Here is a 206,067-nt window from a genome sequence, read left to right on the forward strand (position 1 = left end):
TTTAACTATGCTTTGGATTTGACAGAAATTACATATACAACATTTATTTGTGTGTGTGTGTGTGTGTGTGTGCATTGCAGCTTAAAAGCAAGTTATCTGTAAACCCTAATAAATTTGAAATCCATGTTGCTTATTTCAGATCACACCATGAAACATATACCGTATGCTGTTTCCTTATCTACTCAATAGCATATTTATCCATCCGTTCCCGCACCCCCTGACATGTTTTTCCTGCTTGGCTGTTATCTTTTCAAGTTAACTTACTTCATTTTATAATTCCTTTGAATTTATCTTTCTACACTTCCTGTTCGTTGTTTTTAGTCTTCATCTACACTTCATCTTCTGCCTCTTAATTCCCTTGCCACTTAATCTCTCTCTATTGCCCCTTATAAACACAAGCCCATTTCCTCATACTTGCTTTGTGCCTTCTGGAAAAGCAAGATAACATCCTGAAAAACACATTTACAACAAGTGCAGCTCACAATGATTAAGTAGAGGATGTGGAGTACACTGTTCCTCTCCTCCTCCAAATACTAAGCAGATGGAGTGGAAAAATGCAGTTAAAGTTGTGCTCATCTTTCAGGCAGGCTGACCTCGCAGCATAAGAACAGCATTCCTTCTTCCAGGATTCAAACAACATGGATATTTCACTTGACTGTAGTTAACTTCCCTGTTGTCTTGGTGCACCACTTGTTTTAGAATTATAGAATTTCCTTCAAATGCCAGCAAAATAATTCAAATTCACAGCAGTAGGTATCTAACTACCTATCACCATTCCAAAAGAAAAAAGACGTTTATCTAAGTATTATTCTAAACGTTAGATGGCAAATAGTCTTTGTGTCATTGTACTTGATGTATGAATATAGCATTATCAGGATTTTGCTAGTCTAGAAGGACTGGTGGGAATAATTCTACCAAAGGAACCCACCAACCAAGAGATGTGGCATGGGATGGACTTCTCTGGATTGGGCCTTAAATTCTTTGGGCATATGTGCCCTTTCTACTTAGCCCATCAGCAAAACAGGTCACTCACCACTTCCTGAAAGCAGGAATAGATGACATCACCATCCTCCCACTCCCAGCCCATGTTTTCCAGCATCAGTTCAAAACTGCTTTTTTCCAACCTGAGCCAACTCAAGTCCCCCAAGCAGATGTTCTCCTGCACTTCATTCCGATTTAGATGCAGCCACATCTTTGATTGACTACAGTATCTGGCATATCCATTCCCCTTCATCCAGTTGTTGCCTTGGGCATACTGGGTTAGCGGGCAGTTATGTTTTTTGGGTTTTTATAATTCTGTGGTTCTCCTTGAATTATCCTCAACTTTAAATGCTCAAGCTCCATTCATCCCTTACATTTCCCAGGGAGCATCCTTTCCGTTTATGTCCAGGTTGGTTGAAGCAAGCTCCCTTTGTTTTCCCACCCATGCCATGGCCCTGCGAAACTACCCTTCCTTCCTCCTTACTATTTTAATCATCTTTAAATTGCAATGGGGGAACACACCACTAGCTATGCTTGTTTCTGAAGCTGAACTATTTTGCTACAAGTTTCTGGACATACAGAGGAATGTAGGCTCAAAAGAGCAACCTGTTCTATATTGCTTTGACTGTTGTAGAGTCAGAGCAACAATGATCCATAATGGGGGTTGGGGGGGGTCTCCTTTAGTGTCAAAGGGAAGGCTGGGAGCATGAGAGAGAATCGGCTTAGGCTGCAGTGTGAAATGGATAGATTGGGATAGTGCTGTTGGTACAATGATCTTCAAATACAGTTAATTTCCACCATTTTGTTTGTTTCCACAACAGATGTATCATCATTGTATGCCTCACCTAAACCATGTGATATAACATACTTTGACTGGACCATCTGTAGCATTTCTTAAGCAATTCTTTAATAAGTCAAACATTACTGGAGTGCTTTATTTTGGTCATTTCTTCATTAGTGCTTTATAGCATCTTCTAGTATCACCCAGACATCAATGAGGCCTGTTCTCATTTCTGCTACTCATTCTCATACAGATCACTAGTGAGGAAACACCCTTTGTTTGATCTGATTTTATATTCAGGTCAGCGACTGTAAGTGAGGGCAGGTTAATCTGATGTTTCATTAGATTAGCTGCCCAGACCTGCTGTTCTGCAGATGTGTTGGACTACAGCCCCCACAATTCCCAGTCAGTAGGGATGAGGATTTGAGGAGTTGTAACCCAGTACAACATTGAGGACATTGCAGTGGGGGAGGCTGATCAAGAATCCTGCATTAGGTCCACTAAACTGGGTTGTGAAACACCTTTCTCTTATTTTGTCTAAACTGAGAACTAGTTTGGGATGGTCACATGCTTTAACCCATTGTGCACAATAGGGGGAGCTGTTATCTTCGTGCTTGAGAAGATCTAGCAAGCAACAGCTGACTATTTTTCAAAGAACAAGAATTCTCTAATACCACCTTTTTCAACATATGCGTTTCTTCATTAATCACTGTTTTCTTAAGTTTAGTTTCAGATTAGAATCTCTTCCTAACTGCAGCATTTCTCTGTCCTAGTATATCCTCTACCTATCCTTAACCATTTACCTTCTTATTCTTCCTTATAGCAGGAGAAACTTAAAACATTAGGAATTGAGGCATTATTAGAATCAATCCCATTTCAGCCCAGGTAAAAACAGCTTCTGATCCTTCCTGGTGAAGTAAATTTCTTGGCAACAACCTGTCTTTCTCAGTTGCAATTTACCTTGTAATATTTGGCCCTAAGTATAACAGGAGGTGGAGAACCTTTGGTCTGCTGAGCCAATAGCAAAAGGAATGGCCAGAAAGCTTTTGCATATGTCTGGTAAGACAGCCTGCAACTGCAGTTGTCTTTTTCACTCTATCCCTTTCTTTTTATCCAAATAAGGCACCTTCCATCACATTTAGCCAACAAAAAGCTCAGTTCTGCAAAAGAAAGGCAATGCTTTTTCTTTCTCTCTGTGTCTCTCTCCCCTAAACCAGAATTCCTGTCGCTCTTATAGTTTCTTACCATGAAAGCAACCTCTTTCTTTATTCCCAATCAAGCTATGCCCTGCAACATGCTCAAAAGACCCCCCTCAGCGTGTGTTTATGTATGTGTGAATCTTACATCTTAAATCTTTAGCCTTCTTTGCCATAAGAAGCCTTAAACTTTTTCAACTTTACAGAGGTAGATTTAATGTTGCAGATTTTTTTGCTTTCCTAATCTATAAATGAACTCTGCATGTTCCCAATCTTTCTTTGAACTCAGTCTTTGTTCTTTCTCTCTCACTGAATTGACTATATTACATTTTTCATACTGTAGATCATTTACTGCTTCTTATTTGATTGCTTTTTACACTAGCCTTAAGTATTTGTTATGCTAAATTTCCCATAAATTGTCAATTGCTTATCTGATGGCCTTCTATATCATTAATCTCAAATATTATTTAATAAACTGTATTGATTGGTCATTAATTATAGTTTCATTTGGACTTCTGGAATACATAAACTTGCTTAATTACGTGATCTGAAATTGGGAGAGCTTTTGGTGTCCCCCTTATCATGGTCGGATCATGCCCTGATTACCTTGGGGTTCTCTAGTGCCACTATCCACTGCAGGGAGGCTGGACCCATTAGATTGGTCCACCCCCAATGAGTGATGGACCTAGATGGGTTTCAGAGGGAGCTGGGAGCTGTACCTACTGGTCTGCTGCATGGTCCATCTGAAGCCTCAGTCACCGCTTGAAGTAAGGGGGCGGCTGAGGCTTGGGGATCCCGTCACTCTCTGGGGCTTATGGAGGAGTTGAGGGACATGAAATGAGAGATGTCTAGAGCAGAGTTTCTCAACCAGGGTTCCATGTGCTGTGCTGGTTCCTGTCCTTTCTCCAGGGTAGATTCCAGTTGGTGGTGATTGGGGAGGAGAGATCCTGCCCTTGGCCCCTACTATGTGGGATGCCACAGGGTTCGGTGCTCCCTCCACTCTTATTTAATATCTACATGAGGCCTGTAGGTGATCTCCTCCATCGCCATGGGGTGAAGTATCATCAGTATGCTGATGATACCCAATTATATATCTCTGCCCTGGCAAATTAAGCGATGCCGTGGACATCTTATCCCAGTGCCTGGAGGCTGTGAGTGTCTGGATGGGGAACAACAGGCTTCAGCTGAACCCAGGCAAGACTGAGTGGCTTTGGGTTTTGGGGCCTTCTGGTTCTAGGACTATGCCATCTTTGGTGCTGGATGGAGTTGCACTGCCCCAGACAGACCCAGTGCACAATCGGGGGGTCCTCCTGCTCGAAGAGCAGGTGGCAGTCATTGCTAGGAGAGCCTTTGCACAGCTTCATGTTGTATGCCAGTTGCACCCATTCCTGGACCAGGAGGCCCTGCTCACTGTCACTCATGCCCTCATGCCCTCTTGTCTGGATTACTGCAATGCGCTGCCATTCATTAGGTTCAATTGGTGCAGAATGCAGTGGCACGGGCAGTTATGTGTGCTTCTAGAACAACACATGTTACACCTCTGCTCTGTGAGCTGTACTGGTTGCCAATTTGCTTCCAGGTCCAATTCAAGGTGCTGGTTGTAACCTTTAAAGCCCTTCATGGCATGCAACTAGGTTATCTGAGGGACCATCTCTCCCCGATTATATCTGCCCATCCCATTAGATCTGATGGAGAAGGTATGCTTCGGGTCCCATCTAACTTGCCAGGTCCCAGGAGGGCCTTCTCTGCTGTGGTGCCTGCGTTATTCTCCTCCCTCCCCCAAAGTAAGGTTGGCCCCATCCCTGTTAATGTTCCGGAAGTCCCTCAAGACCTGGCTATGTCATCAGGCCTGGGGGTCCCAGGGGACCAGTGAGGGGCCTCCATCATTGTGGTTAATATTAACTCTCTCCTGTGCCTGGTTGTTTTTTATATTTTAATAATGACTCGTTTTATATATTGATTGTTTTAATTAATTGTTTTATACTGCCCAGTAACTTTTTGTGAAATGGGCAGCCATATAAATTTGATAAATAAAAATATTTGTTGTTAGTGTTAAGGTGGCAATAGAATTAGTTAACTGGGAAGCCCCATTTTCTAATAAGACCATCTTTTATAATATGATTTCTTCCCTAATCAATAGTATAGGGGCTGATTATTACACAGCTAGTTCTACATTAAGTTTTAAATGGGGGGAAATTTTGTGACAATGGGTACCCCCTGCCAAATTCACATCTGTTGCATTCGTCCACATTTTATTAACTCCAGAGTATGCCTTCCTTCAGCAGCAAGTGGGAGAAGAAAACAAGACCCCACATGGGTAAGCAAATATATGTGGTAGCTATCAAAGAGACTTGGTTCTGAGAGTCTTTATTGGAACATAGAACTCAAAGAATATTACTTATTCAAAATAAGTAAACTCAACAAGAAGGATGGTGGAGTGGCTTTGCATGTTAAGTCCCCCCATGCCATTGAAGAAATTCATGTCCCTGAATATGGCAGTCATGTTGAAATCACCTGGGTATTAAAAGAAGTAAGAAAGAAAACAATGATACCCTTGTAGGATATAACTACAGGCCACTTTTCCAGGCAAAGGATGTGGATGATGCCTCTCTAAAGCAATTTAACAAGTTCTTGTACAAAGGTAATGGGAGACTTCAACAATCCTGCTATCTGCTGGAAAACTAATTCAGTTAAGAGTGGGAGGTCCTGCAAATTTCTGCCCTCTCATGCTGACAATTTCATTTTTCAGAATGTAGAAGAAGAAACAAGGGGCAATTTAACCTGGATTAATCTTGACCCTCTAAGAGGAACTGGAATAAGAGGGATAGAAGATGTCAGGCACCTTGAGAAAAATCAATCATGTCATGTTAGAATTCAAGATAACTAGAGGAGGAAAAACAGAGAGCAATTAGTTACGTACTTTGGACTTCAGGAAAGCAGGTTTTAATCAACTCAGTCAAGAGGCAAACAGCCTTGGTTTGAAATCCTAAAAAATAAACATGAGATGGGAGATTCTAGAAAATGAGATACAGAAACCAAAGACACAAACAATCCCCATAAGAAGAGAGAATGGGAAAAGCCTGTAGGAATTAGTAGCAACCTCACTGACAAGCTAAGAAGCAACAAAGAGTTATGGATGAAATAGAAATGGGCTGATGACTAAGGAGCTATATAAACTGATAGTTTGTGTGAGCAGAGATGGAGCCAGGAAACTTAAAGCTTGGAATAAGTTGAGTAATGAGAAATACAAAACATAGTAGGAGGGTATTGGGAGGTGTATATCAGTACAAGAAGAGTCAAGGAGGTTGTTGGTATGTTATACGGGAAAGGTGAGGAAGTAATAAGAGGGAAGAAGGAGGAGAAAGAACTGTTTTACACCTTCTTTGCTTTTGTCTTCTATCAGAAGAGGGAGAGAGCCATTCCTAACATGAATGAGAAGAAGGTGAGGAAAGCAACTCAGTTCTGATAAAGGGATGGTATGTTAACCCACCTTGCTATGTTAAATACATTCAAGGCAAATTACATCTCAAGAAGAGCTGGCAGAAGTGAGTTGATAACTGCTGACTAATTTTTGAAAACTCTTGGAAACTGGACAGGTGCCAGAAGACTGAGATATTTTGTCTAAGTATTCAAAAAGAATAAGACAGAAAACCCAGGAATCTACAGCCAAGTTAGTTTAATGTCCATACTGGGCAAGTATTAGAAGAGATTGTCAAGCCACACATGTCCGCAAGCACTTAGTAAAGAATGCTAGCCTTACGAGAAGCCAGCATCGATTTGTCAAGAACAAGAATGTCAGACTAACCTCCTCTCTTTTGATGACAGTTTGTTAGACCAAGGAAATGTGGGGAATGTAGTGTACCTTGATTACAGCAGAGAGTTAAATAGTTCTCTTGGGATATCCTTGTGGACAAGATGGATAAATGTAGGCCAGAGAATACTGCAGTCTGTGGATTTACAACTGGCTGAACAATTGTACTTAACAGGTGCTCATAAATTATTCTGTGTGGTCCTGGAAAGAAGAATCGAATGGGGCCTCCCAGGGCTCCATCCTCATCATTTATGAAGATATTGAATAGTCTCTCAGGATGGCTAAATGACACAAAGGATGGAATAGAAAGAATGCTTATTATATGCACAGATGATACCAAACTAGGGGGAGTGGCATCTTGCAGCTGGGTAGGAAAAGTGCATAAGTACAGTTCTGCAGAGTCCTGGTTTGGCTGCAGGATATGGCAGAAGGATCTAGGAGACCCAGTAGACCACCAGCTGAACTTGAGCTAGTAGTCTGATGAGCACCTTAAAAAGTTAGTGCACTCCTGGGCTTTATGAACAGAAGCATTTGACCCAAATCACATGAAGGCAATAACTCCATTCTGCACTGCACTGTTAGATTGTTTTTGGAATGCTACATCCAGTTGGAGCATTGTACTTTAAAAAGGACATGGAGAAGCTGGAGTAGGTTCAGAAGATAGCTACCAGGATGCTAAAGTTTCTGGAACTGGAAACCAAGCTCTATGAAGAGTAGTTAAAGGAATTGGCATGTTTAACTTGAAAAGTTGAAGATGAAGGGGAAACATGGTAAATGTTTACAATATCTTGAAGGCTGTGAAACTTGTAACAGGCAAGGACAAATGAATTAAAATTAAAGAAGATTCAGACAAGTATTAGGAGTGAAGTGGGCACTGGAAATGCCACTGAACTCTAAGATCAAACTGCTAGAAGCTGAAAGTTGGTTTCCCAATCAAACGTCCACTACAGTTATTTTTCTGACACATTTTAATTCAAGAATGGGCAACTCTAGGACTCCGTGCAACTCCAAGATCCATTTTAATGACCCTGTAGTGCAGTTACCAAAATCTGAGGGCACCGTTTCCCAGGTGGGGAAACACAAGAACACAGTAGTACAGTATAAATCTGAAAATAGGTTTACAGTAGTTAATAACCACCAAAATCCTGAAAAATCTCTGCTCTATCTGAGTGCCCTGTCAGGCTCCCTCCCTTAGCTGGCTTAAATTTGGCTTAAACTTGTCATAACTTGTGTGCTGCTAGAACCACTGGTAAGATTTGTTTGACTTAGTGACTGACTGGATTGAGTGAGTTGCACAAACAGGACCAGAAAGTAACAAGACCTGTACAATTTCTCAGAGGTTGACTGCCTTCCATTAATGGGCCTTGCAAATAACATGTGCTAAACCCACATCTTCTGCAGTCTGCATTTATTTGAAAGCATTCCAGTATGTTCAATTGGATCATAGTGTTGGATTAACCCACCAGTGTGTTTTTTCCTGGATTGCAAGGGATTTAGTGTTTGAGACATTTTTTTTCATATTCAATACATTTTATTTGCACAGCAGTCAAGCTAGCAGCTTGTTCTGGTCAAAAAATACAGGATGTTCTCCAAATTTAGTAAATGTTAAGGAGCTGAGAATGTCTGGAGATTGGTAGCCCACCCAAATGTTTGACTTGGCTTTTCAATAATAAGGAGGAAGGTCTGTGCTGGACGGATTCCATCTTATTACTTTAGTTGTCTATAAGTCTCTTAATTATTTTATGGCACATTAGAGGGGGAAACCAGTTTTAAAACTCCCAAAACCAATCTGCATCTCAATTTTTAAATAAAACATATTGGAGCATCATACTGTAAGAGAGACAAACACAGCAATTATAAATCATAGTGTTGACAGTAGAAGATAAGTAGAGGAATCAGTGAAAACATAGCTGGAAGCAAGACTCCATCTCTGAAATAAAAAGAACAACAGCAGTTCTGCTTTATATGAGTTGATTTTGAACATTTTCTTAGGTTCCCATTCAGCTGATATCTCTGAGCTTTTCTGTGACTTGTATATCCTTCGGTCTCTCAAGCAAGTGACGATGCCTGGAAGAAAGCTGCTGTTATGTCCATCTTCTTCACAATCCAGGAAACATCCCTGATAAAGTTGAACTGTGAGAGACTGATGGTCAAGCAGGGAACAAAATGCTGCATGTGAATATCTATCCAGTGCTTTCCTCTTCAGAGCAAAGCCAGCTGCTGTCCTGCTCTGAAGATTCCCCAGAGTAGAAGAGGGCAGGCAGTCACCCTGGAGGTGCTCACCAGTTCAGATTGTTTCCTGCACATGATTTAGCAGTAATAATGACACAATTATGGCATACACACAAGTGGGAATAAACCCAATAATCATGGATACCAAACCATAGCAGACTTAGATGCTAGGTTACAATGGCAATGTTGTTTAAAACCAGATGTTGAAAAAAAAAGAAGACAAGGACAACACATGCTATGTGGCCACTGAATGTTTGGTGAGGAACAGAAGGGGAGTCATCGATGGAATACTGAAACGGAGAATTCTACATTGCAAAGTTTAGTTGTAGGTCCCATTTTAATTTTCTGAAATCCACCGGTTTTTACATACATGTAAAAAGGTATACAGTTGTTCAGGTGCATTCCAAAATACGCATAATTAAACAAAATGTTTTTATTTAAAGCAGGAGAGGCAAAAAAACCCAGTAACCCATAATAAACAGAACCAGTCCAAGACGCATTGCTGCCTGAAGTAAAGGACAATATCCCACACTTATTCCATGTACAGAAGTGAATTGAGTGGATGTGGGTAGGGTTGCATAGGAACAATGTCTTCCTTTACCAAGATACCAAGCATAGAATAAATGGACCTATTCTAATTGGTCATTGTGTCAATGCTTAATGCAGGCCACATACTTCATCTGATCTTTTGTTTTGACCAAGGAAGAGTTTCTTGGATGAGGTCTCAGGTCTCCCCAGTTTCATGGGTAGAGTGCCATCTTGTTAAGCTGAATTAGTAATTACCTTTCACGTCTATAGGGAGAGGGGAGCTATCGGGATGGTCTACCTGAAAAAAACCAGTTGGTGCAGTTGGATGGAAAGAGATTGAAAGAGTTTGCGACTGACTCCGCCAATGATTCTGTTGATAACTTGATTGGTACCTGGAATAAGGGACTTGCTTGGATAGTCAACACAATTGCTCTTTAGTACCCTCTCTGGCCTGCTTCAAAGATGGCTGTGTGATTTAGGGATAAACTGGGGAGCTAAATCAGTATAGACAAACAGTCTATACTGTGGAGGAAGATTTGATTCAAATCTCATGAGGATACACATGCGTATATATCCATCACACTCTTCCCTTTCAGGGTAAACAATATTATGCAGAGCACAGAAAAGAAATAAGAAATAGTAAGCCAGAAATTATAGGTATGAGATAAGAAAAGCTATGTATCTATAGCTACTTTATTCCAACATTGTTCATTAACCCACTCCATATTTTTCAGTCCTGGCAAATTATTATTCCACCACATACACATAAGACTTCATGCATTGCCTTTTGTTCTTGAAGCATCTCATCTCTCGTTCTTTGAGGGTCTCATTAACTCTATCCAACCATGACATTCTCAATCTTCTCCTTTCTTTCAACTCATTAACTTCCTTCATGTATTTGTTCTGGGATTTGGTTCTCTTTATATGACCAAACCACTTCATCATATCCTACAGACCCCATCTGCAAGAGAACTCCATCTAGCGAGGTCCAGGAGGCAGGCCTTCTCTGCAACAGCTCCCGTCCTTTGGAATATCCTTCCCCTGGAAGTGAGGTTGGCCCCCTCCCTCCTGGACTTTAGAAAACAATTAAAGACCTGGTTTTGTCATTATGCTTGGCGCAGGAGGGAGAATAGTCACTTCTAGGGATAGCTAGTTCCTTAGAGTGGCCCTGTTGTGCTTGCGGGTCATAGAGAACTTTTAGCCATTGGTTCCCACCATATTTATATTTTATTATGTATTATATTTTATTCTATAGTTTTATATGTCTTTTACCTATGTTTTATTGTAAACCACCCAGAGTCCCTTTTCCGGGGAGATGGGCAGTTATAAATTTGATTAATAAATAAATAAATAAACAAACAAACTTGCACTCCTTTTTGTATTCAGTCCACATTCCTATTTTACCATAACACTGTTTAAATTCCCCATTTCCACTTAGTCAATTTACTTTTATTCTTCTCCTAACATACTCAGCTCTCACTTCCACATAAGAAAGTGAGCAGAAGTAGCCTCATACACAACCATGCTAGCTTGTTTTGACAAACATGCATTCTCCATCTATTTCTCCATCCATTTTCCTATCTTTAGGAAATATTCTACCAGTATACACAAGTTCATCTATCTGATCTATTATTTGCATATAATTTGCAATTGTTTACTCCAATTCTCCTGTTAAATACAACTTGATACTTGATACTTCATTTTCAGATCCATGCTCCTCATTACATCATACAATCTAACATCCATTGGAAATCATTAAGGTTCTAAGCCAACAACATGGAGTCATCTGCGTACAAAAATACATAATGCATTCACATTTCTAACCAGTACACCTCTAACATTACCACAAGCATTCCTTATACATGTAACCTTAAATTCATTAGATAATCAAGAGGACATTATACTACCTTGTCTCCCTTGCTTGGTGTTGAATCTTTCACTGTCAGGGTCAGTCTCGCTTCGCAATAAGACACAGACTCACTTAACGGGTATTAAGGATTTCTGGTTTATTGGAATGATGGCTGACAGAACGAAAAACGGGAACGGGGGTGGTGGTGTGGAGGTGCCCCTTTTATACCCTCTTGTAGTGCCCCGGGCTCCTCCACCCTGCATTGTCCCGATCCCTCTTGATGGGACCCTTGATGGCTGCCTGGGCGTTTTCCCGGTGTCTCCCTTTGTCCCCCGGATTCGGTTGTGTCCTCCAGGGCACCAGGTGCGGCTTATCTCCGTTCTTCCGACGTCTTTCTTTTCAGCTGTCTATGGGTCCATGGGTGTGGGTGCTTTTGGGTGCTTGTGTTAATCCCTGGTTTAATTATCTCCTTCCTCTATTTCTTAATGATCATGATCTACGTTGTGAGGCTCTTTGTGCCTTGCAACGAGGTCATGACATTCACTATGTATTCATTTACTCACACAGTCTTTACTTCCATCCATACTTATTACATTCAGCAACCAAAATTCACTTTTACACAAGTTATGCCTATTCACTTTAGCATACATTTTCTCTAAATCAACAAATGCACAATGAGCTTTTTTTTCTCACATCCATATATTTCTCAAGGACTTGATGAGGTACAAAAACCTGGTCTGCACACAGAAGTATCTGTAAGATCAAAGGCTTTCATCAAAATGATGAAAGTAGCATCATGTCATCATGGTGCAAATTCTGTCCCAGGGCATGACACTGCTGTCATAACGCTGATGAAAACATGGGATCCTGAGGCTATCTCTGGTCAGCTGTATCCCTTCCTGGAAGAAACTAACTTTAAAATTGATCCATAGTCTTGTAATCCCCAGGCATGACTACTCACATCTTCTATGTGGGGCTCTCTTTCTGCCTAGTCCATAAACTTCAGTAGATGCAGAACTCATCAGCAGGATTGGACTCTAGAAAAACTCTTGAGAGAGAACATTGCAGCTGTAAAACCATTGCATTAGCTGCCAGTGTGTTTCTTAATGAAAAATCAAGAGCTAACCCCTATTCACGTTCAATCCAGGCTCCTTAAGAGAATTGGCCTTTCTCTATGCCCAATGAAATCACCGCATATTTGCCTACAGTTTCTGTGAACTCAGCTCAGGGACCCTGAGGATCTAGTTGCAAGCCTTTCTATGGCTGTTTGAATTATTTGAAATGCAGGCCTGTTGAGGCAAAATGGCTTGGATACCTTTCCTTAAACTCCTTAAAATAGTCCTTTTAAAACAATTTTTAGTTGTTGATATTACTTGTTGATTTTAATTGTTCTTTATAGTTTTAAATTATATTCTATTTTAATTTTAATAATATGGTTTATTGTATACCATAATAGTCCCAATACTCTATGCTTAATAATCAAATCAGTAAGGAACCCAAACCTGAACAAATAAACCACTTAGGATGTTGACCATGGCTAGCTTTCCTATAATTTGTTGAACTCAATGAAATTCTAACTTAGTGTAGTATGTTCTGAGAACCCAGCCATTTATTTTGCCCAGCTGTGCAACAGGATAAACCTTTTTCATCTGCACCATTCCTTAAAACCTGCGGGTATGTCCTAGAATGACTTTAGGAAGCAATCTGGAACATTTCTCTTTTTTTTTTCCTAGAGGTGTTACAAGAAATATCCATCCAACAGCGAAGGGCACCATGTTTGTGTGTGGTATTTTGTGTGTTTGGGTCACATTTTCCAGTGTTGGTCTTTGGCAGGACACACAGATCTTTTTAGATTGAGGGAAGGAGGGTGTTATCTTTGGGGTCATCACTCGAAATGAATGTATCCAGAACATGCATTTTCTCATAACTGTTTCAACCTGTCCACACTAAATCCCACTTAGCAGAATACAAACCCATACAAGGAGAGAGAAGACTGCCAAGGATAGGAAGTAAGAGATAACAAGCAAGGGATCAGCTACATAGCTTATACTCAGGTACTCTCTGCAAGCAAGACACAAACCTAAGGCTGCAACCTGTCAAATCCTATGAAGCCACCCTCTGCAAATTTATGGCCTGACCTTTGTTTGTTTGTTTGCATGTTTTGCAAATTTGTAAGGCTGCCTATCTTAATTAAATAACCCTGGGCAGCTAGCAAAGCATAAGACACAAACGTATTTATACAAACAGTAAAAAAACAAAAATAAAAGATAGCTGGTAAAAGTAATCCTCAACAAAACTATCAGACCACACAGAACAAAATACTGGTTCCACTAACCTCCTGGCTCTAAAGCCTGAGGGAAAATATATGTTGGCCACAATAAATAGCAGGCATGTGGTTTATACTATAGTTCAGGAATTGGGTTTGGCAAGGTTGCTGCATAGGATCGAGTTCTTTCCTGCATTATAGGCACACGAAGGCCAGCTGTCAATGTTCCGAGAAATGAAATTTCCCACCTTAGGCACGAAAGCCGGCTGGGTGCCCTTCGGCCAGTCACTCTCTCTCAGCCCAACTCACCTCACAGGGTGGTTGTTGTGGGAAAATAGGAGGAAGGAGTATTAGGGATGTTCCCCGCCTTGAGTTATTTATAAAAATAATAAAGGTGGGATAAAAAAAATCTTTAAAAAATGATGTGCCAACAGAGCCTAATTTTTCACATTCTAATGCAACTTTTATGCTCATATATATGCCTCCCCCCAGATCTGGAGATGAGACTGGAATTTTCATATCATAAACCACAGGGCAAAGGATGCCTCCTACTGTGAATAGGTCTCTTTAGTGTATTATCGTCCTTTTATCCACAGATTTCTACAAATCATTTGTCTTCCTGCTGTTTCAAAACCTGCTGCTATGGTCATCAAAAGAAGAATTATCTGTAAGCAATTATCCATCAGAGCTGCTTTGATGTTTTGTTCATCTGCTCTCATTCTGCTGCACTGATTAGGCTTCAAAGTTCTGTACCAGTATTTATACTGGTTTGCATTTCACTTAGGACAGTGTTTTTCAAACCTGGCAACTTTAAGATGTATAGAGTTCAACTCCCAGAATTCCCCAGCCAGCATCTTCAAGTTGTCAAGTTTGAAAAACACTGATTTAGGAGATGACACTTGCCATTGATTGCTCCCTTTATATGACTTGTATGCCTACTGAATAAGCATAATCATTCTGTCCTCTGTTCAGATGGGCTTTCCCTGAAAGCTTACTCTTACCTTATAAGTTGCCTGTTTAAGGAAATGTGAAAACCTCACCTGTTACCATAAAGAGCCATAGCATACCATTCTCTAATCTCAGACCCATTTACCACATCAAGAAATGTGATTCCTTCTAGATTCAAAGAATTTGGGGTAAATTTGGTGGATAAATGACATGACTTTAAAGCAGTACTTCCCAAACCTTTTCCCTCATTACCCAAAACTGCTTATCAGAAAGTCGTTTTTACCCAATGTAGGTAAAAGGTAAAGGTAAAGGTTTCCCTTGACGTAAAGTCCAGTCGTGTCCGACTCTAGGGGGCGGTGCTCATCTCCGTTTCTAAGCCTTTAGAGCCGGCGTTGTCCATAGGACACTTCCGGGTCATGTGGCCAGCATGACTCACGGAACACCGTTACCTTCCCGCCGAAGTGGTACCTATTGATCTACTCACATTTGCATGTTTTCGAACTGCTAGGTGAGCAGGAGCTGGGACGAGCAACGGGAGCTCACTCCGCCACGCGGTTTCGAACCGCCGACCTTCCGATTGACAGCTCAGCGGTTTAACCCGCAGCGCCACCGCGTCCCTACCCAATGTAGGTAAAACACTTTAAATCAATTTAATGGGTTCATGTGTTGTTACCCAAAGAAAAACCACTTTTACCCAATTTCGGGTAATTTAGCCAGGTTTGGGAAGCACTGCTTTAAAGAATTTATGAAACCCAGTTTTTTGAGACTTCAAGATAGGGGTTCCGCTCTATGTGGGCACTGGGTAAAACTTCCCAGATTAAAAACTCAATCTGGGGTCAGTTTTTTGATTGGGAAAACATCTGGGCATAACCAACCAACCCCATGTGTTCCTTTCTGTAAAGGAATTTAAAGATGACATTGGAAAACAGATGAAAAAACTCTTAAGGGGTGAGTTGCAGAAAGACTGCAGAGTCCAGACATTGAAGCAAGTGTGAAAAAGAAACACAGAATAACCCTGCCTTGATTTGTTTAATATGAGACACAGAGAAATATAGCCAGGTTTTCAAGAGTCTATTATTATACCTTACACAATAAAGTAGCTTTCATGGAATCCCTGTGATGTCTGTGTCTTGACCTGGGCTATCTTGGAGGACTAACAACAATCAACAACATTGGGGGTGGGGAGGCGGGAAGGCAATAAATTATAGCATTCAATTTACATAAGAGGTCCCATCCCAAACAAATTCACAAGAGCATGCTCGCTGAGGAGAAAAGCATGTTGAGCAGTAAGGAGACCCAGTTGTATTCTAACAGTTCAGTAAGACAGAGGTTGGATAACTTGCACTGGTGTCTATTAAGAAAGAAAGATTCTGGTCAGGGTCAGACACACAGACAGAAGGGCCACAGTGGTCCACGGTAAGAAAAAAACACACTCTTCGCTAGTTGAATTAAGGACTGAGTGTCATGAGTAAGGATGGCGAGCAGGGGGCTCCCATCCAGACTGTTAAGCGCATGTGTAGCACTGAGGAATTGGTCAGCCATTCAAAGAGACACAGATCGGGACCGCCTTAACCTTTGGGGTTTATATGTCTGGGTTTTTCCCACGCTTCTTCAGTTTGTTAGGATTCCTGTTATGTACTAGCAATAAAGCATTAGAGACCAGTTCCTTGTCTCAGCGTGGTTCCTGGCTGTTAGGACACTGAGCATTCCTAATAAAAAAATTACAGGATTGTAATTTTCCACAAGTGGATTAGGCATCTTTTGGGAATGAGTGGGGTTTGAGAAGTTTCTGCTGATTACGAGTCCACATTTACAGTACAATAGGAGCATTTAAAATAGGGCACTTAAGTTGAGGGCAACTTGATTTTGAAGGTTCCTTCTTGTGAGAGTAAAAAAAAAAATCATTTGAAAAGTTAGGGGTGGTTGATGGTGTTGACTCTGCCCTCTCGAAAAGTTTTGGATTGCAGCTCTTGGCTCTGCAGAGCTAGTACGCAATTATAGTTGGCGTGAGTTTTTTGGTGACTGTTTCCTTCTCACTTTGCAGGTGCTCCCAGATTCACGTGCCGGCCACCACTAGGGCATCCAAGTCATGAGTTCTCCAATCTTAGATGGCATCCGTCAGATTAGTGTGGATGTCATGTAATAATGCATGGATGAAAGTGCCAAGCAGGGAACAGGTGGCAGTGGTGGCAGCATCACTTCCAGAATATCAGTGAAGGGCTGTGCAGTGGACTTTCTCTGAAAATGCAACAAAAATCCTCTTCTTCCCATATCTTACCTATAAACAAATCTTTAAAGCCTTGTCATTCAACCTCTCAGAGTCCCTTTTTGGGGGGAGATTTGAGAAATAAATAAATAAATAAATCCAGTCCTGGTCAAGAAAAACCCATTAAAAGCTACAAGAAAGAACATGATATATATTTTAACCTTTATATTCCTTCTTTTTACTTTTAAAAATCTTGATATTTATTCCCTTTAAATAGTGCCTCAAAAGCTGATTTATTTTCATTTTCTCATTGTCTTTTCTCAGGAACTCCTTCATAACACATCTCTTTTGTAAGTCAAAAGATAAGGAAGTTGTCCAAGTCACTCTTCTGATTTATTATTTGTATGTCGCTTTTGGTTATTAAGACATCAGCCGGTTTCATCGGTAAGTCCAGTGTAACGTTTTTTTCCATATCATTCTTGTAGCTTGTCATTTCTAAATCCAAATTCAAAACAGTCCGATTCTCAATTGTATCCTCTTCTATCTCCTCTTTTAAAAACATTTTTATTGTAACAGTCTTAAAAATTTTCTGAGCACATTGTTCTCAAATATCCTTGAATTCTTCCAACGTTAAAAGACTTTTCTCCATTCTGTATTATTTATTTATTTATTTATTTATACCTCAAATTTCATCACCGCCCATCTCACTCAAAGAGCAACTCTGGGTATTAGTGGGTTTCTTCTGCTTTAATTATAATCTTTAATTCTTTCTGGTTGCCTCCAGTGTCCAACCTTCAAAGTCTCCTCTTACCATATTTTTCTCTAATCCACAACACTTTCCCATGGGAAGATTTCTTACACTTAGTTTCAAAATCTTCATATATTTTTAATAAGATTTTAAGCAACCCACAGGAAGGATTCTTATAATTAATTTCAAAAACTTATTTCCAATCCATCTGGCCCCTTAGTCCATTTGTAACTTTCCAAAATCAATTCCTAATCCCCTTTTGTTGTTTATTTCAGAATTTTTTTTTAAAAAAAACTTTTTTTAATTCTTAAACTTACATCAAACTTCTTTCATTGACATTGAAGGAGAATCGTCCAATGTAATGCACCTTGTTGTTCTGAAGGTTTTTAATATCCAAAAAGCAATTAACAAGCCATTTCGAGAAGTGATTAAGAAAGGAAGCAGGTGAGCCCAGTGTCCATCTGAAGACGCCAAACTGCGGTTTGAACTTCCACCAGAGACCTCTGTTTTACAGGAAGCCTCTGTATGGAGTGCTTATGGGCGATCCCAGGTCCTCCCCTTTATCCAGAGGGATTTCCAGGTGCTGATCCATTTGCCAGTCCCTTGTACCACCCCTCATTCTGTTGCTGAAAGCAGAGCCAATTTCAGTCTGTCATTGCTTCCCCAGAAGTCAGAGTCCAGGGAAGTTCTGAGATAGTAGAGTGAATTGAGCCAAATTAAATCCAGATTGTAAGGTTTTCAGGTGCCTACAAATGATCCTGATGGGATAGTTATGTTTCATCACCTTCCAATTAATTTTTATCTCTACATGGAGAGGTTCTTCTTAATCTGAAATGGATAAAGGGTGAAGAATGGCCCTGGGGGACTGGCAGGAGGCTTAAGAAGGATGTGGGTTTAGAAGTCATTTCCAGGGCCATCTGCGTCAGGGCATTGGAGCACTTGCTAGCTTTGTGGGAGTTATCTCACTTTCCTGGTTTGGTGGTGTGCAAGGTAGGGCAACTTTTGCTGGGCTGCAGCCATTGGGGTGATGACCAGAGGTCTGGGCAAGAGTTGTTTAGGAACTTATTCATCTAAAATCGCATGAGATGAATTTGTAAATATTTTTAGTGTGCTGGCCAGTTGGGACACAAAAACTCTCACTAGAGCAGAAGCTACACTAACATAAGGAGATGGGGATGTTAGGTCAGGAGGAGCTTCAGCCATGCAATTGCAAATTGCCACTGCTTCTGCATCCTCTTCCCCTTCACCTCCCATAATTTCAAAGCTCTAAGTTGTTTCGGATGTGTGTCTAAACAAAACCACGGATATGGCAAAGCATCAAAAGTTCTGGCAAGCAGAAACTGGAGCTCCTTCTTAGGCTTGGTGTAGCCATGGCATTTATGCAGGTGTTGGCCCAAGAGCCATAAATACTTCACACCAATTCAGATTAAACTTTACTCTCCAATCCTACATCTTGCAAGTCTGATTGTGTTGTACCTCTTTCCCCTTCTTATACTCCAGTAAATTAGGCTCATCTGTCTGAACCACTTCTGAATGTTATCTGGACATTCTGGACTTAAAATATGTTTTACTCCTTCTTGTCTTTGCAACAGAGCTTGCATATCCGTTTACCCTCTATACATCTTTCAGGCTGATCCACACTCAAGGAGTCCATTTGTAACCCCGAAAAGACACAAATATATCCTGATGTACAGTACATTGAGGTGAGATTTCTCTACTTTCTTTCTCACTGATTTCCTGTGAACTGGTGAGGTACCAAGTCCTTTCACTGATAACAGAAAAGCTGGTTATTGGCTTTTTACATAATGGTTTCCTGAATCTTTATACATCTGCGAACTGACCATTACAGCAGTCCTCATATATTGTCATGTTCACTGTTCCAATGTGCACTGTACATCGTAACGTTTCACATGCCATGTTGCTGACCTTGTGCCAAGCTCTGTATCTATGTTCATGTTAATGGAATGTGTTTGGGTTATGTACTCGGCTCAAGGACTTTTCCACCACAACGTCAAGAACCGTTAGGAGCACCTGGGATTGTGAGCCTGGGAAGGATCTCGTTTGTACCGAAGGGTTTTTAGTTTGCATTTGGCGCGCTTTTCTCATTCTCAGCTTTTTTTGTACTTGCATACTATTCTTTAATAAACCAGATTTTATTCAGCTCTTGCTTGGAAGTCTGAGAGTATTTTAGGATAGGCAACCATTACATATATGTAGAGAGCACCAGCTTGTGGTAGCCTGCTTTAAAGGAATAATATTTTTCTTTTCGTACATTTGAAAATGTAACTATGCAGAACACAATTCTATTTACATTGATAATTGTAATTCCAGGTATTCTGCTTGAATTACTTTGGTAAGAAATTGAAGGAGTTAGTCATGTTACTCTGTTTTGCAAGCTAAAATGGATTGGAATTTGTGAAGACCTATAATTCTGTTAGTTTATAGCCCAAGTTTATTACAGTCATTGACCAGTCTTCTATAAAAATCTTTTTTTTTGTTTTAAACACACCTTATTAGTTTATAGGATGCTACAAGACTCTTATATTTTGGAGCTCATTTTAACAGGGAAAGAAAACTTGAGTTTTGGAAACATCACATCTTATACAGGTAGTCCTCATTTAGTGATTGCCTCGTTCAGCAACTGTTCACAGTTACAACAGTGATGAAAAAGTAACTTTACAACCAGTCTTCACAATCTGTAAAGCAAAGGAAAGCTGAAGTAAGATTGTAAGCACAGTTGCGGTTTCATTTAATGGCTGCTTCACTTAATGACCAAATTGCCAGTCCCAATTGTGGTCACTAAATGAGGACTTCCTGTACTTATGAATCAGATATTTGTTTATGAAACCAAAATGAAATACATCAGAATGTTTTAGCATTATACGGCTACCCAGTTACAGTTTCCAGCAAAAGTGACAAAAATCCATATAACAAAATTAAGCCATAATACTACAAAAATACTGTTAGCACCTGCTCATTCAAGCATTCAAACACACACAGTGTCAAGAAACTGGATTTCTTTGAACTGTTTTAATGAAGTGTAATGAACGGTACAGAAGGCAAGCTGCAAATAAAGAATTCCCGCCAAAACCTAATTTAAACTACATTCCCTTAGCTAGTCCCCTTTCCCACGAAGCATGTCACTCCCCCTCCCATCCAGATGGTATTCCTGCCGTGTCTCAACCTCGCATCCTTGATGTGCTCCATAGCCAAAACAACCCCTTTACACTCCAACTTCACACACCCCTCCCATCTGGCAACCTGAGAGAATGATATGATGGGAGATGCCCTGATAAGGGTTTCTGTGAAACCTTTGGTCGGGGGATCTGACATACTGCCCCCCCAAGACAGACTAAAAATAAGCAATTTTTAATTAAATGAAACAATAAGGCTAAGCAGGAGAGGGCTTAGAAGGATACTTAGCATGAAACTTTTTGGTTAACAGAGGAGCATTAACATGACATGCATTAACCCACTCAGGATCTGGAAAATGTTTCCATTGAATTAAGTACTGTAAAGTTTTGCGAAAGAAACGAGAGCCCAGAATGTCTTTAACTTCAAAATGTTGGTGGCCATCGATCATGATGGGTGGAGGGGTTACTGCAGGCTGGTGCCACTTAGAACATTCCAGTGCAGGTTTAAACAAGCTGCAATGAAAAACAGGGTGAAGTCTTTTTAGGGTGGGGGGTAATTGCAATTGAACAGTCACAGAGTTAATAATCTTAGTAATGGGAAATGGTCCAACAAACTTGAGAGCAAGCTTTTTCAAAGGTTGTTGGGAGCGCAAGAATTTGGTGGAGAGGTAAACGAGGTCTCCCAGTTTGAAATTCCACTCAGGGCATCTGTGGCGGTCAGAGAATCTTTTCTGAGTCTCATGAGTGTGATCCAGTGCCTGGTGGATGACAGGCCAGTTTAGTGGAGATTTGTGCAGCCCTGTCTGCCACAGAGGAGTCAGGCAAGGACTGCAGCTGGAGTTCAGGTATAGGAACAAAGTCCTGGCCATAAACAATGTGGAAAGGAGAAAACCCAGTGCTTTGGTGAACAGCATTATTGTAAGCAACCTCAGCAAAAGGGAGAAGGTCGACCCAGTCATCTTGTTGAAAACTAATGTAGCAGCGAAGGAATTGCTCTAGAGTAGATTGAGCCCATTCAGTGGCCCCGTCAGTGGCTAGATGGCTCAATGAGCTGCGAGACTGTTGACCCCAATTAATTTCAAAAATGCGCACCAAAATTTAGAAGTAAATTGGACGCCTCTATCAGAAATTACACACATGGGACACCCGTGAATTTTATAGATGTGCGTGAGAAAGTGTTTGGCCAATTGCTGAGCTGTTGGGATTTTAGTGCAGGGTATAAAATGAGCCTGTTTGGAAAACAAGACAATGACAGTCCAAATTACAGTTTTATTCTTACTCTCAGGTAAATTCACAATGAAATCCATGGCTATCTCCTTCCAGGGAGCCTTCAGGGAGGCTACCTTTTGGAGCAGTCCTTGCGGTTTCCCCCCCTTCCTCTTTGCCTGGGCACAGACATAGTATGATGTGATGTAGGATTGCACGTCAGCCCAAAGGGAGGGCCACCAAAATTGGCGTCTCACCAAGTGCAGAGTTTTAGTAAAGGCAAAATGACCGGCAGATTTACTATCATGGGAACGCTGCAAAATGGTTTTGCAAGGAGACTCAGGAATGTAGATTCTGCCATTAGAGTACCAGATGTTGTCAATTTCAGTCAATTGGGCTTTGTTACATTGTAGCCAGGGATCCTTAGGCAGTGCCTGAAGCAGTTCCTCTTTTAAGTCAGCCTGCACTTTCACTTTCCCAGCTACTGCTTGTTTGCACATTATGCACGCCATTCCAAGCTGCTTTTGTGAGAATACAGTGTCTACAATTTGTGTTTGTGCTGTGTGATATTGAGGAAGCCAAGAAAGTGCATCGGCCAAAAAGTTCCTTTTCCCCAGAAGGAAATTAAGGATAAAATTGAAATGGTTAAAAAATTGAGCCCAATGAATTTGTTTTCCATTCAAGTTTGCAAGGCTTGGAGGTTTTTATGATCAGTCCACACTTCAAAGGGACAAAGAGCACCTTCCAAGAGATGCCTCCAGTGTGTAAGAGCAGTTTTTACAGCAAAAGCCTCTTTTTCCCAAATTGGCCAGTTGCGCTCAGTGTCAGAAAACTTGCGTGATAGGTAATCACAAGGACGAGGAAAACCTGTGTCATCCTTTTGCACTAAAACTGCCCCAATAGCAGAGTCAGAAGCATCAGCTTGCACAATAAAAGGGCGAGTTGGGTCTGGGTGGGCGAGAATAGGTTCACGAGTGAAAAGCAATTTCGAATTGTCAAAAGCTGTTTGACATTCAGAAGTCCATGTAAGTTTGGCCCCAGGGGAGGTAACTTTGTGGATTTCTCCCCTCCCCCTGGTTTTTAATAAGTCAGAGGCAAAGCAATATGAGCAAATTGGGGGATAAAATTTCTATAATAATTGGCGAAACCAAGAAAACTTTGAAGTTGGTGGCGGGTGCGTGCGGGTTCCCACCCCATGATGTCTTGCACTTTGGCAGGATCCATTTCAACCCCTTTTGAGGAAATGCGGTAGCCCAAATAGTCCAGTTGTGATTTATGGAACTCACATTTAGAAAGTTTGGCATACAGTTCAGCATTTCTCAGCTTGGTCAAAACCTTTTTCACAAGTTTAATATGGTCCCTGAAATTGTCAGAATAAATTAAAATGTCATCTAGGTAAACCAGGACCCCCTTGTACAAATGCTTGTGAAGGACTTCATTGATATATTGCATAAAGACGCCAGGAGCTCCTGCCAACCCAAACGGGAGGACTTTGTACTGATAGGAACCAAGAGGGCAGTTAAACACCATTTTCCATTCATCCCCCTCCTGAATGCAAATTCAGAAATAGGCTTCTCTGAGGTCAAGTTTGGTAAACAATTTCCCTTTGGACAGGTGCGAAAGCATGGCCTTCATTAGGGGGAGAGGGTATTGATTGATAATTGAGATGGCATTTATTCCCCCGTAGTCCGTGCAAAGTCTTAAAGAACCATCTTTTTTCGCTCAAAAAAGCACAGGGGCAGCCAAAGGTGAATTGGCAGGCTCAATGAACCCCCGCGCTAAGTTTTTGTCAGTGAATTCCCTTAAGACGTTTTTTTCAGCCTCGGACATGACATACATTTGAGGCTTTGGTAGTTTAGCATTTGGGTCAATTTCAATGGCACAGTCAGTTTTTCTATGAGGAGGCACTCTTTCTCATTGAAGACATCAATAAAGTCTGCATAATCAGGTGGAATGCCAGATTGTGGCAAAACTTCAGGTGAGGGGGAATGGTTAAGAAGGGTTCCAGCCACCTCCCCCCCCCCCTTGTTGGAGAACCGAAAAAAGGTTGCCAACTTCTTTGTTAAAGAGTAAAGCACCCGATTCCCAATCAATCTGTGGCTTTCTGCTTTTCAGCCACGGGAGTCCCAGTATGATAGAGTAGTTGGCAATAGGGGCTACAATGAACTGCAAGGTTTCCTTATGCCCCCCCCCCAGCTGCATGGCTAAAGTCTCTGTCCTGAATTCCATGGGACCCCCCTGGGTAACTGAGCCATCCATCTGCTTGAAAATAATAGAATTTTTAAGTCTCTTGGTTTTTAGGCTCAGAGTGTCAAGAAGGGCAGGGTGTATTAAACATTTGGTGCACCCAGAGTCTAACACTGCCATCAAAATGGCTTTGTGCTGGGTTCTTAAGTTTTTTATTTCTACTTTCACCAATTAGGTGGGACAATCATCACTCACCAAAGGGTCTTCTTTGTCATTAATGTCAGAAGTAGGTGCATTGCGCCCTGGAGTTGCCACCTGCTCGCAGGCGCGATTTAGAACAGGTGAAACTCGTTTCCCGCCGGCTCCAGGACTTCTTGGTCGGAGTCTTCTCCGGAGTCCAGCTGCGCTTCCATTTCGGGTTCTTTTTGAGCCAGCACACTGGCAGCTGCTGCCTTGCGTTGGGCGGTTGGGTTTTAGTTGGTTTAGTTGCTCCTTTTGTGGCTTCTGGGCATTCGGCTGCTCTGTGTCTGTCCTTCCCACACTTGAAACAGGTGCTTTTCTTTTCGGTTCTATCTTTCCAATCATCTCTCTCACAGAAAGGTCTTTGCTGGGCAAAAGGAAATTGACTTGGTGCCACTATATTTTTTCCTATTGCTTGAGCTCGAAGCTGCCTGCGGAATTGGTACTGGGTATTCTCTACTTCACCTGCAAGACAGATCCAATCTTTCAGAGTGGGGGGGTCTCCTCGGCAGAATGCCCACCTTAGAATTTCTGGCTGTAATCCCCCCTTAAAGTAGTCAATCTTAGTGGTTTCAGACCAGTCCATAACTTTTCCAGCAAGGGCTTTGAACTCCATGGCATACTCCGCCACAGTTCGCCCCCCTTGCCTAAGTTGTTGGATGCCGGTTTTTGCTCTCATCTTATCCAGTGGGTCCTCGAAGTGGTCTCTCAGGGCTTTCATGAACTCCCGCAGGCTACCCAGTTCTGGGGCATTAGCGTCGTGCAGCTGCACAAACCACTCAGCAGCTGGCCCTCTGAGCCTGGCACCCACTTGGCTGACTTTCTTGTACTCCGTGGGGAAACAGGAACCATACTCCCTTATGTATATGGAAACTGTGGTCAGGAAAAACGCCAACTGTCATGGGTTGCCATCAAACTTGACCTGTATATCCTTTGGGGCTGCGCCCTGGGTTGCCCCGCTGGCTAGCACTTTCCCCCCATCTCCTTGGCTTTCTGGGTAGCCTCCATTCTGCCTGCGTCTCACTGGAGATTCGAAATCCCGTGTTGGGGTTAGGGTACGCCGTCTCCCTAGCCTGATTGGCGACTCTGCTCTTGACAGCTGAGTCGAGATTTCTGCCAAAGGGTATGCCATGGTCTCCAGAGTTCTCGATACCTGCTGCAAGACCACTTCCATGGCAGACATCCTAGCTTCCAGATTGTGGATGTCTTGGGGAGTTCCAGTAGGATCTGGAATGGTTCCATGCAACCCCGGGCTTCGCACTATTATTTGCGTGTCCACCGGTAGAGGAGGTCTTCCCTCTTCTTCCCTGGCACTGACCTGGGAAGGTGCCGCCTGTGGTTCTTCAATAATAACACTTGGCATCTGGGGTTCTGTCACAAAATTTAGGGAGTGGAGGGCACTTTCCAACTCCAACTGGTTGAGCCAGGTTTCCACCTCACACTCACTGTCTCCACTCCCCGAACTCTCCTCTGTCTCAATTCTTTCTTCTGCCACTTTGGCATACAGCACGGTTCTCTCCGATGACGGCAGAGGCGATGGCTGCTTAGCCTGGGACTTTCCGTGTTTAGGCATGGTTCGTTAACTCTCAGCTGATTGCTTTTTCAGGAAGAGTTTTCGAATTATGGATTCGCAGCTTAATGTCAGCACCTGCTCATTCGAGCATTCACACACACACAGTGTCAAGAAACTGGATTTCTTTGAACTGTTTTAATGAAGCGTAATGAATGGTACAGAAGGCAAGCTGCGAATAAAGAATTCCCGCCAAAACCTAATTTAAACTACATTCCCTTAGCTAGTCCCCTTTCCCACGAAGCATGTCACTCCCCCTCCCATCCAGATGGTATTCCTGCTGTGTCTCAACCTCACATCCTTGATGTGCTCCATAGCCAAAACAACCCCTTTACACTCCAACTTCATACACCCCTCCCATCCGGTAACCTGAGAGAATGATATGATGGGGTTTCTGTGAAAACTGATCGGAGGATCTGACAAATACAGTTAGCTGATAAAAAAAAAAAAGGAGAACAGAAAGCAATTAGGCAGTATCCAAGTGTTATCTCTCTGCTGAGTCTGAATTTGCTGCATTAAGTTTTCCATTGTTAAATATCAATTCCTGATTATCAATAAAATGGAATGTATTCAGAGACATCAAAATAGAAAATGTGCAGGGCATTTAAAAGGAAAACAAATGCAACCCTCCACTTGCAAATACCTATAACTATAGCTATGAAAAAAAATGCAGGCATCTTTAAGCAAAAATGCCTTGTGAATGACAGTATTTTGCCTGGGCAGAGTCCCAGGGATTTACATGGCACCCAACAAACCTGTTGTTCAGACAGTTTCAAAATGGAAGACACATGCTGTTCTCCACACAAAAAAACAGGAAGTGCATCCCATGGTTAATGGGAAGGGATAAAAGACAGAACAGAACAGCTCCTTTATTAATAAAACTGCCAACAAACAGTGGGATATATTAAGAGGCACTTGAGAATTATATTTTACAACTGAAGTCCTTTCAATAATACACTTTTATTAACTCCTTCACATGCAGACCCAACTGGCTGCAAAACCAATTATATTGCTCCATCACATAGGAATAGATAAGAAACAGCAGTAAGCCACAAAGTTATCTCTTTCAAGTAATAAATTATATTCCAGAAAAAACAGTACTGTCTGACCACTTCCTAGCTATCTAAATTACCTTAATTCACCAGTTCTATTGAAATGTAGTACCATTTCAGGGTATTTTCTAGAATACCTTTTAAAGTGTGAGCTCCTTGGTGGTCTCTGAGCTTGGTTGTTTGCCTGCAGACATTTCATTACTCAACATCATCTGTGCAAGTAAGTGTGGGGTTTGTTTGTCCATTGTGTTGGAAGATGCTGTATAGGCAGTCTGTTTCCTTTTTCTGGTGTTCTGTGTTGCTACAGTGCATTTGTGCTTGTCTGAATAATGTTCTTACAGAGCTAATTTGTTTCCTCTGCTGATGAGGATATCCAGGAAGGGTAGTGTGTTGTTGTTTTCTTCTTCCCTTGTGAATTTTATTCCTCTGAAGATGTTGTTGATTGTTTCATGTGTCTTCTCCAGTTGTTCCTTCTTTATTATGACAAAAGTCTACATACTGAATCCGTACTTTTGGTTGTATGTGTGGGAATGCTATAGTTTCTAGGCACTGCATTATGGTCTCTGCTATGAGTCTTGACAGTGGTGATCCCATCTTCGAACAAAATGGCTACCCACACAACTTTATCAAGAAGTGCCTGACCACTGGAATAGAGAAATCCACACTCCCCCAAATGAGCAATGGAAGTCATGTAAAAACCCTGTTCATGGGGACATGACATAAAGTAGCTTATATATTTCTCTGCTCTGAGGCTTAACGGCCCTGAGAGCTTAATGGTACAGTTTGTTCTGATAGCCTCTATATACCCCTTCCTGCAAACTGCTGAGCACCAGGATCTGTATAGCTCCTAAAGCTAATGCACTGTATACAGTCATCCAAGAATGAAAGCCTATGAGTTCACTTCCTGGTAGAGGGTTGAACCCCACAGAATAACACCTGTCTATCCACATCTGATGATAAAAAGACGAAGCCAGTAATGAGGTGTCTCCTGATGGTCAATGTCACTGTAGTTACTGAGCAGAGATAATTTAAACATGAGAATACATTCATATTCTGTTTTGTAAAAAAGGCTGTGAAATCCAATTTCCAAGTGATCCAAACCGAAATCCATATCACACTAAGTTGTAAGCCATAAAACCTCCACATTAGAAACCACAGTAGCAAGAGATTGCATCAAGGCTGCAAATCAAGGATTAAGTCTATTTGTGCTAGGCCTGAGTTGGCTGTTATATTTTGGTATATAGGATATAATATATAGTATACAAAGTGTTCCCTAACAACCAGAATGGAGAGTTATTTAATATCTCTATATCAGAAGTCACATGCTTTACTTTTGTTCGTTCCTGAAAGTTTTTCTTGCTAGATGGCTGGTCTACACAGCTTCTTTATATGCCTTTCCTTTTACAAAACTAAGAGATTTTTGCCTAATTGAGCATCAGCCATTCAAACTTATTGTGTATTGTAAGTTGGTTCACTGCTGCTGTTCAAATTTCTATAAACACCATTAGGCTTGGTAAATGTGACTGCAGTTTATTTTTCCCCTGTAATTTCTAATAAGAACAATATGAATGGCCTTCTTATGTAAAATTAATATGGTGACATTAAAATTTTGGTTTCAGAACAAGGAAACATCCTGTTGCCGCCTCTACCCAAAATTTATTAGTGGCACAGACACATAAGGTACGCATTACCGAAATACTCAGTCCCGTTAGTACTAACCTTTTCCTTATAGAATAAATTACAAAATGTCACAGCTTGAAGAAGCAAAAAAATGCAGAGTATGAGTTCCTCCTCTTTTTCTATGTTTAATACAAGTAAGTCTGCTGAATTATATATGGAAACAAAAAGCTTGTAACTCACAGTTTAATACAGATGAAGTAGCTTTATAGGATCCATGTATCATGACCAAAACAGTGGAATTGAGGGGTAGGTTTAAGAAGATAGTATGATTAGACTCAGAACTTGGCATCTTAGTCCAACCAAACAGGCAACTAGATGCTTCTGAATACCTACTCCACCAAACTGCCACAAAGGCTGTTCACCCACTCAGAAGGAGATCACCAAATACCATACAGTATATGTGACCTAAGAACAAAAGAGGTATTTTATGGCAGTTATTCATACCTTCATTAAGGTGGTGTTGGAGGAAAATTCTGAGAGTGCCTTGGACTGCAAGAAGATCAAACCAGTCCATCCTCCAGGAAATAAAGCCAGACTGCTCACTTGAGGGAATGATATTAAAGGCAAAACTGAAATACTTTGGCCACATAATGAGAAGACAGGACACCCTGGAGATGATGATGATGCTAGGGAGAGTGGAAGACAAAAGGAAGAGGGGCCGACCAAGGGTAAGGTGGATGGATGCTATTCTAGAGGTGACGGACTCGTCCCTGGGGGAGCTGGGGGTGTTGACAACCGACAGGAAGCTCTGGTGTGGGCTGGTCCATGAAGTCACAAAGAGTTGGAAGCGACTAAATGAATAAACAACAAATTCATACCTTGGGTGGAGAGGGCAAGGCTAGATTTTTGTGGTCTGTACACTTGAGCTTAAATGAACCTTGATCATCATTAAACCAAATTGTTGATTACCTCCCTATAACGTATGATTCCATATGACTGGATCCATTTCTTCATCATGATTCATGTTCCTTTGTCTATGTGTGAGAATAGAATAAAACTGTGCTGGATAATGCTAAACTAGGGTGAAGTGATCACCTCTGTCTACAACATTGTAAGGAATGCCTAAGACCAAATAAAAGACTCAGACTCTAAATCAAGTTTAAGCTCTGGCTTTTATTTAGAATAGAATGCACACCAGTAAAAAGCTGAGAGTGAGGGAAGCGCGCCAAAAGTTGAATTAAATAGTCTCGCGCTAAACAGCGCTCCACCCCCACACTCCCCGGGTGTGCCCCACGAGTTCCACGGAGTGACAGGCCATCAAGACTTGATAGGTGAGAGCTCGTCCAGCGCCATTCGCCTCGGGCATCGCCCTGTTTATCTTCCTGCGAGGTAATGGTCCATTACAGGGCGATTAGACCTCGATATTCCTCGAAAGCCCGGACGCGCCTTTCCGAACCTCGCCCTGATCCTTTATCAGGGGCATCAATGGCTGATTACCGGGCGATGGGACCTTGTTTGTTCAGTAGATCTCCCAACCCCATTACTTTCTTTTGTCCGGTTTATCGCCCACACCTCTCCAGCCATTGACACGCATCCGCGCTTTGTCATGCGAGCCATTATGATGTCGCAAACATCGCAACGGCGATCATGACAAACATGTTCTCAAATATTTATTCTATTCACTACTATTTCTTAGCATTTGATCTACATAAGCAAGTTAGATCTAATCAAATTATATTTTCATGTTAATAAGAATCTTTTTTTTATTTAACACAGTCTAAGCAAAAAGTATATAGGCAACAAAACTTTCTCACTGGAGCAATTTCCAGCAGCAAACCAGCACATAAAGAATATGCATGGTATCCTTATAGCTATAATCTTTGTTTTTGTGGTGGCTTTCTGGTTTGTTCTTAAGAAGATTGTTCTTGAGGACCCTGATAGAAAGGGAATGGAAGAAGAAAGGAGAGTGAAGGATAAAGAGAAACGAGAGAAACACTGAGAAAAACAGTATGAGAATTTGGAAAAAGTTGCTCGTATTATCTCTTAGCCCTGTCTTCCTTTAGGTTTGATTGACAGCTATTTTCTGACTTACATTTTATGTCTATAAGACTTTTGGGTATGTGGTCAAATGAAAAGGTATGAGAAACACATATGAAGTGCATGTTATCTTTCTTGGTTGTTGTAGTCAGATGTGGAGACAGAATTTTAACTAGGACCATGCAGTTTAATCTTTCTTGACTCACCACTATCCTGATGGAAGCTGTCCTCCAAAGCTGCTATTCTGGGTATGGTAGGAAAGTCCCAATAACGTCAGTGGCAGTTTCTCTCCCGGAATGAAGACAAAGACACATGATGGAAAGCAATCATATATTTCCCTTATTTACCACTTTCTTCAGAAATATAACCATTTTAGCTATTTCTGAGGCATGGTCCACATATGTAGCAGAGCAAGGTAGCAACAGGTGGCAGAATAAGATAATAAAATGGATTATGGGTTTTTCCCCACTACCAAAATAATATAATCCACCTCTCCTTAGGTCAGCAGAAAATTATACCAACATGAAATTGGCTATCCCCCTTGTTTATTCTTTCCTGCCTCTGTTGCTTCTCTTTTAAGTCACTGCAGTCATCTGCCTTCTCTTAGGGTTAAAAAAGCCTAACCCATTTAATTCACTGTATCTATACCTATGAAGATCAGAACAGTGCAAGTAATTGTTTTCCCTCTGACACTCCATGGAAGTGAAAGTTGATCTTTGAGGAAGCAGGATAGAAAGAGTATTGACACTTTTGAACTTCGGTGTTGGAGAAAATTTCTGAGAATACCATGGACAGCCAAAAAAAGAAATGGATCACTGAACACATCATTCCATTCTCACATGAGGCACAGATGACCAGGCTCAAATGATCTTACTTTGGACACATTATGCAAAGACCTAGCTCTCTGGAAAATGTTCTAATGCTGGGAAAGGTAGAAAGAAAGAGAAGAATAGGACAATTAGTGGCGAGGTGGATGGACTCAGTTACAGGTAGTCCTTGCTTAATGACAGTAATTAGGACTGGAATTTCCATCGCTAAGTGATGCAGTTGTGAAGCTGCAGTCCCCATTGCCATCGTTAAGTGAGAACCACAGGTCATTAAGCGAGCACCTCCTTGCAACTTCCTGCCGACTTCCAATAACCAAAGTCAGTGGGGAAGCCAGCAAGAAGTTGCAAGTCCCAGGCAGCTCACAAGCAGGCCAGCAGGCAGGTAAGTGACTGCTGCTGGGTGCAGGAACAGCATGCAGGAGGGATTTTGAGCCCAGGAGTGGCTGCTGATGGGTGTGGGAGACTAACCCGAGTGACTTGTGACCTTCCCTGCCGGCTTCCCCATTGACTTTGCTTGTGGGAGGCCGGTAGGGAAGACTACAAATGGTGATCACGTGACCATGGGTGCTGCAAATGTGTGAGCCAGGTGCCAAGCACCCCGATTGTGATCATGTGAGTGCAGGGTGCAACAGCTGGAATTTCAAGGACTGGTCATAAGTACCACTCGTTCAACACTTCGAATGGTCACTGAATGAGTGATCAGTAAGCGAGAACTACCTGCACAGTGACAATGCGTGCACTGTTGTAAAACATGAAGGACCAGGTTAGGGACAGCTTCTCATGGAGAAAATCTATCTATGTGGCCGCTAAGAGTCCACAGTGGCTTGATGACACACCTTAGGGCAGTCTTTTAATGGAGCAGAATAAAGGGAAAACTATTGCTTTAACACCAGTGCAGCTAAGGATGACTTAAGGCAGGTTACAGAATGACAACAAAAGTGCCATCAGGCCATGTTTGTAGCATGGATAGATGCAAACCTTAAACCACTTCAAACTATAGGGGGAAATTATACGTTCAAATTTATCCTTGCGTAATAATATTGTTCTTTCATTTCAAATCTGATTTGCCTAACACCCTGGGTGTGACATCCAAAATCAGACTTATGTTGTGATTAAAGCAGAGCAACTTAACTTAAAAGTTATCCGCCAATGTTATCTGTGTGCTACACAGTAACTTTTCCAGACTGCAGCCAAAAGTTGTTTACTCCTGTGTGTAAATGACTGAAAATGAAGCTGGCTAAAGACGTCTCTTTTTGAAACAGGACCCCTTTCTCTGCTTTAGCCATAGTGCTCGGCTGAGACAATACTGTCGAATTCCTCTGTTTCTTTACACCTCCTACCTGTGCTGGGAAAGCAAACACCAGTCGCTTTTCCTCTCATGTTTTTCTTTGTGGTTCCCACTAACAGAACTCTGTATGAGTCCCCCTTCTGCTGGCTTCTGGTCATACTTGACATTTTCCCTTCTAATTTGTCCACCTGTGGTATAGTTAGAAAGAAAAAAAGAAAGCCTTCCTTGTTCCACCCTCTTCTCAGTGAACTGTTTAAAAAGTCCACTGTTTCACAGTTCAGCAATCCAGGATGAAATTGCTGGAGCGCAGTGACCAGTGGCTGGAGGGAAGGGGGTGTTCCTGCCACAATGCCCAGTAATGAATTGGAGGGGGTTGCCTATAATGAAATTAAGCAGAAAACTCTGACCGGACAGGCACAAGTCGATAAACACGGCTTTGGAGTCCTCTCAGGAAAAGACTGGCAGAGGATGCCTTCTCAGTGGGCTGAGGATGGGGAAAGCATACTGCTCTGAATTCCTGTCCTTGAGGAACAGTTAGTGGCCAGAACTTGCGCTTCTGAACCTTAAACCTCAGGAATGCATCGAGTTCCTGGGCTACAATTAAGGTATATGTAATACTGACTCTATGTATGGTGACTCAAACTAATCTTCTGGTGGGCATTTTTCCAGGGGAGATAAAACAGAAAGATAAAACAAATGCCTGTACTACAAACCACCTAGCAGGATGTAAGCTTGAGTAGCGTGCATATACATGTCCCCGTTCAAGGATGACATCATCTTCTATCTTCTGTCTAGTAGTGGATAGTAGTAATAGTAGTAATCTACTACTTCCAGATTTGTCCATCTCATTAGCCCTCATCATCCTTCCAATCTATATTAGCCTTCCTCAAATTTGTGCCCTTCATACGGAGAGAGGGCTTGACTGAGAAATGCTGAGCTCCTGAATGAGCTCCAGCATGAATCAATATATAAATACAGGTATTGTCCCCAAGAAGTATACAGTCCTTTGTCACTGATTTCCCTCTGGTTCAATATTACTTTTCTGCAACTCAAAGGTCACTGTTTGTTTTAGTCACAAGAATTTAACTTCTTTTATATTGATGGCATTTCAATAAGCTTGACTGAAACACCAAAAAATTTCATTTCGTGAGCTGGCAGCATTAAAACTATGTTTTATGTGTGCCTGACCATAATTTTAACTGAGTGCTCATGAATGTATTAAATTTATGTAAAAAAAAACAGTGGAGAACTGGTTTCCATTCCTTAAGAAAGGACTGTTATTTTGACTTCTGATCCAAGTCTGGCTCACAACAAATGTTCATGCTCTGGAGGACCAGGTGGTACCTTTTTCCAAGAAGCAAAATGACCCCATCTAGATGTAGCTGAAAAACAAGTGTTCCAAAACACAAACTTATCCACATCTATGAAATCCAAAGCGAAATTTGTTTTAGTCAACTCTTCTAATTTCCAGATTCTAGAATTAGTTCCAGACTATCCATGGGAAAGAATGACAAATTATAGATATATGTTTTTGAATCAAAAGGGACAAAAACTTTCTCAGGAGACTTATTATTGTACGTATGTTTAATCAGCTTTCCTACAATAAACTCTTAATATTATTTGTTTCCTCTTATCTTAATCTTTTGTAACAAATACAGAAAAGAACCCTGTAACACCTTAATAAGTGCCACAAAATATTTTCTCACAATATGATCTGGTTATGCTCTTAGTTGTTCGTAGGTGCCATAACAGATATGAGAAGATATAGTCTGGGGAAAAAAATCAAGGCGTGGAGATTAAGATTACTGCAGCTTAAGAAGTAAAACTGGATCCATAAATTAAACCAGAACATATGTGACACTGAAGAAGAAAAAACCTTTGAAACCATCAAAAGGGGAAAAATAGAATTGTTTGTAATGAGTTATTTGTCGTATCTAGACATTTATTACCATCCAATCATTTTTCTATTTTCTAGCTTTTTCTAACCCATCTTGGGCACAGATTTGTCCTAGGAGCCTGTTAAAAAATAGAAGTTTAAAGAAATTTAGAGTTTAATCCTTTGAAATTTTATTAAAGAACTAGACTGCCAATATTATTTTTTCTCTGCCTTTAGGGCAACACAAAAGAGACTTTGGCAGCTTCAAGGAAGTACCTTCTTTTTTACACTCAAATATAAAAAGCAGTATTACCTGAAGAATTTTGCAGGCTACTTCATCCAAGGCTTTCAAAAAGGCCCTAAAGGTGCTTCCTGGAGCTACCAGAGTCTTTTTTGTGTTGCCCTAAAGGCAGAGTTGAGAAATGAGTATGGTATCTATCTAGGAGGAGGGAGTCACTAAGCCACAGTTCATGCCATTTGCATGATTACACGATGACACACATGACATCATCAGGCATGTATCCAATGCATAGGAAGATGGACAAACACAGTCTTCTCATATCATCCAGGCCCAAGAATTACAGCAAAGTTCAGAGGGCAGATTTTTGTGTTCAGATCTAAACAAAATAATGCCTTGAGGTGTACCTGCATATCTTCCTATTCCTTCTTCAAAATAGGGAGAAATAAATGAGCCTCTACACCAGTGTAATTCCTTACCAAATATAGAACTGTGGAGTCCTTGGTGCTCTCTGAGCTTGGTTGTGTGCTTGCAGACATTTCATTACCTGACTAGGTAACATCATCAGTGCGAGTGAGTTTGCTCCCTGTTTATATACAGTAGCTTGCCCTGCCAGTATTGGTGGGGGTATGGTTTCCTCCTTGGTAGTTCCTTGATTAGTATTATTTTCTCTTTTTTAAAATAAGAACTTAATTAAAGTTTCAAAGAAAAGTTAAAATACAAATTCAGAAAAGTTAGAATACAGAATTAAAGAAAAAAGACAAAGAAAACAGTGCAAGAATAGCAAGAAAATTACAAAGGTGACTTTTGACCTTCTCCAACACAGATACTGTATAAGTACTATTAAACTATCTTAATTATCTCTTAATTAAACCTTAATTAACATTATTTCTATAAAAACAACTTTTATAGAATTATTTCTATAAAAATTTATATAGAATTAATCATCAAAGCCCAAAATCAAAACTTCATTTTTTCCAGTTACAAGCAAATAGTCCAAAAGTAGTTTCCAAGTAGAAACAAATCCAGTCACAGTATGATCTCTTATAAGTGCTGTCATTTTGCCATCTGCACCAACTCCATTAATTTTACCAACCATTCTTCCAGTGTCCATCTTTCCATCTTTGTGCATACAAAAGTCTTGCTGCTGTTATCATATAGAAAAACAAAGTCCCCATATATTTTCTTTCAAGTTGTTGGTCCATCAAGTCCAAAAGGAACAGTTCTGGTTTCAACTGTATAACCACCTTAAGAATCTTTTGAATTATAATACATATTCACTCCCAAAATGCTTTTGCCTTCTCACAAGTCCACCAAAGATGGTAAAAAGTTCCTTCACCCTGGGAGCATTTCCAACACACATTTGATATCGCTTTAAACATTTTTGACAACCTATCAGGTGTTAAATACCAATGATACATCATTTGGTAAAAGTTCACTTTCAAATTGTAAAAGTTCACTTTCAGAAGAGAGATTAGGAAACTGAGCTGGCTGAGATATAAAGAGTTGGTGAATTTTGAGGAAGGTGAACCTGAACTTAAAACAAGGGAACAACAAAGATTCACTTTGAAATCTCAAACCTTTACTCCACATATTCTCCCACTGCTCATGCATGACGTTATATCCAAAGTTTTTAGTCCATTTCATCATACAACCTTTAACATATTCATCTTCTAAATTTATCTGCAATAGCATTTTATACATTTTAGTAATAACATGTTCATCATTAATACAGAGGTCCACTTCAAACTGAGTTCTTTCATTAACAAAACTATGTCTTTTTATCCAAATTGAATTGTTCTGACAATTGTGCAAATGTAAACCAATGACAAATACAAATTTCTAGTTGTTCCCTTGTTTTAAGTTCAGGTTCACCTTCCTCAAAATTCACCAACTCTTTATATCTCAGCCAGCTCGGTTTCCTAATCATCCCTCTTCTGAAAAAGGCTTCCTGAGGTGACAATCTTTATATTTATTCTAAATCTGCAATATGGTATGCCTAACAAAATGATTTTTTAAAATCCTTATTAACTTTAACTCTATCATACCACATGTAGGCGTGCCACCCAATCTCAAGTCATATCCTTCCAGCTCCAATAACTTCTTGTTCTTCGGAGTCACCCAGTCCTTCATACAGAGCAAGCAACAAGCATCAAAATACAATTTCAAATCAGGTAGGACTAAACCCACTCTTTCTTTGGCATCTTGCAACAATTTATACTTAATTCTTTGTTTTTTCCCTTACCAAATAAACTTAGAAATGTCCTTCGGCCATTTTTTAAATGGTACATCTGTTGTCAAAATCGGTAGAGTCTCTTAATTGTCTTTTGGGTAGGAACCCACATTGGCAGGGCTGCAACTAGGGGGGGGCAACTTTGGTGGGACACCAAAATGAGTACTGGGGGGGGCACCAAAATGAGTGCTGGGTGGACGCCAAAATGGGCGCGGAATCCATGTTTGCCCGGGGTGACACAGACCCTAGTTGCAGCCCTGCACATTGGTCATCATGTATAAATTCCTGAAGAACCTTCTTCAATCTATCAGCCAGTACTGAAGCAAATATCTTATTATTCAACAATGAAATCAGTCTGTAATTCTTAGTTAAAATAGGATCTTGACCCTCTTTTGGTAAAAGTGCAATATTGATCTCTTGCCAAGAACAGGCATTGCATAACTGTGCAAAATAGAATTCATCAGGTTTTGAAAAGGTTGGAGAAGTTGATCTTCAAAACATCTGTAATACAAAGTTGGCAGTCCATCTGGGCCTTGTGCTTTAGATTTAGATTTTTTTATAGCCTCCACTGTTTCCAAAGTGGCTATAGGCCTATTCATTAATAATTACTGTGACTGCGTGAGTTTTGGTAATTTTTGTTTTTCCAAATATTCATCCATCTTTTCCAAGGAAACTCTTGCCTTTTATACAAATTTGAGAAAAAAATATGAAATTACTTCTGAATTCTCTCATTGTCCAGTAACTCAATAACACCTTCCTGAACTTTAATATCATTTTATTTTCTCTCTCTTTTCTTAATTTATAGGCTAGCCACCTCCCTGGTTTGTTTGCAAATTCAAAGTGTCTTTGTTTAACGTAATTCAGTTTTGTCTCAATTTCTCTCACAGTCAGCATAGATATTTGTTGATACAGAAGTTTAAGCTGATATAAGACATTGGTATCCATTGGTTTTTTTCTGTAACTCATTCTCTTTTACTTTGATTTGATCCATTATAACTTGCATTTTTTGTTGAGATTTCTTTTTTAAGTCCCTGTTATGCTGAATGAAATGACCTCTCATAACAGCCTTACTTGTGTCCCAAACAGTGTTTAAGTCTACCTCTTTGTCCAAATTAAGATTTCAAAAACCATTTAATTTCTTCTTACAGTCCGACAACACATTTTCTTTTTGTAATACTACTTCCTTCAATCTCCATCCAAATGCAGCAGGGCTTTTTTTGATCATTAAACTAACTGGATTATGATCAGAAAAAGTCTTTGGTAAAATATCCACTTTATAAATCTTATTAGCCAAATTACTTGAAACCCATGTCATATCAATCTGTGAAAATTTATGTCTTTCAGAGTAAAAAATATACTCTCTCGCCAGTCCATTTTTATGTCTCCAAGAGTCCACCAAAGTCAAGTTATCCATCAACCCAAAAAATGACTTTGGTAATTTCCCTTGTTTAAGTTTGGTTTCTTTATCTGATGTCCTGTCAATTAATTACTCTATTCCAATCTTCCAATAAACACCAGCTTTGATATGAGAAAGATGACAGTTGATCCATAAGATGTTTAAAAAAATTACTTTTATCCTCATTTGGTACATACTGTATACTGCAACAATAATAGATTTAAGTCCTTGCAGTTTTACTTCAACTGCCACATATCGACCATGTTCATCAGAAAGTAAAAGACGTGGTTTCAGTTGTGGCTTAACATATAATACAAGTCCATTAATCTTCTTCAGACCTGCTGAAATAAATTCTTCTCCCAAAGTTTCATTAGTCAAATACTTAATGTCTTTTTTTCTTATATGAGTTTCTTGTAAACATATCACATCATAGTTTAATTTTCTCAGATAGTAAAAAACCTTTCTTTTCTGGGGAACATTAGCTCCATTTATATTCCAAGTAAGGTAACTAGAAGTCATTATCTAAGCAAATAAGCCATCAAAGTCCTTAGATGTAGTTCTCATCTCTACATCCTGTACAGTGAGCTCTAGCTTTTAACTTCAGGTGCAGCCCTTTCTTCTACATCCTGATCCAAATTAGATCAATGGCTAGCGAGAAAGTCCATGGCCTTGGGGATTGAAGTTATTATGAATCTTTGCTGCTGATAGGTAAAGCTCACACCTTCCAACTTTTCCTAGCAAAAGACAATCTTGTTCCTTTTTTCAGCCTCTGTCAAAAAAGCATATTCTTTTCTCTTTCTTAAAATCCTAACTGGGATTTCTTTTAGGACAATTCTATCCACTTTGTCAATATTTAATCTTGAATCAAAGTGACTTTGCATAACCTGGTCTCTTATTCTTTTTCTGGTGAAATGGACCAAAACATCTCTTGGTTTATTATTTACTGTTGCATATCTTGATATGAAAGACTTTGTCTAATTCCTCCTCCATTCTATCTTCTTCCCAGTCCAATAATTTTGCCAATGCTTGAGAAACTTTTTCTCTAATATTTTCATCTTTTACCTCTGAGATTCCCTTCAGTCTCAAACAGAATTCTATTTCTTGAAGCTCAAGTAGAGCAATTTTGTCAAGTTCCTTTTCCCTCTACAATTCACTATTATCTTAGTTTCTAGAACTTCAACTCAATCAACTACCTGTTTCTCCTCTCCAATAATCTTTTCTAGTTATTCATCAATTTTTTTCTCCAAATCTAAAATTTTAGTTTCCATCTTCTTTTCAAAAGACTCAAAAGACTATTTAAATGTGGCATAAAATTTTGCAAACAAATTTCTCATCATTTCAAGTTAATCAGACCCTCTTCTTTGGAGTCTCCTTGAAGCCATGGTCTTTAGCTCCCTGTAACAACTTAAAGTAACCAGTACAATCCAGGGAAAGTAAAACAGTGAAAATGGGGGAAAGAAAGGGCATTCAAAGGTCACATGAGAAAAACAAGTCTTTCCATTATCAATATTTAGAGGAAGTATCCAATCATCTCATTAAGAAGGAACATAAAGCACTTTCCCACAGTAGTCACAAAACAGAATTCCAGTTCGAGCAAAACAGATTCATTAAATCCCCCCCCCAAATAATAGAAAAATACCTGCAATTAAATCCTCAGAGAGAAAAATCTTTTGCTTCCTAAATGGTATATCTGCAGCCTCAGCTTTCAGTTTCTTTTGCCCAGATCAAAAATTATCCAATAAAAGTAAAATTTTCAATAAATTAAACCCAAAAATAATGAAGAAATCACCAAGAGAAATCACATCTCTGTGTTGAAGAAAGCCTTTCTTAAGTAGAAAATTGGCAAGCAAGGTAGTGATTTTAGAAACGGGGTGGTTGGTTTTACTGTCCGTAACTTCAGCTTCAGAGTGGCTTAGAAGAAATGACAGCCCTGCCTCCCAGCTGATCCACTCACTGTTTGATCATTTAACACAGTTTCCCAATCCCCTGGTGAGAAGCAGTTGTCTGAAGGACATGAAGGACAATTCATAGAGTTCTCCTTAATCTGGAGAACACTTCTGGGCTCAAAGACGACCTGTCTGAGCTGCAAAAAACACCATGCTGATGGATTGACCCACGGAGATTGTGAAAACCCAATTAAACCATAATTTTCCCCACCAGAATTCAACTCAATTAGGGTATTGTTTCTGCTTGCTTGATTGTTTGTCTGGTGTTAATCCCTGCTTATCTGGGTGTTGGCTGCTGGAGACGATGCATTCTGGTCTTTTCGTTTCCTTCTTAGCTTTTTTACTGTCTCTTTTGAATGATGTGTAAATGTGGTTTATTTCTATACTGATGGTTGATTTGTCTGAATGCTTCCCAAAATTCCCTAGTGTTTTTGGATTTAGCTGTGTCTAGGATGCTCATAGTTTCCCAGTTGAAACTGTGGCTAAGTCTGTCCAATGTGTTATGATATTAAGGATTTTTCATTGTGTCTTCTGACTTCTAGTTGGTGTATATAAACAGGGAGCAAACCCTACACTCACTAGCACTGATGATGTCACCTAGTCAGGTAATGAAATGTCTGTAAGCAAGCAACCAAGCTCAGAGAGCGCCAAGGACTCCACAGTTCAACCTTGAGCTACGTATATTCTCTTCTGTTGGATATATGGAACTGCCCAGATGCATAAGATTTCTTTATTTCATTTTTTTTAATATCAATTCATATGGCCACCCATCTCACCAATACAACTCTGGGTAGCAAATAGGATTTTTGTGTGTGTGTATATATACATTTATACATATACATTTATTTGCAACCATAGGTTTTAACAAAAATCATATAAAATTACAACAATCCATATCAGTTCAATATATCCCCTCTAATATTAACAGCACTATTTGTCAACATCTGTTTTTGTACCTTCCTTGCAGCCACTGCAAACAATGCAACTTGTTTAGTTACATGTTCATCAACACCAGTCAACAGAAAATAGATTTTTTCTTCTAAACTAGAATGATTCAGTTGGATTAACAAAGTCATGATGAATCTAGCTCTAGGTTCATGATATAATTTGCGAAATAGTGCTTTAAGGCTCAATGGCTCAAATTTTCCACCTGTTAGTTATTACAAATGCATAATTGGTGTGTAGTTGGTAATCCTTTATATCTTCCATCCAGATAAGCTGTTGGCATTGTTTGAAAACAAAGTTCTGTGAAAGCTTGTCTCAGGGAATGGGATGTAAGAGACTGTAAATAATATGACATTCCTTGTCCTTTGTATTAGCTTTCTTTCTTAGCTTAACATCTCCCTTGGGTGTTTTTGTTTTTTGTTTCCCAGTTGTTATTTCTAGCTCCTCTCCTTCAGGATTGGGAATATGGCCTACTGTAGCTAGTGGATATTCCACTGGGGTGTCTTCTGGTTTAAGTTCTTTTCCATTTATTATTTTAAGCATCAATTCCATCAATGTTTGCAGTAGATCTTTACACTCTGCTAAAAAGGATTTCATTGTGGAGATATCCTAAGCTCACGTGTAGGCTAGGCTATTTAGATTCTGTTATATTTGTTAAAAATATCTGTTAATGTTAGCAAACCTAATCTTAATGATTCATTAGAATTTCCAGTTGTTAAGCCTGGAGTTGGAGGGTCATTTATATCCTCAGTCTCCTCACCTCTCAACATGGTCCAGTTCCTCTCAATGGGGGTGTCATTCATTGTCAATACATAGGATTGTTGATCCATAAGGGCAAATTCTTTGGCAAGATTTATTCCAGTTTCAACCAGCTCTGTGGTAAACATACAGTGAGGCCCTAATGACCAGTCATGAGATGACATCACTATAGGGCCTTCATTTAGGGTAGTTGAGCCATTCTGTATAGAAAGGTTAGGTAAGGGTCTTGTTGGGAGGAAAAAGTCTGTGATCTTGGCTTGGCTTCCTCCCCCTTTTTAATCTTCTGCTACTCCAGTCTCTGGCTGTAATCCTAGTCGAAGATAGCCACCTCTTATGAGGACCATTTTAATTATTTAAATAATAATATCAGCCCTCCTTCTCATTATTTTCTTAATCAGTCTTCCATCCTCCTGCAGTAAGTACTCTCAGCCTTACTAGCTGATTGCCTAAGTTATGGCTGGGAGAGCTAAAACAAGTTTTGTGAGATAAGACATTTGGAGTTCCACCTTTAGCTTACATTCTTTGTTACCAGCATACCACATTTCTGCAATTACTTAGCTTACTGCAGTCAAACCACAGCTGATACTGATGCTGTGTACTTCAGTTAAAAACTCCTACCCAATGTTGATGGTATAAAATTTAAAATTATCGGATGGTACTCACATACGTGCAGCCTCCTGCATTGCCATCTCAGCAGAAGCCGAAGCATCAAGGTTGCCAAACTGGAATTAAAATACACTATAAATACAACGTATACTAAATAACATTTTTTAAAAAAATACTGTCTCCAACCAACACATAGTGGCTCCCCAAAACACTATATATACCAGTAGTGTGGGCTGTTCTGGCCCCCATGCTTGGGAAAACAGCTAGATCTTCAAAGCTTTCTGAAAGGTGAGCAGAGTTGGGACCAGCCTAACATTGGCCAGTCTGATGTTTCAGAGGGCAAGCACAGCTACAGAAAAGACACACTACCAGGGTCCTGCTAGATGACAATCCTAATAGATGGAACTGGAGCATGCCTTTCCTGTTTGACCTAATGCAACAGATAGAACAATGAGGTAAAGCAGTACCTCATATACCCTGGACCCATGCCATGTAGGGTTTTAAGGTAATAACCAGCAGCTTGAATTGCGCCGGGAAGCAAACTGAAATATAGTGCAGCTCACAGAGCAATGATGTAACATGGATATAGCAAGACAGACCCATAATTCCCTGAGGCACTACATTCTGCACCAACTGAACCTTCTGGGTGTTCTTCAATGGCAGCCCCTTATACAACATAGCGCAGTAATCCACTCGGGAATGACCAAAGCACAAGTGACTGAATGCAGTGCCTCCTAATTCAGAAAGGAGCACAAAGGGCCCCTGGCCATTGCTGCCACCTGCTCTTTGAACAGGAGCTATGAGTCCAGGAGCACTCCAAATCTGAGCACCAGTTCTGTCTGGGGTAGCGCAACCCCATCCAGAACTAAGGACGGGAAATCACTGGATTCAAGAGTGCGGAAGCGCAGGCTGCTAGAACAGCTGCAGGCACCTGTGCTGCCTCCCTCCCCTATTTGAAACCTTCTCTCCAGCAGCAGGACGGCAGAGTGGCTGATAAAAGCAGCAGCCTGGAAATGGGGGGGGGGGGAGGAGACTAGGTGAGACCCGTGCGTGGTTGGAAGCTGTGCAGCAGCAGCAGCAGCAGCAGCAGCAAAGAAAGCAGCCAAGGAAAAGAAGTTTTGTTTTCCTTGCAAAGACTTTGGAGTCCAGAGGAAAAAAGAGGAAGAGGCAAAGCCCAGAACAACGCTGAGAAGGGGCAAGTGCTGTACAAGCTGCCCAGTACTAAAGCTGTATACTAGCAATAGTAACAGTAGGCTAGTAACAGTAGTGGTAGAAAAACAATAGTTAGAATATATCTGTAATAGTATAGCATAGAAGTAATAGTATAGAGTATAGTGAAGTAATAATAGGATTACACAGTGTAGTAATAGAGATAAGAGTATAAGAAAGGATGTTAAGCTAATAGCTATAGAAAACACACAGATAATTATAAGTTTCACTTTTGTACTGTAGATATTTTTTCGTTTAAAATAAAACATCTCCCCAACCCTTATAGGGAGATATAAAAACTCCAACTCTTGTAGGGTCCAGCATTTGGGGGGGATCTTTTGAGCCTGAGACAAGAAAATTGGGTAAAGTTTTTTTTAAAAAAAACCATGACAAGGGGGCCCTAACACCCAAAGCCACTCCATAGGCTAAGGTTGAGCTGAAGCCTATTCGTCCCCATCCAGACCCCCACAGCTCCCAGGCACTGAGACCGAGCCTCGATAGCACCGCTTGGCTGGCCAGGGGCAGAGATAAACAGCTGAGTATTATCAAAATTTTGATAATGCTTCACCCTATCCCATCAAACAACTACATCCAGAGGCTTCATGTAGATGTTAAACATGAGTGGAGAGAGAATTGAGCCCTGAGGCACCCCACATAAGAGGGGCCATGGGACAGACCTCTCCCCCTCCATCAGCACCAACTAGAACTGACCCAAAGGAAGGAGGAGAACCAGCATAACTCTGTGCCCCCAACTCCAAATCCCTGGAGCTGGTCCAGAAGTTGATCATCGACCATGGTATCAAAGGCCACAGAGAAATCAAGGAGAGGGCAGATGGATGCACTTCCCCATCCTGCTCCCTCCAGAAGTCATTGACAAGTGCAACTAATGCTGTTTCAGTCCCACACCCTGGCCTGGACCCAATCAGAAGTGGTACAGATAATCTGCTTCATTTCTGGGCCCTTTGAAGCTGCAAGGCAATCACCTTCTCAATAGGAAGGTAGGTAGGATACAGGGTGAAATTTATCTAAAACAGCCAGATCTAGGGATGGTTTCTTGAGGGAAGGGCGCTTCTGCCTCCACAAAGAACAGCACAATCGTCCCCTGTCTCAAGGATGCATTTACCACCTCCCAGACCAAACTACATGTCATCTCCTGGGCAGCCTTGGCCAGCCAGGAGGGACATGGATCCAACACTGAGGTGGTGGAACTTACAACTCTGAGAATCCTGTCTACTTCCAGATGCATGGTGGACAGACTTTTTTTAAAAGGCCATTGCAAATACCATACTCCCAGTTGCTCCAATGGCAACACTCCTCTATCAATTCTCTGGTTTTCCATAATGCTTTTAATTTGCACATTGTTTTTCAGATGAACCTAGTTACAGATTCCTTTATGATAGCAGTATGGCCCTGATTTGTCAGAAAACCTTTTCATTGAATATAGATTCCTAGACAGCATTACCTCAGATCAGTGTTCAGGCCACATAATCTGGTTGATTGAAGGGGCCTCTTAAAGACATAAACTCATTCTACTGTTCCTTCCTTTGACCAATGGCCTCAGTGACTGGGTTCATACAGTACATTGCACAAAACTATAATTTACTTAATCATCTTTTATTGAATAACCACCATTGGCCTGGTTAGGTTCTGACAACATGCTAAACCTTAAAGCATGATTTACAAGCCACAATGACTGGGTTCATACAATCCACTAAACCAAAACCATTCTGGCTGAGCATGATGTTTGAATGAGGTCTCTATGGGCAAAAGCTAAATCACACTTTGCATGTTGAGCTCTCATATCTTGGGCAATAAAGAGGAAGCTGACAAAGTTATTATCTTTAGCAAGCTGGTCCATTTGTTCATAATCACATAGAAGTTTAGAAATGAATACTTGGAAATTATGATAGGAATGTGCATTGAAGCTTTTTACGGAAGAGCATACTACAACAGGCTAGGTGTCTGATAAACTTCAGCAAGTGTATTCCCACAACACTGGCCCATCCTTAGAGCTTGACTGAACTCACATTCTAATGGTGGAACGTCTGCAAGTAGAATTGTCTTTGTAAAATCTAGCCTTGGGTTACATTAATTCTTCCTATTCTGAAAATGATGACGTACGCTGTGTTTGTGCTAAGAAGAAACATGAGCCAGAGTGGATGGTGAGGTTATTCAGAGCAGAAGGGCAGATGATAAAATCTAGATGCCATGTGTACAGCTTGATATAAAAACTGGTCCTGCACTTGGAGAACGAGAAATGCCTGAACAAATAATTCAAAGTAAGTCTCCGAATGGCTCAGCTCTAACTATGAAATGCACTGAACTAATTGTGTATTTTCCCACAACAAAGAATAATGCAAGTCTGGGCAGCACAGACCTGTTTTAGGGTGATCATATGGTCTTGAAAAAATGTGAATAATCCAAGCCGTTTAGATGAGACACTAAGCAGCTTGTTCGTAACATCAGACACCTCATATTTCCCATGCGCCTCCCTTCACTTAAAGCAAACAGAGGACCAATCCAGAAGACTTCATATACTGCAAAACTGTGTCTCACTGAAAAGAGAACTTGGTGGAAGGTTTGCTTTCATTTAACATTGGAGGTCAGTGTGAAGTGTCAAGCAAGCAATTTATTTCTCAGGTAGGCATAGAAAGGGTAACATAATGAAGAATGAAATATTGTTATGCAATGGATTAAAAAGCCTCGTGTGGCGCAGAGTGGTAGGCAGCAGCATTGCAACCGAAACTCTCCCCACGACCCGAGTTCGATCCCAGCAGAAGCTGGATTCTCTCTTGGGTAGCCGGCTCAGGTCGACTCAGCCTTCCATCCTTCCGAGGTCGGTAAAATGAGTACCCAGCTTGCTGGGGAAGGTGGCGACTGGGCAAGGCAATGGCAAACCACCCCGCTCTATAGTCTGCCAAGAAAACGTCACAAAAGCGGCATCCCCCCAAAGGGTCAGATATAACTTGGTGCTTGCACAGGGGACCTTTCACCTTTCACATGCAATGGATTAGATTCTGAAGTCCACTGAAGGAAGTAGAGATGCTTTGCAATGGTAATGAGCTTGAAACTACCTCACATCTGGACAAGATGCCTGAATGATAGGAACTCTTCTTACAGAGAAGTTCCAAGAGAGACATTAGCCAAGACTGCTACTTGTACCACCATCTCTGTAATGGTTGCAGCTGAGCCTTCACCCATTTCATAATCAGTAATTGTCTGGGCCAATTGCCTCCTACCAGTTTTGCTGTTTGTCCATTTCTTAGCCCATAACCAATCACTTTCCCATATATATTTCTGTGCTCAGGCCAGATGGTTCATTCCCCAACTTCTTCCTCTCAGTCCAATAAGATTATTGTATTGAAGAAGCTACAGTTAGAATGTTGGCAGGCTGCATTAATATCCATGGTGTGCTGCACATAGATTTTTTTTACAGACATGCATGCTTATTACATTAAACTTAACACAGAAGTGGGAGTATCTACAGCTCTTGCAGACAGCTGTGTCAAAGCACCATCCAACAGTTTTTGAACCAGCTGAAAAACATGTTGACATAAAATGTACTGCCTCCATTGTTGGTCACTATTCTGTAACAGAAACTGAGAAACTGGACTGGTGCTGTTCTTACATACCTATTCTGGGCCAAGGTCAGGAAAAAGATTGGTGGATTCACCTTGCACTGTTTTCCCTTCCATCTGCTGGCAGGAAAAGCAGGGTTGGGCAAATGTTGGGCAAGTGTTGTAAACCACCCAGAGTCCCCCTTTGGGGGAGATGGGCGGTGACAGACATTTGAAATATAAATAAATAAATAAATAAATAAATAAAGTAAGTAAGTAAGTAAGTAAGTAAGTAAGTAAGTAAGTAAGTAAGTAAGTATAGGCCAGTGCTTAGAACAGTGGATATACATACCTGTTAAGCTGCAAGGTCTTTTTTTAATTTAACATATATGCTTTGATTTTAAATTGTTAACATTTACTGTTTTGAAATATTTAAGCAACAGTGAAGTATATGAGAGCCAGTCTGGTCTAGTGGTTAAGGTGTTGGGCCAGAAACAAGGAGTCTGTGAGTTTCAGTCCTGCCTCAGGCATGAAAGCCAGCTGGGTGACCTTGGGCCTGTCACTCTCTCTCAGACCAACTCAGTGTTTAGATAATATGCTATAGAAATCTATTCTGAATTATTTAGGTTCTCACACAATCAGGAAGAGTAAAGTGGGAGCAAATGGTATAGTACAATGGCTTGGTTAAAGTCTTGTTAGAGGAGAAACCTCAATCTTCAGGATTGCATGTGGCCCCAGAAGCCAGTCTATCTTACCAGGAGCTTTTCTCATCACAGTGATCAATGCTTTATTTATTTCAGTTCTCCATCATTTGGAGGCGGGCAACAGTCAAAAACGTTACAGTGAGTCCTATTGATCTATCGATTACTGATAGATCACATAGATCTGTCAATCTATCTTCTATCTATCTACACATACATACACATACAATCACAAATTTGCAATGGTAAGATTCTGAAATCTCATGAGATTTAAAACTTGTACAATTTGGGGGGATGCTTTGTGCAAGATCACGCAGAGGAGAAAAAAATCTAGACCCCTGCTGTCACTGTGACTAGTTTAGCCTTGAGTTAATATGTTGTGGGCCCTAGGATTTTGTAAAACATGGTTTATTGCACAGCATGTTGTGTGAACCTAGCCATTAGGTTTTTAACATAATAATAAATATATATATAAGACATTTATGTTTTCAAATATTTGAATGTTGCAGATACACAGCACAAGGGGGGTTATAGGATTTGCCATAATACATATAGTTAGGGTGATAAACTTGGTTTTTTAAAATTTTTATTTATTTATTTATCAAACTTTATCACTGCCCATTGCCCTCCCAAGGATAAATACTGTATTAATTGCATTTATTAATCAATAAACCATGGTTAAGCCAGCCAAGACTTAGCAGGTTATGCAAACATTGCTACAGTATACAAATACATATAAGAAACCTTGGTAGTTACTGTTCCTAGAAAAAAAAGTTGCTTTGAGAGGGGACATTTTTGAAAAGAGAAGCAAGGATGCTTTACCATTCTCACCCCACCCCACCCCACCCCACCCCACCCAACCCACTTCTGCAATCCCTTTGCCACAAATGGTTTGCAAGATTGGAAGCAACTGACTTCAGAAGAGAAACTTGAAGGCCGCCCTTTTCTTTATTAAATTGGGTTCAGAAGTGTGCCTGCCATATAACTGGCTCCTGTATGATGGTAGATGCTTTGCTGCTGTGAGTGCTGAAGGTCCATCTGCAAGTCTAGCTGACTTCTGTGTGCAAGAACCATCTTCATCATCAGCAAAAGGTCTCTGGGTCACCTGGGCTGGAGACTCACACCCAAGGAGACACAAAACTCAACTTTTAGGTCCCAGTATTCCTTTCAAAGATGCTGTCATATCTCCACATTTTATTATATGCTGGGAAAGGTGGAAGGAAAGAGAAGAAGAGGAAGATCAGCAGCAAGGTGCACAGCCTCAGTTAACAATGGCAATGAGTGCATGTCGGAAGAACAGGTTAGGGACAGACCCTCATGGAGAAAATCTAGGTATGTAGTCGCTAAGAGTCGCAAACACTTGATGGTACATAATCAATCAAAAGGAAAGACAAATATGAAAAGACCTGTTGTAAATTCCTAAGCTTGCCAAGATCAGTGGGCCTTAATTTGAAGGAATTCTCTCTATGTAAGATAAGGACAGACCAGAAAACACAACAGCAATGAGACTCAGGATGGCTTGCCTTTATTATTACAACTTTTACGTACCCAAAACTCAGAAAGCGTTCCCTTCTCTCAGCCTGTTCCGACCTGAAGACGACCACAGATGTACTGATTCAGTCGACACGCTGTGCGAGCGTGCTGACTCAGTCCCCTGGCGGACTGGGAAATCTGAAGTCGTTCAGTCTGAATCAGGAGGGCGCCACGTTGCTGGCGACCGGCAAAAGGGAGTAAGCGGATTACACATGAGGGGCGCGAAGTCCACCCGCTAACTTTGAACCTGAGCCTCTATAGCCAGAAACGGAGGGTGGCCTCGCTCCTGCACGCCTTCAACAGAGGCGAGATTTAAGTCGCGCGCCCCGGCGAGGAGAGGCGGGTTCCGACGACGTGGGGGTCAGGCAAGCCCCTCCTTTTCTTCTCACCTCGGCGTTCCGAGCCGACCAACCCTTCTTGGGGAGAGGAGGGGAGGGTGTTCTATTAATGGCGGGTTTCGCCTTGGCCCCTTCCATCGCCGCGGAGCGCCCCCTCGGCAGGACTCAGGAACATGCACTGCTTGCCGAGTCTGGTGATGGCCCTCAGCGCCCTGTTGGTGGCCTTGGGCGTGCTGCAGTTGTGGCTATTCTGTCACCAGCCCAGTTGCTACGGGAAGCACGAGTCCTGCCAGCCAAAGGAGGGGAAAAACCCCGCCGCGAGGGCGCCGCGCCGCGCCCACCTGCCGACCCGCTGCGCCTGGTTCCTGCAGGAGCTGCCCGCCTTCCTGGTGCCCGCGCTTCTGCTGGCGCGGCGCAACCCGCCACGCTTCGCGCCGCTCGGCTGCAGGCTGCTGGGCAGCATGTTCTGCGGCCACTATTTCTACAGGTAACCGCGAGCGAAGGAGCTCGGACTGGAAGAGGAGGGGAGAGCAGCGCTGTTCGCCGAAGCGCGGGCCTCCCCGCGCTGCTTTTCCAAGTAGATCCTCTAGATCTTCTGCTCGCTCTTCCAGCCTGTCGTTAACTCGCCTAGTTATGTACTGAGGCGCGGGGGGTGGCAGTAGGAATGTCGGGTCTGCAAGGCGCCTTCTACCCATCCCGATCCTCTACGTGCGACGGGTTTGGGTTCCGAGGTTAAACTGCACGTTGCGTTTACTACGGAGCGTGGAGCTAAGCCTCCTCTTCTTTTGTCCGAGAGTGGGTGATCCAAGTGGGACCGCCCCAAGCGATCTGGAAAGAATCAACCTTTTCAGTTTCTTTCGGACTGACTCCCCGCACGGATCCTTTTTTAAGGGAGAGGGATATTAATACGATGCAATTCCGCAAAAAGCACAGGGATTTGCGAGGGATTCTTAGGTAAGCAAGTGTACAGGATTGCAGCCTTAAACTCGGTGGGAATTAATGAGGCTGTTGTTGAGGAGTCGCTCTCCGCTATCCAGTCAGATCTTGAGCTCAACTGAGGCGTGTGCTACTCCGGACCCGCATATTGGGATTAAGGCCAAAGTAATCCCGTTGAATTCTCAGGAAAGTTTGTTTACAGGATAAGATCTTCCAGTCGAGCTGGACTCCTGGTGGCTTCCCTGTCAGGTTTCATGCATAGGATCTGCAGTTCCTGCAAATAGTATCCTTGACTAGCTGAAATACCCAGCCTTTGTGACCCTTAATTATTATGTGTTTTTTTTTAAGAGAGCAGTCTAAAAATATGCACACATGTAGAGATGTTATCTTGAGAAGCCTTGGTCTCCTCTCTCTGCTGCTATTTCTTGCAATAAATGTTTGGCTTTTTTAAAATGGTTTTCAGATGAGGAAGAAAGAAGATTAAAGCTATTGATGGAATAGCTTGATTTTCCTGGCATTCTAAAACCTGGTGCCATGTGAAACTGTTTTTGTAATTGTAACACTTTATTGAAAATTTTACACCATTCACCTTCTATGTCCATTATCCTTCCACAGTCTCATAGCTGCTGCCTTCCTAATCCTTTTCAACATTTTTTTTAAAAGATGGCACACTGAAAAGTATAAGAATAAACAGCTAAGTTTCTTGACTAAATTTCCCAATCAAGTTCCTGCGTAGGATAGCCACCCCCAACATGTCCTGCCAGATGTGGACTACAGTTCCCACAATCCTTATCCAGCAAGTGCTTCTAGGCATAGTGGGAGTTGAAGTCCAATACATTGGGATAGTGCTCAGTCTAAAATTTTTTGGGGGGCGGGACCAACTACCAAGATTTTTCTTAGCCCCATATGTGGGTTTAATCCATGTGTATTTGTATGCACAAAATCCTACTAAGTTCTGCTGCTGTTGTAGCAGTGGATTCCTGCACAGGCAGAAGGATGGACTAGATGATCTTGAAGGACTATTCCAGTCCTTACACTCTCTAATTCAGTGGCACTTGCTTCCAAAATACTGTCTATGTACAGCTTCAGTTTTAATAGCCTTGCACAAGAGTTATAAATCCAATTTTAAGGTTGCATTGTTACAATACTCCCTTGGATGTTGCCTCTCTTGAAAGACAATGATTGGATTGGTGTTATGTTTCTGATAGTTACTTTGAAAGGGCAAGTAAAAGTAAAACCTTTAATAAGTGTGTGCTAAAGGCACTGTGTAAATGTCATGTTACATAATTTCATTAAAAACAGGTTGAGGATGATTTAAGTCTTGTTATCAACACTTTACTCTTGATAAAAAATAAAATTTCTAATTACCCTTTAAAATTGGTTTTGGAAGATATAGTTTATAATATTCAACTATATAAAGATATGACATTTGTGCTGGCTTTCTAAGATTAAAATAAGAGTATGGCATTGACAGACACTTCCAGTAGGATTCAGATTCATAAAGTTGTAGAAAATATAGGTTTAATAAAAATGGCCTAGTGTGGGAAGGAATAAAATCAAAGAATGCTAAAATGTTAATTTGATAAGAATGACCCTCTACAATGCATGCTTATTCGTTGTTAGCCAGTTTAAGCCTTCCATTGGTTCTATCCCACCCAATCCTTAAGGAGTTGCTGCCCTGAAAGTGACTGAGAAAGGGGTAAGGTATCTTTAGAGCAGTGTTTCTCAACCTCAGCAACTTTAAGATGTGTGGACTTCAACTCCCAACTTTCAACCAAAAGGACAATGTATATATACTAGATCAGTGTTTCTCAACTTTGGCAACTTTAAGATGCATGGACTTCAACCCCCATGCTGGCTGGGGAATTCTGGGAGTTGAAGTCCATGCATCTAGTGGTTAAGGCTCCAGGCTAGAAACCAGGAAGATTGAGAATTCTAGTCCCGCTTTAGGCATGAAAGCCGGCTGGGTGACCTTGTGGGGAAAATAGGAGGAGGAAGGAGTATTTGGTATGTTCGCCACCTTGCGTTATTTGTAAAAATAATAAAGATGGGATGAAAAATAAAATAAAAAATAAAAAAAATCTTAAAGTTGCCAAGGTTGAAAAACACTGTACTAGATAAATAAAATAACACTATGGAGCAAAAGCTGTCTCAAAATCTTACCCTTAAGAAGTTTCCTATTGAGCAATATCTGGCTAACCCACACAGAAGTTCCAAAGCCTTGCCATAGAAAAAATGACTGGTACTAAGTAAGTCCATATTCCTCTCCACAAAAGAAATTCTGTTCAGGCAGAAATGGCACAACCCAAAGCACAATCCTGTTGGCAGATTGTTCCTGTGGATGGCGATGCGGTTTGGGATCACAGGGGAGAAATCCCCCATCTCACACTATTCAGTCTCATGGGGCTGAGCTGTATGGACAGTAGTCCAGTACAGCTTCATCCCAGATGTATGGTAAGCACACACTGGGAGGCAGCTGCTGTGCTGGCATGTTCTCCTCCCAGTTCTGGGGCAGAGGGAAGGAAGGATGTCACTGCTGCTCTGTGGATGAGCCCATAGAGAGTCTCTAAAGCAGTGTTTTTCAATCTATGAGTAAAATAACTTGCCCTTAACGAGTATGCTTTTAATATCTGCATGGGCTATAGAGTCCCCTATAGTACCAGGTTTAAAATATAATTGATGGTATATCAGATCTCTTTTACAGAGCACTAGTATCTGTTGGTGGTTTGGGTGCCTATATGAAATCTTCAGTGAGGACACGTTACATCAAACCTGTACACAGGTTGTCAGTAGGAGAAGCTAAGAATGCTAAAAACAGATAAGATCATAGGATCTGCATGACTCAATTTTTATTCCGTATCTCATAATAGTAGGATTTTAAAATCAAGAATCTTGTGCTCATATACCTTGATTTGTGTTTGCAGAAGAGATTTTCAAAATGTAAAATAATTGATGAATTAAATGAATTAAGGACCCAGAATGCAAAGATTTTGTTTCTTAAAAATAAAATTGGCCTTCAGTTCTACATTCTGTTTATTTGACCATTTAAAAACATTTTGACAAACCTAAATGTCCATAAATTACTTGTGGTCCTTCTTATGTATTCTACAGACATGTCACATAATTTAATTACAATTTTTGTTGCATGAGGGTTAAAACTCAACTAATATGTAGCCATGGCATTTATGTTCCATTTTAATAAGCAAAAGTCCTTTTTGTTCTCCTATAATTAAAACCACATAATAAATCTGAGAACTATCTGCACTATTCCAGGGACTAACTTTTTGAAGTGTCTAGACTGGTTAAGCCATTCTGGCACATCTTACATCCTTTGGACAGATTATAGCAACATTATCTGGCACATCTTACATCCTTTGGACACACATTATAGCAACAGGAACAAACTGATCTGACTTCATAAAATTTCATGTCTTTATTCTCTGGAAAAATAGCAAGGGATATTTTGTTGAAACACAAGAATGGCAATTTTGCATTTGCAAGGTTGTAAACTACTCTCTCTCTCAAACTAGCAGTTAAAAAAAACTAGTAGAATAAGTCTAACTGGGAAGTAAATGTGGAAGAACATTTTGGTAGAATTTTCCATGAACTTTCTCAGGCAGATGGTATAAACATGTAGCCCAACAGCACATGTTCATCACTTCTTCTATAGTTCTTAAAACAAGCCATGGCAGTAAAGTCTTAATTAAGTTTAAATTATAGAATTTTATAGAAATACAGCACCAATGAGGGCTTTTTCTCTTGTACATGATTTTAAAGCCTAATTTCTAGGTTCCCAGTTTAGCAGTCTAGGTGTCTGCATGCCTGTGTTGGCTAGGAACAATAATAATTATACTGTAGATTAAATTACTGGAGGGCAGCGGGTTGGGAAAGGCTGTCCTAAAACTGTTAAAAATAATTATCAAAGGAGATTTTTTTCACTAGTTGGTGAAAACAATCAGTTTACTGCTATCATCTCATAAAAATTCTGTGTCTGATTAGAGAACTGAATTGGCAATTACTGTCATGAGTGAGGATGGCGAGCAGCGGGCTCCCATCCAGGCTGTAAAGCGCATGCGTAGTACTGAGGAATTAGGTGGCCATTCAAAGAGACACAGATCGGGCCCGCCTTAGCCTTTGGGGTTTATATGTCTGAGTTTTCCCACGCTTCTTCAGTTTGTTAGGATTCTCTGTTATGTAGCAGTAAATAAACACTAGAGACCTATTCCTTGTCTCAGCGTGGTTCCTGGCTGTTAGGACAATTACATTTCAAACTATGCCTGAATGTGTTTTGATGGATATGTTGGCTGTTAACTTTAAATGCCTGAGGTGCTTTCCTTGCCCCTCAAAGGCCCTCGTAATTGCCTAAAATGGGGCTCTTTGTCCTGACTGATAAAACAATGTATTGTTGGTATTTAACCCCTGATAAGTTGTCAAAAATGTATAATGGTATAACGAATGTTTGCTGGAAATGTTTACAGAATGAAGAAACTTGTTATCATCTTTTGTGGACCTGGGAGAAGGCTAAAAAGTTTTGGGACAAAATATGTAATATTGTTCAAAAGATTCTCAAAGTGAACATTCAAAAAAACCCAGAAATGTTTCTCTTGGGTTTGATGGAGAAGGAGTTAGAGAAACAACATGAAAATCTACTTTTATATATAATTACAGCTGCAAGACTTTTATATGCACAACGATGGAAAGATCCACATATACCTACAGTGGAAGATTGGATTATCAAATTAATGGATCTTGCCCATATGGCGAAGTTAACAGCTTTAATAAGAGAATCCCATCTCTGGATTCATCTCTACTTGGCAACCACTTTTAGACTACTTGCTTGTGATGGAAAAAAATGAAGCTTTTATTTTGGGTTTTAGTGACTAAATGGCTTGGTTTGATAGAGATAATATGAATCTGGTTTAATTACTGGTAAGAGATTATATTTCAGAAACCATCGTTCATTTCTTCACCTTCATAGTTTTTCTTTAGCTCTATCTTCTTGCTTTCCTATACTTTCTATATTGTATTTTAACTATATATTCTGAAATTGAATAAAGTTCTTATATATAAAAAAAGAAAACAGCAAGTACTTGTTTAATTCACTGCTTAATATGCACAATAAGATACATTCTGCCTTTGCTGTATCTTTATTGGGTTAACTAATTAGCCTCCTTTAGAACAGGATGTTACAGTCTGTAGATAACTTTGAATGAGCCTGTAACTGAGCATGCATGGATCAATATAAATTTGGTCTGTTTTACTCTCCAATTCTGGTCCATCAAGTTCTTCTTCCCAATGTTTTAAATGAACTTAAAAAAAAGGATAAATCTTACCCTTATTCTCAGTTTTTTCTAAAATATAGAGCTTTTATACAAATCTTTCCATGTGCATATAGTTATTAACTTCAGCAAAGGATCGTTACCTTGTCGTGGTGCTGGAGCTTGAGCACCTCAATGATGCTATGAGCTAAACCGTGAAGGGCCACCCAAGACGGGAAGGTCATGACAGAGAGATCAGACTAAATGCGATCCCTGGGGAAGGTAATGGCAACCCACCCCAGTATTCTTGCCGTGAAAACTAAATGGATCAGCACAACCAGAGATATGTCGGTATACCATCGGAAGATGAGAGCCCCAGGTCGGAAGATGGTCAAAATGCTACTGGGGAGGAACAGAGGATAAGTTCAACTAGCCCCAGACATGGTGACGCAGCTAGCTCAAAGCTGAAAGAATGGCTAGCAGCCGACGGTGCTGGTGGTGAACGGCGAATCCAATGTTCTAAGGATCAACACACCATTGGAACCTGGAATGTAAGATCTATGAGCCAGGGCACATTGGATGTGGTTATTGGTGAGATCTCAAGATTAAAGATAGACATTTTGGGCATCAGTGAACTGAAATGGACTGGAATGGGCCACTTCACTTCAAATGACCACCAGATCTACTACTGTGGACAAGAGGACCACAGAAGAAATGGAGTAGCCTTCATAATTAATAGTAAAGTGGCTAAAGCAGTGCTTGGATACAATCCAAAAAACGATAGAATGATCTCAATTCGACTTCAGGGCAAGCCTTCTAACATCACAGTGATCCAAATATACGCCCCAACCACAGATGCTGAAGAAGCTGAAGTAGAGCAGTTCTATGAGGATCTGCAGCACCTACTGGACAACACGCCTAAAAGAGATGTTATTTTCATCACGGGAGACTGGAATGCTAAGGTGGGCAGTCAAATGACACCTGGAATTACAGGTAAGCATGGCCTGAGAGAACAAAATGAAGCAGGACATAGGCTGATGAATTTTGCCAAGACAACTCACTCTGCATAACAAACACTCTCTTCCAACAACCTAAGAGACGGCTTTATACATGGACTTCCCCAGATGGACAACACCGAAATCAGATTGACTACATCCTTTGCAGCCAAAGGAGGCGGACATCTATACAGTCGGTAAAAACAAGACCTGGAACTGACTGTAGTTCAGATCACGAACTTCTTCTTGCACAATTTAGGATCACACTAAAGAGATTAGGGAAGACGCACAGATCAGCTAGATATGAGCTCACTAATATTCCTAAGGAACATGCAGTGGAGGTGAAGAATCGATTTAAGGGACTGGACTTAGTAGATAGGGTCCCGGAAGAACTCTGGACAGAAGTTCGCAACATTGTTCAGGAGGCGGCAACAAAATACATCCCAAAGAAAGAGAAAACCAAGAAGGCAAAATGGCTGTCTGCTGAGACACTAGAAGTAGCCCAAGAAAGAAGGAAAGCAAAAGGCAACAGTGATAGGGGGAGATATGCCCAATTAAATGCAGAATTCCAGAGGTTAGCCAGAAGAGATAAGGAATTATTTTTAAACAAGCAATGCGTGGAAGTGGAAGAAGACAATAGAATAGGAAGGACAAGAGACCTCTTCCAGAAAATTAGAAACATTGGAGGTAAATTCCAGGCAAAAATGGGTATGATCCATAGCAAAGATGACAAGGACCTAACAGAAGAAGAAGAGATCAAGAAAAGGTGGCAAGAATATACAGAAGACCTGTATAGGAAGGATAACAATATCGGGGATAGCTTTGACGGTGTGGTCAGTGAGCTAGAGCCAGACATCCTGAAGAGTGAGGTTGAATGGGCCTTAAGAAGCATTGCTAATAACAAGGCAGCAGGAGACGACGGCATCCCAGCTGAACTGTTCAAAATCTTGCAAGATGATGCTGTCAAGGTAATGCATGCTATATGCCAGCAAATTTGGAAAACACAAGAATGGCCGTCAGACTGGAAAAAATCGACTTATATCCCCATACCAAAAAAGGGAAACACTAAAGAATGTTCAAACTTTCGAACAGTGGCACTCATTTCACATGCCAGTAAGGTAATGCTCAAGATCCTGCAAGGTAGACTTCAGCAATTCATGGAGCGAGAATTGCCAGGTGTACAAGCTGGGTTTAGAAAAGGCAGAGGAACTAGGGACCAAATTGCCAATATCCGCTGGATAATGGAAAAAGCCAGGGAGTTTCAGAAAAACATCTATTTCTGTTTTATTGACTATTCTAAAGCCTTTGACTGTGTGGACCATAACAAATTGTGGCAAGTTCTTAGTGGTATGGGGATACCAAGTCATCTTGTCTGCCTCCTGAAGAATCTGTATAATGACCAAGTAGCAACAGTAAGAACAGACCACGGAACAACGGACTGGTTTAAGATTGGGAAAGGAGTACGGCAGGGCTGTATACTCTCACCCTACCTATTCAACTTGTACACAGAACACATCATGCGACATGCTGGGCTTGAGGAATCCAAGGCTGGAGTTAAAATCTCTGGAAGAAACATTAACAATCTCAGATATGCAGATGATACCACTTTGATGGCTGAAAGCGAAGAGGAACTGAGGAGCCTTATGATGAAGGTGAAAGAAGAAAGTGCAAAAGCTGGCTTGCAGCTAAACCTCAAAAGAACCAAGATTATGGCAACCAGCTTGATTGATAACTGGCAAATAGAGGGAGAAAATGTAGAAGCAGTGAAAGACTTTGTATTTCTAGGTGCGAAGATTACTGCAGATGCTGACTGCAGTCAGGAAATCAGAAGACGCTTAATCCTTGGGAGAAGAGCAATGACAAATCTCGATAAAATAGTTAAGAGCAGGGACATCACACTGACAACAAAGGTCCACATAGCTAAAGCAATGGTGTTCCCCATAGTAACATATGGCTGCGAGAGCTGGACCATAAGGAAGGCTGAGAGAAGGAAGATCGATGCTTTTGAACTGTGGTGTTGGAGGAAAATTCTGAGAGTGCCTTGGACTGCAAGAAGATAAACCAGTCCATCCTCCAGGAAATAAAGCCAGACTGCTCACTTGAGGGAATGATATTAAAGGCAAAACTGAAATACTTTGGCCACATAATGAGAAGACAGGACACCCTGGAGAAGATGCTGATGCTAGGGAGAGTGGAGGGCAAAAGGAAGAGGGGCCGACCAAGGGCAAGATGGATGGATGATATTCTAGAGGTGACGGACTCATCCCTGGGGGAGCTGGGGGTGTTGACGACCGACAGGAAGCTCTGGCGTGGGCTGGTCCATGAAGTCACGAAGAGTCGGAAGCGACTAAACGAATAAACAACAATAGTTATTAAGGTAAATTCCTCAAAGATTCTTTTTAAGCACACATTTTCCATGTTGATTTTTCTAAATTCCCCCAGAAATATGTTTGATTTTGAAATTGGTGTTGTGCAACATTTTAACTGGACCATGATGGATGCTATCAGAATGCCATTCAATGCTCCCGTGCTACAACAGAATGCATTTTAACGAGTCTTCAGTATCTGCTTTCACAGAAACCTCTAGTGCAGTGTTTCTCAACTTTAGCAACTTTAAGAAGTGTGGACTTCAGCTCCCAGAAAGATTTTTGGGAGTTGAAGTCCACACTTCTTAATGTTGCCAAGGTTGAAAAACACTGCTCTAGTGGGTTTTTCTTTCACTTCTATTTGTCTACATCTAAACAATCACCTGAGTGCAGTCTGAGATAGACAAAATAATCTTAGTGTTTCTTGATGGCCTTGGGGTTCAGAATGTGACATCAACAAAAGCTAGTTTGTGAGAAGTAGAAAAACATAATTTAACTGTAGGTTGAATGAGGAGATCAGAAAACACAGAAAAGGTAGCCGCTTAAGGCAAAGCAATTAGGAATGAAGCACTATCTCTGGGAATCCCATCTCGGCTTGGTAAATCTTCTGGTTGCTCTAGGAGTATTTATTTGCATACACACACACACACACACACACACACAGACACAAACACACACACAGACACACACACTAAGAGAGTCACACCGGCTCGGACGTCACCCAGATTAACAAGGTCCACGTCAGATGTTGGGGAACCAGGACAATCTGTCGATAAGCGGGCTACTGGAACAAACCATACACGGACGAGGCAAGAGAACCTGGAATTGATGGAATGCTACTACAACAGCAGACCTAATGAGAGGGGATATATGAAGCGCATGAGGGAACTATGGATGGACAGAAGACCTGCATCCATGCTGACTGAGAAACAGCTAGTCACCCAATGCTTCAACGTAGTGAAGAGGAAGCTGCTCTCACAACTTGAGATAGACCAACTACACATTACATCCCAGACTCAGGAAGACCCAGAAGAACAACTGGAGCTGCAGCCAACCTGAAGCTGGAACATCACTGCTACCCCTTCTATTACAGAATACAGCAGCTGATATGAGGCAAAAGATCATGGATAAACTAGCTACAGTCAACTCTTGAGACCGATTACCAAGGCTCAATGGAGAAGTATCATCAGATAGTATACTAGAAGATGCTGACAGAGCCCTCGCGACAATCCCTACTACCACGATAACTCAAACCAATGAACTAATATACACTACAGCCGCTGTAATCCTGGAGATGCTTGGCTACATGATCAAGAAGAACAGCAGTACATACCCCCCCAGAAAATGAGGTTGGAGGCTAAGATCAAGGCAACTCAGAGAGAAGTTAGTGAGCTGGTGGAACTACAGAAGGGTGTAGAGATTAAGGATAAGACTCAGCTACTGAAACAATACAAGGGCCTGACTCCATCTGAAGCCTTAGAGACTGCTAAACAAAAGTTCACAGCACTGGCTACCAGGCTAAGGAGATACGCTAGAGAAGTAGAGGCCAAGAAGATAAATGCCCTGTTTGCCAAAGAACCATCCAAGGTGTACTCCCAACTGCAGTGCAACAACACAGTAACAGTAGAGCCACCAACAGCAGAAACTACAGTACTGGAAGAACATATGGGAGAAAGAGAAGACATGTAACACCAGTGCAAAGCGGCTGCAGGATCTGAGAGAAGACCACAGCAATCTCCCAGAGCAGGAACCAATCACCATCACAGTAGCAGACATCCAACAGCTGGTCAAGAACATGAAGAGCTGGACAGCACCTGGCCCGGACATGATCCACACCAACTGGCTAAAGAAACTGACAGCAGTGCATGAACGCCTAGCAGCACAGATGAACCAGCTGCTAGCAGCAGGCTCCCACCCAGACTGGCTAACACAAGGTAGGACAGTGCTAATCATGAAAGACCCCAACAAGGGAACAACACCATCCAACTACCAGGCAATAACCTGCCTCCCCACAACATGGAAAGTCCTATCAGGCATCATAGCCACCAAGCTGCAGGATCGTATAGGTCAGTACATGAGCACAGCTCAGAAGAGCTTTGGGAACAACACCAGAGGCTCCAAACACCAGTTGCTCAGAGATAGAGCAGTCGCCCGAGACTCAAGGTCTAGACAGACCAATCTGAGCACAGCCTGGATTGACTACAGGAAAGCCTATGACTCAATGCCACATACATGGATCTGGGAATGCCTGGCACTATACAAAGTCAACAGAACACTCAGGACCTTCCTCAAGAACTCAATGGGACAGTGGAAGACAACACTGGAAGCCAACTCAAGTCAGCTTGCACAAGTGGCCATCAAGTGCGGCATATACCAAGGTGATGCACTGTCCCCACTGCTGTTCTGCATGGGCTTGAACCTCTTCATCCAGATTATCACAGGAACTGGATATGGATACAAATTCAAGAGTGGAACTACCATCAGCCACCTCCTCTACATGGATGACATCAAGCTGTATGCTAAGAGTGAACAAGACATCGACTCACTGATCCACCTGACACGGATCCACAGTGAGGACATTGGGATGTCATTTGGACTGGAGAAGTGTGGCCGGATGGTAGTAAAGAGAGGAAAAGTAGTTAAGACTGATGGGGTGGAACTACCAGCAGGCCACATAGCAGACATACAGACCAGCTACAAGTACCTTGGTATCCCACAGTCACATGGGAACCATGATGAGGAGGCAAGGAAGACAGCAACATCCAAATACCACCAGAGGATAAGACGGGTCCTAAAGAGCCCGCTCAATGGGAAGAACAAGATCCATACCATCAACACGTACACCCTGCCAGTCATCAGATAGCCTGCCAGTATAGTGAGCTGGCCAGAGGAGGACATGGAGGCTGCTGATGTGAAGACCTGGAAGCTCCTCACAATGTACAGAGGCTTCCACCCCAAATCCAACACCCAGAGACTGTATACCAGGCAGAAAGAGGGAGGGTGGGGTCTGGTGAGTGTCCAAGCCACTGTCCTAGATGAGACCCAGAGCATCCAAGAGTACATCAGTAAGACATCACTAAAGATGAGCTGTTGAGAGAATGCCTGAGGCAGCAGCAGACATGGGAGGAAGATCAAGCAGAGGAAGTGCCATGGCAAGACAAGACCCTGCATGGAATGTACCATCGACAGATAGCTGAGGTGGCTGACCTTGGGAAATCCTACCAGTGGCTGGGAAGGGCTGGACTAAAAGCAGCATTGAAGCACTGATCATAGCAGCACAAGAACAGGCACTAAGCACCAGATCCATAGACGCAGGGGTCTACCACACTAGACAGGACCCAAGGTGCAGACTGTGCAGAGAGGCCTCAGAGACTTCCAGATCCAGACAGACAGGCAGGTACTGGCCAATCAACCAGACATCATGGTAATAGACAAGGACCAGAAGAAAGCAGTGGCGATAGATGTAGTGGTGCCAAGTGACAGCAACATCAGGAAGAAGGAGTATGAGATGCTGGAGAAGTACCAGGTCCTGAAGGAGGAACTAGAGAGGAAATGGAAAGTGAAAGCCAAAGTGGTCCCAGTGGTGGTAGGGACACTTGGAATTGTGGCCCCCAGACTGGGAGAGTGGCTCCAACAGATCCCAGGAACAACGTCAGAGCTCTCTGTCCAGAAGAGTGCGGTGCTAGGAACAGCTAAGATATTGCACAGAACCCTCAAACTCCCAGGCCTTGGTAGAGGACCTGAGGTTGAGGAAGACACCACCCATATGGGTGAGAAGGGTATTTTTTAAAATTTATATAGGGTATATATATATGGAGAGAGAGTTTATATGTATATATATAGAGAGAGTATGTATGTATGTATATATGTATGTGTGTGTGTGTATGTATGAATGTGTGTATATATATATAGAGAGAGAGAGAATATAGAGAGAGACTGTGTGTGTTTATACTGTATGTATGTGTGTGTGTGTGTGTATATACACACACACTGAATATAATAATATAATACAATACAATACAATACAATACAATACAATACAATACAATACAATACAATACAATACAATACATCTCTCCATATACCTGCACCTAAAATATTATCGAAATGTTTTCTGGCTCCAGTCATCTCTCACCTGCTTCCCTTCTCAGTACTTAATGAACTGGGGACTATCCAATTCAAACAGGAGAGCCATCATCTGGAGAATTAGTCAGGACAGGGGGCAGGGATCTTATTAAATTATTTGTCTCATGAGTGCAGTATGAAATCCTTGGTACGTGGGATGAGACCGCTGAAGTCAATCAATTCCAGTAATGGAGGTAAATCCACATCCTGTGTTTGTAGTGAGGATCAACGAAGCTAAGGAAAGTTATTTTCAAGTTATGTCATAGTTTGTCAGAGATGCTGGGAAGAAGGGCAGCAAAAAGTATTTCTTGCTACCAAACTAAATATGCTAACATTAGTTTGACTTGGTTTCATCATTATATCCATTGATAAATGAACTGTTTTTAGGATAGGAGAAGGAAGGAAAAGGACTAATGCAGGTACTTGCTATTGACTGTTCAGTATTTTATTTCTATAAAACAAATACATTTTGCCTCTGAAAACATGGATGGATACAGAATTTGACTGCAGGGACACTGTGATGGTCATAAGTTAAAGGACTAGTTGTAACTCCATTTTTTCAGCACCGTCATAACTTTGGACAGTCACTGAACAAATGGACATTAAGCGAGGACTACCTGTAGACTAAATACTGAAGTGAGTGATCAGTACAAAAGAAGTACATTGAAGTGGTTTGGTCATATAAAGAGCACGAAGATCCATTTGTAAAACAGCTGGATCAAGGAAGAACAAATGAGTCTTTTGAAGGGGAAGATGGCGAAAGTCATTGCTGGATGGAATTAAGAAGCGACTTTATTCTTTTCTTTTCTTTTTATAGGCTGCCAAGTTGTTTCTCATTTTAAACATGCTGTTTCCTATTTTCTCATAGTTATTGTTAATTTGTGAGCTTTTGCCGTTTGAGTTTTGATCTCATTCTACCTTCTATAAGATTTCTTATTTGACATAGTTAATGGAGTCATATTTAAGAAAGTCACTGTAGGTACCTTAGTATGAGGCTGTCTTATTTTTATTTATCTTTAAAGGCAACACATTACTTGGGATTATGCATACTTATTTATTATAATTATTTATATCCCACCTTTCAGGATAATAATCCCCCGAAGTAGTTTACAAGCAATGTAAACAATTGTAAATAAAAATGCTATACATATTACTTAATAACAACCTTCCCACAATGCAATTGGTGGTGATGGTCCTATGTAGAGAGAATGAAAATTCAGCAGAGTAGATTTCTTGGTGATTATTACCTCCTCCTCCCTACAGGGGTCTTTCTTAAGCTGAAGGTAAAACCATGGGCTAATATACCTGGTTTTCTAAGTGTTAATCCAGGCACCACAATCCCTGTGGATTACAGTGCTCAGAACAAAACAGAACAGAACAAAACAAAACATCTAACTCGGGAAGCAGATGTCTCTTAAAAGGAGAAAACTATTTTGCATACATGATGTTCTGTGCTTAGAAAGTGTGTCAAGCATCTTACCTGTGATGACTAATTTTATTAGGTATTTTTTTAAAGAAACTTTATTAAATTTTTAGGTATTTTTGAAATGCTATAAAACAACAGGGAGTGTGATAGGGTTGGATCACTGTCTGCTTCATCTGATAGCACAGACTCAATCTGCAGTTGATGGTGTATTTTTAAGGTCTTAATGAGAATGGCCCAATGAAATACTTGGCAACATGTATGACTATTTGAACCTGTTGTAAATGAGAGGTTTAACATTAATTTTTATGTGATTTTTTTTCTTTCCCGGTGTACCTCAGGACATTCATTTACTCATACTTCCGAAGAGGCAGGCCTTTCCCAGTGAAGATACTGTTTTATGGTGTACTATTCTGTATCTATAATGGCTTCCTTCAAGGTTACTACATGATTTATTGTGCTGAGTACCCAGATGACTGGTGCAAAGACATACGATTTATGTCAGGTATTGTCTGCGATGTGTCACATATCTGCTGTCTAGTTCATCCAAACTCTGCCAACATTAAGAGGAGTGGAGGGCATAGTATTTGTGAAAATCTTAAGGCAGAAAAACAAAATAAGCAAAAAACAACAAAAAGCTTGTTTTCTTGCAACAATCTCATACTAATGTAATGCGATAGGTACAAAATAGATTCTGCGCTCATAGTAATAGTTGTCAGATGGAATTCTGATCACATTTCAGGCTTACATAGTAAGGGATTTATCCCTTAAATGGGATAAAGTGCAGCCCTATGTGGAGTATGTTACAGTGGTCCAGTCAGGAGGTAATTAGGGTGTGAGTGACAATGAGCATGGCCTCCCAATCCAGGAATAACTTAACTGGCTCACAAGATAAAATTGTCCAAAGGCCCTCTTGGCCGTGGCTGACCCCTGCTCTTAAAGCAGTAAGCCTGAGTCCAGCAGGACCCCCTCTTGTATACTAGGTATCAGCAGGGGAATGTCACCTTGTCTTGAACTAAAGATGGAAAATCTCCAATTCTGGGATTCAGGGGGCCAAAAATCCAAAGTCTTGGCAAGGTAGAGCCAAAGACTGTTTTTCCTGTTCAGACCCCCACAGCCTCCAGACACTGAGGCAGAGCCTCAACAGCCTTACTTGCTCAGCCAGGGATGGAGATACAGTTGAGTATCAGCAGCATTCACAGCACCATGCACAGGACCTGGAATCCAACTCAAAGCAAAGCTGAGCAACTTTATCCCCCAAATGTTAAGAATAATCCTCCCAATGATTCTGTAGGAATCTCCTTGGTCCCTCCTACCTAGAAAGGATCAGGTCACTCTGAACAGGGCTGCCAGCTATCACTTGGAGGATGCAGTAAGGGTGAAGAAATAAGCATGGAGAAATAAGCACCCTTTACTGCTTTTATTGCCACAAGGTAAGACTGAAGAAAGTCTCTTACATAGGTCTGTTTGGAGTTGCTCTTGAGGCATCTCTTCTGACTGATTTCCACAAAAAACAGGGAGTATATTCTCCCAGTGGCCAAAGAATAAAGCCAGAGTGCAACATTTGTTTGAATAAAGTCTGTAAATCAAATATGTGTATTATCCAACTCATAAATATTTTTTTCTTTAGGCCTCTTGTTGTTTTTGTTTGGCATGGGGATCAATATTCACAGTGATTTTCTTCTACGTCAGCTAAGAAAGCCTGGAGAGTTCACTTACAAAATTCCACAAGGTATATAATTTTCCTTCTGAATTTCAAGAAATATAGGATAATGCTGAATACCTTGCTTGTACCAAGAGCCTTTCCTTAGGGCATGGTAAAGAAGATACTAGCTGGAAATGTGAAACCATTTAATTAGCTTCCTACTCATCAGACGCAGTTAATGAACAGAATAATGAGATCCTCATGAGAAAGGCTTGATGAGAAAGCCGGAATGGAGAACTGGAAGAGATCACACTTACTTTGGCCTGTTAACCCTGTTTCCTGCTGGTCACCATTTCTTTATCCTCTTTGGTGTGACTAAAATAGAATGGAAATACTTCACTTTCATTAAACAATACGTGTTGTCCAACCTTTCACATGAGCACTCAGTTTTGGTCTGATATTTGAAAGTCTTTGGGCAGCCATAACACATCATCATCATCATCATCATCATCATCATCTTTTCCTCCCTTCCCTCTTATAACCCAGTGAGTCAAGGAGGTGCCAGCCTGAGTCTTTTTTTAGAATTATCTCCCTTCCTAGGACTTAAGAAATGTTTCTGTCCTTTTTGTTTATTAAATGGTTTCTGAATATTTGCTTCAAGGCTATCTCCCTGACTGTACAGATAATAAATGTCTCTAATGTGATGTTGATCTTAGTAAACCTACACCAACTTAGGGGCTATGAGGCACAACTGTGGCAGTTGAACGTCCCTTTTTCCTCAGGTCTTTCTTATTCACATACAAGCAGGTGACAATGAACTCTTGATTTAAAACAGGGGTCCCCAAACTCTTCAGCTCATTAACCTCTTCATGAAGTTTCAGATTGTTCATTGACCCCCAAATATTTATTATATGAATATAATTTAATAAATACTACTTTAACTAATAGTACTACAAATAATAATATCAACCCCTTGGATAGTCCCATGACCCTTGGGGGTCGATACTGACCACTCTGGGGAACACTGATTTAAAAGAAAAGGGGAGAAGGATTCTGAACGTCCTCTTCTGCACCTTACCATTTGCCAGCCTGTTTCTTTAAAGAATTTTCTGCATTTCTGGCTCTGATACTAAATGTTTGTCAAAGTCAGAGAAATATGCTGAAGTAATGGAGTAAGAAGAGATAATTTTGGGAGACAGGAGGACCTGTATGGGAATGGGTCAGCTATGTGAATGAAAGTGCTCTTCCTCCTGTTCACTGTGGACTTTTCTTCCCATCCCTGAGTTGGGAGGAAAGTAAAGCACTGCCCATACAGTCTACCAATAGTGTCTTAGCAACAGGGCCAATCAGAATTACTCCCCACAAGCTGTGTAGCATGGGGTGGTTGGCAGAATCCCTGCTGTCTTTCCTCTTCCTCTCTGTGTCATCTCTTCGTGAGAAAACCACCAGTTGCTCCTCTGGACATGTGGCAAATTGGGATTGGGGGACTCTGGGGCTTCCTATTGCTTTATCAGCAGGCAGCTGAAATATTTTTTTATTTCTGTCTGTCTTTCTGTCTTTCTTTTCTTTTTTCTTTTCCTTCAAGGATCAGTATCCCTGTATTTCCTTACTGCCACAGGAATATTGATCTCTCTATCTACTGGAGGATTGATCTTCCCATGGCAAAAATAGCCTTTATTTTTCAAAGCTGCTCCACTGAAGCACCCAACCAAGCTGCCCTGTGGCTTTGTGACTCTTTCTTGTCCTCAGTTTCATGCTGAGCTGCCTGTCTCTGTGGCTGCTGGCTGACATGCCCTGGCTTCAGTCTCATTCCTTCAGCAAGCCATTCTGTCATTGCCTAATTCATCTCTCACCAGCCTAGTGTCCTCCTACTGGACTCTCATCTATGAGATGACACCAGTCTACCTGGCCTTCTAGCACCATCCAGCCAGAAGTGCTGCAATTGGGAGCCCTTCTACCCTTAAATCTCTGCTCTGGTTGCCCTTGATGCTTTGCTTCAGTAACCACCTGGAATTTCTCTGGAAGCCTCTTTCAGCAAGCCTCATATTTGCATGATGCCAGACACGCAGCATCCCAAGCTGCAACCCTTTAATCCTGAGGCAGGGGCTGACTTCCAGTGAGGACATGGCAAACTGAAGACCTCCCTGAAGAAGCAGGGATGACGGTACTGCTGAAATCGGTGGTCGGATGCAGGATCCAGACCGGCAAAATCTCTCCAGATAAAGGAGAGATCATGAGATTGCCTACACATACTCCAGACAGTGACTCCTCATGAGTAGGTGGCAGGAACTGATGTTTTTGCATCTGCTTGTGAGTCAAGCAGCTAGGAATCAGGGATTCCATCAACGCTCATAGGCATAAAGTAGCCTTTAAGGACAGAAGGTTTGGCTGATCCTCATTTTTTAATCACTTTGGAATGCTCGTCACAAGAATATTAACCTCTTACCAGACAAAAAAATTTAAAAATTAAGTAAGGTGTCTAGTCCCTCTGGCCGCCACAGCCAAAATGGCCATAGAGGCACAAAACCCAGGAGCTGGATGGGAGAGAGTGGTTCCGTGATGGTTAGTCAGAGCCCAATAAATTGCTGACCTCTGAAGGCTCCTCTTTCAGGAGCCCTGCCTGGGAGGTCTAGTGCCAGCATAAGATGGAAAAATTCATTTTATGCCAGAACACCTTAGCCTGACTTCAGCCTGCTGAGAAGCAGGCTGGCCATGAGATGGAGTTCTGCTATGAAGACATACCCTCGGCAAATGGTTGGTGGGTTTCTTCATGCTGCAGCATGGAGGATATGTGGATGAGTCTAAAGCCCATCAAAAGTAGCTTGCCTTGGATGCTGTTTAATCCCCCTTTTCCTTCTGCACTGCTCTTCTGCTACAAGTATTGGGGCCTTGTGCATGGACTACCAGGTGTAGGCTGTTGAAATTTGGACGATTCCTAGACTTGGCAAGGAGTTAAAGAAAATGTTAATTCTTTGCTGACTAGCTTTTTGCAGCCCACATACAGTATATGATAGCCCTACCCATGTGATCAGGTTTGTTACGGATTATTGTCTCTTGCTCATACTGAGTCAGCGAGGGAGCTGGAGAAAAAAAAACATGATAGAACGTTGTCTTTCAAATGGTTCCAAATGGTAATTGTCAAGAGAGTCTTAAGGTTAGTATTGCTGATGATACGATAGCCTCAGAGCAGTAGTTACTGCTGTAGTAGCAGCAGAAATAGCTTTCCAAGTACGGGAGGCTTTTGTAATAAGTCTGCTGAGGGATTTCTGCCCACACCACTCCTTTGGAGGCAAGCAGAAGCACAAGTTTCCTACTTAGTCTCTGTGAGATCAGTATTATCAGTCTGCAAATCCAATATATTATTGTGAGCTGCTTTGTAAACCATTATGATTGAAAAGCCATACTCTGTAGCCATACCCAGGACTGCAGCCTTAATTTCACTTAGCATTTGGGGGATGAGAATCGTTCTCTCAAAACATCTAGCTGGTAGTACTAGGAAAAATTCATAAAGGTTCATTGTTTCTAAAGAACGTTTAAACAAATCTCTTTCATGCAGGAGGATTGTTTGCATATGTCTCAGGAGCAAATTTCTTTGGAGAAATCCTGGAATGGTTCGGGTATGCTATAGCGACCTGGTCTCTACCAGCCTTAGCCTTTGCATTTTTTACACTCTGCTGCATTGGACCACGTGCTTATCATCATCACAGGTATTTATAGTATATAAATTATACAATATGGTATCTGTCAACATTCTAGGAAATAATATTGCTCAGCAGCAAGAAATATATGTGAGCCTAATGTATATGCGCCAAACTAAACGGCAAACTCATCAGAGCTGTGAAAGCTTCAGAGTAAGTGTTTCAGACCATTGTGTGGCAATTCTAACTTAAAAGTTACCGGGTTGATTATTTCCACTATTGGAAAAGGGCCAATGAACTTGGGGGCTAACTTCTTTGAGGGCTGCGGAGACTTAATGAATTTAGTGGAGAGGTAGACCTTATCTCCCACTTTGAAGTCTGGCTGCGCAACCCTGTGGTTGTCCGCATAATGCTTGTAGGTTGCTTGGGCTTCGGAGAGAGCCAGCTGAATGATTGGCCAAATGTTGGCTAGCTGAGCAGCCCAGTCATCTGGGGAACAAGGCGGGGTAGCTGGCTGTGGCAACTCCGGGATTGGGATGAAGTCTCATCCATAGACTACCCAGAAGGGGGTGTGGCCCATGCTCTGGTGCACTGCATTGTTGTATGCCACCTCAGCAAAGGAGAGTAAGTCTACCCAATTATCTTGCTGGTAGCTTATGAAGGAGCGCAAAAATTGCTCCAGGGTGGAGTTAAGGATTTCCGTAGAGCCGTCCGTGTGGGGGTGCCAAGCAGTGGACAATGCCTGCTTGGTGCCAATCAACTTCAAAAATGCTTTCCAGAATTGTGAAGTAAATTGTGTACCCCTATCTGTGACCAAGCGGGAGGGGGTACTGTGTAATTTGTAAATGTGATTTAAAAAGAGGCGTGCCAGCTGTTGAGTGGAGGGAATGGAGGCGCATGGAATAAAATGGGCCTGTTTCGAAAAGTAGTCCTTAACCACCCAGATGACCGTTTTCCGCTGTCTGGGTGGCAAGTCTACGATGAAATCCATCGAGATTTCCTCCCAAGGGCGGGAAGGGCTTGCCACCGGCTGCAATAGTCCCTGGGGCTTACCCACTTTTCGCTTGGCCATAGCACATGTAGGGCAAGCAGCGACATAATCTTTTACATCCCTCCTAAGTGTGGGCCACCAGAATTGTCGCCTTACCAGATGTAACGTTTTTACAAAGCCAAAGTGCCCTGCCGTTTTGTCATCGTGAGAACGTCTCAGAACCTCTGCTCGCAATTGCTCCGGCACGTACAGGCTATTTTGTTTCCAGGCCAAATCATTTTCAAAAGAAACATTGTTTTTATTGGTTTGCAACCATGTATCCGTTTTTAAGGCTTGTACGAACTGCTGCTGCAATTGCGATGAAATTGACATGCGTCTCCCTCCCCTTGTGGGCGGTTGTGCCGGAGTATGCTGCGTTCCAGTTTGGCTGCGCGTGACAGCTTGGCAACCCAGCTGTGTGTCGGTCCACACAGTACCTATAATGTCTGATGCCTGACTGGCATCCTGGGGCCGCCTAGAGAGAGCGTCAGCTAAGAAGTTCTTTCTTCCCGGTATGAACTTCAGCTGAAAATTAAAGCGGCTGAAAAATTGAGCCCAGCGAACCTGCTTGGGGCTGAGGCGTTTCGGGGTACTGAGCGCTTCCAGGTTTTTGTGGTCTGTCCAGACCTCAAAGGGGCAAGTGGCCCCTTCCAGGAGGTGTCGCCATGCCTCTAAGGCAGCTTTGACGGCAAAAGCCTCTTTCTCCCATACATGCCATCTCCGTTCTGTTTCAGAGAACTTGCGGGAGAGGTACGCGCAGGGCTTCAGCTGATCATTTGGATCCCGCTGAAGCAACAGCACCCCAATTGAGAAATTGGAGGCATCTACTTGGACTACAAAGGGCTTGGTGGGGTCGGGGTGTTGTAGAACCGGTTCGGCTGTGAACAGGCTTTTGAGATGATCAAAAGCCCTTTGGCATTCAGGTGTCCAGTTAAGTAGCGCTCCCGGGTTTCATGCCTTGCACGTGTCTCCCAAACCCTTGGTGCGGAGTAAATTAGTTAGGGGCAAAACGATTTCTGCTAGTCCCTTGATGAACCCCCTGTAAAAATTAGAAAATCCCAGAAAACTTTGTAGTTGCCTCCTAGTGCGCGGGCGCTCCCATGGCCTGGACTTTCCCAGGGTCCATTTCGATGCCCCTCTCAGAGATTCTGTAACCCAGATAATCTAGCTGAGATTTATGAAACTCGCACTTAGAAAGCTTGGCAAATAGCTCGGCTTTGCGGAGTTTCCTGAACACCTGTTTAACCAAGCGTTCGTGCTCCTCTTCAGTCTCAGAATATATCAATACATCATCTAAATACACAAGGACCCCCTTGAACAAGTGTTCGTGCAAGACCTCGTTGATCAATTGCATAAATACCCCTGGTGCCCCTGCCAAACCAAACGGTAATACTTTATATTGGAATGATCCCAGTGGGCAATTGAAAGCCGTCTTCCACTCATCCCCCTCCCGTATGCATATGCGGAAATAGGCTTCTCGCAAGTCCAGTTTAGAGAATATTTTCCCCTTTGCCAGATGTGCTAATATGTCTTTGATTAGTGGCAAGGGATATTTGTTTGATATGGAAACCGAATTCAATCCGCAGTAGTCCGTACAGAGTCTTAATGTCCCATCCTTTTTTTCTCTGAACAACACTGGGGCTCCAACTGGCAAGTTTGCGGGCTCGATGAAGCCTCGTGCTAAGTTCTTGTCCACAAACTCCTGCAATGCTGCCAGTTCTTTCTGGGTCATTGCGTAAATTTTTGGCTTTGGCAAGGGTGTGTTGGGGACCAGTTCTATCGCACAGTCAGTCTTTCTGTGGGGTGGGAGTTTGTCTGCTTCGTTCTCCCCAAACACATCTGCAAACTCAGTGTACTTGTCCGGCAAGCCTTCCAGGGCCGCTGCAGCCAGATGTGTGGTTGTAGACGCCGCCCTCCCCACCGCAGCACAGGGAATTCGGTTCCCTGTAGGTGCTTGGTAGAAGCCGTCTGCAAACGTGATTGTCCTGGTTTCCCAATTTATGTATGGGTTCCTTCGTACCAGCCACGGAATGCCTAAGATGATTAAAGGGTGGCCCACCGGTGCCACGACAAATTTCAGTCTCTCCCGGTGGCTGCCTAACTGCAGCGCCACTTCTCCGGTGAATTGGGTGACCGGGCCCCCTCTCGCTGCCGAACCGTCCAATTGCGTGAACACTATGTGGTGCTGAAGTGGAAAGCAGGGGAGATTTAAATCGGCAACCATGTCCGGGGTGCATTAGGCACCTAGAACAGCCCGAGTCTATTAGGGCCCAGACTTCAACCGACTTCTCAGTGGAACCTAACTTAACTTTTACGTACAGGGTGGGACAGTTGGCACTCACCCAGACGTCGCTGCGCCCATTCTCCTCCTCCACCTGCCCTCTGGTGCTTCTCAGGGCAGGTGGCTGGTGTTTCCTGCCGGTTCTTCCTGGTCGTTCTCCTCCTCTTCACTGGAGTAAGGTAGTTCTTTTGCTCCGATCTCTCCCCTGGCCGCTGGCATCTTTTTGGGCCCTACGGGTGGTTTGCCCGGCGTTTTTCCTGGCCTGTCAACTACCTTTGTTTTTGGGCACGCTGCCGCTTTGTGGTCCTCTTTCCCGCATCGAAGGCACTGCCCCTTGGCGAACCGTCGCTCCCTCTCCTCTCTCCAGGGTTGGGATGTTGGCCTCACCGGTCTTGCAGCGGTTCGGGGTCCCTTTACCGTCACCGCTTGCTGCGCCGCCCTCTTGGCTTGTAGGAAGGTTTCCTGGGCATTTTCCGCCTTACCGGCCAGCAGTATCCACTCATGTAGAGTGTTTGGGTCATCTCTGCATAATGCCCACCTCAGAACGTCCAAGTTCAGGCCCTCTTTGAAACGTTCAATTAGGGTAGACTGCGACCAGTCCACCACGTTTCCAGCCAGTGCTTTAAACTCCATGGCATAATCTGCTACAGATCGTTGCCCTTGGCTGATTCCCCTTAGGGATCTCTTCACTCTCTCCTTTTCTAAGGGGTCTCTGAAGTGCAGATTTAGTGCCCAGAGGAACTCGTCGAATTCATCGAGCTCTTTGGCTTCTGCCTGGCATAGCTGCACATACCAGTCAGCTGCCCTTCCTTTAAGTTTGTTGGCAATGGTGTTAATTTTGCCCTTTTCTGAGCGGAAATATGGCCCAAATTCTTCCATGTAGTTCTTGACATTTGTTAGGAAGAAGGATAATGTTGCTGGGTCCCCGTCGAATTTGACCCCGAAGTCTTTCATCCCCGCTCCTGGTGGGCTCCAAACCGCATCTGGTCGTCTGGACGTACCTCGGGCTGCTGGGGTTCTCTGGTCTCGGTGTGGGGATTCCCCAAGCCGGACACCGGGCGGCGTTGCCTCAGTTTCGTGCCGGCTCCAGCCTCTTCCCAGCGGTCGCATCTCCAGGGTGGGAGGGGGGGAAGATGACCTCCTGGCGGATTCCGCGAGGTGAACTCTGCCCGGCGCTGCCTCAGCCTCTTGCCATCTCCTTCCTCTCTCCTCGCATCTCAGGGGTGGGAGGGGGGGTGATGAACTTCTGGTACCTGGTTCCACCTCACCCCTTCCTCGGGATTCCCACGCCACTGACCATCTCAGGAACAGCTGTTCAATTGGCTCCAGCCTCGCCTCCATTATGCTCAGCCTCTCAGCTGTCTGGGAGCCTTCCTCGGTTCGTCCGATCTGGCGCCTTCCCTCGGCTCCTGCGATCGTCGAGGACAGCCGGTCCCATGGCTTCCTAGACATCCCGAGCATCCCTGGCAGGGATCCCGGCGTTTCGTCCAGGGTGACCCACTCACCCTGCGACTCTCTGGTGGCTTCAGGTGTCCTGCTCCTTCCGGCCTCCTCCTCCTCCGAGCTTGATCTCAAACCCTCCTGGATTTCGTACCATCTGGGAATAGTGTTCTCACCGATCGCCTGTGCCGTGGAGTTGGGTGCCCCGTCGCCGGTCCTCTGGTAGCCACCTCTTCGTGGGTTGAGTCTTTCCATCGCCAGCTTTGATCCCTCACAGACGAAATCTGGAATGGTGCTAGCGGAAAAAAATTTGTTTGATTCCCGTCTTTATGTGATGGTTGCCTTATTCAGAAGAAACACAGACTCACCAGCCAGGGCTAAGGGTATCTGGTTTATTAAGAATAGAATGCAGACATGGAGAAAGACGGGAATGAGCACATGGCGTGAGAGGTAGCCGGTAAATACCCGCGGTGCGGACCTGATCCTTCCCCACCCCCCATTGTCCCAAAGTCCTGACCGACGGTGAACCCGGAGTCTCGATGGGTGATCAGGGGCCGATTCCGGAGTCTCGATGGGCGATCAGCGGGATTAGCGCTGATTACCTCTGTCCTCTTCCTGTGTCCGGAGCAGGTGTGTCCCCCGCGGTAATGCAGAGATGTCAGGGAGATAGGATGATGGCTTCCCGGGTCAGGGCAAAGGAATGGCTCCTTTGTCCTTTATCTGTATTGTCTTTCAGTGCTTATGGGATTAGCACTGATTCTTTCCTCCTCCCTTCCCTTCACGGGAAAGGCATGTTCCCCGTTGTGATGTATGTATACATCGCAACGGGACATGACAGGTGTCCATGATCATGAGCCATATCATTTTTCGTCCACTTTGTTGTGCTATCTTCCATCCAGCTATGCAGTTGATTGGAGGTTTGTATCTGACACTGGAGGGCAGGGCATTCTGTTGCAGGCATTCATGCAGGAAGAACAGCTGTTCTTTGCTAGAAGTTTGCCTACCTGCAGATTTCTCCCATTTGCGTGCTTTCTGGAGCGTTTGACTTCACTTCGATTGGTACCATACTGAATAGACAAGTTAGAATATTAGAATAAGAATGTTATTTTCTTTTCATGTTATCTTTAAACCTGAGCCTTTGGTAAACATTCAACAGGGAACCTAATTGGAATATATAAATTTTTGTTCTGCTACTTAAGATTCACTTATCCCAGTATAAAAACTGTGTAGAAAATATGTTCTCTAAATACTGGCTCTTCCATGGTTTTTTCCTTTATTTTTTCAAAAGCATTTTACTGAAGCTGGACTTTTCTCATGATGGATAAATAGTGCTGAAGAAAGGTCTCTGACATTAACATTCAGTAGTTTGTATGATGGTGATTTATATCAGACTTCACCAGCTAGTGGCTATTCAACTACAGATAACAGGAGTTCTAGTCCAGCCCAGCTGGAGAACACCAGTTGCTGCTGGCTTTTTAAATCTTGTCTTTCAGAGGCATTGAGTCTTTCTAAGGTGACTTACAAGTTACAGCACAATTACATGTATAAAAATCACAAACAAATTTATTTATAGTATTCTATACCATTTTTCATTACAAATATATCAAATGTTTACAGTAATTAAATCAGTGCAATAAAATATTGAATATAAACCAGTGAGTTTAAAATCATCGGTATTGTTTCCATAGTGGTGGATGGTCCTTTGTTAGAGAGAAGGACATAAAATTAACTTTTCATTAATCACTTAAATGTTAACATCCTTTGGAAAATTCCAGATCCATTTATGTCCTATTTTTGAAGAGCTGTATAACAGAAGAGTTTTGAGAAATGAGATTGTACCTTCTTAAAGCAGGACTAATATAATATAATTTAAGAGAGATGTCTGAATTTTCATGTTTTCTTATAGGTATTATTTGAAGACGTTCACTGGCTATCCAAGATCAAGAAAAGCCTTGATTCCTTTTATATTCTGAGGAATAGTTATCAGAATGGATGGGTGTTGTGTGTTCTTTAATGTTTAAATATGTTTTATTATTGTTAAGTATAATGTATTAAAGTCCTTTGAATTATGTCACTTTGTATAATAGAAAGAATCATTTTGGCCCTTAGGGGTACAAAGAGCAGTTGCTCTTCAGCAACTAGTTTATTCCTACCTGCATTTCACAGGTTGGCAATCAGTGCTGCTTGTTTGGGAAAAAATACTTGGACTGTCACCACTATCTACTTTTCACAGGCAGCAGCATCAAGTTCAGTGAAGAAAAAAGGGTTTGTTAGCTGCAAGCCTATTACTCTGTCTCCGTATCCTTTCTCATAAAGTCTAAGATACCATTCCATGAAAAAAGTGACACCCAGTTTCAAGTTTTTAATTATATCAATGCATCTTTTTGTATTTTTTCAAATCAATTGTTGTTGGATATAATTTTCATCAAAAATGAACTGTGATTCCCCAACATGTCAGAAATAATTTATCAGATAATGGTGTTTCTTTATAAACGTGATCCATGAGCTGAATATGTATGAAATCAAATAAAGATCAGTGACTAAGCATCTTGCAAGTTTAGAATTTAGTTGTGCAAGAACCTTATTCTTATAGACTAGTGTCATAGCACCTTACAATATACAATGCATTCGTTTATTTATAATCTCTTCAGAATATATCTATGGGCGCTTTGGGAAAGTGTGAAGTTTTTGTATTTGAAACAAAAGTTTTTCTTCGTATTTAAGACAACATAAATAGCATGCCTGGTCAATGTAATAATAAAATAATCTAAAACCATTTGGCAGACTATATAACAAAACAGCGATACAACACAATACAGGTATAATAAATGTGAACATGAGTTGCATGTCAAGATAGCTATCTTGCAGAATTAACTAAACAAAACATCCCATCAGTTGAAAAAATCCATTTACCTTTACCTACCTTTACCCTTGAATATTTACAAGGGGCAAAGGCACTTCTCCTGCAACTTGTGTCATCTTTGTGGCAACTTGGCTCTTCATGATTACCATTAGACTTCTGTCTTCCCATCCCACGTGCCATCACATAGGGAGGGGGTTGTGAGTCAAAGGTGAGCCCCAGGTCCTACATACAGTACCTGTAACTCTGGTTCTACAGCAGTGTTTCTCAAACTTGGCAACTTTAAGATGTGTGTACTTCAACTCCCCAATGCTGGCTGGGGAATTCTGGGAGTCGAAGTCCACACATCTTAAAGTTGCCAAGTCTGAAAAACACTGTTTTATAGCATACCATTGGACTGATGGAATTATCAGGGATCAACTCAGCATTGTCTCATAAACATAAAGGGGTTGCTCTAGTAAACGCATCTCTATTGTGCTTGTGGGACGTCACAAGGGTCATCTGATTTCCATTTCCTCCTCTTTCTTGGGCTTGGGTATTACAAGTCTCCATTACCTCATGGGCAGACATGCAAGCAGGAGCTGCTGCAGAATGCAGCCTTCCCCCCACCATCTCGCTTGCACCCAGACTTTCTATTCCACATAGAAAGTGTCCACAAAAGAACCAGTGATGATTAAGTACTTTCTACTATGAATCTACTTGTATCCATATCTACTGAATACAAGTAAGCTATCTCTATTTTAGTTCATCTAACTACAGTGTGAAGACTGAATTTATTTCTGAACGTGATTAAGCTTAATGTGCAAGTTCTCTTTTGGTTCACGCTTCTACTCTGCAAGATTGCTGTTAGCTGCTTGGAGTTTTTTTTAATTAACCTTTAAAAACTCCATCATGGACATGCTATGTTTATGAATCAGAATGCAAGGTATAATTGACCTGCCTTCCTCCAATTTCTCAGTTATACCAAGTTGGACATTAATCTACCAACTTGGTCCTGTCTCTATGCTGAATTTCAGAGCTTCGGCCCTACCTTGACATCAATTTTCATCTTCTGTTATTGGGTTAGAAGCTAAGTTTGGTAAGTTATTGCTAAATCAAGTAATTATTGTAAATTTTACCTTGCCGTTTTAGTCGTTCCATGGGTTTTATATATCATTACCTTTCCCATATAAAACACCGGGCAGCCAACCTGTAGTCCTTCAGCTACAGTGTCACAAAGCTCTCAGGTTAATTTCTAAATTCTGCAACAGATAGACTGTCACTTGCTTGCTGATAGAAGATATGTTACAAAAAACGGGCATGTCAAAGGGATAATACCCTCCCCACTTTTTGACATTGGCTCCATCCATCACCTGTATCAGCCTTGTCTACCATGCAGTCCCCATAGATTTCTTCTTTCAGAAAGGAATGCAGTTCTTGACATCATCATAGTTTATCCGTCCTGGATCTAGGCATTGACTCAGAATGGACAAATCACATCTGCTTTGCTGTTTGCTTCATTCATTCATTCCTTAGTTTATTTAATAAACTAGCTGACTGCAATACTTATTTCTTTCTTTCTTTCTTTCTTTCTTTCTTTCTTTCTTTCTTTCTTTCTTTCTTTCTTTCTTTCTTTCTTTCTTTCATAAACTGGCTGATTCTATCCCAACTGTGAATGGTGTGCATGAAGGAGTTAAAAATAGAAGAATACAAAGATCATGCAAAACAAACTCCCAGAAAAAGAATGCCCACACCATCAAAACCTTAGTGGGGCAATGTTACCTTTTCCAGTTTCTTCTCCAAGAAACCAGTTTCTAACACATTTTTTCCTGAACATAAATTTCTGCAATGTAGGATTTTAAAAGATTGGAGGTGGGGTGGGTAGGGAGGTGCTGCTTTTGAATTTCAGCTGATTGATTGATTCATTGTTGATGTCTGCTTGGCAGAGTCTTTGACAGATCTCAAAAATCTGCTCTCAGAAATAATGTGACAAAATTTCACACACACACACACACACACCTCTATCATACTATTCCTTTACAGTATGTCAGCCCTGAAAGGTAAACCAGACTAAGAAACAGACACTGTGTAGGCCTAAAGCTACTTTTATTAGAATAGCTATATTTATGTGAATTGGGGGCGGGCGCTGTTTGAGGCATTTTAGTAAATCTCTTTCTTGGAATGGTCTCAAGCCTCGTTTATCTGATCATTGTCTTGGTGGCGGAGCTTCCCTCTCTCCTTCAAGTCCATCCTTTTTCCACAGTGTGAGAAATAGTATGCAAAACTCAGAAAAGGAGCTAGAAATAAGCAAACCAATTATGGTCATGAGGTAAGAAAAAAGACCACTAGATCTGTTACTAAATATATGTTCAACCAGTAAACCTGTCTCTTAAAAAAAAGGGGGGGGGGGAGAGCAGCCAGTCATGTTGAATAGGACAAAAGATGTATTGATGGTTTTGCCTCACATCAGCCCATTAAAGTTTTTCTGCTGATGGGGGATTTTTTACACAGCAGTGCTTTCTACTGTTTTTATTACTTTGGGAGGAAGGCAGTGTCATTCTGCATTAATGCTATTTTTCATATTCCATGGGATACTTCTAGGTGCTACCATTCACTGCCAGAACTGCCATTTCCTTGCAGCATTTATCAGTTGGGATATTTGGGATCTGGGGGAAATTGGCATGAATTCTGCCAGTTTCCTCTTTTAGCTCAAGTGACAGAAAGACAGTGCAGGTAAATACAGATAGTCCTCACTTACTGACCATTTGTTCAGTGACCATTCGAAGTTACAATGGTGCTGAAAAAATAACTTTATGGCCCATTTATGACCATTTACAACGTTCACAGTGTCCCTCAGTCCCGTGATCACCATTACAATCAGTATGTGTTGTCCTGTGCCTGACCTGTGGTTTTTTTTCTTTTTTCCCCCCTTGTAGAGCACAGAGATTGGAGAGAAAGGGATTGCAAGAGAGTAATGTTTGCTCTTCTACACATCAAAAGCAATGCAATTGTGCTGGGAGCCTGGGCCTGGGAGCTGCAGGTGCACTTCACAAACAGCTTATAGTACTCTCTTGAAATCTCTTTCTCTTCGATCTCTTCACTCTGCGAGGCATTGGGGAGAAAAAAAGCAAGCAATTTCTGGAGGCAATCTCTCCTTTGCCTGATCCTTCCCCTCCCCCCACCCCTGTAGAGCAAAGAGATTGGAGAGGGATTTCAAGAGAGTAAGCTGTTTGCTCTTCTACACATTAAAAGCAATGCAACAGCACCAGCAGTGGGAAAGGGCCAGGCAAAGGAGAGATTGCCTACAGAAATAACTTGGTTTTTTTCTCCCCACCACCACCACAGAGCAGAGAAATTGAAGAGAAAGGGATTTCAAGAGAGTAAGCTGTTTGCATACCATGCCTGCGGCTCCCAGCCCCAGGCTGTGGCGCAATCACATTGCTTTCTATGTGTACAAGACAGTAACCAGGCACTTGAGCATTCCAAAGTGCAGGGGAGTGGTTAGGAGGCATAAAGGTAAAGGTAAAGGTTTCCCTTGACGTAAAGTCCAGTCGAATCCGACTCTAGGGGGCGGTGCTCATCTCCGTTTCTAAGCCTTGGAGCCGGCGTTGTCATAGACACTTCCGGGTCATGTGGCCAGCATGACGACTCGGAACGCCGTTACCTTCCCGCCGAAGCGGTACCTATTGATCTACTCACATTTGCATGTTTTCGAACTGCTAGGTGAGCAGGAGCTGGGACGAGCAACGGGAGCTCACCCCGCCGCGCGGTTTCAAACCGCCGACCTTCCGATCGACAGCTCAGCGGTTTAACCCGCAGCGCCACCGCATCCCTTGGTTAGGAGGCATACAAAAGCCTAATTGCTAAAATGTATAAACTTTTATTGAAATTTGAAACAGAAGAAGAACAAGTGAAAGAATGTATGAATGTATGTACTTTAAGCTAAAAATTTTGGTTACAATATACAGATGCAGCAATGGCAAAATATGTGACTGAAAGGCTTGAAATTTACATTATGTTATAATCTTAAAGAGAATTTTTATAAAATGATGTATCGTTGGTATGTATCACCAGAGAAATTGTCCAGAATGTATAAAGGCACTTCAAATTTATGTTGGAAATGTGAACAAGAACTGACATTTTATCATGTTTGGTGGACATGTAAAAAAGCTAGAAAATTCTGGATTCAAATACATACACTAATTCAGAGGATTTTTAAAGATTAATTAACATACAATTAAGACCAGAGGTTTTTCTTTTGGGATTGATGGACAAACAGTTGGAAAAATGTTATAGAACTTTGTTTTTGTACATGATAACTGCAGTGAGATTATTGTGTGCACAAAGATAGAAAGATTCAGCACTACCCACAATGGAGGAATGGTTGGTGAAGATGATGGAACTTGCTGAGATGGCTAAATTGACTTCTTTGAACAGAGAAAAGACAATAACCTGGAAACTCCTTATAGACTTTTTGTGTGAAACTGAAAAAAATGAACTTACGATTTATGGTTTTGATGATTAGACAGGACAGTTTATAGAAAGAAGAGAGTTATGTTGTAACCATAGAGTAAGGGGTAAATTGATAATTGTACTTATAACTGCTGTAAAAAAAGATCAGAAGCTACTTCTTTGTATCTTTTTTCTTTCTATTTTTCCTTTACTTTTTTTCCTTTCTTGCACTTTTAGCTTTCTTGATTTCTTCCTTGATTTCTTTTTCTTTTCTTTTCTTTTTCTTACTTTATATTAGTTTGTATTAGTTTTTATCTTCTTTTAAAATATTTTTTTAATAAAAATCGTATGTATGTATGTATGTGGAGGTAAACAAAAACCAAAGGTGTGAGACCAAGTAGTCTTGTCTCTTTCAAGCTGGAAAGCACAGTCATGGTCACGTGATTTCCCACTTAGTGACCGCTTTGCTTAGCAGCAGAATTGCTGGTCCCAGTTAGGGTCATTAAGCGAGGTACACAGCTACCAATCTACTGGCCTTCTGGAAGTCTCATCACCTGTCAAAAGCAGCCAGCTGACAAGTATGTGAGGGTGGATGAACCATGATGAAGTGTGAGGGAATTCTTCGATGTGCTGTGTGAGTTCCTGACTCTCTACAGCTCGCTCCTGCACACTCCTTGGCACTCCCCCTTCACCCCATTGATGTGTCAGCTGAGCTACTTTTGGACACAGGTCTACCAGACTTTTGAAAGACCAATAGACCCATGTTCAGAAATACACAAATGACGTGTGTCCATGCTGTCCCATTACTTGCCTCTGAGGACTGTTTACTGTTATTTCCTCAATGCTGCTGAAATGTTATTTCCCCAGTCGACTGTTGCTCTCCCCTGTGTTGCTTTCACTGAATTGTTTCTCAGTAAAATGCAGCCTCTTTCTCTGTGGCATGTGTGGCTGCCATTTTTGCTGTTATTCACAGTCATTCTGGGATGTGTAGATTTTAAATAATCTTTCATTTAAAGATTTTGCTTGCATAATGGTCCCTGCTAGATGGTGGCTAAATAGCAGCTGTTCTTAATAGCTGGAAGGACGGATTGTGAAAGACTTCAGGAGAACCTAAAAAGCAACCATGAGAGGTATCCAGAGATGCCTTCATAGTAACAGAAAGATTTTTCCATTAGGATACTTGATTTTTACTGCCACCACCACATGCACCCCTTCATGCTTGGTGGTGAGTGGTTGGAACCCAATAGAATACTGTACAACACAAGAGCTGAGGTTGATAAATGACTAGAAAATCATTACAACAATATTAGGGCAACGTATTGTTATATGATACCATGTTCAAGAATGTAAGCTTTTGAATTCACCAAAACCATTTATCTGATAAGCAGAGAGGGACTAGCACAGATGGCAGATATCTGAGCTAAGAATCTGCATTTTCTTCAGAAAAATCATATATCAGTATGAGGTATTGTATGAGCTGGTTTGGACAGTAAGGTGCAGTCTGTGCAGAGATACTGGTATACAATATTTAGTATATTTATAGACCACCAAATCTTGCACCATACAGTGGTTTACAAAAAATAAAGTGTCAAAGCCACAGCGCAATTAAGCTAGAGAATAAAACTTCCATGGTTCAAGGCCTGGGTATCTGTGGGATAGTCATCTCCCAATAGCATCTTATCACCCAATGAGCTCTAGCAGGGTGGGCTGCTTGCATGTCATCTCGATTACAGAAACATGCCTACACAATTGCCACACCCTCTCCTCTGGAATACCTATCCGGTATTCAAATAGCCCTCTCTGTCCTGATTTTCAGAAATCTGAAGACTTCATTATACCCCATCAAGTCTTGTGGGCAGGGTTGTTGGGAATATAAGTCTTCCAGACAATGAATGTTGGTTCCTGGTTTTTATGTAGTTATTTACAATGCATGATTTTAGATTTAAAATGTGATTAATTATCTACTGTACCTATTTTTAATTCCAAAGGAGAAGTTGCAAGCTGCTCAGGGTTGGCTGATTGGAATGATCTTACAAGCCCTACAAATAAGTAAATACATCCAGCCAACCAACCAGTAGTTAAAATAAATACATAAGCAGTTCAATAAAGTTATCATAGGTATCGACCCCAAACATGGGCAATATTAACTTTTGAAAATCCTAAGGGAAATCTTCATTTTAATAACTCTGTGGAAAGATGCCAAGATCAGTACCAATCTAATCTCTGGAAGGAACTTATTCTACAGAGTGGGGGCCACCACCAAGAATAATGGCAGTCTACAGTGAGTGTTTCTTACTGTCCTAACTAAGCAAGAACCATGCTGAGACGAGGAAGAAGTCTCTAGTGCTTTATTATTGCTATAGTAGACAGAAAATCCTACCAAACTGAAGAAGCGTGGGAAAACCCAGACAGATAAACCCCCAAAAGCCAAGGCGGGTCTGTTCTGTGTCTCTTCGAATGACAGCTCAAAGTCTCTAAACGATGCATGCATTTTTGCCCCTGGATAGTGCCCCGTCCTGTTCACCATCAGTACTCATGACACTTACCATACTAATGTAGGAGATCTCAACATCTTGAATCAGCTTATTGGACAGCTCAGTTCTATTGGAGAAGGTCGTCCTGCAAGTTTGAGGGGGGGGAAAGTCAAAATATCAAAGTACACAATATAGGAGAGGAAAATATACTAAAATTAAGAAGGGCATAAACATATTTTTATATTCAGAAGGCTATAAATTGAACTTGACATAATTTTTGTCTGAGACAAGAAATATGTGTATACGTACATTATTTAACAAAATATTTATTGGCTCTCCTGGTACAGTGTAATTGAATTCACTAGCCTAAGCCTCCCAGATAACATGTTTGTGGTTGTCAAATTTGTTTCATACAGAGAACACAAAAACAATTTTGTGTTCCCCTATGCAACTTGTAAAAAAAGGGTTTTCCCAAGATTATCTCTGCTGTCACAAAGCTCATGCAGTATCAAGAAAATATAGTATACAATACTGTAGCTTTGGAGGTAGAGGCACAAATAGCATTTACTGTATTTATTTGACAATATTTATAGGCTGCCCCAATCCATATGGACGTTATAAATTTAACATGAACACATATCTCCATGGCAGAAGTATAGAGATTTATGGAATTCTTTTTTTCCCCTTATAAATCTATGTTGATGCTTCAGTATGGCTAAGGTAGATGATATCTGTCCTTGCATTTATTTTGCAGTTCTTCATTTGTAACATTTTCACCCTTTTGCCCAAGCATCTGACTTTAGGGAAGCTGTTCTATAGCTTACCCCAAGCTAGCCTACACAGTAAAAAATCAATGAATTCCAGTGAGAATTCCAGTGAGATCTGGCTAACAGGCAGATGTTTGCAGTGTGAAATCCCTTTTCACAGGTCATTTCTGGATGAACTGCATTTTTAGCCAAAGGATAAAATTTATCCAATTTGTTGACAAGCAACCCCAAATGCGAACTTCATCTTTCATCAGTGGCGATTTCCCTCCTACACCAAATATTAGCTGAGTGAGGGCAATTTTCACTGGAGCTTACAGCATCAGAAAGAGAAAACCGCTCTTGATAGAATATCCACTATTTTTTCTTTTTTTCTCTTTTATCTACATTTAGTACTCTAAGGGTTGAGCTAGTTCTATATTAAAATTTTATGGATATACTTTGTTTCTATAAACGTCATTCATTATTACATATACTTTTTTCTGATTTTATTAGTACTGCTATGCTTTGGGTTGATTTTATCATATCTTCTGGTTGTTATATTCACCAAATATATATATATATATGTTATATAAAAATAATAAATTAAAATTAAAAAGAGACAACCACGCGATCAGCACGGGCGTTTTGAAATGAAGAACAAAATCCTCAAAGGCAACCTGAGAGTGTAATGCAGCACACGTTGCTGACATGAGTGTGGTGTGTCTCTGGCCAGAGGGGTGGATCAAAAACGTAGGAACAGCGCTCACACCAACAAGAATCACACACTGACAACATTGAAATCATTGATTACTTTGCTATCCTGAGTGCCAGGACAGAAAAAGCATGTTTTCCTGTGGAGAGGATTCAGTCCCAAGAAAGGGAGAAGTACATTTGCTGGTGACTGACTAGGGATCAGCAGCCACAGCTTTTAAAGAGAATTCAGGCGCAAGAGTTTAAAATGTGCAACAGAGCCCTTTTCTTTCTGCCTCCTTTGGGCACAATTGAATTTATTGGGTCTTGGATTTATGCCAAGTCAGTATGCTTAAGCCGCGCCAGCAGCGGAGCGACCGTCACCGTCTTTTACCCCCAAGAAAGGAAAGTCTGATTTATTTTAGATTGCCCTGCAGTTCTGGCCTAGCGCGATCAACTTCGAAGCAACGCATGCCGGGAGTTGTAGTTTTGCGGAAACTGTGTCCGGGGAATTCTTACATCGCCCTCTAGAACAGCCACTTAAAACAACAACAACAGAACAGGATTAAGGATTTGAAAATTCCCGCGACGGCTGTGATTTGCTCTCGCGAGACCTCGTTCTCCCACAGCCCCGTCCTCCTCCTGCTGCCGGTGAGTGAGCGGGGGAAGGAAGGGGAGGTTGCTGCGCAGGCAAAGAGCGGACGAGCGCTGTGACGGGCGGCTGAGTAGGCCTGGCTCAGGGAGCCCGCCAGGTTCTTTAACCGCTGCGGCGGAAGCGGGAGTGATGCTGCTCTTCTGAGGGCAACGCAGGCGGCGCGGCCAAGGCGGCAGCCGCTGCCTCCGAAGCAGGTACTGTGGGGGACAAGGCGGGCTTGGCCGAAGGAGTGAGGGCTGGGCGGCGGGCTCGGCTTCCGTACTAGGCCCCATTCGCGGGGAAGAGGAGGGCCGCCGTCGGGCTTGTTATGTAAGCGCCCGTTGGAGGCACCCGTGGTGATCCGGGGCTGGAGTTGCCTTCCTTCTCCTGGGTTGCCCTCGTTGCGTTCCGCCGGGCCCGCAGCTTCTGAGCCCCCGCGCGGCCACCCTCCAGGCTAAGGGGAGGGGCAGTGGGCGGCCCTCTTCCAGCCCCGCCGCCAAGCCCCTGCAACGCCGGGAGAGCCGCGCTGGCTAGGTCGAGCAATTCATGCCAGGCGGCAGCTGCAGAGCGGGCAAAAACGTGCTTTGCGCTACCACGTTAAGGCAAGCCGAGGAGACGGCCTGCCAGACAGCCATCGCGCTTCTTAGACCCTGTCCCTCGTGCCTCTTATCTACTCCAGCGAAGGCAGTCTTGGATTGAGTTTGCAGGCCATCATTCCTGGTCGTGCGTTTCCCTTCTTTCAGCACGACCGTTCGACGTTCGACAGTAATAGCTAAAACAGATGAAACAGCCATTTTTCTAGAGCCGGTGTAGATAGCCGGTCAAGTTGAGTATTGGATATAGGCCTATCTGGATTTCCTGTTGGGCAGTGTGGTTGGTTTTGTGACTGCAGAGTAGGCTGGAATTGGTTAATCAGTGCTTCCTTTCAACAAGTGTGCAAGTTATTTCACGGAACTAATAAGTCTTTTCTCTTTTGTAGTGCCCAGTGTAACACTTAGTGCATAGTTCTTACTATACCTAATAGAATAATGCAGTGATCAGTAAATGCTGCAGAACGTTGTAGAATTTGAGTTGATAGACTGGATTTTACATTTCAAAACTTTAGGTGACAGTTTGAAGTGCCCCCCCAATTGCAAACTTTGTAAAAGCAAACCTTCATAATAGAGAAAAGACTGAATTTGTTTAAAGCTCTGTTTTGTGTATTTGAAAATATCCATATCCCTAAAGTATGAAATCTGATTGTTTAGATGAGCAAATCTGGCAGCTAAGAGGCTCCTGGTTCCTCAGCTAGCGAGTTGAGCTCTTAGTTCATCTATGTCTTAATATGTAGGCAATTATGTGCAAGATTGCAGTTGAATTTATCTACTTCTCCAGAGCTAAAGTTATTAATGAACATGAAAACTATTGTCCTTGTATGTTTTAGGAATGAGAGAGGAAAGGGATGTTTTAATAAGAGGAAATATAGTCACAAAATAAATGAACAAAATTTGGAAGCAGAAATTTTATGATACATGGTATGCTGATTTCTGTATTGCTTATACAAGTCAGTAATTATGCAAAATCATAATATGTACTAGAGTATCTTGATCTCCAACTAGATCACAGAAGTTGGTAAAATGTATTGAAGATTTGATTGATAGTCAAATTGTTGCCATATCAGCAGCCTTTGCCTTGAAGTTAAGCTGTGAAGTTAAGCTGTACAAATGGCTGTTACCCTAGGTTTGGAAGGTTGAACACATGAGCAAGACTGTGTACTGGAGTCCCCTGTGAAGAGAGATTTTTCAAGTGATCTCAGAAGCTAAAGATTTTGTGGTAGTTTGATTAAAAGATCACATTATCTCAATTCACGGAGCTACATATACCTTGTGGTAATAAGAGCTGCAAAATGTTTTCTTTTTTCCCACTCTTACTGTCACTGGATTGGCAGTTGATAACCTGTTCAAAGTGACTTGGGCCCTATTAGGGAGGGAAGGGCAAGGTAATCATCCACAGGATATTGTGAGGACTATCTGAGGCATCTGGCAGATAAAATCACTCAGACCTGAGTTCTGTCTGGGGCACCAGACAGAACCACCAATGGAAAATCCCCAGATCTAAGGAGTCCTGAAACCCATAGCCACTTGGTCTTATTAGGGTTGGGCCTAACACTAAGTTTGATTCTTCCCAACCTTGACAGCATCACCTGGTTGGTCCATGGTAGAAATATAAAACTGCATATCAGCAACGTATTGATGATATCTAACCTTGTGCCGGCAGATTATTTTAACCAGCAGCTTCATGTAGCTGTTAAATAGGACTGAAAAAGACTTGAGTCTTGCAGAACTCCATGAAGCAGGTGAAGAGAGAGACTTCTCTCTCTTACCAACACCCACTAGAATATTTCCAGAGGAAGGAGGAGAACCATCACAACAATGCGCTCCTGCTCTTAACCACCTGAGCCAATCCAGAAGGATACTATGATCAGTTGTATTGAACACCACAGTGAACAAGGAGGACCAAGGTGGATACACCACCTCCAACCTAGTCCCACCAGAGATCACCCAAAAGTGCAATTAATGCCATCTCAATTCTATACCCAAGCCTGAAACTCCTGGAAGGAGTCTAAGATAAATCTGTTTCCTCTAGGGCCCTCTTAAGCTGCAGCCTGATCACCTTCTCAGCAATCTTCCCCCCAAAGTAAAAGTTGGAGACAGATGGAAATTATCCAACACCATTGGGTCCAGCAATAGCTTCTTGAGTGCAGGCAGGATCACCCCCTCACTGAAGAATGAATTTACCACTGCTTGGATGCAACTATACATCATTTCCTGAGAGGCCTTAACCAACTAGGAAGGACATGGAACTAATACAGGTAACCGCACTTACAACCCCAAAGGCCTAGTCCATATCCTCAGGAGCAACAGGCTCAAATTCTTCCCAGATAATCAAGGGCTGGGTTATTTGCAGGACTGTTTGTCTCCAGTTCTTTTGCCTGTCCCACAAGAACTGATGGGGTGGCATGTTCCAGGTTCTTTTCATTAAATGTGCCATCTGATAGGACCAGGAGGCATGCCTTCTATTTTGCTGTGCCCACCCTGTAGAATAATATATCCCCTGAGATCCAGATGGTCCTAACCCTGCTTGCCTTTTATAAGGTGCTGAATACCTGATTCTTTTTCCAGGCATTGAGCCAGGTGGTTAGGTGAGCCCATTTTAAGTGGTTTTTGTGGTTAGTTAAATACAGGTTTTATTAGTTATGGATACACGAGCTGCCTCTGGTGCAATATGTTTTAATTGCTGTTTTAGTTGTACTGTTGTTTTAGCTGATTGTTAGTTATCCAGAATGACACAGGAAGTGAATGAATGAATAAATAAGTTGTAAACTGAGGTATCTTCATTCCCATAAATAAAATTCCTCTAGTTGTTAGTTTAATGTTCTAAAATAATTGGATTGTTGGTTGTTAAACTTTAGAACCGAACAACCCAATATTTATATACTCTGATCATAGTCCTATTAATTTTTAGTCAGCATGCAAAAAATTTCTATCTTAGTAGCCTTTCATCTTTTTGATCACCACAAATGTATGGTTATTCAAAGCTGCCTATTTACTGTGCATAACTCTTTGTCCTGATTTAGTTAGCTATCACAAAGTATCAGTGCAAAAAATGTTCTATGGCTTTTGAAGAAAACATGTGTTGTCATTAAAACTGTAAGGAAAGTATTCTAGTTATAAGAGTTCACTAAAGGAATCAAGGTACAATTTTGTTACCCGTTACTGTGTATAATATATGAAAGTAATTTATAATTCTTTTACACTGTTGCATATACTAGTTTTCAGTCAGCACAATATATTGTGGCTTATAAACTGTAATTTAGATATTATAATGTTCAACAAAACATGTGTAAAACAGTGTTGTAGAGTACAGCAGTAGTGTTATCTTCAGTGCTGACCTAGCTATCAACAGCATTTCTCCAAAATAAAGGCTTATGCCCTAATTTAGCTTCTGAAGAAATTAATACATTTAAAAAAAAATTAAGTACATAGTCTTTTTTCTCCTCCAAGTAATCTAGATGTTAACTACAAAAACCTTTAGAGGAAATAAATCTAGAAATGAATAGAATTGTACTACCTCAACCAGGCTATGCAGTTTTTGGCACTCAGTGAAGCTGGTAACAGAGGCCTCTTTAACTTCAGTGGTGACGAATTGAGGATCTAGACCCCATGGCTTAATCTGGTAAAAGCATAGCCAGTTGAAGGCATTCCACCAAGTAAACAGTTATAGCAAGCTCAATGGAACTATTCACAGCCTGTTTGGTTTGCTGTAGAACCAATCAAACCATGCTGTGTACCTGTGCATGAACTTTACATAACATGGTATGTTTATGAAATTTTCTTGAAGAAACTCGGGTTAAAGGTATACTTCATTTAGGTATAGTTTATAAAGGTATATGTTTTGCTTTAAAACTAGATTTAAATGACAATATTTTTTTTATTACTTTGTAAATGTGTATTTTAATACAACCCTTAGGTCCCACAAAGAAAGTATTAACATAATTTGACTTATTTAGGATTATTGTTCTTGGAATTATATTGAAAGTTTTGCAGGCCTGAGCCATATTCCGAAGTCTTTATTAGCTTGCCCTTTGCACAGTTTAATTTTTTAAAAATGATTTAAATATGTAAATAAACAAAACCTGTTCTCATATTGTTAACAAGGTTAGATTTTAAAATTTAAAATTAAAACAACAAAATAAAGGGCTATAGAAATCTTTTCTGTAGAATTTTCCAGTGTAAGGAAGGCAGGTATTTGTAGTACAATAATCCAGTTACTTGGAATATGATTTCATTTTACTAGTCAAGATAGTATCCCAAAGTCTGAAGAACATATATGCCTTTTCATATTTGGAAGAATACTGATACCATGTTAATTAGTATGAAACAGATTCAGTTGTTGTTTTCATACTGAAGATGTTGCCTAGTCTGGCAATGAAATGTCTGCAAGGAAACAACAAGGCTTAGAGAGCACCAAGGATTCCACAATCTTCCCTTTAGCTAACTAAACCATAATCCTTCATTGCATCTGTGTGATAGATAATTCATAGAGAGAATGGACAACAGCTGGCATACACACATGACTCTTGTTAGGGTCAAGCATTTCCCCCCCCCCCTTGGCACAGGACAGGTAATATGCCAGTTGCCTATAAGAGTGCTGCTGGCAAATTGTGCCAGGTGAGATTATTTTGGTGCTGGCCGTGCCTATCCTGAGCCTGTTAGGCAATATCAAACATAGTTTGTGAGCAATGTGGCTGATTCTGGTAAAGTTTGCCTAATGGTTTGGGTTGCCTTGTGCATGTTGATGTAGTGTTGCCCTATGAGTAACTTCTGAGCTATGCACATGATGGTTGTACTTACCTTGTCTGCTGAGTGAATCAGATCTAGCTCCTTGGCATGGACCAGCACCCAGCTGTGCCTAGGTCCAGCACTGAAGGTATTGGCTGCTGCAGCAGCAAGCATCCCCTCAGTCTAACCTATCAGTATGAAGTGAGGAAAAGCTAAGATACTTACTTCTAGTAAGCCAAATGTCTTAGGCAAAGTGGACACTTGTGTAAGGGGCTGCAGGTCACAGCAGTCCCAATGTTTCCTCTCTGCTTCAGTGATACAGGATACTGCCTGCTGAAGGTAAGCAAGAGTCATTTTGTGTCCTTTCCCCTGCAAAGCCGTGCCTTAGGGAGAGACTGTATAGCGTGGCTCTTCAAAATCAAGTCTGAAATAGTCCAACATTATATTAGTCCTAGAGCTGCAGTGTTCCTGCTCTGGTAGAGTATTCTGCTGTGTCTTTCAACTCACCAACCTCAGCAGCTTTAAATTGAGATTCAGAAAGGAGCAGCTGTTCTACTTCCTGAACATCATCCTCTGGGTTGTTAACAGAGGGGGCGGAGTGAGTGAATAATCAGTACCTCCTTTTCCACTTAGGCAGGAAATTTAGAAAAAAATGGCCTCTATGTTATTAACCCAGACCCTGAACCTCTCACCATCCTCTTTAGCTTTTGTCTACTTATACCTGTCAGGATTGCTAAAAGTGATTTTTTATACAGGAGACAGGGTAAACAGGTCCTGTGGTGGGGCATACTTTGGGTGGGGGAAAACATTATTTTAATCTTAAAGGGAATACATAGAAAAGCATACAGAAGGAAAACTCTTTCCCCTCTTCTTTTTTCCCCCTTTAGCCTTGTTGTTTATTCATTTAGTCGCTTCCGACTCTTCGTGACTTCATGGACCAGCCCACGCCCTTTAGCCTTACTAGTCCATATGTCATTTTAAAATTAAAGAGTGTTAAAAGAAAGTGACTAAAATCTGGATTTCCTGTAGTGTGCTATGCAACAGTCTTGGTCATATATTTTATAGTAAGTGTTTGTGATTATTTGCTGGCACTAACTGCTTACTTAAATAAACTTCCAATTGCATTTTTACAGTGAACCATGCGAGACCTAACTGCTCACGTAACCAGCTGTCTGCTGCAGTTTCCAGACGTGACTATACAAGCACTTGGAGAAGATGAGCTAACAGTTGATTGTGTACTTCACGGGAAATTCATAGGAGGTAAACATTTGAGACTACACTTCTTAATTATTAAGGCTACAAAAGATGTATTCTAATGTGCATGATCAAATAACTGAGGGCATAGGAAGATGTTCTCACGTGGGTAAGGTAAACTGCATAATTGTATAATTCTATATAGGAAGCACTTTTCTACAGCAGGTTTGTCTGTATAGAAACTGAAACTGATTATTAGTCCAGTATTAGACAATCTACATTGGCTTAGCCTGTAGCCCAGTTTGGAAGTTTAGTTAGCAGTCAAATGTTGTTAATAGCTTTAAAAGTTGGACCCTATACTTTTAGGGCTGCCTCCGTCCATACGATGTTAAACTGAATTAATGTGGTTTTGCTGTTCTTTCCAGCTTATATTATGAGCTCTGACACTATTCCTTTGGGATTCCTTTCCTTTTGAAAGCTCTAGCTGATGCTTCTCTTTATTCCTTTTTACTCTGTGGAGGTTTCAGTTGTTGATAATTGGCTGTCATTTTAAAAATTCAAAACTTCAACAAACTCCCTTGAAAGTGTGCTACTATAACGGTACAGTATTTTTCATTCTGTGCATATCTTTGTGACTTAAATGGAATATCCAGTAGTAAGTATATGTCATATTAACATCAAGAGAAGTTTTAAAAGTTAACCTTACTCGTTATATTTGCTTCATCATACTGTTTGAATAAAGAATTTTTACTTTCATTGGGAGCAGCATTACCCATATCAGTTTTTGATGGTTTGATTCCCAGGAGTTAATATGAAATTCATAAATTATCTTGCATTATATAGCATAAGCCATATTTACCTTAGAACAGACAAATTAAGAGTGCTTTTCATAAGTGATATACAGATTGAAAATGTGGTATTTGTCTGTAGTATATGATCTGGCCTCTTTTTTAAACTGCATTGAAGATGTTAAGCTCAAAATGCATCCTGTTACTCAGTACCCGAGCAAATATAATCCTGGAGCAACGTCTCCCTTCTCCAAGGTGTTTGTTTGCTAAGCCTTTGCTATAGTCTCTTCTTTATCTGAATTCATTGTTCTCTTGGACTTAATCCTGACACTAATGTAAGGGCTGAATCATTGTTCCACTGGAAAATGCTTTGCCACTCTGGTCCTTCTTTGCATTTTGTTAAACATGGACAATAAGAGTCTTTAGGAATTAGCATTTCTGTGTGGAGTACCATAGCTTTTTGGAAGTATTCTCACTTGTACTGCTGAAGATTGCAGTATATAAATTATTCTGAGCTCATCAATTAAATTTACTAGACTACTACTCAGTCCAGGGTGTGTTTCAAATGTTAGGTAACTAATACATGGAGTCAATAAATCCTAGTGTATGAAGCAAGACTTTTTTTTCCTCAGTGTTTCTCCAATTGTTCTTCCCTCTCTATGAATTTCTTCACAGGTAAGAGCTTACCTTTCCACATTTTCCTCTTGTATACATCTCTTCTAGGTCGAAGTGGGCTGGCTTGCCTTGCATGCGGACCACAACTTGAGATTGTCAGCCCAGTCACAGGAGAACGGCTGTCAGCATATCATTTTAATGGGGTGAATGAGCAGCTACCCACTATTCTTGCAGTGAAAGAGTTTTCTTGGCAGAAAAGAAACGGACTGTTAATTGGCCTGGAAGAAACAGAAGGGAGCGTTCTGTGTTTGTATGATCTTGGAATATCCAGAGTGGTTAAAGCAGTTGTTCTTCCTGGAAGGGTAAATACATGACTTCTTAATTTGAAAAATAAGTTCTTTGTCCTGATGCATACTCCAGCTATTGTTTCTGCTTTAATTCTTACTTTTTATAGCAACTTGTATTCTCTAAGTATTAGTAGTGACCTTTGAAGATTACAACCACATCTTTTTATATTCCAGATATACAGTGATGTAAATTAATCCGTGTTGGGTTCTGTAGGATAAGATGTTCTCAATTATTACAGTTGCTGAATTTTGCCATAAATGTAAGGCTAAGCTACTAGTGAATCCAGAAATAAACGGTTGATGAACAGTAAAGGATTTTAATGTGATAGACTTGATAAAAGAAGGCAGAGGTTTTGCAGAAAAGAGACAAAGAGACAAAAATTCACACATTTGTCTCCTGATCTGTGAAAGAACTTTTTATTGTTTTGATAATAATCATGCCTGCAAAGTTTTTTGTCCTTTCTTTCCTTGGGCAGCTTCTATGACTGCAATAGCATGAGTTTGGGGGCGGATCTGCTGATGGAACAGATATGGCCAAAATTGGAAGTAGGAAGATTCCTTTCTTTAGGAATATCTGTGCTGTTTTTAAGAGCAGCCTGACCTTCAGGAAGAACATTTCAAGAATTCAGTGTGACCTGTATGGATAGTTCCCTGTGAGGCTTTGATGTAGATGCAGCCTGTATGCTGCTACTATCATGTTGTTTTATTTATGTAATTTCTAAATAGTCTGTTGTATGTATGTTAATAATCAGAGAGCGCTCTTCCAAATTTTTTCAATTTCTGCTATTTCTTTAGTATTCTCTCTCCACTTCGCTTAGATAAGAATTTAAAACGATTGACTAGAATTGTCTTTAGTGTTATATTTAGTTAAAATCAGAAATAAGTGTGAATGCTAAGTAGATTCTCTGTACTTCAATTTTCACTCTGTAATAGTGGCCAGAAATCTGGTCCAGAGGACCCTTCAGCTCTTCAGAGAAGATGAGAGTGAGGGGCAGCAAAAGAATGAGGAATTTCTGATATAGATGAGAAAATAAATTCTAATATTGGAGAGTAGTGTGTACAGTGGTATCCTGATTAAAACATGTTTTGAGTAAGCAAGCCCAATCCTTAAAGGGAATTCAGTATTCCACTACTAAAAAAAAAAATTGCCCGGTTCTTCAAATTCAAACAGGGTTTGGATAACATTATATGACGAGTAATTTTTTTTTTTCAGTGAACACTTGGGTCCTATTTAGGAGGCCCGGTGATTTCTTTTGGCAGTGCATCAAATCTCATTAATTTCAAAATTAAGTTAGAGTATTCTGAGCAAGTTTCTTTGCCACTTGTCATATTGGAAAGTTATATTGCATGGTTCATAAAATTCCTAGGATAGTTAATGGTTTTCTTATGAGCACTTATAGAAATAAATGATAGCTGAAAGGCTTTTATGTAACTATTTTGAAACAATAATTAATCAGTGAATGCCAAATACATGAAAAATCAGTGAAAGTTTTCTAATACCTTTTAGTGGCCCTGTGACAAAATTGCATTCTTTGCATTTAAAGAGGGATTGAGGAAATCAGTAATATGTATTTACCAGCAAAAATAGCTTCTCTGAATAACAGTATTAGTGCAGAAAGGAAAACCGAGTGTGATAGGAGTTATTTGGGTATCTTGACCATATTCCAGTAATTCAAAAACTATAGTTATAAATTCCAAAGTGACACTGATTGTTCATGTGCTTACCCTACAGGCTGTCCAACTGCTTAACCAATATTATGCTTTTTTAGGTCACTGCCATAGAACCAATTATAAACCATGGAGGAGCCAGTTTGACAACTCAACACTTGCATCAGTGTCTCAGATGGCTGTTTGGTGTGGCTGTGGTGGTTACTGATGTTGGTCATGTCCTCTTGATAGATCTTTGCCTGGATGACTTGTCATGTAACCAGAATGAAATAGAAGCTTCTGGTAAATGATACTCCTTTTTATCTGTAATGGTGATTTCTAGTTGATAAGAAGTTAGGTTTTCTAGATCATATGGGAATGTAATTTACAAAATTAAAATTAGAATACTCATCTTTGGTCTTTGGGAAGCTGGCTGCCTTTGGTCCACTAACCTATAATATGTGTATCTGATTGAGATAGGGAAATACAAGGTGACAGCAACAGGAAAGGATAGAAAAGAACAATATTTTTTTCTGCAGTAATTCACTGAGGTAGAAATACTGGGCTTTCAGATTTATCTGCAATAGAATAGTGATGTAGGTTACAGGTAGTCCTTGACTGAGGACCACAATAGGGACCATAAAATTCCTTGTTAAGTGATGTGATCGTTAAGCGAGGCATGTGACCACACCCAATTTTACAACTTTTTTTGCCACAGTCGTTAAGTGAATCATGCGTTTTCCCATTGACTTTGCTTGTCAGAAGCGGGCTGGGAAGGTTGTGAATGGCAATCATGTGACTCCAGGATGCTGCAACCATCGTAAGTGCATGCCAGTTGCCAAGCACCCAAACTTTGATCTTGTGACTGTGGGGACACTGCAACAGCCTTAAGTGCGAGGACTGGTCACAGGTCACTTTTTCCAGCGCCGTTGTAACTTTGTGCGGTTGCTAAACGAATGGTTGTAAGTCAAGGACTATCTGTATTGATGCGATGTACATCTGACCTGTGTATGGAATTAAATAATCTGACAATGTGTTAGGAACGCACACCTGGGGAGAGATCTAGAAAGTTTGTCTTACAAACTGGCTATTATTTATTAGTGCCACTGAATATCTTCCCTCCTCACCCTATACTTAGGTGAAGCAACTAAATCTGTATATGGATTTATTAAATGGAAAACTATGCTAATATTATGGATCAAAATCTGGAATGCTTTCATTCTCTTATCATGTCTCCAAAATAATGTCCAAAAGATAAAATATTCTAGGTTGCTGCATTATGAACCTCCAGATTGTGATATGTATTTATATAAAAATTAGAATAAAAAACAATATGTTGATTTGTATAGTCATCTTTTCAGGACCTTCCATGTTCAGGAAGTTTTAAAATGAATTAAAAATAAAAGCAACTGTTAATTTGGCTTTATAACAAAATCAGGATATGTTTTGAATAAAACAAACAGGCATTTATTGATTTGTTCATTTTTAACTGTTTTGCATTAAAGGCATTAAATTATACTGAAGAAATAGTCTAATGTGTATAGTGCATAGGAGGGAGAAAAAGAACAATGAAATAATCTTTTGGGAAACCCTACTTAGCCTCAACAGATTACTGAAAAGTTACAAGCAGAAAGGAAATATAGCAGTGAAATTGGCATTTCAAAGTTTTATTTGGTTTAAATATTGGATTGTGTAGGTATTTACTCTGATTATCTATAAAGTGAAAAAATTACCTGGTTGAATTTCCTCTTCATTTTTTAGAGAAAGGAATGAACTAATGAACACAGTTCCAATGAATGGAGACAACAGTAGTTAAAATGAAAACAGATGAACAAACAAAACCAATCTGTTTCATTACCCAGTCTTATTGAATTGTGTTCATAACATACTTTATTCTGTGAGCAATTTTATTTTAAATAAACTACTTTTAAGTAAGGCAATGTGAATTTGTTAAATACTGCCATATATACAGATCTAGAAGTTATCACTGGAATCCCTTCTGAAATCCCACAAGTAAGGGAAGCTGTAACAAGGAAAGGTCGACATCTCTGTTTCCAGTTATTGAACCCATCAGGAACTGCTGTGACAACTCTCTCATACATACAAAGAAGCAACCAGTTAGTTGTGGGATTTTCTGATGGATATCTTTCACTGTGGAATATGAAAACCTTGAAGAAAGAGTAAGTGTATGAAAAGTGGTATGTCATTTAATGAAATAAATTGAAAAGGAAATATGTACTAATCTGCTGATCACTGAAATCCTTATATATTTTTGATATTCTGGATATTTTGTCCCCTTACTAGAAGGGACAACACATAGCTCTCCAGATATTGGATTGCATTTCCACTGTCCCTCGCTACTGGCACTGTCAGCTAGAGCTGATGTGAGTTAATGTATTACTCAACCATAACCTACCTTAACGTATTATATAATGTGTGCAGTACTTTGGGAATAGATAAATGAAAAGTGATGTTGGCTTAGCCTGAAAGTTCACACAAGTGGAAGTCCATTTATGAGATTCACTTGCTGGAGAAAGGGTGGGATGAAGCAATTGCCATTGATTCTTCCATCCAGAGGAAGAGTCCCTTGAAGTTTTACCCTGGAAAATTTGAAATCCTGAATGCAGAACATTTGCCTGATACTGCAGGTAAAAGGAAAAAATTGCAAAAATCCATTGTGAAGTTCCAGTGGAATACCTGCTGTTTCACAATAGAATGGTTCCTTGGATTAGGTCCAGTATATTCAATGAATCAAATACTTCTAGTTGCCAGCTTATAGTTTAGGAGGAAATAGATAAATTGCCTCAAATGAAAAACATCCCACATATGTCATTTTATTATACGTACATTCTAATTAGGATTAGTGTTATGGCTACCTAATTACTTTCTTTTGTCCCTGTAAGATTTTAAACAATTCCACATGACCTACTGTCTTTTAATTCAAACGGCATAATCTTAGTAGTATAGATTTTGGAATGCTGCAATATAGATTATACAGTCACCCCAAGTACCATATTTTCACTGGTTTCCATGTTGATTGTGTAACTCAATATTGAATTAATGTGTGACTACTGAATTTATGAGAGCCAGTTTGATGTAGTGGTGAAGGCACCAAGCTAGAAACTGGGAGACTGTGAGTTCTAGTCCCACTTAGGCACAAAGCCAGCTGGGTGACATTGGGCCAGTCATTTTTTCTCAGCCCTAGGAAGGAGGCAACGGCAAGCCACTTCTGAAAAACCTTTCCAAGAAAACTGCAGGGACTTGTCCAGGCAGTCTCTGAGAATCAGACATGATTGAATGGATTAAAAAAGAAAACTGAATTTATATCCATTATAAAACAATAAATATGTACTAAAAGATACCAAAATAATAGTGTCCTGTAAACCGGAGAAATATTTTTAAATGTTTGTCCATTTCCCATGCCTTCCATCCTCCCCCTTCTACCCTTGATATTCAGATACCACTTCCAGTTGGAGGGAGGGAGAATTCCTGTATATGCTGTTGCTTTTCAAGAACCTGAAAATGATCCTCGCAATTGTTGTTACTTGTGGGCTGTGCAGTCAACACAAGAAAGGTGGGTGAAGTGGTTTGGCAATTCTGATGACTATAGATAATAAAAATGTATTCCAATCATGATTTGGCTTGTGTTTATGAGTTTACTTGTTGTGATTTCTCTAACAAGTAATTGGTCTATTGGGGAGAGAATTTTAATTCTGATAAGAAATGCTTTAGCATACTCTAGGTATGTAGCTGTATCTGCTTCAAAACCAGTAACCTGAAATATAAATCCACAATTAAGGCCTTGGCAATTATCCAATCCTGGAAAATCATCTTTTTTGGGGGGGGTTGAATTAGTATGTGTGTACTAATGGAAAATAAGTGACAGCAGAATAAAAAGGGGATGATTTCAGGGATTCTCAGCCTATGTGCATCGCCCCTTCCTGTATGTAGGAAGGAACAGTATGAAGAGTTGCATTGAGGAAGAAGGGCAGTTGCACAGTCTGATCCGATTGATGGATACTTTTAGACAGTGGAGAAATGCTTGTTGGATACTCCTATGATTACATTTAAATGACATTAGAGATTGAAAGACTACTTTCAGAAATAAGACCATCATTATTTAGCTGTGTCTGAATGTCAACACAAACTGCATGCTTACTGAGAATTCGTTCATTTCATCTAGGAAAAGTGGATTTGTTCTGAATTGAATATGTGTCTCTAAGACTTTATGATATGTTTGAGGTGCCCTGTAAAAATGACACTAGTGAATTTTAGTGTGCATTATTCTTGTGTTCTGTAGACACTTAAAGATACCTGTAGTTCTTATCCAAATGTGAGGAAAATTTCATGATAATTTTAGTGGCATGGATCCTGGTGATTAAGCAAGAGATCATGCAGATCAACCGCTGAAACAAATAGGGACAATGTTCTTCATTTGATTTCTGTGCAACCAGTAGAGCTCCTACATCTGAAATAAGAATGGCAAGCTTTGCAATAGTAATAGGTGTAAGATGAGAGATGGGAAGCATTTTGAAGACTGGTTTTAATGTTGGCAGAGGAGTCATGCAAGGTAGTATGGCTATGTCATGCACGTGGCTGGAATTTTGTATTTATTTTGCCAGGATGTTTTTCCAGCTGAGTCAGAGCTTTCTTTACCTTTCAACTATAAAGACTGCTTTAGAAGTTATATTACTGTTTTCATTGGTTTCACACCTCAGAAAGTTGGAAAATAAGGCCACCAGTGCTGAACAATTGCACCAAGAACCCAAGAGCGATGACAAAAGGTGCCTAGGGTCACAAGGTGCCCTTTCTGTGATTTACTATGCAGTTGTGCTTAATTTACTGTTACTGTTTACTTTATATTCCATAGCAAATAATGGAGGTGCCTATATTCTTTATTATTGTCTTAATATTTCGTTTTAGTGAAGGAGATATTCTTAGTTTACATCTGCTGCAGTTGGCTTTCAGTGATAGAAGGAGGTTGGCATCAGGACAAATCATGTACGAGGTAAAATATTAAGTATGTTTAAATATTAAGTACTAAAGTGTACTAGAACTTATTACAACATTGTTTAACAAGGCATTAATCTCAGCACTACAAATGAGCTGCTAGTTTGTAATTATGTTAATTTTGATTTTTTAAGATACTTTGGCTCCTTGCTATGGGACAAGTATATGCTCAGTTTGTGTTTAGTACTATGGCTATTGAGATAATTCTACACATTTTAGACAGTGTTAAGCCATTTTTAATTTCACATACACATATGCTTGCATTTAGAAGTATTTTCTCAACTGATTGTTAATATTTTATACAATTATTGTTTTTTGTACTTGTCCAGCCACTTACATTATTCCCATTGTTAAAAATGAGAGAAGAGATGAATAATAGGATATAATTTAATTATGGACTATTTCATGCCACAGATATAAAATTGTTGTTGATTTTATAAGAAGCTTAATAACAATATAGTAGTTGAGCGTAAATAGGATCCAGACACAGCAACATCAATGAGGAGAGTGTCAAAAAAAGTCAAGATTATTGCCATGGTGGTGTGATAGAAGCCATGCTGCTTTTTACACTGTACATGAAACAAATAAAAAGGGATGTGATTTCAGTTGTGCAGTTCAGCCACCACCTTGACATTTTTTACACATCCAGTGGACACCCTTGCCATTTAGATGTTCCACAGTCTTTATGAGATTGCCAGGCAAGCAACTTGCATCAGCAGCTATAAATGCCCTAATCTCAAGCAGATTCTCTTAAACTTGCACAGCATATTCCTGGTGACCGTTATCATGGTAACTCTGGCAAGTGAGGCTGTCAATGAGCAGCTTTCAGACCGGAGGCCCATGTGAGAAGGAAATAGAAACAGTTCCAGTGGTTTGTTTCTAAGAATGATAATGACATTGTCCTTAATATGGGGTAGTTGTGATCAGATTGTCCTATATACAAATTTCGAAGCATTTATTTCAGTCTCTAGTGCTTATGCAATATCACAGAACCACTTGAACTGCAATTTGAGTTATATTTTTAAGCAGTTATTTTTAATGCCCTGTCAGTGATAATTTATATATCTGTTATCTTTTTAAAAAGAATGTGCCTCAGGCATTCTGAGTAACTTAGAAATGGTTTCACATATACACTTCCTTCCAGGTTTAACTCTTCAAATGCTTCCTAGTTTAACTGCATACTTAAGCATTAAATCTTTTCATAAATTCAGTTTCCTGCTTTTGCCCTTCAAAAGGGGCAATGATTTTGAATTATATACTGAATCAATAGTATAGGTTGCCTGACATATTGAACTGAGAGAGCCAGTTCAGTCTAGTGGTTAAGGTGCTGGACTAGGACACTGTAGAAACATGTGTTTTAAAGAAGCAGTATCCTTATTACATCTCAAACAAAATGCTGTTTTTGACAATCCTTTTCTATACAAATATAATAGAGTCCAATAAATTCTAAATACTACTTTTTGTTGTATAAGTCGTAATTTGAGATCCATTGACACTCTTGCTATAGAAGTTAAGACACTCTCCCATTGTCTAGGCAATATAGGAACCTCTAATTCTTTATTCCACACATTTCTTAGCATCTATATATCAAATTGATTTATTGATAATAAATATCTATAAAAAGTAATAATAGGTTTTGAAGTTTTAAAGGATTTAACAAGTTCTAGTATCTGAAGTATCTCAGAAGCTGAAAATGCTGCTGGTCCAAACAATGTTGTTAACAAATGTAACTGTAAATATTGCCATTGGATTACATCTGATAGATGATATTTATCTCTTAACACAAAGTATGTTAAAAAATTCATCTTCATCATCTATTAGTTGGTCCAAAATCAGTATCCCTGCTTCCATCCAATTTTTCCATATCGCCATCTTTTTCCCAATTTTTTACATTGGGTTTCCCCATAAAGTCAATTTGGCATGGGAAAAAGGGTCAAATCTTTTTTTTATTAGACTTTACATTCTATAACTTTCTAACTGACAAAATTGTTTCTAGAGGTATTAGAGTTTTAGTATATTTAGATCCTAATAGTGTCCAAAGGTGCTATATATGTATATTCCAAAGTTGCCCAGATTGGAAAATTAATACGAATTGTTGGCTTTCAGGGTTTAATACTTGACAAAAGGTAAGTGTCCTTACAAGCAGGAACCACACCGAGACGAGGAATAAGCCTCTAGTGTTTTATTACTGCTACATTAGACAAAAAATCCTAACAAACTGAAGAAGCGTGAGAAAACCCAGACAGATAAATCCCAAAAGTCAAGGCGGGTCTGTTCTGTGTCTCTTTGAATGACAGCTCAAATTCTTGCTACTACGCATGTGTTTTCCCCCCTGGATAGGGGCCCCCTCCTGCTCACCATCCGTGCTCATGACAGTAAGCATGATGATATAGCTCCAGATTCGGAAAACCAAGTCCTCCCTCAGTAATTGGTAATTGCATTTTCTGTAAAGATGTTCTCAGAATTGAAGAACCCCATAGAAATTATCTAAATGAAGAATTTATTTTCTGAAAATATTTTCCAGATATAAAAAAGCAGTAGTTCCTCACTTAAAATAATTTCAGTTAGTTAATTTCAACAGGTATATTGATCTGTGACTTATTTGGAATATATGACCCGCCATTTCATTGTTATAATTTTGTGGAAAGTTAGTAACTTAATGAGAATTCATAGAATCGAAGTTGCATCCTGGGAGAAGACCCACATATCCCCAAAGTAGTTCTAACAGGTTACTGCCTATTTTTTAGGTAAAGAAGTATTGTCATAACACTATTACTGAACTTTCTTTACAATTAGACAGGGTTCAGTATGCTTCCTGCTCTTAGTGGAAACAGTTGTTCTTTATCTTTCACATCATTCTTAAAAACTGAGCAAGCTGTCAACACCATTGATTAAAAGCTGCCATACAGATAAGGGTTTATTTAAGACCATAAGAATTTTATCGTAATTGAGAAATGTTTTCCGAGTGTCCAAGATGTTAAGTATTTGTTATTAAGAATTGAAATTCTCACATTCTTGATCAGATACTCTGATGATGTAAAACTTTTTCAGGGTTTAGAATACTGTGAAGAACGGTACAGTCTGGACCTTACAGGTGGAGTTTCCTCTTTGAGAGGGCAGACTAGCAACACCAAATTAATTGGTTGTCAAACTATAGAAAAATTTCGAAGTCATGTTGACAGAGAAGATAGTATTAATGAAGGTTAGTATTATGCACGTTATAGCTAATAATGAGAATTTATTATGTAAGACAATTTGTTTCTGCATAAATATTGATTAATTTTTTTATCTCCTGTTTAGTTCTTGGTAGTAATTTATGGTATACAGTATATTTCAGTTATGAACAACTAAATATATTGTGTGAAGTCCTATAAATCTATACTGGAACTAATACTTTGACAAGAATCTCTGAAAAGTATGTATGCATGCACACAGGCATACAAAGTTATATCTAGTATTGCTTGCACAGTTGAACTTCCTATTGTTCTTCCTGTATGGGCCTGCTGTTCCAAAGATCTCTTAAGCCTCCAGAGCTGATGTGGAGAATGGGTAGGGGAACAGAATTAGAGTTGTTCTGGTATAATTGCATTATCAAGCAGAATGACATGTTTAGATCTGACCCAGAACAATTAAAAGAGCTGTTTCCGGCTTTGGTGGTTACAGAATAGAATGCTTTCAGATATAGCTGCACTTTCTGAACGGATTAATTAATCACATAAATCTATATTTTCCAACAATACTTAGCTGAGTTCTGTTACATTTTTTAGCAGCAGAAACATCAGGGCAGGTTAGATTAGTGATTTAATCTGGACAAAGGATAGACCAGAAGCTACAGAGGTTAATTATACAGCATCTGAGGAGAGAGCAATATTTGTGGATAGCATAATATATACAATATTCTCCCTTTCACTCTCTGCTTGTCTCATCACATTCACCCATGTCTCCCTGTGCGCTAGTCCTGGAAACAGGCTAGATAATGTAGAATAGGCCAGATTTCTCCAATCATAAAGAGATTGGAGCAGCATTATCTGAGGTGAGGAATGGGGCTTCAAGGATAGGGGACATTTCCTGGCTTTAGAGGCCTTGCAGTGTGTACAGTATTTGGTCTATGAGCCAAAATCTCCTTGCCCTTGGTAATCATTGTACAGTCAAAGAGTTTCAGATGGTCACTGCTGTATACATCTCAGAAATGATATTTAGAGCAATACTTCTTTTGTGTTTTACACAGTAATACAATCACTGTGTACAACCTGTACACTTTGTACAATTACTATGTACAACCAAAGGGATTTTTTTTTAAGTGAAATATGAAAGCCTCCATCACTTTCTGCCATCTTAAATGAAATAACCATCTTTGAGAAAATCAGAATTTTGGTGAAGGTCTTCATAAAACTATATGAGTTTATAAATAAAGTCAGAGAATACTAGGTATAGAATTAATCACAAACATTTCATATGAATGTCTCTCATTAGGCATATGCCGTAAGTCCTTCTACTAGGGAACAATTCTTCCATTTAGCCTGTAGTTAGAGATAAGCACTTAGCCTTTTGGTTAAAATTCTGAATAGAGGGTTAAGTAGTGAAATAGAAAGAGATCACTGGCTTTATACTGTTTGTGAATCAATTATTGTCTTGTGTGAAGATGTTAATGGCTAGAAATCACCACAGCTGACAGCTAGCTGAACTTTAACATCAGGTCATTGGCAATTTTTTTGTATTATAAATACCCAGATTTTTTTTTTAAGCTTTAGCAAAGAAGAGGAGAATAAATATCACGTACACTTATATCCATGGAATCTTAGCTTGGATTGGACTAAGTAGCTCAGTAAATTGGGATTGCATGACATTCAGAGATTGTGCACAGCCAAGTATTTTATCTATGTTGCATGGGTACCTCTTGAGTTGTAAAAAGGATGTAGATGTATTCCATAGAATTGTATTTATATAATTTGTAGCTACCTTTTACAATAATTCCATCTCCTTTTCTTTTTGACCCAGTCATGTCACCTGATACAAGTGTGTCTGTCTTTAGCTGGCAAGTGAACACTTATGGTCAAGGCAAACCATCTATCTATTTAGGTATTTTTGATATAAATCGCTGGTATCATGCTCAGATGCCAGATTCATTAAGGTAAGTGGTAGTGTCTTCACAAAATTTCAGAAAGAATACATTTTAATGCTGCCAGGTTGATTTCTTTTTTTGTCTGCTTTCTTAAGGCCAGGGGAATTTCTACACAATTGTCCATATTTTGCATTATGGTCTCTGGATCCTGTAGTGAGCATCACCTCTCATAATCATATTTTGGATGTCTTGGTACATGAACGAAGCTTTAGTCGTGGAGTGCCTCCTTCATATCCTCCACCCGAACAGTTTTTTAACCCAAGCACCTACAATTTTGGTATGCGTATTATCAACTGCTTTTATGGGAGCATACTGAAGTTACTGCGACCACAATATATATTTGAAATACTGGGAAGATTGCTGTGGGGACCTTTCCAGGCAGGAAAAGGCAGGATAAAAATATAATAATAATAATAGTAATGCACATCCTCCTGCAGTGGATCAAGTTGTAGTTACGTTAATTAGCATGTCAGTTACAGGGAAAATGCTGTTTAAGGCGCAGTTTTATTCTTAATGTAAGAGATGCACATTGCTGCATTTGAATATCAAACATTAGCATCCCAGGGTCTCCTTTGGCTAGTGGTAGTGATAAAAAGTGTGATTCCTCCATCCTGTGCTAATATTTAATGCCAACTGTATCATTTTTTATGCTCTGTCCCAGGGAATAGCATTTAACTTTAGAATTAAATGTTGGGATTTGGTTGTGGGCAAACAATTTTACTGGAAAAGCTACTCCCTTTCTCTTTCAGACTGTACACTTTCTCCTTGTATTTTTTGTATTGTGTACAAAACATTTTTGGCAAACTTTCCTATTCCTGCATCTATTGCACAAGGGCAAGAAGTTGATTTGCTATACTAGATCAATACTGTCAAAGTAGTAGCATGATAGAGAGCCGTCATTATCTCTAGCATGTTTTTAAAAATTGTCAAACATATATTTCAAGAGCCAGACTGATACATAGAATGGAATTGTAGTCATGGAACCATTGATTTGGATTGAGGCCTGGACGTGGGCTATAGGAATTTAACTCTTCAACTTACACAGTTATCTGCATCAGTGCCCCAATGCATGCTAGCAGTGTTCAGATAAAATTGCTGGAAAGCTTTTTTTCCATTTATAAGTATCAGTCGTTAGCTCCCCAGTCATTCTAATGAAGAACTCTATTCCATAGATGCCACTTGTTTGCTGAACAGTGGAATTGTTCATGTGTCTTGCACAGGATTTCAAAAAGATGTAAGTATTCTTTACTGCTGTATTATGACATTCTATTTATTTGTTTTCTTACCTTCTTTTTCAATTCATAAATATGTGAATCAGCTCCACCCTGGAAACTTCATTTCTAATTCCTTTAAGAATGCAATAAACGGCTATGGTAAAGAAAATTTACTGTTATAATATTCATGCATTGATTTAGTTCTAACTTGAGTTACAAGTTCTGCTATGCCTGCTTACTCTTTTCATTATATTTGTTGAGGCCAGAACCCCCCACCCCCTTTAAAAATAATGTTTACTTTTCGGCTTTCGGTGGGGAATGGTGGACTGAGTGCCCGCGGGCTTAGTGGGGGGAGCTGACATCGAGGCAACTTTTTTCGGGCTCAGGCAGGTTCTCTTGAAGCCCAGAAATGTTCTCTGGATAAAGGAAAACACCTGGAATCACCCTGTCTGTCTTTCGGATGGCTGCTTGCAGCCAGAAGATCACAAACAGCATTTCACATTCGACTGGTGAGAGCTAGCTGGGAGGCGGGGACATCATCACTTTCTAAGCCGCACTGTAGCCTTAAAGGACACTAAGACCGGCCACCCCATTTTTAAGTTTTGGATTTCATTCTCCTTCCAAATATAAAGGATGATTGAGAGTAAACAGTTGTGTTCCTGTTATTATTTTTGTATTAAATTTGAAGGTTTTAGTATTTTCCTACATGTTGAATTGGCTAATTTGAACCTTCAGCTTTCTGTTTTCACTTTCCCTTGGGAACTGTCTGTTTATCTCACTTTCACTTTGTGTAAATACATTTTGGAACTTTTTCGTATCCTCGACTTTTGCTGGTTAAACTCCTAGGGAGCTCTGTAATCTACTGTGTGAGACATAGAGGATTTTAAACAGATTTCTTCTGACTTCTACCAATCTTTTATGCAAGATACTCAGGACATTGTGGAAAATAGGAGATTTAAAATGTGCCATCAAGTTGGGGATGTGGATGAAACTGAGGAATTCAACAGTGATAGAAATGTTTCTTTTAAGAGTAGATTGGGATTTTTATTGAGATACTGGATGAAGATTGGATGGTGGAATTGGAGAGATTTAAGGGAGAGAAAGATCTGCAAACCACAAGTGAAATTGACTTTCTGGTGGAATGCCATGAAAAGAAGCTGGGATTTTTGAGGGGGGGTAGTCGGGCTGTTTGCTTTTTTTAAGAGAAAAGCTCTGTGCACATTGTGGGGATATATAGATGTTCTGGTTTATTTTGAAGCGGGATAAGGGCTTACGAATGTCTGTCTGGTTTGCTTTAAGGGTCTGATTGATATCATTTGCTTTTAAAGACTTGGATTAAGATTATTAAGGTTAAAAATGTGTTTATTTGGATGGCTTTAAGGATTTGATTTAAGGTTACTGTTTTGAATTGTCCTTGTTTTTTGAGTTTATTAAGATTAAGATTGCTAAAACTTGTATTATCAAGTATAATAACAGGCAATCTATGTGCTTTTTAATTTGATTCTTATTTTAGTAGACAGAAATGTACAGAATAGTGGTAGGAAGGGAATAATTAAATATGTGTTAACTTTTGGAGGGGAGAAAGATGCTTAGGAGGTTTATATGAACTTTTCATTTTAATAAAAGGGGGAGGAGTAACTGTACTTAGTGATTTTTATTATGTGCCAAAGTGGAACGATTTATAGAAATAATGTGGTTTTTGTTTAATATAGAGTAAGAGATTGATTATGGAAATTTTTCTATATCCTTGCTGTTAAAAGTCAGAAGCCACATCTTTTTGTAAATCTGAAACAAAAATTCTCTTGTGTTTTCACACCTTTTTAGTTCTTTATTCCTTCTTTGTAGTTTTTTGGGTTTTTGTAGTTTTTATCCTTCTCTTGAAATCTAATAAAATGTATTCTAAAAAATAATGTTTACTTTTCCATTTTTAAACATTTTACCTATCTCCTTAACTGGTATCTGGAATACTGAGTAAATAGCCCTTAAACATTTATGACTTTTTGTGGACTGCTACCAGAGCGATTTTTCAGTGGCACTTGAGCAGCACAAAGCCGTGCGAGTAAATCTGTCCAAGTTACTGGGCCCTGTTGGTTAAAATTATTTCTTTATAGCTTCTCTGCCTGGTGTAGAAAATGTGGAAGAAAACTAATAAATAGAACAACTTCTCTGCCATTTTGACAAGACTTGCTTAAACTTTGTAATGACTTGTGACTTTCCAGCGTTCTACCCACAGTTTGTCCTGATACAGAATTGTTTCTGATTAATTGCAGACATTGCATTTTTTAAAAAACCCTGGCTGTTCATTAAATGAAACTATTCCTGAGGGTTATAGTAGATGCCTTATAGCTGGTTTACTGTCTCCAAGATTTATTGATGTACAGTCAACAAGTCTGAGTCGGGTGAGTTTATGATGAAGATGTGGTTGAAAATGCAGCCATTCTGTTGTTTGATTCTTAATTTTTATGCCCAGGTCTAATTATGAATTGGTTTATACATTTGATTTAACAAAAATTCCACAAGGAAAATTAGGTTTGTGAGCAGGCCCAGTGTCCTAACAGTCAGGAACCACCCTGAGACGAGGAATAGGTCTCTAGTGTTTATTACTGCTACATTAGACAGAAAATCCTAACCAACTGAAGAAGCATGGGAAAACCCAGACAGATAAACCCCAAAAGTCAAGGCGGATCTGTTCTGTCTCTCTTTGAATGGCTGCTCAACTCCTCACTACTATGCATGCGTTTTTCCCCCTGGATAGGGGCCCCCTCCTGCTCACCATCAGTGCTCATGACACCCAGGCTTCATTTAGGATACTTGATAATGTACGTATCCCTAGCTGGACCCAGCATTTCAGATGGCATACAGCTATAGCTGGATTACATTTTTTTATGCTGAAACTGTGAATCACTGATGCCATGAAATGCTGAGATGGGTGCATTTTATTTTCCTTTTGGATATTTCTTTAGGAAGAGCAGTTTGAAGCTGTGTTATCAGCTGCTATCCAAACTAGTTCTTTGGGGCTCCTCACTAGCTGCATCAAACAGTGGACTGCTGAAGGTAAACATAACCTTGTTGTTCAGTAAAATTATTTTGTTAAATAACTTCTATAACTTCTGCTTTTTGTTTTTTGAAGAGCAACCAGAGTCTGCCCCAAACTTGCGTTTTGTTCTCGAATGGGCATGGAGTAAAGTAGTTAAAACAAAAGAAGACTTCATTCGTCTGTGTAAGTAATATAGTGTGTTTGGAAACAGTGGAAATCAACTAAATGTATGCAGAAATTATTCAGTAATTGGGATTAATTATTTGTTTAATAATATTGAGTAAAAACATTTTGAATTCTGACTCTTTAACTAAAGTTGTTGAAACTCTGTTTTTTAAGGTGCCCCCCTGTTTGATGGGTCATCTAACTTTATTGATCCACAGACTCTACAGTCTCTCCAGCGCTGTGAGTTGCTTCTTAGCAACCTTAACACAGTGTTAAACTGTTTTATCATGGAAGCTCAAGAACTGACAGAAAAAGGTTTGTAAATATCATAAAATTTAAGGTGCACATTTTATATTACCTTTTAACAAATAGGAATCTTACATTCTCCTTCTGTGTATTTGCATGTCCAACTATTATATGGTCATTTTTTCCTTTGAATTAAAATTAATAATAATGCTGATTTGATCTCCAGACACCACACAGAAAAGTTTGAAAGAAAGCTTGCTTTGTTATCTCATCTTATTCTTGGTATATTGGATAGTTTATATCCTGTGCAGATAATTTACTTTGTGGCTGTATTTGGGTTAAAGCTGGAATTCCTATAAAATCAATCTGAAATGAATGAGCTGAATAATCCTCTGTCTTTAAGATGACAAACTATCACCCATACCTTATCAAGGTTGCACTAAGCTTTCTAAAAAAATGCGTCTCTGTTAATTTTCTTTTAGGCATTACAGATCTAACAAACAAACAGGTTGTAACTGGTCTCCTTTCACAGTATTTCCAAGTGGTCATCTGGTTCTGTCGATCCAATCTTCTTCCAGAAAATTTAGGTAGGTCTTCAGATAGTTTTTCAGCTGTCAGATCACAGTAACAGGTTATTTCCTATTTTATTACTAGTGTGTGTCTATTTCTTATGGAAAAGTTAGCATCATTTTGAATACTTTGATTTCTAGAAAATTTTGAATATGAAACTGCAGTATGCACATTGAGAACTCATAAAATTGAGCTTTACAGGCATTAATCCCGTTCAGAGTCTGCTTTTCATTACAGTTGGATTAGGACAGTTTGAGCTTTACTGTCACTACTTACTAGAGACATTTCATGTTGCAGCAAATCTGATTCAAAAACACTGAAACTGTATTCTCTTTTTCTAACAGTGGCTGTTTGTGTTTGTAACCAATTTTCCAGAAGCAAGAGTGAAAAACAGAAACAAGCCTAACAGTGGGCGTATTTGTTAGACTGTTTTTCTTTCTTCCTTTTTTTTGTCTTTTTCTCTGGACATAAAGAAAGCAGTGTTCAGCTAGTTTTATTGAAAAGTCTTGGTGAATCTAGATTTTCTTGATAGTGACCAAAACTAATAGCAGTAAATTGAATGATCCTTGAGTTTGAACCTGTTCGTGTCAAAAATCTGCTTTCAGATACTAACAGGTTTAATCAGGGGTACTGGGTCATTATTGCTTTATGCTGCTAGTAAGTTTTTTTGTGCACAGTGGAGATATGAACACTTCATAGCCAACCCTCATCTAATTTCTGCTGGTAATTAGAAATCTTCTTTCCTGATTTTTTTTCTGTAATTTCTTCAAAATCTAATGATTAGGAGCAAGATGGTTGTTCCTTAATTTCACAGCTACATTAGCTGTATTCACACTTGCTGTGTGCTTTCTAAAATATAAAACTCATGACCAAGACACAGTCAGACATTAGTGCATGAGAATATCTTGCCATTAATGAGAATATCTTGCCATTAATATTTCCATAGAACTTTCATTTTACTTGCATTATCAGTTACAAAGTTTCGAAGCCTGGCTGGGCCTGCATTTTCATTCTCCATACTAAGTACATTGGCTATATATACAATGAAAAGATTTGGTACTGAGTGCTTTCAAGAATGTTGTGATGTTCAGATGGTTTATCCATCTGAAACTAGAGTCAGTGATAGTGCTTAACCAAACAATAATCATTGTTTGAATTTTCTCATATTCTCTAAGAGAGAAAGTGATAAACAATAACATGGTAATAATAGTTATAATAATTGAATGTTTAGTCCAGTTACGAAAAGAGGTGTACCTCTTGCAAATATCATTTGAACCAATATCTCATCTGTTTTTTTCTTGATCTTTTGGCCATTTTGTCAAAATGGGAAAGGTTGATAGTGTTGGAGCTGTTGGTAGATTATGGTAATACCAGTTTTGAATGTGAGGGTCCTGCTTCTCCCAAAACAAACAGTTTAGCGTCTTCATTTGCTATTGTTTGCAAAGCTTCTCTTTCACTTGATAAACTCTTCTGTTTGCTATAGCAAATAAAATGGTGGGGGGGAGGTATTTTTTTTAGCGGTTTTCTCCACACAACCATCAGTCCGAGAGGAAGAGGCATCAGGAAGCCTGCTTTCCTGCTCCCTGTGAGAATGAGCACTCAGCAACTCCAAGTACTGTACCCTGTACTGAGAGTGCTCAGCCAATGGAAAATCTAGTATAGCCTCTGGAATTGGCCAGAGAGACTAAATACCCTGCTCACTTGAGATAGCAAACACAGGTATCTGTTACGTAGTTTTAAAAAATGATGACTGTTTGTTTGTTTGTTTATTTAATTTTTATCCCGCCTTTGTTTACTGCAGTAATCATTATTGCAACTGTTCTGTTTTTACTGTATTATATTTGAACTATTATATGCCACCCAGAGTCCCTTTGGATTGGGATGGCTTATAAATATTGTTAAATAAATAAGGTTCAAAAATTCCACATTTTTCTAATCTTGTGTTTATAATTGGTAGCTACTCATTGATACTCATGGATGTAGGAAATGGGAAATTTTCCATGGAGAAATAAAGCACTACAGGTAGTCCTCACTTAACTGAGACCAGCATTTTGGTTGCTAAGTGAAGTGGTCATTAAGTGAATGCAACCCGATTTTATTACCTTTTTCGCAGCGGTCATTAAGCAAATCACTGCAGTTGTTAAGCGAATCATGCAGTTCCCCATTGATTTTGCTTGCTAGAAGCTGGCGAGGGGGGTTGAAAATGCCAATTGTGTGATCATGTGATGCTGCAGCAGTCATAAATGTGAACCAGTTGCCAAGCACCCAAATTGTTATCACATGAGTGTGGGGATGCCACAATGGTTGTAAGTGTGAGCACTGGTTGTAAGTCAATTTTTACAGCACTGTTGTAAGTCTGAACCATCACTAAATGAATGATCATTAAGTGGGGACTACCTGTAGTGAAAATGACACTTGACAACTGAAAGTAATGTATGATTTAATATAATTTAAATTTTTAAAAAAAATCCTTTTCAGGAAGGAGTCCCATTTTTATATATTAACTTTATATAGCAGAATCACAGTTAACAAATGACCATGAGAGTGAGATTTTTTTTATTTTTTATTTTATTTTTATGCCACCTTTTTTATTTTTATAAATAACTCAAGGTGGGGAACGTACCTAAGACTCCTTCCTCCTCCTATTTTCCCCACAACAACAACCCTGTGAGGTGGGTTGGGCTGAGAGAGAGTGACTGGCCCAAGGTCACCCAGCCAGCTTTCATGCCTAAGGTGGGACTAGAACTCTCAGTCTCCTGTATTTTAAAAGAGTAGGAACCAGAACGCTTATTACTTCGTGGATGATCTTACTGTACTGTGCCTTTTATATATATAGAAAGAATTAAATGACTTGGGGGTCCAGATATCTCAACACTACTTACATAACATTAAAAGCTATACTTAGTATTCTATTGCCATGGATGGGCACACTTGACATAACACATAATAGGATTTTTCATTGACATCACCTCGGGTGTGGAGAGTAGCTTGGTCACCTTTTCAGTTTCCAGCCAGATAGTGGAGACATTTTTATTCTGACAATCTTTCAGCAGTTTTAAGTAGTATTAATCATTCTGGTTGCCATTTTAATGTTACTTGGACTATAAATTTTATTTCTCTCAATTTTTATTGAAAGAAGTTGTGTTTAACACTGCAAACAACCTTGGGATTATTTTGGAGAGCTGAAAAATGACATATTTATATATATATGTAATAATATATATATATATATGAAATAATACCAAATCTGGAAAATCTTGTATTTAATATTTGGCCAGGTATAGTCTAATTAGTATTTTGAATTGCCTCAAATAGCAATATAAGCATGCAGAAGCAGTTCAGATTTGAAAACCCTATTTATTTTTCTATTTTGGTTGCAACTAGAATTTTTTTGCATCTGATATGTTTTAAAATGAGTTTTCATCTATTTTATGCAGAGGAAGACATGCATTTGTCAAAACCTTTTTATAATTACCAACATGTTCAACGGTTTTATATCAGTTGTCGTCAAAAATTGGAACGCTTATCAAGGTAAGAGCTTTTTAAAGTGTGTTAAGTCTCAATAAAAGGATTTTATCAACTGTGAGCAGCTTGCTGATAGTAAGGGGAAAGACACCAAAGTTTATGTAAAACAGCTTAAGGAACTTAATGATGCATCTCTAGGATCATCAAATTGTCATTTTTTTGTATAAAGTTATTGAGTGCATGTTTATAAAACTCAAAAAAGGGTAGGGGAAAAATGTCTGTAGTGATTTTCTTGCTGGCATTTAAGATAGCCTCTCTGTTCTCCCTCCCCCCCACTTTTTTTGGGGGGTCAGTGCCTACCTTCTTCTTTTTCTTGCTTTTATGTAACTGAGAAATACCTTGTTCTCTTCAGACCCCTTGTAAATTGTTAAGTCTTTCTAGATGAGATGTATTAAAGTATTTAAGAAAATTCCAAGCATGTGTAAAATAAGTGGCCTCTTCAATTAAAAAAATATGTTGTGATTTGGCACAGTAGCTTTTTGCAGATACTTCTACATAAATTGTTTAGATTTTAGGTTGCAGTTTTTGCTTTTTTGTGGATAAGTTTTGGAGGAAGAGAAGTTGAACTGCATGATTTGTTACTAAATAGCATTTTTGAATTTGCTTTTAACAATGGGAAATTAAATTCCTTCCTGTTATAGGGGCAAATGGAACCCTGATTGTTTGATGATTGATGGCATGATTTCCCAGTTAGGTGATCCAGTTGAGAAGTTGTGGCAGAGAGATGATGGGGGAACTGGAAAGTATCCTCCTCCTACATTACATGTAAGTAACATTAATAAGAGAGCCAGTTCGGTGTGGTGGTGAAGGCACCAGGCTAGAAACTGGGAGGCAGTGAGTTCTAGTCCCGCCTTAGGCACAAAGCCAGCTGGGTGACCTTGGGCCAGTCATTCCTTCTCAGCCCTAGGAAGCAGGCAATGGCAAACCACTTCTGAAAAACCTTGCCAAGAAAACTGCAGGGATTTGCCCAGGAAATTGCGAGGAGTCAACCAAAAAAATTTAAAGGTTTGCTGCATTTGAACAATTAGAATAACTGACTCAGTGTGTATTCTAATTATAGGCATTGCTTGATCTCTACTTGTTAGAAAACACTGAAGAACTCTACAGGCATGCAGTTGTATCCTTTCAGAAATGTAAAATATGACAATGGCTGCAGCACATTCCATTTGCAAAGTTTTTAAATGAAATTGTGCTTTTAAAGCTTAGCATTTTCCATTACCATTTCTGTCCAACATTTACAAAATAAATGAAAGCATGGATATTATTGGGGTTGACAGTAGAATATTGAGTCTGAGAGGAGCTTGCTATTCACAAGTCCGCTTCCTACTTTCTAGGCCTCTCCATATTTGCATGTCCAGCTGAGATTTCTGCTATCCTTTAGGCCCAGAAAAGAGCACAATTGATCCAGTTCATGCCCCCATTGTTTCATTTTGCATACCCCTACTTTTCAAAACACCACAAAACTTCATGAAGTATTTTGCATACCCCTCAGCCAAGCTATGGAGAGGCTTGGAAAGCTGCAAGAGTTCCTGTTGCTTTGCAGACTTTTCTGCTGTTCTTCACTTTCTTGATTTCAAGAATTAAAAATTTCAAGTGTGATGTTACACTTGGAAGCCAGACAGAATTTGTGGCTTCAGAATTCATTTACTTTAAAGATTGAGGTTATATATGTTTTAATATTTAATTGTCTGTGAGATTTTACATAAAGGAGGAATGTTCTGTTATTTCACAGGAAACATAATTCTCGGTTACCCTTAATATGCTAATCAGACAATTTATTTATTACTGGATATCATGCATTCCTGTCCAAACAGAACTGATACTTCAGTGGATTCTTTCCCAACAGCCTTTGCAGTCCCAATAGGTCTGGTTAACTTAATTCAAGGTTTTTGGTGTTTGGATCATAATGACTATGAGGTCAGTATAGAAAGTAGCATTTCAGTTGTTTTATTTATTATTAGATTTATGTTCCACTTCTCCATTTATACAATCCTTCAGTGCTACTTGAGAAAGTGCAATAAAGTTCTATAGAGCAAATCTAGTCACATAGTTTGTAGTTTATCTTATTAATTTGGTATCACACATTATATGTATACCTAAAAATCTGGTCTATAATTCTATAGAGTATATGAAAGCCTTCAAATGTTGCCATCAAATTGTAAATGGTAAGTCTGCTTTCAGAAGGATCTAAATTGGTGGTTATCTCTGATTGCAGCAGATTCCACAGATTAATTATGAATAATATATTTCCTTTGATTAGTCCTGAATCACCCCTGCATTTAGTTTCAGTGAATAACCCTCTGGATAACCCTGAGTTGCAGCATTTGTTAATCAGAGAAAATAGTATAGATTATTTGTATAATTTTTATTTCTATTCTAATTATAACCTTGGGCTCTTGCAGAATTCTCTGTCCTATCTGTTTCATCCAGCTACAATCAAAATGCCCTGGCAACACATGCGGATCATTCAAGCTTTGATGTGTCAAGGAGAGCACAGGCGAGCCCTTCGATATATACAGATGATGAAACCATCAATGATAAGTAGCGCTGAAGTTGCACTCCACCTTACTGTCTTACTATTTAACAGGTAAAGCACAAGTCTTTATCTTTTGTAATACTATGCTTAATTCATGAAGAAAAATGATCCTCAAATAAAAAAGCAGGCTATCAATATTATTATTTTTTAATCAAATGCATTGGATATTTACAGTTTTTAGTGTAGTTTTTTCCTGCAGCAGAAAGATCTGTCAGAATTTTAATTCTGAAATTAATTTCAGTTGCATGGTGGAAGCTTGGAACGTGTTGCGGCAACATTCTAGCCAGTTAAATGTCGAACAGATGCTCAAACATATGTATGAAATCTGTCAGGAACTTGGATTAATGGAAGATTTACTAAAACTACCATTCACAGAAACTGAACAGGTAAGCCAGAACAAAAATAAATTGTCAGGAGTAACATTTTTTTTTAAAAAGCATTGGATGACCCATTGATGCAATGGCATTACATGTGTCTGTTTATCTCCTGTAGGAGTGTCTAGAGAAGTTTTTACAGACAAGTACTGGTATCAACAATCATGAGTTTCTCTTAGTTCACCACCTCCAGCGTGCCAACTACATTCCTGCCCTACAGCTGAATCAGTCTTTGAAGATTAATCTCATGGTAAATTATAACATTTGGGAGTACACGGGAGAAATTAAGATGTCTAATTTCTAAAGTTACTGTTGTGGAAATCTGTTGCTTCAAGCTAAAGTTAACTCAGAGTTTCTCCATCCACGCAAAAAATTGAAGGTAGGAATGGCATTCCTACTGTTAAACTCAGTGGCCCCACAATACAAATTGGGGGCAGTTGGGGGGGGTTAGGATGGGGATAGGATTAGTTTGTCTCCTGTAGAGGAGATAGAGGCTTCCTGTTCACAATCCCACCCTCAAAATCCTTGGAAAAGGGGGTTTCAAAAAACTTTGGACCCATCTTTTCTAATTGACAGCATAATCTCAACTGATGGCATCTGTGGTCCTAAAGAACATTGGGAATAAGAATTGCAGCTACCCACTCTTATTGCCCACCTCTCTCATAGAAAATTATTTCATAGTTACTGGTAGCATACATTCTAAGAGGTGTGTTTGTGTGTGTGTGCGTGCCTTCGAGTCAGTCTTGAACTGCCTGGACAAGTCCCTGCAGTTTTCTTGGCAAGGTTTTTCAGAAGTGGTTTGCCGTTGCCTCCTTCCTAGGGCTGAGAGAAAGTGACTGGCCCAAGGTCACCCAGTTGTCTTTCTGCCTAAGGTGGGATTAGAATACATTGTCTCCCAGTTTCTAGCCTGATGCCTTAACCACTACACCAAACTGGTTCTCTATTTCATAGTTACTGGTAGTATATGTTGTAAGAGTAGACATAGTAATAATTTCCCACCAAACCTTCTGGATTTATTATCAGATGTGGCTTCTAAATATCTCATAAGTACGAGTACTAAGAAGTATAGTTCATTGGTTAAATCTCAGAACCATAAATATAACATTTTTTTTAGATTTCAGAAATAAATGTATGCATCTTAAAGGAGCACTTATAATCACATGTACCTCCTTTCTTGGCAGCTGGTAGCTCACATGTTAAAAATTTCTTTCAAAACAATAGTAGCAAATCAGTAATAGCCTTATTTTTACAGTTGTTTTGTCTAAATATTTAAGATAAGCTGCACTCTAAATAAAAATCAGTTCTGAACATACACAGGTGTGTTTCTCAATCTTAGCAACTTTAAGTTGTGTGGACTTCAACTCCCAGAATTCCCCAGCCAGCAAGCTAGCTAGGGAATTCTGGGAGTTAATCTTAAAGTTGCTAAAGTTGAGAAACACTGATATAAAGTAACTACAATAACTCAAAAAAAGGCTTCTTCTTTGCTTACCCCAACACGGTTTACAGCGTGCATAATTACGTACGTTTGCACAACTATTCAATCTTAGTGTTTTTGTGAAAGAGAAGTCTTTTGTTTTGGGTTTGAAGTGAACACATGATGTTGTGGAGTTTCTGTTGAATTGATCCAGATGGGCCACACTTTGGCAGAACTGAAACTGGGAATTTCTGACAGAGGATCTTTAATGGGCTGTGAGAATAACCTTGAGAGACAGGAGGAAGATCCACAGCCTAGACAACAGTCTGATAAGGGGAATCTGAGTCCAAAGGAATGGAGATGGAGAAAGCATCTCAGAAATGACTGTCCCTAGTTCTCTGAAATGTAAAGGCAGGGGAGGAGAGAAGCACTTTCAGACTTGCAAGATTTTGTTACTGTAACTTTACAATAAAGGTAGTATTAGTATTCTTGGTTGTGATTGCCTGGTCTGGACTACCTGACAGGATTTTGCAAAAAAAAGAATAGGGCAGGGCTGGTGCATGTTATCCCCTCTCTCACCCTTCTCATGACCTGTATCCTGGCCTGCCCACTGATTTTCCCAGAAGTTTTTTGTTTCCCTACCTCTAAGTTGCTGTTATTGTCCAAGCACAACATCTCCAACCCATCTCCATCCCTCTTCCCAGCAGCTTCTTTTACCTTCCTTCCTTACGTGGTCACTGTCAGTGATTCCTTTGCTGCTTTTCATACTCTACTCCCAAAACATCTCTGTGCAGAAATCATAGAGTCCAAGCCAACATGCTACTTTGAGTCCACATCCAGACCAATTCCATGCTTCAGTCCAGCCCCAGACCACCTGAGACTAGCTGTTCCATGCATGAAAAGGTTTATGCATAGAACATTTTACACTTTCCTACTTGCTATTGTTTTGCCGTCAAGAATGTAGTCCTGTTCAAATCCACTTGGTCTATAACTGGTCTTGTTCACATTTATATGGTTTGTAATTGCCATAAAGGGGTGGCAGAGGGAGTAAAAGGCAAACTTTAGTTACGATGGTGTCTTCCAGCTGTTTTAGGACATTCTTCATTCAGAATTCTTTTTATTTTTAAATAGAATGATCCTCAATGGAGAGAGAGATCAGTCACCAGAAATTCCATATTAGATCATTATGGCAAAGTTCTGCCTCGAGTTCAAAGGAAGCTAGCTGTAGAGCGAGCCAGGCCTTACCATTTGCCATCTTCGCTGCGGCGGGAAAGTAAGTTCCTCCTTTCAGTTAGAATTGCTGAAACTTATTTTAAGTATATTACTTTTTTAATTCCTGTTTCTTTGTTTCATTTCTCTTTTTAGTTTTAAGACCAAAACCATTGTCAACAGTTGCAAAACAGATTGCTACTGGAAATATAATTACAAAAGCAACTTTCATCAACAACGTATTGTCCAAAATTGGAGAAGTGTGGGTAGGAACTGAAGAGAAAAATAAGTCACTTCAGAATGATACGTAAGTATTTCTTTTACTACTCTAGCCTAGGGATGGAGAACCTTCAGCCCATGAGCATAATCTAGCCCACAGATTGGTATATCCATTGTATGGGGCCTTCCCAAGTCCTGACACACTCCAGGTTGGCCTGAGCCATGCTTGCAGCATCCAGCTGAGCCTTTGCAGGTAGAGAACTGTGGCAGCATCCCCATGCCTTTCCCAGTGAAGGCACAGACAACTCTTATGATTGGATAGCCCTTAGATTCCATTTGCAGTGTCTGCAAGGGCACTTGGGCATTTGAAATAGCTCTGTGCAAAGTAAGACTGAGAGCACCGGTGCTCTCTTTTTTCTGGCACTGTTGTATTGCCTGTTTTCTCTGTAGAGCGAGATAGAGAACCAGAGCTGCCTGCTTTGCCCTGTATGGATAGCACCATTTTTCTTTGTGCTACCGTACCTGTGATGGCCTTCTGACTTCCTTTACATAGAGAAATGAAGGAGTCACTTTTGAGGAGTTGGCAAGACATCTTCCCATGACAGCAGAGCCACCAGCATCCTGTGTTAGGATGTCATTGTGATATCTGTTGCCTAACCCCACAGAGAAATTGTCTTCTGTCTTCATTCTGTTACTCAGATATTGCTTCAGTAGTTTAGTGGTGGGCTTTAAATTGGTAGAAACACTGACTTAGAAAACAGGGACTAATAGTCAAGTGCCAAAGATACCAATGATTTTCTAAAAGTTTGATGGAGGCAGCAGGGATTGTGTAATTTCTCCACTTTCTCCATTTGAAGAAAAATTTTTTGATGCACAAATTAATTTAATTATTTCTCTTAGTTTGGCTTCTCACTTTTTCCCAAAAGTAGACCTGAAGAACAATCATCTGTATTGGAGCCCTGCCCTGATAGACAGTTACCAGATCCATTTGTTGGGACACCGATTACTAAATCTTTAAGAAAATGTTCCAGGTAAAAAGACAATTTTATAAAAGTGAAATGTACTTGGAAATCCACTACCAATTTGTGTCCTTTAAGTACTTTCTGACTAATTGGAGTCACTCAATAGAATTGCTTATACTGTGGCCCTGTTCTCACAACACAATAACCTCTTCATTGAGCCAGTCAGTTGTGTTGTGGAAACACCTAAACCTAGTCGGTTAATCTGTTTTGTGCATCTAAGAAAAACAGCAGTTGAAAAAGCAAAGTTTATTATAGAAATCGCTGCCTGGTAAAGCTGGTAGAACAGAACCCTAAAACACTGATGGCTATAGCAGCCAAGCCATACTTGCTTGGTCAGTCAGTGGGAAGAGGCTAATTTTCTAATGAATTTTGCCCAGTACTGTCCTGATACAGGGGCTCATGGGATGTAAGGCTCTTCCTAGAAAAATTGGATGTAGTCTCTGTATTCTGAAAATTGTGATTTTTAGCCCAGTACAGGTAGTCCTTGACTTAGTACATCCACTTGTTCAGCGGCTGTTCAAAATTACAATGGTGCTGAATGAGGGAGATCATTCAGCACTTGTTAATGATCCGTGAAGTTGCAGCTATTGCAGCATCCCTGCGGTCATGTGATTGTGATCCAGGCGCTTGGGCACCCAGCTCACAATTACGTCACAGCGAGCCACAGTCAAGTAATCACCATTTGTGACTTTCCCTGCTGGCCCTCCCACAAGCAAAGTCAACTGGGAAGCCAGCAGGGAAAGTTGCAAGTCATTCCTATATGTCAACCCCGCCGATTTTTCTCCCAAGGAGCCCCACTACGTAGTACAAGATCCCAGGGATCTTGTACTCTGTAGCATCCCCCCCGCCTGCCCACGCTTCCCAGTACCCGCACGCTGCCCTTGCTGGCCTGCCACGCTTCCCAGTACCTGCCCACTGACTTTGCCAGTCTGCTTGCAGCACTACCCCATCCCCCCACACTCCTTACCTGGGACTCCCCCCTCTTCCCACTTAATGACCCACATGGTCCTGGGATTATGACAGCAACAGGGACTGCCGGGATTGCTGTTACTAAGCAATGGGGTCATGTGACATTGCACTTTACAACTGCATCACTTAGCGATGACAATCCTGGTCTCAATTGCTGGCATAACCCTAGGACTACCTGTATTGTGACTTTTTACTGCCAGAATTGCTCGTAAGGAGATTTAGCCAGTCAGTCACTAAAGCAGTGAAATGCAAATATGGCCTGTATGTATTGGGAATTGCTTAGCAAATTCATATCAAATAGTCAGACCAGGGGTGTTACATAATGCAGCTAAGAATTAAACCTTTGATGATATTTTAAAATTAAAGTAATACGTCTTCTCCATGCTTGGGAAACTTATATTCTTTAAAATGACAAGTGAGCTGTAAAAACATTTTTAAAAATTTAAAAATTAATAAAACAACTTGAAAAGTGCCTTCATCAGAGTTGGTGTAATACAAAGCAGCTTAATGTTTTAAAAACCTTGAAATATTTACAGATTGCTTGACTTGATGATCCAACCTATTTCTCTTGATTCACCACCTTTGAGAAGAAGCCTTCAGGAATCACCAGAAGTTTCTGCTTCTTGCATACTTTCTAGTCCACTGCATTCCAGTTCTCAATACTCTGTAAGAACATTACTGCCCAAGAACTTTGCAAGAGCACCAGAATTAAAATTATTGGAAACACCTCCTGTTGTCAAGGTATATAGATTTTTGTAGGTTTTTCAGCCTGTATTTCTCAGGCTGAAAAGTGAATTAACAATGACTTCCTATGAACTTGGAGCTTTAGATTACACATTTTTAAGATGTTTTGTCTTCTCCTAGAGAGCTAAAGCTTTGGCATCCACATCATCCTCAGTCTTCCCTGGTTTTACTCCTCAGTCAATATTGAGATCCAGCGTTCGCACTACTCCTTTAGCATCTCCAACGGCATCTCCAGAAAGATCTATTACACCCCCTCTGCGTGCAAAAGAAACAAAAATATCATTCATGGAAGAAAGCAAAACTTCACAATGGACTGGGGTAAGTTGGAAGTAGTGCTGCAAAAGGAAAAACTCGAGTGCTAGGTAGGCATGACTCTGCTGTTGTAATTTATTTGTTAAACGTATTTCTGTATCACTGCAATCAACATGAGTCTTGGTGGCTTACATAGAAAAAATACAAATCAAAAGCCAGTAGAAGAGAGAAAAACACAACAGCAAAACAATAATACCAAGAAAAGAAAGAATAAAGGAGCGGGGGCTTTATCCTGTGAAATATAGAATAGAGTACTTGGATTAACCTCAGATCTGTTTCAGATCTCTGCAATTTCTGATAGGGGTGTGAGTATAGAGCCCAACGTATAAATATCTAATACATGTAACCTGCCCAGGTATTAGAGCTGTATGTGCTTTGGGGATAATTGCATCATGCAGAATATTTGCTGTTTTGGGAAAGACAAAACAAGAATTGGCTGAGATAAGAGAGATTAAAAAAACAAGATTAAGCCAAGAAATAATAAACAGGCATGCTCCCCCCCACTTCACAGAGTGCCATGTCAAAATCGGTATACCTTTAAATAAATCATAAATTACCTATTGACTTTAATTCATTCTTCACACTATGCCAAAACAAGTAAGCCAAGGACATCTGTTTTGTTAGAAATATCATTGTGGGCAGTGGAGTACGTATATACTTCTGGATCTCTCACACTATTGCATGGTTAGATTTTCTTTTATTGGGATAATTGTGTTGCTTATTATGACTTTCCGTTTTCTTAAAAGGAGACAGATCATGAAATAAAAAACAATGCAAATTCATCTGAATATAGTCTTGAAGCTCAAATGGGAGAAAATTGCATTAAGAATAGAGAGACTTCCTCCATTTCAGCTCAGAGCCTTCAGGAAGAGCTTGAAGAAATAGACCAGTCATCAGAATGCATAACAAGTGATCAACTGAATAAAACTAAAGTCTCCAAAGAAATTAATAGCACTGGCGTGAAACCAGCATACATTACTTCAGAGTATCATGATGCAAAATCAGTTGACTTTGGAAACAGTACCTGCATGGGCTCTCAACAAACTGCTATTTTATCTGAAGAAATTGTAGACCTACCAGGATCAAGTGAGAAAGAAGTCAATGAAATAATAAGGAATAATCCTTTAATGGAACAGCAAATATCTGCAACTGTAGAACAATCAGCTGGTATGTATAATGTTATTTGATTGTCCACAGGTATGATGGAAAGACGCTAAGAAGGATGGTTGTACTGGATCAGAACAAAGTTCCCATCTGATTTTTCCCTGGTTTTTGAACACTGGTAAAACAGGCGTTCCAAACAGAAAATGTTTTGTTTTATATTTGTTTCTGTTACCTGATCTGAACCTTTGGAAGTGGAACAAAACACCCAATAATAAGCTGGAGGTACTTACACTCTAGGTATGCAGGAGTGCAGAAAAGTTTGAATTAAAACCATGTTGTCATATCTAGTAGAAAGCTGTGATTTTATAAATTGTTGATAGTATTGCCAAGGGAATTCAGATGGATCTAAACTTAAAAGAAACAACACAGTATGTTTGAGGTGTCAGGAAAAAAGAGAAAGGAGGAACTGAGGAAGGAATGCTCAGGCACCTGACAATTTATAGTAAGTGTATGAAAGTCAGGGAATGAGTTGTATTGTATCCCACCATTACATAGCCACATAGTACTTCAATTTAAGGCAAGTTGTTCAAAAGACTGTAGCACAGCAGTAGATGACTTGAGGGTTAAGGAAAAGAATTTTCAGGAATAGCAAAGGACCTATTGAGTATGACTTCCTTCCCTTGTCTCAAAATATCTGAAGGGCACTACACAACTCTTCTCTCTTATCTTGAACTGTAAATAAAAATATTTCTCCTAGAAATGTGCAGAGAAACTAAAGCTTTTGTTCTGTTTGTTAAGATAAAAAGTTATTAATAAAATCAAGTAGTAGTAGCCATTGCAGTATCCCATGGTAGTAGATCTCTTGGGGAAAAAGCAGCATTTTAATTTGAAACAGCGTTACTCATCACACTATCTGAACATCGTAGCAAGAAGAGGTCACTTCTGTGTGCAAGAGATCGAACTCTCCTCAGTGAAATATTTGGTGCGCACACAACTTTCTCCAGGATGGTTGGACTTGCATATTGTGCTAAACCACAACCATAGCTTATTGAACAGTAGGCCACACGTAATGCTAAATTATAATCCAGGGTTTACAAATTTCTGGGTTTACACTCACACTAAGCCAGTGGAGTGGTGAAGAAGACAAGAGCAGTGACACAGCTGTATATTGTTCTTGCTTTCCTCAAAACTTAGCGCAAGGTGAGACCAAAGCCAATTTAAAAATATATATTATTTTGACATATTTATTTAATGAAAATGAATGTATGAATTCTAATCATCTTTACTTTTAAAATTTGGCCCCATCTATTACTTAGGATGTAGCTTTTGGTGCAGCTATGAAAAATCAAATGCAGCCTTAACCTCTCCAAAAATTGTATGCTTACTCCATTGAATATAGAGTTTTGGTCTGGAAACCAGTAAGCATAGTAAATAGCCCAGCTGAATTATAAATTCAGCACCATTGGTCAGGTCTTCAGGCCTTTATAGAACTCAGTTTTTTAGAGCCAAAGCCAGTCATGATACATTGCATGTTCCTGAGGTTTTGGAAAGGTCAATAGCAGTTCAAGACACGAACTGTCAACTAAGCCAAGGTAAACATTTTGACTTCCATTCAAATTTTGTTGTAACATGAGTAAGTACATTAAGTTCCACCAGTATTATGTGAGCCTATGTGGCTTGGAAAATGGGAGGTATAGATTTGTGCCTTTAAAAAAAAGATGAATTAGTATTTGGGGGAAAAAACAGTGTAGAGGATACAGCTTTTTAACTTTTACCATCCATAGAATTCCATGAAAAGGACGACAGGAAATGTGACTCATTTCCAGAGAGAGAAGTATTTCTGAAGGGTCATTTGAAGGTTGTCCAGGACACCATAGTCTGTTTTCTGCCTTCTAATGAATGGTAAATATGTCATATATAATTTCAAAATTATGGATGAGGTTGTTTGCTTTAAACGTTTAAATTGCATGTACATGTGCTCGCTTTCTTTTCTTTCATGAATTATGATTTATCCAGACAGGATGGAGTGCTATTTGCAGTAGGAAGCCCAACCCCAGGACTGGGAGTCAGCTTGCTCTTCCCCGAAGGACTGTTGCTTGAGCCCCCAGATATCATTATATCTCCAGTTAGCTCAGTGGCAAGAAGTAATTTGCACACTTGCCTCTATTGCACCCACCTGCAGTCATTCACGGGCTGGATCTAATAACAGTTACCCATGTGTGAGCTACTTAACAGTTAGATTACTGCAGTGGGCTCACCGTAGGATTTCTCTGGAAGAATGCTTAAGTTCATATAGAATACAGCAGCTAGTCTGCTAACCAGTGCACAATGGCAGAATAGGATTATGTCCACATTGAAAGTTCTGCACAGCTTGACAGTTGATTTGTTAACTCAATTCAAGAAATTTAATCAATGAAGGACTAAACAGTTGGTCACTCAATAGGCCCTTAGCTATCTGCAGTATGTCTGGGCATAAAGTTTGGTTCTGTTCAACTGCTCTCCATTATCAGTGGCCTGTGTCAAGCAGACAGGAGAAGGCTTCCTCTTGTGATGGCTCCCTTTGTAGTTGCCCTTAGCCTGCATTCCTAAATTAGTGACTGGGAATTATTCACTATTGAATAATGCCTCAGCAGGTGACAGCCTCTAGCTGACCTCTGATTTCAGAAGCAAAGCAGATTTAGCCCTAATTAGTTTGTGGATGAGAAACCAGCTGAGAATTCCAGGGCATTTGGCTACAGTGGGAAGTTCAAAAACGATCCCAGATGAAGACCATGGCAAACCACAAGAAAACTGTATTGGTGCAGTTATCCAGCTTCTGTTCCTAATGGAGTAGAGATGCTTATTAATGCTTGAACTTTTAGTGAATATGCAGAATTGTAGCAGTTACACCAGCTAGGCATATCTTCTGGATACTAGCAGTGAGTTTACAATTTCTATGCAACAAGGCCAGATGGGCGTTTTGTGTACTCCTTGCAATATAGTTAAAGTCATGTATGATTCCAAAACAGACTACAATGAAAAGCTTTCTAAAGTTTATCTTATTTAGAATTCTAAAAGGAATTACTCTTTATATGCATGTATCTGTGTCTGTTTTTGCACAGTGCAACTAATATTCTAGAATCCAGCACGCTACCATTGTTGGAAGACAACAGATTCCTTGCTGAAAGAAACAGCCAAGTCCAGCAGGTGGAAGGAGCAGGTGGAGAACGTATGTATTTTTGAATGGCCATACAAATGGAATAAGCAGTATGAAGTGGTTCTTCTCAAATCTTTCAGGAGACACAAAATGCTGAAAGTATATTACTGTATTCTCAGGTTTGGCTTTTCATGCACACGTCTAAAATCTTATAAGCTGAACATTTGTATCTTGATAGCTTTTTTAGTATTTCCTTATTTTAGTTATTAGTGCAAGCAGATAACTCAAGCATTTTCATTATTTCTGTGATTAATTTCTCTGCTGATGCGGCTCAGATCCTACAATGCTGTTGCATAACTTAGATCAGGGATCTCAAGCTCCATGGGCCAAATGCAGCCTTTCAAGACATTTTCCATGGCGCAACAATGCTTATGCTGGCAAAGACTTGCCGAAGAAGGCAGCATTGTTCCTTGTCCATTTCCCTGGATATAAGAATAAGGTGTGAATAAACTAGACAGAAGGACTGGTGAGCACGAGGAGGGAGGTGAAAGAAGAGCTTGCCAGCATCCCAGACCAAAAGATGGCACCTCACACACACAGCAGGGGAGTGATTGTGCAGCTTGCTGATATGAGCTAGGCGCCATGGACCCTCCCTTTGACTGAAAAAGAAATGCTACATGCTTGGGATCAGGGACAGTGGTTCCAAGGCACTGTCACAACCAGGACTGGGGGCTGCATCCCCCATTTGTTGTCAGCTACTAACAGGCCTGGCTGTTATGACCATGCTCCCTTGCCCTCCTTGGGCATCTCAGGCGACCTCACATGGGGGTAGCTGTGGGATCTTCAGGCCAGGTGTCTTCAGAGGTTTAGTGCTTCCCTGTTGCAATGAGGGTCCTGGAGGTTCTTCCACAGAATCCATAGCTTTGCTGTACCTAGCCACTCTCATGCAAGAGCCATCCACCACATACTCAGTGCGTCTCAGTAACACCCCAACCATCAACTGTGCAGCCCTCACCATGGCCTAAATGGTAGAAATGAAATGGTGAAAAATGTAATACATTTATACTGAATTGCATACTAGGAGATGCTTCGTTCTTCATTTTTTACTCAGAAGAAATTTTGGATCCCTGCTGAGTCAAAAATGAAATCTAGTGATTTTATACATCCATGTATGAAAAGGCTTCAGTTTTGTGGTACTTAGGCTAATGAATTAGTTGTCATGTAGCACTTGCGATGATCAGCATTTGAGAATCTTGATTTAGATTATACTTGAATGAAGGAATTAGTTATACCTCTAAACTTACTTGATAGAAATTTGAAATTGATAATCACTACAAATCTAGTTAGGATTTTGTTTAATTTCATTTTTCAGAGAACTGCTTGTCAGTTAATTAGAACTGAGTGTTAATTATTCAAATTCAAATTGAAACTATTACTTTATAAACTTGGAATTATATTAGTAGACTTTAGATTTTTTTAATATGAAAATTTAGTACTGTAGAATCTTCTGAAAAGGTGAGACTTTGCAACTATAAACTACTGAGTGAAAATAATTTCTTCAGTTTTTTTTTTTTTTGGTGGAAAAGCCATTCAGAGCCAACTGTATTAATCTGCATTTTAAATTACCTAGATGCATTATAGAAAGTTGTCACATCTATGCTCTCTACCTAGAGGCCTGGTCCTACTCTTGCAGTACCTTGAAGGAAGCTGATTAAAATTACCCAAAGCTTGGCTGCATATGTGCAGGCTGTCATACTTGTATGAACAGACAACAGAGTAGAAAACGAAGTCTCTAGTATTTGTAATCTTGAGAATGATGCGAAGATCTAGGAGAGGGCTAATGTTCATTTTTGAAAAAGATGTGAATATAAGGCAGAACAGATTCTTCAACACCACTTGCAGCTGGATGAATATTAGCACAATAAATATTCATTCTGCTTGTCCCTTGAGGAGAGAGAGTTTAATATCAGTAGTTATGAGGTATAAAGGGCAAGAACAATTTAGATCATTATGTTTCTGTAAAAGAAAGATGAAAAATATGGTTAAAAGATCTAATCATAGTATTACTTAGTAGTAAAGCATTAGTTCAGAAACAATAAAATCAAATAATGTCAGAAAATCCCTTTTTCAGCTGTCATCAGTATTCCTGACAGTGAAGACATCACCAATATCCATTCAAAAAATGAGCTGGAAGAAAAAGAAGCAGTAGATGAAGATGAATTGGAAAAAACTATCCAAGAGGAAAATCTAGTAGTCCTGCAAGAAAAAACATTGCCTAATATTGAATCTGAAAATCAAACAGTAGATGTAAGTTAAGTTCTTTGTATAGCACTTCAACACAAGTAGAAAACTGGAATTGCATTTAATACTGTGTTACCAGTATGGGTCCCAAAGTTCCTTTTTAAAGATTTCTATAGATTATACAATTGGTTGGATTGTTTATAAACTTAACTCTTTTATAGTAGCATTAAAAAAGAAGTTGTACAATAAAATTTCTATACCAGAGTAACCATAGTATATGTCCATACAGTGATTAAAAAACACTGTCTTAATCATTGCAAATAGGAAGCAGTAGCTATAGCTGCTGCTGCCGCTTTGGGAAGCCAGAATTTGCAATTTCCTTTTGAACAGTTTGCTCGGGTTCCTTTGTGAACCAATGTGTGGATTGCTGAATTAGGCAGTGAAATGTAGCTTCAGAAAATCTGAAATTTTGAAGTACAGTTGTTCATGACTTTTATATTTCTTGAAAAATACATTATAATGGAATGCAACTTATGCGCTTTCTATTTTAGCTCAGCGGAGATGAAAAACATGAGATACAAGTTTCAGAAGCTATAGTGGAAACAATTCCATACAACGAACTGTGTTCCTCAAGCAATCTCAAATTTCAGTACCACTGTGACAGTATAGAACAACAGGTCACATGTGAATTACTTGGAAAAGATGCTGATGAATCTTCCTTTACTGAAGGAGATGGAGAACTTCTCCTGTGTCAGAATAATTTTACTTTAATATTAGAAGGTGATGATGAAGCTGAGGTGGGAGTTTCTACTGTTTTGCATACTTTTCCTCTGAAACCAGCTAGCCCAGAATCAGGGGATAGAAGCAACAACCAGGAATTAAATACAAATTCTGTGTCCACAGTAACTGGTGATGAGATGCCGCAGAATACTGCTGAAGTACTACCTTATGTACCTGAACCAATTCAGATGGCTATTGCTGAAAATCTGCTAGATGTAATCAAAGACACAAGAATTAAAGAATTTTCAGCTGAGATAATAGAACAATCTTTTCATGAAAGCATAAGCAAGAAAGTATTACATTCATCCCAGGGTCCTGTTCAAAATGTTCATGAAACAAACAAAGACACAGAATTAAGAGTTGAAAATTTGATGTCTGGTAACAGTACAACAGATCAGGCAAACCAAAGTCTAAATAACTTATCTAATGATCAGCCACTGACCAAGAAGAATAAACAACCTATATTGGCAATCCCCACTCTAAGGAGAAGTGCTAGGCGAGCAAAGGAGACATCAGACATTTCTGAAAGTCTGCCATATAATTCTGAAGAATCTCAGGAACAGCAGATTCCCCAGATTCCTGATTTTCCAATCAAAGATGTGAAGGAAACAAAGAAGAGTGAGTTAGAAATCTCAGCAAATGCTCAACCTGTTTCACCAAGATTTCTGGCAACTGTTACTACAAGGAGTGGGATTAGAAAACTACGAAAAAGTGCATCAAAACTTCATAAGCATCTTCCTTCTGCTCACCAGAAGACTGCTAGAATTACAAGAAGTGTGGTAGGAAATCAAGATAGTAATCAGTTTGTTATTGATCATACAATACAAATGTCAGGCAATCCTAAAAGTGCAAAGAAAGTAAAAGCTATCACCTTGCAACTTGCAGAAAATGTAATTTCAGAGCAGGAGGTTGAACCTCAAGGGCAGCAGCTGTCTGTGACACCAAGAAGAGGGAGAAGAAAAAAGCATGGCATACTGAAAGGAGTGGCACAGGCAGAAACCACACCTGAGAAGCTACCATTACCTACTCCAATTCGAAGGAGTAGAAGTAGAAAGCCCAATCTGCCAGAAACGGTTTTCAAACATGACATGCAACCAAATGAATCACAGCTACCAGAACAGGAGAGAACACAAAGCATAGGTACTTTGGAATCAGTTTCTGATCAAGAGAGAGGTCTTCTTGAACCACTACCTGTGCATCGTAAAAGAGGTAGACCGAGAAAGAAGTCTTTGAATGTTTCAGCAGGCTCACAACTGGACTTGTCTCTCTTGTCTCCTCCGGATGCTAGATCTTCAGTCAATAAGCGAAATACTAGGAGTGAAGCTTTACATCTGTCTGCAACCTCAGGATGTTTATCTTCTCTAGAAACTTCTACAATAGACACTCCAAAGAGAAGATCCTCAAGAATGACATCTCGGAGTGTACAGAAATCAGATACAGAAAAATCTAACCTAAAAGAATGTGTTATCCAGCCAACTGAGGCAATAGCTTCAGAAAAAAAGTCTGAAAACAGGCGGTCTAGGATAACTAGAATCAGACAGAAGGCTAAGTTACCTTCTGTCTCAGAAGAAAGCACAGAGAAAGAACATTTGCCACTAGCAACTGAGAATGAAGTGAAATCAAGGTCTACAGACATAGCCAAGCTGAGGCTTGGTGAAATAGAAGAAACTTTGGCACACCATGGTAGTAGCATTAAGAGGACCAGGTTAACCGAAAAGAAAGTAAAACAGTCACTTTCCCTGGATATAAATGAAACCTTCTTTTTTTCTCCTCCTCTTACTAAACTCACAGAAAAACCTAAAGGTACTTGAAATTTTGCTTCAGAAATTCTGTATAGGATAACCAAATTGCCTGCTATGCATGAGGGTTGATCAAGTCTAGAAAGAGTAATTTCAGAGCAGGAGGTTGAACCTGATTGATACCAGTTACATACATATAAAAAAAGTTTCCTGCTGAAAATAGAACATGCCTTTTCCAAATACAGCCTTGCAAGAAAGTAATTTACGGTGTGAGTAAAAGGAGAAACTTTGGAGAGAAAAAGTTCACACAAACTAATATATTTGCTTCTTAAGCACATGAGGAGATGAATAAAAATGTGCTTGGGTTTGTTGATACATTTACTAACGTATCAACCAGAAGACTAATAGAAAAGTTACACAAACCTATGAAGAACCTTCACACCAAAGATAGGCCTGCTCTCTTGAATTTTTCTTGCCAGCACCATAACATCTGGTAACAGAAAATAGCGTGCTGATTTGAACTAAATCTATGGGATGGCGAAAAAATTAAATTGGTCAAAAAGAGCCATCCAGTTAACAATTTCCAGAGGTAATTGGTCCTGAAGCAAGGGATAGTGGAAATTTCAATTCTAAATTGACTATATAGAGAGAGAGAAGAATTAGGTTCATGTATTGTAAGGTTGCCTGTTCCAGCAAAACCTCCACTTACACCCAATATTCAGTGTTAAGAGAAAGGGAAGGATTGAGCTTAAAGACTTTATGCCTCTTGATTCTTTGTCTCAATTTTTGTTGTCCTTTCCACTGACCAACTCTCATGTTTTTTTGTGAATGGAGAGGTAACCTCTGTTTACAAACTGGTGGAGGGTGATGAGCTGAAGGGAAGCTACTTCTAAGCTAAACTGAGAAAACTTGAAACCTAGTATCTTTCTGAAACATAAAATGGTCCTAAGCAACTACAAAGCATCAGTAGCGGTTGTAAAACAATAGATTACTGTGAGGTCAAAACTCTCCTATCCCCATATTTATTTTCTGCTTAGGAAATACAGGATTTTTAAAGTTTTTTTTTTATTTGCCTTTATTATTTTTATAAATAACTCAAGGCCAGCGAACATACCTCATACTCCTTGTTCCTCCTATTTTCCCCACAACAACAATCCTGTGAGGTTGGGCTGAGAGAGAGTGACTGGCCCAAACTCACTCAGCCGGCTTTCATGCTTAAGGTGGGACTAGAACTCACAGTCTCCTGGTTTTTAGCATGGTGCCTTAACCACTAGACTAAACTGCTTGATTTGCTGTCAGTCTACTCTTGACAAAGATTAAATGCTGTCCCTTGTTTTCGGCTCAAATGGGAACCAAGCTTTGTTTAGGGACCTATGCAAGAGTGAGCTATGGGGCATTACAATGTCCAGGGTTTAAAATTTTTCTGTTCCATTAAACTACCTGCAGGTCATGGGACATCTAGGAATATCAACAGCGATAGAGGCATTCATACTTGGGTCTCATGATAAACTGCTCTGCAGCCTTTTCTTTTTTAAGATGCAGGATTGTAGCTGAAGTTGTGTGCCTCGAATGTTTATTTTCAAAGTCAGTAACAAGTTCATGGTTCCTAATTTTAGGTGAAAAAGCAGTGACACCTATTCAATTCAAGGGTGTAGATGCAGATTTGGCCTCTAAGTTTGTGTTCTCACCCCCTGTTTTGAGATCCAGGAAAAAACAAGTGTCCAGTATTTCAAGGATTGTGGATGATCTGGTAAGTAATTTTGATCATTTCTTCTGTATAGTCTTCTGTTTTGTGATTTATATCCCTGATTTAAATCAAATCTGTATTTATGATTTTTCAGTTTGCGAACATTTGACCATCTTCAGCAAATAGTTGGAAAAGCTAATAACTTAATATCTTTCATTTTGTTTGTCTTGGTCATTACTAAGAGTCTTGTGAGATTTACCTATTTTGAGAGTAAACTTTTAAAAGCTGGGTGATAGAGACAATGCCTTCCTTTTTTACCCACTTCATGTTGTTTGTCCTTAGGAATTACCAGTTAAAGAAGAAAAGCATGCTCTTTCAGTAGAGACTTTAGAAAAGCAAAATGTAAAAAGAAGCAGAGCTACAAGGTCAAAAGCATCAAAAACAAGCAAGTATGTAATGGTTCCTTTTCTAAAGCAGCTGTTTCAAAAATGAATATGCGCCATCAAGTTGTTTTCAACTCCTAGTGACCACATAGATTTTCTCCATGACTATCTATCCCTAACCTCTTCTTTCAACCGTGCAATCATCACCACTGTATCTGAGACCATCCACCTTGCTGCTACTTGACCTCTCTTTCTCTTTCCTTCCACCTTTCCCGTCATTAGTCTTTTCCAGAGAGCTGGGTCTTTGCATAACATGTCCAAAGAGGATAATTTGAACTTGGTCATTTGTGCCTAGGGTGAGAACTTTGAATTGATTTGTTTGATGATCCATTGGTTTCTTTTCTTGGCTGTCCACAGTATTCTCAGGAGTTGTCCTGACTAAGCAAGAACCACGCCGAGACGAGGAAGAAGTCTCTAGTGCTTTATTATTGCTATAGTAGACAGAAAATCCTACCAAACTGAAGAAGCGTGGGAAAACCCAGACAGATAAACCCCCAGAAGTCAAGGCGGGTCTGTTCTGTGTCTCTTTGAATGACAGCTCAAAGTCTCTGAACTACGCATGCGTTTTTGCCCCTGGATAGTGGCCCCCTCTTGTTCACCATCAGTACTCATGACAGGAGTCTTCTCCAACCCCAGAGTTCAAAAGTGTCAGTAATCTTCCTATCCTGCTTCAAAAATAGTACATATGAAAAAATATATTTAAAAAATAGTATATATGAAAGATGTCATATTGATACATTTAATATTTCCTTACTGCATTGTAAAGAATTCTGATCTTATTTTGTTTTCTGTTTTCAGCTCTAGTTATATCAGCTAAAGAAATGCTCTCTTTTCTTACAGAGTCTTAGGGAAAGATGGTAGTTGGTCACCACCAGCAATGGAAATTAAGTTCATTTCACCCTTTGGCACCCCTGCAGATGAAACCAAACGAAAGCAAGGAGATTCTGTGGACAAAACGGAGAAGGCTGTTCAAAAAACTGTGCGTAGGAAAGAGAAGAGACTGTCTAGCTACCCAAAGCCAGTTGTACGGAAAAAGATGTTATAACTGCTTTTAAAAATGTGTAATGTACACCAGTGTTTGTAAAGTCATCACAATTGTGTGGAATATTACAAAAAAAATCATCTAATTTGGAAGATAATTTATATAAATTATTGTAAATTTTCAGAGAGCTAAAGGTCTTCAATAAGTAACTCCATATGGAGTATGACTTCTTCAGTCAATGCAGTTTTCTATTTTATAAGATACTTCGTACATTTATATAATATGTAAATAAATATTTTAGGAATGTTAAATAAAAATGTATACTTAACAATGATTATTGTCCACTAGATTTTTGGGCGAGAATAATAGAGATGCGGAATGCAAAACAACCCAAAGGGGATTTAATTATGGCTTGCCACTGTTGTGCCTCTCTGATGGGAGGCTAGCATTCTTTTTTAAATAACAGTTTGATCTTATAAATTTTTTTTAAATTAAAATTTCACACTTTTAGAATTTTTAGAAAATGTGTTGACCTCATGGGAATTAGTAATAGGAGTTACCCATCATAAATCAAACCTTACTCTCTTTATTGAACGTGTATTTAATTGAAGAAGTCAGAATGTAAACAATTGTATTGAAGCTGTGCAATATTTTTTTGTATTTGTTTTAACTTCGGAAAGCTGCTCTTTGGTTTAAAAAACAAAATCTCACCTCAAATGTTTTTTTAACTTGCTGCATCAGCAGAAGGTTCTTAACACTCAAGGTATTTATATTGTCACAACTATTCAACAAGGGACAGCATTTCAGGGATTTCATCTACTTAAATTTAGTTCAAATTTGATATTTTGAGATGATGCATGTTTTATAGATTTTGTGGTTACTAGAGAAATGTTACCACAATTTTGGTAAAATAAAATTTGTCTGGAAATACACACTCTTCTGTAGTATTTGACCTATCCCTGTAGCACAAAAAAATGAAAAGAGGCTGAATCTGAGTCATGGTTCACTTTAAAACAACACATAAATAATTCAAATGGAATTTTACATAGGTTTACCAATGTCAGGTGTTTATTTAGAACCAATACACAGTAGCAGCCAACATAATCTAATGGAGTGCCTCTTAGAAATAATTTATCAGTTACTTTATACAGGTGAGAGGTGAACTTATCAATAATGTATTAGTTACAAAGAATCAGGTGTATTGTGCTCCAGCCCCATATTTTTTTTTACTTTGTCCAAGCAATGGCCCAGATATAACTGATCCTTGCACTTTATATTTTACTTCCTTGAAGAGTTAAAATGCCAAACTCTGACAGTGTGAAAGTGGCAGTACGTGTCAGACCTTTCAGCCAGGTTAGTATTCGTTTTGTGCAGTCAATGTCTCTAAATCTTAAGGTCATAATTTAGGATTATTTGTGTTGTAGAGAAGAGAGATGAACAAGCAAAAATAGGGCAACTTGAGTAAAAACTTGGGTCTGGTAATAGCATCTGCGTTCAAATGTGTTAAATGAAGATACAAAGTGAAAATAATGTGCTAAATGAAGAAACAAAGTGAAAACGATGTGTTAAATGAAGAGAGAAAGGGAAGCCTGATCATGATGTTTATAGTGCCATTGGTTAGATAGCAGACTAACCCTTGCTGTGGGACTAGGCCTAGCTTTAATCAGATTTCAGGCATTTCTTGCATTAATCTATCAATGCTTGATATACTAGGTGGTTTAGTTAAATTTGCAAATGTATTCTCCCTTGGGAATGTGTTAAGTAGCCATAAGTCAGATGTCATTTCAATTGCCCACTTATTCCTGACAAACCTTTTAATTAATGGGTATTATTTAATGGGTCATTTAAAGATGGGTTTCAACTACCTGTTTGGCCAGCAAACCCAGAGGTTTCTCAGATGCAAGGATTTCAGGTTTTGAGACAATTGCCATACACGTGAGCATAGCATTAAAAACATGTTTTACCTACTGTAGCTTTTCTTATCCTACCATAACAGTGATAGAAGATGATGCACCTATAGAAATCTTCTGTTTGGGACCTGGAAACCCAAGGCTTCATCCCGTATGACCAGGGACCTTCTGATTTCTCTTGCCTTTAGAATCCCAAACCTGTGTTCTTACCTCCCTGCAAATAAATGCCATCTTTCTGTAAGGCAACTATTTTAAAGACACAGTTCTAGGAGAAAGAAGGGTACCATTATTAAGATACATCACTTGAAGTCTTTTCTGTCTCCCTACATGAGTTGTTCCCTTCATGCATATAGTGTTGCTGTAGGACAATTAACAGCTCCACCTTTTCTCCCAGTGATACAGAAAACTGTCAATGTACTTTAGTCATGCAGTTTTTGAAAACCTAGTTACCATACTAGAGGAAAGAGGCCAACGAAGTCTGTATCAAAGTCTGGCCTCCATATTGACTGAGCAAGGTAAGAAGGGGATGTAGATAAGTATGAGATAAGGAATTAAACTGATGATGGAGCTCAAGCACCATCAAGGTACTGCTATCCTCCAATTGAGAATCTAGGAATTGTCTCACTAGTTTCTGTTCAATATTTATCTACATCTTTTCAGCCTACTGCCCTTGGCTGGAATTTTTTAAATATAATTTTTATTAAAGCTTTTAAACAAGAAGATAAAAAACTAACACAAACTAATATAAAGTAAGGAAGAAAAAAGTGCAAGAAAAGAAAAGAAGTGGAAGAGAAAAAAAAGAAAAAGGATATATAGAAGTGACCTTGGTTGGAATGTATAGAATCATTACTATATACAGCATAAGGTGGCAGCACAAGACTAATTTTGTCAGGGTTCAGCATCGAAGCAAAATCAGGCAAAACATACATATTGAATTGGTAACATTTCAACTGATGAATCCTCATGAAGGAAAAAATAACCCTGTTTAACAAATACAAATTGATTCAAGACCTCAAAGACTGTCCTCAAAAATACTGAGAAAATTCCTCATCTTCTGATCAGTGTGTGTGTGTGTGTGTGTGTCTGTGCACAACAGGTAAAACGGACCGAACAAAATACCTGTATGGAATCTTCATTCTCATCATCTACAAATCTAACTCTATTTTGATTTATTGAAATTGTAACTTCTGCAATAAACATGCTTTTGGGAATTAGAAACATGAGCATTTTCTTTAATCTATGAAGCAGAGTATTCTTTTTTTTTCTAAATATTGGTGAAAGTTTAGCTTGTGAAAGGCAAAATATATCTGCTTTCTGAAGGTGTGTTAGAATCTGCTGCTTACTTCCAGGGGAGGAATGGTGTACTGCAGATGGCTCTGCGAAAGCGGAGCCAACAACCCAGTGAGTAGACCTGTTCCTTGGAACCACTCTGGATAAAGAGACAACAGGAGATCAGTCATATATGCTCTAGACAGCTGCTCCTTGTGAGGAGACAGTAAGACAGTGGTTTTCCATGGGTTTGAGTGCCAGGAGACAAAGGCAGAGCCTTTTAAAGGATGCCACGTTCACAAACCTCACTTTCTAATCACTTTTGTTTATTGCTTATTAACCATCTTAAAGCTATTAGAGACCTTTGGAATGACAAGTCTGAAAAGTCTTCATCGGGTGAGTTTATCTTCAACTCTGAACAAAAGAAAAATTAATTACAAGCTTAACTTAAATAATTTAAAATAAACAGCAAAAAGCTAAATAAGATTTCAATCTAAGAAAGTTATAAACTGATTAAGGGTCCAGATAAATTTGGAATATTGATTTTTTCTATAAAATTTTGGAATTCACTATAAAAAATAAACCTTGGGGGAAACAGACGTATTTGGGCTATCCTGGCAATTACAAGTTGTAACAGAAGTGGTAATTTTAGAAATTGGACACTAGAAGTGACTAAAGATTTTAAGCAGAAGAAAAAGAAATACAAGTCTGATGTTAGTTAATACTGGGACTTACAAAACGATACAAAACATAACATCAGAAATATTAAAGGAGATCTTTGAAAAATAGAGCCAGACATTAGTAACTACAATATTAACTCTGTCAGTAATGATGTCTGCTTCTGTAGATAGACTGTGTCTAAAAGATGCTAATGAAGAAATGACAGATGTGGAACAAATTTTATCTGACAAGATAGAGAAAGACAGAACGTGGAACTACAAATGACAGGCCAAGAGAATGATTTGGAAAAGGACACTTCACTAGATACACAAACTGGCTGAAGTTTTAAAAATTAAAAGGGAAATACAAATTATAAACTAAGAATGAAAATGTTTTCTTACTGAATCTACAAAAGAGGCTTGTTAACGCCTTGAAGAAATCTGCGATGGGATAAAGAAGAGGAGAAATCAAATCCTATTACAATATTACATTAAGACTGTTAGAAATAAAAGGAAGAAATATAAAGTTGGTTTATTTGATCAAGGTTAAAATAAGATTTTTTGCAATGTTCTGGCAACCCTTTAAGGAGTTTTTACTGACACCAGGATTGAAAAATTGATGTTTTATGGATTTGCTTATAGACAAGAGGTGGGATCTGGGATGAAGAGATACCTGTTTAACCTTACAGGGGGTGAAGAGTTATTAAATTTGTTTATACTTGTGATGAAGGTTGGAAGTCGCTTCTTTATATATTTATTTTCTTTTTCTTTCTTTTTCTTTTTTCCTGCACTTTTTCTTTCTTCCCATTTTCTTTAAGTTTAGATTGTATTAGTTTTTACTGTTGTAATTAAAATTCTTAATAAAAATTACATTTTTAAAAAATCAATAAGCTTCCAACTTCCAAATATATGCCATAGTCTAAACTGAAAAAAGAACAAGTTAGCAATTTGAATTTTAATTTATTTAAACTGACTATAACTTCAACAGAGAGAGAAAAATGCAGGCAGCAGATGTGTGATTTCTATGAATTCCAGCACAACAAGCATACATGATCCTAAAAATCCAAGTCATGTTAAATCCTTTACCTTTGACCTGGCATATTGGTCACACAGTGGATTTTTAAAGGACCAAGATGGCAAGCTTGTTTCATCTGGACCAAACAGCAGATACACCGGGCAGGTAAAAAGTATTTTCTAATATTTTCTATCAATACAAAAAGTGTAAACAATTCATTCCACTGTCAATTTTGATGGCAAAAATGGATAGGCAAGCCAATGGCTAAGTCTGACAAGTCACATTCATGGTCACAGCAAAGATTGAGTGGAAAGGCAAGTGATTGTAGTCCCTTATAGACTTCTTGCTTTATTCAAAAACCCTTTCCTTCCTGTTTCTTGCAATGGGAGTGAAATTCGAATTTAATGAACTTCTCAAACTGGTTTAAGAATTTTTTTTTCAAGTCGGGGATGAGGTGGAGACAGGCAGCCTTTGGATCCTTCACTCTTCCTACCTTCCTCTTATCAGAGCTTTCCAAGGTTGAGATTTCCTAACAGCTGCAGTGACTGAGAAACAGGGAAGTGTAAGATCCAACTTCAGATTTCTCCTTCCATAGCTGATGTCCATAGAAGAGTTAACCAGCCAGTCCTAGGGAGTACACAGTAGCTGTGTAATTTAGACTTCAGAATGGAAGTTTGGGAAAAAATATCCTTGGTACAAAGAGATCAGCTGCCATCATTCTCTTCCCTGCTGCTTAGCTGAAAAAAATGTGATGGGAGGGTATAAACGATGTGTTTCATTATACATCTTTCATTCATCTTTTCCTTGGCCAGTGCTTAATGATGGTCCCTGTGCATTTCTGGGGAGCCATCCAGAGCCCCACGAGACCTGAAATCTTATACCAGGAAAAAAAAGTACCACATTTCCATTCTCTGCTCTTCAGAAGTTCACTTTGTATGGATGCGCTGGAATTTCCTTAACTGAGAATATTTTTCTTGAACATCTAATCAGACATCTGTCGGTATCATCAGACCAAGCCATAAGAGTGGCTGTGGTTACTGGCTCAACATCACTACCTTTGGTGTGGTTTAATTAAATCTGCTAGAATTGAATTTTCTATCATTATAGAGGGAAGTTTTTCATGACCTTGGTGCGGGAGTCCTGAACAATGCTTGGCAAGGTTACAATGCCACCCTTCTGGCTTATGGTCAGACCGGTTCAGGGAAGAGCTACTCAATGATAGGCCATGGTGCAAACAGAGGCATAATTCCAGTCATATGTGAAGAACTGTTTAAAATGATTCAAAATCAAGACACAAACAAGCAATATCAGGTATGTTCAAGAGTTTAGACATTGTAACATAGATGGCCTATGACCTGTTTATAAAAATTACGTATTTTGAAATGCTGGTTTGTTTTGATCATAAATGGATACTATATGCCATGGCATTAAGTGTTGCACCATTGGAAGAACTGAAGGACCAGGATGGGGGCAAATCACAGGAAAAATCTTTGTGATTGCTAACAGTGATCACCAAACTGATGGCATATAGTCAGACTAAGGAAGAAGCACAGTCAGATGTAACAAGCTGTTTGAGAGACAAAGATTATTGAAGTTATATATAAAATATATTTCAGATCATCCCTGTTACTTTCTGTTGCAGCCTTTCTCAACCCTTTGACCCCGGAGGAACCTTCGAAATATTTTTCAGTCCTCGGGGAACCCCTGCACATTCAGGCTCAAATATAGGCCACAAGTTACAAAATTATTATATTTGTTTCATGGGTAGGCCTGTATATATGCATGAACAGTGTTCTTAAACTAAAAATAAAGAATGAAACTTGCCTCTTTAATGTGAAGTTGCCCAAATAATTTTTGAAATAAATTTTTGAAATAAATCGTGATCTCCCAGGGAACCCCTAGTGACCTCTCGCGGAACCCTAGGGCTCCACCGAACCCTGGTTGAGAAACCCTGCTCTATTGTATCAATAAGAGTCCACCTCTGATCTGTTTCTAAGAAAAAGTGTCTTCCATTTGAAGGGGAAATTATGGGTAATTTGACTCCACCCTTTGCTATAAAATCCATGTATTTTTTTTTCAGATCGATTATATTTTTTATTATGAATGTGTCTATGCAGTGACAACCTTTGGAATTACAATAGTGTGTGTGTATGGATTATATCTTGGAATGTTTTTAAATCTTCAGTTTAAAAAGCTACTTTCCAAGAAAGAGTGACTCAGATAAAATACAACTACGGAGTAGAAGCCAGGTGTATACAACAGTGCAAAACTCGGTAGAATATACAGTTGCATTTTGCTAACTCTACTTAAATACTTAGTAATGGAGCTAGTGATTCATCTTGTACTATCTCTCTTTTCCCTTTATAGATTACATTTAGTATGTTGGAAATTTACAATGAACAGGTAATTATATTCAGATGACATTTAGCTCTTTTCCTTTTCGTGATGAATTCTAATAGCTTCTTATAGGAAACAGCATTGGTAGACACTAACAACCTGAGTTTTCTTCAGGGGATCTTTATAGCAATTCAGAAATAGGATTGATGCTTAGACCAAAGTTACTGATCTGGCAGCCATCTCAATCCTCAGTGACTAACCTGCCAGTGCAGCAGTTTTCAAGAAAAAACATACTGAAAATTTAGGCAATTCTGCAGCTGTTTTGGGATATAATTCCCGTAAGAGCTAGTTAACATGACCATTATTACCTGGGAGGATGATTTTAAAAATTCCCTTGCAAGCCCCTTCTTGCAGCAGTTCCTCAATAAAAGATAATCTCAGTAGGTTGCTTCCAGTCAGGGTGAACTTCCTGACACTCCCTCTTCTACCTAGCTGGGGGGTCTTAACCATTCTATTCAGGTTAACTCCCTTCAGATTGTTGGAAAGTAAAAGGAAAGTACTCTTAGAAACACAGAACTGATTAAGTCTTGTGCCAATCCTGAAACACCAGCATAGCTAAGTAACTGGTCAGTCTTGACCACAAGGCAGGTTTTATGAGGAATTCCCTTACCAAACCAATGAAGTCAACCCTACAGATTATGAAAAAGAGTTTATTGGGAAAGGGGAAGAGAGGGAACCCAACGGCAGGAAAGAAGCTCCCACAAAATTCCAACTCAATACCATAAGCCTAGTTAAAACAAGTTACTTACCACCTTCCTGAATAAGCTCATGCATTTCAACATATGTTTGCTAGGAGAGAGAATATTTGGGGTTTGCATTTTGGGGGCTCAAGCTTTTCTTCTCCTGCTCTGAGCATGCATCTGCAGGTTTATAAAATCTGGGGGATTCTCTGAGTTAAAGCCAGTCTTATTTGGGAAATCCATTCTTTCTTTGCCCAATCAAGAGTGATGTTTGATCTATAATGTACTGGTTTTAGCCAGCAACTCAGAAAGTGTCTAGTGGCTAAACATACCATTCTACTGACCCTTATAGGTAGAATTATGAAGGAGCAGTCTGGTTTATAAGCGTACTGTGAAAGGCCCTCTGGGGCAGCCTTTCTCAACTTTTTGACTCTGGAGGAACCTTTGAAATATTTTTCAGGCCTCAGGGAACCCCTGCACATTCAGGATCAAATATACGCCAAAGTTACAAAATTATTATATCCGTTTCATGTGTAAAAGCTGAATTCCATCCATGCTGGACACTGAAGGTGGGGTCTATTTACCTGTTATTTTAGGAGGCAGTGTAATTTTGCCATACCAAAATTAAGGACTTGTCACAGTGACCAGTTCCCAGGAACTCTGGGAATATAGTCCAGAATGTTAGGAAGAAACTGGTATTTCAGGAAGAAAAAACCTCTCCCCAGTTACATCTACCCATCCCTTCAGGTCCAGCAGACAGGGCATGTTATGGTCCTGTCTGTTAAGGAGTGTCATCTGACAGGACACAGGAGGAAAGCCTTTTCTGCCACAGCGCCCGCCCATTGGAACTCCATCCCCCAGAGGTTAGACTGGCCCAGACCCTGCTCTGTCACTGTACCTAGGGATCTGGCTATGGTTTGGAGCCTGCTAGATGGCTGTATTGATTGACAGATGACTTACACTTGCCTGCTTATTATGTTGCCTGGTTTTAAATCTTGGTTTCAATCGGGTTTTTAATTTGGTTTTGAAGGAGTTACTGTTTTTTCAATTGATTTTTGTATTTTGTTTACCAGTTTTGTTGTTTGTTTTTAATTATGAGAGATGCCCAGAGTCACAGATTTGAGATGGGCAGCTATGCAAATTGAATGAATGAATGAATGAATATCCAGTACAAGAGAAAATTGTAAACATACTACGGTGTGACCAAGGCAGCCTTCAAGAATGCAAGGATCAACATTTGCAGATAGAGGGTTGAAAAAACTGGGAATGCCAAATAGGGGCAGTTAGAGAGGGGGGAATTGACTCTAAATCATCTTGTCCAATTTTCTTTCTTCAAATATTACTATTTTAGAGTCCCTTATATGTAATCAAAATAATTTTCCTTTGATATATGAACCTAATCATCTGAATCATTGCTAATTCTTCACCACCTTGTTACTGGTCTTTTATTTTGTATGTTTTGAAAATAACATAAAGCATTAGAGAAGCCCTTCAGCAAAGGATTGTTACCTTGTCGTGGTGCTGGAGCTTGAGCACCTCCATGATGCCATGAGCTAAACTGTGAAGGGCCACCCAAGATGGGAAGGTCGTGACAGAGAGGTCAGACTAAATGCGATCCCTGGGGAAGGTAATGGCAACCCACCCCAGTATTCCTGCCATGAAAACTAAATGGATCAGTACAACCAGAGATATGTCGGTATACCATCGGAAGATGAGACCTCCAGGTCGGAAGATGGTCAAAATGCTACTGGGGAGGAACAGAGGATGAGTTCAACTAGCCCCAGACGTGATGACACAGCTAGCTCAAAGCCGAAAGGACGGCTAGCGGCCGAAGGTGCTGGAGGTGAACAACGAATCCGATGTTTTAAGGATCAACACACCATTGGAACCTGGAATGTAAGATCTATGGGCCAGGGCAAATTGGATGTGGTTATTGGTGAGATGTCAAGATTAAAGAAAGACATTTTGGGCATCAGTGAACTGAAATGGACTGGAATGGGCCACTTCACATCAAATGACCACCAGATCTACTACTGTGGACAAGAGGACCACAGAAGAAATGGAGTAGCCTTCATAATTAATAGTAAAGTGGCTAAAGCAGTGCTTGGATACAATCCAAAAAGCGATAGAATGATCTCAATTCGAATTCAGGGCAAGCCATCTAACATCACAGTGATCCAAATATATGCCCCAACCACAGATGCTGAAGAAGCTGAGGTAGAGCAGTTCTATGAGGATCTGCAGCACCTACTGGACAACACGCCTAAAAGAGATGTTATTTTCATCACGGGAGACTGGAATGCTAAGGTGGGCAGTCAAATGACACCTGGAATTACAGGTAAGCATGGCCTGGGAGAACAAAGCGAAGCAGGACATAGGCTGATAGAATTTTGCCAAGACAACTCACTCTGCATAACAAACACTCTCTTTCAACAACCTAAGAGACGGCTTTATACATGGACTTCCCCAGATGGACAACACCGAAATCAGATTGACTACATCCTTTGCAGCCAAAGGTGGTGGACATCTATACAGTCGGTAAAAACAAGACCTGGAACTGACTGTAGTTCCGATCACAAACTTCTTCTTGCACAATTTAGGATCAGACTAAAGAGATTAGGGAAGACCCACAAATCAGCTAGATATGAGATCACTAATATTCCTAAGGAATATGCAGTGGAGGTGAAGAATCGATTTAAGGGACTGGACTTAGTAGATAGGGTCCCGGAAGAACTCTGGACAGAAGTTCGCAACATTGTTCAGGAGGCGGCAACAAAATACATCCCAAAGAAAGAGAAAACCAAGAAGGCAAAATGGCTGTCTGCTGAGACACTAGAAGTAGCCCAAGAAAGAAGGAAAGCAAAAGGCAACAGTGATAGGGGGAGATATGCCCAATTAAATGCAAAATTCCAGAGGTTAGCCAGAAGAGATCAGGAATTATTTTTAAACAAGCAATGCGTGGAAGTGGAAGAAGACAATAGAATAGGAAGGACAAGAGACCTCTTCCAGAAAATTAGAAACTTCGGAGGTAAATTCCAGGCAAAAATGGGTATGATCCATAGCAAAGATGACAAGGACCTAACAGAAGAGGAAGAGATCAGGAAAAGGTGGCAAGAATATACGGAAGACTTGTATAGGAAGGATAACAATATCGGGGATAGCTTTGACGGTGTGGTCAGTGAGCTAGAGCCAGACATCCTGAAGAGTGAGGTTGAATGAGCCTTAAGAAGCATTGCTAATAACAAGGCAGCAGGAGACGGCATCCCAGCTGAACTGTTCAAAATCTTGCAAGATGATGCTGTCAAGGTAATGCATGCTATATGCCAGCAAATTTGGAAAACACAGGAATGGCCATCAGACTGGAAAAAATCGACTTATATCCCCATACCAAAAAAGGGAAACACTAAAGAATGTTCAAACTATCGAACAGTGGCACTCATTGCACATGCCAGTAAGGTAATGCTCAAGATCCTACAAGGTAGACTTCAGCAATTCATGGAGCGAGAATTGCCAGATGTAAATGCTGGGTTTAGAAAAGGCAGAGGAACTAGGGACCAAATTGCCAATATCCACTGGATAATGGAAAAAGCCAGGGAGTTTCAGAAAAACATCTATTTCTGTTTTATTGACTATTCTAAAGCCTTTGACTGTGTGGACCATAACAAATTGTGGCAAGTTCTTAGTGGTATGGGGATACCAAGTCATCTTGTCTGCCTCCTGAAGAATCTGTATAACGACCAAGTAGCAACAGTAAGAACAGACCACGGAACAACGGACTGGTTTAAGATTGGGAAAGGAGTACGGTAGGGCTGTATCCTCTCACCCTACCTATTCAACTTGTACACAGAACACATCATGCGACAAGCTGGGCTTGAGGAATCCAAGGCTGGAGTAAAATCGCTGGAAGAAGCATTAACAATCTCAGATATGCAGATGATACCACTTGGATGGCTGAAAGCAAAGAGGAACTGAGGAGCCTTATGATGAAGGTGAAAGAAGAAAGTGCAAAAGCTGGCTTGCAGCTAAACCTCAAAAGAACCAAGATTATGGCAACCAGCTTGATTGATAACTGGCAAATAGAGGGAGAAAATGTAGAAGCAGTGAAAGACTTTGTATTCCTAGGTGTGAAGATTACTGCAGATGCTGACTGCAGTCAGGAAATCAGAAGACATTTAATCCTTGGGAGAAGAGCAATGACAAATCTCGATAAAATAGTTAAGAGCAGAGACATCACACTGACAACAGATGTCCGCATAGTTAAAGCAATGGTGTTCCCCGTAGTAACATATGGCTGTGAGAGCTGGACCATAAGGACGGCGGAGAGAAGGCAGATCGATGCTTTTGAACTGTGGTGTTGGAGGAAAATTCTGAGAGTGCCTTGCACTGCAAGAAGATCAAACCAGTCCATCCTCCAGGAAATAAAGCCAGACTGCTCACTTGAGGGAACGATATCAAAGGCAAAACTGAAATACTTTGGCCACATAATGAGAAGACAGGACACCCTGGAGAAGATGCTGATGCTAGGGAGAGTGGAAGGCAAAAGGAAGAGGGGCCAACCAAGGGCAAGGTGGATGGATGATATTCCAGAGGTGATGGACCCGTCCCTGGGGGAGCTGGGGGTGTTGACGACCGACAGGAAGCTCTGGCGTGGGCTGGTCCATGAAGTCACGAAGAGTCGGAAGCGACTAAACGAATAAACAACATTAGAGAAGCCCCCACAATATGGTCCATATATCTTTAGACTGTCCTAGAATTCCCACAGGGATAACCAAAGTTGGAATTCCAGTATATCTGGAAGATACCAGGTTGGGGGAGGCTGTCTTTAACATTGCTGCACAGTCCCAACAGAAGAACATACATGATCCTTATGGCTATTGAAAATGTTGTCTTAAGACTTTTTCTACATTTCTCTGTAATTTCAGTTAATCCACACTTAGATGACAGGGAATTCTGTGAGTTGTAATCCTGATCTGTTCTCTTACAAATACATTTTAAACTTTAAGAATTCCCCTCCCCACTGAAATGGCAGCCAGCCCTTTTCTCTCTTTAAAATAAACTTTGTTTGCCCTTCCAGGTAGTAGATTTGCTGTCTAAAACTAAAAGGAATGGTGGACTCAAAGTTAGAGAAGACCAGCAGCAAGGCTTCTATGTGGAAAGTTTGAAACTGGTGCCTTGTGATAGTTATGCACAAATTGAGAGACTCATGGAGCAAGGGACCAAGATAAGGACCACAGCTTCAACCAGCATGAATACCACCAGCAGTCGGTCTCATATGGTCATCACCATTCATTTCAAACAGGTATAGCAATGCTATAGGTACAGAGAATAACCAAATATGGTGCATGTACGCAACACATTAGATCTGAATGCACTGAGTTCTTACTGTGGAGTTTCTGGTTCCAGATAATTGCAACTATTTTGAGAAAATACTTACCTGTTCTGAAAGTCCATGAAAAATGTATTTTCAAAGACTGTTTTCTTACCCCATGGAAGTTTGACCTGTAGTATGGGTTTATGTATGTCTATGTTAAATCTGCAAGTGCTGGTTTGAATGGTGAGTTGAAGCACATAAGTTGAATTCTAAACCCTGAATCCAAGTTAACAAAACATTATTGCTATGTTTGTTTGTTTGTTTGTTTGTTTATGCATTTATTTTCTATCCCACCTTTATTATTTTTATAAATAACTCAAGGCGGCAAACATACCTAATACTCCTTCCTCCTCCTGTTCATGTAACAGTGGCTGGGTTCCCACAAGATGTTGAACCAGAAGTTATCCAGCCTCCATTTTAGCCAGCTTATTTATTTATTTATTTATTTGTGTGTGTGTGTGTGTGTATTTCGAATGTTGTCACTGCCCATCTGACTCATAGAGCGACTCTGGGCAGTTTACAATATTGTATGACCCCAGTCATAATTTTCTTTGTACGCGAGTGTGATTCTTATTTTCATTGTTTACGTTTAATTTTCTATAGTATCAGCCTACTGTATCTTGATGGATATATTGAGTACAACCCACTAGCAACGTTTCTTATACAAATGCCAATTAAGAGAATGAGAGCTTAAGGCACTTCTGAAATACATGGTGAACTGTGCCCATTGGTCTTCCGTTCTCAATATTATGTCCTGCAGATTTTTCTGAAAGACGAAATCACAAAACAGTCCATTATAAATCTAGTGGACTTGGCAGGAAGTGAAAGACAAAAGTCCTCAGGATCCGAAGGCGACAGGCTGAGAGAAGGAACACGTGTAAATCTGAGTTTAACCACCTTAGGGAATGTGATCAGGTACAAAACCTACAGTATGTAGTAAACTGACCTATACATGGGCTCTTCCTCACAGTTACATTAACACTCATTCTTCTAATAAAGAAGTATGCTGACATGAAGTATGCTGCCTTGGCAGGTAAACCCTATTTTGCCTCTGTCACAATGCTGGTGACGTGCTGTCCAGTTTTAATGCAGAACAATGTAAGGGCAGCGATTGTTGGATTCCCCTGGCTGCATTTTTCTTTGCCCATCCAGAATCACCTTCTGGTGGAAAAAGCAACCAACCTGTGGTAGTATGGGCACTTTTTAAACTTTTACCCACTTTTTAAATTACCTAAATGACAGGTCACTAGCAGAGCCATTCTCTGTGCTACTTGCCTTTTACTCAGGCTATGGATCTAGCTTTCTTGTGAGAGAACGCTGGACCTGTTTGCTTAAACATGTGCCTTTCATTCATCTTCTATACATGGCATAGGGGTGCAGGCTGAAGCGTGGCAAGTTCTTCTGCAAGCTTTTTCCTGGCTTCATCCAGGATCCTGCCATTATACGTGCAACATGTCAGCCAGATTATTTTTGGGACATGGAATTAATGTTCTTCAAGAAGAGCACTAGACAGAAATAGCCTTACTGACACATCACAGGTAGCAGAGGGAGGCAAGGTGCATTAGAACTTCTTTAGTCCATGATGTGATCTGTCACATGAGCTAAAAAGGAAACAGAACTTTTGCAAATTTCACAGTAGCTCCCATATATCCCAAATCAGTAATTGCTGCAAGGGAATGGCAGGGTTGGCAGTGAGTGGCTACAGCCAACAGCACCCAGAAGTAGCCCATGGAGTATATAAAATGCTGTTTGAGTAGGAAAAATAGCACACTATTAAAATCAAATAGAAAAACTGACCATGTGAAACCATTTTTTTGACAGAAGCAGCAAAAAGCCTGCATTTGAGACAAAGCCAGCAACAAAACGCTGTTTCCTGGTTCAAATCAACAGAGCACCAGTTCTTTGTTTTAAAACTGAGTTTAGTGCCCTTTGAAAGAGGAGCTTGTGTGATCCCAAAATGTTTTCCAAAGAACCAGTCAGGTATTATACAGGCAAACGGTATTTGATTTCTTTGGCAGCCCAAGCCAGCAGCCATGGAGGGCAATGCCCGCAACCAGAGGGAAGGGCCATGCCTGCAGCTGCCTGCAGCAGCCAAAAGGGGTTGGGCAGATCCCAGTCCCTGGCTGTGTCTCACCAACTTTGTCAACAAGGCATTGCACATCATTCAAACAATAACACATGTTGGGAGAAGGGGAAAAATGCCACTTTAAAATTGGATAATATGCATGTAAGTTGCATCATGGTGGGCTGGAGAAGTGTTAAAGGTGACATAATGAGTTTATGTCCCCTAAAAATGGTTAATGTTTGCTGTGATTAGCAGATGTGAGGATGAGCCCCATGTCTTGAGCATTATATTACAGAAGTATAATTTTCACTTGTTACTCAATAATGCTCTAATCAAATACTAAATCTATGTTTTAAAAGTTCAGGCAGTCTTAGAAAACTTCAGTCCCCATCCAGCAGGTTAATATCATTCTGATCCTTATTTCAGCAATAAAATTCAAGAACATACTGTCATAGTACTCCTAAGAGGTAACATCTGCATTTTTTGCTCATTTCTTTTGAGTTACATTATGACAATCCTTTTAACTTACTATTAAAAGACCATTAATTTGAATGTTTAATTTACAGCCATGTTTGTTAGGCTCTCACCCTGCCTTGTGATAATGTAACTGCTACTCAAGTGAAGCCACCTTAGAAACATTCCGTTCTGTTTAGCTTTTGGTGCTTCTGTTGTGCAGTTGCCTAGCGTCATCGGGGGGCAGGGGGAAGTCCAGACATTGTCCCCTCCCGTTTGCAATTTGCCTACTGCTGCTGCTTGTCTTTTTCAATTTGCCCAGAAAATCTCTGAAGGGTAAACAAAAATCAGAGTAGGATATTTTTTTACCAGATGATGACTCACTACTCATATGTCCAGTGAACAGACGGTCAGCGTGTGTTGTACAGAGACACTTGATGAACATTTATCTGGCCATATGTCCCCTTGAACGCTGCGAGGCTTGCTTCTGAATAAAAAGGCCAAGGATTGAGCGGCAATTTTTTTTTTAAGTCTCTGGTTGACTGTCTTTTGCTATCTTCCATCTTCCTTTTAGTGCTCTGGCTGAAGCTGCCATGGGAAAGAGAGTGTTGCATGTCCCTTACAGAGATTCAGTTCTTACCAAACTCTTGCAATCTGCGTTGGGAGGAAACAGTAGAACTATAATGGTAATACGTTATTTCACATACCCTGCGCTGTGGAGGTTGAAATGTGTGTGTATAGAGTGGAGGAGATCTACTTTCTTCCCACCCCAATCCATGTTTGTTTCCTGCTGATTCCGTGAAGACATCTCCGTAGCTTTCTTTGGCAGCAATGCAGAAATGGCTTGCCATTGCCACCTTTGGGGATTTTTTTTTACTTCCCAGCCATGCCATTTCCTAATGGTACTAACCAAGGTTAGCTCTCCTTAGTTTTTCAAACTCAGCTGTTTATTTGCATTCTGTTTTATTATTGTTTCAACATTCTGCTTACCTAAAGCAGCTAATTAAAACACAAAATCAGACATGAAAACATAAAATGCAGGCTATAACTAGCCAGAAGGGTTGACCTGAATTTACGACTTCCTCCCTCTCTACACACACACACACATATTCATACACAGAACATTTCTATACACTGCCCAGCTTCCCCTCTTATCAACTAGGGTTGCAAAGCCCTACTGAAATAATACTGACAGGTTATTTTTCCCTTTCAGCAAATGTATGACATAACAAGCTCCTCTGTATGCATGTATATGTTTATAATTTGTTATATGTCCACAGCCCAAAGGCCACACAGGGCAGAGCCAGGACAAAACATATCAATATTTATTTATTTAGTGATTACTGATTAAAAACAATTGCCTGTAAAATAAGGCACCATTTGTAAAATTGTTAGATGATAGGTAGACAGAGACAGACAGACAGACAGCTAGGACCAACCAGTAGAAATAATGGGGTCACAGTAGAGTGGTTGTCTTGTGGCATCTTAGAGTAATAAATGACTATGGCCAATACTTCAGTAGAATACAAATAAGGAGTTAAAATTCTTCAAAGCAGAACCCTTTCTTGGGGTTGACCAACTAAAATATGCATACAGTTGTAGCAGGATACAAATGAGATGATAGATGATACAGAGACAGATGACTGATATAGATAGATAGATAGATAGATAGATAGATAGATAGATAGATAGAGGATAATCTATAAGATCTGGGCTTCAAAAATCTGAATGCTCACTAGGAAGCAGCAAAGAGATACATAAAATTCTAACTCTGCTGCCTTCTGGTTGTCATCTGGGTTTTTGCAGTCCTAGGGTTGAATTAATGGGAGAAGACATGAAAAGTGCTAAAGCCACAAAATATCAGTGGTTTAGAAAATTTGCTTGCTTTTTTATTTATTTACATAAAGTGATGTGCTATTATAGATTTTGGCTTTTGTCTCCACAATGGACTAATATTTCAATCTGGGTCTTTTCCACAAATACATATTGGGTATCATTTCTCCAGGGGTAGCCATGAGACTGCCAGTTACCAATATCTATTCTGTGAGTAACGTTAATAACAATAACAAATAAATATGTGCCATGAAAATGTATTCACATTTAATATGTTTACATGTTTCTAGATTGCAGCAATCAGTCCAGCAGACATATGTTACGAGGAGACATTGTCAACGTTGCGTTATGCTGAAAGGTAGATTGATTTCACATCCTGTAAAATGAAGGGGTGGATTAGAATCCAACTTGACAAGCAATTAAATTTTCATAAACTGTTATTTGTGCCACAGGCCATTATGCAGAGCATCTGGTCTGCTGTTGTCCCTCAAAAGATTTACTTCTGAGTTGGGAATTACCCTAACTGGAGAGACAGTTTGGTCTAATGGTTAGTTAAGGCACTAGGCTAGTCCTGCCTTAGGCATGAAAGCCGGCTGGGTGACTTTGGGCCAGTCACTCTCTCTCAGCCCAAGGAAGGAGGCAATGGCAAACCACTTCTGAAATCTTGCCAAGAAGACTGCAGGGACTAGGTAGTCTAGGTAAAAAAAAAATTACTTCATTACACCAAACTATTCCAAGCCAGGTTAACTCTAACAACACAAAAGAGAAGCATTATAAATAAAATAAACTGATACATTTTCTCCAGAATCTGAAGACTTGAACTCACCTGTCCATCTCAACTGTGAAAAATGCCCCAAAATATTTTAGTTTTGAACACTTTGAAGACTTTTCTGCTGTCCTCCCCCTTCGCCTTCCTGCATCTTCCCCTCAATAATCTGTATCATTCTGACTGAGATCAGAGCAAGGAGTTCTCTCCACAAAGTTTCCTCTTGTCCCATGTGGGATGAGACAATCAATTGCCACAAGACTTTGTACTGAAGTGTTGCAAGAGAAACACAAGATGAGCTCGAGTTTGACAGTCAACTTATGTAGGTCCATTTGTCACAGTGTAAACAACTTCAACCAGCGTTCCCCAACCTTTCAAAATCTTTGGAAGACCTTTTGGACTTGAATTCCATAATCTTAGGCTCCCACGCCTGGTCTGCAAAAATCTAATAGTTTTGGTCCCTCTTTGCTGGCATCTAGTAGTTATCCAGATTTTTGTAGACCAGATCTGAAAGCCCTGCATCAATATTTACTTGGATTCTTTTGTTTGTTTGTTTGTTTGCTTCTTCAAGTCAGTGCAGTAATTCGTGTTTTTTTCTGCTTGCTTTTCATCTAAAAGAACAAAAAAAATAAAGAATCAAGCTGTGATAAATTCAGGAACAACAGCAAAATTGATAAATGATCTCAAGATGGAAAATTGTAATTTGTTCTCCAGATTGTCCAGCCTTGGAAATGCTGGAAAAACAGTAGCAGAAGAAACAAGTATGTATTATGAAGCAAAAATGCCATAATTACAGGGTTCTAAACTCTTTTCTGTGCTTTCAGTTGTCTGGAAGGTTTTGCACAGTGGAGATGCCCTGAATTCAACACTGCCTGGTGCAGACATGAAATAATTTTATGCTTGACCAAGAAGAACCTTTCTCTTCTATGATCATACCTTGAAACTTGAGCCCTGCTCTGCCTGCCCTACACACATGCTATCTATCACAGACAGTCCTCTGAAGCAGCTTATTCGAGAGGGGATTAGCATGGGAAATATAGTCCAAACTTGGTCACCTGCAAGAACTAGATTCCTGAATTGCTCAGATGTCAGTGATGCCCAGGAATGCCATTGCGGGGGGGGGGGGGGCGGACAGGGGGAGTGGGGGGAGTTGGGCTAATAACATCCATTTCCAGCAGATGTAAATCTGACTGGTTGCGCACATAGAACACATTCTACATGTACACATTTTATATCTACATAGATCACATTCTATAATAATCCAAATACCGGTCAGATCTGCATCTTCTGGAAATGGACATTATTGGCCCACACACACACACACCCCTCAGTAAAGACATTCCTGGGTCTCACTGACATCTGAACAATTCAGTTCTTGCAGGTGACCAAGGCTTGGACTCTTTTTCCCATGCTAATCCCTTCTCTAATAAGCGGCTTCAGAGGACTCTCTGTGATTGATAGCATGTGTGTAGGGCAGGCAGAATGCATGTGCTCCATGTAGATCCTTTTTTGAAGAGCATATATAGAAATAGCTGTGGTGACTTCCAGTTTGTTTCCCAGGTACAATCCAAAGGGCTAATTATGTCCTTCAAAACCCCAAATGGTTTAGAACTGGGATGCACAACTTATTTCAGGTCAAGGGCCTTACTTGGCCAAAACACAGTAGGTGGGTAGAGTTAATATCATAACTCAATTAGACTATGTTTTCTTTACATGTACATTTAATTAAAATAGAGTGAATATGATATATACTATAATAATGTATAATATATATTCATGTATTTAATAGCTCTCTCTGTCTTCTTAAAAAAATTAAACTTGGGAACAATCTTTAGAGATCTCTAGGATCGACACCCCTACTTTGGGCATCACATACTGTATGGGCCTGGGAACTCAGATGATGCTCTTTCAGAGTAGGAACATGTAGGAAAGGTTTCCTTTTCTTGCAAAAGTCTGCCAATCTTAAGCTCATTTTTGGAGGTATTTCTGTATGTCCCAACAATCCCTTCAGGGACACATGGGTATAAATTCCTGTCTGAAAAGATCTCATCAATATTTAAATATGTTTGTTTTAATTGCTGAATATATAGGAATTGGAAATTTCTGAATATTTCAGATCTGAAGTTTTACAATAGCTTCAAGAATACCTTACATAATTAGTAAGCTGGGGGCAGATGTTAATTAAATTATTTTGTTTTCACTTTGCACCCTAGTTTGGTTTTCTTGCTTTTTGCAGAAGAGCTTCGCTCCCTGCTGGCGGAAAATGAGTTACGGATTCAAGCTATTCAAGCAACCTGGGAATATCATCTGGAAGAAGCCCGGAAAGAATGGGAACAGCAATATGCAGCAATCACTCAGGTCATAACTTTGTGATGCAGGGTACCTGTCACATTTTTCTGGAGCCTGAGCATCCTCAAGTGGCTGCTGGCTATGGTTACCCCTATTAGAGCAAAATACAATTGGCCATTTTATTTGGACCAGCAATGTAATGTTTATGTTTATAAAGCAATTATCAGCCCTCCAAAGTAGACCAGACTAGGACTCCAATGTCATGTGGATCAGTACTACTTTTATTGTAAAGCTATAGTAACAGAATCTTGCAAGCCTGAACGTGCTTCCTGCCTCCCTCCTTTTCTCTTTGTGAGAACTAGGAAGGCTCTTCTCTGAGACATTTACTCAGATTATATTCCTGTCCTGGACTCAGTTCTCTTTTATATGACTTGTCTTGGTAGTGGCTCTTTCTCCTGTCCCTCCAGGCTGTTTCCTCCATCCTCTACAGCAATACTTGTATGTTCAGTGTGATATTAGGCCTATATCTGGACAGCCTCTTCAAGGAAGTGTCTTAATTAGTTCCAGTCAACACTTATATTTTCCTTCTTATTGCAATGACGGAGAGAGCTCCTGGGGAAGGGAAGGAGGGAGGGAGTGTCAGTTTTCTGAACATGTGAAATCTTTACAGCTGCAAGAGCTTTTTGAACTGGGCTAACAAAGGCTGCTTCCAATAAGACTCAATGACTTTCCTCTAGAAATTTCCCCAGTATCCAGTGAGCTGGCTAAACTTTTTCATGTTAAACAGCTCAGACTCTCTGTGCCAAAAGTGCACAACCTCAGTCTCCAGGACACAGGTGGCCTCTGGAAGCTTTGACACCCCCACAAAAACCTTTCCAAAAATTACTCCTGAGTGGTAATTTTTAATGTGACAGAGGAGAAACATTATCTGTATTTAATTAATTTAATTTTAAATGGTATGAAGTGATAAAAGCAAAGTTAGGTTTTGCTGTGGACTCCCTTGTGTTTTGGAAGGCAACTCCCAGGATTCCAACTTCAGGACCAAGCACGGTCCTCACTCAGCCCGGAAGTCCATCTCTGGACTGAGCTGGAGAATTGTACTAGAGTGTTGAAGGAAAGTGCAAGAAGAATGTACTACAAATGAAAACGCAAATATACCTCTACTAGCTGTGAATACATCTCCTGGATCATTGTATTTGTGAGGGGTTTTCAGGATATAAAAATAAACATTCATGCTGTTAATACTCAAACCTTGGGAAACATCCCTGTGACAGGAAAACAACAACAACAACAAAAAGGATTCTTGCATCATAGAGTTTCAGATAGCTTTACAAATATAAATCCTAATTAGGTATGAATTTTTGTTGTTGTCATACCAGATTTTTAAATCAGAAAGATGATTTGAAAGGAATACTTAGTGGCACCATTATTTACAATGGCCAATGCTGGAGCAATAGCCCTCTCTTTCAGAATCCATTGGGAAAATGGACCGGGTATATTTTTTACTTTGAAGGAATACCTCATGTGGTTCTTGTATGTCCTTTGAGGAAGAGTATCTGCTGAAATAAGGTTTGCTTGATTCTTCAGCAGGAGAGACAGATGATGGAAACTTTTCCATATCTTGTGAATATCAATGAAGACCCTCAGCTTTCAGGAGTTCTGAAGTATTTCATTCAAGATGGTATTATTTTCTTAAACTGTAGCATTTCCTTTTGTATTACTAAGCACCAGAGATATAAACAATACCATTCCAAGAAATCTAAGAGCTTACACTCTGTTTTTTTAATGAATGATGTACAAGTGTCTTAAGGAAAGCTTAAAATCTTCTATTCAAACAGTATATTTCACAAGTAGAAACTTGTAATTTTATCCCCCAGACCTCATCATCACTAACCACTACTTATAACTACCCAGAGTCGCTCTTTGAGATGGGCAGTGACTAAATTCAAAATATAAACGAACAAACAAACTGTCTCTTTAATTAGTATTAATGGGAAACTCAGACTGAAAGAACTCTGGTGTGATTCAGAAGTTTGCAGACTTTGGGCTGAGAGTTATTTATAGTGCTCCTATAAAGGAGCATTAGCCAGTCTGGGAGTATCTAGTTATTCGTACCACATCTTCAATTATTCCCAGCTAGCATTACTGCTGGTGGAATTTCTGTGATGCTCTCTGCACCAAGCAGCCTTTTTAATCCTGCCAAATATAAGGAATTGCTTGTTTGCTTGACAGTGAGGAGTCCTACTCTGAATACTTAAGAGATAATTACTTTAAGCTCTTTCCCCATCACCCATCACTGCTTTTTTGAAATTATTTGATCAGACTCTCTAGTTTCCCCATCCATTGATAGACTGCCAGTCATAGACTGCATGACAAGCTGGGGAATATGTGAGGCCTATATCGCTGGTTCCAAGAAAGCGTGTACAAGAGCATGGATGGACAACCTACCTTCATTGGTCTGATGCTCTTCATATATGAATGAACTGTAACTCTCAGAACTACGAACAGCAAAATATTGGCCATTTTTTGCTTGGCATTCTGGGGAATGCAGTTCCAGTGCATCTGGAAAGAGCCCATTTGAGATACAGTAGACTGATCAAGATCAATATTCAGTGTGGCACAAACATACAAGACGAACATGTTTCCTTTCAGGGTCTTCTGATGTTGGCCAGTCCCCATCGAATGCAATCATCCTCAGAGGCTTGGGGTATGTATAAGAACAGCTCACTGCTCACTATCAGGAATAGTGCATGAAGTTGGTGGGAATATAATTTGGCTTTGTGAATTTGTGTGCAGTGATTATTCAGGCAGGTATAAAAGTGCTCATAAGAACCACCAGTTTTCAAGAGGCTTATTAAAACCTTTGTCTTCCTGTCTCACAGCTGTGATATTCCAGGCATCTCTCTGCGTGGCTTAGTGTGTAAGATTACACATAATTTGCCTTACAGCAGTGTTTCTCAACCTTGGCAACTTTAAGAAGTGTGGACTTTAACTCCCAGAATTCCCCAGCCAGCACATCTTAAAGTCCACACATCTTTAAGTGGCTAAGGTTGAGAAACACTGTCTTAGAGTGTCCATTCCTTTCTTTCGGACCATAACAATCTGAGCCACCAGATCCATATGGAACACCAAGGTCCACCCTTTTTCAGTGTCTTCTGACTACAACTGCAGGCAATTTGTGGTACAAATTTCTTGCCATTCTGAGGCAGGAATCATGCAACAATAGTAACATAAGCTTTAGATAATTAAAAGAAAATTAAAAGCTCTAAATCATTTCCTCCCAAATGTAGTGCTGATCATTTTGAAATATTGGTTTATCTTTTCTGGCCCTTACCCTTCCAAAAAATATTCAGCTTGACTAAATATGAAGCTGCCAAAAGATTGTCCACCCTTGTGTTTTCCTAGGAGTAGGCAATCTGTTCTGGCCTCTGAAATGTAGTTTGTATCCAATCCTGAACTGGAAGTGTTGATAGGGACTGAAATGGGAATGTGTGACATGCAAAGTAAGGACACTGTCAGTGAGCTGTAACATACCCCCTTCATTTTCTACTTCTCATTCCCAATGATGTCTTCCCCATACCATATATTCTTGTGCTACTAGCCCTCCTCTTATATTTACTGGATTTAAAGCAAGACATGTGGCTATGAATTGCTTGCCTTCCTCTTTCCCAGCATTTTGGATAAACACGCAACATTCACATATACTGATGGCAAAGCTGCTATATCTCCTTGGGATAAATGTAAGGTCATTGTGAATGGAGTGCCCATTGTGGTAAAAACCAAACTGCAGCATCTGGTGAGTTGTGTGTTGATTAATCATTTCTCCCATGCTTTGGTGTGTCTCCTACCTTAGAATGCTATCGATCCTAAATGAAGACCAGTTGGCTCTTGAAACTCATTTCTGCTACATCCACTGAGCAAACTGGGTTTTCAGACTGTGACTTAGGATCTCCTGGGAAGAACTCAGTCTCCATTAAGAGAGAGTAGATGCGAGTATTGTGACCACCAAGCTGAACACAATGCAGCTCCTGTTGCACATTATGGCCTACTAAGTGTTTTGGCAACCTCCCTGGTTTTGCATTTTCATTTAGGCAATACAATCAGGATGTTTATCAAAGCCTTAGCAGGTACCACAGGACATCAACTGAATTCAGTTTGACAAGTAAGAACTTTTATAAGCCTGATCTAAGGCACTAGAGAATATTATATTTGGGAGAGGAAAGTATTCCTTTGGCTATTGTAGATGCATCAAAGGGAAAGTATACATTGGGTTCACAGATGCAATAAATCACAATTCTTCAACTATAGTTTAGTGACTAAGACACAATTTGATGGGTTCAAAAAGCAGGGTGAGCAAAAACCAAGCAAACTACATGATGGCAATATCTGGTTTCAGTGAAACAAAGATTATTTGTCCAAGTAACGAGGAAATTACGCTATGTTTGAAAAAGGCAATTTTACTTTTTAGACTCTTACTCTTGAATGGAAACTTTGTCTTGAGAAGCATTTTTAAGTCTTCCAGATCAAATCCATTACAGCCTAAATTCAACAGCAAGCTTACTCATTGGTTTGTTACCCTCACAGCCCACTTTCCTCCAGGACCTCCAGGAGGTGGTCTGTGGTTCTTTCCCTCTTCTCTGCTGTCTCATTCTCACAACAGTTCTGAGGCTAGACCAGGGCCGCAACTAGGGTCTGTGTCACCCAGGGCAAACATGGATTCCACGCCCATTTTGGTGCCCCCCAGTGCTCATTTTGGTGCCCCCCCCAGCACGGCGCCTGGGGCACATGCCCCGCTTGCCCCCCCCAGTTGCGGCCCTGGGCTAAACTGAGAAACAGCAAAATCACTTCAGGGCAGATTGGGGATTTGAATCTTTCATTTTGGATAACTGAACACTTGCACAGAGTACAAAGTGTTTCATCTAGTTTATTTTATTTACTTTATTAAGTTAGTTTTAAGTAGGTTAACACTGCATTAGTATTATCCCTATATTTTAGAAGCGGGGGATAAAGTTGGAAGGAAGTTGCTGGCTCAATGCCAGATACTGAGTTTGTTGTTTAAAACATTTGAAAGGATGCTTCTCACTTAACAGTTCAATCCTTTTTAAATGAAAGGTCCCTCACTCATTTTCTGGGCTCCAAAGCAATAATGTTCAGTTTATTTTATTTTATTTTATTTTATTTTATTTTATTTTATTTTATTTTATTTTATTTTATTATTTATCTATGAAATTTGTCACCGCCCATCTTCTCCCACAGTTTACTGTTTTGGTCTTTGATAAGTTTATAAACTATAATAAAATAGAAATGCTTTCAGCATGTATGGTATACACAATTCCTCAGGACCGTATAATTTTGGGATCGAACAGTGCATACCTCTACATTGGCCCTCCAATCAACCGCACCAGTGAGGATCTGAGCAGATATGATTATGATTTCATTCAATCAGAGCTGGCAGCTGCCAAAGGCTTCAGCGTAGACAAACTTGGTAAGCATCTCATTGTAGTCATTCTCCTCTCAAGGATTGCAATTTTAAACTTTTAATTGTATCAAGGTGCTGGTTTTTTATTGTAAACTCGTTTGAAAATCTGTTCAATCATTGTGGATGGCCTCTAATGGATTCCATGTCTTAATAACAATCAGATAGACAAACAGACCCATCACTCTATTCCAAGCAGCATTTTGCAAAGCATAGAACTTGGACTTGACCTTGAGGTTCACTGGTGCCATCCAACGTCTTAAGCTGATTCTGTGTTTAGATAAATGTCTCATCAACAAATTGATGTTTGTGCAATATGATACTCAATGGAAACTGGCAAAAGTTGAAATCCTACATATGTTCCAGTAAGTTATTAATTTCTCCCATAAATGAATAAATAAAGGCAACTTTTTTTGTTTAGTCTTGACCATGAGTTCTTTTCTGAAAGGTGCTGCAAACAGGAAGGATGGCAAGCCAGATCCCAGTGTCCTTGCTGCCTTCCATGATTATATTAAGTTAATGCCATTGGTTGCTGAAGCAAATCAGATGAGTATAGAGTTGAAGAAGGTACGTCTTGAATGTGTTTTTCTCTATTTATTATATGCCTAGACTTTGGGGAGTTGCAGTCCAGCATTTATTGAAGGCATCCCATAATGTTAGGGAAAGATGGATTAGAGCTCATCTGTAAATGAGGTAGACATGTTAAGTCACGTAAAATTGACTGAACATAAAAAAAAAGATTTATTACCATGTGAATTTGAGAAACTAAGTCATGACAGGACAGAAATCTTGCGCATGGATTAGTCTCATGTCTAGAGCTGGATGCACAATCTGTTCTTGGCAGAGTTGCACATCCCTGGGGAGAACATGAGAACATGAGTAGCTTGAGGGTACTCCTTGATTTAGTTGTATAACCTGTTTTTCTATTTTCTTCAATAAATAAGAAAAATAATATTTGTTTCAAAGAATAGTATACTGTTGTGACTAATGGTCTCAAGTAAATAATGTTGCAGAACAATTAAAGGGAACATAACATTGGAAACCTCTTGAAAAAGAAGGGGAAGCATTTAGAAATATACAAGAATATTCAAAAATCTCCATGAACTCATTCAGTGTCTCTGGAAAGTGCACTTTGGATGCCTGGGAACTTCCAACCCACCTTGATCCTACACTGATTTGCATAACTGACTGGGACAGAACAGGCCCAGCATGGTTTATATTGTTTGCATGGTTCAAGGTCCGATAATGCTACTAGGCTGCCTGTAATGATTGCCTATCCTAACAGAGTCAGACTCACAAGCAGGCACTTAATGATATCTGATTTATTGAAAGAATAGTATGCAAATACAGAGAAAGCTGAGAATGAATAAAAGCGCGCCAAATACAAACTAAAAACCCTCGGCTGAAAACGTAATCCCTCCCCTCGCCCGACCGTAGCAACCACCCCCCTCCCAGGTGCTGGTAACCATTTTCCACTGATCCTGGGAAAGTAACCTTGAACACATGAGATAACCCAAACACATTCCAAACCAGCAGCCAACAGATAACAACTCCCCGAAGAGGAATCCTCCTCCCTCCCGAGATCAAACACGTATCAGGTAAATGACATGCGAAACGTTATGATGTACCAGGAACATTGAAATGGTGAACATGACACTGCCCATGCCACAGAATCTCATTTGCTTTATTAAAAAGAGAGCTGATTTGTGTGGCCATGTTGCTTTAGGCTGAGGACAGGCCACCAGCCATTTCTCAAGAACAGGGATGGACATCATCCTCTCCTTGCTCTTGGCCTACTGGGAAGGCAACCTTTGACTATATTTTCCTTCTAGGCCTCAATAGTTTTTATGTTCTCAGATTTATCTGGCTCAAACCATGTTGTTCAGTTCACCTGGTTTGTTTCCTGTTATTGTAAGCAAACACCTCCATTCTAGTTGGATACTGTGCACCAGGGCAGGAACACACCCTTCCCACTGCATTTCATGGCCAGTTTGTCCTAAGCTGCTGGTCTGCCTCCCCCTTCTTAATTAGCCTCAAACAGCAAACCTCTGTTTTCCCCCTCTGTTTCACTATGGACCTTTCTTGTCTTGTTGTGTCTTGTCTTTTTTGCAAGTTCACTGGTGGAACAGTGAAAGTTTAGGCTTTTTTTTTAACCAATTCACTTTGGAATAGTGAAATATTGGTCCTTCCTTCCTTCCTTCCTTCCTTCCTTCCTTCCTTCCTTCCTTCCTTCCTTCCTTCCTTCCTTCCTTCCTTCCCTTATTCAGCTGAAACTCACAAGAGTTCCACCAGTTTCATCTTACAACCCAAGTGACAGGAAGACTAGTAAACTCTAATGTTTTCATTGTTCTTTTTTTTTATGGGCTCACCTGTCGATATGCTAGGCAAAAAGCTGCAAAGTATGAAGGGTGTCAGCAGAAGGGGCTCATAAAAAAGATCTGTCCTTGGAAACCAGATGATGTCCTTAAAGACCCACCCATGGAGAGAAAGGATATTTGTGCTTGCTTTTCCAGAATGAGTGGGTGGGATAAAGAAGCAGAAGAATCCCCCAATCAGGCCTGTGGTAAACACAGTCCTGTCACCATGGCCAGAGTGCCTCAAGGCCATGATGTAAAAAAAATCCTTGGTAACAGTCTGAGAAAAATTTCCTAAATATTGAAAACAGGGATCTAAAAGTAAGAAAAGAAAATTGAACCATCAAATGGAAGAAAGCAACTCTTAGAACTGCTGTGCATCTTAGTGTATTTGTAAGATTCCTGCTTATTATTTTGTATGAAGAATTACTTAAACTGATGCTGCCAAACAAAATCTGTTCCCAGTTCCTTCAGTGATAAGAACTGGTGTCTCTACCTCTTAAAATGGATATACTTAGTTTATGCTACAGTATCTTGCTTACACTCCGAAACCTGCATTTGCCTGTTCCTAATCAGTTTGCTTTTAATAGCTTTCTAAACTTATGCCAACGTGCTACACGACAAAACTATTGTGCTGCGCTTTTCTTTAACAGGACCTAAAGTTAGAACTGAAAGTGAAGAATCTAGCATCCTCCGACTCCAGAGGTTATGACCTGCAGAAGGAGATCATAGTTAAAGTGGTACACAAAGTTACTAACCAGGTACAAAGTCTCAGCTACACCTACCTACTTCTGTATTAGTAGAACATTGCATTACTATAACAGTAGTTGAGAAATTGTTGTAGAGGGATTTTATTGGAATTTTATTATATATTTATTGTTTCATATTGTAAACCGCCCAGAGTCCCTCCGGTTGGAGGAGATGGGCGGTGACAAATTTGATAAATAAACAGACAAACAAACAAACAGTGCATTGAACTGCAGCTTCAGTTTGTTCTGAATGTTCTCCTCCCATCTAAAGGCCTTTTTGGTGTTTTCTAATGATTGGTCCCATTTTGAGTGAGGTTAATCCTGATGCTGAGGCTCCAAATTAGCTGTTGAAATGTAAAGATTTATTTTATGAGATCGGATAGTCTTGGTATTCTTGGACAAGGATATATGCTCCCTCTATCTTCTGTTTTTCTCCCGATTATCATTTATTTATTAAAGCATATGAATTGAGAGATATATTGTAGGAAAAAAAATTATTTCAAATATACAGATACTATTATCCATTTAGCCATTAAAGGATAAAAGAGAAATTAAAATTCATTGGACAAATTTCAACTCCCACCCCAACTAGCTTAAATAAATCTGAGTTATGGTGGATATCCTTCTTCAAACAAAAGGGCCAAATATATGTAGGGGCTGTTCACTTAGAAGGTAGATTTATTTATTTGCTAATCCCTGATGACTTTGATTAACAAAAGCAAAAGTAACCTTCGTAAACTATGTGTTCGGCCCCCCAACTAGGGCTGGAATTGAACATATCTGTTTCATAACAATTTCCAGAACTTTTCACCCAAGTAGAGATTTCTATCTATGCTGCCTCTATCTTTTTGAAAAATACATGTGGTTTTCAGAGTATAAAAAAGTAAGACAGAATATGATTGGTTTTTGTAGGTATGGGTTTGGTCAAAACCCAAGTTCATCAACAGAAAATTTTTAATGGAAGAGCTTTATCAGCAGTTTTTAGATGGAGAAGATGTGCAAGTTGACGAAGAGAATGATCCATTTTGGGATCCTGTGGAGGCAATTCATTTAGGATCTGCTCATATCTGGCTCCAATCTCTTGCTTATTGCATGAAACTTGAAGAACAGATAGAACTTCTGAATTCCGAAGGAATGGAGGAAGCAACCATATTGGTCAATATTATCCCATGCTTGCAAAATGGGAGGTAACGTTCATGTATCATAACTGCAGAGTAAAAATTGAGTCCAGGAAAGTCTATGGTACTGAGTAGAGGCACCCCTGGGGGTCAAGTTGATGGCTGTGATCATGTAATTGAAACCCCACCCTTTTTATGTGAGTTGCCATCTTGACTTTTTTGACACAGACACACACACAGACACACACACAGACACACACCATTGATGCCCTTGGTAGGGAGGGAAGTATGTATCTATAGTGCCAGTCTCTTTCTTTAAAATGTCCCTTTAGGGTAAGCACAGATGCTGGTGAAGCGGAAAATGTCTCTCTCCCTACTTTAAAAATGTCGAAAGCATGAGAAACCTGTTCCCTTTGTACAGACTCTTTTGCCTTATTTCTTTGGCTTCTGAAGTTTAAGAATAAAAACCCCAAGTACAATAAAGAACATTTGAAAAGGTAGAATTTAGTTTAATATAGATGATGATGATGATGATGATGATAGATAGATAGATAGATAGATAGATAGATAGATAGATAGATAGATAGATAGATAGATAGATAGATAGATGGGAAGAACAGTTAAGCATGAATTTAAATCTGATTTGATGGAAACTTTACAATTCTTCCTGAATGTTTAGGTGGGACTGGTATATATAATACAAACCTGTGGTTTACTGCTGCTCCATTTGCACATAGCTTCCTTCTCCCCTCCTCTGGCCCATCTCAAGGAAGAGATCAAAAGCATCTGCTGCTGTTTTCAGCTAACCACAGTTTATCATGTCTGAACCAGGGAGAGTGGGGAATTTTAATAACTGCATATAGAATATGCTAAGTATAGGATAGTAGATGTTCCAGAATAGTGAGGATAACTCAGAATTCAGAGTTAACTGTTCCTAATTTGGATAGAATGACAAATGGTTATTTGAAAAGAGAAGCAATGCTCTTGGTTATCTTCCATGCAGCCATCTCAAAGGGTGGGGTTGTAGGGTCAGAACAGGTTCATGATGATCTTCACATCCAGACAGGATGAATGTCACTACTCTCTTACATGCTAAGCAACACTCTTACCACTTTTTTTCCTCTCCCTCTACTCCCCAGACCCTTGGCAGAAGATGATATGATAATTGATCCTTTGGAATTGCTGGGCAAAAGGATTAATTTTCAGATTCACATTTTTCAGTGCCTTGGAGTTAAATGGATTAAGGAAGTTGCACAAAGGGGAATTCAGATTGGGTATTTTTTTTTACATTTGTCATTTTAAAATGAACAGTGTTTTGAGTCTCACATTTTTATTGTATTGTTTAGGGTATGTGGCTTTACCGTTTAATCTTGATTTCACTTTCTCTTTTTAAAGAAGATGGTTTTGATTCTTTTTATTTTTGCTTCTGGGTTTCTTTCAGAGGAAAAGGGGTATGAAAATAAATAGTAATAAAATAACTGACTTTTAATTGGATTATTGCTTCTTTTGCATATTTAGATACAAAGTTTATGATCTCCCACACTCATTATACACAAAACCTGCTTGGAGAAATGTAAATCCTAAAATAGAAGAATTGGTTCAATTTTCATCCTTGAAGGCTTCCCATGATTTTTTGAATTATCTGCAGAGAAATGCTTTAATTGTTGACTTGTGGGGACTTCAAGGTATTATTTTAATTTCAACTTTATTAAATTACACCTGAATCTTGATAAGCTTCATATCTATATGCACAAATATGTAAATGTGTCTTTTATAGTTTTTTCAGATAGTTGACATTAAAAATCCTTTACTCTTGGTCTTTTTAGACTATCCTAGCAACTTCAGCTTGCAGAAAGGCTTCAAAACATTAAACCAAAGGACATCACACATCCTTGACTTACTCCCTGCTCAGTGTCAAACTTTCCATTTATCCTCATGTTTCACTTGCTTTTCTTCATTCAAGTTGAGCCATCAGCACGGCATCATTGACCTTATTGTTCCAAAACCTCATACATATTTTAACATTTCTGCAATTACACCATCAACACTTGCAGCCTTAACAATCTCACTGAATCCATAACTTCCTTTTTCTTACATTCTAACAGACACTTTCCATTCTTCAATGTATTTTTTTATCATTCTCAAACAAATCTCTAAAACATTCCTCACTTTAGTTTGTCCCAGATAATTTAATGACATTTATTTTGCATTCCATTCACTTTGCTGACTTGTCTAGCATTTTTCACCCAGTTCCAAAACTGTATTTTCATTTTCATCCCACTCTGCGTTTTCTTTGCTTCTTTCATTCTTAACAACTCTTGGTTCTGTTGACTACATTCTTTGCAACCATCTATTTTCTCTCTGTACACATTATACTATAGCTCTCTCTCATCCCCATTTTTGTTCTGCAGTCATTCTTCTATGTACAGTTCTTTTCTCACCCACAGCTTCTTTCTCCTTATTATTCCAGCAAACATCCTTTTTCATATTCCCCATTAGCATAACTCCACAAACTTTGGCATTGCTCTCTAGCGCAATTATTTTTATTTCTTATTTTCTTGCAGTTATTTTACACTGTCCAATCCAGATATATTTTTTCACTGTTCCAAGCACTTTCCACATCCTCTCTCCTTGTTTATTTTCCATTCATTCTTTTGGGAAATTAATCAAAGTTTTATTACTTATTCATAGAGGATTTGCACTTGCTGTTCTTCAGTTCTTCAACTTTCATTCTAGTTACTTGCAGTCCTTCTGGATTGTCTATGCTTATTTTATCCTAAAACCTACTCTTGACACTATCAAAAAAAAGTTTGGCCAACATTCAGAAACCCCCATCCTTGTACCCTTCACTAACTCTCTCCATCATAAACAATCACATCATTCACCTGCTTTAAACTGTGATTTCTGCTTGGTTAACTATTGTTTTAATTTTGGTTTTTAATGTTATTGTTGAGCTTTTTAATAACTGGCTATTTAAAATTATTATTTAAGATGTTAATCTTGTTAATTAGCCGCCTGGAGTCCTTGGACAGAATATTCAATTTGGATATAAATTGATTTGTACATATGAATAGACTTATGCTTAAACATGTATGCAAAACAAACAGACATTTTCTTATTTATTTATTTATTTATGTATTCATCTAGATGTTTTTAAGAACTACCAAGAGGAAGTATACCAAAAACAAAAAGGAAAACAGAAAAAAATAGAAAAGTGATTTACATTGTATAAAATTAAAATAAATTTCAAGGTAACACTAGATCAGCACTGCATATTAAAGTTTCTTCTATTAATTCAAGATTTCAAAGGCATTATTGATAAAATTAATATTCAATAATTAACTAAAGTGGCCAGTATAGTATGACTCATAAGTCGGAATGAAATATTAAGAAAGGTTTCTATCTAATCTTAATTCTCTATCCTTATTTAACATTTCAAGTAGGAGCTAATATATTAAAACCTCATGTTAACAGAAACCCAAACTTCAAACACAGTACGAGCCCATATGTACAATTACAATCCATAAATGGTTTACAAATTCAATTAAATTCTCTGTCAGACTTGTTTTTCAGGTATGAAATTATTTTTAGCATAGATGCATACTCCCATAGTTTAATTTGGCATTTTTCTAAAGAAGGAATTATGTGTAATTTCAAAAAAAAAAAAGGTATAAAGTGCCTTTGCAGATATTATTATATAGAAAGCTAACATACAAAAGGGGCAGAGCTTGCATTGCATTGCCATGATGCTGCTTTCATCGTTTGTGGGACCACCTCTCCCCAGTGATGTCAACCAACCCCACCAGATCCAGCAGGCATGTTGCAGGTCCTGTCCATTGAAGTGTCTTACCTGGAAGGACTTTTCTGTTGCTGCGCCTGCTCTGTAGAACTTCGACCACCACCCCGAGATCAGATTGGCCCTGACCTGTTGGCCTTTTGCAACACCCTGAAGACGCAGCCATGTTCCCTGGCTCGGCTGTTGGAGTGTCTGTTGGAGCCTGTGAATTAGTGTTATTGAAATATTTGTATTATGTTTATATTGATGGTTGTTTCTGTTGTTTTCATCTCAGCTGCTATTTACTTTGTATTTTTGTTGGGGGGGGGGTTCTTTTTCTTTTTGCTGTTTTCTCTATTATTGTTAGCCTCCCAGAGTCTTGTTTGAGATGGGTGATCATATAAATGGAAAAATAAATAAATAGATAGATAAGTAAATAAACAACTCCCCCACCCTTGCCTCCTGCCTCCTCTGGACACTGCTGCATTCAGATCTATTACATCTTTTTCCTTAGTTTCAGAAACACATCGCGTATCTCTTGTTCTCATTAATTCAAGCTGTTTAGAATTTTCTCATCTTATATTCCAAACTCCAATCTTCCCTATGCCATAATCGTCACCAGGTGGGCTCATAGATGTTGGCTTCCACTGCCTATCAGAACTTCGGTCAGCCAAGGCTTTCACATAATACTGTTTAGCAAGTCAGTTTACTAGTTTTACCTGTTTAGAATTCTCTGCTAACAGTAAGAAGAGTACTGGTCAGTTGGGCACGCTTTGGCTGCTATGAGCCCAGCTTTACTTACATAAAGCCCAAATGTTGTTTTGGCAAGCTGAGATTTCTAACCAAGAGTCCATCTTGCAAGCCAACAGATTGTTGCCTTATTCCCCCAACTAGGAGGTACCTGCAGTGTACTGACACAGAGTTTATTCAGAGGTGAAAAACTAGTAGCCTTCCAAATGTTGGTGCACTATACTTCTCATCTAACCTCACCTTTAGCCAGGCTTATTGGATCTGTAGTTCAAGGATGTCAGGAGTCTGTCACAGATTCCCCACCCTCCCTTAGCTAGTTGATACAAAGAGCCGGCTTTGCAAACCTGGAAAGGTAACAGAAATGTATGTATGTGCATATATATGTATTATACATGTATATATGAATTTTCTTCAGCAAAGGATCGTTACCTTGTCGTGGTGCTGGAGCTTGAGCACCTCAATGATGCCATGAGCTAAACCGTGAAGGGCCACCCAAGACGGGAAGGTCATGACAGAGAGGTCAGACTAAATGCGATCCCTGGGGAAGGTAATGGCAACCCACCCCAGTATTCTTGCCGTGAAAACTCAATGGATCAGCACAACCAGAGATATGTCGGTATACCATCGGAAGATGAAACCCCCAGGTCGGAAGTTGGTCAAAATGCTACTGGGGAGGAACAGAGGATGAGTTCAACTAGCCCCAGACGTGATGACGCAGCTAGCTCAAAGCCGAAAGGACGGCTAGCAGCCGACGGTGCTGATGGTGAACGGCGAATCCGATGTTCTAAGGATCAACACACCATTGGAACCTGGAATGTAAGATCTATGAGCCAGGGCAAATTGGATGTGGTTATTGGTGAGCTGTCAAGATTAAAGATAGACATTTTGGGCGTCAGTGAACTGAAATGGACTGGAATGGGCCACTTCACATCAAATGACCACCAGATCTACTACTGTGGACAAGAGGACCACAGAAGAAATGGAGTAGCCTTCATAATTAATAGTAAAGTGGCTAAAGCAGTGCTTGGATACAATCCAAAAAATGATAGAATGATCTCAATTCGAATTCAGGGCAAGCCATCTAACATCACAGTGATCCAAATATACGCCCCAACCACAGATGCTGAAGAAGCTGAAGTAGAGCAGTTCTATGAGGATCTGCAGCACCTACTGGAAAACACGCCTAAAAGATATGTTATTTTCATCACAGGAGACTGGAATGCTACGGTGGGCAGTCAAATGACACCTCGAATTACAGGTAAGTATGGCCTGGGAGAACAAAACGAAGCAGGACATAGGCTGATAGAATTTTGCCAAGACAACTCACTCTGCATAACAAACACTCTCTTCCAACAACCTAAGAGACGGCTTTATACATGGACTTCACCAGATGGACAACACCGAAATCAGATTGACTACATCCTTTGCAGCCAAAGGTGGCGGACATCTGTCCAGTCGGTAAAAACAAGACCTGGAGCTGACTGTAGTTCAGATCACGAACTTCTTCTTGCACAATTTAGGATCAGACTGAAGAGATTAGGGAAGACCCACAGATCAGCTAGATATGAGCTCACTAATATTCCTAAGGAATATGCAGTGGAGGTGAAGAACAGATTTAAGGGACTGGACTTAGTAGATAGGGTCCCGGAAGAACTCTGGACAGAAGTTCGCCACATTGTTCAGGAGGTGGCAACAAAATACATCCCAAAGAAAGAGAAAACCAAGAAGGCAAAATGGCTGTCTGCTGAGACACTAGAAGTAGCCCAAGAAAGAAGGAAAGCAAAAGGCAACAGTGATAGGGGGAGATATGCCCAATTAAATGCAGAATTCCAGAGGTTAGCCAGAAGAGATAAGGAATTATTTTTAAACAAGCAATGTGCGGAAGTGGAAGAAGACAATAGAATAGGAAGGACAAGAGACCTCTTCCAGAAAATTAGAAACATGGGAGGTAAATTCCAGGCAAAAATGGGTATGATCAAAAACAAAGATGGCAAGGACCTAACAGAAGAAGAAGAGATCAAGAAAAGGTGGCAAGAATATACAGAAGACCTGTATAGGAAGGATAACAATATCAGGGATAGCTTTGACGGTGTGGTCAGTGAGCTAGAGCCAGACATCCTGAAGAGTGAGGTTGAGTGGGCCTTAAGAAGCATTGCTAATAACAAGGCAGCAGGAGACGACAGCATCCCAGCTGAACTGTTCAAAATCTTGCAAGATGATGCTGTCAAGGTAATGCATGCTATATGCCAGCAAATTTGGAAAACACAAGAATGGCCATCAGATTGGAAAAAATCAACTTATATCCCCATACCAAAAAAGGGAAATGCTAAAGAATGTTCAAACTATCGAACAGTGGCACTCATTTCACATGCCAGTAAGGTAATGCTCAAGATCCTGCAAGGGAGACTTCAGCAGTTCATGGAGCGAGAATTGCCAGATGTACAAGCTGGGTTTAGAAAAGGCAGAGGAACTAGGGACCAAATTGCCAATATCCAATGGATAATGGAAAAAGCCAGGGAGTTTCAGAAAAACATCTATTTCTGTTTTATTGACTATTCTAAAGCCTTTGACTGTGTGGACCATAACAAATTGTGGCAAGTTCTTAGTGGTATGGGGATACCAAGTCATCTTTTCTGCCTCCTGAAGAATCTGTATAACGACCAAGTAGCAACAGTAAGAACAGACCACGGAACAACAGACTGGTTTAAGATTGGGAAAGCAGTACGGCAGGGCTGTATCCTCTCACCCTACCTATTCAACTTGTATGCAGAACACATCATGCGACAAGCTGGGCTTGAGGAATCCAAGGCTGGAGTTAAAATCTCTGGAAGAAACATTAACAATCTCAGATATGCAGATGATACCACTCTGATGGCTGAAAGTGAAGAGGAACTGAGGAGCCTTATGATGAAGGTGAAAGAAGAAAGTGCAAAAGCTGGCTTGCAACTAAACCTCAAAAAAACCAAGATTATGGCAACCAGCTTGATTGATAACTGGCAAATAGAGGGAGAAAATGTAGAAGCAGTGAAAGACTTTGTATTCCTAGGTGCAAAGATTACTGCAGATGCTGACTGCAGTCAGGAAATCAGAAGACGCTTAATCCTTGGGAGAAGAGCAATGACAAATCTCGATAAAATAGTTAAGAGCAGAGACATCACACTGACGACAAAGGCCCGCATAGTTAAAGCAATGGTGTTCCCCGTAGTAACATATGGCTGTGAGAGCTGGACCATAAGGAAGGCTGAGAGAAGGAAGATCGATGCTTTTGAACTGTGGTGTTGGAGGAAAATTCTGAGAGTGCCTTGCACTGCAAGAAGATCAAACCAGTCCATCCTCCAGGAAATAAAGGCAGACTGCTCGCTTGAGGGAACGATATTAAAGGCAAAACTGAAATACTTTGGCCACATAATGAGAAGACAGGACAGCCTGGAGAAGATGTTGATGCTAGGGAGAGTGGAAGGCAAAAGGAAGAGGGGCCGACCAAGGGCAAGATGGATGGATGATATTCTATAGGTGACGGACTCGTCCCTGGGGGAGCTGGGGGTGTTGACGACCGACAGGAAGCTCTGGCGTGGGCTGGTCCATGAAGTCACGAAGAGTCGGAAGCGACTAAACGAATAAACAACAACAAAATATGAATTTTATTTATTTATTTTTATTTATATCTAAAATTTGTACTACTGCCCATCTCCCCCCAAGATGGGCGGATTTATTAGCCAAATGGCCATAGACCTAAGAAACATCAAAATAAGCAGAAGTTATACTATACAATAACTGAGAGGAAGAAAATAATAATGTAATATTCTTACCCTTGTCGCCGTGGCCTCGTATTACAGATCACTTTGCATTCTAGGCAGCTGTAATAATATATACCAGAGTTTCTCAACCTTGACAACTTTAAGACGTGTGGACTTCAAATCCCAGAATTCCCCAGCTGGCATGCTGTATCAGACCAAGTTCAATTTCAATGTAGAAAGCTGTACAGTTGCCTTTCAGATCAAATGCACAATTCTTTTTATTTTTGGTTGCTTCATCTTGCTTGTTCCATATTTGACTAACACAGCCACAAAACTCTGACTCTTTGGTTGGAAGTAGTTATACTTGGTTCACCTTCTAACCTCTCAGCACAATCATTTGTCCAGCATGCTTAGACTTCCTGGGTGATGCTGGCTCCTCCATCATGAGCAGTATCATAATGGTAGCTATTGGCTAGGAGTGGGATGCCTGCAGGCACCTGAAGTAGCAGAATAAGCCATCAGGTGAGAGGGGAAGAAGGCCTACCCTGGGTAGCTGAGGCCAATCTTTTTAGAAAGATGATGTTAAGAACCTTTAAAATAGAATTCTGAAGCCCGAGGACATATCAGTCCAACACATGCAGGGTTTCTCAGAATCACTTCTAGAACAATTAATGGCATTGATACAAAAAGATTATACTGTCAGCTAGAAAATAATACATGCTTCTTAACAGTATTTTCCTGGTACTGCAGAAGGATGTGCAGAACTGAACTCCACTGAGGAAGGCATGGCGGTCACCAGTGAGGGCTCATTTATTATCGATAATCCAAAAGCGGAGATTCTAAGATACGGTTGTCTGGTGAGTGTGTGACTGGCCGTCTTCATGAACAGTTAAAAGTAGTTTATTCCTCGGACCCATACAGCTCAAATGACAAATGCCTTTCAATCGAGAAGGCGTATGACAAAGGAGAACAGAGGCAGGAGGAAGCCAGGAGAAAGAAGCCCAGGGAAAGGGGGAAGAGGGTCAGAGAGAGACAACTGAAAAAGGCCACAGTTAGAAAAGGCCAAGGAAATAGAGAAGGCAGTAGGAAGCTGGGACACTGATACTGGTAAGATAACATATTATATGTGTGGTAAGGCTGGAAAAATTGCCTGGAATTGCATCAGCCAGGCAAAAAAGACCCTATTTCCAGCCACTCTTCAGAACCCTCAAAGATTGGTGGGAATAGTTGTGGCAAACGTTAGTGGGAGGAGAATGGTCAACCTACTGAGCAGAGTGTAGACTGATGCTAATGCACCCTCAATTTATTTGGGATATCCCCAGGACAGAAATTCAATCCTGCACAAATATATCCACCAGCTTTGAAGACAGGTGCCACCAAAATCTGAAAAATATGAGTGGTGTCACAGAGTAACACCCACAGTTATTACAATAATGGACTTCCAGTGTCCCCACTGTGCTGCACAAATATTTATGGGTAAACAGCACTATTTTAGGAATAGTTTCGCAGCTCCCTTGCAACATAATAGTAGGAACAGATTTCCCAATGTGCCGTAAGTTGGCAACTGTCAGGGTCAGTCTCGCTTCGCAATAAGACACAGACTCACTTAACGGGTATTAAGGATTTCTGGTTTATTGGAATGATGGCTGACAGAACGAAAAACGGGAACGAGGGTGGTGGTGTGGAGGTGCCCCTTTTATACCCTCTTGTGGTGCCCCGGGCTCCTCCACCCTGCATTGTCCCGATCCCTCTTGATGGGACCCTTGATGGCTGCCTGGGCGTTTTCCTGGTGTCTCCCTTTGTCCCCCGGATTCGGTTGTGTCCTCCAGGGCACCAGGTGCAGCTTATCTCCGTTCTTCCGACGTCCTTCTTTTCAGCTGTCTATGGGTCCGTGGGCGTGGGTGCTTTCGGGTGCTTGTGTTAATCCCTGGTTTAATTATCTCCTTCTTCTATTTCTTAATGATCATGATCTACGTTGTGAGGCTCTTTGTGCCTTGCAACGAGGTCATGACAGCAACTGATCTGTCCTAGAGCTTTGAAAGAGCATTCAATATAGGGCTGTTGCCAGGAAAACTCCAGATGATAAAGGGATCAGGACCAAAAGGAAGGGGAAAAAAAACATGAGATGCCAGAGGGAAGGAGTTAAGGAGTTAAGGAGGAAGAAAACGGATTAAAGGTGTTCTGCCCTAAATCCCAAAGAAACCAAAAGAAAGGCAAGAGTAGGGAACCAGGAAAAAGTTTACTTCTTCTGATAGGAGAGTAGAAATAGGAGATAGTTTGATAAGGGAGAAACAGGTTAAGAAGAAGACAGAACTTCCCACTCTAGCTTGCAGTCCTGGACTTTCCAGATGGTTCCCCATCCATGCACTTACCAGAGCTGTTTCTTGCAATCACCTAATGCTGCTCCTATCTTGGCCTACTCCAAACAGATGTGTCTTTATTCATACAGTTCTCAGCTGTAGAATGTTTTTCAGAAGTGAACAGCTATGGATTTTGAAGGATATCCAACATAGGACTTTATGAATGGAAAGGATTTTAATCCTTAGCCCATGCAACATTCCTATCTGGATCAGCTTCCCCTCTTAGCTGCTATTTGAGAGTGATTCCAATTATTATAATAAGGAAAAATGACTTGTTTAGGGATACTGTACATCATTAAATCAGCCTTTTAAGGTATTACTATACAGCAGCAATAGGCTGGAAGATCTGAAAGGCCAAGTTGGGGAAGATCATCCTGGTTAAGGTCTATCTGTCAGGGTTTCTCAACCAGGGTTCTGTGGAACCCTAGGATTCCGCAAAAAGTCACTAGGGGTTCCCTGGGAGATCACAATTTATTTAAAAAATGATTTCAAATTCGGGCAACTTCACATTAAAGAGGCAAGTTTCATTCTTTATTTTTAGTTTAAGGACAGTTAATGCATATATATAGGCCTACACATGAAACGAATATAGTGATTTTGTAACTTCTGGCCTATATAGGAGTCTGAATGTGCAGGGGTTCCCTGAGGCCTGAAAAATAGTTCAAGGGTTCCTCCAGGGTCAAAAGGTTGAGAAAGGCTGGTCTATGTGGTTGCTAAAAGTTGACATTGACTCGATGGTGTAAGTTCTTGTCCCTGTAATGTGCATATCTGCAGTCATCAGTGTAACTACTTCTTGCTGATGAGAGAGCCATTTTCTTTTGTTTTTGAGGAAGCAATTCCAAATGTGTGAAGGCTTCTCTAGCAACATACTCATCAATAACCAAACTTCAAAGGGAGACCCATGTGTACATTTTCTGATCTATAAATTACCAGCACATTTTATTTCTCCCCAGTGCCTCCCAGTCCTGCATACTGCCTAAACTATTTATTCTGTGACTTCAGTTCAAACATTCTGCACTGTGCTCTGGACCCAGAGTAGCTTTTATATTGCCAGTAACTATTTCAATTAAATGAAGCAGCTTGCATTAATAATAGCAATTTCCATCTGATTAATTGCATATATACATTCTAAATCATAAACAATGATTTATTTTGTTTAGGATACACAAAGCCATATTGCTGAACTTTACCAAAAGCTATTAAAACTAGAACAAGAGACTGAACTACTCAGGGATATTAACAGAGCTCTGAGAGAGGAAAACATACATCTGAAGGCTAAACTGAAAGAATATGGGGCAGAAACCCATTTCAGTAAGTATCTGACATTCATAAAAATTAAAATATAACTCTTTACTTTTAATTATATTTACTTTGAAATTGCTAAGCCAGCTGCCAGATGTTGATGAACTACAATGTCAAACATTCCTTAAACCCATCTGGAACTGCTGGGAATGGGAGTTCAGACTCCCCACCCCTAGTCTTAAAATAATTATTTGATTAATTTGAGATGGGATGGTGATGGAATGATATTGTCATGCACTGCCTGCCTCTGAATAATGCTCAGACACTGGTTCGATGGATCAGGCTCTGGTTTATTCACAGCGCAGTTACAGCGTCGGAAGAAAAAAGCTGAGAGTGACAGGAGCGCGCCGGTGCGGGGTTTAAATACCCCGCGCCGGTCAGCGCCCCCTCACTCGCGGTCACGTCACCCCCCTTTGTCCAATACGTTGTCTTGCCGGTGGGTGAGGGGTTGTGAGGCCCCTCTGGCGTCCCGGGATCGCCCATCATCGGGTTTTCTATTCATCCGGTGATTGCTGTCAGCTGGGCGATCCCCGTTGTATTGGCGCTGATGGCTCGGGTGTGCTCCGTGATCCGTTTAGTTATTGTTTGTTGGCCGTTAGTCGTTGTGGGTTGATGGCTACTTATCTTGAGCCCCTTCTCCTGTTTCCTTGCTATTGTCATGTGTGCCATTGCGCTGATGACTTCAGCTCAACGGCACTCATGACAGATATCCAACTGGTTTCAAGTGAAATATTCATGTTTGGTTTTGCAGTGGGGTGGTATTCTGAAGATCATTCATTTATTTATGACATTTACTTTCCGCCTTTCATTCAGGAGCAAAAGCAGTGTACATAACACTCCTTCCTCCTATTTCCCCCCACAACCCTGTGGTGAAGGTTGACCTTGCTGACCTCAAGTCACCCAATGAGATTCTGTGGCTAAGAGTGGATTTGAATCTGGCTTCTACCAGTGCCAGTCAAACAGCTTAAGTACTACATCACCCTGATTCTAAGCTATGATGTATGATAGCAAGCATCACAACAAAATTAGGATACACACATCAGTTTAATTTTGTTAACACATGTATCCCCAAATTTCCTGATATTAAGAATGATTGCAAACAGAGGTCCAAACAACAGCACTCTCCACTGTAACATTTTATTGTGGGTCCCCTTCTGTACAGTATATTCCTATTTTGAACCTATTGTTAATGTTTAAATGTTCTTCTTATAGGTAAGATCTTAAAATCTCCTTCAAAACTCCACATTAATAAGATAATTTCATCAGCATCAAAAGACAGTCGCACAGCATGCAGTTCTCGGATAAGTTGTGATGCTGAATTTGCCAAAGCTCTCAAATCCTTCTACCAGAAAATGAATGTGATCAGAGGACAGTTCTTAAAACTACAGCACTGCAGAGTCCCGGTATATATTATAATTCTCTTGGAAAGGCATGGACTCGTCTTTAGTTTTAAAGTGTTCATGTTGTTTTCTGGGTACCATTTTCAAGGGGTCTGAGAAATTTATTTTTCCTCAGCTCTTCACACTTGCTTCTTTCTCCAACAACAGCTTTTTATAGCCCCCAGATCACCAGTGAACCAAAATGTTGTCCTTTTGGAGTTTCTGGGTGGTTTCAACACTTAATCCCTTAGCAACTGGTCTAATTTTAGATTTGGGTTAAAATGGATATCTTGAGTTGCTGCCAGGGAGACCTCAAAATTGAACTCTAACCGTAGACCTGTCCCCTCCTGCTCTAAATATATCCAGATGTTATTCAAATTTAGGACACAAGAAATACTTTGTATTCTAACTCAAAATTGTTAATGTGATAAGTATCAATTAATGTATCATTATTTAAGCTACATTGTCCAAACAGCTGTTTTATTGGCTGCCCATTTGCTGTTTTCATATCAGAGCTCCCATTTCCTTGACAGGCATTATGAACTACACTGTTACCTTATTTTTTTTTACAATGCAATATTGCAGGAAAGAATGCTATTTATTTTATTTCTAGGATGAAGATAACATCCAACTACTTCGACTTTTTATTGAGAGACAATCATGCTTGTTAAAGGATTTTGGAGAACAACTTGAGTCAAGTATAAGTAAACTGAAAAATGATGTTGCCTTGATAGTTAAGAAGAAACGAGAGGCCAGGTTACAGCAAGCCATTAAGTGAATGTAGTTTACCAAGTAAAATAGTAGTGATTTGCTAATTATGACAGTACTTACATATATCATTATAGATCAATTGCCTTCTAATTTCTTCACAAGCTCAACCATTAACTTTTTGAAACTTTTCTTCCTTTAGATCTTGCCCGCAGCACACAAGGCAGAATACTGGAATTTATGTTATTGTGGTAGGGATAGCACTGTGTGCCATCTTCAACTCTTCCCAACAATAGAGTAATAAGGTTTTTTGTCCTTGCTAACTATGAACTTTGACATTTCCTTTCCAAACAATGAGACTTTATTTCCTTAGCTCTCCTTATCAGTACTACAAGTCATAATAAAACTTTAGACTTGTATATACCCATGTAGTTTATGTATATTTTATTGATGACCTCATTTCCTTCTCCTTTCTACATCCTGTTTTTGTTTAGGGATGTAGAAAAAGGACTTCAGCATTAAATATAAGGGTTTATAATCTTGATTTTAATTTGGGCTAAAAAAGAAATTACAGCTGGTATTCCATTTTCCATTATACTATCTACAGTAAGATAGCAGGATGAAATATACCATATCTAAGCATATTGTATTATGCTAATTCTTATAGCTGAACTATGTATTAAACATTTATAAAACAGAAAACAAATTTTCAATCCTTTTATTGCACTGAAAAAATAACGAAGAAAATAAAAGCAACTAAATATCTTTATTCTTATATATTAGCATATTCTGACATGAGATTAAGTTCTTAAAAATGCCAGCTACTCTGGTATGTTTCAGCTGCAATGGATACTTAAGATATGAAGTTACCACTTAACAGGTTAAATGCTTTCATAATGCTATAGCAAATATTTAAATATAGAAAAATACCGAATGACTGGACCCTGTAAGACCTAAGCCAAGCACAATTATTTTGTTTCATTAGTCAGCAAAAATTATTTAAATAAATGCACTTGTGGCTGGGCAATAAAGCAAAGATGTCAATGGAATTTATTCCCATGTCCAATATTTGATCAGTTAAGGCACAGTTTCCACAACTGAACCTGCAATAACTTTCAAAAATCAAATAATAGAAAGAAAAAGTATACATAGTTACTGTTTAAAAAATGAAATGGATTACAGTTAGAATTTGATGTCTCTTGGAAATTCAGTTGAATGTGTTTGGAAAGTCTTTGTTTCTAAAAAGCAAGAGGGCTCTATGGATCTTTCTATTAGATTAACCACTGCAGTTAACAGCAGCTGAAACCTATTTCCAATACTACTAAGTCCGTCTTCCTAACTCTCATTTGAACATTCAAGCAACAGTATCTTTACACTACATATACTAAGTTTAGCAACTTTATTTCTTATTATTTCATTTGGAATGTGTTTATGCGTGGAATTTTCTTTTCAGGCTTCAGGCTTGCTTATGACAGAGAATTCAATTCCATGCTTGTTCAGTCTCTCCACAAGTTTTGTATTACAGAATACAGCCCCAGGAGAATAGACACCACCTCTGTAAAACAAGACACATTTGTGGTTAGCAACACACAAAAGTAAGCAAGCCTAATTTTTTGCAACAAACAACATTAATGCAAACTCCAATATTAATGCAATCCTTGTTGGGGTTAAAGACAGGGTCCTCTTCCAACATAACCCAAAAATAATTTATCTTAATGTGAACAGTTTGCAATTAAAAAAAGAAAAAAATATATGTATCAGTGATTTTATAGATTGCAAAAACTATGGGATAACTAAAGCAATAGACAGTGCAACCCTAAACATGACTGCATAGTAGTAAACCTGCTGAGTTCAATAGAACTTATTTCCAGATACATGATACTGCAGCTCAAGGATGTAATCATAAACACGACAGGCATGTTTTGAGGGCTCTGATAACATTCTTTTCCAAACAGTATCTATTCAAAGAGTAATATGATTATTCTGTGATTCATAAACCAAATTTGGATGGCACATAAAAATTTTTTTCAAAGTGTTATTCAGGTTATTTTTACCACGTCTTACAAGAACAGTACTGGGCAAGATCCTGTAAAAAATGTTGTGGGTTTCCCTTACCCAAATATTACACAACTAGGTATTAGGATACAATAAATCAAACTCCTGATAGTGTATTGCTTCTAATTTTTATTCCTCCCTGCCAGCTTTCTATAAATAGCTGTAAATATGTGCCCAATGCTGGCTTATAAAATGGGAGAAAGAGTTACTACAGCATGGAACTGTATGTCCATGCTATGTACCTACAGCCAGTAGCATTTTGCTGCCATTTAATTTTTCGTCCTTAAGTGTATTTCACTCAACACATTTGAAATAACTGAGACCAGCAGGAGAACTAATTGTACAATTCCTCTGGTGCTTATTTTATCTGGTAAGCATAGGAAGCAAAATAAGATAGATGTTTCATGATTAGAAGATAAAGACTCACTTTTTAGGAAGAGAATTCTTGTCCTTGAGAAGTGCCACAGCAGCCTGAACCATTGCTATAGGTGTAGCAATATAACCAGGCTCTATAAAGAGAAAGGAAGAGACTTCATTATACTCATCAGTTCAGAACAATAAAGATGGAAAATGAAACCACTGTGATCAAATGGTAGATACAGTAGTTGCTTTAGCTGAATTCAAGTAAGGGCAGAAAGAGGCTTATGAGAACTTGGAGAGAAAAGGGAAGTCAAGAGAAGCAGTTGACAGTTGGACACAATAACAAAAGGAAAAAGCAGTAACGTGTATGTATATATGAAAACATAAATATTGGTAGTCCTAATGACAATCATTCTGTAAATAAGCATTCAGGAGGAATGTGCCTCTAAATACAAACAATCAATACCCTAAATTATCTGTTAAATAACATTTTAATAGTTTATAATCAACTGGTCCTTTAAGTAAATGGAAGACAGAATAAAACAACCCCATTCCTCATACCTACACATATTACGGGAAAAAACAATATAAGAACTGTACATATATCATTTTGGGGTAGTGTCATCAAGATTTTAAAGAATATTTATCTCCAGGCTAAACTTAGGAGAAATTATGCCACTATTGAAACAATAAACCAAAGCACCATTAGCACATGTAAACCCATCTTGCCTCTTGTTACATCATGATCTTACTACTGACCAATTAGTACAGTAAGGAAATGTCCAATTGCAATTGGTCCTGGCCAAGCTGATGGGAGAAAGTTTTTTCACCTCTTTCTAAGATCAGCCAAGCAAAATAACTACACATCCTCTGTACGTAGGCCACTATACCTCATTTTAATTTAAACCCTCTCTCCACATTACAGAATAATATTGCTGCATGCATCCTTATAAGTATATGTTGCAATCACACTATTATTCAAGCCTTCAAAGTATAGGTACACCTGCATGAGAGGAAGGCACTTCTATTCAGGCAAACCAGTTTTCACAACCTTTTGGAATGTCATCTGCCCTTTGGAAGCAGTTTTAAGTAAAGGAAGGAAAACTTGACTGCACAAATAGTATTTCAGTTTTTTATAGTTAGATCCTGGCAAGTAGTTCTACATGTCTTGCTTTGCATTAAATTCTCTATAACAACTACAAAAAACAAAATCAACTTTTAATTATCTTGATTCAGTAAAGTATTTCAACTGCTCAAGAATAGACACATTTCTATAAATTTGGGGGATAGGAAACAAAACTACCAACTTGTTAATTCCCATCATTTGTCACTTCTTTTTTTAATTTGTGGTATCACACAAATTGGGAAACTGTGGTTAATGCTAAATAGGAAGCAAATGGATGTGAGTGGCTAGATTTGTTCACAATTTTTTTAAACAACTGTTTTGGGGAACTGTTTGAATTGAACCACACACTTTACTTGTTATTTCTCTGTAATCTTGTTCACATAAAAATATATTAAATACCACTGGAGTTATTTTGGAATAGCAAAGAAGAACTTAAAAGATTATTTTCATTATCTGCTGCTGGAAAAAAATGCAATGTTCTGTACCTTTTATGTGAAGTGATGCACAGCTTTCTTATTCTTATTTACTTGTAAAAGGTTTTCTTTGACAGAACTCCTTCACATGCAGCAGCCACAGAATCCTGCTGCTTTCATCAATAATGAAAGTATTAGGCTGTTGTATCACAAACTCCACCCCCTTTGGGTGCACATCTACAATCACAATGCATTGTGGGGCAGGGCTTACACTACAATGCCACAATACTGCTTTTGTCAGTCTGAGCCCCCTTTGTAAACATCACTGTTCACACAGCCAACTGTGTGGAACTGCCACTTTTGTATTTAGCATTACATGGATTGTGTTTTGTATTAAATAAAGTATTGTTGTATACAATTAATAATACAATTAATTTTGTTCCAATATGACTGTTCTACCTGGTCCCTTCACTTGGGTGCAGATTTTAACATCAGGTTTGCCATCTTGTGGATTTTGTCCTGTGCTGTATCCCTCTCCAAGAAAGGTCATTTCAAAAGATGCTCCTTCCATCTGTCATTCAAAAGATAAGCAATAAGCAGTATTATTATCACTAGACAGCACCTCAGTGTATATCAAACATACATATATACAAGTATATTGCAGCCTAATTTATGTCTGTTTTAGAAGAGGTCACTAAATGAAAACAAATTTTTTTACAATGATTTTTATCTCTAATCTGATTTGAGAGAACAATATATATGTATCCCTAAGATAAGAGAAAAACTTAGTTATGGTTACTCTTAGTATTTCCGATGTAGCAAACTAGATTCAAAGCTATGCATGCTATGCTAAGAGAAAATAGCACTGTGGTTTAGTCCTTAGTGAATATCCAAATAATTTTTGCATAGACTGAAATCCTGATAGGCCATGTATATAAATAATATAGCCTATAGCCATAGTATCTTGTTTACAAGATTACATATTGCCTTTTTTATTCAACATTCAGATGTACAGTTGTAATCGAAATTATTCAACCCCCATTGCAAATCAGGTTGATTGTCAAAATGTACAGACTTTCAGCTGTTTGCAATGAACAAATCAAACAAAAGCAATTGAAATAGCTCAACTCAACGAATGCTTCGAGTGGTACCCCCAAAGTCAACTGAAAATGCAACTTATAATGACTTCTCCAGTCTCAAACTTATTCAACCCCTTCATGGCAAGCATCTTCAGTACTTAGTAGAGCACCCTTTTGCTGTTACAACCTGCTGCAAATGAGATGCATAGCCAGACACCAGCTTCTGGCAGCGTTCCTGAGGAATCTTAGCCCGTTCCTCATGAGCAATGGCCCCCAGTTCAGTAATCTTCTTGGGTTTGAGTGCTGCAACTGCCTTCTTCAAATCCCACCAGAGATTTTCTATGGGGTTCAAGTCAGGTGACTGTGATGGCCATTGTAGAATCTTCTAGGACTTCTTCTGCATCCAAGCCTTAGTGGAATTTGAGGTAAGCTTGGGATCATTGTCCTGTTGGAAGGTCCAATGACGCCCAAGCTTCAACTTCCTTATAGATGGCATGTTTTCTCCTAGGATTTCCTGATACTTCAATGAATCCATCTTGCCATCCACACACTGCAGGTTTCCAGTGGCAGAGGATGCAAAGCAGCCCCAGCGCTTCACCAAGCCACCACCATGCTTAACTGTAGGCAGAGTGTTCTTTTCAGCATATGCTTCATTCTTCTTCCTCCAGACATACTGCTGATCCATCGGGCCGAAAAGTTCCAGTTTTGTTTCATCATTCCACAGAACAGAATCCCAAACCTTCTGTGGCTTATTTATATGATTTTGAGCATATCAGAGCTGACTTTTCTTGTGATTTTGGGTCAGTAGTGGTGTATGTCTTGGAGTTCTGGCATGGAAACCTTCTGTGTTTAGTACACACCTTACTGTGCTCACTGAAACCTTAGTGCCTGTTGCCACCAAGTCTTGCTGCAGGTCTTTTGCAGTCACTCGAGGGTTTCTCTCCACCTGCCTTCTCAGAAATCTGGTTGCAGCCACTGACAGCTTCCTTTTTCTGCCCTATCCAGGTAGTGTAACCACTGTTCCTTTAACTCTGAACTTGCGAACTATGCTTCCAACGGTGTCTCTAGGAACATTCAGTGCCTTCGCTATCTTTTTGTATCCTGTTCTTTGTTTGTGAAGGGCGATGATCTCTTCTCTTACCATTTTGGACCATTCTTTTGACTTAGCCATACTGTACTTCTAACATGCAGTCAAACTGACACTCAACATACCCCTAGCCAGGTCAGGTATTTTGTGTGTTCCAGCTCAAGCACACCTGGTGCAACTACTGAAGCCCTTGATTAGTTGCATCAGTTGTGCTTGAGACAACACCTGTTTTGCATACTGTATGTGTGCTGTTGTGATAGATTCTATTCAGAGGGTTGAATAATTTTGAGACTGGAGAAGTCATTATAAGTTGCATTTTCAGTTGAATTTGGGGACACCACTTGAAGCATTTGTTTGTTGAGCTATTTCAATTGCTTTTGTTTGATTTGTTCATTCCAAACAGCTGAAAGTCTGTACATTTTGACAATCAACAATCAACCTGATTTGCAATGGGGGTTGAATAATTTCTATTACAACTGTAGTTTCTGATGCCATACAGCAAATCTCAACATATCCATTGCAGATCTGAGTAAAACAATTAATGGTTAAACAAGTTAAGCTTGCCCTGCTGGACTTCAACACTATTAATGTATCCTAGCATTAATATTCCTAAACAGAGCATCAGCCATTATTCACCCAATTTGTTTACAGAATCTTGAGATATTTACTCTGCATTTTTAGGATTTAAAATGCATAATCCGTGTATAGGATTAAATCATTTTTCTAATGTAGACTATAGAGCAAAAGATTTATCTGATCCAGTATATATAACAGTCTCATGTTAATGTATCAGAGCAAAAAACGAGTATTAAAAATGCAATCTCTTCTACTGCATAGATATAGATAAATATTCAGTTAGTAATATGCAGAAAACAATAATTACAAAAAATATTAGTGGCTAAGAACAAAACTAAAAATTACCTGTTTTTCTGTTGGCCCCTCCTTTGTAAAATGTCCTCCAGAAAAGAATTCAGGATACTGAAGTAAGAAGATTCATAGTAAGTTTCAGAATAATTGACCAGTTCATCAAATTTTCAAAACTATTTAAAAGAAAACCTACTTTTACCAGGAGCTTTCTTCCAAAGTTGAATTTCACAAGCATTAAAAATAAAAGGCCAGCAAACATTAGCTTCATGAGAGAAATGAGACCACCCACAGTCGTGTAAGCAGCATATTGCACCTGAATAGGAGAGACAAGTCATAATATGTTCAGTATCCGTTTCCATGAAACATTTAAATCAAATTAATCTGGAGTAAAAAAAAATCAAGGGCAAGAATTCGCTCAGAATCAAGCCAAACAAAGGTGTCAAAAAGTTAATCCAGGAAATATACTTCCTATCCTTAATCAGGACATTGTAAGAATAGCTGCAGATATTAAAGAAAACACTTCTAATACTGTGTTTGCAATGTCACATACACAACATTAGCAACAAGAATGTGCTTTTTGAAAGACAACATAAAGGAAACATATTCTGAATGCTTGAGATTAAAGGATGGTGAGCCTATAGACAAAACATTAGAAGTAAGAATTCCAAAGGAATACCATGACATTTTTTCAAGAGAAACAATTATATTCTTCCTTCTATTTGCCATTTCTTTAAGAAATAATTTGAAGTATACGTCTGGAGTTGAGCAATTATTATTTGCTTGAACATGGTCTTACAAACAAGGTCTCATGCCTGAAAGTAAAGGACTACAGAGGGGCAGCTGGAATTTTGCCTCTTCTGAAGAATAACTTAGATGGTGAGTTCCTATATACAGATTTTGAAGAATTAGCCAGATGTGGACAGTGGTTTATTATTAAAAAGGAAAGCACCACTGATGGCTTTCATACCTTACATGAAAGATGAAAGATGGAAGCTTGTATTCTTGTGTTAGAAAGAGACAAAACTAATATTATGAATGCTTAAGTAAACTTACAGGTGTTTCCTGCAAATGTGAATGCAAATACCGCTGAGTTCGTTTTACTACAGAGACATCTGATCCCATGAATGGAATGGAATACTGTTTGAATTCATTACTGTAAAATACTGCACCTCTAAAAAAAGATGAAGACAATTAAAATGAAGCATAAGAAATATAACTTTGACCTGCTCTTTTAATACAAAAGTATATTTACAGCAGCGATAGGCTTTTTTTTCCCCAAGAGCAACAGGGAATGAATCCAGTGATGTTACTGGGGTTGAGATTAAGGGAAAGTGTGTTTTTCTGCATTTTGGGGAAGTGTATTTGCAAAATAGATTTGCAATTTTGGGGAATAGTAGAAAATCACAGCACTATCTGGGACTGCTTTAGGGGCTGCAAAATATAGGTGCCTCCAGTCTGCAGAATTGCCCATCCACTTTCTAGTGATAAATTCTAACACCACATTTAATTTCAGGAAAGGCCTTGAATAATCAGCTTACAGACCAAAATTATAAAAAATGTCATTACCTTCCATTCACTCTAAAAAAATATTCTGAATACTAAAAGACATATATTTCTTATACCTTCTCTTGAGTTTTGCTCCAAATACTGGAAGTGGTTTATGTCCAATTTGTTTTCTAATTTTCTTCAAGTTGTCTTGATCTGCCAAGCCATATACAGCTGATTTCCAGGTTCCATCATGCAAACTGGCACCCTGTTAAAATGCCATGGTAATTCAGCCTACTATATTGGAACAACATTCTACTTTTGACACATCAACAGTATTAACCCAACCATGAAAACATACATACATTCATAGCAATTACATATACCAAACCTGATTAAGATATTAAATTAATGTATATCAAAAAACTATGTGCTTACAGTGTTGTTGGCCATTTATTTACCTCCTTTCTGCTCAGCCATTTTGTTACAGAAGTAAGAGTGAGAAAGTGTCACATAATTCAGTCTGGGGACACTGGCACTTCAATTATTTGGTGAGCAACAAGGTCACATATTGAGTGAACTGATGAAAATGCTCTAAAAGATGTCTCTGGAAACTGCCTATAGTTTTTTTCCCTTCTTCAAAACTCCTCCTTTATAGATAGGTAGGGAAATGATTTCTGTTGAGGGATCTGTTTTCCTGGATGGAGATGCAGCATAACTGCATTCATTTCTATTGTTAACTATTTTATTTAGATAAATATTAAAAGTTTTTCTGCCAATGCTAATATTTTATTTAATATTATCATCATTAAGGAGCTGTTTATGTTGCTTAGAGCCATTTAGAGTACAGGAGCAAATAAATAAATGTAAAATGTACCCAATATCATGTTATTTGTCAACAATGCCATAGCAGAAAATGCACAAACTATTACACCTAATTATTGCATTATTGTGATCCTGTTTATTGCAACAGTTAGACAGAACAAGCATCAAGGGATATTTTTTGCTACTTGGCAGGTTTGCAGTTTGTTAGTAGTGCTGTTGTTTTTATATATGATGTACTGTGAATGTTTCAGTGTTATCAGTATTATGTATATCTTCCTATGAACTGCTCAATCTTATTAGATTGAGGCGCATGGTAAATGGAATGAATGAATGAATAAATAAATAAATAAATAACAACCAGCCAATAGTTAAATATATTAATAGTCATGTTCAATTTTATTATTTCATGCTATAGTTTATATAGCAGTGAAAGAAGAAATCAACCAACCTCTGGTCCGAATTTTACAGTCAAGAAACTTTCAACTCCAGTTAAGGTACCTTTAAGGAAAGAAGTTAATAATTATTTGTGATAATAAGAAACAGTAGTTAATATTCTAAAAACACAATTTAATGTCAATTTGTTAATGTTTATTACTGTCAGATAAATGACATACAGTATTGGTAACAGAAATATATACTTTTTTACACATTCAACAACATAATATTCAATTTATTTAAGGCACATGGGCTATTCTGCAAAGAGGAAGGAAGGAAATGTGTTCATCATTTCACTTGTTTCCTTCAGTACTGAAACCAGGCTTTATATCTCCAATTGACATACTGAAATACACAACTTCAATTGCAGAGTCCTCCAAGATTGATGGGGTTGCAAATCAGATTTACTTCAGGATTCTTGCCCTTGAGTGGAGAAGTCTTAAAAGGGTGTAATAAAGCCTGCTTTCACTTGAACAGCTCATTGAAATATTCAAGGAAATAGAAAGTCTGTGTGATCTTCTCACACTTGGCTCTTGTTGTTCTAGTCAGTCAAGGAACACAAGATCTCTGTGCTGTTTGCCTGTGCATTGGAATGTTTGGAAATTGGGTAAGGGAGTGTGGTCCTGATATTTCTCCTATACCTCTCAGCAGCTTTCGATATTATTAACCATGGTATCCTTCTAGACCTCCTGGTGGCATCAAGACTATGAGATACTACTTTTACAGCAATTGTGGTCCTCCCTGTTTTGCCATATCCAGAAGCTGACATTGGGAGACTATTCTTCAATACCTAGGCCACTGACCTGTGTTGTCCCGCAGGGTTCTTTACATATTGTCCCCCATGTTGTTCAATGCCGATGTGAAATTGAGGGAGATCATCCAAAGGTTTGAAGCTCTATTGCTTTTAACCATCAATTTTAAGGAAGAATTGGTACCCTTGAACAATGTCTACATTTGATAATGGAATGGATGAGGAAAAACAAATTGGAAATGAATCCAAACAAGGCAGAACTGCTATTGGAAACAGAAACCTGGATTGGAAACTGAGGCTCAACCTATTCTGGATGGGATTCTACTCCAAAACCAGGTTCAGAGTCTAGGAGTGTTCTTTGATCCTCAAGTGTCACTGGATTTGCAGACAGCTGCAGTGAGGAGTGACTTTGCACAATTTATTTATATTTCAAATTTAGTCACTGCCCATCTCACTCAAAAAGCAACTCTGGGCAGTTTACAACAAGCATAAATACTCATTTAAAATACAATAAAACAATATTCTCAAAAATAATGTATTCCAAGGCATAGATGTTAATTAGACATTCTTAACCTACAGAAGCATCTTCAGGGTGCTAGCCACCCCCAGGGTTGGTTACCCTTCCTCATGCTCCACGTAAGTTGGCAGAGCCAGGTCTTCCCCCCCTTTCTGGAAGGCTGGGAGAGTGGGGGCCCACCTCACCTCTGGGAGAAGAGTGAGCAATGTCCCCATAGGGCGGGGGCAACGGCAGAGAAGGCCCTCTTCCTGGGCCCCGCCAATCAACTTTCTGTCAAAGACAGGGTCCGCAACATGCCTTCTCTGCCTGACTGGGTAGGACGGGTCAATTTAGTGGGGATGAGATGGTCCCTCAGGTAATCTGGACCCATGCCATGTAGGGTTCTTCCCTCAATTGTCATTTCACAACAGCTATTCTGCTAGGCTTCAACAAGAGACATGTGGGAAGCAGGACTGTTAGATCTTCTGAAGCACTAGCTCTATCAGTCATTTCCTCTCTCTGAACTGTTATTATCCCATTTTTATAATTATTTAACTTTCAGAACTGATGTCTTTTTTTCTTCTCTCTTCCCTTGTTCTTTTTGTGTTACATGGCTTTGATTGTAAGCATGTAGGGTAGGAACTGTTTTGTTTTTATTTGATCAGTGCAAGCTTATCCAAAAGACTGTGAGCTAAAGAGGTGGAGGAGGGCAGGAAATGCTGTAAATAATTAATAAATAAACCATATTTAGTAATATGTGATCATGCCAAGAATGACAGAAGAAAGAGAATACAGGTTATCATTTTTCCTTTAACTAGTGTAATATCTTTAAACATACAAATATGTTAGCTACCATACTTCCCCTAGCATTTATCAAAATAATGATTAGGCATAAAAATCACCTTTTAAACTGTTTTTGGTGAATAATACTCCCATATCTGCTGGAATAGAATCAAAACCACAGCTTCCAATAATATATACTCCTTTTTCTTCAGCTTTGTTATTATAATTCAGATACATTCCTTCCAGGAACTGAAACAGAAATGCAGTATTATGTAAAGATGCAAACAATACACTCCTAACACTCAAGCAAAAATAATAAAATTCTGAACTTTATTTTTTTAAACTGCTTTACTGGCTGTTGTGCCATCTTGCAATGTTATACATGTTCATTCTATGTATCAAACCATCAAAACAATTCAGTATTTTACCCCAGTTATATTTAATACTGGTTATATTAATATCCAGCAGAATTTTACAGAATTCTGCAAGAAAACACAATTTCTTTCATCTAAAAGAGCTAGCGTGGTATAGTGGTTAAAATGTTTGGCTGGAACTAAGAAAACCCAAGTACAACCCACTATCTCTCTGCCCAATCTACCTCACAAAATGGTGACAACAGCATAAAGGAACGCCCCAATTATGTATCTTCTTTGACTCCCAGAGGAAAGGCAGGATAAAAATATAATCATAAATAAAAACACTTTTACTGTCCGGAACATAGTTCCTTCCTACCAATGTCCACTCACACTGCTAATTTATGGAAATGAGAGATGAGTGAGGAGAGACTTCTGGGAGGAAACTGCACATAGCCCCCCAAAACCATGCAGTTCCCAGCACCCATGGATGCTGCATCACATGGTACACAGAGCAGCAGCACGAAGTTTGATATGTGAACTAATTATTCCTGCACTAAGCTGAGATATGCAAGTAAAAAGAGTTAGGACTGTGTTCTCAGTGACCTAATCCAAATATTATTCCCCAAAGTCTGGTTTGTTTATTTAATTCTACATACCTGTGGTTCTCCACTCACATCAATACAGCTTGTGCCATTCTCGATACAAGCTTTTACCACAGGCTCTCCAAAAAAACGGTACTGTAAGAATGAAAAAAATGGACTAATAGGTTATATTAATCTGGACTGCTTTAATAAAGCAAGTTTGAAGTTTTGCTTCCATTAAAAAAAAACAAGTCTATTACAGAATAAAGGAATCTTTATTGATTATGATTTAACTATGACTTAGTTAATAAAGAATTTAAATCCAATGTGAATAAAAATATTTTGGGTCTGTTAAGTTTCTTTTAGTTAGTATCTGAATATATTATTGTTTCAAAAGGTGTTTTTCCCAACTCCTTGCTCAATTCTCTCTCTCATGAGATGGATTTCAGAAGTGCTTGTATTAAATACAGTTCACCTCTTGATTTGAAAAAAAAGTTGCATTAACCAAAAGAATAATGTTCTACTGTCTGGGATATGGTCCTAGGGATCATAGGAAATACTGTTTCTCCTTGGGATATCAGATAAGGGGAGTCTGACATTGGATGCCCCTTCTTTCCTCCACTCTTTCTGAGAAAATCCCAGCCCAAGAAAGCTTAAGAAAGGAGCCTGCCAGGGCTGGAAGGAGTAAGGAGTAGTTGGGTTTTGAACCCTCCTCAGCTAAATTCTCAAACAGGAAAGAAAATTAGACCTCCTGTTTACAATGGAGAAAAACTGCATTTCTCACTCTCCTTCACCTTTTTATTTATATATATATACACTATATATGCACACACACATCACACACACACACACACACAGGGAGAATATGGAGATATGTCAATGGAATTGAAACAGCTCTGACACACAATTAGGATTCTCTTAAGATTAGTTAAAGCATGTGGTCCAAAAAACTGACATTTTAGGGTTCAGAGTATTTCAGTAAAAGTGATTTTTTTTTAATAGCCTCTCTAGTAATGTTCTATGATAAAACATGGAAACCTTTTTCTACTGTGAAGCTATGCATTCTGATTATCAGTTTATTAAATAACGATGCATAGTTCTGAACACCTTCTACTGACTATGCAAGATGATCAAATGGACTGTCATTCTCCAATCATTGTGGCTGGGTTGCTTGCACTCCTCCAAATGTGTTCCAGAGGGTCAGGAGATTCTCCAGCATTTATCAGAAAAGATGTAAGGAGGAAAAGAGCAAGCAAAATTCAGAGGTGTTATCTAAGTTAAACAACAATCAGTTCCAGGGATAATTGTCATGTTAGTCCTTGCAGCATGAAAGAGGGGAAGATCCAAGCTATAATCAGCAGGCACAAAAACATTACTCTCTTATTCTTATTGCACTACCTATGGTTTGTTTGTTGTTAGATAGTTTTCTGGTTTTTTTTCTTTTTGATTCATTGTGTTTATGTTGTACACTATCCAGAGATGCACAGTCTGAATTGGGCAGCCTACTAAACCTTAAAATGAAATATATAAATAAAACAAACCACACTTCCTTCAAAAATATAATCAAATATCAATATGGAAATTTCAGCATATTTACAAAGTTTAGGTGTTGTAATAACTGTAAATTTCAAGGGGATACATCATGAGGAAGCTTATCTAATTGGCTTTTTCAGATAGGAAATTCTGAGCAGCTAGGAAAGCTATAGACTTGAATACAAGAAAATACTACCAGCAATGGCTACCACCTTCCACCACCTCAGACAACACAAAAGAGAAATTTGAAAAAAATTCTAAAGCAAACAAGAGCATTAGGTAAAAAAAACTGAAGTCACTTTAGAAGAAAACTTCTGAAAAACTGCTACACTGTTATTCTATCAGCACATAGCATTAGACCCTGCTTTCTCATATTCCTAGGCTAGTTCTTAGTCAAACAGCCAAGAAAATCTGTCCAATATGAACGATACCATTTGTGTATGAAGGGGACTTGGCATGGAAGAAGTGTTGGAAGTGAATGGGCACGTATGGTTTCCATCAACTTCTGAGGTATGTCCTGACAAAAATATTTTTCCTATGTCATCCCAACACATAAAAAACCAAATTAATACTAAAAAAGGAATTGCATTAGCTATCCCTTTTCATGCAAAGTTGGTTTTTCCTGCTTTGTGTTTGGTAGAAAAGCATATAAAAATACACAAAATTACATTAACATATCTGATACCTAATTTAAAGGGTATCCAGTTACATGGGCAACAAGATTTGTACAACAATGGTTACAAGAAACAACTGTCGGAACATATTACTTTTGCATCCCAAAGATTTTTTTTCCAACAAAACGTATATAAAATCCTTGCAGCTGTTAGCATATACAGTGCTAATTCAGTGAATTTCCAAGGAATATAAGGGTTGGTGAAATTTAATAGGAATATCTCATGTTGCTTCATTTTCCAGCATTTGGGGGCTTTACAACATTGCCACCATATATATATATAAAAAAAGGATCCAATCCATTCACTCATTTCCAGCATTTTTTAAGAATGAACTATTCATTTTGGCAATCAAGGGTGGAGTAATGTACCAATGAAAAGATATTATCCAGCCTAGTATGTCTATAGTATATTTTACAATAGCCTCAATTTTTTTCATTTCTCTTGATAATCTCCTAGTTTGCAAATATGAGGATTTGAAATTGAGATAATTTCTGTAGATTTGACTTGTATCAATACTTAAACAAATTTAATATAGTACTCCAATAACTTTTATTTGCTGAAAAAAATCTTACATTTTCTTGTACAAAATAAGGTACTTCAATGTTAACAGCTCATTAACTTTCATTTGTTTACGGCACAAATTGCAACACAAGTCTTTTTAAAATTTGACCAACGCTACAGAAGAGTGATTAATAAAAATTAACACTATGAGTTTCAGCTTAAGAGTGTTAGAAAATAGGATTTTCTCTTTAACTTGCATTTAACTAAGAAACATTTTATTTTAACAAATAAAAATCTTCCTACAGAACTTACAAAAAAGTTTGTTATTCCAAAATATAAAAGTCAAATAGATTTCTGGCAATATCTTAAGAAAATGTCATGTTTTAAATAACTGCTGCAGGACAAGCACCTTTTATTTATTCATGGGGAAAAAAAACTAGAGGAAAGCACTTACTGGGCCTACACAGTTTAGAACAATATTCGTTTGTTTAGCCAGAGAAGCAAGAGAAGATGGATCGCTGACATCACATAGTATTATGCCAACTTCTGACTTCAGTTCTGTTTTCCCTGAAAATTTAAAATTGACATGTTATTCTGAAAACCATTCTATAATTATTTTTATTCAGTGCACTATTATTCATGAGATTAAAGCTGTTTATACAATATTTAGTTTTCCAATCGCTTTTAGTGAACAAATCTTATTACTTCTATATAAATTCCATCACTATCCCCCAAATCCCCCCCCCACGCTTTCACAAAGCAAGTAAATATGCATGTGGGAAGATAGTCACTAGAAAAAAGCTCACTAGAAAAAAATGAAAAAATAAATATTATTTAAAAGAGATACAATGCAAAAGGACAAAAATGCAAAACTGTTCCTTTTGACTGAGCAAATCTAGTTTTGGAAACAAGCTCAAAGTTTGCCATTTTGAGACTTTAAAAACCTCAACTTTTCCTGCACTGATTTATTTATTTATTGCAAGAGAGGCTATACATATGATTAGAACCAAGTTATTAAGTGTTGGTGTAAACCAAAATAATACTGAAAATATAGACTGAAAAGCAATAGTGAAATAGTGCATTATTTATTTGTTTATTTAATTTTTATCCCACCTTTATTATTTTTATAAATAACTCAAGGTGGCAAACATACCTAATACTCCTTCCTCCTCCTATTTTCCCCACAACAGCAACCCTGTGAGGTGAGTTGGGCTGAGGGAGCGTGACTGGCCCAAGGTCACCCAGCCGGTTTTCATGCCTAAGGCAGGACTAGAACTCAGACTCCTGCTTTCTAGCCCAGCACCTTAACCACTAGACTAAACTGGTTCTATTATTGTTTATTTATAGGAAAAACTAGGTGAAATTTACAGCAATGCTCAACTGCAGCTGAGTTCCAAATAGATGGGAGTCAGTTTTTCTAGAACAGGTCAGGACAAAATAACAGAATTAGCAGCTAGAAACACACAAAGCTTACAATAGGAAGAATCAACTGAATTAATCACAAAGAACAGTAGAAAGGTATTTCATTTTAAAACAAGAAAAGGGTTTCCTACAATTTTAGGCATATTTATTTATGAGATTTGTCTACCACCTGAAACCTTACTGGACTCTAGGCAGCTTACAGAGCTTACAGATAAAATTCAATCCATAATATAATTACTTAAGAATTCCAATCCAATTGGTGATTAAACACTAAAAGTAATAAGCTAAAATTCATTAGATGGAATATGCTGCTCCTAGTTGCAGTTAATCTTGAAGTCCTTTCATTTAGATGTCAAGGAAAAAGGAGTGCCCAAAATAGTGTTTTGATTGTAATCAGTTTTCACACACTGATTACTGACAACCCAGATGAGAATTACGTAAGCAAAACAAAGGAAACCCTTTGTAGTTGAAACTAATGCACTACCATCAGTGTTACATGGATGACTTTTCTAGCAATGGCTTCAGCACCATCTTCTTCCTTTTTCAAATCATTATTTTCAGCCTCAATTCTTTGTGCATATTATGCATATATTGGTGACTTTCTTCCAAAGATGGTGTGGTATTGTGAAAAAGACTGTAAAGCATGCTAGCTTAAAAGTGCTATTGTATAAAATTTCAATATAAAAGTTCAGTAAAATAACTTTTCTGGCTTCACCTTGCACCCCTAAGTCAATGCAGATTTACCCATAGAGTAATTTTACCTCACTTTCCCTGGCCCTGAACAGGACGGAGGCACAGAGATACACACTCCACACACTTAGTCAATGAGCTGTACTAGTGACACTCAGCTTACATGATTTTAAATGAGAATTAAGGCAATTAATTCAGAATAGGATAACAAACAAATACTGGCTATGATAGTGAAGGGATTCAATGGTTCTGGCTGTTTACAGGCAACTACTTGGCTCCTGTGGGAAACACATAATTTGATTACTGCAGATGAAGCTTTGGTCAGAATCAGAAACTCTTACATTCTTAATCAAAGCCTCCAGACTTTATCTCAGTGATGGAAGGAACAATAAAGGTAAAGGTTTCCCTTGACATTAAGTCCAGTCGTGTCCAACTTTAGGGGGCAGTGCTCATCTCCGTTTCAAAGCCGAAGAGCCGGCGTTTGTCCGTAGACACTTCCGTGGTCATGTGGCCAGCATGACTACACGGAACGCCATTACCTGCTCGCCGAAGCGGTACCTATTAATCTACTCACATTTGCATGTTTTCGAACTGCTAGGTTGGCAGGAGCTGGGACTAGCAACGGGAGCTCACCCCGTCACGCGGATCTGGACCGCCGACCTTCTGATCGGCAAGGTCAGCAGCTCAGTCAGCAGCTCAGCGGTTTAACCCGCAGCGCCACCGCGTCCCTAAGGAACAATTACATTCAGCATAATATGTTACTTTCTCCTTCCAGATGTGCCCCGCCCAAATGGCACAGCTTGTGCTAGCTGGAATGGTGGGAAACGCAGTCCAAGGCAGCTGGAGAGGGCCAGACTGGAGGAAACCATCTCTCTTCTCTTCCCTGCCCACGCCCCCCAGGACCATAACATTAGGATCGGCTTCAGAAGCATCATTATTATTTCCGGACTATAGCCAAGTAAAATGCGCGGACGTGTCCAAAGTTCTTTTTACCGCAGAGTCTGGGACGAGCCGAGAACATCCCCAGGGCCCACACCCCGCAACGAGACCGTCTTCTTTCTCTTACCCAGCTTGGCGGCCGCCTTCTCGACCACCGCCTGCAGCTTCTCCCGAGTCCTCCCGGCCACGGCCCAGCGCAAGGAGCCCCGCAGCTCATCCTCGGCAGCCACTCGCGCTAGCTCCTCGACCACGTACTGCCCCGTGAAGCCCGAGGCCCCGAACACCACCAGCTGGAAAGGCCGCTCGGTAGCCATGGGAAGGAGAAGAGGGAGCGCTCAGTGGCCCAGCGCGCGCGGAGGCAGAAGAGGAGGAGGCGGTGTAGAGCGACGGCGGACCCGCGTCAACGGCTATAGAACGGAGCGGCGAACAGAGGCAGGGCCTGGGCTGGTCCCGCCCTCAGTCTCGGGCCTGGACAGGTCACGTGACAAGGTGCCACATTGACATTTGCTGCCTACTCCACTGCAGATTCTTGTTCTGCTGGCCTCTGTCGCCTAAGAGGTCTTGGGGTTTTCACTGAACGAAGTCAGAATAAGAGGAAAATGCTGCTTTTAGGTAAAGTCCCTCCCTATTCCAGGCAGATTTCTAGTTTTCTCTGTGCCCAAATATGGGTGGACTGAAAGAGTTGCAAAGTTCACTTCTTCAGAAGAGCATAAATCAAGATGATGCCGCCTACCTGCGGTGCCAACTTAAGGTGGCAACATGCTTTTCAAGCCGTTTTTTTTTAATGGTATTGCTTTATCTCCTCCCCAACTCGTGTGACGTGCTTAAGTTGTTCTTGGCTGTATAGTTTCCCCAATTCCCGCTTAACCTAACAGCATCTGACAACTGCCAGAAGATACATAAAATATTCTCATGCTTTGTTACTCATGACACCAGATGCAAAACCTGTCCAGAAGTAGTGGATAGGATCAAAGAGGTATCTAGGGACAGTTTCAGCTGCTTCAGGCAGGCCCTCTCCTCTTCAGTCAGCCATCTCTGGAAAGAGCTGGATACAGTATTGTAAATGCTGCACTTCTATGGCCTTTAACAGTATGACATAATCTTCTGTTCAACCTTAGCGTCCACATATAATCTTTGGCATCATGCAACATCTAGAGCATTTCAATAGGGAGAAAGAAATACATGTTTTCTATTTAACATATTTCATAATTGCAGTTGTGTCACTGTTAGATTCTTGCCTCTTTCCCTCCTGCTCAACTTTTTTGAAATCTTAGCATAAGCTTTTTTTCTTTTTTCTTTTTTATAACTCATGGAAGACTGATTGGTTGCTGTCTTCCATGAGTTGTGAAAACAATATTAAAGATCTTTCCCTCAAAACCCAGTTGTATATTGGCAGAGAGCCTGAATTACAGTGTTTGTATTTCTATGGACAAAATAGCTGAAAGACTTTATCAGTCTAGTTTAGAAAGTTTTTTAAATGTTTTTAAATTAAACTTGGCATTTTCTCTGCCTCTTTTTTTCTTGACCACTTAGCAAATGTACTTGAATCTCTGAAGTGTCTGTACAACTAAAATCTCTGAAGTGTCTGTACAACTAAAACCTATCCCATTTACCCCCCTTAATTGCTAAGTTCCATTGTAATTATTTTACAGAGAAGGAAACAAGAAGAACAGGCTGAGCTTGAGCGGGCAGCAGTTATCAGATTTGGAATCCGTGTAACACAGCTTGGGAGTTGGGGTGGGTGGGGTTTCTCTTCTGCACAGGATCAACTGTACCTTTAGGCTGAATGGAGCAGCTGTCTCAGCCAATAGCTACCTAGTGGCAGGGACTGTGTTTGTATGTCACTCCACCAGGTGCTGTAGAAGATATCATCTTGCACCCAATAAATTGGGAAGATACTTTATTTTTCACCCTTGAGCTGAAATTAATTCTCTGTCTTTGTGGGTTGGTATTGCCAATATGAGTAAAATGAAGATTGCTTCTCAAACAGTTCTTTATGACAAACAGATGGGAGTACATATGGGAGTACATATCTACATATACGTCCATTTCTTATTTGGTTTGTGCAGTAAATAAGATCAGTTTTCATCCAGAGCTCTGTAAGTAATTGGAATCAGTGGTAGATACTTTTTTCCAAAGAAAGTTGCAACAAACAAAATAATGCTGTTACATGGAGGTTCCTACATTCAAAGAATAATCTTTATTTACATTATTTATGTACCATCTCATAACTCATAACTCTTTGTTAATAACAGATTAAAGCATAATAACCATACAATCATGGAATGTAAGAATTGGAAGGGACCTTTGAGGTCATTCTGTCCAATCTCCTTGGATATTGCAACCTCTCAATATTAAATACTGTACTCAGCTTTTAAAATTGAAGTGTCTAATAGCTTACATATTTAAGACCCCTTTACACTCTTTTAAAATATAGGAAATAGTAGCAATGTGGTCATAATTACTTAGAGAGAAGAGAACCTAATATTAGTAATAGATCCCATGTAATAGATAATACTGCCAGAGTCAAGGCCAGAGGCTATAGAAGATCAGCTATAAACTGTCAACTCACTGAGTTCAACTTTCACATATTATGAAATCAAGTTGCATCATCAATCATATTTTAATAGTCATCACAGCCTTGAGCTGAAGTGAATTCTCCGCCTGTGTAATTTAAGATTTGGGTTGCATCCATGCCTATTAAGGTCTAGATAAACTGGACTTTATCTGCATTGAATCTAAGTGCACTGTAAGAGATTAACTACAGTAGTTTCAGTCTTAATATTGAAACTTGCATTGTAATGTCAGTACTAAATTACAATAGGTAGGAGAAATGAGTGGGTTGATGTATATTAACATTTCAGTGTGTTGACTTTTTATCTACTGCTAAATATTATTTTGGGTTGATGTGTTCCTTTGATAGTCTTGAGACACAAAGGACTGGCAGAAATATGGTTGGATTAACCACCATCATCATTTTTGGACTATTTGAACTTTGGGCAGTGGCATGCTGAAAGCCTCTGCTCCAGCAGGTTATTGCCTTTGCATTGCAAAATCTTTCACCTCTGCTTGCATTAAACAATTGCTGACTTTGTACTTATTTTGATCCCTTGTAAAGGAGATGGCTCACAGAGGTTGGGGATAGAACCTGTGGATTATTATGCATTACAGAATAATAAAACTGTGAATTGGAGTAATCTTTTACCACATCAAAAAATCATTGATGCACCAAACCTTAGAAAATGGGAATTGCCAGCACTAATCTGCAATTTGTTCCCCTTTTCTTTTTGCTGATTTGTGTGTACTCATTAAGCAGAACCATATGGCATGGGGAAACAGTCAATGGGGGGAAGAGGTCTGCCCCATGACTCCTGTTGTGTGGGGTGCCTCAGGGCTCAAGTCTCTCTCCTCTCCTGTTTAACATCTTCGTGTAGCCACTAGGTGAGGTCATTTAATGGAATAGGGTGAAGTATTATCAATATTCTGATGATACTCAGCTGTATATCTCTGCCCCTGGCTGGCCAAGTGATGCTGTGGAGGTTCTGTCTCAATGCCTGAAGGCAGTGGGGTCTAGATGAGTATGAACATGCTTCAGCTCAACCCTAGCAAGGTGGAGTGCCTTTGGGTGTTAAGGCCTCCTGGACTTGGTGATTTCCCATCCTTAGTTCTGGATGGGGTTGCACTACTCCAGACAAAACTAATCTACAATTTGGGGGTCCTCCTGAACTCATGGCTCCTGTTCAAACAGCAGGTAGTAGTCATGGCTAAGGAGGGTTTTGCACAACCATGTTGTGCACCAATTGCACCTTTTCCTGGATCAGGAGGCACTGTGCATGGCCACTCAAGCTTTGATCACCTCCTGAGTGGATTATTGCAATGCAGTCTACATGGGGCTGCCCTTGAAGAATATCCAGAAGCTTCAGTTGGTCCAGAATGTGGCAGTGTAGGCAATTATGAGTGTGCCTCATTATGCCCATGTTACACCTTTGCTCTGCCAGCTCCACTGACTCCCAATTTGCTTCTGGGTGCAATTTAAGGTACCGGTTACTACCTATAATAGCCCTACATAACATGGGACTACCTTACTCTATCCATCATATTAGGCTGGGCAGCAGGGACAGGATCTGGGTCCTGTCAATTAGGGATTGTCACCTAGTGAGATTTGGGAAGTGTGCTTTTATGTACCTGTGCCTGTCCTCTGGAACAGCATACTGCCCACTGTTACGTTGGCCATGACCCTGTTCACCCTTCAGAAAGCCTTGAAAACCTTATTGATGTATGATGTCTTCAGCAGTCACTTTGTGTTTAGTTGGTTTTGATATGTATTCCTTATATTGCATTTACTGTATATTGTAATGTGATTTCAGAATTCTCTCTCTTTAGTAGCTGGGCTGATATATTACTTTCTTGCTCAGCTGCAGTGCAAGAGAAACTGTTTTGAAGGTACTGTTCAGCTGGAAGTACCAGAACTCTGCAGAGCTTGGAGGTGAGTAATTTTCCCTCCTGGCTCCTGAGTTACAACCATCCTAGAAGATCCTGTTAAGAAGACTGCTAGCAATACAAAATGAGCAGGAATGAATTTGACATGATTCTTTCAGTATATTCATTTATTTATTTTACAGTATTTGTATATTGTCCGAGTTCATAGGCCATGCATGGCATATAATTCAAAGTTAATAACTCTAAAACATAGCCCACCTCATCCCGATTAAAACAATCATAGACATAAAACTAGGTGGTTGCCTACAGTTCCTCCTCCTGAGCCAAACCCTGTGGAAAAAAATGGTTTGTAGTGCTTTCCAAAATATCGGAAGGGAAAGGGTAAGTGTGCTTCTTGGGGGAGCGGTGTCCACAATGTGATTCTTTTTGTTGTAACTGGGGAATGCTGCTTGAGGGCACTGATTTTTAGGGGGTGGAGGGGAACATTGGTTTTTTATTGTTTTTTACTGTACATGTTTTTATTGTTGTTGCTGTGAACCACCCAGTCATGGTATATACTGTAAGTTATATACCCAACCAGTTTTTATATATAAGATGGGCAGTCATGTAAGTTTTCTAAAACAAACAAACAAACAAAACTAGTTGAGAACATTTCTGTTCCACGTATTTATTTTTACAATTTTTTTCAGGCAATCTTAGTGCGCCTTACATATAATTCTGAAAATAACCAGTAGGAATTATATACGATGGTATCTTGCCCAGTTTCAGTATTCACTCTCAAAATTCACTCTCATAGAGCAGTGGGGAGGCAGATGGCAATCTTTCAGAAGGCCGTCAACTGAAACTTGTTCTTCCCTGCCCCTTGAGTATTACCAATAATTGCCCTGTGGAAAAAAATCCCAGAAGTTTCTCTAATAATATTGTTACATGCATAGAATGGATATGCACAAAATTATACAGGCCAGAATAATCATCCCACATTGCAGAATTATTAGAGAAGGATATTGAATAACCCAAGCATGAGATCAACACTGAAGTGTAGATTTTATTAAGGATGTAATTGCTATTTAATAGTATTGTTCCTGTTAACAGTAACACATGCTCACTCATAGAATGAAGGAAATTTTTTCTCAAGATCTGATGGATTCTTTAGAGGTCAGAACTTTGGCAGTGATCCACAGCCTCAAGTCTTCCCTGGTGGTGGCCAGTTCAGCTATTCTCTTGGAACTTACCCAGCTGCTATTTGTATCACAGGCCTTTTATAATTTGTAGCAAATTGTTTAAATTACAGTCAAAAAATCAATTCTCATAGAGACCTCAATGTTCCTGTTACCTCCTTCCTATCAGTCTAATGTCTTTACACTAGTTCTGATTTTTTACTTTTCAGCTGACCCTATGTATTTGCATAGTTCCACTCTTTGCAACTTTTTGACCTCACTCTTGCCCATTTTTTTTGCCTCCTGCAATGTTTCTCTCATCCTCACTGAAAAATGCTTACCTTGCATTTAAGCTGTAATGAGGGAATATAGATCTTACTAATGATAAATGAATTATCTGTGATTGTAGATTGCAGAAATCAGAATAAATCAGAAACACTACTATTTTATGGGAGATTGACCCCAACTGCATTTTTATTTAGGATTTTGTTCAGAAGCTTCTTTTAGAGTCTTATTGTGAGAGGTACAATATAAAAGTGTGTGTGGGTGTGTGGGAGAGAGAGAAAGAAGATAAATTGATTGATTTCAGGGCACTTGTACAAGCGGTGATAACCATTTTAGGAAGATCATTCCAGCTAAGATTAAAAGTATACATACGAGCCACAGCTTCTCCCTTTTTAACTTATCAAAAAAGGTTAGAGGGTAGGAGGAATCCCACTAGGGCAGTCCTCAAAAAATCTTTGCATCTCTGGACATCCATCTTCCAAACTAAATAAACTGTTCACTATCCATTCAGAGGATAGCCAAGCTATCTGCAAATGTGGGTAGGAAACTTGATTTAGCCATTGAACAAGGAAAAAGCCTAATAA

The 206,067-nt window shown here is 39.7% G+C and overlaps 4 protein-coding genes and 1 long non-coding RNA gene across 7 annotated transcripts; 3 read left to right on the forward strand and 2 right to left on the reverse strand.

The window, feature by feature from the left end:
• Positions 1–8,623: 8,623 nt before the first annotated feature.
• Positions 8,624–12,528, reverse strand: LOC134488103 (uncharacterized). Its single transcript, XR_010066934.1, has 2 exons — positions 12,340–12,528; positions 8,624–8,902 (listed from the first exon to the last, which is right to left on the reverse strand). It is a non-coding gene; the product is annotated as an uncharacterized LOC134488103 (long non-coding RNA).
• Positions 12,529–50,161: 37,633 nt separating this feature from the next.
• On the forward strand, positions 50,162–77,502 carry SRD5A2 (steroid 5 alpha-reductase 2). The gene is made up of 5 exons (XM_063290371.1): positions 50,162–50,531; positions 65,489–65,652; positions 66,778–66,879; positions 70,349–70,499; positions 77,088–77,502. Exons 1-5 carry the CDS (start codon positions 50,218–50,220, stop codon positions 77,152–77,154), a joined length of 798 nt encoding a protein of 265 aa, XP_063146441.1. The 5' UTR covers positions 50,162–50,217; the 3' UTR covers positions 77,155–77,502.
• Positions 77,503–87,061: 9,559 nt separating this feature from the next.
• Positions 87,062–137,662, forward strand: AHCTF1 (AT-hook containing transcription factor 1). 3 transcript variants are annotated; one of them, XM_063306043.1, is made up of 37 exons: positions 87,062–87,231; positions 89,642–89,867; positions 93,471–93,597; positions 95,043–95,296; positions 97,051–97,231; positions 98,901–99,108; positions 100,386–100,502; positions 101,852–101,936; positions 104,990–105,140; positions 106,937–107,069; positions 107,156–107,337; positions 108,233–108,294; positions 110,545–110,673; positions 111,238–111,328; positions 111,405–111,494; positions 111,651–111,791; positions 112,205–112,309; positions 115,730–115,823; positions 116,459–116,582; positions 116,878–116,934; positions 117,588–117,734; positions 118,220–118,404; positions 118,595–118,739; positions 118,846–118,977; positions 121,273–121,414; positions 121,507–121,657; positions 122,496–122,600; positions 124,097–124,301; positions 124,425–124,622; positions 125,363–125,783; positions 127,505–127,622; positions 128,822–128,928; positions 130,988–131,163; positions 131,649–133,680; positions 135,233–135,366; positions 135,646–135,752; positions 136,587–137,662. In XM_063306043.1, the coding sequence occupies exons 3-37, from the start codon at positions 93,477–93,479 to the stop codon at positions 136,789–136,791; spliced, it is 7,035 nt and encodes a 2,344-aa protein (XP_063162113.1). In that variant the 5' UTR covers positions 87,062–87,231; positions 89,642–89,867; positions 93,471–93,476; the 3' UTR covers positions 136,792–137,662. The 3 variants fall into 3 exon arrangements, with proteins under 3 accessions (XP_063162113.1, XP_063162104.1, XP_063162122.1); XM_063306034.1 differs by lacking the exon at positions 89,642–89,867; XM_063306052.1 differs by lacking the exon at positions 89,642–89,867 and having other exon boundaries at positions 122,499–122,600.
• Positions 137,663–138,027: 365 nt separating this feature from the next.
• Positions 138,028–181,767, forward strand: LOC134488926 (kinesin-like protein KIF28). The gene is made up of 23 exons (XM_063291320.1): positions 138,028–138,081; positions 141,555–141,746; positions 142,689–142,892; positions 143,949–143,984; positions 149,733–149,957; positions 150,790–150,944; positions 153,122–153,233; positions 154,671–154,738; positions 155,765–155,907; positions 157,383–157,504; positions 159,026–159,116; positions 160,088–160,142; positions 161,108–161,231; positions 162,776–162,920; positions 163,360–163,478; positions 165,919–166,026; positions 166,927–167,201; positions 168,272–168,406; positions 168,651–168,817; positions 176,145–176,251; positions 178,915–179,065; positions 180,269–180,459; positions 181,049–181,767. The coding sequence occupies exons 1-23, from the start codon at positions 138,028–138,030 to the stop codon at positions 181,211–181,213; spliced, it is 3,144 nt and encodes a 1,047-aa protein (XP_063147390.1). The 3' UTR covers positions 181,214–181,767.
• A 78-nt stretch (positions 181,768–181,845) lies between these two features.
• On the reverse strand, positions 181,846–199,994 carry SCCPDH (saccharopine dehydrogenase (putative)). Its single transcript, XM_063306063.1, has 12 exons — positions 199,729–199,994; positions 197,005–197,117; positions 193,918–193,998; positions 193,025–193,154; positions 190,889–190,938; positions 189,753–189,883; positions 189,184–189,301; positions 188,324–188,443; positions 188,185–188,241; positions 185,557–185,668; positions 183,626–183,707; positions 181,846–182,698 (listed from the first exon to the last, which is right to left on the reverse strand). The coding sequence occupies exons 1-12, from the start codon at positions 199,913–199,915 to the stop codon at positions 182,593–182,595; spliced, it is 1,287 nt and encodes a 428-aa protein (XP_063162133.1). The 5' UTR covers positions 199,916–199,994; the 3' UTR covers positions 181,846–182,592.
• Positions 199,995–206,067: the final 6,073 nt, after the last annotated feature.

Source organism: Candoia aspera, chromosome 1 (assembly GCF_035149785.1).
Source record: "Candoia aspera isolate rCanAsp1 chromosome 1, rCanAsp1.hap2, whole genome shotgun sequence".
NCBI classification, from domain to species: Eukaryota; Metazoa; Chordata; class Lepidosauria; order Squamata; family Boidae; genus Candoia; species Candoia aspera.

What these genes read in the sequence shown, in the direction of transcription:
- SRD5A2 (XM_063290371.1), top strand. Translation starts at nt 50,218, where the DNA reads ATGCACTGCTTGCCGAGTCTGGTGATGGCCCTCAGCGCCCTGTTGGTG. An exon ending in AGACATACGATTTATGTCAG is followed by an intron (nt 65,653 to 66,777) that starts GTATTGTCTGCG and finishes TTTTTTCTTTAG; the next exon opens with GCCTCTTGTTGTTTTTGTTT. An exon ending in CACTTACAAAATTCCACAAG is followed by an intron (nt 66,880 to 70,348) that starts GTATATAATTTT and finishes TCTTTCATGCAG; the next exon opens with GAGGATTGTTTGCATATGTC.
- AHCTF1 (XM_063306043.1), top strand. Translation starts at nt 93,477, where the DNA reads ATGCGAGACCTAACTGCTCACGTAACCAGCTGTCTGCTGCAGTTTCCA. An exon ending in CATTCACAGAAACTGAACAG is followed by an intron (nt 118,740 to 118,845) that starts GTAAGCCAGAAC and finishes TATCTCCTGTAG; the next exon opens with GAGTGTCTAGAGAAGTTTTT. An exon ending in AACTGTAGAACAATCAGCTG is followed by an intron (nt 125,784 to 127,504) that starts GTATGTATAATG and finishes TACCATCCATAG; the next exon opens with AATTCCATGAAAAGGACGAC.
- LOC134488926 (XM_063291320.1), top strand. Translation starts at nt 138,028, where the DNA reads ATGCCAAACTCTGACAGTGTGAAAGTGGCAGTACGTGTCAGACCTTTC. An exon ending in GTGTCAGACCTTTCAGCCAG is followed by an intron (nt 138,082 to 141,554) that starts GTTAGTATTCGT and finishes TAACTTCAACAG; the next exon opens with AGAGAGAAAAATGCAGGCAG. An exon ending in TACAGCACTGCAGAGTCCCG is followed by an intron (nt 180,460 to 181,048) that starts GTATATATTATA and finishes TTTTATTTCTAG; the next exon opens with GATGAAGATAACATCCAACT.
- SCCPDH (XM_063306063.1), bottom strand. Translation starts at nt 199,915, where the DNA reads ATGGCTACCGAGCGGCCTTTCCAGCTGGTGGTGTTCGGGGCCTCGGGC. An exon ending in CACCCAAGTGAAGGGACCAG is followed by an intron (nt 183,708 to 185,556) that starts GTAGAACAGTCA and finishes TTCTCTTTATAG; the next exon opens with AGCCTGGTTATATTGCTACA. An exon ending in AAGAATTCTCTTCCTAAAAA is followed by an intron (nt 182,699 to 183,625) that starts GTGAGTCTTTAT and finishes CTTGTTTTACAG; the next exon opens with AGGTGGTGTCTATTCTCCTG.